General features: G+C 52.4%; 2 protein-coding genes across 5 annotated transcripts; both read left to right on the plus strand.

Annotated features, from left to right (window-relative positions):
- The first annotated feature begins 90,208 nt into the window (after nt 1-90,208).
- LOC144717742 (TBC1 domain family member 14-like) lies at nt 90,209-141,335 on the plus strand. Of its 4 annotated transcripts, none has more exons than XM_078593358.1 (15): nt 90,209-90,284; nt 91,926-92,120; nt 94,993-95,942; nt 96,989-97,115; nt 109,627-109,745; nt 110,833-110,915; nt 112,305-112,422; nt 118,914-119,020; nt 119,478-119,558; nt 121,968-122,080; nt 135,487-135,558; nt 136,229-136,357; nt 137,287-137,396; nt 137,671-137,929; nt 138,522-141,335. In XM_078593358.1, exons 3-15 carry the CDS (start codon nt 95,254-95,256, stop codon nt 138,597-138,599), a joined length of 2,085 nt encoding a protein of 694 aa, XP_078449484.1. In that variant the 5' UTR covers nt 90,209-90,284; nt 91,926-92,120; nt 94,993-95,253; the 3' UTR covers nt 138,600-141,335. The 4 variants fall into 4 exon arrangements, with proteins under 4 accessions (XP_078449484.1, XP_078449485.1, XP_078449486.1 ...); XM_078593359.1 differs by lacking the exon at nt 90,209-90,284 and adding an exon at nt 90,324-91,590; XM_078593360.1 differs by lacking the exons at nt 90,209-90,284; nt 91,926-92,120; nt 94,993-95,942 and adding an exon at nt 99,336-99,418 and having other exon boundaries at nt 96,994-97,115.
- Nucleotides 141,336-144,693: 3,358 nt separating this feature from the next.
- On the plus strand, nt 144,694-235,561 carry QTRT1 (queuine tRNA-ribosyltransferase catalytic subunit 1). The gene is made up of 10 exons (XM_078593363.1): nt 144,694-144,949; nt 147,745-147,813; nt 230,586-230,724; nt 231,032-231,110; nt 231,480-231,595; nt 232,326-232,464; nt 232,911-232,986; nt 233,349-233,458; nt 234,284-234,368; nt 235,021-235,561. The coding sequence occupies exons 1-10, from the start codon at nt 144,737-144,739 to the stop codon at nt 235,171-235,173; spliced, it is 1,179 nt and encodes a 392-aa protein (XP_078449489.1). The 5' UTR covers nt 144,694-144,736; the 3' UTR covers nt 235,174-235,561.
- The last annotated feature ends 11,868 nt before the right edge of the window (nt 235,562-247,429 follow it).

A 247,429-nucleotide genomic window follows, 5' to 3' on the forward strand; every position in this document is an offset into this window, starting at 1 on the left:
CTATCACTAATCACACAGTGACACTCACAGCGCTATCACTAATCACTCAGTGACACTCACAGCGCTATCACTAATCACTCAGTGACACTCACAGCGCTATCACTAATCACTCAGTGACACAGCGCTATCACTAATCACTCAGTGACACAGCGCTATCACTAATCACTCAGTGACACTCACAGCGCTGTCACTAATCACTCAGTGACACAGCGCTGTCACTAATCACTCAGTAACACTCACAGCGCTATCACTAATCACTCAGTGATACTCACAGCGCTATCACTAATCACACAGTGACACTCACAGCGCTATCACTAATCACTCAGTGACACTCACAGCGCTGTCACTAATCACTCAGTGACACTCACAGCGCTGTCACTAATCACTCAGTGACACTCACAGCGCTATCACTAATCACTCAGTGACACACCGCTATCACTAATCACACAGTGACACTCAGCGCTATCACTAATCACTCAGTGACACTCCCAGCGCTGTCACTAATCACACAGTGACACTCACAGCGCTGTCACTAATCACTCAGTGACACTCACAGCGCTATCACTAATCACACAGTGACACAGCGCTATCACTAATCACTCAGTGACACTCACAGCGCTGTCACTAATCACTCAGTGACACAGCGCTATCACTAATCACTCAGTGACACTCACAGCGCTGTCACTAATCACACAGTGACACTCACAGCGCTGTCACTAATCACACAGTGACACAGCGCTATCACTAATCACACAGTGACACTCACAGCGCTGTCACTAATCACACAGTGACACAGCGCTATCACTAATCACACAGTGACACAGCGCTTTCACTAATCACACAGTGAAACAGCGCTATCACTAATCACACAGTGACACTCACAGCGCTATCACTAATCACTCAGTGACACTCACAGTGCTATCACTAATCACTCAGTGACACTGACAGCGCTGTCACTAATCACACAGTGACACAGCGCTGTCACTAATCACACAGTGACACTCACAGCGCTATCACTAATCACTCAGTGACACTCACATCGCTGTCACTAGTCACACAGTGACACAGCGCTGTCACTAATCACACAGTGACACAGCGCTGTCACTAATCACTCAGTGACACTCACAGCGCTGTCACTAATCACACGGTGACACTCACAGCGCTATCACTAATTACACAGTGACACTCACAGCGCTATCACTAATCACTCAGTGACACTCACAGCGCTATCACTAATCACTCAGTGACACTCACAGCGCTATCACTAATCACACAGTGACACTCACAGCGCTATCACTAATCACTCAGTGACACTCACAGCGCTATCACTAATCACTCAGTGACACTCACAGCGCTATCACTAATCACTTAGTGACACAGCGCTATCACTAATCACTCAGTGACACAGCGCTATCACTAATCACTCAGTGACACTCACAGCGCTGTCACTAATCACTCAGTGACACAGCGCTGTCACTAATCACTCAGTGACACTCACAGCGCTATCACTAATCACTCAGTGATACTCACAGCGCTATCACTAATCACACAGTGACACTCACAGCGCTATCACTAATCACTCAGTGACACTCACAGCGCTGTCACTAATCACTCAGTGACACTCACAGCGCTATCACTAATCACTCAGTGACACTCACAGCGCTGTCACTAATCACACAGTGACACTCACAGCGCTATCACTAATCACTCAGTGACACTCACAGCGCTGTCACTAATCACTCAGTGACACAGCGCTATCACTAATCACTCAGTGACACTCACAGCGCTGTCACTAATCACACAGTGACACTCACAGCGCTGTCACTAATCACACAGTGACACTCACAGCGCTATCACTAATCACACAGTGACACTCACAGCGCTGTCACTAATCACACAGTGACACTCACAGCGCTATCACTAATCACACAGTGACACAGCGCTTTCACTAATCACACAGTGAAACAGCGCTATCACTAATCACACAGTGACACTCACAGCGCTATCACTAATCACTCAGTGACACTCACAGTGCTATCACTAATCACTCAGTGACACTGACAGCGCTGTCACTAATCCCACAGTGACACAGCGCTGTCACTAATCACACAGTGACACTCACAGCGCTATCACTAATCACTCAGTGACACTCACATCGCTGTCACTAGTCACACAGTGACACAGCGCTGTCACTAATCACACAGTGACACAGCGCTGTCACTAATCACTCAGTGACACTCACAGCGCTGTCACTAATCACAGTGACAATCACGGCGCTGTCACTAATCACTCAGTGACACTCACAGCGCTGTCACTAATCACAGTGACAATCACGGTGCTGTCACTAATCACACAGTGACACTCACGGCGCTGTCACTAATCACTCAGTGACACTCACGGCGCTGTCACTAGTCACACAGTGACACTCACAGCGCTGTCACTAGTCACACAGTGACACTCACAGCGCTGTCACTAATCACACAGTGACACGGCGCTGTCACTAGTCACACAGTGACACTCACAGCGCTGTCACTAGTCACACAGTGACACTCACAGCGCTGTCACTAATCACTCAGTGACACTCACGGCGCTGTCACTAGTCACACAGTGACACTCACAGCGCTGTCACTAATCACACAGTGACACTCACAGTGCTGTCGCTAATCAAACAGTGACACTAGCAGCGCTATCACTAATCACACAGTGACACTCAGCGCTGTCACTAGTCACACAGTGACACAGCGCTATCACTAATCACACAGTGACACTCACAGCGCTGTCACTAATCACACAGTGACACTCACAGCGCTATCACTAATCACACAGTGACACTCACAGCGCTATCACTAATCACACAGTGACACAGCGCTATCACTAATCACACAGTGACACAGCGCTATCACTAATCACACAGTGACACTCACAGCGCTGTCACTAATCACTCAGTGACACTCACAGCGCTGTCACTAATCACACAGTGACACTCACAGCGCTATCACTAATCACACAGTGACACTCACAGCGCTATCACTAATCACTCAGTGACACAGCGCTATCACTAATCACACAGTGACACTCACAGCGCTATCACTAATCACTCAGTGACACTCACAGCGCTGTCACTAATCACACAGTGACACTCACAGCGCTATCACTAATCACTCAGTGACACTCACAGCGCTGTCACTAATCACACAGTGACACTCACAGCGGTATCACTAATCACACAGTGACACAGCGCTATCACTAGTCACACAGTGACACAGCACTATCACTAATCACTCAGTGACACTCACAGCGCTATCACTAATCACACAGTGACACTCACAGCGCTGTCACTATTCACTCAGTGACACTCACAGCACTATCACTAATCACTCAGTGACACTCACAGCGCTATCACTAATCACACAGTGACAATCACAGCGCTATCACTAATCACTCAGTGACACTCACAGCGCTATCACTAATCTCTCAGTGACACTCACAGCGCTGTCACTAATCACACAGTGACACTCACAGCGCTATCACTAATCACACAGTGACACTCACAGCGCTATCACTAATCACACAGTGACAATCACAGCGCTATCACTAATCACTCAGTGACACTCACAGCGCTATCACTAATCTCTCAGTGACACTCACAGCGCTGTCACTAATCACACAGTGACACTCACAGCGCTATCACTAATCACACAGTGACACTCACAGCGCTGTCACTAATCACACAGTGACACTCACAGCGCTGTCACTAATCACTCAGTGACACTCACAGCGCTATCACTAATCACACAGTGACACTCACAGCGCTGTCACTAATCACACAGTGACACTCAGCGCTATCACTAATCACTCAGTGACACTCACAGTGCTATCACTAGTCACACAGTGACACAGCGCTATCACTAATCACACAGTGACACTCACAGCGCTATCACTACTCACACAGTGACACTCACAGCGCTATCACTAATCACTCAGTGACACTCACAGCGCTATCACTAATCACTCAGTGACACTCACAGCGCTATCACTAATCACACAGTGACACAGCGCTATCACTAATCACACAGTGACACTCACAGCGCTGTCACTAATCACACAGTGACACTCACAGCGCTATCACTAATCACACAGTGACACTCACAGCGCTATCACTAGTCACACAGTGACACAGCGCTGTCACTAATCACTCAGTGACACTCACAGCGCTATCACTAATCACACAGTGACACTCACAGCGCTATCACTAATCACACAGTGACACTCACAGCGCTATCACTAATCACACAGTGACACTCACAGCGCTATCACTAATCACACAGTGACACTCACAGCGCTATCACTAATCACACAGTGACACTCACAGCGCTGTCACTAGTCACACAGTGACACAGCGCTATCACTAATCACACAGTGACACAGCGCTATCACTAATCACTCAGTGACACTCACAGCGCTATCACTAATCACACAGTGACACTCACAGCGCTATCACTAATCACACAGTGACACTCACAGCGCTGTCACTAATCACACAGTGACACTCACAGCGCTGTCACTAATCACTCAGTGACACTCACAGCGCTATCACTAATCACACAGTGACACTCACAGCGCTGTCACTAATCACACAGTGACACTCACAGCGCTATCACTAATCACACAGTGACACTCACAGCGCTATCACTAATCACACAGTGACACAGCGCTATCACTAATCACACAGTGACACAGCGCTATCACTAATCACACAGTGACACTCACAGCGCTGTCACTAATCACTCAGTGACACTCACAGCGCTGTCACTAATCACACAGTGACACTCACAGCGCTATCACTAATCACACAGTGACACTAACAGCGCTATCACTAATCACTCAGTGACACTCACAGCGCTATCACTAATCACACAGTGACACTCACAGCGCTATCACTAATCACTCAGTGACACTCACAGCGCTGTCACTAATCACACAGTGACACTCACAGCGCTATCACTAATCACTCAGTGACACTCACAGCGCTGTCACTAATCACACAGTGACACTCACAGCGCTATCACTAATCACACAGTGACACAGCGCTATCACTAGTCACACAGTGACACAGCACTATCACTAATCACTCAGTGACACTCACAGCGCTATCACTAATCACACAGTGACACTCACAGCGCTGTCACTAATCACTCAGTGACACTCACAGCACTATCACTAATCACTCAGTGACACTCACAGCGCTATCACTAATCACACAGTGACAATCACAGCGCTATCACTAATCACTCAGTGACACTCACAGCGCTATCACTAATCTCTCAGTGACACTCACAGCGCTGTCACTAATCACACAGTGACACTCACAGCGCTATCACTAATCACACAGTGACACTCACAGCGCTGTCACTAATCACACAGTGACACTCACAGCGCTGTCACTAATCACTCAGTGACACTCACAGCGCTATCACTAATCACACAGTGACACTCACAGCGCTGTCACTAATCACACAGTGACACTCAGCGCTATCACTAATCACTCAGTGACACTCACAGTGCTATCACTAGTCACACAGTGACACAGCGCTATCACTAATCACACAGTGACACTCACAGCGCTGTCACTAATCACACAGTGACACTCACAGCGCTATCACTAATCACACAGTGACACTCACAGCGCTATCACTAGTCACACAGTGACACAGCGCTGTCACTAATCACTCAGTGACACTCACAGCGCTATCACTAATCACACAGTGACACTCACAGCGCTATCACTAATCACACAGTGACACTCACAGCGCTATCACTAATCACACAGTGACACTCACAGCGCTATCACTAATCACACAGTGACACTCACAGCGCTATCACTAATCACACAGTGACACTCACAGCGCTGTCACTAGTCACACAGTGACACAGCGCTATCACTAATCACACAGTGACACAGCGCTATCACTAATCACTCAGTGACACTCACAGCGCTATCACTAATCACACAGTGACACTCACAGCGCTATCACTAATCACACAGTGACACTCACAGCGCTGTCACTAATCACACAGTGACACTCACAGCGCTGTCACTAATCACTCAGTGACACTCACAGCGCTATCACTAATCACACAGTGACACTCACAGCGCTGTCACTAATCACACAGTGACACTCAGCGCTATCACTAATCACTCAGTGACACTCACAGTGCTATCACTAGTCACACAGTGACACAGCGCTATCACTAATCACACAGTGACACTCACAGCGCTATCACTACTCACACAGTGACACTCACAGCGCTATCACTAATCACTCAGTGACACTCACAGCGCTATCACTAATCACTCAGTGACACTCACAGCGCTATCACTAATCACACAGTGACACAGCGCTATCACTAATCACACAGTGACACTCACAGCGCTGTCACTAATCACACAGTGACACTCACAGCGCTATCACTAATCACACAGTGACACTCACAGCGCTATCACTAGTCACACAGTGACACAGCGCTGTCACTAATCACTCAGTGACACTCACAGCGCTATCACTAATCACACAGTGACACTCACAGCGCTATCACTAATCACACAGTGACACTCACAGCGCTATCACTAATCACACAGTGACACTCACAGCGCTATCACTAATCACACAGTGACACTCACAGCGCTATCACTAATCACACAGTGACACTCACAGCGCTGTCACTAGTCACACAGTGACACAGCGCTATCACTAATCACACAGTGACACAGCGCTATCACTAATCACTCAGTGACACTCACAGCGCTATCACTAATCACACAGTGACACTCACAGCGCTATCACTAATCACTCAGTGACACTCACAGCGCTGTCACTAATCACACAGTGACACTCACAGCGCTATCACTAATCACACAGTGACACTCACAGCGCTGTCACTAGTCAGTGAGGGGGTGAGTGTGTGAGGGGGTGAGTGAGGGGGTGAGTGAGTGGTGAGTCTGTGAGGGGGTGAGTGTGTGAGGGGGTGAGTGAGTGCTGAGTGAGGGAGTGAGTGGTGAGTGTGTGAGGGGGTGAGTGAGGGGGTGAGTGAGTGGTGAGTGTGTGATTGGTGAGTGTGTGAGGGAGTGAGTGTGTGAGTGGTAAGTGTGTGAGGGGGTGAGTGAGTGAGTGAGTGGTGAGTGAGTGGTGAGTGAGTGATGAGTGTGTGAGTGGTGATTGTGTGAGTGGTGAGTGAGTGAGTGAGTGGTGAGTGAGTGTGTGAGTGGTTAGTGAGTGATTGAGTGGTGAGTGTGTGAGTGGTGAGTGAGTGGTGAGTGAGTGGTGAGTGTGTGTGTGAGTGAGTGATGAGTGAGTGAGTGAGTGGTGAGTGAGTGGTTGGTGAGTGAGTGAGTGAGTGGTGAGTGGCTGAGTGAGTGGTAGTGAGTGGTGAGTGAGTGAGGAGGTGAGTGTGTGAGGGGGTGAGTGAGTAGTGAGTGTGTGAGGGGGTGAGTGCATGAGGTGGTGAGTGAGTGGTGAGGGGGTGAGTGAGGGGGTGAGTGAGTGGTGAGTGTGTGAGTGGTGAGTGTGTGAGTCGTGAGTGGTGGGTGAGTGAGTGTTGAGTGTGTGAGGGGGTGAGTGAGTGGTGAGTGAGTGAGTGGTGAGGGGGTGAGTGAGAGGGTGAGGGGGTGAGTGAGTGGTGAGTGAGTGAGGGGGTGAGTGTGTGAGGGGGTGAGTGAGGGGGTGAGTGAGTTGTGAGTGTGTGAGGGGGTGAGTGTATGAGGGGGTGAGTGAGTGGTGAGGGGGTGAGTGAGGGGGTGAGTGAGGGGGTGAGTGGTGAGTGTGTGAGTGGTGAGTGTGTGAGTCGTGAGTGAGTGAGGGGGTAAGTGTGTGAGTGGTAAGTGTGTGAGGGGGTGAGTGAGTGGTGAGTGAGGGGGTGAGTGAGTGGTGAGTGAGTGGTGAGTGAGTGGTGAGTGTGTGAGTAGTGATTGTGTGAGTGGTGAGTGAGTGGTGAGTGAGTGAGTGGTGAGTGTGTGAGTGGTTAGTGAGTGATTGAGTGATTGTTGTATCTATGCCCTGTTTTCCGTTATTAATATTAAGAATAATTAAAAAATATATATATTTTTTTAAATTAAATAATGAAAACAACCCACTACAAGCACACCAGGAATCTGTGAAACGGCCATTAAACTGGTAAGAAGTCGGTCACAGAGAGGTCAGAGACATCCAGATGGACAAAGATCGATGGCCTGACCTCCCAAGACATCTTGAGATGCACGGAGGGGGTGCAGAGCAGAGAAAAACTACTTTTCCTTACCGAAAAGTAGAAACTTAACAAAGAGAATTAACCAACAAACAATAGGTTTTTTTATCATTAGTAATCTAACCTATATAATTCATTTTTTGTCTGTCTGTCTATCTGTCTGTCTATCTGTCTGTCCGTCCGTCTGCGTACGCTCCCTTGCGGGGGATGTAGCTCTCGGACCGTGGGGTTCGCCGAGATTAAATTTTGCAGGTGGGCACGCCCCCGGCCCCGCGGTAAACTTAGGCATTTCCGATTTTTCGTCTCTAAACTTAAAATCGGCCCGATTATCGATTTAGTGCGATTTCTTTTTATTTATTTATTTAAAGCTTTATTTATTTATTTAATATCTCCGACCGGCGCGGACCACGGCGGTTGCCCCTGGCAACGGGTAGCAACAACTTCGCTGCGGGGTGGACGCCATTTTTAATTCCCGTTAAAAATATGCGCACGCATTAACACGCGACTCTGAGGTAAATTCATCAAAGTTTCACGTCCTCTTCACTCCCCCCACCCCAATGTGTGCAATTACTATTATAGGGTCGGTAGATAATAAAATTATAGAGATTAGACAGTATTATTGTAGCGCGGGGGGGGGGGGGTTAACGGCCCCAGTACCCAGCCTCAGCCGGGTGGGCAATCTAGGCGAGGCCGGAGGCTCTGCACGGTACTAGGCCTCGACACGCAAGTCTGTCAGGCGTCGACTTTGTGGTATAAACTCGATATACCCCAGCGTTGCCCGGGGGAAAAATACATTTAAAATCTTCTGAAAACTTTAAAACATAACATCCCAATGAAAATACAACTGTGTAATTAAAACTCTAAACCCGACCGCGCCAAGAATCGATTCTCTGAATCGCGAAAAGGAATCGAAGGTTGTAGATTCATTTGGAATCGCCTTATTTCCGTTTAATATTAGTTGGTTATAGAGTTGATAGAAACTGCTACGAATGGGAAATATCCGGCGTTGACCGGGGCTAAAATATAATTAAAAACTCCTGAAAACTTTAAAACATAACATAACAATGAAAATAAAACTCTGTAATTAAAAATGGAAACCTCCTATGCGCCAGGAATCGATTCTTTGAATCGCGCAAAGGAATCATCGAAGGTTGTAGATTCCTTTAGGATCGCCCTTAACATGTGGTGAGGGGGAGAGTGGTGAGGGGGAGAGTGGTGAGGGGGAGAGTGGTGAGGGAGAGAGTGGTGAGGGGGAGAGTGGTGAGGGGGAGAGTGGTGAGGGGGAGAGTGGTGAGGGGGAGAGTGGTGGTGGTGAGGGGGAGAGTGGTGAGGGGGAGAGTGGTGAGGGGGAGAGTGGTGGTGGTGTGGGTGAGTGGTGAGGGTGAGGTTGAGTGGTGAGGGTGAGTGGTGATTGGTGAGGGTGAGGGTGAGTGGGGAGGGTGAGTGGCGGTTGTTAGTGGTGATTAGTGAGGGGTGAGTGGTGAGGGTTAGTGGTGAGCATGAGTGGTGAGGGTGAGTGTTGAGCGTGAGTGGTGAGGGTGAGTTGTGATTGTTGAGGGTGTGATTGGTGAGGATGAGTGGTGAGTAGTGAGGGTGAGTGGTGAGGGTGAGTGGTGAGTGGTGAGGGTGAGTGGCGGTTGTGAGTGGTGATTAGTGAGGGGTGAGTGGTGCGGGTGAGCGTGAGTGGTTAGGGTGAGTGGTGAGGGTGAGCAGTGAGGGTGAGCAGTGAGGGTGAGTGGTGATTGGTGAGGGTGAGTGGTGAGGGTGAGTGGTGAGCGGTGAGGGTGAGTGTTGAGGGTGAGTGGTGAGTGGTTAGGGTGAGTAGTGAGGGTGAGTGGTGAGCGTGATTGGTGAGTGGTGAGCGTGACTGGTGAGGGAGAGTGGTGAGGGAGAGTGGTGAGGGAGAGTGGTGAGGGAGAGTGGTGAGGGAGAGTGGTGAGTGGTGAGGGTGAGTGGTGATTGGTGAGGGTGAGTGGTGAGGGTGAGTGGGGAGGGTGAGTGGCGGTTGTTAGTGGTGATTAGTGAGGGGTGAGTGGTGAGGGTGAGCGTGAGTGGTGAGGTTGAGTGGTGAGCAGTGAGGGTGAGTGGTGATTGGTGAGGGTGTGATTGGTGAGGATGAGTGGTGAGGGTGAGTAGTGAGGGTGAGTGGTTGTTGTGAGGGTGAGTGGTTGTTGTGAGGGTGCGTGGTGAGGGTGAGTGGTAAGAGTGAGTGGTGAGGGTGAGTGACGGTTGTGAGAGGTGATTAGTGAGTGGTGAGGGTGAGTGGTGAGGGTTAGTGGTGAGGGTGAGTGGCGGTTGTGAGTGGTGATTAGTGAGGGGTGAGTGGTGAGGGTGAGCGTGAGTGGTGAGGGTGAGTGGTGAGGGTGAGCGGTGAGCAGTGAGGGTGAGTGGTGATTGGTGAGGATGTGATTGGTGAGGATGAGTGGTGAGTGGTCAGGGTGAGTGGTGAGCGGTGAGGGTGAGTGTTGAGGGTGAGTGGTGAGCGGTGAGGGTGAGTGTTGAGGGTGAGTGGTGAGTAGTGAGGGTAAGTGGTGAGCGTGACTGGTGAGTGGTGAGGGAGAGTGGTGAGGGAAAGTGGTGAGGGTGAATGGTGAGGGTGAGTGGTGAGGATGAATGGTGAGGGTGAGTGGTGAGGGTGAGTGGTGATTGGTGAGGGTGAGTGGTGAGGGTGAGTGGGGAGGGTGAGTGGCAGTTGTGAGTGGTGATTAGTGAGAGGTGAGTGGTGAGGGTGAGCGTGAGTGGTGAGGTTGAGTGGTGAGCGGTGAGGGTGAGCAGTGAGGGTGAGTGGTGATTGGTGAGGGTGCGATTGGTGAGGATGAGTAGTGAGGGTGAGTGGTTGTTGTGAGGGTGAGTGGTGAGGGTGAGTGATGAGGGTGAGTGGTAAGAGTGAGTGGTGAGGGTGAGTGACGGTTGTGAGAGGTGATTAGTGAGTGGTGAGGGTGAGTGGTGAGGGTTAGTGGTGAGCATGAGTGGTGAGGGTGAGTGTTGAGCGTGAGTGGTGAGGGTGAGTGGTGATTGTTGAGGGTGTGATTGGTGAGGATGAGTGGTGAGTGGTCAGTGTGAGTGGTGAGGGTGAGTGGTGAGGGTGAGTGGTGAGAGGTGAGGGTGAGTGTTGAGGGTGAGTGGTGAGTAGTGAGGGTGAGTGGTGAGCGTGACTGGTGAGTGGTGAGGGAGAGTGGTGAGGGAGAGTGGTGAGGGTGAATGGTGAGGGTGAGTGGTGAGTGGTGAGGGTGAGTGGCAAGTGATGAGGGTGAGTGGTGATTGGTGAGGGTGTGATTGGTGAGGATTAGTGGTGAGTGGTGAGGGTGAGTAGTGAGGGTGAGTGCTGAGCAGTGAGGGTGAGTGGTTGTTGTGAGTGGTGAGTGGTGAGTGTGAGTGGTGAGGGTGAGTTGTGAGGGTGAGTGGTGATTGTTGAGGGTGTGATTGGTGAGGATGAGTGGTGAGTAGTGAGGGTGAGTGGTGACGGTGAGTGGTGAGGGTGAGTGTTGAGGGTGAGTGGTGAGTGGTGAGGGTGAGTGGCGGTTATGAGTGGTGATTATTGAGGGGTGAGTGGTGAGGGTGAGCGTGAGTGGTGAGGGTGAGCAGTGCGGGTGAGTGGTGATTGGTGAGGGTGTGATTGGTGAGGATGAGTGGTGAGTGGTCAGGGTGAGTGGTGAGGGTGAGTGGTTGTTGTGAGGGTGAGTGGTGAGGATGAGTGGTGAGGGTGAGTGGCGGTTGTGAGTGGTGATGGGTGAGTGGTGAGCGGTGAGGGGTGAGTGGTGAGGGTGAGTGGTGAGGGTGAGTGGTGAGTGCTGAGTGGTGAGGGTGAGTGGTGAGAGAGTGGTTAGTTTTGAGGGTGAGTGGTGAGGTTGAGTGGTGAGGGTTAGTGGAGAGTGGTGAGTGGTGATTGGTCAGTGGTGATTGGTGAGGATGAATGGTGAGTAGTGAGGGTGAAGTTGAGTGGTGAGGGTGAGTGGTGGTTGTGACGGTGAGTGGTGAGGGTGAGTGGTGAGGGTGAGTGGTGAGGCTGAATGGTGAGGGTGAATGGTGAGAGTGAGTGGTGAGTGGTGAGGGAGAGTGGTGAGTGAGAGTGGTGAGGGTTAGTGGTGAGGGTTAGTGGTGAGAGTGAGTGGTGAGGGTGAGTGGTGATTGGTGAGTGGTGAGGGTGAGTGGTGAGGGTGAGTGGTGAGGGTGAGTGGTGAGGGAGATTGGTGAGGGAGGTTGGTGAGTGGTGAGTTGTGAGGGTGAATGGTGAATAGTGAGTGGGAGTGGTGAGTGGTGAGGATGAGTGGTAAGGGTGAGTTGTGAGTGGTGAATGGTGAGGGTGAATGATGAGTACAGTCAATATGCACTGCTGTTATCATACCAGGTACCACCACCACAATATGTACTCCTCTCATCATAGCAGATACCACCACAGCAGTATGCACTGCTGTAATCATAGCAGGTTCCACCACAATATGCACTGCTGTCATCATAACAGGTACCAACACAGCAGTATGCACTGCTGTAGTGATAGCAGGTACGACCTCAGTCGGTATGCACTGCTGTAGCGATAGTAGATACTGCTATCGAGTTGGTAGATACCGCTATAGTAAATACTAAAACAGTCAGTATATACCGCTACAGTCAGTCAATACTGCTACAGTCAGTATATACTACTATACAGTCAGTACATTCTACCACGGTGAGTAGCTACAAGAGTCAGTAGATACTATTATAGAGTGAGTAGATACTGCTATAGATTTTGTAGTTACTACTATAGTCAGTGGATATAACTATAGAGTCAGCAGATACTATACAGTTAGTCGTTACGAGTATATAGTCGGTAGATACTACTGTAGGCCCAGTAAATACTACTATGGTCAGTAGTTATTACAGTCACTAAATACTACTACACAGTCAGTAGCTACTACTGGCTCAGTAGATACTACGGTACAGTCAGTAGATACTACTACAGAGTCAATAGATACCACTTCCTCTGTTGTATGTAAGGTGTTGTTAGTATATATACCTACGAGGGGTAAAGATATTTTTTGAGGGGGGGGGGAGACCGCAATTTTCGGAAACCTTTTGACATCAACTATTTACCCCACACTTTCTACAACTTTTTGGACTTGTGAAAGCCTCTTATATATTTGTTGGTGGAGAAATGTACAAACAGCCCACCGGGCTTTGGCAATACCTTAGTATCTGTGTATATATATGTAAGGTTTTTAAGAAATATATTTTTCACCCGGGCAAAGCCGGGTACTTCCGCTAGACTTATATATAAAAGTCTCCGTGCGCTCGCGCTTGCGGGGGATTTGGCTCTCGGACGGTGGGGTTTAAGACCGAAATAATTTGCCAGGCGGCACGCCCTAAGCCCCGTGGTGGGAATAGGCTATTCCGTTTTCCCGTCCGTAAACTTTTAAGTAGTTTAATTAACACATTTGTGCCGTTTCTATTATTCATTATTTACTTATTGCACGACATCGACCGTACCAAGTGACGCCAATTGCGTGGGGGGGGGGGCGGACCCTGAAAAGTCATGCGCGTTCGCTCGACCTCACGGGAGACATTTTCTTTTACGCGTTTTACAGTCAACACATACATACATCACGCTGCGGATATTTATTCACAGTGTCATGTCCTCGTCGCCCCCCCTCAACACGATGCGTTCAGTTTATACTACAGACTCCGTAGATAATAATATTTTACTGCTTACATATCATTATTCTTGCACGGACGGCGGATGTTGGGGGTGGGCGGGTAGCGGCCCAGCCCCTAGCCTGGCAACGTGCCAACTCCGTGGCTCGCCAATGTAGGCCAGGACGGGGGCTACGCATCGCACAAGGCCTCAACACGCCTATGCCAAGTACACATTTTCTTGCTTCTTACGCTAACAACTCAAGTCTATTGTTTATTATTGTTAAACACATTAGTTGACAAACATTACAAAAATAATGTTTGTGTGCAGATAAAAACTCAGCTTCATTGTTTACCATTATGAAACAAGTTCACAGATGTTACAATAATTATGTTTGCGTGAAGATAACAACTCAGGTTCATTGTTTACCATTATGAAACGAGTTGACATGTTACAATAATTATGTTTGTGTACACAAAACTCTTTTTGGATTTTTTGGTTGCTCAATTTCCCCTTTTTTTGCTGCGCTTTTATAACGCTGCCACGGTCTACTGCCAGTCTGTGATTTCTGCTTATTTCTTAAATGCATTTCTATTGTTTCCATCGCTCACATCACGCTATTTACTCATACGTAGTACTGCGATACTGATAGCTGTGCCATCATCGGGGATTGCTGTGCCTGTCGATGTGTGTGTGTGAGTCCATGTGTGTGTCTTTGAGTCCATATGTGTGTGCGAGTAGAGCCATGCATGTCTTTAACTCCATGTGGGTGTCTTTTTCGAACGGACAACGTCAAAGTGTTTTTGTGTGTGTGTTAGTCCATGTGTGTGTGTCAGTCGATCTGTGTGTGTGTACGTCCATGTGTATGTCAGTCCATATGTGTGTGTGTTCGTCCACATGTGTGTACATGTGTGTGTCACTCGATGTGTGTGTGTAAGTCAATGCGTCTGTGTGTGAGTCCATATGTGTGTTAATCCATGTCTGTGTATCTAAAGTAGATATCTGTGTGTCACAGTCCATATGTGTATGTGTGTGTAGGGCTATGTATGTGTTAGTCTATGTATGTGTAAGTTCATGTGTGTGTGTCTTAGTCCATATGTGTGTGTGTAAGTACATATGTGTGTTTACATCAATGTGTGTTTTAGTCCACGTATCGCTGTGTGTGAGTCGGTGTGTGTGTGTGTGAGTCGCTGTATGTGTGTACGTCCATATATGTGTGTGCAACTCCATGTGTGTATATCTCAAGTGGATGTCTGTGTGACAGTTCACATGTGTATGTGTGTGTACGGCAATGTGTGTGTCACTCTATGTATGTGTGTGTGTCGCTGTATGTGTGTACGTCGATATGTGTGTGTAACTCCATGTGTGCGTTTCTCAAGTGCATGTCTATGTGTGTGTGAGTCCATAAGTGTGTGTGTCTGTAAGTCGATGTGTTTGTGTGTGTCAGTCCATGTGTTTGTGTGTGTCAGTCCATGTGTGTGTGTGTGTCTCAGTCCATGTGCGTGTGTGTTAGTCGCTGTGTGTGCATGCCTCCATGTTAGTCAGTGTAACTCCATTTATTTGCGTGTCTGTAGGTCCATGTGCGCATCTTAGTCCATGCATGTGCTTTATTGACCTGCTCAAGGCCTATGATACCATCAGTAGGCCTGGCCTCTGGGTTGCTCTTCGTGCTTTCCGAGTCCCGTACCCACTCATCACCATCCTTAAGGACCTTCATGCTGGTGAGCGGCCCAGCGTCTTAACTATGTGGCCGTGAGTCAGAGCCATTCCCTGTACACCTTGGGGTGCAACAGGGATGTCCTCTGGCTCCCACATTGGACCACATAGTTCGTCAAGCCTTCAATACCTGTACCGGAAGAATTCCCATCTGCTACAGATACAATGGGAGGCTGATCGATGCCCGGGTGCGGTCAAGGGATGGCTCCCTGTTGCTCAACCACGTTTTGTATGCCGATGATCTGCTAATGGCTGCTCACTCGGAGGAGGAGTTCGAGGTGTTGCTGCTGAACCTGGAGCTTGCCACCAACAGGTGGGGCCTTACCATCAGCCCAACCAAAGCTAAGCACCTGCCTGGCTATTTTGTACCATCGGACACGGACACTCCACCCCCACAACTCCCAATTGGTGATGGGGCAATTGTGGAGACAGTGGAGAGTTTCCCTGGGCAGTGTGCTAATGACCGGCTCCGGTTTAACAGCAGAGGTCTCACTCCGAATCAGTCGAGCTGCAGTATATTTTCATTGGCTGCGTAACGCTGTGTGGAAGCTACCTGCTCTATCACTCCGTACGAAGCTACAGGTCTTCTCGGCCACGGTCATTCCCTCCCTTCTCTACGCTTGCGAAACTTGGACCCCCCTAATGGAACATCTTCGCCGGTTAGAAACATTTAGGCTGGCCTGCCTACGATCCATCCTGGGTTTAACCAGGCTGCATTGTGTGAGGAGCTTACAAATCCTTGAAAAATGTGGACAAAGTCCCATCGGTGACCTCCGGCAGGCAAAGCTGTGTTGCCTGAGTCATGTAGCCCGCATGGCCAGCCACCGCCTGCCTAAACAGCTTTTGTTCCGCCGGATCGAGGGGGCTAAACGGGCGCGGCACGGGCTGGAGAAGACATGGAGTGATGTGCTACAGGAGGACTTGGAGCTGAGTCCACTTGCGGATGACTGGTACCAGCCGTGTCAAGATCGCCACTGTGGAGGAGGCTCCTGAAGGACGCTACTGGCCAGTTGGAGGCAGTCACCCTCCAACAACAACGGAGGGCGGAGGAGCGATGCTCACAATAACGAGCGGACCGCCAGGTGGCTAAAGCACAAAAAGTTGCCACAGTAGATGCCACAGGTGGTGCATCAGCCAGTCGTCTCAGTCAGTCGACCTGTGCCATCTGGGTTTGCCCCATGACCTCTTTTCAGCGGGCGTTCGACACTTCACATGGCCTCAAGGTGCACATAGCCTGGCACCAGCGTTGTTGTGACATCACCGCCACTTAGTGGCGAATGGCGGTTGTTGTTGTTCAGTCTACGTATGTATGTATGTGTGAGTCCATTTGTGCGTGTAGCTCTATGTGTGTGTATCAATGGATTTGCGTGTGTAACTACATGTGTCTGCCTTTTTCGCCCGGGCAACGCCGGGTACTAACCGCTAGTTCTCTTATATTACTCGTATTCACCGCATACATATTATTTAGAATTATATGTTTCCTATCTACATTACCTTCCTAAAAACTAAAGAGTACGAATTCCAGAAAGCTTAAGTGGAAACATAGTTACACTTAACCTCAGGACATTAAAATATAACTCAGAATAAAACACCAATCTCTGGAGAACTCAACTTGGCGAAGCCCCCAAAATAATGATGTAACGAGGATCGTTACGAATATTCATGAAACATAGACGAATGATAACCACGATACTTAACCTCAGGATATTAAAATATAACTCAAGAATAAATGTAACACACAGGACCACATAAATGTATTGCAAAAATCTCCTCAGCCACCTTTGTCTCCAACGATCCGGCACAAACAGATGGCCCATAAATGCAAGGAGGGAGCAGAAAGGTCACAAGGGGGGGAGTTTGTACTGACATTCGAGAACATCTGTTTTTTTTTTCTGTTTGTTTTTTCTCGCAAGGAATGCGCAGAGAGGAGAGTCACGTTTTGAGTTTGAGCACAAGCGCATATAGCGAACAGGCAGTCTGTCCGAGTCGCGCTCAGCGTTGCGACGGGGCTCGCAAGGTAGCTGTGGCAGTCGTGCATCGAGGAGAGATGGGACGACGAGACATCGTTAAAGTGGCAGCCTGAGAGCAGTCTGTCCGACTTGCGACGCGGCATTGCGACGGGGCTCGCAAGGGAGCTGAGGCGCGTCGTGCCTCGAGGAGAGATGGGACGACGAGGGGTCGTTATGGTAACAGCCTGAGAGCAGTCTGTTCAAGTCGCGCTCAGTCTCGCGACTCGGCTTGCGACGCAGCGTTGCGACGGGGCTCGCAAGAGAGCTGGGGCGCGTCGTGCCTCGAGAAGTGATGGAACGAGGAGGGGTCGTTCAAGTCACAGAAGTCTGAGTTCAACCTGGGTCGAGGCTGGGTTACAGCCGTGCTCCGACTGGCGGAGCGTCGTGAGGGAGCAAACACCGATAGCAGGTGTCGCTTCTCGCAGAACGAAGTTAAGTGCAAGTGAAGCTGGCAGCTGCACGAACAAGGGAAGCACGGAGAAGAGAGAGTGACGACAAGCAATCAACCTGTAAAAGGGCGGAAATCGCCAAGTGTCGACCAAGCGTGCAAAGCAGAGCGCGCGAAGCAGTGGAGAAAGCCTGATCAAACGGCTGTGAGGAAGAGGACAGCGCCATCGAATGCGCCGTGTGTTTAAAACACACACCTACCAACGACCAGTGTGAACAGACAAGACGTCCAGAGCCACAAGCCAACACAGTCTGAAGCAAGGGCGAGTGTCCGTGTGAAGTTGGCAGCGATCAAGGAGAGAGCGACAGCTGCAGCACAACCCGGGCGTCACCGAGTGTCGTGCCAACTCGTCATCTAGCAGTAGAGGGAGAGAGAGCGCAAGAGCAGCACGACTCGGACGTCACCGAGCGTCGTGCCGACTCGTGGAGGAGCTGCGCGCTATCCGACGACGGAATCATCGTGCACCACGACGGCGAGCGTCGTGCAAACTCAATCGAGCAGTGGAGAGAGAGAGAGCGCACAAGCAGAGACACGCCCGAGCGAGGGAGCAGCACGGCTTGCTGCGGCCACGCCCAACCCAGAGAGAACCTCTGGCCGCTGTTTGTATCCTCCCACACCACACAAGCTAACGACACAACTCCCGGCTCTAAGAATTAATCAGTTTTACAAGGGGACAACGCACACACAGCATGCACACGAATAAGACTTTCAAAAAAAATTCTCTTTGCGTTTCAAAAAGGGTTGCCATTTCGAGGTGGTGCGTTCACTACCAACTGATCGTGCAAAGCAGTTGCTGCCGTCGAGTTACATGAATATGGAATGTTTTAGTCATTCAATTTCGTTAATTGCATAATCTTGCCCATGAATTTATTGACGTATACTTGCTTTTGCATAAGAGAGTGTCATGTGTTTGTTTAGAATTAAAATTGCTTAACACCAAGTCTCGAGTGTTTCTTCCAAGTCCATGCAAAACTGTATTATTCTTGAGAACTGTATCCTGTGATGAGATCTGAAACTGGAGACCTAAAATAACATAAACACACTAAGATAATCAGTAAATGTTTAATCAATGATAATCGTGTTACCCTGATTGATACAACTCTGGATAAACGAAACTAAGCCTAATTATCATAACTGCTCACATTAACATAATCGCAAGCATCCGCATAAATTACTACGATTATCTCCGCGATTATCATAATTTATGCATATAATTACACACATTATCAAAATTTATGCATGTTAATACACACATTAACATAAGTAATGCGATTTGCACATTTTTCGGAAAATTATTAATTTTTATTATTTTTATCAAAATTTCATAACCCAACACATACAACATGGTGAGTGTGTGAGTGGTGAGTGAGTGGTGAGTGAGTGGTGAGTGAGTGGGTGGTGAGTGAGTGAGTGGTGAGTGAGTGGCTGAGTGAGTGGTAGTGAGTGAGTGGTGAGTGAGTGGCTGAGTGAGTGAGTGGTGAGTGAGTGGCTGAGTGAGTGGTGAGTGAGTGGTGTGTGAGTGAGTGGTGAGTGAGTGAGTGGCTGAGTGGTGGAGTGCGTGGTGGAGTGAGTGGTGGAGTGAGTGAGTGGTGAGTGAGTGGCTGAGTGAGTGGTGAGTGAGTGGTTTGTGAGTGAGTGGTGAGTGAGTGGTGAGTGAGTGGCTGAGTGAGTGGCTGAGTGAGTGGTGAGTGAGTGGTGAGTGAGTGTGTGGTGGTTAGTGAGTGATTGAGTGGTGAGTGTGTGAGTGGTGAGTGAGTGGTGAGTGAGTGGTGAGTGTGTGTGTGAGTGAGTGGTGAGTGGTGAGTGAGTGGGTGGTGAGTGAGTGAGTGAGTGGTGAGTGGCTGAGTGAGTGGTAGTGAGTGAGTGGTGAGTGAGTGGCTGAGCGAGTGAGTGGTGAGTGAGTGGTGAGTGTGTGAGTCGTGAGTGGTGGGTGAGTGAGTGGTGAGTGTGTGAGGGGGTGAGTGAGTGGTGAGTGAGTGAGTGGTGAGGGGGTGAGTGAGGGGGTGAGTGAGGGGGTGAGTGAGTGGTGAGTGAGTGAGGGGGTGAGTGTGTGAGGGGGTGAGTGAGGGGGTGAGTGAGTGGTGAGTGTGTGAGGGGGTGAGTGTATGAGGGGGTGAGTGAGTGGTGAGGGGGTGAGTGAGGGGGTGAGTGAGGGGGTGAGTGGTGAGTGTGTGAGTGGTGAGTGTGTGAGTCGTGAGTGAGTGAGGGGGTAAGTGTGTGAGTGGTAAGTGTGTGAGGGGGTGAGTGAGTGGTGAGTGAGGGGGTGAGTGAGTGAGTGAGTGGTGAGTGAGTGGTGAGTGAGTGGTGAGTGTGTAAGTAGTGATTGTGTGAGTGGTGAGTGAGTGAGTGAGTGGTGAGTGAGTGGTGAGTGTGTGAGTGGTTAGTGAGTGGTGAGTGTGTGAGTGGTGAGTGAGTGGTGAGTGTGTGAGTGGTGAGTGAGTGGTGAGTGAGTGAGTGGTGAGTGAGTGGGTGGTGAGTGAGTGAGTGGTGAATGAGTGGCTGAGTGAGTGGTAGTGAGTGAGTGGTGAGTGAGTGGCTGAGTGAGTGAGTGGTGAGTGAATGGTGAGTGAGTGGCTGAGTGAGTGGTGAGTGAGTGAGTGGCTGAGTGAGTGAGTGGTGTGTGAGTGGTGAGTGAGTGAGTGAGTGGTGAGTGAGTGGTGAGTGGTTGAGTGAGTGGTGGAGTGCGTGGTGGAGCGAGTGGTGGAGTGAGTGAGTGGTGAGTGAGTGGCTGAGTGAGTGGTGAGTGAGTGTTGTGTGAGTGAGTGGTGAGTGAGTGGTGAGTGAGTGGCTGAGTGAGTGGCTGAGTGAGTGGTGAGTGAGTGGTGAGTGAGTGTGTGAGTGGTTAGTGAGTGATTGAGTGGTGAGTGTGTGAGTGGTGAGTGAGTGGTGAGTGAGAGGTGAGTGTGTGTGTGAGTGAGTGGTGAGTGGTGAGTGAGTGGGTGGTGAGTGAGTGAGTGGTGAGTGGCTGAGTGAGTGGTGAGTGAGTGGCTGAGTGAGTGAGTGGTGAGTGAGTGAGGAGGTGAGTGTATGAGGGGGTGAGTGAGTGGTGAGTGAGTAGTGAGTGTGTGTGTGGTGAGTGAGTGAGTGGTGAGTGGTGAGTAAGTGAGTGGTGAGTGTGTGAGTGGTGAGTGTGTGAGTCGTGAGTGGTGGGTGAGTGAGTGGTGAGTGTGTGAGGGGGTGAGTGTATGAGGTGGTGAGTGAGTGAGTGGTGAGGGGGTGAGTGAGGGGGTGAGTGAGGGAGTGAGTGAGTGGTGAGTGAGGGGGTGAGTGTGTGAGGGGGTGAGTGAGGGGTTGAGTGAGTGGTGAGTGTGTGTGTGGTGAGTGAGTGAGTGGTGAGTGGCTGAGTGAGTGGTAGTGAGTGAGTGGTGAGTGAGTGGCTGAGTGAGTGGTGAGTGAGTGAGGAGGTGAGTGTGTGAGGGGGTGAGTGAGGGGGTGAGTGAGTAGTGAGTGTGTAAGGGGGTGAGTGCATGAGGGGGTAAGTGAGTGGTGAGTGAGTGGTGAGGGGGTGAGTGAGGGGGTGAGTGAGTGGTGAGTGTGTGAGTGGTGAGTGTGTGAGTCGTGAGTGGTGGGTGAGTGAGTGGTGAGTGTGTGAGGGGGTGAGTGAGTGGTGAGTGAGTGAGTGGTGAGGGGGTGAGTGAGGGGGTGAGTGAGGGGGTGAGTGAGTGGTGAGTGAGTGAGGGGGTGAGTGTGTGAGGGGGTGAGTGAGGGGGTGAGTGAGTGGTGAGTGTGTGAGGGGGTGAGTGTATGAGGGGGTGAGTGAGTGGTGAGGGGGTGAGTGAGGGGGTGAGTGGTGAGTGTGTGAGTGGTAAGTGTGTGAGTCGTGAGTGAGTGAGGGGGTAAGTGTGTGAGTGGTAAGTGTGTGAGGGGGTGAGTGAGTGGTGAGTGAGGGGGTGAGTGAGTGAGTGGTGAGTGAGGGGTGAGTGTGTGAGTAGTGATTGTGTGAGTGGTGAGTGAGTGAGTGGTGAGTGAGTGAGTGGTGAGTGTGTGAGTGGTTAGTGAGTGATTGAGTGGTGAGTGTGTGAGTGGTGAGTGGTGAGTGAGTGGTGAGTGTGTGAGTGGTGAGTGAGTGGTGAGTGAGTGAGTGGTGAGTGAGTGGGTGGTGAGTGAGTGAGTGGCTGAGTGAGTGGTAGTGAGTGAGTGGTGAGTGAGTGGCTGAGTGAGTGAGTGGTGAGTGAGTGGTGAGTGAGTGGCTGAGTGAGTGGTGAGTGAGTGAGTGGCTGAGTGAGTGGCTGAGTGAGTGAGTGGTGTGTGAGTGGTGAGTGAGTGTTGAGTGAGTGGTGAGTGAGAGAGTGGTGAGTGATGAGTGAGTGGTGAGTGAGTGAGTGAGTGGTGAGTGAGTGGTGAGTGGTTGAGTGAGTGGTGGAGTGCGTGGTGGAGTGAGTGGTGGAGTGAGTGAGTGGTGAGTGAGTGGCTGAGTGAGTGGTGACTGAGTGGTGTGTGAGTGAGTGGTGAGTGAGTGGTGAGTGAGTGGTGAGTGTGTGTGTGAGTGAGTGGTGAGTGGTGAGTGAGTGGGTGGTGAGTGAGTGAGTGAGTGGTGAGTGGCTGAGTGAGTGGTAGTGAGCGAGTGGTGAGTGAGTGGCTGAGTGAGTGAGTGGTGAGTGAGTGAGGAGGTGAGTGTGTGAGGGGGTGAATGAGGGGGTGAGTGAGTGGTGAGTGTGTGAGGGGGTGAGTGTATGAGGGGGTGAGTGAGTGGTGAGTGAGTGGTGAGGGGGTGAGTGAGGGGGTGAGTGAGTGGTGAGTAAGTGATGAGTGAGTGAGTGAGTGGTGAGTGAGTGGTGAGTGGCTGAGTGAGTGGTGGAGTGAGTGGTGGAGTGAGTGAGTGGTGAGTGAGTGGCTGAGTGAGTGGTGACTGAGTGGTGTGTGAGTGAGTGGTGAGTGAGTGGTGAGTGAGTGGTGAGTGTGTGTGTGAGTGAGTGGTGAGTGGTGAGTGAGTGGGTGGTGAGTGAGTGAGTGAGTGGTGAGTGGCTGAGTGAGTGGTAGTGAGCGAGTGGTGAGTGAGTGGCTGAGTGAGTGAGTGGTGAGTGAGTGAGGAGGTGAGTGTGTGAGGGGGTGAATGAGGGGGTGAGTGAGTGGTGAGTGTGTGAGGGGGTGAGTGTATGAGGGGGTGAGTGAGTGGTGAGTGAGTGGTGAGGGGGTGAGTGAGGGGGTGAGTGAGTGGTGAGTAAGTGAGTGGTGAGTGTGTGAATGGTGAGTGTGTGAGTCGTGAGTGGTGGGTGAGTGAGTGGTGAGTGTGTGAGGGGGTGAGTGTATGAGGGGGTGAGTGAGGGGGTGAGTGAGTGGTGAGTGTGTGAGGGGGTGAGTGTATGAGGGGGTGAGTGAGTGGTGAGGGGGTGAGTGAGGGGGTGAGTGGTGAGTGTGTGAGTGGTAAGTGTGTGAGTCGTGAGTGAGTGAGGGGGTAAGTGTGTGAGTGGTAAGTGTGTGAGGGGGTGAGTGAGTGGTGAGTGAGGGGGTGAGTGAGTGAGTGGTGAGTGAGTGGTGAGTGTGTGAGTAGTGATTGTGTGAGTGGTGAGTGAGTGAGTGGTGAGTGAGTGAGTGGTGAGTGTGTGAGTGGTTAGTGAGTGATTGAGTGGTGAGTGTGTGAGTGGTGAGTGGTGAGTGAGTGGTGAGTGTGTGAGTGGTGAGTGAGTGGTGAGTGAGTGAGTGGTGAGTGAGTGGGTGGTGAGTGAGTGAGTGGCTGAGTGAGTGGTAGTGAGTGAGTGGTGAGTGAGTGGCTGAGTGAGTGAGTGGTGAGTGAGTGGTGAGTGAGTGGCTGAGTGAGTGGTGAGTGAGTGAGTGGCTGAGTGAGTGGCTGAGTGAGTGAGTGGTGTGTGAGTGGTGAGTGAGTGTTGAGTGAGTGGTGAGTGAGTGAGTGGTGAGTGATGAGTGGTGAGTGAGTGGTGAGTGAGTGAGTGGTGAGTGAGTGGTGAGTGGTTGAGTGAGTGGTGGAGTGCGTGGTGGAGTGAGTGGTGGAGTGAGTGAGTGGTGAGTGAGTGGCTGAGTGAGTGGTGACTGAGTGGTGTGTGAGTGAGTGGTGAGTGAGTGGTGAGTGAGTGGTGAGTGTGTGTGTGAGTGAGTGGTGAGTGGTGAGTGAGTGGGTGGTGAGTGAGTGAGTGGTGAGTGGCTGAGTGAGTGGTAGTGAGTGAGTGGTGAGTGAGTGGCTGAGTGAGTGAGTGGTGAGTGAGTGAGGAGGTGAGTGTGTGAGGGGGTGAATGAGGTGGTGAGTGAGTGGTGAGTGTGTGAGTGAATGAGGGGGTGAGAGAGTGGTGAGTGAGTGGTGAGGGGGTGAGTGAGGGGGTGAGTGAGTGGTGAGTAAGTGAGTGGTGAGTGTGTGAATGGTGAGTGTGTGAGTCGTGAGTGGTGGGTGAGTGAGTGGTGAGTGTGTGAGGGGGTGAGTGTATGAGGGGGTGAGTGAGTGGTGAGTGAGTGAGTGGTGAGGGGGTGAGTGAGGGGGTGAGTGAGGGGGTGAGTGAGTGGTGAGTGAGTGAGGGGGTGAGTGTGTGAGGGGGTGAGTGAGTGGGGGTGAGTGAGTGAGTGGTGAGTGTGTGAGGGGGTGAGTGTATGAGGGGGTGAGTGAGTGGTGAGGGGTTGAGTGAGGGGGTGAGTGAGGGGGTAAGTGTGTGAGTGGTAAGTGTGTGAGGGGGTGAGTGAGTGGTGAGTGAGGGGGTGAGTGAGTGAGTGGTGAGTGAGTGGTGAGTGTGTGAGTGGTGATTGTGTGAGTGGTGAGTGAGTGAGTGGTGAGTGAGTCAGTGGTGAGTGTGTGAGTGGTTAGTGAGTGATTGAGTGGTGAGTGTGTGAGTGGTGAGTGGTGAGTGAGTGGTGAGTGTGTGAGTGGTGAGTGAGTGGCTGAGTGAGTGGTGAGTGAGTGGTGAGTGAGTGAGGGGGTGAGTGTATGAGGGGGTGAGTGAGTGGTGAGTGAGTGGTGAGGGGGTGAGTGAGGGGGTGAGTGAGTGGTGAGTAAGTGATGAGTGAGTGAGTGAGTGGTGAGTGAGTGGTGAGTGGTTGAGTGAGTGGTGGAGTGAGTGGTGGAGTGAGTGAGTGGTGAGTGAGTGGCTGAGTGAGTGGTGACTGAGTGGTGTGTGAGTGAGTGGTGAGTGAGTGGTGAGTGAGTGGTGAGTGTGTGTGTGAGTGAGTGGTGAGTGGTGAGTGAGTGGGTGGTGAGTGAGTGAGTGAGTGGTGAGTGGCTGAGTGAGTGGTAGTGAGCGAGTGGTGAGTGAGTGGCTGAGTGAGTGAGTGGTGAGTGAGTGAGGAGGTGAGTGTGTGAGGGGGTGAATGAGGGGGTGAGTGAGTGGTGAGTGTGTGAGGGGGTGAGTGTATGAGGGGGTGAGTGAGTGGTGAGTGAGTGGTGAGGGGGTGAGTGAGGGGGTGAGTGAGTGGTGAGTAAGTGAGTGGTGAGTGTGTGAATGGTGAGTGTGTGAGTCGTGAGTGGTGGGTGAGTGAGTGGTGAGTGTGTGAGGGGGTGAGTGTATGAGGGGGTGAGTGAGGGGGTGAGTGAGTGGTGAGTGTGTGAGGGGGTGAGTGTATGAGGGGGTGAGTGAGTGGTGAGGGGGTGAGTGAGGGGGTGAGTGGTGAGTGTGTGAGTGGTAAGTGTGTGAGTCGTGAGTGAGTGAGGGGGTAAGTGTGTGAGTGGTAAGTGTGTGAGGGGGTGAGTGAGTGGTGAGTGAGGGGGTGAGTGAGTGAGTGGTGAGTGAGTGGTGAGTGTGTGAGTAGTGATTGTGTGAGTGGTGAGTGAGTGAGTGGTGAGTGAGTGAGTGGTGAGTGTGTGAGTGGTTAGTGAGTGATTGAGTGGTGAGTGTGTGAGTGGTGAGTGGTGAGTGAGTGGTGAGTGTGTGAGTGGTGAGTGAGTGGTGAGTGAGTGAGTGGTGAGTGAGTGGGTGGTGAGTGAGTGAGTGGCTGAGTGAGTGGTAGTGAGTGAGTGGTGAGTGAGTGGCTGAGTGAGTGAGTGGTGAGTGAGTGGTGAGTGAGTGGCTGAGTGAGTGGTGAGTGAGTGAGTGGCTGAGTGAGTGGCTGAGTGAGTGAGTGGTGTGTGAGTGGTGAGTGAGTGTTGAGTGAGTGGTGAGTGAGTGAGTGGTGAGTGATGAGTGGTGAGTGAGTGGTGAGTGAGTGAGTGGTGAGTGAGTGGTGAGTGGTTGAGTGAGTGGTGGAGTGCGTGGTGGAGTGAGTGGTGGAGTGAGTGAGTGGTGAGTGAGTGGCTGAGTGAGTGGTGACTGAGTGGTGTGTGAGTGAGTGGTGAGTGAGTGGTGAGTGAGTGGTGAGTGTGTGTGTGAGTGAGTGGTGAGTGGTGAGTGAGTGGGTGGTGAGTGAGTGAGTGGTGAGTGGCTGAGTGAGTGGTAGTGAGTGAGTGGTGAGTGAGTGGCTGAGTGAGTGAGTGGTGAGTGAGTGAGGAGGTGAGTGTGTGAGGGGGTGAATGAGGTGGTGAGTGAGTGGTGAGTGTGTGAGGGGGTGAGTGAATGAGGGGGTGAGAGAGTGGTGAGTGAGTGGTGAGGGGGTGAGTGAGGGGGTGAGTGAATGGTGAGTAAGTGAGTGGTGAGTGTGTGAATGGTGAGTGTGTGAGTCGTGAGTGGTGGGTGAGTGAGTGGTGAGTGTGTGAGGGGGTGAGTGTATGAGGGGGTGAGTGAGTGGTGAGTGAGTGAGTGGTGAGGGGGTGAGTGAGGGGGTGAGTGAGGGGGTGAGTGAGTGGTGAGTGAGTGAGGGGGTGAGTGTGTGAGGGGGTGAGTGAGTGGGGGTGAGTGAGTGAGTGGTGAGTGTGTGAGGGGGTGAGTGTATGAGGGGGTGAGTGAGTGGTGAGGGGTTGAGTGAGGGGGTGAGTGAGGGGGTAAGTGTGTGAGTGGTAAGTGTGTGAGGGGGTGAGTGAGTGGTGAGTGAGGGGGTGAGTGAGTGAGTGGTGAGTGAGTGGTGAGTGTGTGAGTGGTGATTGTGTGAGTGGTGAGTGAGTGAGTGGTGAGTGAGTCAGTGGTGAGTGTGTGAGTGGTTAGTGAGTGATTGAGTGGTGAGTGTGTGAGTGGTGAGTGGTGAGTGAGTGGTGAGTGTGTGAGTGGTGAGTGAGTGGCTGAGTGAGTGGTGAGTGAGTGGTGAGTGAGTGAGTGGCTGAGTGAGTGGTGAGTGAGTGAGTGGCTGAGTGAATGGCTGAGTGAGTGAGTGGTGTGTGAGTGGTGAGTGAGTGGCTGAGTGAATGGTGAGTGAGTGGTGAGTGGCTGAGTGAGTGGTGAGTGAGTGGTGAGTGGCTGAGTGAGTGAGTGGCTGAGTGAGTGGTGAGTGAGTGGCTGAGTGAGTGGTGAGTGAGTGAGGGGGAGAGTGTGTGAGTGGTAAGTGTGTGAGGGGGTGAGTGAGTGGTGAGTGAGGGGGTGAGTGAGTGAGTGGTGAGTGGTGAGTGAGTGGTGAGTGAGTGGCTGAGTGAGTGAGTGTGTGAGTGAGTGGCTGAGTGAGTAGTGAGTGAGTGGCTGAGTGAGTGGTGAGTGAGTGGCTGAGTGAGTGGTGAGTGAGTGACTGAGTGTGTGGCTGAGTGAGTGGCTGAGTGAGTGAGTGGCTGAGTGAGTGGTGAGTGGCTGAGTGAGGGGCTGAGTGAGTCAGTGACTGAGTAAGTGGTGAGTGAGTCAGTGGCTGAGTGAGTGAGTGGTGAGTGAGTGGTGAGTGAGTGGCTGATTGAGTGAGTGTGTGAGTGAGTGGCTGAGTGAGTGGTGAGTGAGTGGTGAGTGAGTGGCTGAGTGAGTGGTGGCTGAGTGAGTGGTGAGTGAGTGGTGAGTGAGTGGCTGAGTGAGTGAGTGGCTGAGGGAGTGGTGAGTGAGTGGCTGAGTGAGTGAGTGGTGAGTGAGTGAGTGAGTGGTGAGTGACTGGCTGAGTGAGTGGTGAGTGAGTGGCTGAGTGAGTGAGTGGTGAGTGAGTGGTGAGTGGCTGAGTGAGTGGTGAGTGAGTGGTAAGTGGCTGAGTGAGTGAGTGAGTGGCTGAGTGAGTGGTGAGTGAGTGGCTGAGTGAGTGGTGAGTGAGTGAGGGGGAGAGTGTGTGAGTGGTAAGTGTGTGAGGGGGTGAGTGAGTGGTGAGTGAGGGGGTGAGTGAGTGAGTGAGTGGTGAGTGAGTGAGTGGTGAGTGTGTGAGTGGTGATTGTTTGAGTGGTGAGTGAGTGAGTGGTGAGTGAGTGTGTGAGTGGTTAGTGAGTGATTGAGTGGTGAGCGTGTGAGTGGTGAGTGAGTGGTGAGTGAGTGGTGAGTGTGTGTGTGAGTGAGTGGTGAGTGAGTGAGTGAGTGGTGAGTGAGTGGTTGGTGAGTGAGTGAGTGAGTGGTGAGTGGCTGAGTGAGTGGTAGTGAGTGAGTGGTGAGTGAGTGGCTGAGTGAGTGAGTGAGTGGTGAGTGAGTGGTGAGTGAGTGAGTGAGGAGGTGAGTGTGTGAGGGGGTGAGTGAGGGGGTGAGTGAGTGGTGAGTGTGTGAGGGGGTGAGTGTATGAGGGGGTGAGTGAGTGAGTGAGTGGTGAGGGGGTGAGTGAGGAGGTGAGTGAGTGGTGAGTGAGTGAGTGAGTGGTGAGTGTGTGAGTGGTGAGTGTGTGAGTCGTGAGTGGTGGGTGAGTGAGTGGCTGAGTGAGTGAGTGGCTGAGTGAGTGGTGAGTGAGTGGCTGAGTGAGTGGTGAGTGAGTGAGGGGGAGAGTGTGTGAGTGGTAAGTGTGTGAGGGGGTGAGTGAGTGGTGAGTGAGTGGTGAGTGTGTGTGTGAGTGAGTGGTGAGTGTGTGAGTGGTGAATGTGTGAGTGGTGAGTGAGTGAGTGGTGAGTGAGTGTGTGAGTGGTTAGTGAGTGATTGAGTGGTGAGTGTGTGAGTGGTGAGTGAGTGGTGAGTGAGTGGTGAGTGTGTGTGTGAGTGAGTGGTGAGTTAGTGAGTGGTGAGTGAGTGGGTGGTGAGTGAGTGAGTGGTGAGTGGCTGAGTGAGTGGTAGTGAGTGAGTGGTGAGTGAGTGGCTGAGTGAGTGGTGAGTGAGTGGTGAGTGTGTGAGTGGTGAGTGTGTGAGTCGTGAGTGAGTGGTGAGTGAGTGAGGGGGTGAGTGTGTGAGTGGTGATTGTGTGAGTGGTGAGTGAGTGGTGAGTGAGTGAGTGGTGAGTGTGTGAGTGGTTAGTGAGTGATTGAGTGGTGAGTGTGTGAGTGGTGAGTGAGTGTGTGAGTGGTGAGTGAGTGGTGAGTGAGTGAGTTGTGAGTGAGTGAGTGGTGAGTGAGTGGGTGGTGAGTGAGTGAGTGAGTGGTGAGTGAGTGGCTGAGTGAGTGGTGAGCGTGTGAGTGGTGAGTGAGTGGTGAGTGAGTGGTGAGTGTGTGTGTGAGTGAGTGGTGAGTGAGTGAGTGAGTGGTGAGTGAGTGGTTGGTGAGTGAGTGAGTGAGTGGTGAGTGGCTGAGTGAGTGGTAGTGAGTGAGTGGTGAGTGAGTGGCTGAGTGAGTGAGTGAGTGGTGAGTGAGTGGTGAGTGAGTGAGTGAGGAGGTGAGTGTGTGAGGGGGTGAGTGAGGGGGTGAGTGAGTGGTGAGTGTGTGAGGGGGTGAGTGTATGAGGGGGTGAGTGAGTGAGTGGTGAGGGGGTGAGTGAGGGGGTGAGTGAGTGGTGAGTGAGTGAGTGAGTGGTGAGTGTGTGAGTGGTGAGTGTGTGAGTCGTGAGTGGTGGGTGAGTGAGTGGCTGAGTGAGTGAGTGGCTGAGTGAGTGGTGAGTGAGTGGCTGAGTGAGTGGTGAGTGAGTGAGGGGGAGAGTGTGTGAGTGGTAAGTGTGTGAGGGGGTGAGTGAGTGGTGAGTGAGTGGTGAGTGTGTGTGTGAGTGGTGAGTGTGTGAGTGGTGAATGTGTGAGTGGTGAGTGAGTGAGTGGTGAGTGAGTGTGTGAGTGGTTAGTGAGTGATTGAGTGGTGAGTGTGTGAGTGTTGAGTGAGTGGTGAGTGAGTGGTGAGTGTGTGTGTGAGTGAGTGGTGAGTTAGTGAGTGGTGAGTGAGTGGGTGGTGAGTGAGTGAGTGGTGAGTGGCTGAGTGAGTGGTAGTGAGTGAGTGGTGAGTGAGTGGCTGAGTGAGTGGTGAGTGAGTGGTGAGTGTGTGAGTGGTGAGTGTGTGAGTCGTGAGTGAGTGGTGAGTGAGTGAGGGGGTGAGTGTGTGAGTGGTGATTGTGTGAGTGGTGAGTGAGTGGTGAGTGAGTGAGTGGTGAGTGTGTGAGTGGTTAGTGAGTGATTGAGTGGTGAGTGTGTGAGTGGTGAGTGAGTGTGTGAGTGGTGAGTGAGTGGTGAGTGAGTGAGTGAGTGAGTGAGTGGTGAGTGAGTGAGTGAGTGGTGAGTGAGTGGGTGGTGAGTGAGTGAGTGGTGAGTGAGTGGCTGAGTGAGTGAGTAGTGAGTGAGTGGCTGAGTGAGTGGTGAGTGAGTCAGTGGCTGAGTGAGTGAGTGGTGAGTGAGTGGTAAGTGAGTGGCTGAGTGAGTGAGTGTGTGAGTGAGTGGCTGAGTGAGTGATGAGTGAGTGGTGAGTGAGTGGCTGAGTGAGTGGTGGCTGAGTGAGTGGTGAGTGAGTGAGTGGTGAGTGAGTGGCTGAGTGAGTGAGTGGCTGAGGGAGTGGTGAGTGAGTGGCTGAGTGAGTGAGTGGTGAGTGAGTGAGTGAGTGAGTGGTGAGTGAGTGGCTGAGTGAGTGGTGAGTGAGTGGCTGAGTGAGTGAGTGGTGAGTGAGTGGTGAGTGGCTGAGTGAGTGGTGAGTGAGTGGTAAGTGGCTGAGTGAGTGAGTGAGTGGCTGAGTGAGTGGTGAGTGAGTGGCTGAGTGAGTGGTGAGTGAGTGGTGAGTGAGTGGCTGAGTGAGTGGTGAGTGAGTGAGTGGCTGAGTGAGTGGCTGAGTGAGTGGTGTGTGAGTGGTGAGTGAGTGAGTGGTGAGGGAGTGAGTGGTGAGTGAGTGAGTGGTGAGTGAGTGGTGAGTGGTTGAGTGAGTGGTGGAGTGCGTGGTGGAGTGAGTGGTGGAGTGAGTGAATGGTGAGTGAGTGGCTGAGTGAGTGGTGAGTGAGTGGTGTGTTAGTGAGTGGTGAGTGAGTGGTGAGTGAGTGAGTGGTGAGTGAGTGGCTGAGTGAGTGGTGAGTGACTGAGTGAGTGGTGAGTGAGTGGTGAGTGAGTGGCTGAGTGTGTCGCTGAGTGAGTGGCTGAGTGAGTGATTGGCTGAGTGAGTCAGTGACTGAGTGAGTGGTGAGTGAGTGGCTGAGTGAGTGAGTGTGTGAGTGAGTGGCTGAGTGAGTGGTGAGTGAGTGGTGAGTGAGTGGCTGAGTCAGTGGTGGCTGAGTGAGTGGTGAGTGAGTGAGTGGTGAGTGAGTGGCTGAGTGAGTGAGTGGCTGAGGGAGTGCTGAGTGAGTGGCTGAGTGAGTGAGTGGTGAGTGAGTGAGTGGTGAGTGAGTGGCTGAGTGAGTGGTGAGTGAGTGGCTGAGTGAGTGAGTGGTGAGTGAGTGGTGAGTGGCTGAGTGAGTGGTGAGTGAGTGGTAAGTGGCTGAGTGAGTGAAAGGCTGAGTGAGTGAGTGTGTGAGTGGTGAGTGAGTGGCTGAGTGAATGGTGAGTGAGTGGTGAGTGGCTGAGTGAGTGGTGAGTGAGTGGTGAGTGGCTGAGTGAGTGAGTGGCTGAGTGAGTGGTGAGTGAGTGGCTGAGTGAGTGGTGAGTGAGTGAGGGGGAGAGTGTGTGAGTGGTAAGTGTGTGAGGGGGTGAGTGAGTGGTGAGTGAGGGGGTGAGTGAGTGAGTGAGTGAGTGGTGAGTGAGTGGCTGAGTGAGTGAGTGTGTGAGTGAGTGGCTGAGTGAGTAGTGAGTGAGTGGCTGAGTGAGTGGTGAGTGAGTGGCTGAGTGAGTGGTGAGTGAGTGACTGAGTGTGTGGCTGAGTGAGTGGCTGAGTGAGTGAGTGGCTGAGTGAGTGGTGAGTGGCTGAGTGAGGGGCTGAGTGAGTCAGTGACTGAGTAAGTGGTGAGTGAGTCAGTGGCTGAGTGAGTGAGTGGTGAGTGAGTGGTGAGTGAGTGGCTGAGTGAGTGAGTGTGTGAGTGAGTGGCTGAGTGAGTGGTGAGTGAGTGGTGAGTGAGTGGCTGAGTGAGTGGTGGCTGAGTGAGTGGTGAGTGAGTGAGTGGTGAGTGAGTGGCTGAGTGAGTGAGTGGCTGAGGGAGTGGTGAGTGAGTGGCTGAGTGAGTGAGTGGTGAGTGAGTGAGTGAGTGGTGAGTGAGTGGCTGAGTGAGTGGTGAGTGAGTGGCTGAGTGAGTGAGTGGTGAGTGAGTGGTGAGTGGCTGAGTGAGTGGTGAGTGAGTGGTAAGTGGCTGAGTGAGTGGTGAGTGAGTGGCTGAGTGAGTGGTGAGTGAGTGAGGGGGAGAGTGTGTGAGTGGTAAGTGTGTGAGGGGGTGAGTGAGTGGTGAGTGAGGGGGTGAGTGAGTGAGTGAGTGGTGAGTGGTGAGTGAGTGAGTGGTGAGTGTGTGAGTGGTGATTGTTTGAGTGGTGAGTGAGTGAGTGGTGAGTGAGTGTGTGAGTGGTTAGTGAGTGATTGAGTGGTGAGCGTGTGAGTGGTGAGTGAGTGGTGAGTGAGTGGTGAGTGTGTGTGTGAGTGAGTGGTGAGTGAGTGAGTGAGTGGTGAGTGAGTGGTTGGTGAGTGAGTGAGTGAGTGAGTGGTGAGTGGCTGAGTGAGTGGTAGTGAGTGGGTGGTGAGTGAGTGGCTGAGTGAGTGAGTGAGTGGTGAGTGAGTGGTGAGTGAGTGAGTGAGGAGGTGAGTGTGTGAGGGGGTGAGTGAGGGGGTGAGTGAGTGGTGAGTGTGTGAGGGGGTGAGTGTATGAGGGGGTGAGTGAGTGAGTGGTGAGGGGGTGAGTGAGGGGGTGAGTGAGTGGTGAGTGAGTGAGTGAGTGGTGAGTGTGTGAGTGGTGAGTGTGTGAGTCGTGAGTGGTGGGTGATTGAGTGGCTGAGTGAGTAAGTGGCTGAGTGAGTGGTGAGTGAGTGGCTGAGTGAGTGGTGAGTGAGTGAGGGGGAGAGTGTGTGAGTGGTAAGTGTGTGAGGGGGTGAGTGAGTGGTGAGTGAGTGGTGAGTGTGTGTGTGAGTGAGTGGTGAGTGTGTGAGTGGTGAATGTGTGAGTGGTGAGTGAGTGAGTGGTGAGTGAGTGTGTGAGTGGTTAGTGAGTGATTGAGTGGTGAGTGTGTGAGTGGTGAGTGAGTGGTGAGTGAGTGGTGAGTGTGTGTGTGAGTGAGTGGTGAGTTAGTGAGTGGTGAGTGAGTGGGTGGTGAGTGAGTGAGTGGTGAGTGGCTGAGTGAGTGGTAGTGAGTGAGTGGTGAGTGAGTGGCTGAGTGAGTGGTGAGTGAGTGGTGAGTGTGTGAGTGGTGAGTGTGTGAGTCGTGAGTGAGTGGTGAGTGAGTGAGGGGGTGAGTGTGTGAGTGGTGATTGTGTGAGTGGTGAGTGAGTGGTGAGTGAGTGAGTGGTGAGTGTGTGAGTGGTTAGTGAGTGATTGAGTGGTGAGTGTGTGAGTGGTGAGTGAGTGTGTGAGTGGTGAGTGAGTGGTGAGTGAGTGAGTGAGTGGTGAGTGAGTGAGTGAGTGGTGAGTGAGTGGGTGGTGAGTGAGTGAGTGGTGAGTGAGTGGCTGAGTGAGTGGTGAGCGTGTGAGTGGTGAGTGAGTGGTGAATGAGTGGTGAGTGTGTGTGTGAGTGAGTGGTGAGTGAGTGAGTGAGTGGTGAGTGAGTGGTGAGTGAGTGGTTGGTGAGTGAGTGAGTGAGTGGTGAGTGGCTGAGTGAGTGGTAGTGAGTGAGTGGTGAGTGAGTGGCTGAGTGAGTGAGTGAGTGGTGAGTGAGTGGTGAGTGAGTGAGTGAGGAGGTGAGTGTGTGAGGGGGTGAGTGAGGGGGTGAGTGAGTGGTGAGTGTGTGAGGGGGTGAGTGTATGAGGAGGTGAGTGAGTGAGTGGTGAGGGGGTGAGTGAGGGGGTGAGTGAGTGGTGAGTGAGTGAGTGGTGAGTGTGTGAGTGGTGAGTGTGTGAGTCGTGGGTGAGTGAGTGGCTGAGTGAGTGAGTGGCTGAGTGAGTGGTGAGTGAGTGGCTGAGTGAGTGGTGAGTGAGTGAGGGGGAGAGTGTGTGAGTGGTAAGTGTGTGAGGGGGTGAGTGAGTGGTGAGTGAGTGGTGAGTGTGTGTGTGAGTGAGTGGTGAGTGTGTGAGTGGTGAATGTGTGAGTTGTGAGTGAGTGAGTGGTGAGTGAGTGTGTGAGTGGTTAGTGAGTGATTGAGTGGTGAGTGTGTGAGTGGTGAGTGAGTGGTGAGTGAGTGGTGAGTGTGTGTGTGAGTGAGTGGTGAGTTAGTGAGTGGTGAGTGAGTGGGTGGTGAGTGAGTGAGTGGTGAGTGGCTGAGTGAGTGGTAGTGAGTGAGTGGTGAGTGAGTGGCTGAGTGAGTGGTGAGTGAGTGGTGAGTGTGTGAGTGGTGAGTGTGTGAGTCGTGAGTGAGTGGTGAGTGAGTGAGGGGGTGAGTGTGTGAGTGGTGATTGTGTGAGTGGTGAGTGAGTGGTGAGGGAGTGAGTGGTGAGTGTGTGAGTGGTTAGTGAGTGATTGAGTGGTGAGTGTGTGAGTGGTGAGTGAGTGTGTGAGTGGTGAGTGAGTGGTGAGTGAGTGAGTGGTGAGTGAGTGAGTGAGTGGTGAGTGAGTGGGTGGTGAGTGAGTGAGTGGTGAGTGAGTGGCTGAGTGAGTGGTGAGCGTGTGAGTGGTGAGTGAGTGGTGAGTGAGTGGTGAGTGTGTGTGTGAGTGAGTGGTGAGTGAGTGAGTGAGTGGTGAGTGAGTGGTTGGTGAGTGAGTGAGTGGTGAGTGGCTGAGTGAGTGGTAGTGAGTGAGTGGTGAGTGAGTGGCTGAGTGAGTGAGTGAGTGGTGAGTGAGTGGTGAGTGAGTGAGTGAAGAGGTGAGTGTGTGAGGGGGTGAGTGAGGGGGTGAGTGAGTGGTGAGTGAGTGAGTGGTGAGTGTGTGAGTGGTGAGTGTGTGAGTCGTGAGTGGTGGGTGAGTGAGTGGCTGAGTGAGTGAGTGGCTGAGTGAGTGGTGAGTGAGTGGCTGAGTGTGTGTGTGAGTGAGGGGGAGAGTGTGTGAGTGGTAAGTGTGTGAGGGGGTGAGTGAGTGAGTGGTGAGTGAGTGTGTGAGTGGTTAGTGAGTGATTGAGTGGTGAGTGTGTGAGTGGTGAGTGAGTGGTGAGTGAGTGGTGAGTGTGTGTGTGAGTGAGTGGTGAGTTAGTGAGTGGTGAGTGAGTGGGTGGTGAGTGAGTGAGTGGTGAGTGGCTGAGTGAGTGGTAGTGAGTGAGTGGTGAGTGAGTGGCTGAGTGAGTGGTGAGTGAGTGGTGAGTGTGTGAGTGGTGAGTGTGTGAGTCGTGAGTGAGTGGTGAGTGAGTGAGGGGGTGAGTGTGTGAGTGGTGATTGTGTGAGTGGTGAGTGAGTGGTGAGTGAGTGAGTGGTGAGTGTGTGAGTGGTTAGTGAGTGATTGAGTGGTGAGTGTGTGAGTGGTGAGTGAGTGTGTGAGTGGTGAGTGAGTGGTGAGTGAGTGAGTGAGTGGTGAGTGAGTGAGTGGTGAGTGAGTGGGTGGTGAGTGAGTGAGTGGTGAGTGAGTGGCTGAGTGAGTGGTAGTGAGTGAGTGGTGAGTGAGTGGCTGAGTGAGTGGTGAGTGAGTGGTGAGTGAGTGTGTGGCTGAGTGGGTGGTGAGTGAGTGAGTGAGGAGGTGAGTGTGTGAGGGGGTGAGTGGTGAGTGTGTGAGGGGGTGAGTGTATGAGGGGGTGAGTGAGTAAGTGGTGAGTGAGTGAGTGGTGAGGGGGTGAGTGAGGGGGTGAGTGAGTGGTGAGTGAGTGGTGAGTGTGTGAATGGTGAGTGTGTGAGTCGTGAGTGGTGGGTGAGTGAGTGGTGAGTGTGTGATGGGGTGAGTGTATGAGGGGGTGAGTGAGTGGTGAATGAGTGAGTGGTGAGGGGGTGAGTGAGTGGGTGAGTGAGTGAGGGGGTGAGTGAGTGGTGAGTGAGGGGGTGAGTGTGTGAAGGGGTGAGTGAGGGGGTGAGTGAATGAGGGGGTGAGTGAGTGGTGAGGGGGTGAGTGGTGAGTGTGTGAGTCGTGAGTGAGTGGTGAGTGAGTGAGGGGGTGAGTGTGTGAGTGGTGATTGTGTGAGTGGTGAGTGAGTGGTGAGTGAGTGAGTGGTAAGTGTGTGAGTGGTTAGTGAGTGATTGAGTGGTGAGTGTGTGAGTGGTGAGTGAGTGTGTGAGTGGTGAGTGAGTGGTGAGTGAGTGAGTGAGTGGTGAGTGAGTGAGTGAGTGGTGAGTGAGTGGGTGGTGAGTGAGTGAGTGGTGAGTAAGTGGCTGAGTGAGTGGTAGTGAGTGAGTGGTGAGTGAGTGGCTGAGTGAGTGGTGAGTGAGTGGTGAGTGAGTGAGTGGCTGAGTGAGTGGTGAGTGAGTGAGTGGCTGAGTGAGTGGCTGAGTGAGTGGTGTGTGAGTGGTGAGTGAGTGAGTGGTGAGTGAGTGAGTGGTGAGTGAGTGGTGAGTGGTTGAGTGAGTGGTGGAGTGCGTGGTGGAGTGAGTGGTGGAGTGAGTGAATGGTGAGTGAGTGGCTGAGTGAGTGGTGAGTGAGTGGTGTGTGAGTGAGTGGTGAGTGAGTGGTGAGTGAGTGAGTGGTGAGTGAGTGGCTGAGTGAGTGGCTGAGTGAGTGGTGAGTGACTGAGTGAGTGGTGAGTGATTGGTAAGTGAGTGAATGGTGAGTTAGTGGTGAGTGAGTGGCTGAGTGAGTGAGTGTGTGAGTGAGTGGCTGAGTGAGTGGTGAGTGAGTGGTGAGTGAGTGGATGAGTGAGTGGTGGCTGAGTGAGTGGTGAGTGAGTGAGTGAGTGAGTGGTGAGTGAGTGGTGAGTGAGTGAGTGAGTGGCTGAGTGAGTGGTGAGTGAGTGGCTGAGTGAGTGAGTGGTGAGTGAGTGGCTGAGTGTGTGGCTGAGTGAGTGGCTGAGTGAGTGGTGAGTGAGTGGCTGAGTGAGTAGTGAGTGAGTGGCTGAGTGAGTGGTGAGTGAGTGGCTGAGTGAGTGGTGAGTGAGTGAGTGGCTGAGTGAGTAGTGAGTGAGTGGCTGAGTGAGTGGTGAGTAAGTGGCTGAGTGAGTGGTGAGTGAGTGACTGAGTGTGTGGCTGAGTGAGTGGCTGAGTGAGTGAGTGGCTGAGTGAGTGGTGAGTGGCTGAGTGAGGGGCTGAGTGAGTCAGTGACTGAGTGATTGGTGAGTGAGTCAGTGGCTGAGTGAGTGAGTGGTGAGTGAGTGGTGAGTGAGTGGCTGAGTGAGTGAGTGTGTGAGTGAGTGGCTGAGTGAGTGGTGAGTGAGTGGTGAGTGGCTGAGTGAGTGAAAGGCTGAGTGAGTGAGTGTGTGAGTGGTGAGTGAGTGGCTGAGTGAATGGTGAGTGAGTGAGTGGTGAGTGAGTGGCTGAGTGAGTGAGTGGCTGAGGGAGTGGTGAGTGAGTGGCTGAGTGAGTGAGTGGTGAGTGAGTGAGTGGTGAGTGAGTGGCTGAGTGAGTGGTGAGTGAGTGGCTGAGTGAGTGAGTGGTGAGTGAGTGGTGAGTGGCTGAGTGAGTGGTGAGTGAGTGGTAAGTGGCTGAGTGAGTGAAAGGCTGAGTGAGTGAGTGTGTGAGTGGTGAGTGAGTGGCTGAGTGAATGGTGAGTGAGTGGTGAGTGAGTGTGTGAGTGAGTGAGTGAGTGGTAAGTGAGTGGCTGAGTGGGTGAGTGAGTGGCTGAGTGAGTGAGTGGCTGAGTGAGTGGTGAGTGAGTGGCTGAGTGAGTGGTGAGTGAGTGAGGGGGAGAGTGTGTGAGTGGTAAGTGTGTGAGGGGGTGAGTGAGTGGTGAGTGAGGGGGTGAGTGGTGAGTGAGTAGTGAGTGAGTGGTGAGTGTGTGAGTGGTGATTGTGTGAGTGGTGAGTGTGTGAGTGGATAGTGAGTGATTGAGTGGTGAGTGCGTGAGTGGTGAGTGAGTGTGTGAGTGGTGAGTGAGTGGTGAGTGAGTGAGTGAGTGGTGAGTGAGTGAGTGAGTGGTGAGTGAGTGGGTGGTGAGTGAGTGGTGAGTGAGTGGCTGAGTGAGTGGTAGTGAGTGAGTGGTGAGTGAGTGGCTGAGTGAGTGGTGAGTGAGTGGTGAGTGAGTGGCTGAGTGAGTGGTGAGTGAGTGAGTGGCTGAGTGAGTGGCTGAGTGAGTGGTGTGTGAGTGGTGAGTGAGTGAGTGAGTGGTGAGGGAGTGAGTGGTGAGTGAGTGAGTGGTGAGTGAGTGGTGAGTGGTTGAGTGAGTGGTGGAGTGCGTGGTGGAGTGAGTGGTGGAGTGAGTGAATGGTGAGTGAGTGGCTGAGTGAGTGGTGAGTGAGTGGTGAGTGAGTGGCTGAGTGAGTGGTGAGTGACTGAGTGAGTGGTGAGTGAGTGGTGAGTGAGTGGCTGAGTGTGTCGCTGAGTGAGTGGCTGAGTGAGTGATTGGCTGAGTGAGTCAGTGACTGAGTGAGTGGTGAGTGAGTGGCTGAGTGAGTGAGTGGTGAGTTAGTGGTGAGTGAGTGGCTGAGTGAGTGAGTGTGTGAGTGAGTGGCTGAGTGAGTGAGTGAGTGAGTGGTGAGTGAGTGTCTGAGTGAGTGGTGAGTGAGTGGTGAGTGAGTGGCTGAGTGTGTCGCTGAGTGAGTGGCTGAGTGAGTGATTGGCTGAGTGAGTCAGTGACTGAGTGAGTGGTGAGTGAGTGGCTGAGTGAGTGAGTGGTGAGTTAGTGGTGAGTGAGTGGCTGAGTGAGTGAGTGTGTGAGTGAGTGGCTGAGTGAGTGGTGAGTGAGTGGTGAGTGAGTGGCTGAGTGAGTGGTGGCTGAGTGAGTGGTGAGTGAGTGAGTGAGTGGTGAGTGAGTGGTGAGTGAGTGGCTGAGTGAGTGGTGAGTGAGTGGCTGAGTGAGTGAGTGGTGAGTGAGTGAGTGAGTGAGTGGTGAGTGAGTGGGTGAGTGAGTGGTGAGTGAGTGGCTGAGTGTGTGGCTGAGTGAGTGGCTGAGTGAGTGGTGAGTGAGTGAGTGGCTGAGTGAGTAGTGAGTGAGTGGCTGAGTGAGTGGTGAGTGAGTGGCTGAGTGAGTGGTGAGTGAGTGAGTGAGTGGCTGAGTGAGTAGTGAGTGAGTGGCTGAGTGAGTGGTGAGTGAGTGACTGAGTGTGTGGCTGAGTGAGTGGCTGAGTGAGTGAGTGGCTGAGTGAGTGGTGAGTGGCTGAGTGAGGGGCTGAGTGAGTCAGTGACTGAGTGAGTGGTGAGTGATTCAGTGGCTGAGTGAGTGAGTGGTGAGTGAGTGGTGAGTGAGTGGCTGAGTGAGTGAGTGTGTGAGTGAGTGGCTGAGTGAGTGGTGAGTGAGTGGTGAGTGAGTGGCTGAGTGAGTGGTGGCTGAGTGAGTGGTGAGTGAGTGAGTGAGTGGTGAGTGAGTGGCTGAGTGAGTGAGTGGTGAGTGAGTGGTGAGTGAGTGGCTGAGTGAGTGGTGAGTGAGTGGCTGAGTGAGTGAGTGGTGAGTGAGTGGTGAGTGGCTGAGTGAGTGGTGAGTGAGTGGTAAGTGGCTGAGTGAGTGAATGGCTGAGTGAGTGAGTGTGTGAGTGGTGAGTGAGTGGCTGAGTGAATGGTGAGTGAGTGGTGAGTGGCTGAGTGAGTGGTGAGTGAGTGGTGAGTGGCTGAGTGAGTGAGTGGCTGAGTGAGTGAGTGTGTGAGTGAGTGAGTGAGTGGTGAGTGAGTGGCTGAGTGGGTGAGTGAGTGGCTGAGTGAGTGAATGGCTGAGTGAGTGGTGAGTGAGTGGCTGAGTGAGTGGTGAGTGAGTGAGGGGGAGAGTGTGTGAGTGGTAAGTGTGTGAGGGGGTGAGTGAGTGATGAGTGAGGGGGTGAGTGAGTGAGTGAGTGGTGAGTGGTGAGTGAGTGAGTGGTGAGTGTGTGAGTGGTGATTGTTTGAGTAGTGAGTGAGTGAGTGGTGAGTGAGTGTGTCAGTGGTTAGTGAGTGATTGAGTGGTGAGCGTGTGAGTGGTGAGTGAGTGGTGAGTGAGTGGTGAGTGTGTGTGTGAGTGGGTGGTGAGTGAGTGAGTGAGTGGTGAGTGAGTGGTTGGTGAGTGAGTGAGTGGTGAGTGGCTGAGTGAGTGGTAGTGAGTGAGTGGTGAGTGGCTGAGTGAGTGAGTGAGTGGTGAGTGAGTGAGTGGTGAGTGAGTGAGGAGGTGAGTGTGTGAGGGGGTGAGTGAGGGGGTGAGTGAGTGGTGAGTGTGTGAGGGGGTGAGTGTATGAGGGGGTGAGTGAGTGGTGAGTGAGTGAGTGGTGAGGGGGTGAGTGAGGGGGTGAGTGAGTGGTGAGTGAGTGAGTGAGTGAGTGGTGAGTGTGTGAGTGGTGAGTGTGTGAGTCGTGAGTGGTGGGTGAGTGAGTGGTGAGTGTGACGGGGTGAGTGTATGAGGGGGTGAGTGAGTGGTGAGTGAGTGGTGAGGGGGTGAGTGAGGGGTGAGTGACTGAGTGAGTGGTGAGTGAATGGTGAGTGTGTGGCTGAGTGAGTGGCTGAGTGAGTGAGTGGCTGAGTGAGTGGTGAGTGGCTGAGTGAGTGGCTCAGTGAGTCAGTGACTGAGTGAGTGGTGAGTGAGTGGCTGAGTGAGTGAGTGTTTGAGTGAGTGGTGAGTGAGTGGTTAGTGAGTGGCTGAGTGAGTGGTGGCTGAGTGAGTGGTGAGTGAGTGGTTCCAAAGAACACAGGATGAGATGTTACTATCCTTTGTGCAAGCACTTCCAAGAGTTCATGAACAGTGAGCCTGGTGAAATTTGGGGAGCGCATCGTCAGTAGTGACCCTTTGGTTCCTAGGGTGTTTCGGCCTTTCATACTATACACCCTCCCCAAAGGCGGCCAGCGACAGGGTGATCAATCCTACGCTTGCGTCCCATTCCCAATTAGTCATAGGAGTTGCCTTGTTGTTGATAGCCAACATCCCATGGGACTATGCATGGCAGGGGCGTCCTCCTCCCTGAGTCAAGCATTGTTGACTGCATACCTCCTGGCCCTCTCACTTTGGGGCCCAGCTGGGGTCTTTCCTCTTCATCCAGAGCCACTGACTGCTGCCTTCTGCCGCCTCCGATACAGCTCTGATTGCCGAACGCTGGCTCTGGCCCTTAATTCCCAGGTCTCGAAGCAGTCTGGTTGTAGATGTTGCCACAAAACCTCTGCAGCCCACCTCCACTGGTCGGACTTCTGTGTTCCAGCCATGATGCCGTGCTTCGGCAGCTAGATCGGCATAGCGCAGATGTTTTCGCTCATACGCCTCATCTACTGAGTCCTCCCAGGGTACTGTGAGCTCAATGATGAAGACCTTCTTGAGCGAACGGGACCAGAGCACCATGTCAGGTCTTAGGGTGGTGGTTGCGATCTCCGGAGGAAACACAAGTTGCCGGCCAATGTCAGCTAGCATTTTCCAGTCGCGGGCCAAGCACAGCTGGTCTCGCTCTATTGGTGTAGAGCCGCTCTTCGGTGGTTTAGTCCCTTCGCGGACAACGGTCGTCCGTAAGGGGTGTGATGCTGCTGGGGGTGGTAGGGAGTTGGTGGCAGCTCGCTTGTCCTCCAGGGCGGACGCAAGGTTTTTAAGGACTTGGTTGTGACGCCAAGTGTAGCGTCCTTGGGTAAGGCTTGTTTTACACCCTGTGAGAATGTGCCTGAGGTTGGCTGGCATGGAACAGAGGGCACAGTCCGGATCTTCACCATACCATTGGTGAAGATTAACTGGTGTTGGAAGGATGTCATATGTTGCTCTGATGGAAAAGCTCAACCGCCTCGCTTCCATGGCCCACAGATCCTTCCAGCTGATCTTCCTCTTCTCCACACTGTCCCATCGAGTCCACTGTCCTTGTTTGGCAAGAGAGACTGCCTTGGCCCACCTTGCAGCCTCCTCCTGATGGCGTACTTCCTGCACTACCATCTTCCGCCGCTCTGGTGCAGTGGCCTTACTCCAAGTAGCACGGCTAGTTAGCCCAAGGCCTCCTCTCCCTTGCTGAACATGACCCACAATGTCAGCATGTCTGAGGGCTGCTGTTGCCTCCTGGACTGCTTTTCCTGGCCTCCATTTGCGCCCAGTTGCCAAGGTCGGCGCGTTGTTGCTCACCACTGGGTCTCGAGATTCATTCAGTGTCATCTGGAGCCTGGTTTTTGCACACTTGAATTCCTCGGTTAGACTGGTGAGGGGCAGCTTGAGGACACCATCTCCATAGAGGCCTATGGTGGTAAGGCATCGTGGAACTGCGAGCCACTTCTTTAAGTAGCTCGTGGCTCCTCTTTCCATCTTCTCCACTGTTGAGATTGGAACCTCATACACTGCTAGGGGCCACAACACCCGGGGTAGGAGACCAAACTGCAGACACCAGGCCTTTAACTTTCCAGGTAGCTGGGTGTTGTCGATTGACTGTAGGCTACTACTGATGTCTTTGCGCAGCTGTTGCACCTGGTCTTTGTCCTTCAGGCTTGCATCATACCACCTTCCAAGGCTTTTTACCGGCTGCTCAGACACTGTTGGGATTTGGTCATCTCCGATGAAGAATTTCAGGTCACAGAGTACTCCCTTCACAATCGAGATGCTGCGTGACTTGGATGGTTTAATCTTCATACGGGCCCAGCTGATGTTCTCCTCGAGTTTTCTGAGCAGTCTCCTGGTGCATGGGACAGTGGTGGTCAATGTTGTAATGTCGTCCATGTAGGCTCTGAGTGGAGGGAGGCGAATACCAGAGTCGACTCGCTGTCCACCAGCAACCCATTTTGAGGATCTGATGATAACCTCCATTGCCATTATGAATGCCAATGGAGAAATGGTACATCCCGCCATTATACCTACATTCAGGCATTGCCATGAGGTGGTGAACTCTGAGGTGGTGAAGCAGAACTGCAGATCTTGAAAGTACGACTTCACCAGGGTTGTGATGGTGTCCGGTATGTGGAAAAATCTGAAGGCAGACCACAGGAGTTCATGGGGCACAGAGCCAAATGCATTGGCGAGGTCGAGGAAGACTACATGGAGGTCCCTTTTCTCCACCTTGGCCATTTGGATCTGGTGCCAGATCATGCTGGAATGTTCCAAGCAGCCAGAGAACCCTGATATTCCTGCCTTCTGTACAGATGTATCGACGTACGCATTCCTTTGCAGGTACTCGGCCATCCTCTGGGCAATGATCCTAAAGAAGATTTTACCCTCGACATTCAGTAAGGAGATTGGGCGGAATTGGCTGATGTTCACTGCATCCTTCTCCTTAGGGATCAGGACCCCGCCTGCCCTACGCCACACTTTGGGTATTATCTTCTTTTGCCAAGCTGTTCTCATAAGCCTCCAGAGAAACCTCAGGACGTCTGGTGCGTTCTTATACACTTTGTACGGGACTCCATTTGGCCCTGGGGCTGATGCTGTTCTTGCCCTTCGAACTGTGTTTTCCACCTCTTTCCATGTCGAAGGGCTGGTCTCAATATGATGTTCCGGGGGTTCAATGGGTGGGATATCTGATGGGATGGCCAGATGTTCATGTCGCTTTGAGTCAAAGTTTGTTGTTCTCAGGTGCTCTTCTAGGTCTTTCTTTGTTGTTTTTAGAACTCCACTTTTTTCCTTCGTGAAGAGACTGTTAAGGAACTTGAAGGGATCTTTATAGAATCGAGTTCTATTTTGTTCTTTCTTCCTTCTGCGCTTCCGTAGGTTCTCTGCTCTATGGAGGGATGCCAACCGGGTTTTGATGTCAGCCTGAAGTGCCTCTATGCCCTCCTTTTCCACTTCCGAGGCTTTCTTCCACTGTTTCTTATGCTGTCTCCTTTCTTGAACGAGGCGCTTGATTTCTTGTTGCCTCCTGGAAACTGGTGGGGTTGGAACCTTTCTCCCGCCTTTTGCCTCTTGCACTCCAAAGCTTTCTGCCCCGTACTCATAGATGATGTCCCCCATCCTCTCCAACTTCTTCTCCACTGTGCCTCGAAGTTTCTCGAGGGTCAAGGCAAGGTCAGTATTCACTGTTTCCCACAACTTCTTGTCACTGGCGCCAGGCCACTTCACATACGGTCTGTGCCCTGGTAGTCTCCTCTCGATTGCAGGTCTCGGAGGCTGGGTGAGTTCCACTCCTGTTGTTGGTTCCACCTCAGTTGTTACTTCGGTGCTTGAGTTTACGTCCACCATGACAGTGGTACTGATGCACTGCAAACTATGGTTTGCGTCCAGTTGCTGTGCTTCATTCGACTGATTTGATCGCTTTCGCAGAAAGTAATCAATGCGAGGCCTCTGTCTCTCTTTACCCAAACACCCCTTCTTCCCCTGGTGGATCCTCAACCCATGGTGTGATGTAACTTTCCTCCAACCACAGACACATACCTGCATCTGTTTGTGGCCTGCTGTTGCAGCGGAACTTGTGACAGTTGCTGGGGTGTTCTCTTGTGCTGTGCTCTCATTACTCGTAGTCGTTTCCGGTCCAGTCGTTACCATGTTGTCAGTCGATGAGTCATCTTCCGCCCCCGCTCTCGCAGACTCTAGGGGTATTCTCGTATGTTGTCTTTCTGTAGCTAAAATCGGGTGTTTCCAACATACTGCGAAGCATGGGAAACTACAGAAATGGGAAGCTAACCCATGACTGTCCCAGTGGGGTCTATTCCCTCCTGTCAGCCGTCTCTCCGTGCCGCCACAAGGACTTTCCCCTGTTGTCAGCTGATCTTTCTCAGCAGTCACTGGACAAGTCCAGATATTCAGATTCCAAAGAACACAGGATGAGATGTTACTATCCTTTGTGCAAGCACTTCCAAGAGTTCATGAACAGTGAGCCTGGTGAAATTTGGGGAGCGCATCGTCAGTAGTGACCCTTTGGTTCCTAGGGTGTTTCGGCCTTTCATACTATACACCCTCCCCAAAGGCGGCCAGCGACAGGGTGATCAATCCTACGCTTGCGTCCCATTCCCAATTAGTCATAGGAGTTGCCTTGTTGTTGATAGCCAACATCCCATGGGACTATGCATGGCAGGGGCGTCCTCCTCCCTGAGTCAAGCATTGTTGACTGCATACCTCCTGGCCCTCTCACTTTGGGGCCCAGCTGGGGTCTTTCCTCTTCATCCAGAGCCACTGACTGCTGCCTTCTGCCGCCTCCGATACAGCTCTGATTGCCGAACGCTGGCTCTGGCCCTTAATTCCCAGGTCTCGAAGCAGTCTGGTTGTAGATGTTGCCACAAAACCTCTGCAGCCCACCTCCACTGGTCGGACTTCTGTGTTCCAGCCATGATGCCGTGCTTCGGCAGCTAGATCGGCATAGCGCAGATGTTTTCGCTCATACGCCTCATCTACTGAGTCCTCCCAGGGTACTGTGAGCTCAATGATGAAGACCTTCTTGAGCGAACGGGACCAGAGCACCATGTCAGGTCTTAGGGTGGTGGTTGCGATCTCCGGAGGAAACACAAGTTGCCGGCCAATGTCAGCTAGCATTTTCCAGTCGCGGGCCAAGCGCAGCTGGTCTCGCTCTATTGGTGTAGTGAGTGGCTGAGTGAGTGAGTGGCTGAGTGAGTGGCTGAGTGAGTGAGTGGTGAGTGAGTGAGTGGTGAGTGAGTGGCTGAGTGAGTGGTGAGGGAGTGGCTGAGTGAGTGAGTGGTGAGTGAGTGGTGAGTGGCTGAGTGAGTGGTGAGTGAGTGGTAAGTGGCTGAGTGAGTGAATGGCTGAGTGAGTGAGTGTGTGAGTGGTGAGTGGCTGAGTGAGTGGTGAGTGAGGGGTGAGTGGCTGAGTGAGTGGTGAGTGAGTGGTGAGTGGCTGAGTGAGTGAGTGGATGAGTGAGTGAGTGTGTGAGTGAGTGAGTGGTGAGTGAGTGGCTGAGTGGGTGAGTGAGTGGCTGAGTGAGTGAGTGGTTGAGTGAGTGGTGAGTGAGTGGTGAGTGAGTGAGTGAGTGGCTGAGTGTGTGGCTGAGTGAGTGAGTGTGTGAGTGAGTGAGTGGCTGAGTGAGTGGTGAGTGAGTGGCTGAGTGAGTGGTGAGTGAGTGAGTGGCTGAGTGAGTGGTGAGTGAGTGGCTGAGTGAGTGGTGAGTGAGTGGCTGAGTGAGTGGTGAGTGAGTGGCTGAGTGAGTGAGTGGCTGAGTGTGTGGCTGAGTGAGTTGCTGAGTGAGTGGCTGAGTGGTGAATGGCTGAGTGAGTGGCTGAGTGAGTCAGTGACTGAGTGAGTGGTGAGTGAGTGAGTGTTGAGTGAGTGAGTGGTGAGTGAGTGGCTGAGTGAGTGAGTGTGTGAGTGAGAGAGTGGCTGAGTGAGTGGTGAGTGAGTGGCTAAGTGAGTGATGAGTGAGTGGCTGAGTGAGTGAGTGGTGAGTGAGTGGTGAGTGAGTGGCTGAGTGAGTGGTGAGTGAGTGGCTGAGTGAGTGAGTGGTGAGTGAGTGGTGAGTGGCTGAGTGAGTGGTGAGTGAGTGGTAAGTGGCTGAGTGAGTGAGTGGCTGAGTGAGTGAGTGTGAGTGGTGAGTGAGTGGCTGAGTGAGTGGTGAGTGGCTGACGGAGTGGTGAGTGAGTGGTGAGTGGCTGAATGAGTGGCTGAGTGAGTGAGTGGCTGAGTGAGTGGTGAGTGAGTGTGTGAGGGAGTGGGTGATTGAGTGGCTGAGTGAGTGAGTGGCTGAGTGAGTGGTGAGTGAGTGGCTGTGTGAGTGGTGAGTGAGTGGCTGAGTGAGTGGTGAGTGAGTGGTGAGTGAGTGGCTGAGTCAGTGGTGAGTGAGTGGTGAGTGAGTGAGTGAGTGGCTGAGTGTGTGCCTGAGTGAGTGAGTGGTGAGTGAGTGAGTGGCTGAGTGAGTGGTGAGTGAGTGGCTGAGTGAGTGGTGAGTGAGTGAGTGGTGAGTGAGTGGCTGAGTGAGTGGTGAGTGAGTGGCTGAGTGAGTGGTTGAGTGAGTGGTGAGTGGCTGAATGAGTGGTGAGTGAGTGGCTGAGTGAGTGAGTGGCTGATTGAGTGGTGAGTGAGTGGCTGAGTGAGTGGTTGAGTGAGTGGCTGAGTGAGTGGTGAGTGAGTGGCTGAGTGAGTGGTGAGTGGCTGAGTGAGTGAGTGGCTGAGTGAGTGAGTGTGTGAGTGAGTGGTGAGTGAGTGGCTGAGTGGGTGAGTGAGTGGCTGAGTGAGTGGCTGAGTGTGTTAGTGGCGATTGTGTGAGTGGTGAGTGAGTGAGTGGTGATTGAGTGTGTGAGTGGTTAGTGAGTGATTGAGTGGTGAGTATGTGAGTGGTGAGTGTGTGAGTCGTGAGTGAGTGGTCAGTGAGTGAGGGGGTGAGTGTGTGAGTGGTGAGTGTGTGAGGGGGTGAGTGAGTGGTGAGTGAGGGGGTGAGTGGTGAGTGAGCAGTGAGTGAGTGGTGAGTGTGTGAGTGGTGATTGTGTGAGTGGTGAGTGAGTGAGTGGTGAGTGAGTGGTGAGTGTGTGAGTGGTTAGTGAGTGATTGAGTGGTGAATGTGTGAGTGGTGAGTGAGTGGTGAGTGAGTGGTGAGTGAGTGGGTGGTGAGTGAGTGGTGAGTGAGTGGTGAGTGGTGAGTGAGTGGTGAGTGAGTGGTGAGTGGTTGAGTGAGTGGTGGAGTGCGTGGTGGAGTGAGTGGTGGAGTGAGGGAGGAGTGGTGATTGCGTGGCTGAGTGGTGAGTGAGTGGTGTGTGAGTGAGTGGTGAGTGAGTGGTGAGTGAGTGAGTGGTGAGTGAGTGGCTGAGTGAATGGTGAGTGGTGTGTGAGTGAGTGGTGAGTGAGTCAGTGACTGAGTGAGTGGTGAGTGAGTGGCTGAGTGAGTGAGTGGTGAGTGAGTGGTGAGTGAGTGGCTGAGTGAGTGTGTGAGTGAGTGGCTGAGTGAGTGGTGAGTGAGTGGTGAGTGAGTGGCTGAGTGAGTGGTGGCTGAGTGAGTGGTGAGTGAGTGGTGAGTGAGTGGCTGAGTGAGTGAGTGGCTGAGTGAGTGGTGAGTGAGTGGCTGAGTGAGTGAGTGGTGAGTGAGTGAGTGGTGAGTGGGTGAGTGAGTGGTAAGTGGCTGAGTGAGTGAGTGGCTGAGTGAGTGAGTGTGTGAGTGGTGAGTGAGTGGCTGAGTGAGTGGCTGAGTGAGTGGTGAGTGGTGAGTGAGTGTTGAGTGGCTGTGTGAATGAGTGGCTGAGTGAGTGTGTGAGTGAGTGAGTGGTGAGTTAGTGGCTGAGTGGGTGAGTGAGTGGCTGAGTGAGTGAGTGGCTGAGTGAGTGGTGAGTGAGTGGCTGACTGAGTGGTGAGTGAGTGGCTGAGTGTGTGGTGAGTGAGTGAGTGGCTGAGTGAGTGGTGAGTGAGTGAGTGGCTGAGTGAGTGGTGAGTGAGTGGCTGAGTGAGTGGTGAGTGAGTGGCTGAGTCAGTGAGTGGCTGAGTGTGTGGCTGAGTGAGTGGCTGAGTGAGTGGCTGAGTGGTGAATGGCTGAGTGAATGGCTGAGTGAGTCAGTGACTGAGTGAGTGGTGAGTGAGTGAGTGAGTGGTGAGTGAGTGAGTGGTGAGTGAGTGGCTGAGTGAGTGAGTGTGTGAGTGAGTGAGTGGCTGAGTGAGTGGTGAGTGAGTGGTGAGTGAGAGGCTGAGTGAGTGGTGAGTGGCTGAGTGAGTGAGTGGTGAGTGAGTGAATGGTGAGTGAGTGGCTGAGTGAGTGGTGAGTGAGTGGCTGAGTGAGTGAGTGGTGAGTGGTGAGTGGCTGAGTGAGTGAGTGAGTGTGTGAGTGGTGAGTGAGTGGCTGAGTGAGTGGTGAGTGGCTGAGTGAGTGGTGAGTGAGTGGTGAGTGGCTGAGTGAGTGGCTGAGTGAGTGAGTGGCTGAGTGAGTGGTGAGTGAGTGTGTGAGTGAGTGGTGAGTGAGTGGGTGATTGAGTGGCTGAGTGAGTGAGTGGCTGAGTGAGTGGTGAGTGAGTGGCTGAGTGAGTGGTGAGTGAGTGGTGAGTGAGTGGCTGAGTGAGTGGTGAGTCAGTGGTGAGTGAGTGAGTGGCTGAGTGTGTGGCTGAGTGAGTGAGTGGTGAGTGAGTGAGTGAGTGGCTGAGTGAGTGGTGAGTGAGTGGCTGAGTGAGTGGTAAGTGAGTGAGTGAGTGGTGAGTGAGTGGCTGAGTGAGTGGTGAGTGAGTGGCTGAGTGAGTGGTTGAGTGAGTGGTGAGTGGCTGAGTGAGTGGTGAGTGAGTGGCTGAGTGAGTGAGTGGCTGAGTGAGTGGTGAGTGAGTGGCTGAGTGAGTGGTTGAGTGAGTGGCTGAGTGAGTGGTGAGTGAGTGGCTGAGTGAGTGGTGAGTGAGTGAGTGGCTGAGTGAGTGGTGAGTGAGTGGCTGAGTGAGTGAGTGGCTGAGTGAGTGGTGAGTGAGTGGCTGAGTGAGTGAGTGAGTGGCTGAGTGAGTGGTGAGTGAGTGGTGAGTGAGTGGTTGAGTGAGTGGCTGAGTGAGTGGTGAGTGAGTGGCTGAGTGAGTGGTGAGTGAGTGGTGAGTGAGTGGCTGAGTGAGTGGTGAGTGAGTGGTGAGTGAGTGAGTGGCTGAGTGTGTGGCTGAGTGAGTGGTGAGTGAGTGAGTGGCTGAGTGAGTGGTGAGTGGGTGGCTGAGTGAGTGGTGAGTGGGTGAGTGGTGAGTGAGTGGCTGAGTGAGTGGTGAGTGAGTGGCTGAGTGAGTGGTGAGTGAGTGGTGAGTGAGTGGCTGAGTGAGTGAGTGGTGAGTGAGTGGTGAGTGAGTGGCTGAGTGAGTGAGTGTGTGAGTGAGTGGCTGAGTGAGTGGTGAGTGAGTGGTGAGTGAGTGGCTGAGAGAGTGGTGGCTGAGTGAGTGGTGAGTGAGTGAGTGGTGAGTGAGTGGCTGAGTGAGTGAGTGGCTGAGTGAGTGGTGAGTGAGTGTGTGAGTGAGTGGTGAGTGAGTGGCTGAGTGGGTGATTGAGTGGCTGAGTGAGTGAGTGGCTGAGTGAGTGGTGAGTGAGTGTGTGAGTGAGTGGTGAGTGAGTGGCTGAGTGGGTGATTGAGTGGCTGAGTGAGTGAGTGGCTGAGTGAGTGGTGAGTGAGTGGCTGAGTGAGTGGTGAGTGAGTGGTGAGTGAGTGGCTGAGTGAGTGGTGAGTCAGTGGTGAGTGAGTGAGTGGCTGAGTGTGTGGCTGAGTGAGTGAGTGGTGAGTGAGTGAGTGAGTGGCTGAGTGAGTGGTGAGTGAGTGGCTGAGTGAGTGGTGAGTGAGTGAGTGAGTGGTGAGTGAGTGGCTGAGTGAGTGGTGAGTGAGTGGCTGAGTGAGTGGTTGAGTGAGTGGTGAGTGGCTGAGTGAGTGGTGAGTGAGTGGCTGAGTGAGTGAGTGGCTGAGTGAGTGGTGAGTGAGTGGCTGAGTGAGTGGTTGAGTGAGTGGCTGAGTGAGTGGTGAGTGAGTGGCTGAGTGAGTGGTGAGTGAGTGAGTGGCTGAGTGAGTGGTGAGTGAGTGGCTGAGTGAGTGAGTGGCTGAGTGAGTGGTGAGTGAGTGGCTGAGTGAGTGAGTGAGTGGCTGAGTGAGTGGTGAGTGAGTGGTGAGTGAGTGGTTGAGTGAGTGGCTGAGTGAGTGGTGAGTGAGTGGCTGAGTGAGTGGTGAGTGAGTGGTGAGTGAGTGGCTGAGTGAGTGGTGAGTGAGTGGTGAGTGAGTGGCTGAGTGAGTGGTGAGTCAGTGGTGAGTGAGTGAGTGGCTGAGTGTGTGGCTGAGTGAGTGAGTGGTGAGTGAGTGAGTGAGTGGCTGAGTGAGTGGTGAGTGAGTGGCTGAGTGAGTGGTAAGTGAGTGAGTGAGTGGTGAGTGAGTGGCTGAGTGAGTGGTGAGTGAGTGGCTGAGTGAGTGGTTGAGTGAGTGGTGAGTGGCTGAGTGAGTGGTGAGTGAGTGGCTGAGTGAGTGAGTGGCTGAGTGAGTGGTGAGTGAGTGGCTGAGTGAGTGGTTGAGTGAGTGGCTGAGTGAGTGGTGAGTGAGTGGCTGAGTGAGTGGTGAGTGAGTGAGTGGCTGAGTGAGTGGTGAGTGAGTGGCTGAGTGAGTGAGTGGCTGAGTGAGTGGTGAGTGAGTGGCTGAGTGAGTGAGTGAGTGGCTGAGTGAGTGGTGAGTGAGTGGTGAGTGAGTGGTTGAGTGAGTGGCTGAGTGAGTGGTGAGTGAGTGGCTGAGTGAGTGGTGAGTGAGTGGTGAGTGAGTGGCTGAGTGAGTGGTGAGTGAGTGGTGAGTGAGTGAGTGGCTGAGTGTGTGGCTGAGTGAGTGGTGAGTGAGTGAGTGGCTGAGTGAGTGGTGAGTGGGTGGCTGAGTGAGTGGTGAGTGGGTGAGTGGTGAGTGAGTGGCTGAGTGAGTGGTGAGTGAGTGGCTGAGTGAGTGGTGAGTGAGTGGTGAGTGAGTGGCTGAGTGAGTGAGTGGTGAGTGAGTGGTGAGTGAGTGGCTGAGTGAGTGAGTGTGTGAGTGAGTGGCTGAGTGAGTGGTGAGTGAGTGGTGAGTGAGTGGCTGAGAGAGTGGTGGCTGAGTGAGTGGTGAGTGAGTGAGTGGTGAGTGAGTGGCTGAGTGAGTGAGTGGCTGAGTGAGTGGTGAGTGAGTGTGTGAGTGAGTGGTGAGTGAGTGGCTGAGTGGGTGATTGAGTGGCTGAGTGAGTGAGTGGCTGAGTGAGTGGTGAGTGAGTGTGTGAGTGAGTGGTGAGTGAGTGGCTGAGTGGGTGATTGAGTGGCTGAGTGAGTGAGTGGCTGAGTGAGTGGTGAGTGAGTGGCTGAGTGAGTGGTGAGTGAGTGGTGAGTGAGTGGCTGAGTGAGTGGTGAGTCAGTGGTGAGTGAGTGAGTGGCTGAGTGTGTGGCTGAGTGAGTGAGTGGTGAGTGAGTGAGTGAGTGGCTGAGTGAGTGGTGAGTGAGTGGCTGAGTGAGTGGTGAGTGAGTGAGTGAGTGGTGAGTGAGTGGCTGAGTGAGTGGTGAGTGAGTGGCTGAGTGAGTGGTTGAGTGAGTGGTGAGTGGCTGAGTGAGTGGTGAGTGAGTGGCTGAGTGAGTGAGTGGCTGAGTGAGTGGTGAGTGAGTGGCTGAGTGAGTGGTTGAGTGAGTGGCTGAGTGAGTGGTGAGTGAGTGGCTGAGTGAGTGGTGAGTGAGTGAGTGGCTGAGTGAGTGGTGAGTGAGTGGCTGAGTGAGTGAGTGGCTGAGTGAGTGGTGAGTGAGTGGCTGAGTGAGTGAGTGAGTGGCTGAGTGAGTGGTGAGTGAGTGGTGAGTGAGTGGTTGAGTGAGTGGCTGAGTGAGTGGTGAGTGAGTGGCTGAGTGAGTGGTGAGTGAGTGGTGAGTGAGTGGCTGAGTGAGTGGTGAGTGAGTGGTGAGTGAGTGAGTGAGTGGCTGAGTGTGTGGCTGAGTGAGTGGTGAGTGAGTGAGTGGCTGAGTGAGTGGTGAGTGGGTGGCTGAGTGAGTGGTGAGTGAGTGGCTGAGTGAGTGGTGAGTGAGTGGCTGAGTGAGTGGTGAGTGAGTGGTGAGTGAGTGGCTGAGTGAGTGAGTGGTGAGTGAGTGGTGAGTGAGTGGCTGAGTGAGTGAGTGTGTGAGTGAGTGGCTGAGTGAGTGGTGAGTGAGTGGTGAGTGAGTGGCTGAGAGAGTGGTGGCTGAGTGAGTGGTGAGTGAGTGAGTGGTGAGTGAGTGGCTGAGTGAGTGAGTGGCTGAGTGAGTTGTGAGTGAGTGGCTGAGTGAGTGAGTGGTGAGTGAGTGAGTGAGTGGTGAGTGGGTGAGTGAGTGAGTGGTGAGTGGCTGAGTGAGTGGTGAGTGAGTGGTAAGTGGCTGAGTGAGTGAGTGGCTGAGTGAGTGAGTGTGTGAGTGGTGAGTGAGTGGCTGAGTGAGTGGCTGAGTGACTGGTGAGTGGTGAGTGAGTGTTGAGTGGCTGTGTGAATGAGTGGCTGAGTGAGTGAGTGTGTGAGTGAGTGCGTGGTGAGTTAGTGGCTGAGTGGGTGAGTGAGTGGCTGAGTGAGTGAGTGGCTGAGTGAGTGGTGAGTGAGTGGCTGAGTGTTTGGTGAGTGAGTGAGTGGCTGCGTGAGTGGTGAGTGAGTGAGTGGCTGAGTGAGTGGTGAGTGAGTGGCTGAGTGAGTGGTGAGTGAGTGGCTGAGTGAGTGGTGAGTGAGTGGCTGAGTGGTGAATGGCTGAGTGAGTGGCTGAGTGAGTCAGTGACTGAGTGAGTGGTGAGTGAGTGAGTGGTGAGTGAGTGGTGAGTGAGTGAGTGTGTGAGTGAGTGAGTGGCTGAGTTAGTGGTGAGTGGTGAGTGAGTGGCTGAGTGAGTGGTGAGTGAGTGGCTGAGTGAGTGAGTAGTGAGTGAGTGAGTGGTGAGTGGCTGAGTGAGTGGTGAGTGAGTGGCTGAGTGAGTGAGTGGTGAGTGAGTGGTGAGTGGCTGAGTGAGTGGTGAGTGAGTGGTAAGTGGCTGAGTGAGTGAGTGGCTGAGTGAGTGAGTGTGTGAGTGGTGAGTGAGTGGCTGATTGAGTGGTGAGTGGCTGAGTGAGTGGTGAGTGAGTGGTGAGTAGCTGAGTGAGTGGCTGAGTGAGTGGCTGAGTGAGTGGTGAGTGAGTGTGTGAGTGGTGAGTGAGTGGCTGAGTGGGTGATTGAGTGGCTGAGTGAGTGAGTGGCTGAGTGAGTGGTGAGTGAGTGGCTGAGTGAGTGGTGAGTGAGTGGCTGAGTGAGTGGTGAGTGAGTGGTGAGTGAGTGGCTGAGTGAGTGGTGAGTGGTGAGTGAGTGAGTGGCTGAGTGTGTGGCTGAGTGAGTGGGTGGTGAGTGATTGAGTGGCTGAGTGAGTGGTGAGTGAGTGGCTGAGTGAGTGGTGAGTGAGTGAGTGGTGAGTGAGTGGCTGAGTGAGTGGTGAGTGAGTGGCTGAGTGAGTGGTTGAGTGAGTGGTGAGTGGCTGAGTGAGTGGTGAGTGAGTGGCTGAGTGAGTGAGTGACTGAGTGAGTGGTGAGTGAGTAGCTGAGTGAGTGAGTGGTGAGTGAGTGGTGAGTGAGTGGCTGAGTGAGTGAGTGTGTGAGTGAGTGGCTGAGTGAGTGAGGAGTGAGTGGTGAGTGAGTGGCTGAGTGAGTGGTGGCTGAGTGAGTGGTGAGTGAGTGAGTGGTGAGTGAGTGGCTGAGTGAGTGAGTGGCTGAGTGAGTGGTGAGTGAGTGGCTGAGTGAATGAGTGGTGAGTGAGTGAGTGATGAGTGGGTGAGTGAGTGAGTGGTGAGTGAGTGGTGAGTGGCTGAATGAGTGATGAGTGAGTGGTAAGTGGCTGAGTGAGTGAGTGGCTGAGTGAGTGAGTGTGTGAGTGGTGAGTGAGTGGCTGAGTGAGTGGCTGAGTGAGTGGAGAGTGGTGAGTGAGTGTTGAGTGGCTGTGTGAATGAGTGGCTGAGTGAGTGTGTGAGTGAGTGAGTGGTGAGTTAGTGGCTGAGTGGGTGAGTGAGTGGCTGAGTGAGTGAGTGGCTGAGTGAGTGGTGAGTGAGTGGCTGAGTGAGTGGTGAGTGAGTGGCTGAGTGTGTGGTGAGTGAGTGAGTGGCTGAGTGAGTGGTGAGTGAGTGGCTGAGTGAGTGAGTGGCTGAGTGAGTGGTGAGTGAGTGGCTGAGTGAGTGGTGAGTGAGTGGTGAGTGAGTGGCTGAGTGAGTGGTGAGTGAGTGGTGAGTGAGTGAGTGGCTGAGTGTGTGGCTGAGTGAGTGAGTGGTGAGTGAGTGAGTGGCTGAGTGAGTGGTGAGTGAGTGGCTGAGTGAGTGGTGAGTGAGTGAGTGGTGAGTGAGTGGCTGAGTGAGTGGTGAGTGAGTGGCTGAGTGTGTGGCTGAGTGAGTGAGTGGTGAGTGAGTGAGTGAGTGGCTGAGTGAGTGGTGAGTGAGTGGCTGAGTGAGTGGTGAGTGAGTGAGTGGTGAGTGAGTGGCTGAGTGAGTGGTGAGTGAGTGGCTGAGTGAGTGGTTGAGTGAGTGGCTGAGTGAGTGGTGAGTGAGTGGCTGAGTGAGTGAGTGGCTGAGTGAGTGGTGAGTGAGTGGCTGAGTGAGTGGTTGAGTGAGTGGCTGAGTGAGTGGTGAGTGAGTGGCTGAGTGAGTGGTGAGTGAGTGAGTGAGTGGCTGAGTGAGTGGTGAGTGAGTGGCTGAGTGAGTGAGTGGCTGAGTGAGTGGTGAGTGAGTGGCTGAGTGAGTGAGTGAGTGGTGAGTGAGTGGTGAGTGAGTGGTTGAGTGAGTGGCTGAGTGAGTGGTGAGTGAGTGGCTGAGTGAGTGGTGAGTGAGTGGTGAGTGAGTGGCTGAGTGAGTGAGTGGTGAGTGAGTGGTGAGTGAGTGGCTGAGTGAGTGAGTGTGTGAGTGAGTGGCTGAGTGAGTGGTGAGTGAGTGGTGAGTGAGTGGCTGAGTGAGTGGTGGCTGAGTGAGTGGTGAGTGAGTGAGTGGTGAGTGAGTGGCTGAGTGAGTGAGTGGCTGAGTGAGTGGTGAGTGAGTGGCTGAGTGAGTGAGTGGTGAGTGAGTGAGTGAGTGGTGAGTGGGTGAGTGAGTGAGTGAGTGAGTGAGTGGTGAGTGGCTGAGTGAGTGGTTAGTGAGTGGTAAGTGGCTGAGTGAGTGAGTGGCTGAGTGAGTGAGTGGGTGAGTGGTGAGTGAGTGGCTGAGTGAGTGGCTGAGTGACTGGTGAGTGGTGAGTGAGTGTTGAGTGGCTGTGTGAATGAGTGGCTGAGTGAGTGAGTGTGTGAGTGAGTGCGTGGTGAGTTAGTGGCTGAGTGGGTGAGTGAGTGGCTGAGTGAGTGAGTGGCTGAGTGAGTGGTGAGTGAGTGGCTGAGTGAGTGGTGAGTGAGTGGCTGAGTGAGTGGTGAGTGAGTGGCTGAGTGTGTGGTGAGTGAGTGAGTGGCTGCGTGAGTGGTGAGTGAGTGAGTGGCTGAGTGAGTGGTGAGTGAGTGACTGAGTGAGTGGTGAGTGAGTGGCTGAGTGAGTGGTGAGTGAGTGGCTGAGTGGTAAATGGCTGAGTGAGTGGCTGAGTTAGTCAGTGACTGAGTGAGTGGTGAGTGAGTGAGTGGTGAGTGAGTGGTGAGTGTGTGAGTGAGTGAGTGGCTGAGTGAGTGGTGAGTGAGTGGTGAGTGAGTGGCTGAGTGAGTGGTGAGTGAGTGGCTGAGTGAGTGAGTGGTGAGTGAGTGAGTGGTGAGTGGCTGAGTGAGTGGTGAGTGAGTGGCTGAGTGAGTGAGTGGTGAGTGAGTGGTGAGTGGCTGAGTGAGTGGTGAGTGAGTGGTAAGTGGCTGAGTGAGTGAGTGGCTGAGTGAGTGAGTGTGTGAGTGGTGAGTGAGTGGCTGAGTGAGTGGTGAGTGGCTGAGTGAGTGGTGAGTGAGTGGTGAGTAGCTGAGTGAGTGGCTGAGTGAGTGGCTGAGTGAGTGGTGAGTGAGTGTGTGAGTGAGTGGTGAGTGAGTGGCTGAGTGAGTGGTGAGTGAGTGGTGAGTGAGTGGCTGAGTGAGTGGTGAGTGAGTGGTGAGTGAGTGAGTGGCTGAGTGTGTGGCTGAGTGAGTGGGTGGTGAGTGATTGAGTGGCTGAGTGAGTGGTGAGTGAGTGGCTGAGTGAGTGGTGAGTGAGTGAGTGGTGAGTGAGTGGTTGAGTGAGTGGTGAGTGGCTGAGTGAGTGGTGAGTGAGTGGCTGAGTGAGTGAGTGAGTGACTGAGTGAGTGGTGAGTGAGTAGCTGAGTGAGTGAGTGGTGAGTGAGTGGTGAGTGAGTGGCTGAGTGAGTGAGTGTGTGAGTGAGTGGCTGAGTGAGTGGTGAGTGAGTGGTGAGTGAGTGGCTGAGTGAGTGGTGGCTGAGTGAGTGGTGAGTGAGTGAGTGGTGAGTGAGTGGCTGAGTGAGTGAGTGGCTGAGTGAGTGGTGAGTGAGTGGCTGAGTGAGTGAGTGGTGAGTGAGTGAGTGGTGAGTGGGTGAGTGAGTGAGTGGTGAGTGAGTGGTGAGTGGCTGAGTGAGTGGTGAGTGAGTGGTAAGTGGCTGAGTGAGTGAGTGGCTGAGTGAGTGAGTGAGCGGTGAGTGAGTGGCTGAGTGAGTGGAGAGTGGTGAGTGAGTGTTGAGTGGCTGTGTGAATGAGTGGCTGAGTGAGTGTGTGAGTGAGTGAGTGGTGAGTTAGTGGCTGAGCGGGTGAGTGAGTGGCTGAGTGAGTGAGTGGCTGAGTGAGTGGTGAGTGAGTGGCTGAGTGAGTGGTGAGTGAGTGGCTGAGTGTGTGGTGAGTGAGTGAGTGGCTGAGTGAGTGGTGAGTGAGTGGCTGAGTGAGTGGTGAGTGAGTGGCTGAGTGAGTGGTGAGTGAGTGGCTGAGTGAGTGAGTGGCTGAGTGTGTGGATGAGTGAGTGGATGAGTGAGTGGCTGAGTGGTGAATGGCTGAGTGAGTGGCTGAGTGAGTCAGTGACTGAGTGAGTGGTGAGTGAGTGAGTGAGTGGTGAGTGAGTGGTGAGTGAGTGGCTGAGTGAGTGAGTGTGTGAGTGAGTGAGTGGCTGAGTGAGTGGTGAGTGAGTGGTGAGTGAGTGGCTGAGTGAGTGATGAGTGAGTGGCTGAGTGAGTGAGTGGTGAATGAGTGAGTGAGTGGTGAGTGAGTGGCTGAGTGAGTGGTGAGTGAGTGGCTGAGTGAGTGAGTGGTGAGTGAGTGGTGAGTGGCTGAGTGAGTGGTGAGTGAGTGGTAAGTGGCTGAGTGAGTGTGTGGCTGAGTGAGTGAGTGTGAGTGGTGAGTGAGTGGCTGAGTGAGTGGTGAGTGGCTGACTGAGTGGTGAGTGAGTGGTGAGTGGCTGAGTGAGTGGATGAGTGAGTGAGTGGCTGAGTGAGTGGTGAGTGAGTGTGTGAGTGAGTGGCTGAGTGGGTGATTGAGTGGCTGAGTGAGTGAGTGGCTGAGTGAGTGGTGAGTGAGTGGCTGAGTGAGTGGTGAGTGAGTGGCTGAGTGAGTGGTGAGTGAGTGGTGAGTGAGTGGCTGAGTGAGTGGTGAGTGAGTGGCTGAGTGAGTGGTGAGTGAGTGGCTGAGTGAGTGGTGAGTGAGTGGCTGAGTGAGTGGTGAGTGAGTGGCTGAGTGAGTGAGTGGCTGAGTGTGTGGCTGAGTGAGTGGCTGAGTGAGTGGCTGAGTGGTGAATGGCTGAGTGAGTGGCTGAGTGAGTAAGTGACTGAGTGAGTGGTGAGTTAGTGAGTGGTGAGTGAGTGAGTGAGTGGTGAGTGAGTGGCTGAGTGAGTGTGTGAGTGAGTGAGTGGCTGAGTGAGTGGTGAGTGAGTGGTGAGTGAGTGGCTGAGTGAGTGGTGAGTGAGTGGCTGAGTGAGTGAGTGGTGAGTGAGTGAGTGGTGAGTGAGTGGCTGAGTGAGTGGTGAGTTAGTGGCTGAGTGAGTGAGTGGTGAGTGGCTGAGTGAGTGTGTGAGTGGTGAGTGAGTGGCTGAGTGAGTGGCTGAGTGAGTGGTGAGTGAGTGGCTGAGTGTGTGGTGAGTGAGTGAGTGGCTGAGTGAGTGGTTAGTGAGTGGCTGAGTGAGTGGTGAGTGAGTGGCTGAGTGAGTGGTGAGTGAGTGGCTGAGTGAGTGAGTGGCAGAGTGTGTGGCTGAGTGAGTGGCTGAGTGAGTGGCTGAGTGGTGAATGGCTGAGTGAGTGGCTGAGTGAGTCAGTGACTGAGTGAGTGGTGAGTAAGTGAGTGGTGAGTGAGTGAGTGGTGAGTGAGTGGCTGAGTGAGTGAGTGTGTGAGTGAGTGAGTGGCTGAGTGAGTGGTGAGTGAGTGGTGAGTGAGTGGCTGAGTGAGTGGTGAGTGAGTGGCTGAGTGAGTGGTGAGTGAGTGAGTGAGTGGTGAGTGAGTGGCTGAGTGAGTGGTGAGTGAGTGGCTGAGTGAGTGAGTGGTGAGTGGTGAGTGGCTGAGTGAGTGAGTGTGTGAGTGGTGAGTGAGTGGCTGAGTGAGTGGCTGAGTGAGTGGTGAGTGGTGAGTGAGTGTTGAGTGGCTGTGTGAATGAGTGGCTGAGTGAGTGAGTGTGTGAGTGAGTGAGTGGTGAGTTAGTGGCTGAGTGGGTGAGTGAGTGGCTGAGTGAGTGAGTGGCTGAGTGAGTGGTGAGTGAGTGGCTGAGTGAGTGGTGAGTGAGTGGCTGAGTGTGTGGTGAGTGAGTGAGTGGCTGAGTGAGTGGTGAGTGAGTGGCTGAGTGAGTGGTGAGTGAGTGGCTGAGTGAGTGGTGAGTGAGTGGCTGAGTGAGTGAGTGGCTGAGTGTGTGGCTGAGTGAGTGGCTGAGTGAGTGGCTGAGTGGTGAATGGCTGAGTGAGTGGCTGAGTGAGTCAGTGACTGAGTGAGTGGTGAGTGAGTGAGTGGTGAGTGAGTGAGTGGTGAGTGAGTGGCTGAGTGAGTGAGTGTGTGAGTGCGTGAGTGGCTGAGTGAGTGGTGAGTGAGTGGTGAGTGAGTGGCTGAGTGAGTGGTGAGTGAGTGGCTGAGTGAGTGAGTGGTGAGTGAGTGAGTGGTGAGTGAGTGGCTGAGTGAGTGGTGAGTGAGTGGCTGAGTGAGTGAGTGGCTGAGTGTGTGGCTGAGTGAGTGGCTGAGTGAGTGGCTGAGTTGTGAATGGCTGAGTGAGTGGCTGAGTGAGTCAGTGACTGAGTGAGTGGTGAGTGAGTGAGTGGTGAGTGAGTGAGTGGTGAGTGAGTGGCTGAGTGAGTGTGTGAGTGAGTGAGTGGCTGAGTGAGTGAGTGGTGAGTGAGTGAGTGAGTGGTGAGTGAGTGGCTGAGTGAGTGGTGAGTGAGTGGCTGAGTGAGTGAGTGGTGAGTGAGTGGTGAGTGGCTGAGTGAGTGGTGAGTGAGTGGTAAGTGGCTGAGTGAGTGAGTGGCTGAGTGAGTGAGTGTGAGTGGTGAGTGAGTGGCTGAGTGAGTGGTGAGTGGCTGACTGAGTGGTGAGTGAGTGGTGAGTGGCTGAGTGAGTGGCTGAGTGAGTGAGTGGCTGAGTGAGTGGTGAGTGAGTGTGTGAGTGAGTGGTGAGTGAGTGGCTGAGTGGGTGATTGAGTGGCTGAGTGAGTGAGTGGCTGAGTGAGTGGTGAGTGAGTGGCTGAGTGAGTGGTGAGTGAGTGGCTGAGTGAGTGGTGAGTGAGTGGTGAGTGAGTGGCTGTGTGAGTGGTGAGTGAGTGAGTGGCTGAGTGTGTGCCTGAGTGAGTGAGTGGTGAGTGAGTGAGTGGCTGAGTGAGTGGTGAGTGAGTGGCTGAGTGAGTGGTGAGTGAGTGAGTGGTGAGTGAGTGGCTGAGTGAGTGGTGAGTGAGTGGCTGAGTGAGTGGTTGAGTGAGTGGTGAGTGGCTGAATGAGTGGTGAGTGAGTGGCTGAGTGAGTGAGTGGCTGAGTGAGTGGTGAGTGAGAGGCTGAGTGAGTGGTTGAGTGAGTGGCTGAGTGAGTGGTGAGTGAGTGGCTGAGTGAGTGGTGAGTGGCTGAGTGAGTGAGTGGCTGAGTGAGTGAGTGTGTGAGTGAGTGGTGAGTGAGTGGCTGAGTGGGTGAGTGAGTGGCTGAGTGAGTGAGTGGCTGAGTGTGTGAGTGGCGATTGTGTGAGTGGTGAGTGAGTGAGTGGTGATTGAGTGTGTGAGTGGTTAGTGAGTGATTGAGTGGTGAGTGTGTGAGTGGTGAGTGTGTGAGTCGTGAGTGAGTGTTGAGTGAGTGAGGGGGTGAGTGTGTGAGTGGTAAGTGTGTGAGGGGGTGAGTGAGTGGTGAGTGAAGGGGTGAGTGAGTAGTGAGTGAGTGGTGAGTGTGTGAGTGGTGATTGTGTGAGTGGTGAGTGAGTGAGTGGTGAGTGAGTGAGTGGTGAGTGTGTGAGTGGTTAGTGAGTGATTGAGTGGTGAATGTGTGAGTGGTGAGTGGTGAGTGAGTGGTGAGTGTGTGAGTGGTGAGTGAGTGGTGAGTGAGTGGGTGGTGAGTGAGTGAGTGGTGAGTGAGTGGTGAGTGAGTGAGTGGTGAGTGGTTGAGTGAGCGGTGGAGTGCGTGGTGGAGTGAGTGGTGGAGTGAGGGAGGAGTGGTGATTGAGTGGCTGGGTGAGTGGTGAGTGAGTGGTGTGTGAGTGAGTGGTGAGTGAGTGGTGAGTGAGTGAGTGGTGAGTGAGTGGCTGAGTGAGTGGTGAGTGAGTGGTGTGTGAGTGAGTGGTGAGTGAGTCAGTGACTGAGTGAGTGGTGAGTGAGTGGCTGAGTGAGTGAGTGGTGAGTGAGTGGTGAGTGAGTGGCTGAGTGAGTGAGTGTGTGAGTGAGTGGCTGAGTGAGTGGTGAGTGAGTGGTGAGTGAGTGGCTGAGTGAGTGGTGGCTGAGTGAGTGGTGAGTGAGTGAGTGGTGAGTGAGTGGCTGAGTGAGTGAGTGGCTGAGTGAGTGGTGAGTGAGTGGCTGAGTGAGTGAGTGGTGAGTGAGTGAGTGAGTGGTGAGTGGGTGAGTGAGTGAGTGGTGAGTGAGTGGTGAGTGAGTGGTGAGTGGCTGAGTGAGTGGTGAGTGAGTGGTAAGTGGCTGAGTGAGTGAGTGGCTGAGTGAGTGAGTGTGTGAGTGGTGAGTGAGTGGCTGAGTGAGTGGCTGAGTGAGTGGTGAGTGAGTGTTGAGTGGCTGTGTGAATGAGTGGCTGAGTGAGTGAGTGTGTGAGTGAGTGAGTGGTGAGTTAGTGGCTGAGTGGGTGAGTGAGTGGCTGAGTGAGTGAGTGGCTGAGTGAGTGGTGAGTGAGTGGCTGAGTGAGTGAGTGGTGAGTGAGTGGTGAGTGGCTGAGTGAGTGGTGAGTGAGTGGTAAGTGGCTGAGTGAGTGAGTGGCTGAGTGAGTGAGTGTGAGTGGTGAGTGAGTGGCTGAGTGTGTGGTGAGTGGCTGACTGAGTGGTGAGTGAGTGGTGAGTGGCTCAGTGAGTGGCTGAGTGAGTGAGTGGCTGAGTGAGTGGTGAGTGAGTGGCTGAGTGAGTGGTGAGTGAGTGGCTGAGTGTGTGGTGAGTGAGTGAGTGGCTGAGTGAGTGGTGAGTGAGTGGCTGAGTGAGTGGTGAGTGAGTGGCTGAGTGAGTGGTGAGTGAGTGGCTGAGTGAGTGAGTGGCTGAGTGTGTGGCTGAGTGAGTGGCTGAGTGAGTGGCTGAGTGGTGAATGGCTGAGTGAGTGGCTGAGTGAGTGAGTGTGTGAGTGAGTGAGTGGCTGAGTGAGTGGTGAGTGAGTGGTGAGTGAGTGGCTGAGTGAGTGGTGAGTGAGTGGCTGAGTGAGTGAGTGGTGAGTGAGTGAGTGAGTGGTGAGTGAGTGGCTGAGTGAGTGGTGAGTGAGTGGCTGAGTGAGTGAGTGGTGAGTGGCTGAGTGAGTGGTGAGTGAGTGGTAAGTGGCTGAGTGAGTGAGTGGCTGAGTTAGTGAGTGTGTGAGTGGTGAATGAGTGGCTGAGTGAGTGGTGAGTGGCTGAGTGAGTGGTGAGTGAGTGGTGAGTGGCTGAGTGAGTGGCTGAGTGAGTGAGTGGCTGAGTGAGTGGTGAGTGAGTGTGTGAGTGAGTGGTGAGTGAGTGGCTGAGTGGGTGATTGAGTGGCTGAGTGAGTGAGTGACTGAGTGAGTGGTGAGTGAGTGGCTGAGTGAGTGGTGAGTGAGTGGCTGAGTGAGTGGTGAGTGAGTGGTGAGTGAGTGGCTGAGTGAGTGGTGAGTGAGTGGTGAGTGAGTGAGTGAGTGGCTGAGTGTGTGGCTGAGTGAGTGAGTGGTGAGTGAGTGAGTGGCCGAGTGAGTGGTGAGTGAGTGGCTGAGTGAGTGGTGAGTGAATGAGTGGTGAGTGAGTGGCTGAGTGAGTGGTGAGTGAGTGGCTGAGTGAGTGGTTGAGTGAATGGTGAGTGGCTGAGTGAGTGGTGAGTGAGTGGCTGAGTGAGTGAGTGAGTGGCTGAGTGAGTGGTGAGTGAGTGGCTGAGTGAGTGGTTGAGTGAGTGGCTGAGTGAGTGGTGAGTGAGTCGCTGAGTGAGTGCTGAGTGAGTGAGTGAGTGGCTGAGTGAGTGGTGAGTGAGTGGCTGAGTGAGTGAGTGGCTGAGCGAGTGGTGAGTGAGTGGCTGAGTGAGTGAGTGAGTGGCTGAGTGAGTGGTGAGTGAGTGGTGAGTGAGTGGTTGAGTGAGTGGCTGAGTGAGTGGTGATTGAGTGAGTGGCTGAGTGAGTGGTGAGTGAGTGGTGAGTGAGTGGCTGAGTGAGTGAGTGGTGAGTGAGTGGTGAGTGAGTGGCTGAGTGAGTGAGTGTGTGAGTGAGTGGCTGAGTGAGTGGTGAGTGAGTGGTGAGTGAGTGGCTGAGTGAGTGGTGGCTGAGTGAGTGGTGAGTGAGTGGCTGAGTGGTGAATGGCTGAGTGAGTGGCTGAGTGAGTCAGTGACTGAGTGAGTGGTGAGTGAGTGAGTGGTGAGTGAGTGAGTGGCTGAGTGAGTGAGTGTGTGAGTGGTGAGTGAGTGGCTGAGTGAGTGGTGAGTGGCTGAGTGAGTGGTGAGTGAGTGGTGAGTGGCTGAGTGAGTGGCTGAGTGAGTGAGTGGCTGAGTGAGTGGTGAGTGAGTGTGTGAGTGAGTGGTGAGTGAGTGGTGAGTGAGTGGCTGAGTGGGTGATTGAGTGGCTGAGTGAGTGAGTGGCTGAGTGAGTGGTGAGTGAGTGGCTGAGTGAGTGGTGAGTGAGTGGCTGAGTGAGTGGTGAGTGAGTGGTGAGTGAGTGCCTGAGTGAGTGGTGAGTGAGTGGTGAGTGAGTGAGTGAGTGGCTGAGTGTGTGGCTGAGTGAGTGAGTGGTGAGTGAGTGAGTGGCTGAGTGAGTGGTGAGTGAGTGGCTGAGTGAGTGGTGAGTGAGTGAGTGAGTGGTGAGTGAGTGGCTGAGTGAGTGGTGAGTGAGTGGCTGAGTGAGTGGTTGAGTGAGTGGTGAGTGGCTGAGTGAGTGGTGAGTGAGTGGCTGAGTGGCTGAGTGAGTGGTTGAGTGAGTGGCTGAGTGAGTGGTGAGTGAGTCGCTGAGTGAGTGCTGAGTGAGTGAGTGAGTGGCTGAGTGAGTGGTGAGTGAGTGGCTGAGTGAGTGAGTGGCTGAGTGAGTGGTGAGTGAGTGGCTGAGTGAGTGAGTGGCTGAGTGAGTGGTGAGTGAGTGGTGAGTGAGTGGTTGAGTGAGTGGCTGAGTGAGTGGTGATTGAGTGAGTGGCTGAGTGAGTGGTGAGTGAGTGGTGAGTGAGTGGCTGAGTGAGTGAGTGGTGAGTGAGTGGTGAGTGAGTGGCTGAGTGAGTGAGTGTGTGAGTGAGTGGCTGAGTGAGTGGTGAGTGAGTGGTGAGTGAGTGGCTGAGTGAGTGGTGGCTGAGTGAGTGGTGAGTGAGTGGCTGAGTGGTGAATGGCTGAGTGAGTGGCTGAGTGAGTCAGTGACTGAGTGAGTGGTCAGTGAGTGAGTGGTGAGTGAGTGAGTGGCTGAGTGAGTGAGTGTGTGAGTGGTGAGTGAGTGGCTGAGTGAGTGGTGAGTGGCTGAGTGAGTGGTGAGTGAGTGGTGAGTGGCTGAGTGAGTGGCTGAGTGAGTGAGTGGCTGAGTGAGTGGTGAGTGAGTGTGTGAGTGAGTGGTGAGTGAGTGGTGAGTGAGTGGCTGAGTGGGTGATTGAGTGGCTGAGTGAGTGAGTGGCTGAGTGAGTGGTGAGTGAGTGGCTGAGTGAGTGGTGAGTGAGTGGCTGAGTGAGTGGTGAGTGAGTGGTGAGTGAGTGCCTGAGTGAGTGGTGAGTGAGTGGCTGAGTGTGTGGCTGAGTGAGTGAGTGGTGAGTGAGTGAGTGGCTGAGTGAGTGGTGAGTGAGTGGCTGAGTGAGTGGTGAGTGAGTGAGTGGTGAGTGAGTGGCTGAGTGAGTGGTGAGTGAGTGGCTGAGTGAGTGGTTGAGTGAGTGGTGAGTGGCTGAGTGAGTGGTGAGTGAGTGGCTGAGTGAGTGAGTGAGTGGCTGAGTGAGTGGTGAGTGAGTGGCTGAGTGAGTGGTTGAGTGAGTGGCTGAGTGAGTGGTGAGTGAGTCGCTGAGTGAGTGCTGAGTGAGTGAGTGAGTGGCTGAGTGAGTGGTGAGTGAGTGGCTGAGTGAGTGAGTGGCTGAGTGAGTGGTGAGTGAGTGGCTGAGTGAGTGAGTGAGTGGCTGAGTGAGTGGTGAGTGAGTGGTGAGTGAGTGGTTGAGTGAGTGGCTGAGTGAGTGGTGATTGAGTGAGTGGCTGAGTGAGTGGTGAGTGAGTGGCTGAGTGAGTGGCTGAGTGAGTGAGTGGTGAGTGAGTGGTGAGTGAGTGGCTGAGTGAGTGAGTGTGTGAGTGAGTGGCTGAGTGAGTGGTGAGTGAGTGGTGAGTGAGTGGCTGAGTGAGTGGTGGCTGAGTGAGTGGTGAGTGAGTGAGTGGTGAGTGAGTGGGTGAGTGAGTGAGTGAGTGGCTGAGTGAGTGGTGAGTGAGTGAGTGGTGAGTGGGTGAGTGGGTGAGTGAGTGGTGAGTGGCTGAGTGAGTGGTGAGTGAGTGGTGAGTGAGTGGTAAGTGGCTGAGTGAGTGAGTGGCTGAGTGAGTGAGTGTGTGAGTGGTGAGTGAGTGGCTGAGTGAGTGGCTGAGTGAGTCAGTGACTGAGTGAGTGGTGAGTGAGTGAGTGGTGAGTGAGTGGCTGAGAGAGTGAGTGTGTGAGTGAGTGAGTGGCTGAGTGAGTGGTGAGTGAGTGGTGAGTGAGTGGCTGAGTGAGTGGTGAGTGAGTGGCTGAGTGAGTGAGTGAGTGGTGAGTGAGTGGCTGAGTGAGTGGTGAGTGAGTGGCTGAGTGAGTGAGTGGCTGAGTGTGTGGCTGAGTGAGTGGCTGAGTGAGTGGCTGAGTGGTGAATGGCTGAGTGAGTGGCTGAGTGAGTCAGTGACTGAGTGAGTGGTGAGTGAGTGAGTGGTGAGTGCGTGAGTGGTGAGTGAGTGGCTGAGTGAGTGAGTGTGTGAGTGAGTGAGTGGCTGAGTGAGTGGTGAGTGAGTGGTGAGTGAGTGGCTGAGTGATTGATGAGTGAGTGGCTGAGTGAGTGAGTGGTGAGTGAGTGAGTGAGTGGTGAGTGAGTGGCTGAGTGAGTGGTGAGTGAGTGGCTGAGTGAGTGAGTGGTGAGTGAGTGGTGAGTGGCTGAGTGAGTGGTGAGTGAGTGGTAAGTGGCTGAGTGAGTGAGTGGCTGAGTGAGTGAGTGTGAGTGGTGAGTAAGTGGCTGAGTGAGTGGTGAGTGGCTGACTGAGTGGTGAGTGAGTGGTGAGTGGCTGAGTGAGTGGCTGAGTGAGTGAGTGGCTGAGTGAGTGGTGAGTGAGTGTGTGAGTGAGTGGTGAGTGAGTGGTGAGTGGCTGAGTGAGTGGCTGAGTGAGTGAGTGGCTGAGTGAGTGGTGAGTGGGTGGCTGAGTGAGTGGTGAGTGAGTGGCTGAGTGAGTGGTGAGTGAGTGGTGAGTGAGTGGCTGAGTGAGTGGTGAGTGAGTGGTGAGTGAGTGAGTGAGTGGCTGAGTGTGTGCCTGAGTGAGTGAGTGGTGAGTGAGTGAGTGGCTGAGTGAGTGGTGAGTGAGTGGCTGAGTTGGTGGTGAGTGAGTGAGTGATGAGTGAGTGGCTGAGTGAGTGGTGAGTGAGTGGCTGAGTGAGTGGTTGAGTGAGTGGTGAGTGGCTGAATGAGTGGTGAGTGAGTGGCTGAGTGAGTGAGTGGCTGAGTGAGTGGTGAGTGAGAGGCCGAGTGAGTGGTTGAGTGAGTGGCTGAGTGAGTGGTGAGTGAGTGGCTGAGTGAGTGGTGAGTGGCTGAGTGAGTGAGTGGCTGAGTGAGTGAGTTTGTGAGTGAGTGGTGAGTGAGTGGCTGAGTGGGTGAGTGAGTGGCTGAGTGAGTGAGTGGCTGAGTGTGTGAGTGGCGATTGTGTGAGTGGTGAGTGAGTGGTGATTGAGTGTGTGAGTGGTTAGTGAGTGATTGAGTGGTGAGTGTGTGAGTGGTGAGTGTGTGAGTCGTGAGTGAGTGGTGAGTGAGTGAGGGGGTGAGTGTGTGAGTGGTAAGTGTGTGAGGGGGTGAGTGAGTGGTGAGTGAGGGGGTGAGTGGTGAGTGAGTAGTGAGTGAGTGGTGAGTGTGTGAGTGGTGATTGTGTGAGTGGTGAGTGAGTGGTGAGTGAGTGAGTGGTGAGTGTGTGAGTGGTTAGTGAGTGATTGAGTGGTGAATGTGTGAGTAGTGAGTGGTGAGTGAGTGGTGAGTGAGTGGCTGAGTGAGTGAGTGTGTGAGTGAGTGGCTGAGTGAGTGGTGAGTGAGTGGTGAGTGAGTGGCTGAGTGAGTGGTGGCTGAGTGAGTGGTGAGTGAGTGAGTGGTGAGTGAGTGGCTGAGTGAGTGAGTGGCTGAGTGAGTGGTGAGTGAGTGGCTGAGTGAGTGAGTGGTGAGTGAGTGAGTGGTGAGTGGGTGAGTGAGTGAGTGAGTGAGTGGTGAGTGGCTGAGTGAGTGGTGAGTGAGTGGTAAGTGGCTGAGTGAGTGAGTGGCTGAGTGAGTGAGTGGGTGAGTGGTGAGTGAGTGGCTGAGTGAGTGGCTGAGTGAGTCAGTGACTGAGTGAGTGGTGAGTGAGTGAGTGGTGAGTGAGTGGCTGAGTGAGTGAGTGTGTGAGTGAGTGAGTGGCTGAGTGAGTGGTGAGTGAGTGGTGAGTGAGTGGCTGAGTGAGTGGTGAGTGAGTGGCTGAGTGAGTGAGTGGTGAGTGAGTGAGTGAGTGGTGAGTGAGTGGCTGAGTGAGTGGTGAGTGAGTGGCTGAGTGAGTGAGTGGCTGAGTGTGTGGCTGAGTGAGTGGCTGAGTGAGTGGCTGAGTGGTGAATGGCTGAGTGAGTGGCTGAGTGAGTCAGTGACTGAGTGAGTGGTGAGTGAGTGAGTGAGTGGTGAGTGAGTGAGTGGTGAGTGAGTGTGGGAGTGGCTGAGTGATTGATGAGTGAGTGGCTGAGTGAGTGAGTGGTGAGTGAGTGAGTGAGTGGTGAGTGAGTGGCTGAGTGAGTGGTGAGTGAGTGGCTGAGTGAGTGAGTGGTGAGTGAGTGGTGAGTGGCTGAGTGAGTGGTGAGTGAGTGGTAAGTGGCTGAGTGAGTGAGTGGCTGAGTGAGTGAGTGTGAGTGGTGAGTGAGTGGCTGAGTGAGTGGTGAGTGGCTGACTGAGTGGTGAGTGAGTGGTGAGTGGCTGAGTGAGTGGTGAGTGAGTGAGTGGCTGAGTGAGTGGTGAGTGAGTGTGTGAGTGAGTGGTGAGTGAGTGGCTGAGTGGGTGATTGAGTGGCTGAGTGAGTGAGTGGCTGAGTGAGTGGTGAGTGAGTGGCTGAGTGAGTGGTGAGTGAGTGGGTGAGTGAGTGGTGAGTGAGTGGTGAGTGAGTGGCTGAGTGAGTGGTGAGTGAGTGGTGAGTGAGTGAGTGGCTGAGTGTGTGCCTGAGTGAGTGAGTGGTGAGTGAGTGAGTGAGTGGCTGAGTGAGTGGTGAGTGAGTGGCTGAGTGAGTGGTGAGTGAGTGAGTGGTGAGTGAGTGGCTGAGTGAGTGGTGAGTGAGTGGCTGAGTGAGTGGTTGAGTGAGTGGTGAGTGGCTGAATGAGTGGTGAGTGAGTGGCTGAGTGAGTGAGTGGCTGAGTGAGTAGTGAGTGAGAGGCCGAGTGAGTGGTTGATTGAGTGGCTGAGTGAGTGGTGAGTGAGTGGCTGAGTGAGTGGTGAGTGGCTGAGTGAGTGAGTGGCTGAGTGAGTGTGTGAGTGAGTGGTGAGTGAGTGGCTGAGTGGGTGAGTGAGTGGCTGAGTGAGTGAGTGGCTGAGTGTGTGAGTGGCGATTGTGTGAGTGGTGAGTGAGTGAGTGGTGATTGAAAGTGTGAGTGGTTAGTGAGTGATTGAGTGGTGAGTGTGTGAGTGGTGAGTGTGTGAGTCGTGAGTGAGTGGTGAGTGAGGGGGTGAGTGTGTGAGTGGTAAGTGTGTGAGGGGGTGAGTGAGTGGTGAGTGAGGGGGTGAGTGGTGAGTGAGTAGTGAGTGAGTGGTGAGTGTGTGAGTGGTGATTGTGTGAGTGGTGAGTGAGTGAGTGGTGAGTGAGTGAGTGGTGAGTGTGTGAGTGGTTAGTGAGTGATTGAGTGGTGAATGTGTGAGTGGTGAGTGGTGAGTGAGTGGTGAGTGTGTGAGTGGTGAGTGAGTGGTGAGTGAGTGGGTGGTGAGTGAGTGAGTGGTGAGTGGTGAGTGAGTGGTGAGTGAGTGGTGAGTGAGTGGTGAGTGGTTGAGTGAGCGGTGGAGTGCGTGGTGGAGTGAGTGGTGGAGTGAGGGAGGAGTGGTGATTGAGTGGCTGGGTGAGTGGTGAGTGAGTGGTGAGTGAGTGGCTGAGTGAGTGGTGAGTGAGTGGTGTGTGAGTGAGTGGTGAGTGAGTCAGTGACTGAGTGAGTGTGTGAGTGAGTGGCTGAGTGAGTGGTGAGTGAGTGGCTGAGTGAGTGGTTGAGTGAGTGGTGAGTGGCTGAATGAGTGGTGAGTGAGTGGCTGAGTGAGTGAGTGGCTGAGTGAGTGGTGAGTGAGAGGCCGAGTGAGTGGTTGAGTGAGTGGCTGAGTGAGTGGTGAGTGAGTGGCTGAGTGAGTGGCTGAGTGAGTGAGTGGCTGAGTGAGTGAGTTTGTGAGTGAGTGGTGAGTGAGTGGCTGAGTGGGTGAGTGAGTGGCTGAGTGAGTGAGTGGCTGAGTGTGTGAGTGGCGATTGTGTGAGTGGTGAGTGAGTGAGTGGTGATTGAGTGTGTGAGTGGTTAGTGAGTGATTGAGTGGTGAGTGTGTGAGTGGTGAGTGTGTGAGTCGTGAGTGAGTGGTGAGTGAGTGAGGGGGTGAGTGTGTGAGTGGTAAGTGTGTGAGGGGGTGAGTGAGTGGTGAGTGAGGGGGTGAGTGGTGAGTGAGTAGTGAGTGAGTGGTGAGTGTGTGAGTGGTGATTGTGTGAGTGGTGAGTGAGTGGTGAGTGAGTGAGTGGTGAGTGTGTGAGTGGTTAGTGAGTGATTGAGTGGTGAATGTGTGAGTGGTGAGTGGTGAGTGAGTGGTGAGTGTGTGAGTGGTGAGTGAGTGGTGAGTGAGTGGTGAGTGAGTGGCTGAGTGAGTGAGTGTGTGAGTGAGTGGCTGAGTGAGTGGTGAGTGAGTGGTGAGTGAGTGGCTGAGTGAGTGGTGGCTGAGTGAGTGGTGAGTGAGTGAGTGGTGAGTGAGTGGCTGAGTGAGTGAGTGGCTGAGTGAGTGGTGAGTGAGTGGCTGAGTGAGTGAGTGGTGAGTGAGTGAGTGGTGAGTGGGTGAGTGAGTGAGTGAGTGAGTGGTGAGTGGCTGAGTGAGTGGTGAGTGAGTGGTAAGTGGCTGAGTGAGTGAGTGGCTGAGTGAGTGAGTGTGTGAGTGGTGAGTGAGTGGCTGAGTGAGTGGCTGAGTGAGTCAGTGACTGAGTGAGTGGTGAGTGAGTGAGTGGTGAGTGAGTGGCTGAGTGAGTGAGTGTGTGAGTGAGTGAGTGGCTGAGTGAGTGGTGAGTGAGTGGTGAGTGAGTGGCTGAGTGAGTGGTGAGTGAGTGGCTGAGTGAGTGAGTGGTGAGTGAGTGAGTGGTGAGTGAGTGGCTGAGTGAGTGGTGAGTGAGTGGCTGAGTGAGTGAGTGGCTGAGTGTGTGGCTGAGTGAGTGGCTGAGTGAGTGGCTGAGTGGTGAATGGCTGAGTGAGTGGCTGAGTGAGTCAGTGACTGAGTGAGTGGTGAGTGAGTGAGTGGTGAGTGAGTGAGTGGTGAGTGAGTGTGGGAGTGAGTGGCTGAGTGAGTGGTGAGTGGTGAGTGAGTGGCTGAGTGATTGATGAGTGAGTGGCTGAGTGAGTGAGTGGTGAGTGAGTGAGTGAGTGGTGAGTGAGTGGCTGAGTGAGTGGTGAGTGAGTGGCTGAGTGAGTGAGTGGTGAGTGAGTGGTGAGTGGCTGAGTGAGTGGTGAGTGAGTGGTAAGTGGCTGAGTGAGTGAGTGGCTGAGTGAGTGAGTGTGAGTGGTGAGTGAGTGGCTGAGTGAGTGGTGAGTGGCTGACTGAGTGGTGAGTGAGTGGTGAGTGGCTGAGTGAGTGGTGAGTGAGTGAGTGGCTGAGTGAGTGGTGAGTGAGTGTGTGAGTGAGTGGTGAGTGAGTGGCTGAGTGGGTGATTGAGTGGCTGAGTGAGTGAGTGGCTGAGTGAGTGGTGAGTGAGTGGCTGAGTGAGTGGTGAGTGAGTGGCTGAGTGAGTGGTGAGTGAGTGGTGAGTGAGTGGCTGAGTGAGTGGTGAGTGAGTGGTGAGTGAGTGAGTGGCTGAGTGTGTGCCTGAGTGAGTGAGTGGTGAGTGAGTGAGTGAGTGGCTGAGTGAGTGGTGAGTGAGTGGCTGAGTGAGTGGTGAGTGAGTGAGTGGTGAGTGAGTGGCTGAGTGAGTGGTGAGTGAGTGGCTGAGTGAGTGGTTGAGTGAGTGGTGAGTGGCTGAATGAGTGGTGAGTGAGTGGCTGAGTGAGTGAGTGGCTGAGTGAGTGGTGAGTGAGAGGCCGAGTGAGTGGTTGATTGAGTGGCTGAGTGAGTGGTGAGTGAGTGGCTGAGTGAGTGGTGAGTGGCTGAGTGAGTGAGTGGCTGAGTGAGTGTGTGAGTGAGTGGTGAGTGAGTGGCTGAGTGGGTGAGTGAGTGGCTGAGTGAGTGAGTGGCTGAGTGTGTGAGTGGCGATTGTGTGAGTGGTGAGTGAGTGAGTGGTGATTGAGTGTGTGAGTGGTTAGTGAGTGATTGAGTGGTGAGTGTGTGAGTGGTGAGTGTGTGAGTCGTGAGTGAGTGGTGAGTGAATGAGGGGGTGAGTGTGTGAGTGGTAAGTGTGTGAGGGGGTGAGTGAGTGGTGAGTGAGGGGGTGAGTGGTGAGTGAGTAGTGAGTGAGTGGTGAGTGTGTGAGTGGTGATTGTGTGAGTGGTGAGTGAGTGAGTGGTGAGTGAGTGAGTGGTGAGTGTGTGAGTGGTTAGTGAGTGATTGAGTGGTGAATGTGTGAGTGGTGAGTGGTGAGTGAGTGGTGAGTGTGTGAGTGGTGAGTGAGTGGTGAGTGAGTGGGTGGTGAGTGAGTGAGTGGTGAGTGGTGAGTGAGTGGTGAGTGAGTGGTGAGTGAGTGGTGAGTGGTTGAGTGAGCGGTGGAGTGCGTGGTGGAGTGAGTGGTGGAGTGAGGGAGGAGTGGTGATTGAGTGGCTGGGTGAGTGGTGAGTGAGTGGTGTGTGAGTGAGTGGTGAGTGAGTGGTGAGTGAGTGAGTGGTGAGTGAGTGGCTGAGTGAGTGGTGAGTGAGTGGTGTGTGAGTGAGTGGTGAGTGAGTCAGTGACTGAGTGAGTGGTGAGTGAGTGGCTGAGTGAGTGAGTGGTGAGTGAGTGGTGAGTGAGTGGCTGAGTGAGTGAGTGTGTGAGTGAGTGGCTGAGTGAGTGGTGAGTGAGTGGTGAGTGAGTGGCTGAGTGAGTGGTGGCTGAGTGAGTGGTGAGTGAGTAAGTGGTGAGTGAGTGGCTGAGTGAGTGAGTGGCTGAGTGAGTGGTGAGTGAGTGGCTGAGTGAGTGAGTGAGTGGTGAGTGGGTGAGTGAGTGAGTGAGTGGTGAGTGAGTGGTGAGTGGCTGAGTGAGTGGTGAGTGAGTGGTGAGTGGCTGAGTGAGTGGTGAGTGAGTGGTAAGTGGCTGAGTGAGTGAGTGGCTGAGTGAGTGAGTGTGAGTGGTGAGTGAGTGGCTGAGTGAGTGGTGAGTGGCGACTGAGTGGTGAGTGAGTGGTGAGTGGCTGAGTGAGTGGCTGAGTGAGTGAGTGGCTGAGTGAGTGGTGAGTGAGTGTGTGAGTGAGTGGTGAGTGAGTGGCTGAGTGGGTGATTGAGTGGCTGAGTGAGTGAGTGGCTGAGTGAGTGGTGAGTGAGTGGCTGAGTGAGTGGTGAGTGAGTGGCTGAGTGTGTGGTTAGTGAGTGAGTGGCTGAGTGAGTGGTGAGTGAGTGGTTGAGTGAGTGGTGAGTGAGTGGCTGAGTGAGTGGTGAGTGAGTGGCTGAGTGAGTGAGTGGCTGAGTGTGTGGCTGAGTGAGTGGCTGAGTGAGTGGCTGAGTGGTGAATGGCTGAGTGAGTGGCTGAGTGAGTGAGTGTGTGAGTGAGTGAGTGGTTGAGTGAGTGGTGAGTGAGTGGTGAGTGAGTGGCTGAGTGAGTGGTGAGTGAGTGGCTGAGTGAGTAAGTGGTGAGTGAGTGAGTGAGTGGTGAGTGAGTGGCTGAGTGAGTGGTGAGTGAGTGGCTGAGTGAGTGAGTGGTGAGTGGCTGAGTGAGTGGTGAGTGAGTGGTAAGTGGCTGAGTGAGTGAGTGGCTGAGTGAGTGAGTGTGTGAGTGGTGAGTGAGTGGCTGAGTGAGTGGTGAGTGGCTGAGTGAGTGGTGAGTGAGTGGTGAGTGGCTGAGTGAGTGGCTGAGTGAGTGAGTGGCTGAGTGAGTGGTGAGTGAGTGTGTGCGTGAGTGGTGAGTGAGTGGCTGAGTGGGTGATTGAGTGGCTGAGTGAGTGAGTGGCTGAGTGAGTGGTGAGTGAGTGGCTGAGTGAGTGGTGAGTGAGTGGCTGAGTGAGTGGTGAGTGAGTGGTGAGTGAGTGGCTGAGTGAGTGGTGAGTGAGTGGTGAGTGAGTGGCTGAGTGTGTGGCTGAGTGAGTGAGTGGTGAGTGAGTGGCTGAGTGAGTGGTGAGTGAGTGGCTGAGTGAGTGGTGAGTGAGTGAGTGGTGAGTGAGTGGCTGAGTGAGTGGTTGAGTGAGTGGTGAGTGGCTGAATGAGTGGTGAGTGAGTGGCTGAGTGAGTGAGTGGCTGAGTGAGTGGTGAGTGAGAGGCCGAGTGAGTGGTTGAGTGAGTGGCTGAGTGAGTGGTGAGTGAGTGGCTGAGTGAGTGGTGAGTGGCTGAGTGAGTGAGTGGCTGAGTGAGTGTGTGAGTGAGTGGTGAGTGAGTGGCTGAGTGGGTGAGTGAGTGGCTGAGTGAGTGAGTGGCTGAGTGTGTGAGTGGCGATTGTGTGAGTGGTGAGTGAGTGAGTGGTGATTGAGTGTGTGAGTGGTTAGTGAGTGATTGAGTGGTGAGTGTGTGAGTGGTGAGTGTGTGAGTCGTGAGTGAGTGGTGAGTGAGTGAGGGGGTGAGTGTGTGAGTGGTAAGTGTGTGAGGGGGTGAGTGAGTGGTGAGTGAGGGGGTGAGTGGTGAGTGAGTAGTGAGTGAGTGGTGAGTGTGTGAGTGGTGATTGTGTGAGTGGTGAGTGAGTGAGTGGTGAGTGAGTGAGTGTGTGAGTCGTGAGTGAGTGGTGAGTGAGTGAGGGGGTGAGTGTGTGAGTGGTAAGTGTGTGAGGGGGTGAGTGAGTGGTGAGTGAGGGGGTGAGTGGTGAGTGAGTAGTGAGTGAGTGGTGAGTGTGTGAGTGGTGATTGTGTGAGTGGTGAGTGAGTGAGTGGTGAGTGAGTGAGTGAGTGGTGAGTGTGGGAGTGGTTAGTGAGTGATTGAGTAGTGAATGTGTGAGTGGTGAGTGGTGAGTGAGTGGTGAGTGTGTGAGTGGTGAGTGAGTGGTGAGTGAGTGGGTGGTGAGTGAGTGAGTGGTGAGTGGTGAGTGAGTGGTGAGTGAGTGGTGAGTGAGTCAGTGACTGAGTGAGTGGTGAGTGAGTGGTGAGTGGCTGAGTGAGTGGTGAGTGAGTGGTGAGTGGCTGAGTGAGTGGTGAGTGGTAAGTGGCTGAGTGAGTGAGAGGCTGAGTGAGTGAGTGTGAGTGGTGAGTGAGTGGCTGAGTGAGTGGTGAGTGGCGACTGAGTGGTGAGTGAGTGGTGAGTGGCTGAGTGAGTGGCTGAGTGAGTGAGTGGCTGAGTGAGTGGTGAGTGAGTGTGTGAGTGAGTGGTGAGTGAGTGGCTGAGTGGGTGATTGAGTGGCTGAGTGAGTGAGTGGCTGAGTGAGTGGTGAGTGAGTGGCTGAGTGAGTGGTGAGTGAGTGGCTGAGTGTGTGGTTAGTGAGTGAGTGGCTGAGTGAGTGGTGAGTGAGTGGTTGAGTGAGTGGTGAGTGAGTGGCTGAGTGAGTGGTGAGTGAGTGGCTGAGTGAGTGAGTGGCTGAGTGTGTGGCTGAGTGAGTGGCTGAGTGAGTGGCTGAGTGGTGAATGGCTGAGTGAGTGGCTGAGTGAGTGAGTGTGTGAGTGAGTGAGTGGTTGAGTGAGTGGTGAGTGAGTGGTGAGTGAGTGGCTGAGTGAGTGGTGAGTGAGTGGCTGAGTGAGTGAGTGGTGAGTGAGTGAGTGAGTGGTGAGTGAGTGGCTGAGTGAGTGGTGAGTGAGTGGCTGAGTGAGTGAGTGGTGAGTGGCTGAGTGAGTGGTGAGTGAGTGGTAAGTGGCTGAGTGAGTGAGTGGCTGAGTGAGTGAGTGTGTGAGTGGTGAGTGAGTGGCTGAGTGAGTGGTGAGTGGCTGAGTGAGTGGTGAGTGAGTGGTGAGTGGCTGAGTGAGTGGCTGAGTGAGTGAGTGGCTGAGTGAGTGGTGAGTGAGTGTGTGCGTGAGTGGTGAGTGAGTGGCTGAGTGGGTGATTGAGTGGCTGAGTGAGTGAGTGGCTGAGTGAGTGGTGAGTGAGTGGCTGAGTGAGTGGTGAGTGAGTGGCTGAGTGAGTGGTGATGGAGTGGTGAGTGAGTGGCTGAGTGAGTGGTGAGTGAGTGGTGAGTGAGTGGCTGAGTGTGTGGCTGAGTGAGTGAGTGGTGAGTGAGTGGCTGAGTGAGTGGTGAGTGAGTGGCTGAGTGAGTGGTGAGTGAGTGAGTGGTGAGTGAGTGGCTGAGTGAGTGGTTGGGTGAGTGGTGAGTGGCTGAATGAGTGGTGAGTGAGTGGCTGAGTGAGTGAGTGGCTGAGTGAGTGGTGAGTGAGAGGCCGAGTGAGTGGTTGAGTGAGTGGCTGAGTGAGTGGTGAGTGAGTGGCTGAGTGAGTGGTGAGTGGCTGAGTGAGTGAGTGGCTGAGTGAGTGTGTGAGTGAGTGGTGAGTGAGTGGCTGAGTGGGTGAGTGAGTGGCTGAGTGAGTGAGTGGCTGAGTGTGTGAGTGGCGATTGTGTGAGTGGTGAGTGAGTGAGTGGTGATTGAGTGTGTGAGTGGTTAGTGAGTGATTGAGTGGTGAGTGTGTGAGTGGTGAGTGTGTGAGTCGTGAGTGAGTGGTGAGTGAGTGAGGGGGTGAGTGTGTGAGTGGTAAGTGTGTGAGGGGGTGAGTGAGTGGTGAGTGAGGGGGTGAGTGGTGAGTGAGTAGTGAGTGAGTGGTGAGTGTGTGAGTGGTGATTGTGTGAGTGGTGAGTGAGTGAGTGGTGAGTGAGTGAGTGTGTGAGTCGTGGGTGAGTGGTGAGTGAGTGAGGGGGTGAGTGTGTGAGTGGTAAGTGTGTGAGGGGGTGAGTGAATGGTGAGTGAGGGGGTGAGTGGTGAGTGAGTAGTGAGTGAGTGGTGAGTGTGTGAGTGGTGATTGTGTGAGTGGTGAGTGAGTGAGTGGTGAGTGAGTGAGTGAGTGGTGAGTGTGTGAGTGGTTAGTGAGTGATTGAGTAGTGAATGTGTGAGTGGTGAGTGGTGAGTGAGTGGTGAGTGTGTGAGTGGTGAGTGAGTGGTGAGTGAGTGGGTGGTGAGTGAGTGAGTGGTGAGTGGTGAGTGAGTGGTGAGTGAGTGGTGAGTGAGTCAGTGACTGAGTGAGTGGTGAGTGAGTGGCTGAGTGAGTGAGTGGTGAGTGAGTGGTGAGTGGCTGAGTGAGTGGTGAGTGAGTGGTAAGTGGCTGAGTGAGTGAGTGGCTGAGTGAGTGAGTGTGAGTGGTGAGTGAGTGGCTGAGTGAGTGGTGAGTGGCTGACTGAGTGGTGAGTGAGTGGTGAGTGGCTGAGTGAGTGGTGAGTGAGTGAGTGAGTGGCTGAGTGAGTGGTGAGTGAGTGTGTGAGTGAGTGGTGAGTGAGTGGCTGAGTGGGTGATTGAGTGGCTGAGTGAGTGAGTGGCTGAGTGAGTGGTGAGTGAGTGGCTGAGTGAGTGGTGAGTGAGTGGCTGAGTGAGTGGTGAGTGAGTGGTGAGTGAGTGGCTGAGTGAGTGGTGAGTGAGTGGTGAGTGAGTGAGTGGCTGAGTGTGTGCCTGAGTGAGTGAGTGGTGAGTGAGTGAGTGAGTGGCTGAGTGAGTGGTGAGTGAGTGGCTGAGTGAGTGGTGAGTGAGTGAGTGGTGAGTGAGTGGCTGAGTGAGTGGTGAGCAAGTGGCTGATTGAGTGGTTGAGTGAGTGGTGAGTGGCTGAATGAGTGGTGAGTGAGTGGCTGAGTGAGTGAGTGGCTGAGTGAGTGGTGAGTGAGAGGCCGAGTGAGTGGTTGATTGAGTGGCTGAGTGAGTGGTGAGTGAGTGGCTGAGTGAGTGGTGAGTGGCTGAGTGAGTGAGTGGCTGAGTGAGTGTGTGAGTGAGTGGTGAGTGAGTGGCTGAGTGGGTGAGTGAGTGGCTGAGTGAGTGAGTGGCTGAGTGTGTGAGTGGTGAGTGTGTGAGTCGTGAGTGAGTGGTGAGTGAGTGAGGGGGTGAGTGTGTGAGTGGTAAGTGTGTGAGGGGGTGAGTGAGTGGTGAGTGAGGGGGTGAGTGGTGAGTGAGTAGTGAGTGAGTGGTGAGTGTGTGAGTGGTGATTGTGTGAGTGGTGAGTGAGTGAGTGGTGAGTGAGTGAGTGGTGAGTGTGTGAGTGGTTAGTGAGTGATTGAGTGGTGAATGTGTGAGTGGTGAGTGGTGAGTGAGTGGTGAGTGTGTGAGTGGTGAGTGAGTGGTGAGTGAGTGGGTGGTGAGTGAGTGAGTGGTGAGTAGTGAGTGAGTGGTGAGTGAGTGGTGAGTGAGTGGTGAGTGGTTGAGTGAGCGGTGGAGTGCGTGGTGGAGTGAGTGGTGGAGTGAGGGAGGAGTGGTGATTGAGTGGCTGGGTGAGTGGTGAGTGAGTGGTGTGTGAGTGAGTGGTGAGTGAGTGGTGAGTGAGTGAGTGGTGAGTGAGTGGCTGAGTGAGTGGTGAGTGAGTGGTGTGTGAGTGAGTGGTGAGTGAGTCAGTGACTGAGTGAGTGGTGAGTGAGTGGCTGAGTGAGTGAGTGGTGAGTGAGTGGTGAGTGAGTGGCTGAGTGAGTGAGTGTGTGAGTGAGTGGCTGAGTGAGTGGTGAGTGAGTGGTGAGTGAGTGGCTGAGTGAGTGGTGGCTGAGTGAGTGGTGAGTGAGTGAGTGGTGAGTGAGTGGCTGAGTGAGTGAGTGGCTGAGTGAGTGGTGAGTGAGTGGCTGAGTGAGTGAGTGGTGAGTGAGTGGTGAGTGGGTGAGTGAGTGAGTGAGTGAGTGGTGAGTGAGTGGTGAGTGGCTGAGTGAGTGGTGAGTGAGTGGTGAGTGGCTGAGTGAGTGGTGAGTGAGTGGTAAGTGGCTGAGTGAGTGAGTGGCTGAGTGAGTGAGTGTGAGTGGTGAGTGAGTGGCTGAGTGAGTGGTGAGTGGCGACTGAGTGGTGAGTGAGTGGCTGAGTGAGTGGCTGAGTGAGTGAGTGGCTGAGTGAGTGGTGAGTGAGTGTGTGAGTGAGTGGTGAGTGAGTGGCTGAGTGGGTGATTGAGTGGCTGAGTGAGTGAGTGGCTGAGTGAGTGGTGAGTGAGTGGCTGAGTGAGTGGTGAGTGAGTGGCTGAGTGTGTGGTTAGTGAGTGAGTGGCTGAGTGAGTGGTGAGTGAGTGGTTGAGTGAGTGGTGAGTGAGTGGCTGAGTGAGTGGTGAGTGAGTGGCTGAGTGAGTGAGTGGCTGAGTGTGTGGCTGAGTGAGTGGCTGAGTGAGTGGCTGAGTGGTGAATGGCTGAGTGAGTGGCTGAGTGAGTGAGTGTGTGAGTGAGTGAGTGGCTGAGTGAGTGGTGAGTGAGTGGTGAGTGAGTGGCTGAGTGAGTGGTGAGTGAGTGGCTGAGTGAGTGAGTGGTGAGTGAGTGAGTGGTGAGTGAGTGGCTGAGTGAGTGGTGAGTGAGTGGCTGAGTGAGTGAGTGGTGAGTGGCTGAGTGAGTGGTGAGTGAGTGGTAAGTGGCTGAGTGAGTGAGTGGCTGAGTGAGTGAGTGTGTGAGTGGTGAGTGAGTGGCTGAGTGAGTGGTGAGTGGCTGAGTGAGTGGTGAGTGAGTGGTGAGTGGCTGAGTGAGTGGCTGAGTGAGTGAGTGGCTGAGTGAGTGGTGAGTGAGTGTGTGAGTGAGTGGTGAGTGAGTGGCTGAGTGGGTGATTGAGTGGCTGAGTGAGTGAGTGGCTGAGTGAGTGGTGAGTGAGTGGCTGAGTGAGTGGTGAGTGAGTGGCTGAGTGAGTGGTGAGTGAGTGGTGAGTGAGTGGCTGAGTGAGTGGTGAGTGAGTGGTGAGTGAGTGGCTGAGTGTGTGGCTGAGTGAGTGAGTGGTGAGTGAGTGAGTGAGTGGCTGAGTGAGTGGTGAGTGAGTGGCTGAGTGAGTGGTGAGTGAGTGAGTGGTGAGTGAGTGGCTGAGTGAGTGGCTGAGTGAGTGAGTGGCTGAGTGAGTGGTGAGTGAGTGTGTGAGTGAGTGGTGAGTGAGTGGCTGAGTGGGTGATTGAGTGGCTGAGTGAGTGAGTGGCTGAGTGAGTGGTGAGTGAGTGGCTGAGTGAGTGGTGAGTGAGTGGCTGAGTGAGTGGTGAGTGAGTGGTGAGTGAGTGGCTGAGTGAGTGGTGAGTGAGTGGTGAGTGAGTGGCTGAGTGTGTGGCTGAGTGAGTGAGTGGTGAGTGAGTGAGTGAGTGAGTGGTTGAGTGAGTGGTGAGTGGCTGAATGAGTGGTGAGTGAGTGGCTGAGTGAGTGAGTGGCTGAGTGAGTGGTGAGTGAGAGGCCGAGTGAGTGGTTGAGTGAGTGGCTGAGTGAGTGGTGAGTGAGTGGCTGAGTGAGTGGTGAGTGGCTGAGTGAGTGAGTGGCTGAGTGAGTGTGTGAGTGAGTAGTGAGTGAGTGGCTGAGTGGGTGAGTGAGTGGCTGAGTGAGTGAGTGGCTGAGTGTGTGAGTGGCGATTGTGTGAGTGGTGAGTGAGTGAGTGGTGATTGAGTGTGTGAGTGGTTAGTGAGTGATTGAGTGGTGAGTGTGTGAGTGGTGAGTGTGTGAGTCGTGAGTGAGTGGTGAGTGAGTGAGGGGGTGAGTGTGTGAGTGGTAAGTGTGTGAGGGGGTGAGTGAGTGGTGAGTGAGGGGGTGAGTGGTGAGTGAGTAGTGAGTGAGTGGTGAGTGTGTGAGTGGTGATTGTGTGAGTGGTGAGTGAGTGAGTGGTGAGTGAGTGAGTGAGTGGCTGAGTGAGTGGTGAGTGAGTGGCTGAGTGAGTGGTGAGTGAGTGAGTGGTGAGTGAGTGGCTGAGTGAGTGGTTGAGTGAGTGGTGAGTGGCTGAATGAGTGGTGAGTGAGTGGCTGAGTGAGTGAGTGGCTGAGTGAGTGGTGAGTGAGAGGCCGAGTGAGTGGTTGAGTGAGTGGCTGAGTGAGTGGTGAGTGAGTGGCTGAGTGAGTGTTGAGTGGCTGAGTGAGTGAGTGGCTGAGTGAGTGTGTGAGTGAGTAGTGAGTGAGTGGCTGAGTGGGTGAGTGAGTGGCTGAGTGAGTGAGTGGCTGAGTGTGTGAGTGGCGATTGTGTGAGTGGTGAGTGAGTGAGTGGTGATTGAGTGTGTGAGTGGTTAGTGAGTGATTGAGTGGTGAGTGTGTGAGTGGTGAGTGTGTGAGTCGTGAGTGAGTGGTGAGTGAGTGAGGGGGTGAGTGTGTGAGTGGTAAGTGTGTGAGGGGGTGAGTGAGTGGTGAGTGAGGGGGTGAGTGGTGAGTGAGTAGTGAGTGAGTGGTGAGTGTGTGAGTGGTGATTGTGTGAGTGGTGAGTGAGTGAGTGGTGAGTGAGTGAGTGGTGAGTGTGTGAGTGGTTAGTGAGTGATTGAGTAGTGAATGTGTGAGTGGTGAGTGGTGAGTGAGTGGTGAGTGTGTGAGTGGTGAGTGAGTGGTGAGTGAGTGGGTGGTGAGTGAGTGAGTGGTGAGTGGTGAGTGAGTGGTGAGTGAGTGGTGAGTGAGTGGTGAGTGGTTGAGTGAGCGGTGGAGTGCGTGGTGGAGTGAGTGGTGGAGTGAGGGAGGAGTGGTGATTGAGTGGCTGGGTGAGTGGTGAGTGAGTGGTGTGTGAGTGAGTGGTGAGTGAGTGGTGAGTGAGTGAGTGGTGAGTGAGTGGCTGAGTGAGTGGTGAGTGAGTGGTGTGTGAGTGAGTGGTGAGTGAGTCAGTGACTGAGTGAGTGGTGAGTGAGTGGCTGAGTGAGTGAGTGGTGAGTGAGTGGTGAGTGAGTGGCTGAGTGAGTGAGTGTGTGAGTGAGTGGCTGAGTGAGTGGTGAGTGAGTGGTGAGTGAGTGGCTGAGTGAGTGGTGGCTGAGTGAGTGGTGAGTGAGTGAGTGGTGAGTGAGTGGCTGAGTGAGTGAGTGGCTGAGTGAGTGGTGAGTGAGTGGCTGAGTGAGTGAGTGGTGAGTGAGTGAGTGGTGAGTGGGTGAGTGAGTGAGTGAGTGGTGAGTGAGTGGTGAGTGGCTGAGTGAGTGGTGAGTGAGTGGTAAGTGGCTGAGTGAGTGAGTGGCTGAGTGAGTGAGTGTGTGAGTGGTGAGTGAGTGGCTGAGTGAGTGGCTGAGTGAGTGGTGAGTGGTGAGTGAGTGTTGAGTGGCTGTGTGAATGAGTGGCTGTGTGAGTGAGTGTGTGAGTGAGTGAGTGGTGAGTTAGTGGCTGAGTGGGTGAGTGAGTGGCTGAGTGAGTGAGTGGCTGAGTGAGTGGTGAGTGAGTGGCTGAGTGAGTGAGTGGTGAGTGAGTGGTGAGTGGCTGAGTGAGTGGTGAGTGAGTGGTAAGTGGCTGAGTGAGTGAGTGGCTGAGTGAGTGAGTGTGAGTGGTGAGTGAGTGGCTGAGTGAGTGGTGAGTGGCGACTGAGTGGTGAGTGAGTGGTGAGTGGCTGAGTGAGTGGCTGAGTGAGTGAGTGGCTGAGTGAGTGGTGAGTGAGTGTGTGAGTGAGTGGTGAGTGAGTGGCTGAGTGGGTGATTGAGTGGCTGAGTGAGTGAGTGGCTGAGTGAGTGGTGAGTGAGTGGCTGAGTGTGTGGTGAGTGAGTGAGTGGCTGAGTGAGTGAGTGAGTGGCTGAGTGAGTGGTGAGTGAGTGGTTGAGTGAGTGGTGAGTGAGTGGCTGAGTGAGTGGTGAGTGAGTGGCTGAGTGAGTGAGTGGCTGAGTGTGTGGCTGAGTGAGTGGCTGAGTGAGTGGCTGAGTGGTGAATGGCTGAGTGAGTGGCTGAGTGAGTGAGTGTGTGAGTGAGTGAGTGGCTGAGTGAGTGGTGAGTGAGTGGTGAGTGAGTGGCTGAGTGAGTGGTGAGTGAGTGGTAAGTGGCTGAGTGAGTGAGTGGCTGAGTGAGTGAGTGTGTGAGTGGTGAGTGAGTGGCTGAGTGAGTGGCTGAGTGAGTGGTGAGTGGTGAGTGAGTGTTGAGTGGCTGTGTGAATGAGTGGCTGAGTGAGTGAGTGTGTGAGTGAGTGAGTGGTGAGTTAGTGGCTGAGTGGGTGAGTGAGTGGCTGAGTGAGTGAGTGGCTGAGTGAGTGAGTGGTGAGTGAGTGGTGAGTGGCTGAGTGAGTGGTGAGTGAGTGGTAAGTGGCTGAGTGAGTGAGTGGCTGAGTGAGTGAGTGTGAGTGGTGAGTGAGTGGCTGAGTGAGTGGTGAGTGGCGACTGAGTGGTGAGTGAGTGGTGAGTGGCTGAGTGAGTGGCTGAGTGAGTGAGTGGCTGAGTGAGTGGTGAGTGAGTGTGTGAGTGAGTGGTGAGTGAGTGGCTGAGTGGGCGATTGAGTGGCTGAGTGAGTGAGTGGCTGAGTGAGTGGTGAGTGAGTGGCTGAGTGAGTGGTGAGTGAGTGGCTGAGTGTGTGGTGAGTGAGTGAGTGGCTGAGTGAGTGGTGAGTGAGTGGTTGAGTGAGTGGTGAGTGAGTGGCTGAGTGAGTGGTGAGTGAGTGGCTGAGTGAGTGAGTGGCTGAGTGTGTGGCTGAGTGAGTGGCTGAGTGAGTGGCTGAGTGGTGAATGGCTGAGTGAGTGGCTGAGTGAGTGAGTGTGTGAGTGAGTGAGTGGCTGAGTGAGTGGTGAGTGAGTGGTGAGTGAGTAGCTGAGTGAGTGGTGAGTGAGTGGCTGAGTGAGTGAGTGGTGAGTGAGTGAGTGGTGAGTGAGTGGCTGAGTGAGTGGTGAGTGAGTGGCTGAGTGAGTGAGTGGTGTGTGGCTGAGTGAGTGGTGAGTGAGTGGTAAGTGGCTGAGTGAGTGAGTGGCTGAGTGAGTGAGTGTGTGAGTGGTGAGTGAGTGGCTGAGTGAGTGGTGAGTGGCTGAGTGAGTGGTGAGTGAGTGGTGAGTGGCTGAGTGAGTGGCTGAGTGAGTGAGTGGCTGAGTGAGTGAGTGTGTGAGTGGTGAGTGAGTGGCTGAGTGAGTGGTGAGTGGCTGAGTGAGTGGTGAGTGAGTGGTGAGTGGCTGAGTGAGTGGCTGAGTGAGTGAGTGGCTGAGTGAGTGGTGAGTGAGTGTGTGAGTGAGTGGTGAGTGAGTGGCTGAGTGGGTGATTGAGTGGCTGAGTGAGTGAGTGGCTGAGTGAGTGGTGAGTGAGTGGCTGAGTGAGTGGTGAGTGAGTGGCTGAGTGAGTGGTGAGTGAGTGGTGAGTGAGTGGCTGAGTGAGTGGTGAGTGAGTGGTGAGTGAGTGAGTGAGTGGCTGAGTGTGTGGCTGAGTGAGTGGTGAGTGAGTGAGTGGCTGAGTGAGTGGTGAGTGAGTGGCTGAGTGAGTGGTGAGTGAGTGAGTGGTGAGTGAGTGGCTGAGTGAGTGGTGAGTGAGTGGCTGAGTGAGTGGTTGAGTGAGTGGTGAGTGGCTGAGTGAGTGGTGAGTGAGTGGCTGAGTGAGTGAGTGGCTGAGTGAGTGGTGAGTGAGTGGCTGAGTGAGTGGTTGAGTGAGTGGCTGAGTGAGTGGTGAGTGAGTCGCTGAGTGAGTGCTGAGTGAGTGAGTGAGTGGCTGAGTGAGTGGTGAGTGAGTGGCTGAGTGAGTGAGTGGCTGAGTGTGTGGCTGAGTGAGTGGCTGAGTGAGTGGCTGAGTGGTGAATGGCTGAGTGAGTGGCTGAGTGAGTGAGTGTGTGAGTGAGTGAGTGGCTGAGTGAGTGGTGAGTGAGTGGTGAGTGAGTGGCTGAGTGAGTGGTGAGTGAGTGGCTGAGTGAGTGAGTGGTGAGTGAGTGAGTGGTGAGTGAGTGGCTGAGAGAGTGGTGAGTGAGTGGCTGAGTGAGTGAGTGGTGAGTGGCTGAGTGAGTGGTGAGTGAGTGGTAAGTGGCTGAGTGAGTGAGTGGCTGAGTGAGTGAGTGTGTGAGTGGTGAGTGAGTGGCTGAGTGAGTGGTGAGTGGCTGAGTGAGTGGTGAGTGAGTGGTGAGTGGCTGAGTGAGTGGCTGAGTGAGTAAGTGGCTGAGTGAGTGGTGAGTGAGTGTGTGAGTGGTGAGTGAGTGGCTGAGTGGGTGATTGAGTGGCTGAGTGAGTGAGTGGCTGAGTGAGTGGTGAGTGAGTGGCTGAGTGAGTGGTGAGTGAGTGGCTGAGTGAGTGGTGAGTGAGTGGTGAGTGAGTGGCTGAGTGAGTGGTGAGTGAGTGGTGAGTGAGTGAGTGAGTGGCTGAGTGTGTGGCTGAGTGAGTGAGTGGTGAGTGAGTGAGTGGCTGAGTGAGTGGTGAGTGAGTGGCTGAGTGAGTGGTGAGTGAGTGAGTGGTGAGTGAGTAGCTGAGTGAGTGGTGAGTGAGTGGCTGAGTGAGTGGTTGAGTGAGTGGTGAGTGGCTGAGTGAGTGGTGAGTGAGTGGCTGAGTGAGTGAGTGAGTGGCTGAGTGAGTGGTGAGTGAGTGGCTGAGTGAGTGGTTGAGTGAGTGGCTGAGTGAGTGGTGAGTGAGTCGCTGAGTGAGTGCTGAGTGAGTGAGTGAGTGGCTGAGTGAGTGGTAAGTGAGTGGCTGAGTGAGTGAGTGGCTGAGTGAGTGGTGAGTGAGTGGCTGAGTGAGTGAGTGGCTGAGTGAGTGGTGAGTGAGTGGTGAGTGAGTGGTTGAGTGAGTGGCTGAGTGAGTGGTGATTGAGTGAGTGGCTGAGTGAGTGGTGCGTGAGTGGTGAGTGAGTGGCTGAGTGAGTGAGTGGTGAGTGAGTGGTGAGTGAGTGGCTGAGTGAGTGTGTGAGTGAGTGGCTGAGTGAGTGGTGAGTGAGTGGTGAGTGAGTGGCTGAGTGAGTGGTGGCTGAGTGAGTGGTGAGTGAGTGAGTGAGTGGTGAGTGAGTGGCTGAGTGAGTGAGTGGCTGAGTGAGTGGTGAGTGAGTGGCTGAGATGTGTGAGTGGTGAGTGAGTGAGTGAGTGGTGAGTGGGTGAGTGAGTGAGTGAGTGGTGAGTGGCTGAGTGAGTGGTGAGTGAGTGGTAAGTGGCTGAGTGAGTGAGTGGCTGAGTGAGTGAGTGTGTGAGTGGTGATTGAGTGGCTGAGTGAGTGGCTGAGTGAGTGGTGAGTGGTGAGTGAGTGTTGAGTGGCTGTGTGAATGAGTGGCTGAGTGAGTGAGTGTGTGAGTGAGTGCGTGGTGAGCTAGTGGATGAGTGGGTGAGTGAGTGGCTGAGTGAGTGAGTGGCTGAGTGAGTGGTGAGTGAGTGGCTGAGTGAGTGCTGAGTGAGTGGCTGAGTGAGTGGTGAGTGAGTGGCTGAGTGAGTGGTGAGTGAGTGGCTGAGTGTGTGGTGAGTGAGTGAGTGAGTGGCTGAGTGAGTGGTGAGTGAGTGAGTGGCTGAGTGAGTGGTGAGTGAGTGGCTGAGTGAGTGGTGAGTGAGTGGCTGAGTGAGTGGTGAGTGAGTGGCTGAGTGTGTGGCTGAGTGAGTGGTGAGTGAGTGGTGAGTGAGTGGTGAGTGAGTGGCTGAGTGAGTGGTGAGTGGCTGAGTGAGTGGTGAGTGAGTGGTGAGTGGCTGAGTGAGTGGCTGAGTGAGTGAGTGGCTGAGTGAGTGGTGAGTGAGTGTGTGCGTGAGTGGTGAGTGAGTGGCTGAGTGGGTGATTGAGTGGCTGAGTGAGTGAGTGGCTGAGTGAGTGGTGAGTGAGTGGCTGAGATGTGTGAGTGGTGAGTGAGTGAGTGGTGAGTGGGTGAGTGAGTGAGTGAGTGGTGAGTGGCTGAGTGAGTGGTGAGTGAGTGGTAAGTGGCTGAGTGAGTGAGTGGCTGAGTGAGTGAGTGTGTGAGTGGTGATTGAGTGGCTGAGTGAGTGGCTGAGTGAGTGGTGAGTGGTGAGTGAGTGTTGAGTGGCTGTGTGAATGAGTGGCTGAGTGAGTGAGTGTGTGAGTGAGTGCGTGGTGAGCTAGTGGATGAGTGGGTGAGTGAGTGGCTGAGTGAGTGAGTGGCTGAGTGAGTGGTGAGTGAGTGGCTGAGTGAGTGCTGAGTGAGTGGCTGAGTGAGTGGTGAGTGAGTGGCTGAGTGTGTGGTGAGTGAGTGAGTGAGTGGCTGAGTGAGTGGTGAGTGAGTGAGAGGCTGAGTGAGTGGTGAGTGAGTGGCTGAGTGAGTGGTGAGTGAGTGGCTGAGTGAGTGGTGAGTGAGTGGCTGAGTGTGTGGCTGAGTGAGTGGTGAGTGAGTGAGTGGTGAGTGAGTGGTGAGTGAGTGGCTGAGTGAGTGAGTGTGTGAGTGAGTGAGTGGCTGAGTGAGTGGTGAGTGAGTGGTGAGTGAGTGGCTGAGTGAGTGAGTGGTGAGTGAGTGGTGAGTGGCTGAGTGAGTGGTGAGTGAGTGGCTGAGTGAGTGAGTGGTGAGTGAGTGGTGAGTGGCTGAGTGAGTGGTAAGTGGCTGAGTGAGTGAGTGGCTGAGTGAGTGAGTGTGTGAGTGGTGAGTGAGTGGCTGAGTGAGTGGTGAGTGGCTGAGTGAGTGGTGAGTGGCGAGTGGCTGAGTGAGTGGCTGAGTGAGTGAGTGGCTGAGTGAGTGGTGAGTGAGTGTGTGAGTGAGTGGTGAGTGAGTGGCTGAGTGGGTGATTGAGTGGCTGAGTGAGTGAGTGGCTGAGTGAGTGGTGAGTGAGTGGCTGAGTGAGTGATGAGTTAGTGCCTGAGTGAGTGGTGAGTGAGTAGTGAGTGAGTGGCTGAGTGAGTGGTGAGTGAGTGGCTGAGTGAGTGAGTGGTGAGTGAGTGAGTGGTGAGTGGCTGAGTAAGTGGTGAGTGAGTGGCTGAGTGAGTGGTGAGTGAGTGGCTGAGTGAGTGGTGAGTGAGTGGTGAGTGAGTGGCTGAGTGAGTGGTGAGTGAGTGGCTGAGTGAGTGAGTGGTGAGTGAATGAGTGGTGAGTGGCTGAGTGAGTGGTGAGTGAGTGGCTGAGTGAGTGAGTGAGTGGTGAGTGAGAGGTGAGTGGCTGAGTGAGTGGTGAGTGAGTGGTAAGTGGCTGAGTGAGTGAGTGGCTGAGTGAGTGAGTGTGTGAGTGGTGAGTGAGTGGCTGAGTGAGTGGTGAGTGGCTGAGTGAGTGGTGAGTGAGTGGCGAGTGGCTGAGTGAGTGGCTGAGTGAGTGAGTGGCTGAGTGAGTGGTGAGTGAGTGTGTGAGTGAGTGGTGAGTGAGTGGCTGAGTGGGTGATTGAGTGGCTGAGTGAGTGAGTGGCTGAGTGAGTGGTGAGTGAGTGGCTGAGTGAGTGGTGAGTGAGTGGCTGAGTGAGTGGTGAGTGAGTAGTGAGTGAGTGGCTGAGTGAGTGGTGAGTGAGTGGTGAGTGAGTGAGTGGCTGAGTGTGTGGCTGAGTGAGTGGGTGGTGAGTGAGTGGCTGAGTGAGTGGTGAGTGAGTGGCTGAGTGAGTGGTGAGTGAGTGAGTGGTGAGTGAGTGGCTGAGTGAGTGGTGAGTGAGTGGCTGAGTGAGTGGTTGAGTGAGTGGTGAGTGAGTGGCTGAGTGAGTGGTGAGTGAGTGGTGAGTGAGTGGCTGAGTGAGTGGTGAGTGAGTGGTGAGTGAGTGAGTGAGTGGCTGAGTGTGTGGCTGAGTGAGTGAGTGGTGAGTGAGTGAGTGGCTGAGTGAGTGGTGAGTGAGTGGCTGAGTGAGTGGTGAGTGAGTGAGTGGTGAGTGAGTGGCTGAGTGAGTGGTGAGTGCGTGGCTGAGTGAGTGGTTGAGTGAGTGGTGAGTGGCTGAGTGAGTGGTGAGTGAGTGGCTGAGTGAGTGAGTGAGTGGCTGAGTGAGTGGTGAGTGAGTGGCTGAGTGAGTGGTTGAGTGAGTGGCTGAGTGAGTGGTGAGTGAGTCGCTGAGTGAGTGCTGAGTGAGTGAGTGAGTGGCTGAGTGAGTGGTAAGTGAGTGGCTGAGTGAGTGAGTGGCTGAGTGAGTGGTGAGTGAGCGGCTGAGTGAGTGAGTGGCTGAGTGAGTGGTGAGTGAGTGGTGAGTGAGTGGTTGAGTGAGTGGCTGAGTGAGTGGTGATTGAGTGAGTGGCTGAGTGAGTGGTGCGTGAGTGGTGAGTGAGTGGCTGAGTGAGTGAGTGGTGAGTGAGTGGTGAGTGAGTGGCTGAGTGAGTGTGTGAGTGAGTGGCTGAGTGAGTGGTGAGTGAGTGGTGAGTGAGTGGCTGAGTGAGTGGTGAGTGAGTGAGTGAGTGGTGAGTGAGTGGCTGAGTGAGTGAGTGGCTGAGTGAGTGGTGAGTGAGTTGCTGAGTGAGTGAGTGGTGAGTGAGTGAGTGGTGAGTGGGTGAGTGAGTGAGTGGTGAGTGGCTGAGTGAGTGGTGAGTGAGTGGTAAGTGGCTGAGTGAGTGAGTGGCTGAGTGAGTGAGTGTGTGAGTGGTGATTGAGTGGCTGAGTGAGTGGCTGAGTGAGTGGTGAGTGGTGAGTGAGTGTTGAGTGGCTGTGTGAATGAGTGGCTGAGTGAGTGAGTGTGTGAGTGAGTGCGTGGTGAGCTAGTGGATGAGTGGGTGAGTGAGTGGCTGAGTGAGTGAGTGGCTGAGTGAGTGGTGAGTGAGTGGCTGAGTGAGTGCTGAGTGAGTGGCTGAGTGAGTGGTGAGTGAGTGGCTGAGTGAGTGGTGAGTGAGTGGCTGAGTGTGTGGTGAGTGAGTGAGTGAGTGGCTGAGTGAGTGGTGAGTGAGTGAGTGGCTGAGTGAGTGGTGAGTGAGTGGCTGAGTGAGTGGTGAGTGAGTGGCTGAGTGAGTGGTGAGTGAGTGGCTGAGTGTGTGGCTGAGTGAGTGGTGAGTGAGTGAGTGGTGAGTGAGTGGTGAGTGAGTGGCTGAGTGAGTGAGTGTGTGAGTGAGTGAGTGGCTGAGTGAGTGGTGAGTGAGTGGTGAGTGAGTGGCTGAGTGAGTGAGTGGTGAGTGAGTGGTGAGTGGCTGAGTGAGTGGTGAGTGAGTGGCTGAGTGAGTGAGTGGTGAGTGAGTGGTGAGTGGCTGAGTGAGTGGTGAGTGAGTGGTAAGTGGCTGAGTGAGTGAGTGGCTGAGTGAGTGAGTGTGTGAGTGGTGAGTGAGTGGCTGAGTGAGTGGTGAGTGGCTGAGTGAGTGGTGAGTGAGTGGCGAGTGGCTGAGTGAGTGGCTGAGTGAGTGAGTGGCTGAGTGAGTGGTGAGTGAGTGTGTGAGTGAGTGGTGAGTGAGTGGCTGAGTGGGTGATTGAGTGGCTGAGTGAGTGAGTGGCTGAGTGAGTGGTGAGTGAGTGGCTGAGTGAGTGGTGAGTGAGTGGCTGAGTGAGTGGTGAGTGAGTAGTGAGTGAGTGGCTGAGTGAGTGGTGAGTGAGTGGCTGAGTGAGTGAGTGGTGAGTGAGTGAGTGGTGAGTGGCTGAGTGAGTGGTGAGTGGCTGAGTGAGTGGTGAGTGAGTGGCTGAGTGAGTGGTGAGTGAGTGGTGAGTGAGTGGCTGAGTGAGTGGTGAGTGAGTGGCTGAGTGAGTGAGTGGTGAGTGAGTGAGTGGTGAGTGGCTGAGTGAGTGGTGAGTGAGTGGCTGAGTGAGTGAGTGGTGAGTGAGTGGTGAGTGGCTGAGTGAGTGGTGAGTGAGTGGTAAGTGGCTGAGTGAGTGAGTGGCTGAGTGAGTGAGTGTGTGAGTGGTGAGTGAGTGGCTGAGTGAGTGGTGAGTGGCTGAGTGAGTGGTGAGTGAGTGGCGAGTGGCTGAGTGAGTGGCTGAGTGAGTGAGTGGCTGAGTGAGTGGTGAGTGAGTGTGTGAGTGAGTGGTGAGTGAGTGGCTGAGTGGGTGATTGAGTGGCTGAGTGAGTGAGTGGCTGAGTGAGTGGTGAGTGAGTGGCTGAGTGAGTGGTGAGTGAGTGGCTGAGTGAGTGGTGAGTGAGTAGTGAGTGAGTGGCTGAGTGAGTGGTGAGTGAGTGGTGAGTGAGTGAGTGAGTGGCTGAGTGTGTGGCTGAGTGAGTGGGTGGTGAGTGAGTGGCTGAGTGAGTGGTGAGTGAGTGGCTGAGTGAGTGGTGAGTGAGTGAGTGGTGAGTGAGTGGCTGAGTGAGTGGTGAGTGAGTGGCTGAGTGAGTGGTTGAGTGAGTGGTGAGTGGCTGAGTGAGTGGTGAGTGAGTGGCTGAGTGAGTGAGTGAGTGGCTGAGTGAGTGGTGAGTGAGTGGCTGAGTGAGTGGTTGAGTGAGTGGCTGAGTGAGTGGTGAGTGAGTGGCTGAGTGAGTGGTGAGTGAGTGAGTGAGTGGCTGAGTGAGTGGTGAGTGAGTGGCTGAGTGAGTGAGTGGCTGAGTGAGTGGTGAGTGAGTGGCTGAGTGAGTGAGTGGCTGAGTGAGTGGTGAGTGAGTGGTGAGTGAGTGGTTGAGTGAGTGGCTGAGTGAGTGGTGAGTGAGTGAGTGGCTGAGTGAGTGGTGAGTGAGTGAGTGGCTGAGTGAGTGGGGGCGGGGCGAGGCCTCGCACCCGGAACTCCGCCTTGAGGCGTCTCTCCCCACGGAGGAAGCAGCGGCGGCAGCGGCGGCAGGTGAGGCGCAGCGTAGCCGCGACTCCCCTCGTCCACCCGTGACTCCCCGCGTCTCCCCGTGTCCACCCGTGACTCCCCGCGACTCTCCGTGTCCACCCGTGACTCCCCGCGTCCACCCGCGTCTCCCCGTGTCCACCCGTGACTCCCCGTGTCCACCTGTGGCTCCCCGCGTCTGCCTGCGTGTCTGCCTTGTGGCCGCTTGTTTTTCGCGTCCTTTAATCCCCGTCTCCCTGTGTTTCCCGTGTCTCCCGTGTCTCCCGTGTCTCCCGTGTCTCCTTGTCTCCCGTGTCTCCTTGTCTCCCCGTCCCCGTGTCTCTCTCCTTGTCCCCGTGTCTCTCCCCGTGTATCTCTCCTTGTCCCCGTGTCTCCCCGTGTCTCCTTGTCCCCGTGTCTCTCCCCGTGTCTCTCTCCTTGTCCCCGTGTCTCCCCGTGTCTCTCTCCTTGCCCCCGTGTCTCCCCGTGTCTCCTTGTCCCCGTGTCTCCCCGTGTCTCTCTCCTTGCCCCCGTGTCTCCCCGTGTCTCCTTGTCCCCGTGTCTCTCCCCGTGTCTCTCTCCTTGTCCCCGTGTCTCCCCGTGTCTCTCTCCTTGCCCCCGTGTCTCCCCGTGTCTCCTTGCCCCCGTGTCTCCCGTGTCTCTCTCCTTACCCCCGTGTCTCCCCGTGTCTCTCTCCTTGCCCCCGTGTCTCCCCGTGTCTCCTTGTCCCTGTGTCTCTCCCCGTGTCTCTCTCCTTGCCCCCGTGTCTCCCCGTGTCTCTCTCCTTGCCCCCGTGTCTCCCCGTGTCTCCCTCCTTGCCCCCGTGTCTCCCCGTGTCTCTCCCCGTGTCTCTCTCCATGCCCCCCGTGTAATCCCCCAGTCGGGCTCCTGTCCGCCTCTCTCCCTCCGTCACCCGCGGCACCTGTTGACGTCTCGAGCCTCCTGCTGCTGTGGTGGTGGTGGTGGTTGTGTTGTTGTGGTTGTGCTGCTGCTGTTGTTGTGGTTGTGTTGTGGTGGTTGTGCTGCTGCTGTGGTGGTGGTTGTGTTGTTGTGGTTGTGCTGCTGTTGTTGTGGTGGTTGTGGTTGTGCTGCTGTTGTTGTGCTGCTGCTGTTGTTGTGGTTGTGCTGCTGCTGTGGTTGTGCTGCTGTGGTGGTGGTTGTGTTGTTATGGTTGTGCTGCTGTTGTTGTGGTGCTGTGGTGGTGGTTGTGCTGTTGTTGTGGTTGTGGTGGTTGTTGTGCTGCTGTTTGCTCGTCCACTGCGCGGCTGCGTCTATGTGAGGCGATGAGGCCGACGCCGGGTACTGATCCGACACTTCTACTCCCACCCGAGTGGTGAGTAGTGATCGGGTCTGGGTGAGTGGTTGTGGGTCGGACTGGGTGAGTGGTGATTGGGTCTGGGAGAGTGGTGAGTGGTTGTGGGTGAGGCAGACTGGGGTGAGTGGTTGTCGGTGAGTGGTTGTGGGTGAGTGGCGAGTGCCCCCGGGTTCGTTAGAGTGTGGTGTGAGTGTGGTCTGTGCATGGATGTGTGCGGTGTGTGTGTGGTGGATGTGTGTGGGGTGTGTGTGGTGCGTGTGTGTGTGTGGTGCGTGGTGTGTGATGGATGCATGAATGACACCAGCTATTGATGGGAGTGCATTCTGTCTTCTGCTGGGTCCCGGGCGGTGCAGGAGGTGTCTCGGCTGAAGCACAAGGCATGTGGGAGGAGGATCCGGAGCTCACAGATAGATCCCCTGGGCATGACGGTTTCGCGCCCAAAGCTCCACACAGACGCATTCAAGAAGCAATCGCTCTTCTGTCATCTCGCAGCCTAAGCCGATAACACCTGGTGTTCCCGCACAGTGTCCCGTAAAAGCACTAACCAGGTAAGATAACTGCTGAGCTTGCATACTCGAACATGATGGTGCGCTGTTAGAGTGATTTTGGTTATTTAACCTTGCGGAAGAGTAAACTCTACGAGATTGAATGAACGAACTGGTGATCGTGGGCCCTTTTGGGGCTGTGTTATGGTGTCTAGCCCTAAGGTGCACGTTTTGTGCTTTAACCGCCTTGGCTCCATTGTCCTCAGCAGTGAGTGGCTGCATCCATTTGGAGATCGCTGAGGACAACACAGATGGGTATACGCATAGCCCATCAATGTACGCCTGTCAGGTTGCAAAAGAGAAATGTTGTCTTGAACGTTAATCCAGTTCATATTCAGACGCGTCCGACAAGGAGGCGTGCGGTGTCCTGAGCCTGAGCCTTTCCTTCGACAGTGGGTCCTAGGGCAGGCGCAAGGGCCCACAAACCCAATCGGCTAAGCTCTGCACGGCCACACGTCGTGGGGTTCTCAGTCTGGGTCGACATAAAATCCCTTCCCTGCAGCTTAGTGGAAAGTAGGCCAGTGAGGAAAGGTCGCACTTGCTTCTCAGCTGTCACGATTCAGGATCACTATTTTATTTCAAGAATGGAAATTCAGAACCTCTAGTGGCGGAAAGGTTTTTAAGTTCTGTTTGTTATTTATTAATGAAAATATTTTATCCGGATCATTGGTTGAGATGGAACATCTCGCTTGCAAGGGTGTAAAGTGATATGCAAAGCCTTAAAGTGCAACAAGATAAGAAAATAATTCTTAGACACAATTATATGCATGTATTGTGAAACTTGATTTCCATGACTCGATGCATGGCTGTTTGTTTGCTTGAGTGGTATGGCACTGTGAGCTATGCGAGTAGTAATGCTTGTGTATAGGGGCTCATAGTGCCACAGGAGGTCGTGGGTTCGATCCCAACCCTGAAGCCTGCTGTATATTTGGAGTTTGCATGTTCTCCCTGTGGTCGCGTGGATTTTCTCCGGGTCCTCCGGTTTTTCCCTCCACATTTAGTAACAAGCGTTTAGAGTATTTGGCTGCTATAAATTTCCACATGCTAAGCCACTTAGTTGAGCTATCATTTGTGGCCAGGTTGCTTCTGAAAAAGAGCTTCATAGTTCAGTGGGCCTTACCTGGTAAAATAAAAAATAGTTTTAGTTGAATTGCCCGAACCTGCTCCTCTACGGAGTGTTTATTCTGTCAGTGAAGCAAATCGAGTGATGCGTCAACGTTGTAACAAGCGGTGACACCTCGCCCCTTGGTGGATGGCTGCTCGCGTACTTTTGTTCAGTTGAGACCACAAACGGCTTGTGCCTTTAAGTTGCAACGTCTGGTTACTCGATCTGAACAGACCGGGTTTCCACCGGCTCGGGTTCTCAGCGAGCGGAGGGGGGGCGAGGCCTTCAGTTGCCGGAAGCCGCGTGATCTCCATGTGGCCGTTTTCCCTGACTGCAAAACTCCCCTCGTGCCGTTTGACGATCTTCCTTCTCGCCTACAGCAGCAGAACCTTGTTTAACCATATTTGTTGATCTCTTTATAAGAGTGGGTGGACCATTTTATCGTCAAACTAAAAAAACTAAACTAAACCATTTTTATTTATTCTACCAGGTAAAGCCCACTCAGCTATGTATGTCTTTTTCAGAAGCGATTTGTCCACAAATGATAGCTCAACAAAGTGGCTTATGTGGAAATGTATAGCAACCAAATAATCTAAACGCATGTTTCTAAATGTGGAGGGAGAAACCAGAGGACCCGGAGAAAAATCCAAATATACAGTAGGCATCAGGGTCGGGATTGAACCCACAACCTCCTGTATACCAGGCGATGAAGTTAACATCTCCAAGCCACCGCGGCGCCCCAGTCACGAGGCAGCTTAGAGAGAGGTGGTGTGCGGTGTGTGCACGCCAGCACTGCACAGGGCCCGGCCTCCTGGGTCTCCTGGCAGACGCGGCGGTTGGGCCAGGCGGCAGCAGCGGCACGTGTGGGCATGCTCGGCGTCGAGAGCACCTGCGAGCGGTTTGTGCCACGTCCAGGCATTAACCCCTCCATAGTCACTCGCTACGGCGTCCTGCGAGGGGGATTTGGTGGCACTTTGATACAGGATAGAGGTGTAAGAGAGTCACACGAGTCGTAGGGAGCGCTCTCCCCAGCCCCATGCACACATCGCACTCTCTATCTCCTCCTGTCCGTCCATTCTGACCCTTTCAGAAGGTTCTCCTCCCACTCTTCCTTTCCACCAACCCTGTACCTTGGTCTCTTCCTCCGCCTCGAACTGTCTTCTCTAGTTTCTCTTTCCCCCCCATATCTCTCTCCAAGTCCTCCCATGCTCCCTCCCCCTGGATGCGCCCCTAGCCGTCGTTATTTAATTAATTACTGCAGAGTGTTTTTCCACCGTTTAGTTGAAGGCAAATTTGAAATTGTGGATTTAATCAGTTCGTAATAATTACATAATTGTTTTTGTTTACCCAAGAAAGCGTCAAGACTTTTTCAGCAGGGTCCTGACACATTTTTGCAGTAGGGGGAGATGTCGTTATATGTAATCACACTTCCGTAATTTGCAGTTTAGTTGTTATGCATTGGGATGGTTTGGCCAACACCGGTTACATTGCGTGGTTTTTTTATCTTTCGGAGGAAACCGGACAACTCGGAGGTATCCCATGCAGAGCAGTTGGAGAGAACATACAACTCCACACAGGAAGGTGCCTGAGTTTGGACTCGAACCCAGGGCCCTCTTGTTGTGAGGCACCAGTATTGCCACTGCGCTGCCACCGTGCTGCCCCGTCTGTGTTCAATACCGATGGAACTTGTGCTCTCGCCATATTGAAAACGCATTTAGTCGGCGATTTCGTCACTGTTTCTAACATTTGAATGTGCGATTATTGTTTCAGGATACATGATGGCAGTGACGGAACATTTGAAGAGAGCTTCATAAACGACACTCACCTTGTTTTATGCAGAAACAACTGTTGTTCTTACACAGAAATGAAAGTATGGAATTGCGATTCAAGGGCATTGTATAACCACTGTGTTCACAACACATTAATCCTCGGAAAAAGTGGTTCTATGAACACAGCATCTTTTTACTTGCCCGTCCAACTGATTTCATTTGAAGACTGCATGCTCTCTTGAGTTCCGAGTGCGCTGCTGGCATGAATTTAAAGGCCGATGGGAACCACGAGGCAGCTCCTGCAGCGAACGGCCCCAGTTCTGTACAGACGTTGAGAACGATGGAGCTCAAGGGTCCGGTGGTCTCCGAGAGTCCTTGTGATGCTGCCGAGAAGACAGAGAAGACGAACGATGGAATCTCTGTCCCGGTGCTGCAAGTCGGTGACCCGGATGCCGCTCACCCCAGGTCGAGGGGCAAAACAAGTTCCCTTTGCTTGGGCCGGTCCGACGCAAGCGGCGCCTGCGCGGTCAGCAAGAGCTCTCGCAGCCTGCCGCCGGCGCCGTCGTTCGGCTCCGCGCGGTACGAGGCTGGTCACGGCGTGCGGCGCCCCTTGCCCGCGCCGCGCCCCGGCTGCAACGGCGACCTGGGCGACGTCCCGGACGGGTTGCAGGGCTGGCACGGCAGGACGGATGGCCTGAGCCTGTCTAGCACCAGCACCGAGCTGTCGGGCAGCGTGAGCCTCTCGGACTTTTCTGGGATGCACCTGGACAGCGCCTCGAGCGCCATCGTGCCACTGCACACGGACGAGTCGATGTTCATGGACGTGAACCTACACGCGCGCAACAGCTGCGAGTGGGCTCCTGGGCAGAAGGCCGAGCCGCGGCCTCCCGGTGCCGAGCCGACGCACACACCCCAGGGCAGCCTGCAGGGCCTCAGCGGATTCTTCTCCCGGTGGGTGTTCAATATAACGCATTCATCGGAAGCGCTGCCTTCAAAGGAAAAGGCGACGTTTCAGCCATTGGCATCTTCATAGCGCACAAAGAATTCAGAGAAACCATTTCATTCACACACCTTCTAAAACAGCTTTTCATTCTGTTGCAGCTCAGTGATCATAGATATAAAAATATTCTGTATGGAATTTTAACAAATGCCAAGGTGCCTGGATTCTGCTGGGTGGCAATTCTTGGGCCCAGACTCTGGGTGTCAATCCGGGATAATCACCCAACATAAACCAGGCTCTTAAGTCGAGGATGTTGATTATGATACTTTTAATTGATGTCACGTATAAAGATACCCAAGCATCTCAAGATACTGCACAGGACTAACACGCTTCATATTTTGTTCCATGGTCTCTGTCATAGCCATGTTTCCGATCCCAGTGTCATGGCAGGTAATGTGCACTGGTTGAAACGTTATCGTTTAGGCACTATTGATGCGTTTCGTCTGTAAAATGAACAATAATAATAATAATCACAATCTGTTATATTAAAACTATGGCTTGTGAGAGGCTCCTCTGCCTTCAGACATGGTCAGTGCTGCACCAGGGCCTCCACACCCAGAACTGAGAGCCATTCAGCTACCACTCTCAGAACGACCGACCAATTGCCCATCTCCTACGACGAGGACAGGGGTTGACATTTCAGAGTCATCTGTAGATAAACAAAAATCACATTACATTAACTCAATCACTGAGGCCTGGCCTAGCCCTGGTCTGCACAGTGCGAAGCCGCGGCTGCATCGCGCTGCACTGTGGACGCCGGGACCCACTGGCGCTTGTACTGTGAAGTGTGGCGTTCGGCGGAGGAGTTCACAAAACAGCAACAGTGACTGGGAGGCGGCCACAGGCTCCAGTGAGACCAGCACCGGGCACGTCCTACGTGGATTTGGATGGGCGTTGTGTAATATTAAATTCGTTGTTTCTATGTTGTTATTTCCGGTTGTGTCTTGCATGAAGTGGCGACGCAAACTGAGCATGGTGCGAATCTCTGTTCCCACAGGAGCTTGTTTGGGGCCAAGGTGCCGAGCTCCTCGGTTGGAGCGGGCCCGAGCGTGCCGGGGTGGAGGCTGTTCGGCAGGGTCCCGGTGCGCAGTGGCTCCAACCGCGACTCTCGAGCCATCCAAAAGGTACGGCGAGCGTGCATGCACGTGTAGAGGCTACAAGCGCACGGCCTGGGACAGAAGTGGCCGGCCGTTTAAGAGTTGTCGTTTAAGATTTTATGTTTAAGGGGTGTGTTTAAGGGTTTATATATAAGGGTTGGCGTTTAAGGGTTGGCGTTTAAGCGTTGGCGTTTAAGGGTTGGCGTTTCAGTGTTGGCGTTTCGCAGGATTTAAGTAGCCCTCCACGCGGTGGGTTGGACGGAGGCTAGGAGCACAGCAAGTGGGTTCTCATGCCCTTCTGTGCAAACCTTTGTTACGCCTGGAATACCCCATAGGGAAACGCTGCTGAGTTACATAATGTCATTAAAATGCATTAACAAACCCCGCTGCATGCGGCTCTTTAAGGACTGATTCCTGACGTTATTTATTAAAGACCACCGTCTCATTCACGTGCATTTTAGCTCTTGAAATTCGAAAAAAATGGCTCTTCTTATTTTTGGTTGCCGACTCCTGTATTAGTTTATCATCAGGTCTTCATCTCTTCTACCTGATGGACTTTCCCCCCTGGCACAGGGGAGGGCGTTGTGGAACCGGGTGATTCCGACATGCGGCATGGTCAGCAGTCCACCCCTTGGTAGGGTTGATGTGCTCGTACGCTCGCCCGGCAGTGCTTCCTGCCTTGAAAAGCAAAGGCCTGTGCATGTAGAGCCGGCTTTGTCAAACAAGAATGTGGCTACAGCACGTTTGGGGAAGGCTCTCACATAGCAGCAGCAGCAGCAGGGCGCGCACAACTTGATGTGACGTCACGTGTTCAAATTGATCCACAACAAAATAGTTTTTTCATTTTCAAAAACCTCCATACCTTTGCCAAATTTTTTGGATGAACACCAATAATATTATTGGAACATATCCCTCCTGCGTGCACGCGCACGTGCAATTCACTGTAGAACTCGTGATCATGCCAGCCTCTGCCTACGGGGGCAGTATTTGTTGGCACCACTGCCTCTAGGCAGCCCGTCCCTGCGGCTCGCGCTCAGGGGGATGGGCTACAACTGCTAACGGGCAACACGGACGGCTGCGTGTGTGGGGAAAGCGCCGCCTTAGTTGGGTTTAAATGTGTGAACTGGCTTGCCGGGGCGATAGACTCGCAGGCACTCAGTGAGGTCACGTCACTCACTCGCGCCATTACCCACACCTTCACTCACCCACGCCGTAACTCACCCACACGTCACCCACGCCGTCACTCACCCACACATCACCCACACCATCACTCACACGTCACTCACCCACACATCACCCACACCTTCACTCACCCACACAACCCACACCTTCACTCACCCACACCTTCACTCACCCACACCTTCACTCACCACACCTTCACTAACCCACACCTTCACCCACCCACACATCACCCACGCCGTCACTCACCCACACGTCACCCACGCCGTCACTCACCCACACATCACCCACACCATCACTCACACGTCACTCACCCACACGTCACCCACACCTTCACTCACCCACACAACCCACACCTTCACTCACCCACACCTTCACTCACCCACACCTTCACTCACCACACCTTCACTAACCCACACCTTCACCCACCCACACATCACCCATGCCGTCACTCACCCACACGTCACCCACACCGCCACTCACCCACACGTCACCTACACATCACCCACCCACACGTCACCCACCCACACGTCACCCACTCCGTCACTCACCCACACGTCACCCACACGTCACCCACGCCGTCACTCACCCACACCGTCACTCACCCACATGCCACCGACACTGTCACTCACCCACAGGTCACCAACACTGTCACTCACCCACACGTCACCCACACCGTCACCCATTCACTCACTGCACATATAGAACTCACGTATGTCTCTCACTCGCACTTCACTCAATTAACTCAATCACCACTGTGTGGTGAGTGCTCTGTGTGGCGAGTTCTGTGTGGGTGAGTGCTGTGTGGGTGAGTGCCCTGTGTGTGGTGAATGCTCTAGCAAGTGCTCTGTGCGTGGTGAGTACTCCGTGTGTGGTAAGTAATCTATGCGTGTGTGTGTGATTGCTCCGTGTACTTGTGGGTTGGGGTCTGCATTGTCAATGTTTGCACAGCTGCAAATCCAGCAACAGGGACACGCATACACACACAGGTGCCTGGCTTCTAACCTCTCTCCTCCGCTCTGTGGAGTCATTATGGCACGGAAAACTTAAAATGCATTTCCTATACAGGGTGATGACCACAGGTGACACCTTCACCGCATACGTGCAGTGTGGAAACTCACAGACTGATGATTAGTGCATCACTCCATTGGGTAAGTGGTTAGCTGCAGCTACGTTCAAATATAACATCATGTGCAGTGTTGTAGCTATGCTTTTGCACCTGGCCAGTAATGCAGCACTGTGGAGGCATCGAGGGTTGGTGGATAACATTCGTAAAACTCCCAAACCCACTGGACGGTGAGGTCGCCACCTTTCGGCGTGCCAGGGTATGATGGCAGTAGAGCAAGTGGGTTAATTTCCATCTGTATTCCATGTGTACAAGTGCAGGGGATTGAGTTACCCCCTTCGCAAGCGTGGGTCTTCTCCCGGTGTTCCGGTTTCCTCCCCTATGTATGGACACTCATTGATGGAGTTGACCAAACGTTCCAATATAGGACCACAGAGGTAGGGCAATTCCTCCCTTGCTTTTTTGTGGTTTCCTACGCCTCTGAATTTAATTAGACAAGTGCGTATTATAAATGTATTAATTTCTTTAACTTATGCAAATTATTTTGTATTATGTGACCTGCGTATAATGGCAATATTTTGAGGACCAATGTCGAGGTCTGCTAGCCGCGAGACGGCTTCAAGAGTTTTGCGATTCCTTAGTTGCAGGAGCGCAGACGACAGTAGTTTACTATATGGTCCACAGTTTTAGTTGCATGGCCACAATCACTCGCTCTACTGTGGCTTGTCTTTAATGGATCTCTGGGGCTCTGTCTATGGGTTTAATGTACGGTCCACAGTTTGGGTTGCAGGGTGACAATCGCACTGCCGTGCTGTGGATTGTCTTTATTTTTCCATCCATGAAGGAGATGTACGCATTGGCCTGCTGATGGTCTCATGCGAGTAAGCTCATTGGCCTTCCAGCACTCGGGGGATGCTTCGCATTCAAAGCCTGGGCGTGCCCATGTCTTGTCTATTGTCCTACATCATTGTATAACTGAATCAGAATATTTATTTATCCTGGAGGAAGCCAATGAGTTTTTGAAGCTCTTTTTTTCACAGATGTCCAGTAGGGGGTGGGTCAGAAGGTTACATCAATACGAATGGGTTTGTGACTGGAATATGAACGGTCTTTAATCTCCAGTCGAGTTGTGATGACCCATTGTCCGATGGACTGAATTATAATATTTTTTTAATACTTATAATGAGCTATTTATGCTACTTCAAACATGAGGTTGCCCTCACTTACAGGTGCCATGAAACATCATTTATTTATTTTTCTATAGCGCTGCCCTTTATACGGGTACGGGCGTGATTGTGTTAGAGCGTTTTAAATCACATCTCATGTCAACACAATTCACGGTACTTTGATGATCAATACACCCGCAGTAATCATACCAGTCAACCCCTGATCAATGACTACCCTATTACAGACCAATTCAAACCTTATTGGTCACCCCGTGCCCTTATACATCTCAACGTTCATCCTACAAAGTCCCATCACAAGGGAGAAACACAAATAGACAAAACAAATGTTTGTCCATATTGAAACGGCTGTACGCCGTATGGAGCTGAAAACTAAATTTCCCTGTGCAAGAATACGGGCAAAGCATACAGCTCTGAGTAATACAGACCCACAGTAATAACCAGCCCTGGCCACGGTGTTCAAACCGCGAACCTTTGCAAGGAGCGGTGGTGAACGCGTTACCGCCCTCGACGTGGATTTGCCTGAGGTTCTCTGTGAGGCTCCTACAGACAGCATCAGCTGGTTGCCCCGGGGCCTCTGTGAGGCTCCTACAGACATCATCAGCTGGTTGCCCCGGGGCCTCTGTGAGGCTCCTACAGACAGCATCAGCTGGTTGCCCCGGGGCCTCTGTGAGGCTCCTACAGACATCAGCTGGTTGCCCCGGGGCCTCTGTGAGGCCTCTACAGACATCAGCTGGTTGACCCGGGGCCTCTGTGACACACACCCTAGAGACATCATCAGCTGGTTGTCCCGGGGCCTCTGTGACACACACCCTACAGACATCATCAGCTGGTTGCTCCGGGGCCTCTGATGCTCCTACAGACAGCATCAGCTGGTTGCCCCGGGGCCTCTGTGACACACCCTACAGACATCATCAGCTGGTTGCCCCGGGGCCTCTGTGATGTTCCTACAGACAGCATCAGCTGGTTGCCCCGGGGCCTCTGTGATGCTCCTACAGACAGCATCAGCTGGTTGCCCCGGGGCCTCTGTGACACACCCTACAGACATCATCAGCTGGTTGCCCCGGGGCCTCTGTGACACTCTTACAGACATCATCAGCTGGTTGCCCCGGTGCCTCTGTGTCGCTCCTACAGACAGCATCAGCTGGTTGTCCTCGCTGATCCATCGCATTCGAGTCTGGCACCAATCGCCTGTTAACTCGCCCGCCCAGTCTCCACCGTGGCAAGAAGGAAGTCCTTGCAGCTGATATTCATCCCAATGTTTTAAGTGTCCATGTTATTTTTCATATTACCGATTGTCCGTTTGTAGCAAATGTTCGCACCTCCGAGTAGCACGTTTGGCTACGTGCCGTGCGAAAGAAGTTCAACATACCTGCACGCGTTAAGACTGACGCGTTAGCACAGCTAGGCAGTCAGCGTGTTGGGAGTTACATTCACACACACACAACCACTGCTCCTTGCAAATCGCGTCATGACGCCTGCTTTGATCTCTTCACATTCAGCCTGGGCCACCACCACCACGGCAGCAGCAGCCATAAGCCTCGTCTCTCTCGCTCGTGTTTCATTTGATTTCGTGTTTAAGACATTACAGCAATCGGCCGGCCTATAACCTCGTGATAACAACAACAACGCAGAGAACCTTCGGCGCGTGTTTACGTCATGACAGTAGCGCGCAACAATTCCCTAGCGAATGGATCACAAAGTTGAGAATGACGTGGTTTGAGGGCGAGGAGTGTGACTAGGGGAAAATGAAGTGTGCAGTGAGCGGTAGTGGTGAGGGTGAGTTGTGGTGAGCGGTAGTGGTGAGGGTGAGTTGTGGTGAGCGGTAGTGGTGAGGGGGAGTTGTGGTGAGCGGTAGTGGTGAGGGTGAGTTGTGGTGAGCGGTAGTGGTGAGGGTGAGTTGTGGTGAGCGGTAGTGGTGAGGGTGAGTTGTGGTGAGCGGTAGTGGTGAGGGGGATTTGTGGTGAGCGGTAGTGGTGAGGGGGAGTTGTGGTGAGCGGTAGTGGTGAGGGGGAGTTGTGGTGAGCGGTAGTGGTGAGGGGGAGTTGTGGTGAGCGGTAGTGGTGAGGGTGAGTTGTGGTGAGCGGTAGTGGTGAGGGTTAGCGGTGGTGGGGAAGAGGAGCGGTGGTGGTGAGTGGTGGTGGTGAGGGGGAGTGGTGAGTGGTGGTGAGGGGGAGTGGTGAGTGGTGGTGAGGGGGAGTGGTGGTGTTGGTGGTGAGGGGGAGTGGTGGTGTTGGTGGTGAGGGGGAGTGGTGAGTGGTGGTGAGGGGGAGTGGTGGTGAGGGGGAGTGGTGGTGAGGGGGAGTGGTGAGTGGTGGTGTTGGTGGTGAGGGGGAGTGGTGAGTGGTGGTGTTGGTGGTGAGGGGGAGTGGTGAGTGGTGGTGAGGGGGAGTGGTGGTGTTGGTGGTGAGGGGGAGTGGTGGTGTTGATGGTGAGGGGGAGTGGTGAGTGGTGGTGTTGGTGGTGAGGGGGAGTGGTGGTGAGGGGGAGTGGTGGTGAGGGGGAGTGGTGGTGTTGGTGGTGAGGGTGAGTGGTGGTGAGGGGGAGTGGTGGTGTTGGTGGTGAGGGGGAGTGGTGGTGTTGGTGGTGAGGGTGAGTGGTGGTGTTGGTGGTGAGGGGGAGTGGTGGTGAGGGGGAGTGGTGAGTGGTGGTGTTGGTGGTGAGGGTGAGTGGTGGTGAGGGGGAGTGGTGGGGAGTAGTGAGTGGTGGTGAGGGTGAGTGGTGGTGTTGGTGGTGAGGGGGAGTGGTGGTGTTGGTGAGGGGGAGTGGTGGTGGGGTTGGTGGTGAGGGCGAGTGGTGGTGTTGGTGAGGGGGAGTGGTGGTGAGGGGGAGTGGTGAGTGGTGAGTGGTGGTGAGGGGGAGTGGTGGTGTTGGTGGTGAGGGGGAGTGGTGGTGTTGGTGAGGGGGAGTGGTGGTGGGGTTGGTGGTGAGGGCGAGTGGTGGTGTTGGTGAGGGGGAGTGGTGGTGAGGGGGAGTGGTGAGTGGTGAGTGGTGGTGAGGGGGAGTGGTGAGTGGTGGTGAGGGGGAGTGGTGAGTGGTGGTGTTGGTGGTGAGGGTGAGTGGTGGTGAGGGGGAGTGGTGGTGGTGTTGGTGGTGAGGGTGAGTGGTGGTGAGGGGGAGTGGTGGTGTTGGTGGTGTTGGTGGTGAGGGGGAGTGGTGAGTGGTGGTGTTGGTGGTGAGGGGGAGTGGTGGTGTTGGTGGTGAGGGGGAGTGGTGAGTGGTGGTGAGGGGGAGTGGTGGTGAGGGGGAGTGGTGAGTGGTGGTGGTGAGGGGGAGTGGTGGTGTTGGTGAGGGGGAGTGGTGGTGGTGGTGGTGTTGGTGGTGAGGGTGAGTGGTGGTGTTGGTGAGGGGGAGTGGTGGTGAGGGGGAGTGGTGGTGTTGGTGGTGAGGGGGAGTGGTGGTGTTGGTGAGGGGGAGTGGTGGTGGTGGTGTTGGTGGTGAGGGTGAGTGGTGGTGTTGGTGAGGGGGAGTGGTGAGTGGTGGTGAGGGGGAGTGGTGAGTGGTGGTGAGGGGGAGTGGTGAGTGGTGGTGTTGGTGGTGAGGGTGAGTGGTGGTGAGGAGGAGTGGTGGTGAGGGGGAGTGGTGAGTGGTGGTGAGGGGGAGTGGTGGTGTTGGTGGTGAGGGGGAGTGGTGGTGTTGGTGGTGAGGGGGAGTGGTGAGTGGTGGTGAGGGGGGAGTGGTGGTGAGGGGGAGTGGTGAGTGGTGGTGTTGGTGGTGAGGGGGAGTGGTGAGTGGTGGTGTTGGTGGTGAGGGGGAGTGGTGGTGAGGGGGAGTGGTGGTGTTGGTGGTGAGGGGGAGTGGTGGTGTTGATGGTGAGGGGGAGTGGTGAGTGGTGGTGTTGGTGGTGAGGGGGAGTGGTGGTGAGGGGGAGTGGTGGTGAGGGGGAGTGGTGAGTGGTGGTGTTGGTGGTGAGGGTGAGTGGTGGTGAGGGGGAGTGGTGGTGTTGGTGGTGAGGGGGAGTGGTGGTGTTGGTGGTGAGGGGGAGTGGTGAGTGGTGGTGTTGGTGGTGAGGGGGAGTGGTGGTGAGGGGGAGTGGTGAGTGGTGGTGTTGGTGGTGAAGGTGAGTGGTGGTGAGGGGGAGTGGTGGTGTTGGTGGTGAGGGGGAGTGGTGGTGTTGGTGGTGAGGGGGAGTGGTGAGTGGTGGTGTTGGTGGTGAGGGGGAGTGGTGGTGTTGGTGGTGAGGGGGAGTGGTGGTGTTGGTGGTGAGGGGGAGTGGTGAGTGGTGGTGAGGGTGAGTGGTGGTGTTGGTGGTGAGGGGGAGTGGTGGTGTTGGTGAGGGGGAGTGGTGGTGGTGTTGGTGGTGAGGGTGAGTGGTGGTGTTGGTGAGGGGGAGTGGTGGTGAGGGGGAGTGGTGAGTGGTGGTGAGGGGGAGTGGTGAGTGGTGGTGAGGGGGAGTGGTGGTGTTGGTGGTGGTGAGGGGGAGTGGTGGTGTTGGTGTTGGTGGTGAGGGTGAGTGGTGGTGTTGGTGAGGGGGAGTGGTGGTGGTGGTGGTGGTGTTGGTGGTGAGGGTGAGTGGTGGTGTTGGTGAGGGGGAGTGGTGGTGAGGGGGAGTGGTGAGTGGTGGTGAGGGGGAGTGGTGAGTGGTGGTGAGGGGGAGTGGTGGTGTTGGTGGTGAGGGGGAGTGGTGGTGTTGGTGGTGAGGGGGAGTGGTGAGTGGTGATGAGGGGGAGTGGTGAGTGGTGGTGAGGGGGAGTGGTGAGTGGTGGTGTTGGTGGTGAGGGTGAGTGGTGGTGAGGAGGAGTGGTGGTGAGGGGGAGTGGTGAGTGGTGGTGAGGGGGAGTGGTGTTGGTGGTGAGGGGGAGTGGTGAGTGGTGGTGAGGGGGAGTGGTGGTGGTGGTGGTGTTGGTGGTGAGGGTGAGTGGTGGTGTTGGTGAGGGGGAGTGGTGGTGGTGTTGGTGGTGAGGGTGAGTGGTGGTGAGGAGGAGTGGTGGTGAGGGGGAGTGGTGAGTGGTGGTGAGGGGGAGTGGTGTTGGTGGTGAGGGGGAGTGGTGGTGGTGTTGGTGGTGAGGGTGAGTGGTGGTGTTGGTGAGGGGGAGTGGTGAGTGGTGGTGAGAGGGAGTGGTGAGTGGTGGTGTTGGTGGTGAGGGTGAGTGGTGGTGAGGAGGAGTGGTGGTGAGGGGGAGCGGTGGTGGTGGTGGCTGCGCTGTTCGCGCCATTCGAGGCAAGTGGCGGCGCCGTGAGGCTGCAGCTGCTGCCGCGGGCTCTGAGTGAGAGGAGGCTGGGAGTGAGAGGCTCCTCTGAGTGAGTGAGAGAGAGACTAGGGGGGAGCCGGCGGATGGCGGCGACCTCGCGGCGCGGCCCCTGAGCCATGGCCGGCACGGGCAGACTCCGCGCGGAGCCCCGCGCCGCCTCGGCCCACGGTGAGCGGCGTCTCCCCCGCACGTGTACAGTGCGGTGTGTGTACAGTGCGGTGTGTGTACAGTGCGACTGTGGTACAGTGTGACTGGTGTACAGTGGGCACGTGTACAGTGTGACTGGTGTACAGCGCGGCTGGTGTACAGTGCGACACATGTACAGTGCGGTGTGTGTACAGTGCGGTATGTAGGTAATCACGTGTACAGTGCGCGTTGTGTACAGCGTGCCGTCAATACAGTCCGATTGGCACGATTATATTCGTACGGTGCGAAAGAAGTTCCACTCCCAGTCCTCGGCGCGGCGGTTCGTGGCGCTGCGCTACGAACCCGCCGCCCCGAGTTCGATTCCCGCTCACGGCCAACACCGGTGACGATTATGTGAACCTGTCCTGGGCCTCCCCTAGGTGGACTCGGCATCAAATGAGTTACTGGTGCGGTGTGTAAACATGGCCACTGGGGTGACAAAGGCGGCCGGGCGTGGTGCTGAGAACAGCGCTTGCCCCAACAGTGTGTCAAGGCTACACGGGGGATGTTTGCGAGGACAGTTTGGTGTGTAAAGTGTCTGTGTGTGTGTGTGGTTAGTCCAGTGCTAGTATGCAGTACACCTAGCCTGGCACAAGCACCATGGTCATTCGTCCGAATTTTATTTCGAACTTCTATTCGTGCTTATTTGCCCTTCCTCCGTACCTCCGATTCGCACCGTTGGCTATGTACGGTGTGAAATAAGTTCAAAATAGGTGCATACAAGACTCATGGCATTTGAAGAAAGCGTTATCAACTGATAATTCCATCCTCATCGCTTGAGCTCTGTGAAATTAGCCGCAGTGTGCTGCAGTGTCAGGACGTGTAGGGCAACGCGTTGCTTAATCTATAGACTTTCTTTCACGAGCTGAAAAGCCAAGTGAGACCCCAAGTCTCTCCTGCTGTGGTGACCTGTGTCAATTCGGGCCTCACAACACACAGCTGAGACCAAACAGGAGAGAAGGTAAAGCAGAGTGCAAATGACTTGGACAGATGCAGAAACAACCATGATCGGCATCTGTGCTCAAAGTTTCCGAGAAAAGTATCTAGTTTATCGTCTCGGAGAGATGAGAAATGTAGAAATTATCAGGCATTTCTGGAAAATCACCTGATCGCGAGGACGAGGAGCTTAGTCCATGTTCCCGTAGTCGGCCACGTCTTTCCCTGGTTTCACCGGGGCAGGGCGGTTATATTCACGTGGGCATTGCTGTGCAGAGTATTTTTCCAGTTCTGCAGCTATGGTTTTCGATCTTAAAACAAAAGAGCAACTCATTTCGGGTTCTATAAAAGACCGTGTTCTGTACAAACTTCCAGTGAACCGAGTATGAAGTCTTTGTATGACTCCTCTGCGCATGTGTACATCTCTTGTGTGTGTTCTCTCCTTTCCCACTTTCCTAGGTGACTCCAGCTGGCCTGAATCCCAGAGCCCGTCGGACTCAGTGTCTCCTATATTAACTTGTTGTGGGTTTAAGGCATGTCAAACGCCCCCCCCCCCTACCCGGCCCTCTTAGCATGCCCCCTGTTGCCATCACGCCGACCCCTCGTGCTCTCTCGGAGAGTGTGCCTCGAGGCAGAGCAGCCTTGCACCTCGGGCCCTGTTGCCTCAACCAATTGCTTTTCGTGGTTCACATTCGTCTAACACTTGGTGGTTGTGGTTTTGTGTAAACTATGTATGTGTTCTTGCTCAATGCATGTGTTTCATACTCGCCTTTTAGTTGCATGTGGTTTTGGTTTGCTTAGTTCCACTGCAAACACAATGGTAACTCACACAAGGTTGTTAAGTTTTGCATGAAGAGGAAAGAGCCTTTGCGTCTGCTCACCTGGCGAGTTAAGGAACCTGAATTATCCTCATTCCCAGTGCACGCTTGGCCTTGCTGGATATGCCCACGTTAAACCCACTGACATGGTGCGAATTTATTCAGTGTGTTACGTGGCGTAACAGTAATTTACACGCAGATAGTAGACGACGTTTAGCTGCAGCCAATAATTATTTAGCCTTCAGGGTACCTGCTGTGTGACGTTTCGGCAGCATGGTCTTTTGAAAGTGCCGCACCAGCGGATTTAAGTGCATGCTGGCCAGTGACACGGCGCAGCGGTACCGCGTTCGGTGCTCGTAGCAGAGGTTGACAGTTCCAATCCAGCAGCCACCCTGGTTAATACGGCGGTGTTTAACAACACAAAAATGCTCTGTCAGCTTAACTGCATACGTTAAAGATACCCTGCCGTCATTCGCGAGTCTCGGCCATTGTATCCCATCATCGTGGTCCTAATTTGCTAAATTCGAAAAATTACCCGAAAATGACTCCATTTGAATAGACAAAGTACTTATCGCTACCTACTGTGAAAACTTGGCAGGACCCTCCACAAAAAGTAATGAAACTCAGTGAGGCTTTCCTAGGTAAATGAGCTTAATAATAAAAGTATAATATTGTAATATTTTGCCTATTACAATTTTTCATCAAGTCTTGCAAACATATGTGTAGCCCAATGGACTTTTACCTGGCTCGCAGTGCTGCCAATGTAATGGAGCTCCATCCAAGGCTTATTTGAGAGTTCGGTCACACATTGACCGAATTAATTATACATTTGCATGCTCACTCCGAATGGCAAGCAATGTTAGTTTTGTTTAGTTAGCTTGTGAGATGAATATGAAAGAAAAGTCACCACATTTGCCATCACAGTCGAACTCCATGAATCCTCGGTGATGTGGGGGAACTGCTCATAGATCCTGTAACCGCGGCGACCACGGATTACCCCGAAATCTGCGCCGGAAAGATTAGCCGTGGCGCGGCAGTGTGCCACAGATTTAGGGAGCTTTTAGTTTCTGCATTGTCAGTCTCTGTGTCTCCGTTTGTTTCTCCCGTTTGTGGACTGGACAGTATGAAAATGTTGAGTTCGACTATAATGACAACATACAAGTGTGGCTTAAGAAAGCATTGGCTGTACAAAAGAGACCACAGCACACTTACAGAATGGCAACACCTTTACACACAGCAGAGCAGAGCTGCAACAACTGTGCCAATACTACAGCCATTACGTAAAGCAGGCCAATCGCACAAAGCAGTGGCTTCCAACGGTTCTGCTCCCATGGACACAGTCGGCCCTTCAAACCGTGTTTGGCGGACCACTGTGCAGTCGTGGTAAATTGGTGTTTAGTGAAAGAAGTATTGTCCGCAAGAGTTCTGCAGACCACTTCCCATGGTGCTACGGAGCACCAGTGGTCCTTGTACCACAGGTTGGGAGCCACTGCCAACAATATGATTACCAAACCGTGCTCCTAATGATTAATGACTGCAATATCTACTGTGTGACACGGAGTAAATACAGCGATGTGTCAAATACAGAGGATATAATTTTGTTAACATACAATCTCTACTATGTCAGTTGCATGATACAACCTGTGGAGTCAAAACAGCACCACTGCTACCATGCTCTTGCCATTCACTGCATGGTGAGAAATGGAGCGAGGGAGGAGGGAACAAGCAAGTGAGAGAGAGAGAGAGTAAGAGAACGAGGTAGAGGGTGAGTGAGCGAAGGATGGGGCTAGGGAGCGAGCGAGCGAGTGCGCGCGCGAGGGAGGGATCGAGTGAGCGAAGGATAGAGCCAGGGAAGGAGCGAGTGAGTGAGAGGGCGAGTAAGTAAGAGATGGAGCTAGGAAGCGAGTGAGTGAGAGGGCGTGTGAGCGAGGAGGGAGGTGTGGTTGAGGAGCTCACGCCGCCTGCACCGTCCTACAGGAGTACGAGGATCGTGCGCGACGCTCGTCAGCGGTGCTGTCAGGGCCACCGGTGGTGAGGAGGCCCCTGGAGTTCGAGCCCCTGTCCACGACGGCGCTCATCCTGGAAAACCGCCCCGCGTGAGTGCGCGGCTACCGCCGCCGCGTCCCAGCAGAACCGCTCGGGGAGACGCAGCCTATGACGTTCACAGCTCGTCGTTAAGCTTACAAAATAACGTTTATATTTCATGAATGCTTAACGATGTCGCAGTGGCTGCACTCTAGAGCCATTGTGATGCGTGTGAATTAAGTTTAAAATCCCTGGCGGCCATCCCGAAGTGTTCATGAGCCAAGAGCTATTTAGATTTTGGTTTGAGTCTCGAGGTAGCAAATGTGATCTCAGAGTCAGAAGCGTGTGGTTACAAATTAAGAACACCAATGTCCTCATGGGCTTTAGTTTGGATTGGTCTCTTTCATTATTCCTGCATGACACCATCCTCAGCTCGGTAGCTCGTGAGGGGCGAAGGGTCGCAGAGACCAGACCTTGCATCTGCATGTCTCTGGCAGCGGCCGGCATGGGGCCCAAGTGCCCATGCACACCTCTCTTGGCTTGTGTGATATCTCTGAGACTGTTGTCTATGATTTTCTGATTGTGTTGGCTTTCCCTTCGTAGCCAAGTGCAGTTTGGCACCATGGTGGCGAGATGTTACCTACCGTGCCTGGTATACAGGAGGTCGTGCGTACGATCCTGACTCTGATGCCTGCTATTTATTTGGAGTTTGCATGTCTCTCTCTCCACGTGGTCGCGTGTATTTTTCTCCATGTCCTCCGGTTTTTCCCTCCACATTTAAAAATACGCATTTAGAGTATTTGGCTGCTATAAATTTCCACATGATAAGCCACTTCACACCTCCGATTAGCATGGTTGACTACGTACGGTGCGAAAAAAATGCAACACACATACATACTTGGTTGAGCTCTCATTTGTGGCCAGGTTGCTTCTGAAAAAGAGCTGTATTGCTGGTAAAATAAAAAATTATGTAAAAAGTTTAGTTTTACTTCCATCATGGGTGTATTCCCCCAATCATTCCCGTCATTAGTGTTGTCAGCGACGATGATAACTGCGGTCATGACTCGTGATTACAGCTCCCGAATGCGATGTGGCATGATTGTGCGTCGCGTTCCTTGATGCTGTGTTGGGGGCCGCCACATGCGTGTCTATCCTCAGTCACCTCCCCGCCAAGCCCCCGGACGAGGCAGAGAGACACCAGCAGCTGTACGATGAGATGGTGCTGCAGGCCAAGAAGAGAGGTGGGGCGTACATTGGAACTCGTGAACCTCTTGGTTGTGTATAACATTTACATTTTTTGTTACATTTTTATTCCATTCATATATACAGTAATTCCTCATTTGATGCGGTCGATGCATTTCTGAGAAAAGTGCCGAGTTAAACGAAAAAGCGTTTAGCGAGGAATCGCTGTACTGATCACGTATGCACTGTAAATCAGCCTGTAGTCATCACATGGTGGGAGAAATAACTGAGATTAGGGTATGACGCCGCGCACCGTATCATTCCGCTTACTGTATTACACCACTCAGCTGCGCAGCTCGAGAAAGCAGTTGTCGACCACTCAGAAACCGCGTTCTAATGGGAAAATGTTTCCGAATAGAAGAACTGGATGATAGCGAAAATGCGTTGTGTGAAAACGCGTTAAGTGAGAACTTACCGTACACCACGCAAAGTACACACTCTATTCGACAAGTCTATTCACCAGTGAGTTTGGGTTCATGAATTGTGACAAACCGGTGCTATGATGTAGGAGTCGATTCCTAATTGACTGAATTTCAAGATAATACTACTCACTGTCTACAAGGTTCTCCATGGACTCACCCCTCTCCTACCTCTCCCCTCTCATCTCATTTTACTCCCCTCCACACACTCTCCTACCTCTCCCCTCTCATCTTACTCTACTCCCCTCCAAGCACTCTGCTACCTCTCCCCTCTCATCTCACTCAACTCCCCTCCTCGCACTCTCCCCTCTCATCTCACTCTACTCCCCTCCACGCAATCTCCTACCTCTCCCCTCTCATCTCATTCTTCTCCCCTCCACACACTCTCCTACCTCTCATCTCACTCTACTCCCCTCCTCGCACTCTCCTCCCTCTCCTCTCTCATCTCACTCTACTCCCCTCCACACACTCTCCTACCTCTCCCCTCTCATCTCATTCTACTCCCCTCCACACACTCTCCTACCTCTCCCCTCTCATCTCACTCTACTCCCCTCCACGCAATCTCCTACCTCTCCCCTCTCATCTCACTCTACTCCCTGCCACGCACTCACCTACCTCTCCCATCTCATCTCACTCTACAAAATTACTGTTTATGGACTGCATCTTGACATGCAGTTCCATCTCAAGACAGTCAAAAGCTTGGGTTTCCTCCAGGCTCCCCACTTACCTCCACAAATATACTCCTCGTGGAATTGCCCATTCATCCCAAACAAGCTTGAGTCTTTGAGACTCCTTGAGGCTTTCCTCTGTAAATTTGTGCAAATGTGTTTATTGTTTCTGTTCCTTGCATGGTAATGTAGAGTGTGTGTGTGTGAAGCAACGGGAAGTTTTCCAGTGGTGCGTCCTTGGAAAAGCAGCCGCATGGACTCCTGCTGTGGCTCTCCGGGGCTCGCTGTCGGTCGTGTGCAGAGGTACGAGAAATGCAGAGGCGTAAGAAGCAGCTAAAGGAGAGGTGCAAGCAGGAGGAGAACATTTCCATCTCGGTTGCCGTGTGGAACACGGAAATTTTGCCCCACTGGGACCGCACGTGAGTTCCCATGACACCCATCCCGCCATGCTGTGATGTTACAGGAAACGGAAACGATCACATGGGTCTGCTCACCGTGACACTGCTGCTCTCACTGCCCCTGTACCGAGGGAACAAATAGACCTTGGTCGCAGCGATAGCCAGGTCGGCAGATACCTTTATTTTTTGTTAATTAGGCACCTTCGATGTGGTACGTGGTACAATAAAGCCGAGAGGTGTAATATTATAATTACTCAGGTGAGAGTGGAGCGCTGCATATTGTGTGGGTTCAATCCTAATATAGGGTGTATGGGCGTCGACCACGTGTTTGAAATGAGAGGGATAGTGAAGTGGCAAAGGATGAGCCGGTTCTGGGTTTGGCAGGGGATAAAGTAATTGAGGAGCCTCATTCAGGTCGCCAATTCATTCGGCATGCAGCATGTGTAGGGGTGTTAGAGAGAGAGCCGTTATGCATGGCAGCTTATGGGAAACAAACACAGTGGGCGGGGCTACGTGAGTGCACGGGGGGGGGGTGCTCTCAACGACGTCCGCACCAGGCAGCCCGGGGTCCCACCCCTCAGCGGGGGTTGAGTATAAAGGGGGATGTGTCAGAGGGCTCGGGGCAGAATGTTAAAGCTAAACCAGTGAAGACCGAAGATCGTCTAGCTAGAGCCCTGGACTCCCCTGGGACGCCGCCCTTGTCAGGGCCGCGCAGGACCGAGCCAGCGGCGTGGTCCCGAGAACCAGAGCTAGTGCTCTGGGACTCCGGGTACCGTAGCCCGACTTACCAGTGTCGGGCCAGACAGCCTCCCCTAGCCCGTTAGTGGAGGACTAGGAGGTAGGTCAGAGATAGCTAGCAGTGTATTCCCAGCTAGCCGGGTGAGGGGGCCGATACCCCCTCCAGTATTGTATGTCCGCGGTTGTGACAACTGTTGCGGAATAAATACGTGTGCCTCAACCCCGGGTGTCCAAGAGTCCTCAACGGTATTACATCTGGTGTCAGAAGTAAAAATCTATGAACATGGACACGCGCCGGTCAGCTCGGGTCAGGATACCGGGGGCGGAGGACACCGCTGCAGTCGGAGAGCCCGGGACGGGTGAAGAGAGCACGGAGCAGTCGGGGCCAGATACGGCTACGCCGCAGCAACAGGAGGGTGGAGAGGTGTCGGCAGAGGGGCTGAGGCAGGCGCACGCCAAGCTGATGGAGCTACTGCACGCCGCTGCCAGCATGCTGGACCACATCACTCAGCTGGGGGCTGCTGGACCGCCATGGGGCGACGAAAGCCGACGACCACAGCGCCTTCCCGCCATTTCGGCGGAACACCAATTTGAAAATCCCGCCATCACCGCAGCTGCAGTTGAGGGCGTGGCCGGCCTGAGCATCGCGTCCAACGGCGGGCATACAGTACCTGCCGCGTCATCGCCAACGGACGGGACGTCACCACGGGTGCGACCAGCAATGCCATCGGTCGTGCGCGCCGAAGCAGAGCCGGGTGAGGGGGACGAGGAAGGGCGACCTTCTGCGGCAGCCGCTGCGCTACATCAGCGACTGCCTCCACTCAAAGAATTTGTGGGCGAGGAAGGCGACTGGGGCGGCTTCCAGCGGCGCTTCCTCGCTCACCAGGAGATGGCGAAGTGGACGGACGCCGAGGCTCTCCGCTCGCTGCCAGCACTCCTCGACAGCGACGCCCTCGCCACTTTAACATCGGCACCGAAGGAGAGGCGCTCTACGCTGCAGACGGCGATGCAGGTGCTGGCTGCAGTTTACGGTCCGCCGTCAGACTGTCGCCAACTCTTCTACGATCGCCAGCGGGGGGCAAAGGAGTCGCCTCTGGCGTACCGCACAAGCCTCCTGGCACTGGCAAAGGCGGCCTTTCCACGGATGGACAACGAAGGTGTCGACGCCATGGTTACAGAGAAGATACTCCTGCTGGCGGACGACTTGGAGATCGTCATCGTCGCACAGGACGACGCGGAGATGTGCTCCCTCCAAGCAGCACGACTCCTCCACGCAAACCTGCTCGCGCAACGACGCAAGGCCAGCAAGGCGGCGAGCGGGCGTACCGTGGCCGCAGCCACCCTCCCGGCGGAGGAGATCTGCGCCATCGACCATCAACGGCGGCAGGGAGCGGGAGTACGGGCGGACCGGGGCGGCTCGAGCCATCTCGATCATCCGTCGTCGTCACCAGCGCTCCCGCACTGCTACAACTGCGGCATCCGGGGCCATGTCGCCTCGGGGTGCCGCTCTCCTCGGCAGCGCGGGACGACACCTCGACGGGACGCCGGCCCTCTTCCCAAGCTCCATCATCATAACCCGGCGAGTCGCGGCACCTCACATGTTTGGCCCACGCACACACCCGCCACACACTCATACACCGCACCGATTGGGGGGCCAATATCGCGCACCATCACACCAACACGCACCGCTCTGGGTACTCAGATTGAACCCAGCCAGTGGTCCGTGTTGGCCCATCGTGTTGTAGCCGCGTCGTCGGGGTCGTCGGCCGTTGTGGGGCACATCGACGGGGTCGAGGTGCGCATCCTGGTCGATACGGGAGTTCCCGTCAGGAACTGTTGGCAATTGTCTATTTCATCCAACAGTATCGCCCATATCTGTACGGTCGGCATTTCACCGTCCGCACAGATCATGCGGCACTGCAGTACGCCCTGCGAGTTCAACAGCCATCGGGACAATTGTACCGATGGTTGGAGATCCTCCAGGATTTTGATTTTGAAACCACCTACCGTAAGGGCGTTCGCCACACAAATGCTGACGCTCTGTCGCGCATGCCAACCACCTCCGAATGTGCATGCCTCCTGGGGTCGGGACGTTGCAGGCCAGCAGGGGACATACCGGTTCCGGTCCTGGCGGCCGCCGGCCACGACGAAACATTGGTTCCAAATTCAATCGCACAACAGGGAAAAGATTCCCTGTTGGGGATGCCCGTCAATGAATGGGGGCGCCTCCAGATGGAGGATACCTCTCTCCTCGGGTTGCGTCGTCGCGTCGGCTGTGCTGGGCAGGGCAGGGGTGATGCCGACGCATGGGAATTGGTGCATGGTCTGCTGATGCACTGGGACGGAAAATCCCATCGACATCGGCTGGTGGTCCCTTCGGGGTTGCGGGGCAAGGCGGTGTGGGCCGCACATGAGCGCCTCCTACACCTGGGGACCCAAAAGACCCTCGCCTTACTCCAACTCGATTATTTTTGGCCAGGCATGACGAAGGATGTCGGGGATTTACTGGGGTCATGCCCTCGGTGCGCGCAACGAAAACCGCCAGCACGTGTGTCTAACCCACCCTTGCAGTCAATCAAAGTGTCCAGAGTTAACGAACTCGTCGCGCTGGATATTTTGGGCCCATTCCCCGCCACACCCAGGGGCAATAGATATTTGTTAACTGGTGTGGAGTATTTTACACGCTGGCCTATGGCCTGGCCCCTTGCCAACCAGTCGGCAGCAGCCATCGTGGAGGCCTTTGTTCAGGGTTATGTCCTGGACAAAGGTGCTCCGGAGCGGCTGCTGACCGACCAGGGCAAAAAATTTTCCGGTAAATTGCTCAAAGAAGTCTGTGAGCTCCTGGGCACGAAGAAAATTCGTACCTCCCCGTATCACCCGCAGACTGACGGGATGGTCGAGCGTCTGCATCGGACCATCGCGTCAATGTTGTCACAGCAGGTGTCGGACTCACAGACCGATTGGGACTTGCAAATTCAAGGGGTATTGGCGGCGTACCGGATGGCCCCCCACGCAGCTACGGGATTTTCACCCTTCTACCTCATGTACGGCCGCGAACCTGACCCGCCTGTTCGTGCCCAGCTGCAGATCCCCGCGCCTCAGGGAAAAACTAAATTGGCTGACCATGTAAAATTTAATTTGGCCAAATTGACAGAGGCACGGGATGCTGCCATGCAAAACTCTGACCTCCGTCAGAAAGCGAATGAGCGGCTCAGACTGGGTCGGGCGCACATGCTGCAGTGGAAGCCGGGGGACAAGGCATGGCTGCACTGTCCCCAGGTGCCACTCGCAACCTCCTCTAAGCTGGTGCGGCCGTGGCGGGGCCCTGTGGAGGTGGTCGAGGTTTTGCGACCGCAGTGCGTGCGCATCAAATGAGGGAAGCGGCGGTGGTTCGTCCACCCCTCTAGATTAAAACCCTTCGTTGCGGTACACATCCCCACTTCACACACGCGTGGCCAAACATGTGGGGGGTCGACCGACTCACTGGGTCCGTCTCCGTCGCGCTCACCTAATGCCTTGCCGGCTGTGCCACCTCCAGGTGCATCAGGAATGACGGGCTCACGCCCGATCACCCCTCCTGGGGATGCCAAGGGTCACGCGGCGTCGGATGAGGACTCACTCCGAGACGGACAGTTGCCACCTGACGGTCCACCACCCGGGGTTACCCCGTGTGAGGGGCCCGCTGCACGGACACGCGCTAAAATGCGCAGACTGTTGTGAGGCCGGAAGATGTGTACATAGGTTGTGTTCATTGCGTGTTGTGTGTGTGGTGGGTTCCCTGCAAATTGTGTATAGACTGTTTTTACGGAATTCGTATTTAATCAGGGGGGTGCGTCGGGTTGTTTTCTCTTCTTGCTGTTGCGTTCTTGTTGTGTTGTTCTTGTTATTGTTGAAAAATAGTGAGGCACACGCGCGGTCAGGGGGTAAATGCGCTTTTATTGTCGTTTTTTTTGTATGTTGGCAGCCGGGACGGCTGCAAGCTATGTGGGGGGGGGGGGTGATGTAGGGGTGTTAGAGAGAGAGCCGTTATGCATGGCAGCTTATGGGAAACAAACACAGTGGGCGGGGCTATGTGAGTGCACGGGGGGGGGTGCTCTCAACGACGTCCGCACAATGCAGCCCGGGGCCCCACCCCTCAGCGGGGGTTGAGTATAAAGGGGGATGTGTCAGAGGGCTCGGGGCAGAATGTTAAAGCTAAACCAGTGAAGACCGAAGATCGTCTAGCTAGAGCCCTGGACTCCCCTGGGACGCCGCCCTTGTCAGGGCCGCGCAGGACCGAGCCAGCGGCGTGGTCCCGAGAACCAGAGCTAGTGCTCTGGGACTCCGGGTACCGTAGCCCGACTTACCAGTGTCGGGCCAGACAGCCTCCCCTAGCCCGTTAGTGGAGGACTAGGAGGTAGGTCAGAGATAGCTAGCAGTGTATTCCCAGCTAGCCGGGTGAGGGGGCCGATACCCCCTCCAGTATTGTATGTCCGCGGTTGTGACAACTGTGGCGGAATAAATACGTGTGCCTCAACCCCGGGTGTCCAAGAGTCCTCAACGGTATTACACATGCACCGAGTGAAATAATTAGCTGCGGAACCCATGCGGCAATATTCAGAACAGGTGCAGGGCTAAATTTCATCAGGAAATTAACCTATGGACTGCCAAACCCAGCCCAAGTTTCATATGTATTGGAACCCCCTCTCACGCAATTGAGAGGCGGGATGAGACCACAGCAGCAGGACACCAGCCACTAGCAGCTCTGCCCAACATCCAGCCAGCAGTGGAGAGAGGAGCCGACCACAGAGAACAGTCATGTTGAATGCTTGGCCATCTGCTCGGGGAGCAGAGGCACATTTGATGATGAGAAAACGCTTCAGCAGTGGGGCGAGCGCAAGGAGGCCGCCTTGAGCGCCATCCTGTGGAGGAAAGCAGCGGTGCAAGCGGGGCAGCTGAGCACACAGAAGCCAATAATCTGCTGCCATTGTCCGACTTGTGCCGTTAAGTCCAATATTGTACTGTTGAGCGTGGTGATTGTGGTACTGTGAATGAGAAGGGGTGCTTGGGGATTTCTGTGTACTGCATCTCACCATAAGTACACTGGTGAGGTGGTTTAATATTGGCCACGTAGAGTTCGTGATCGTGAGGAGTGCCATCTACTGGATTGGAGAGGTGTGAGGGGATGTCTGATAACAGGGGCGTTGGAAGGCTGAGTGGTCTCAACAACTCCCAGAACCCTGAAGACGAATCATGAACTTTATTTACTATGGAGAAATCTGATGAGCTATGAAGCTCTTTTTCATAGATGTTCAGGGTAAAAATCACGAAAGTGCGAAATCCAACGGGCCTCGCACTACTGTGGCAGAGTGGGAACTTCCTCATACCTGGACGAAGAAGCAAAACAGCATTAAGTGCCAACGGTGGCCAAGGTAGCCCTATCCCAGAGTCCGGGAATGCGCTTGGACATTGATGCGAGTGGGTACATGTTTGTATGTTACTATTTATAAGATACCGTGTGTGAGACTTGCTGTTCGAAGTTGTGGAAGCATATCGGGTGACTGACCGTTTAAAGACAGTCAATTCTAGTAATGCTTCGCCTCAGGTGAAAGGTTGCCTCGTTCTCACATGACTAAAACCATCATATGAGCACTCGTGACCTGGCTAACCAAAAATGTCATAGCGACACCGGCAACGGTCTATATAGTTAGCGACTACGTCACACGGTGCCAGCATTACAAACGAAGCGAATGTGAGACGTTGGTGATGTTAACGTGAGAACGCTCTACATTTAGGAGGCAGACCCGGAAAGCCAAGGACCTCTGGTGGCAAGGCATCCCTCCCAGCGTGCGGGGCAGAGTGTGGAGGCTGACCATCGGCAATGAGCTCAACATCACACACGGTCAGCGGCATGCCGTGCCTGCACACTGGCATGCCACATCCTCTGCCGCACTCTCACTGCTGTGGCGGCCACGTGGTTCCACACACGCCTCCCCCCCAGTACCGAACCACTGATGTCAGTATTCTGCACAAATATAACTGAGAGACTTCCGGGTCAGAGCTCTGTTATTATTGCCGATGGAGAGAAGTGCGGGACTGGACTGTGAGGCATGGCCGTGTGAATAACGGTGGAACAATGCAATGATTTAGAACATGCTTTTACAGTATATGGCCGTTATAAATTTACACATGATAAGCTGCTTCTGAAAAAGAGCTATATAGCTCAGTGAGCCTTTCCTGATAAAATATAAATAGTAAATTTATTTTAAAATATAAATCTTCAATCTGCCGATGTGTGAATCGAGAGCCCACTCTTTGACGGATCTCTAAAAAGCACGTGTCCTCTCCGCTCGTTTCAGAGCTGTACGAGATCTTCCTTTCTCGAGCAGAAGAACGGTGGAAAAGCTTCAGTGAGACGAGCTCCAACGTTGAAGCTGAAGGTAACCATAGAATTCACCACGAGGGCATTGGAAACCTCAGCCTTGCTGGCGCTCCTAACACAGGGAGTTGGGAGTTTTCCCTCTCGCCCAATGCCAATGCATTGAGAGAGGCCAGGATTAGGGTTTAATTTAATGGTCCCAGGTTATTTCGTTACATTGGTGGCAAAATACAGTCCAGCCAATTACAGGGCATGGACCCGAACATGGATGGAATCGCCACCAAAGTTGTGCATTGTTTATGTTTCAGCGCCACAAATCTAACAAGTGAAGGAGTACAAATACTTGGGGTTCATCACCAACTCTAAATTTAAGTTTCACTCCATCTTTGCTTACATTTAAAGAAAATGAAGGTTAAAAGTGGCTTCCTATACAGGCATAATGACTGCATGCTGTCTATGCTAATTTTAGATATGGTAAGAGCAAAAATACTTCCAATGTTTATTGCCATGATTTACTTCATCAGTTTGCTTCTCAGGTTTGCATTAAAGAAGCTAAACTCACTCGACCAATTCAGGTCTTAGCTTTGCTCTGGATGCTCCCTTCAGTACCCACCATTGTGACAATTACATTGGTTCATCTTGAAACTGTCTCTGCCCATAGAAACATCCCACTGGGCTCTGTTTATTTTAAAGGTCCTCTTGGATAAATCTGATAAATACTAGATGGATCAATTGACCCCGAAAGAAAATAAACTAAGGCTAAGAAGCTCCTCCGACTTCCTCTTAGAAACCCCCCAGGTTCGATTTGGTCTGCAGTAAAAAGGTCATTCTCGGTGGCTGCTCCCTCGTTGTGAAATCGCTTTCATGTTAGCTTTGGGAATTAAATTGTTGATGACCGTGAGACAGCTACGTTCATTCTTCAAACTCAAGTTCCTTGATAGGTGTAGCCGTCGTCAATAATCGTCAGAGATGTGTGAGCTGGAGCTTATTTGGAGCATAAAATTCCGGTTGCTCATTGTGTTTATTTGTTAGTGAATTTTTTTTTCCTTTTATTTTTGTTCACAAAAGAATGTAGTCTTGTTATTTACTTTTGACATTTTTTCATTGGTTCCCACTTCCTGTAACATGTAAAGCACATGCACCAATACTCACTGTTTGTATCATGACCTATGTAACCATGATTGTAACTCAGATCCGTACTGTGGTAGTAACATTTGTGTAATTGCAGAATGTAATAAATAAAATAAATCTAATATAAATAATCACAACCACAATTGAACCTTATGCCGGTACTCCGGGGTACCATTCCCGCACAATGTCCGTGATGCAGTCGTTTTTAGTCTGCTGATTGTCGGCGATGCGGCAATCGACTCATCTCGGCGAGCTGTACACGATGCATTATTAAAAGTTTTACTTTTCGATAATGGATTTTTTTATGCTAATGTTTGGCGTTTCGACATCGTGGAGTAGCACTGATTTCGGATTTATTGGTACCCCATTCACGGAGTTAAGTAACACCCCTGGAAAAAATAGTGTCCCAGAAATAAAATATTTAATTGCCTCGGCCATTTTGTATTATTTGGTACTCCGGGGTATCGCCATGAGGATCAATTATCCCCTCCACTCACAGGTCTTGCCTCCCAGCGGTAGAGGCACCAGTGGCTGCATTTCCATGTCTTTGGTCCACAGCATGATATGTTTGTCAACATTCTATTAACATTTGGAAAAAAATATAAGGAAACTGTACTTTTGGAAAAGCACAGTCAGTGCCACGAATAAACCCGTAAATTAGACTTGAGATGATTTAAAATGTGAATGTTAATGGACGAGACAGACCAAATGCAAATTAGGAGGGTGGCAGGGTGGTGCTTTGGTAACGCTCGTGTCACACAGCAAGAAGGGCCTGGGTTCGATTCCTAACCCGGGCTACTTTCTGTGTACGCTGTGTAGATTCTCCCCCTGCTCTAAATTGATATCCTCCGGTTTCTCCAGTTTCCTCCAATAGCTAAAACATGCTGAAACGTTACCTGCAAATTACTCTTGGGAGTAGACACGGTGACATCGCCCCCTGGAGTTGAGACTCGCTAAGACTTCCCTGGGTAAACAAGCGTCACATTCACCCTTTTCCTGTTCCGAGACGTCTGCAATTTGCAGGGTGGGGCCCCGTTCACCGCTGAATCTCGGAACATGCAAGCGGTTAGCATTAATTGTATTTAGAGAGGCATGGTGCCGTTGTTTTTTTAAGACATTGTGCTGACCGCATAGGACTGTAGCAACACGACCGCACTCTACGATAGCTGGCGCCAAACTGCTACACGCCCTCCCGCATGGCGTTGTGGGAGCCTCGGTAGCGATAAAGTTATTTTATTTTAGTTTTCCTTCCGGTTCCGCTCCAATGACATACGTGTCCATGAAGATGTTATAATTTCATTGGGAGGCATTGACGCACTGTGCTGCGGGGGTGGTGCAGAGGCTGCTGCTGCTGCTGTTGCTGCCACGGCGGAGGCCGACCGGGAGGCCAGCCTGGAGCTCATCAAACTCGACATCTCGCGCACCTTCCCCACGCTCTGCATCTTCCAGAAGGTGCGTTTCCTCCCAGGCCGCCCCCAACGCCCGATAAAATAAGCGATTGCCTTCTGGGGCCAATAGCTGCACGCAAAGGCATGGAGAATCTCAACCGCTACCTTAGGTTTCAGCGACATTTTAACTACTGTCTCCACCTGCACAATTGGTCAACTGTGTCCAACTTTTGTCGTAGGGCGAGAATGTCTCTGGTTTGACCGCTCAGCTAGCACTGTTGTCCCCAGCCGTTGGTGGCGTCCCTACTGAGCAGGGAACGTGCAGTTTTGGCTCTGCCAGATGTCATCTCTTGGCGGTCAACATAAAGCATTTGCTGGTGCACAAAGAAGCACGAAGTTTATATAAATAAAAAACTGAGCTACAAAAAGTTGCATGCGCATCGCAGTACTCAGCCCATCGGGAATCAGTGTAGTTGTTTTCCTCGGTAAGAACACTGCAGTTTGACACGTAGTTTGTCATTGCAAAATTTCCTGTGACTCGTGACCTCTAACCCGGAGTATCTCCTACGTGTCCTCGTCCTGAGAAAAGCGACTCAGCATTTTATCTCTTAAGTTAACCCAAACATGGAACGGGAAGTATTTTAATGTAAAATATAATTAATATTTTCTATATTGTTAAATACAACTTGTACAGTCAATGTATAGAAGGAAAATATTTAATATAGTGGACCGAACTGTACTGTACATGTGTAGTGGTGATACGCGCTGGGGTAGGGATCGTGTGCCAGCGCGTAGTGATTGGCTGTGTGTGTTGGTGACGCGCGCTGACGGTGAAGGATCAGGGGTCAGCGCGGGGTCGGGGGTTATGAGGCAGTGATTGGTTGGGTATCAGTGACGCGCGCTGACAGCGATGGGATCCTGGGGCAAGCGCGCGGGGATTGGTCAACTAAGGGGGATGCTCACGTCGAGGTCCGCATACACTCCGTCTCCCGTGAGCGGGGGCTATATAAGGTGGTACGCACAGGCGCACGGAGAGCGAGTGACCAGCGAAGACTGAAGACGGAGGAGGAAGAGATAGGGCCCTGCGGTACCTAGTCCCGCTGTCCTGTAGGGGCCGGGGCTCTGTGTGACCCAGAGGCGGAACCCTGGGACCCGGGGCCGAGCGTCCGTGAGAGGACCGGCCCTTGGGACTCAGAGGTTGTGGCCCACGCCCAAGCTGGGGTGGGCCTGTAGGCTCCACGGACGTTACGGGGCGGAGTGCAGTGTGAGCATGCAGTGCGAGCCATAGTAACTACACGTGTCAAGTGAAGTGTGTGTAGTCAGAGGCATAGTAACTACACGTGTCAAGTGAAGTGTGTGTAGTCAGAGGAATAGTGACCACACGTTGTATCGTGACAAGTCAAGGTTTAATAAAAAGTGTGCTACCCATCAAGTGGTTTCCTGCCGTCATTCCAATACTTCACATGTAAAAGTAAACCTGAATATAAGGTTAATGACATGTACTGTCCTGTAAATATTACACAGTTTAAAAACAAACAAACTATAAATATTCACTACCACTTAATTTTAATTTAGGGGCCCATTGCAAAACAATAAGAGCACTGATAAATAAAGAAAAATTGTGCATCTGAACCTCACTGGAGGATGCTGGGAGCACGTGAACTGGGACCTGCGATGCGCCGCTTGGGAGACAAGACGGAGATGAGACGGCGCGTGTGTTCTTCCGCAGCAGCATAATCGCAAGCAGTACAGTTACGATGCAAACAGGAATATTGCAGTTAACTGCGAATGGTCGAGGCACAGGGGTGTGATCGGCAAACCTGTATCTCAATACATTTTGCGTGAATAGTCAAATCTGCTTTGGGGAAACCCTCGATGGCCAAGGTTTCGGTGTAGTAACTACAAGGTTAAACCGCAGTCAGGTGTTCAGCTCACCAGCCACTATGGCATTCATCTTGTTAGCGGAGAGACGCACGGCATCTTATATATAAAAGTCTCCGTGCGCTCGCGCTTGCGGGGGATTTGGCTCTCGGACGGTGGGGTTTAAGACCAAAATAATCTGCCAGGCGGCACGCCCTAAGCCCCTTGGTGGGAATAGGCTATTCCGTTTTCCCGTCCGTAAACTTTAAAGTAGTTTAATTAACACATTTGTGCCGTTTCTATTATTCATTATTTACTTATTGCACGAAATCGACCGTACCAAGTGACGCCAATTGCGTGGGGGGGGCGGACCCTGCCAAGTCATGCGCGTTCGCTCGACCTCACGGGAGACATTTTCTTTTATGCGTTTTACAGTCAACACATACACACATCACGCTGCGGATATTTATTCACAGTGTCATGTCCTCGTCGCCCCCCCTCAACACGATGTGTTCAGTTTATACTACAGACTCCGTAGATAATAATATTTTACTGCTTACATATGAAGTATTGGAATGACGGCAGGAAACCACTTGACGGGTAGCACACTTTTTATTAAACCTTGACTTGTCACAATACAATGTGTGGTCACTATTCCTCTGACTACACACACTTCACTTGACACGTGTGGTCACTATTCCTCTGACTACACACACTTCACTTGACACGTGTAGTTACTATGCCTCTGACTACACACTTCACTTGACACGTGTAGTTACTATGCCTCTGACTACACACACTTCACTTGACACGTGTAGTTACTATGGCTCACACTGCATGCTCACACTGCACTCCGCCCCGTAACGTCCGTGGAGCCTACAGGCCCACCCCAGCTTGGGCGTGGGCCACAACCTCTGAGTCCCAAGGCCCTCTCACGGACGCTCGGCCCCGGGTCCCAGGGTTCCGCCTCTGGGTCACACAGAGCCCCGGCCCCTACAGGACAGCGGGACTAGGTACCGCAGGGCCCTATCTCTTCCTCCTCCGTCTTCAGTCTTCGCTGGTCACTCGCTCCCCGTGCGCCTGTGCGCACCACCTTATATAGCCCCCGCTCACGGGAGACGGAGCGTATGCGGACCTCGACGTGAGCATCCCCCTTAGTTGACCAATCCCCGCGCGCTTGCCCCAGGATCCCATCGCTGTCAGCGCGCGTCACTGATACCCAACCAATCACTGCCTCATAACCCCCGACCCCGCGCTGACCCCTGATCCTTCACCGTCAGCGCGCGTCACCAACACACAGCCAATCACTACGCGCTGGCACACGATCCCTACCCCAGCGCGTATCACCACTACATCACCCCCTCCCACATAGCTCGCAGCCGGCCCGGCTTCTAAACAACACAACGTCAACACAACAAAAACCCCACCCCCCAGTGTGCCCCGTAACACAACAACAACAACACAACGACACAACACCCGACAACAACCTATGTACAAACCGACAACCAACACAATAAAAGTCAACAACAACACACAACACCTAGACAACAAGCTATGTACAGCCCGATGAACAACACACTAAAAGCAAATCCCAGAAAATGAACGTGTCCAGTGTCTCTGTGACTATTGATCCCTCCCCCCTCCGCTCGCTCCTCCACCGGGGTGATAGAGCGGTCGAGCGGATGAGGAACGCAGTGACGAGGCGCTCCGGCCGCATCGGCTCCTCATTCGGTTGGTCATGAAAAGTAGCGCGACTTAGCGCGAGTCCGCCTGGCCGGTCCATCGTATGGGACGGGACGCTGACGACCGTCCGGTGGCTCCGGCAGCCCTGGACGGCGCGGATCGGGCCTGGAAGGACCGGCCGCGCCGCGAGGATCCGGCCGCCGGTGGTCAGCAGCTGTCAGTTCCGAGACACCTGGGAGCGGATCAGGCGGAGACATGTGAGGATCAGGCGGAGACATTTCCCCCCTTGGGTCGTCGGTCACGTCACATGCTCGGCCCTCACGACACAAAGGGAGGCCATATGGAGGCGAGAACGGTTTCAGTCGGGAGGGGTGGACGTACCAACGGCGCTTTCCCCATTTTATTTGAACACACTGGGGGCGTGCAACCCGCACGACCTCCACGGGTCCCCGCCATGGCTTCAACAATTTAGGCGACGTAGCCAAAGGTGCCTGAGGGCAGTGCAGCCAGGCCCTATCGCCTGGTTTCCAGTCGCGCACGGACACCTTCCGTGCACGCCACCGCTCGTTGGCAATTTGGCGAGCCCGCGAATTAAGCCGTGCGGCCTCCCGTGCCTCGGTCAGCTTATGAATGTTAAATTTAATATGTTCTGCCAATTTCGAATTTGTTCGTGGTGCGGACAGTCCCAGCTGCGTTTCCATGGGCGGGTCGGCTTCCCGACCATACATCAGATAGAATGGGGAAAATCCCGTTGCTGCATGGGGGGCCATTCTATACGCGGCGAGGACCCCCGGGACCTGCAGGTCCCAATCAACATGTGCCTCACACACCTGCTGGCACAGCATAGAAGTCAAAGTCCTGTGGAGTCGCTCCACCATCCCATCTGTCTGTGGGTGGTACGGTGAGGTACGCACCTTCTTAGTACCCAATAGGTCGCACACCTCTTGCAGCAATTTACTTGAAAAATGTTTCCCTTGGTCGGTCAGCAAGCGTTCGGGAGCCCCCTTGTCCAGGACGTAGCCCTGGACAAAGGCGTCCGTCACAGCCGCCGCCGACTGGTTGGCGAGTGGCCACGCCATAGGCCACCGGGTAAAGTATTCGACACCAACCAACAGGTACTTATTACCCCTAGGCGTGACTGGAAAAGGCCCCAAAATATCGAGCGCAACGAGCTCGTTAGTGCGCGAGACCTGAATAGATTGCAGCGGTGGATTTGATGCCATGGGCGGCGGTTTCCGTCTGGTGCAATCAACACACCCCTTTAGAATATTCACCACATCATTCCCCATCCCCGGCCAATAATAGTCACGCTGAAGCAGAGCAAGCGTTTTGTTTACTCCCAAATGCAAGAGGCGTTCATGTGCGGCCAGGACAACTTTCCCCCGCACAGCGGAAGGCACCACGAGTGCGTGCCGCCGGGACAAATTGTCCCATCTCATTAACAGGCCCTGCTTAAGTACCCAGGAGCCAGTTCGCTCCCGGCCCTCCTCGGGACCCCCCACCCTGCGGCGCAACGCTAGCAGGGAGCTGTCAGTCATTTGGAGACGGCCCCACTCAATCAGCGACAGTGAGAGCAGCGAGTCCTCTCCCTCAGGGGTAGCGGGAACATCCCCGATTGGTGCATCCGCGGTCGCAGCCAATGCCCCCATACTTTCCGCAGCTGGCGGTTTACAGCGCGCCGATCCCATTAAGCACGCACATTTGTGACAAGGCGACAATCGCGACAGGGCATCGGCGTTAGTGTGGCGCAACCCCTTACGGTATGTGGTCGTGAACTGATAGTCCTGGAGGACTTCCAACCACCGTGACAATTGGCCCGAGGATTGGGCGACCCTCAATGAATACTGAAGCGCCGCGTGGTCCGTCCGGACCGTAAAGTGACAGCCATAGAGATACGGTCTAAATTGCTGTACAAAAAAAACAATAGCAAGCAACTCGCGACGGGTGACGCAGTAGCGCTGCTCCGCCGGCGACAAGACCCTGCTACCATAGGCGACCACCCTTTCGACTCCCCCAACGACCTGTGAGAGCACCCCCCCAATGCCCGTGTTGCTAGCATCCGTGTCTAGCAAGAAGGGACTTGTAAAGTCAGGATAACGCAAGAGCGGGGCACCCACCAAGGCGTCCCGGAGGGAGCAGAACGCGGCCTCCTCTTCTGGTCCCCATCGGAACTTGACTCCTTTTGCCGTTAGAGCGTGCAAGGGTTTTGCAATGGTGGCGAAATGCTCAACGAATCGGCGGTAGTAAGAAGCAAAACCGATGAAACTGCGCACGTCCGAAACCGACGTGGGCGTTGGCCATGAACTGACACAGTCCGTCTTCGCGGGATCGGTAGAGATCCCCGAAGAATCGACAATGTGGCCCAAGTATCTCACGGACTTATGAAGAAGGTGGCATTTGGCCGGTTTAAACTTTAATTTAGCCGATCGTATTCGCAAGAACACCCCTCTCAATCGCTGGAGGTGTTCCTCAAACGTTTTACTGAGAACAATGACATCGTCAAGGTAAATCAAGCAAGTATCCCATTGCAAGCCCGACAAAACCAATTCCATAAGGCGCTGAAACGTCGCGGGAGCGGAGTGAAGTCCCATGGGTAACCGGTTAAACTGGAATAGGCCCCCTGGAGTCCGAAATGCTGTCTTAGGTTTAGACTCGTCGTCGAGTGGCAGCTGCCAGAATCCCGATAATAATTCAAGAGTAGAAAAATATCGCGCACCAGACAATGCATCGAGGGACTCGTCCATTCTGGGGAGCGGATACGCGTCAGCCACGGAGATTTTATTCAGGCGACGGAAATCTACGCCAAATCGCAAGGACCCGTCTTGCTTTTTAACCAGCACAATAGGTGCTCCCCAAGGACTGGAAGAAGGCGAAATAATGTCGGCCGCCAGCATATCGTTGACGGCCAACTGAACGTGTTCCTTCTCAGCAGGACTCAGCCGGAAGGGATTTAGCCTGACCGGTGCCGCATCGCCTGTTTCAATATGGTGGCGCAACAGGTCCGTGCACCCAATGTCATATTTATGCTTACTGAACACATCAGAAAATTATATCAGCAACGCACGCAGCGCACCCAACTGTACCGTTGACAAATCGTTCGAGTCCGCGCACAGCGAATCGACCCATTCAAGGTCCTCCCTCACTGGATTGTTCTGCGTCGGACTTGGATCAACATGCGCAACCAGCCACTCTTCCGCAGGGACCCGTGCCGCGTGAGCTAGCACAGTGCCCTGCTGAATAACGGCCGGCCGCGACCCAGCGTTTAAAACCATCACGAACGGGTCCTTGTCAGCCCGAACCAAACAAATCGAGACCTCCGACAGCCCTATTTGAAGGACCCAAAAGCATGCTCTGTTCCGAGGTCTCCCCCACCCATGGTTTCCTCAACCGGAGGGGAATTAACATCTGTGAACCCGGGGGCACGTGCACGGTCTGTGTCGCCAGCGCTTGTATCGTAGCGCACGCCGTCCGAATTTCGGTAGGGTTCGTCAAAAATGAAATACGGCGACCCGATGGTAGTTCAATGCAACGCTGATCGATGAGAATTTTAATGGGCATTTTAGCCAAAAAATCTGTGCCCAACAGACAAGGAACCGCCAAGGAAGAAGAAACGAAAACGGGTCCCGACAATTTGATATCTCCAATGCAAATGGACGCCCTAATCTGACCGATAATGCCCAACGAGCCCCCATTAGCCGCGTAAAATGGCACGTCCACCGGGAGCAGAGGTCGACATTGGACGGGGAGAATGTTGTAAATGAGGTCCGATATAATAGTCGCCGACGCCCCCGTGTCCACTAACACCCTGACCTCGACCCCGTCAATGAATCCCGTAACGACCGATGATCCCGCCGACGCAGCCACTATCCTGTGCCCCAACTCCGACCATTTAATGTCCCCTCGGTCCCGCACGAACCCCCCTCGCCGAACCGAATCCCCGATCCCTAACCGGCTCTCCTCCGCCGCAACGCGACGGCCCATGTGTGTCGTGCATGTAGGCCGAGCATGTGAAGCGCCGCGACTTGCCGGGGTTAGTAGGGATGACTTGGGGCCTTGGTCGTCGTCCAGCCGAGGTCCCATGGCGCGCTGACGTGGAGCGCGGCAACCGGACGCCACGTGGCCCCGGAGGCCGCAGTTGTAACACGTGATGAGGGTCGTCGGAGATCTCGGTTGCTCCAGCTTGCGGGCCGATCGCAGAGGCGAACGACCCCCCGACCTCCAGTCCCCCGGTCGTCCCGCGGTGAACGCCTCCTCTCGTGGGCTGACGACTTGGGGCTCGGTGACCACCGGGCCCTGAGCTGAGGCCACGGCAGCATTGCAGACGACCCCCTGTTTACGCTGGAGGACCTCGTGCGCCTGTATACTTGTTGCGACCCGCAAAGAAGAAATATCGACCTCGTCGGCCGTGTTGATGGGGACCCCCAGGTCCTGCGCCAACTTGAGCAGTTGCTCCAAGACCATCGCGTCCTGGCCCTCCTCGTCCATACGAGGGAACGCGGCGTCGGCGAGAGCCAACAACGCCGTGCGGTAGGCGAGCGCGGTCTCCGTGTCCGCCTTCCGCCGGGCGTAAAAGTGATGGCGACACGCCGAGGGAGGTCCGTAGACCTTGGCCATGAGACCCAGCGCAGCCTTAAGCGTGGAGCGGTCCGACCTCTGTGCGGACGTGAAGGCCGCGAGCGCGTTGTCGTCCAACATGGCAGGCAGTGCCCGCAGCGCCGTAGCGTCGGACCAGGCGGACATTTCCTGATGCGCCAGAAACCTGCGCTGGAATGCGCCCCAGTCCCCGCCTTCCGCCTTGAAGGCTGACAATGTGGGAAGGCGCTGTTGAAAGATGAAGTCGTCCTCTGCCTCGTGGTTCCTCTCCGCCGCACCATCGGTGTGCGAGATGGCGGCCCCAATGGCGGGTGGCTGATGGCGGTCCGCAGCGCGCGTTGATGACGTAAGCGGGCGCGCTTGGAGAACCGCCGCCACGTGGTGCTCGCCGTTCCCGCCAAAAGATGTCCGCGCAGTTGAAATGGCGGGAATCGCCCAGTCATTTTGGCGGGAATCTGCGGGGCGACCCTGTTGTATGTCCGCCGACGTCCCCGCTCCTCCCGACGTGCTGATTTCCGCCAGGATGGACGCGGCGGCGAGCAGCAGCTCTGCCAGACGGGAGTGCGCCTCGCGGAGTACGGCATCGGTCCCCAGTCGCTCGTCCGGCGCCCTCGGCGGATCCTGCGGCGTCGGCATTTCTTCGTCCTCTCCCCCCGATGCCAGCTGGCCCTAGTCGTCAAGGTTATCCTCGCGGTCAATCCCGTGAGTCCGACGGGTCTTCCTTGTATCCATGCCTGGAAGACTGTTTCACTTCTGACGCCAGTTGAAGTATTGGAATGACGGCAGGAAACCACTTGACGGGTAGCACACTTTTTATTAAACCTTGACTTGTCACGATACAACGTGTGGTCACTATTCCTCTGACTACACACACTTCACTTGACACGTGTGGTCACTATTCCTCTGACTACACACACTTCACTTGACACGTGTAGTTACTATGCCTCTGACTACACACACTTCACTTGACACGTGTAGTTACTATGCCTCTGACTACACACACTTCACTTGACACGTGTAGTTACTATGGCTCACACTGCATGCTCACACTGCACTCCGCCCCGTAACGTCCGTGGAGCCTACAGGCCCACCCCAGCTTGGGCATGGGCCACAACCTCTGAGTCCCAAGGGCCGGCCCTCTCACGGACGCTCGGCCTCGGGTCCCAGGGTTCCGCCTCTGGGTCACACAGAGCCCCGGCCCCTACAGGACAGCGGGACTAGGTACCGCAGGGCCCTATCTCTTCCTCCTCCGTCTTCAGTCTTCGCTGGTCACTCGCTCCCCGTGCGCCTGTGCGCACCACCTTATATAGCCCCCGCTCACGGGAGACGGAGCGTATGCGGACCTCGACGTGAGCATCCCCCTTAGTTGACCAATCCCCGCGCGCTTGCCCCAGGATCCCATCGCTGTCAGCGCGCGTCACTGATACCCAACCAATCACTGCCTCATAACCCCCGACCCCGCGCTGACCCCTGATCCTTCACCGTCAGCGCGCGTCACCAACACACACAGCCAATCACTACGCGCTGGCACACGATCCCTACCCCAGCGCGTATCACCACTACACATATCATTATTCTTGCACGGACGGCGGATGTTGGGGGGGGCGGGTAGCGGCCCAGCCCCTAGCCTGGCAACGTGCCAACTCCGTGGCTCGCCAATGTAGGCCAGGACGGGGGCTACGCATCGCACAAGGCCTCAACACGCCTATGCCAAGTACAAATTTCCTTGCTTCTTACGCTAACAACTCAAGTCTATTGTTTATTATTGTTAAACACATTAGTTGACAAACATTACAATAATAATGTTTGTGTGCAGATAAAAACTCAGCTTCATTGTTTACCATTATGAAACAAGTTCACAGATGTTACAATAATTATGTTTGCGTGAAGATAACAACTCAGGTTCATTGTTTACCATTATGAAACGAGTTGACATGTTACAATAATTATGTTTGTGTACACAAAACTCTTTTTGGATTTTTGGGTTGCTCAATTTCCCCTTTTTTTGCTGCGCTTTTATAACGCTGCCACGGTCTACTGCCAGTCTGTGATTTCTGCTTATTTCTTAAATGCATTTCTATTGTTTCCATCGCTCACATCACGCTATTTACTCATACGTAGTACTGCGATACTGATAGCTGTGCCATCATCGGGGATTGCTGTGCCTGTCGATGTGTGTGTGTGAGTCCATGTGTGTGTCTTTGAGTCCATATGTGTGTGCGAGTAGAGCCATGCATGTCTTTAACTCCATGTGGGTGTCTTTTTCGAACGGACAACGTCAAAGTGTTTTTGTGTGTGTGTTAGTCCATGTGTGTGTGTCAGTCGATCTGTGTGTGTGTACGTCCATGTGTATGTCAGTCCATATGTGTGTGTGTTAGTCCACATGTGTGTACATGTGTGTGTCACTCGATGTGTGTGTGTAAGTCAATGCGTCTGTGTGTGAGTCCATATGTGTGTTAATCCATGTCTGTGTATTTAAAGTAGATATCTGTGTGTCACAGTCCATATGTGTATGTGTGTGTAGGGCTATGTTTGTGTTATATATGTGTTATATAAGAAATGTGTCTGTTAGTCTATGTATGTGTAAGTTCATGTGTGTGTGTCTTAGTCCATATGTGTGTGTGTAAGTACATATGTGTATTTACATCAATGTGTGTTTTAGTCCACGTATCGCTCTGTGCGAGTCGGTGTGTGTGTGTGTGAGTCGCTGTATGTGTGTACGTCCATATATGTGTGTACAACTCCATGTGTGTATATCTCAAGTGGATGTCTGTGTGACAGTCCACATGTGTATGTGTGTGTACGGCAATGTGTGTGTCACTCTATGTATGTGTGTGTGTCGCTGTATGTGTGTACGTCGATATGTGTGTGTAACTCCATGTGTGCGTTTCTCAAGTGCATGTCTATGTGTGTGTGAGTCCATAAGTGTGTGTGTCTGTAAGTCGATGTGTTTGTGTGTGTCAGTCCATGTGTTTGTGTGTGTCAGTCCATGTGTATGTGTGTGTCTCAGTCCATGTGCGTGTGTGTTAGTCACTGTGTGTGCATGCCTCCATGTTAGTCAGTGTAACTCCATTTATTTGCGTGTCTGTAGGTCCATGTGCGCATCTTAGTCCATGCATGTGCTTTATTGACCTGCTCAAGGCCTATGATACCATCAGTAGGCCTGGCCTCTGGGTTGCTCTTCGTGCTTTCCGAGTCCCGTACCCACTCATCACCATCCTTAAGGACCTTCATGCTGGTGAGCGGCCCAGCGTCTTAACTATGTGGCCGTGAGTCAGAGCCATTCCCTGTACACCTTGGGGTGCAACAGGGATGTCCTCTGGCTCCCACATTGGACCACGTAGTTCGTCGAGCCTTCAATACCTGTACCGGAAGAATTCCCATCTGCTACAGATACAATGGGAGGCTGATCGATGCCCGGGTGCGGTCAAGGGATGGCTCCCTGTTGCTCAACCACGTTATGTATGCCGATGATCTGCTAATGGCTGCTCACTCGGAGGAGGAGTTCGAGGTGTTGCTGCTGAACCTGGAGCTTGCCACCAACAGGTGGGGCCTTACCATCAGCCCAACCAAAGCTAAGCACCTGCCTGGCTATTTTGTACCATCGGACACGGACACTCCACCCCCACAACTCCCAATTGGTGATGGGGCAATTGTGGAGACAGTGGAGAGTTTCCCTGGGCAGTGTGCTAATGACCGGCTCCGGTTTAACAGCAGAGGTCTCACTCCGAATCAGTCGAGCTGCAGTATCTTTTCATTGGCTGCGTAACGCTGTGTGGAAGCTACCTGCTCTATCACTCCGTACGAAGCTACAGGTCTTCTCGGCCACGGTCATTCCCTCCCTTCTCTACGCTTGCGAAACTTGGACCCCCCTAATGGAACATCTTCGCCGGTTAGAAACATTTAGGCTGGCCTGCCTACGATCCATCCTGGGTTTAACCAGGCTGCATTGTGTGAGGAGCTTACAAATCCTTGAAAGATGTGGACAAAGTCCCATCGGTGACCTCCGGCAGGCAAAGCTGTGTTGCCTGAGTCATGTAGCCCGCATGGCCAGCCACCGCCTGCCTAAACAGCTTTTGTTCCGCCGGATCGAGGGGGCTAAACGGGCGCGGCACGGGCTGGAGAAGACATGGAGTGATGTGCTACAGGAGGACTTGGAGCTGAGTCCACTTGCGGATGACTGGTACCAGCCGTGTCAAGATCGGCCACTGTGGAGGAGGCTCCTGAAGGACGCTACTGGCCAGTTGGAGGCAGTCACCCTCCAACAACAACGGAGGGCGGAGGAGCGACGCTCACAACAACGAGCGGAGCGCCAGGTGGCTAAAGCACAAAAAGTTGCCACAGTAGATGCCACAGGTGGTGCATCAGCCAGTCGTCTCAGTCAGTCGACCTGTGCCATCTGGGTTTGCCCCGTGACCTCTTTCCAGCGGGCGTTCGACACTTCACATGGCCTCAAGGTGCACATAGCCTGGCACAAGCGTTGTTGTGACATCACCGCCACTTAGTGGCGAATGGCGGTTGTTGTTGTTCAGTCTACGTATGTATGTATGTGTGAGTCCATTTGTGCGTGTAGCTCTATGTGTGTGTATCAATGGATTTGCGTGTGTAACTACATGTGTCTGCCTTTTTCGCCCGGGCAACGCCGGGTACTAACCGCTAGTATTTATATAATTCTCTTCTTTGCTTCCAGTAAACACCATTGAGCTGTTTATGTTGTTGGGGTTACTGCAGGACATGCGATTCCTCCTCGGAACTTAATAATTGTCAACCCTCACACAGAAGAGTTTATCGCAACCCAAACTCCTAACCCAGGAGTTGGCAACGAAAATAATAATAATACCCATATTGTTCGAATTCTGTAAATTCAATATTTTAAGAGCCGCCAATGCATGTTAATAGGAGACAGTCCTTAATAACTAACGTCGCGAAGCAGTACTTAAAGAGTCACAGGTTGCCGAGCCCCTGCCCTCACCTGAACCCTAACCAGCTCATCACACCCATGATAATTGCACCTCTGATGAGGCAGTCTCTAAACCGTGACATAATGTGCCTCCTTTTGTTACAAAAGTGTTAGGTGTGTGGTTTCCCAAATATTAAGACTACGGGGGTTTACCTCCAGTCAGCTCACGCTCGTCTCACAAACTGAGAAGCGGTAGAAAGTCAAACGCGGTGGTGTTGATTGAAGGGGTGTCGATAGTTATTGTGCCCCTGCCAGGCGGTGGTCATGGTGGAGAGATCAGAATCGGATTATTTCATAATCAGAATATTTATTTATACTGGAGGAACCAATGAGTTCTCCAGTAGTAGTTTGTGTGTCCCGTGTGGTTGTTGCAGGGTGGACCCTACCACGACGTGCTGCACAGTGTGCTGGGCGCCTACACCTGCTACCGGCCGGACGTGGGCTACGTGAGTTGCCCGGGCCTCGCCGTGTGCTTGGCAGTGTCTCTCCCGAACGCGGATGGAAAATCAACAGCATCGGGTCGCGTTCTCTCGCCTCGCCACAATCGATGTCGCTTCAAATGAGTAAAAATGTGAAATTCACGTCCAATTACTCGCATGGCTATTCCCGCCCCCGCCTAGCAAATGAACGCCCATCGCCGAGTCAGGTGTTGAGTCCGCTTGTGCTGCGTGTGGAATCGGGGAATCTGCACCCGAATTTGTTTTGTTAGTCCAGAGAGCGCCATATAAATTAAATGTAGACATTCACTTCCACGGCCATCAGTAGCTGTCGTGATCTCTGCCGGGAAGTTGCAAGTGGAGTTTTTCGTTTTATGAATGGGAATCATCTACGAGGCAATTGCATGCATGTCATCACTTGCTCTCATTTCAACACGAAAACTGATAAGTTCTTGGGAAAAAAAACTGTTGTTGTCTATAGTGTGGATCGCCACATTCTACTAATGTGCTACACCATGCTGCTTCTTTTCTAACCTCGAAGTTAATTTGTTGTAGTGTTTAGACTAATGCTTTGTAAACTTATGAATTACAGTATTGACTTAAGTGATTAACACATTGTGATGCCCTGTGCTGTAACTGTGCGCTGTAGGACTGTGGTGTAACGCTGCATGTTTTTCAGGTGCAGGGCATGTCCTTCATTGCTGCTGTGCTGCTGCTGAATATGGACACGGCCGATGCCTTCATTGCCTTTGCCAACTTACTGAACCGACCCTGCCAGATGGCCTTTTTCCGCGTTGACCATGGCCTGGTGTGTGCGCTGGAGACTGTGAAACTAATTCACGGCACATCACCGGGAACAAACGAAAGCTCCCTTTTCTGCAGTTGTCCGCTATTCTAATCGCATGCCGTAATTAATTCTGTAACACCTATGTAGGCTATTAATAATGACAACTTCTGTAAGATCACAATTGATATTCGGGTCCGTTTGCGCAAGTCAAATGTGTGTCGTATACCCTCCTCCACCCAACACGTTAACAAACGTGCCAATTTATCATTGCTTCAGCAGCACCACCGCATTGTTGGAGAGTCATCCGCACACGTTTTTATTTGGCTGTGTCAGGTGGAGGAGGGTTTACAACACACATTTTGCTTACGCGATCCGACGCAAATATCAATTATGAACCATTGAATTGGTCGCGAAAGTCCACCCATGTTAAACTTCCATAACTTGGCATTGGCCACTGGTACGTTTAACGGCAGCTGTTAACCAGTTGACGCCCTACTTCCGAGCACCGCCAAGGCAGCCACTTGCGCCTGTCTAAGGGTCTCTCCCTTTATCTGCCAACTGCTGGCTGCCACTCCCATGCCGGCGACCTGCGAGAACAGGCGATCGGCTATGGGCGCTGATGTGTCGGTCAGTAGCTGTGGGAACTCAGAACTCCCGCACGCTGACACCAAGGCAGACCATACACATGCAAGGTCCCGCCACTTGGCCCCGGTTTCGGTGTGTCGAGCAGACGTGCGCTTACACACACGTGCACAGTGCGCGGCCCTCAGTGCGGCCTCTGCTGTTTCTTGCGATGAAAGTAATTTGAATTTGGCATTTTTCTGCAAAACGTTACGTCATGGCAGTTAGTGGAAGTATGAATTGGGGTAGCGATACTGGGGGTGTGTAAGAATTGTGCACAGCCTGCAGAAAAGACATTTCCCTGATTGACTTGTGCGCGTCTGTTGCAGATGCTCGCTTACTTTGCAGCCTTTGAAGTTTTCTTTGAAGAAACCCTCCCACAGCTCTTTTCACATTTCAAGAAGAACAATTTGACTCCAGATATTTATTTGATCGACTGGTATGAATACAAACGCAGTATCACTACACTCTTAAGTATATATGTTTATGTAAAAATAAGGAAAGTGGTTTTCCACTCGGTCATGCTAGATGTGGTGCTCATGACCCTTTTACAACCCTCGGTGTAAATTCCACATTCCTGTGGTGGGGGTACACCTGTCCAGAGTAAAGCTGCTGTTGACTTCCCGCAGAGTAGTACTCCATCTTGATGTCGCTGCTGACGGGGCTCGGTGTGGATGTCCTGCACTGCCCTCTCCGCTGCGTGATGCGTGCAGGATCTTCACCCTCTACAGCAAGTCGCTGCCCCTGGACGTCGCGTGCCGCGTCTGGGACATCTTCTGCCGTGACGGGGAGGAGTTCCTGTTCCGCACGGCGCTCGCCATCCTGCACCTGTACGACGACGTGCTGCTGCACATGGACTTCATCCACATGGCCCAGCTGCTGACTCGCCTCCCCGAGGACCTGCAGGCCAGCGAGCTCTTCTCTTCCATCTCGGCCATCCAGCTGCAGAGCCGCAACAAGAAGTGGAGCCAGGTACAGGGGCCGCCCTCTGCGCCACACCGCAGAGTGTCCGGTACACTCGGGCCCCGCCGAGAACCTCGCGTGAGCGACACGCATTCCTTGCGCGAGGTCTAACGTGGGTGGTGTCGCGGGCTCACGGTAGTGCATTCACCGATCGTTGCAGAGGTTCACGGTTCGAATTCGTCAACCGCCCCAAGTACTAACTGCGCTGGGTGTATTAACGGTAATGATATGACACGTCGTCGGCTTCACAGTGGAAGTTACAGATCCGGCGACGTCATACACGAGTAGGGCATTGTGTGCCGCCGTCATCGGCCAAATTTGAAACATTTCCCACAAACTACTCAATTGGGGTTATCCTCGGCCGCGTATGTACGTTGCACTTCTTTTGCAACGTATGTAGCCAACCGTGCTAATTGGAGGTAGAATCATCGCCCCCTCCTGCGAAAACTTAGCAGGACCCTCTTGAGGATTTCCTGGGTAAACAAGTGCAGTAATAATAACAAAAATGATCATTTGTCAAGTTGTCCTTGGGAAGTGGCGCACATTTCACGAGTGTTGATGGGGGTGCGGGTGGTGGTGGTTCGTGTTTTGGCGCGGGCAGGTGCTCGCCACCCTACTAAGGGACTGCAGGGACTCGGGCAGAAGCAGCAAGGCCAACAGCCCCAGCCTGAGGCACTGAGCCCCCCGGGGCAGCTCCAGCAGCACCTCCCTCGCCGCCCACGCGCCGTGATGATCGTCTCCGTGAATGCCGGGAGCCGCATCAGGAATCGTGCCTTGCTGACAACACAGACTGCTGGGTGGGACTCGCGACTCGTGAAGGAATGGGTTCACTGATGCTCTCGGCATCGCAGCAGACATCCTTTATCCAAATGAATTCCCGTTAGCAGCTTTTTAAATAAATGTAGAATACTGTACTATCTTGCACTTCTTTTTATTCAGGGAAAATTACTTGTTATTGATCAGGAAGGGTTTGTTTTGCTGTTCTGTTGCTGTTTAAAAGTGTTTTTTCTATTCAAGTTTTGTTCTTTCAGTTTTGTGAGCAATAACCATTTATTTAATGTGGAACCACAGAGACTTTCAAGGGTCATCGCTGCTCCTAGGTCAGGTTTTATGAACTATTTAGGAGCATTCATTATTCACCGAGCTGAGCAAGAAGATCAACTAAGTGAAGAAGCTCAACACATTCATTGAATAATTGTTGGTTGATAAGGGCGCAGAATAGCCACATTCAGACAAATCTCAATTGAGAGAAATGCCCCATTTTCCTGCCTTAAATGTTACATTTATCGCAAATTTTAATTGTCCTTGGAGCCCAACGTGGGTTGGAGCTAGGGGTGCAGTTTGCACAAGAATCAAACGACTAGATTTCCAAAACTGTAGAACACAACATTAGATCCTCATTGCGGTTCTCCATCTTGCACAATGCAAATCGCTCCAGCTAATGTGACGTTCAGAGATTGAGGGGTTCGTCGTGGCTTTCATGAATATCCCTCACGTCGCAGTTGTGCTTTGCATAACAACGTGGCAGAAGGCTCCCCCGTCGCGGTGCAAAGTCATCAGGAGATCACTCGGAGTGCTTTCTGAGGACGAGCGCTCCCAATCAAACCTAGGCCTCCAAGGTGTTCATTTAATTTTAAATGTGGTTTTAATCACAACTCGGTAGGTGTGACATCAATGTGATTGGGTAGCATATTGTGAACTGACTTTATAATGAATGTACCTTAGCATTTTACTTAACGTATGCGTTTGTTTAGGAAATAATGCAATGAGTTTTTTGTGAGTGGCTTATGTGTTTCCTGATTGCAGTAGAACTTCGTTGGTTTATTCCATACTGGTCACAAATCCTGCTGCCCACAGGGGTCAGCAGACCTGCGGTTCTCCCAGTTGTGCGCAGAGCTCCCAAGATTCGCGAAGCGTTAAAATCTTCGACGGAAGCGGTGGCAAAACGCGGTCTCTGTGCTGCAGCCGGTTGTCAAGTGCTGGCGACTCCCTAGGGGGCGCGCCAATGTCTCTCTCCCGCGTGCCTGTCCGAGGCGCAAGGCGAATGGTGGAAATTTAAACTGGTTCATGAAAGTCGGGAGGTTCGCACATTGAATACAATACTCACCCAAGTATTCATCAGATCTTTTATTCAAATAGTGGGCTCCTCCATTGAAGACAATGGGGGTGCTGCCACTTTATAGGAATCGTATGGAGAGGAGCAATGTAAAATGAGAATGCCCTTGTTATGCACGATATGAGAATATTAACATAGGTCCTGTCCTTGATACAACGTTACTAAACATGGGATATTCCAATGGGTAATTCTTTAGCTAACACAGGAAATGTGCCTTGATGTTGCAAGCAATTCCCTATGGCCCATGATGCTGCAGATCAGAGGAAACGTCTGTTACTTGACCTGTATCTCCTGCAGAGCTTCGTGAAAGGGGAAATAGGCGGTGACACGGTCACCACTTGTTGAAAAGCTTCACGGTTCGTGTTACAGTGGCCGCCCGGATTAATACTGCTGTGTGTTAACGATAACAATACTCAGCGCCGTCTGCTTCACAATCGACGTTCAAGATACCGTGAAGTATTTCACAAGAGTAGGCCAGTGTGCCGGTGTTGTCCATTTTTTTTATTTAGCTGCAAATTACTCAATTGGAATATACATGGCGATCATGATGCCCTATTTGCAGGACCACCCTGAACAGTCTTGCCAGTGAGGCTTTAATTGGTAAATAAGCGTAATGATGACAATAATGAGTGGGTGAAGGTGATGCTGTACCCAGACAACGCCGTCAGTCGGCATAGCCCGCCGTGTTTGCGTATCGTGCCTGATGCTCGTAGCTCTGTGGATCCCCGTGGCGATCAGACTCAACCTGTGGATCAAGTGATATCAAGGGAACCCTCTTATCTGCCAATTTGGTCATCCACAACAGCACCCTATGTCTGTGGATAAGAAGCATTCAGCCGTGCTTTTGCCGAAGCCACTTTTATCATCGGCTGAAGAACAAATGGATACCCACTATAATCTTGATTGCTGAACCTGTTTAAATGCAACCGTATCTCAAGATGCTGGGCGACGTTAAATGTTGTGCCGTACCAATTCTTGCATGTGCAATACCCTGCAGAAAAAGCAATTATTTATAGTTCTCACCTGTACCCAATTTCAAAAGGCGGACGTGTCTGTGTTACAATAATTTTTAGGACCGCTGTGAACTAAATGTAATGCGGTATACGTTTGTACAATTGCAATGGTGTATATAATCAGTAAATTAAAAATATGGTCGGATTGTGTAATTGTTCCAGTTGGTGTGCGGATTGGCACGGTACACATGTAAGCATTTTAACGCGTGCATTGCTGAATATTGCTGAAGGAAACCACACCCAGGGGTGGGCACTGGGTTTAATAAAGTGGTATGATGACAAGGAGGCACGCTGTGTACACATTGATTCTTCGGGTTACCGATGAAGAGTCTCGATCGACTGAGAACCTGACTACTGTCCGCAACAAATGTGGACATGAGCATCAATGACTTGTAAATAATTATAACCATTGGTAATCTACAAAATCTCTGAACTTAACACAAGGCAGTGAAAGTGATAATGTATAAATGAGCAAAACAAGTCGCTTTTACATTGACAAAAACTCCAAAAGGAATTGCCTGTTGGAGGGACACTGCTGGAAATCAACCCCCGAGTGTCTGGGACAAGTATTATAGAGTGTGCTTTGGGTCTTTCGGTAAAGTTATGTAGATGAAATTTTAAAAAATATGACGTTTCGATCGCAACAAGCAATCGTCATGAGAAAAAAGAGGGGGAAAGCTGCTGAGGCAAGCTGTTTGAAAGTTTTAAAATGGGTGTAGCCCAAGGGTCATAAACGAAGTGGGCGGGGCTAGTGATGTTAAAGTGAGAGAGATTAACATGTCAATGTGAACGGCGGCTGTGTTAGTGTGAGCCTGTTAATGTAAAATCAAAGAGTCTAAAATAACTGCTACCATCGGAAGGTAGGGTGGAAACATCACGGCCAGTTATGACTTAAACTGATTAATAACGTCCTTCCAATGATTGCTCAGTTTGTACCCATCTTCTCGGTTGAAATTGTCTGTGTCTATATATCTGGATGGCTTCATGAACGAATCTTTGTTGATAGCTAGTGGGTTTGCAGAGTACCTTCGTCTTGGAGAAATCAATTTCGTGTGTGCCCACCGCGTTAAAATAATGATCAGCCACGGCTGAGGTATTTATCCTACCGTGTTTCAGATCTGCCTTATGTTCACGAACACGGTCCGAGACATGTTGCTTAGTTTCCCCAATGTAACTACTGCCGCAGGCACAGGTTAGTTTGTATACGCCGGGGTATTGCATGTCAGAGATCACACCCTTCACAGATGGGATCAGATCACGAATTTTATGTACTGTGTCAAATTGAACCTGGATCTAGTGTTTGCTCATGATTTTGGAAATATTTTTTGTGACTCCTGCTATGTATGGCAAGGTGATGGTTTTTGATTGGGTCCTCGGATGGTTATTTCCTAACCGTTGGGGTGATAACTTTATGGATTGTGTAGTTTGAATATCCATTCATCTTGAGGGCTTGGTGTACGTGTTCCAGTTCACTAGCTAGGTGGTGATGGTCGGAAATACAACGAGCTCTATGGTATACAGTTTGGATGGGGGAATTATTTTGGGATGGATGGTGGTGGGTGTCAGGTTTTAGGTAGGCATCCGTATGGGTGGCTTTCCTGTAGACTGTCCCATTGAGCCAATCTGGTCTCTTTTCGATTAAAACATCCAAGAATGGTAACTGGCCATCTTTTTCCACCTCCATGGTGAATTTGATGGCTGGGTGTATGGAATTGATGTTGTCGAAGAGTTGGTTCAGAGCTGGTAGGACATGTGGCCAGATGATGAACGTGTCATCTACGTACCTCTTCCACAAGCATAGACGTAGAGTAGATGCCTGGATGGCATCTGAAAAATTTCCATGAAAACATTGGCTTCAACTGGAGATAAGGGAGAACCCATTGGGGTACCTTCAACTTGTTTGTAGAATGTTCCATTCCAGGTGAAGTGTTGGTGAGGCAGTGTCTAACCAGGGCTGGTACATCAGCATTCAGTCCTTGTAGGACCAAAACTTCAATGATTGCAATGGTGTCAGGCATAGGAACTTGGGTAAACAAAGATACTACATCGAAATTAACGAGTAAATCACCTGGAGATAGTGAGATGTCCTTAATTAACGGTACCAAGTGAGCTGAGTTCAGTACAGCTGAGGTGGTCTTACCAGTGAATGGTTGTAAGGTCTTAAGACAGAAATCGGGCCAGTTTGTAGGTGGGTGAGTAAATGGTGGAGACGATAGGACGAAATGGTGTGCCTTTATTAATTTTTGGTAAGCCATACAATCTGGGTGGTCTATCAACTGAGGGTTTTAAGGAAAACCGCTTGGTTGGTTCGATTAAAGATATCGGATCGGTGATATTGTTGGTTTTCGTAACCAGGTGGTTGGCGGGATCTCTTGATTTTGGTAGAGCTACCATCATTAAGTAGGTCCTGAATTTTGTTATTGTAAGTGGTTTTGTCCATGATGACAGTGTCATTGCCCTTGTCGACTGAAAGGATGGCTGTCATCTCTCTTTTTTAATTGCATAAGCTCAAAGCGCTCATCCTTACTGATGTTGCAAATAGGTGTCTTAGCGTTTTGGAGGATCGCAGCGATTTTCGATCTTGCCACGTCTGCAGGAATGTGTCCCAACCCCTGAAGGGCTACGTCGACCTGGGCAATGATATTAACTTGGATGTGTTTATGGGTGACTGCGAAATTCAACCCTTTAGCTAGAACCGATTTTAGGCTCTGGTAAATTGGACTGTTACTCTGATAACAATCTTGTCAACGTCTAACTTTTTTAATGTGTGGATCTGGCTTCTTCTTGGAAAGATTGAACTTGGAAATCAGGTGATCTTTGCATTTCGCTGACATTGAGGCGGCTGAAGAGGCTGTCATGTTTACATGTTCCCAATCAGATGTAGACATTGTTTTTGTCAATGTTAACTGTTATTTCAAGAGAGTCGTCTAAATTGTCTAGTTGTAAACTGCATCCGCACCAAACCATGGCAGCAGATGCGGACAATTGATTAAAATTAAAAACTGGTGGGTGGGTGGCCATCGTCGCCCAGAACACTCCATGCAGGATGACTCAATTGCCCGGTTCGCAAACACGGAGGCGGCCTCATCAGAGCGACTCACTCCGCCACCTGTGATGCAGTCATCAGGCTCGTGGTCACCCCCATGGGAAACCGCAACCGTCCGCCTGCAATCTGCATCGGCCGCACGATGGAGCAGGTCGCCACGTGCCGGCCAGGACCCACTTGACTCTGCGTGGGGGGAGGGGCGTGACCGTCGTCATGATGCTGGCACCTGACCTGGAGTTATTGGAAGCCATGGGCCGGATCAGTCGACCCGTGGCACCCGCTGGGTCTGCAGCGTGACCTCCTTGCCAGCGGGTGTTCGACACTTCACGTGGCCTCAACGTGCACCTAGCCTGCCACAAGCGTCGTGGTGACGTCACCGCCACTTAGTGGCGAATGGTGGTTGTTGTAGGGGGGCGTGTTCGTGCCACGCCCTACTCACGAGGCCACGCCCTACTCGCCAGGCCACGCCCTACGCGCGAGGCCACGCCCTACTCGCGAGGCCACGCCCTACTCGCGAGGCCACGCCCTACGCGCGAGGCCACGCCCTACTCGCGAGGCCACGCCCTACTCGCGAGGCCACGCCCTACTCGCGTGACGTCGGCACGCACACTGTACTCGCACAGGGTCTCACTGTACTCGCGATGCCAATGCCGCTGTCTCTGCGCGTCGTGGCCGAGTGCCGCTGGAGCGGCGCCCGCGCCGCCACGCTCGTGGCCCCCCACGGCCCTGTGGCGCTGCCCGTGTTCATGCCGGTGGGCACGCAGGGCACCCTCAAGGGGCTCACCGCGCGACAGCTGCGTCGTCTCGGCTGCGGCATCTGCCTGGGCAACACCTACCACCTGGCCATGCGGCCCGTGAGTCCGACCGCCTCCTGCACAAAGCGCCCCCGTGGAGCCCACGCAGCCTCTCGCTTGCTGTGAGCGAGAGGCTGCTGCAGCTGTAGCGCCTACGAGGCCTGGAACGGCGCACGAGTCGCTGGGTGTATCCCGTACTCACTGCACCGAGCTACTCCTGTCAGGGCCGTGTCGCCCGAGGGGAAGTCGAGGACTGGCTGAGCTATTCGGCAGCGATGTTGGCCGTCAGTGGGGATGGTTCAGGTCGCCGGATTCGTCGCGCAGTGCACCGACCACTTCGGCACCGCTCCCCCTCCACAGAGATCGTGCACGCCCCACATGTACCACCACCACATGTACCACCACCACCACATGTACCACCACCACCACATGTACCACCACCACCACATGTACCACCACCACCACATGTACCACCACCACCACATGTACCACCACCACCACCAATGTACCACCACCACCACCAATGTACCACCACCACCACCAATGTACCACCACCACCACCAATGTACCACCACCACCACCACCAATGTACCACCACCACCACCAATGTACCACCACCACCACCAATGTACCACCGCCACCACCAATGTACCACCGCCACCACCAATGTACCACCGCCACCACCAATGTACCACCGCCACCACCAATGTACCACCACCACCACCAATGTACCACCACCACCACCAATGTACCACCACCACCACCAATGTACCACCACCACCACCAATGTACCACCACCACCACCAATGTACCACCACCACCACCAATGTACCACCACCACCACCAATGTACCACCACCACCACCAATGTACCACCACCACCACCAATGTACCACCACCACCACCAATGTACCACCACCACCACCAATGTACCACCACCACCACCAATGTACCACCACCACCACCAATGTACCACCACCACCACCACCACCACATGTACCACCACCACATGTACCACCACCACCACCACATGTACCACCACCACCACCACATGTACCACCACCACCACCACATGTACCACCACCACCACCACATGTACCACCACCACCACCACATGTACCACCACCACCACCACATGTACCACCACCACCACCACATGTACCACCACCACCACCACATGTACCACCACCACATGTACCACCACCACCACCACATGTACCACCACCACCACCACATGTACCACCACCACCACCACATGTACCACCACCACCACCACATGTACCACCACCACCACATGTACCACCACCACATGTACCACCACCACCACCACATGTACCACCACATGTAGTACCACCACCACCACCTGTACCACCTGTACCACCTGTACCACCTGTACCACCACCACCTGTACCACCTGTACCACTACCACCTGTACCACCACCACCTGTACCACCTGTACCACCACCACCTGTACCACCACCACCACCTGTACCACCACCACCACCTGTACCACCACCACCACCTGTACCACCACCACCACCTGTACCACCACCACCACCTGTACCACCACCACCACCTGTACCACCACCACCACCTGTACCACCACCACCACCTGTACCACCACCACCTGTACCACCACCACCTGTACCACCACCACCTGTACCACCACCACCTGTACCACCACCACCACCTGTACCACCACCACCACCTGTACCACCACCACCTGGACCACCACCACCTGTACCATCACCTGTACCACCTGTACCACCACCTGTACCATCACCACCACCTGTACCACCACCACCTGTACCACCACCACCCTGTACCACCACCACCCTGTACCACCACCACCACCCTGTACCACCACCACCCGTGTACCGCTCCACCTGTACCACCACCACCCTGTACCACCACCACCCTGTACCACCACCACCCTGTACCACCACCACCCTGTACATCCACCCTGTACCACCACCACCTGTACCACCACCACCTGTACCACCACCACCTGTACCACCACCACCTGTACCACCACCACCTGTACCACCACCACGTGTACCACCACCACGTAAACAACAGAGGGGCGCCGCGGTAGCGAGGTGTTAACTACCTCGCCTGCTACGCAGGAGGTCGTGAGTTTGATCACGACCCTGATGCCTGTGTATAATTGTAGTTTGCGTGTCTCTCCCTGTGGTCGCATGCATTTTTCATTGGGTCCTCCGGTTTTTCCCACCACATGTAGAATCAACGTCACACGTTTTGAGTATTTGGCTGCTTTAAATTTCCACGAGATTATCCACTTTTTTTAGCTCATTTGTGGCCAGGTCGCTTCTGAAAATAGCTATATCGCTCAGTGAGTCTTACCTGGTAAAATAAAATAAAATGTGTTTATAGTTTAGTTTATTGACAACCTATACCACATACAGTACAGTACACCATCTCCAATTCCAACGTGTACACGCGCACTGTGCTTAATTGCCTACACGAGGCACGCACCACAGACAAAGATCCCCCGTGTAGACTCAACAGCGTTCGGGCAAGTGCTGCTAGCGAGCACCTATGGAGGCTGGAACGGCGCACGAGGGGATTGGTGGCCAGCACCACGCCCGGCCGCCTTTGTCTCCCCAATGCCCACGTTTACACACCGCACCAAGTACTAATTAATGCCGAGTCGATCTACACCGCGCATGCACTAACACCACCACACACGTCTATAATTTGCCTTCACACAAAAATGTTGAGTTGCAGTCTGGGGCAGCACGAACCCCCACAGGGTAAATCTCCCTCAACTGGGGGTCCCCTCGCGTTGGTGGATTGACGTGGCTCTCGGGTCGTGATGATGCTTCACTTCCACAGGGGCCGGAGCTGATCGAGAAGGCCAAGGGCTTGCACGGCTTTATGGACTGGGAGCGCTGCCTGCTGACCGTAAGCCCCGCACACCCACGCGGCGCGGCAGCGGCCTCATTGGATTCCCAATGATTGCTACTCGTACACACGGAGTGTTTCACTGTCATGTAAGTTGCACGTTCTGTTACCCATGGGTTCGCAGCGATAGAAGTGCTGCTGGCTTGTACTTTCTTGATAATGAAGTGGCTCAGAGTGTGCACGAGTGAGTCTGACTCAGTGTGTACGAGTGTGAGTCTGACTCTCAGTGTGTACGAGTGTGACTGACTCTCAGTGTGTACGAGTGTGAGTCTGACTCTCAGTGTGTACGAGTGTGAGTGACTCTCAATGTGTACGAGTGTGAGTCTGACTCTCAGTGTGTACGAGTGTGAGCCTGACTCAGGATGTACGAGTGTGAGTCTGACTCTCAGTGTGCACGAGTGTGAGTCTGACTCTCAGTGTGTACGAGTGTGAGCCTGACTCAGTGTGTACGAGTGTGAGTCTGACTCTCAGTGTGTACGAGTGTGAGTCTGACTCTCAGTGTGTACGAGTGTGAGTCTGACTCTCAGTGTGTACGAGTGTGAGTGACTCTCAGTGTGTACGAGTGTGAGTCTGACTCAGTGTGTACGAGTGTGAGTCTGACTCTCAGTGTGTACGAGTGTGAGCCTGACTCAGTGTGTACGAGTGTGAGTCTGACTCTCAGTGTGTACGAGTGTGAGTCTGACTCTCAGTGTGTACGAGTGTGAGTCTGACTCTCAGTGTGCACGAGTGTGAGTCTGACTCTCAGTGTGTACGAGTGTGAGTCTGACTCTCAGTGTGTACGAGTGTGAGCCTGACTCAGTGTGTGTACGAGTGTGAGCCTGACTCTCAGTGTGTACGAGTGTGAGTCTGACTCTCAGTGTGCACGAGTGTGAGTCTGACTCTCAGTGTGCACGAGTGTGAGTCTGACTCAGTGTGTGTACGAGTGTGACTCTGACTCTCAGTGTGCACGAGTGAGTCTGACTCTCAGTGTGTACGAGTGTGAGCCTGACTCAGTATGTACGAGTGTGACTCTGACTCTCAGTGTGCACGAGTGTGAGTCTGACTCTCAGTGTGTACGAGTGTGAGCCTGACTCAGTATGTACGAGTGTGAGTCTGACTCTCAGTGTGTACGAGTGTGAGCCTGACTCAGTGTGTACGAGTGTGAGTCTGACTCTCAGTGTGTACGAGTGTGAGTCTGATTCTCAGTGTGTACGAGTGTGAGTCTGACTCTCAGTGTGTACGAGTGTGAGTCTGATTCTCAGTGTGTACGAGTGTGAGTCTGACTCTCAGTGTGTACGAGTGTGAGTCTGACTCTCAGTGTGTACGAGTGTGAGTCTGACTCTCAGTGTGTACGAGTGTGAGTCTGACTCTCAGTGTGTACGAGTGTGAGTGACTCTCAGTGTGTACGAGTGTGAGTCTGACTCAGTGTGTACGAGTGTGAACCTGACTCAGTGTGTACGAGTGTGAGTCTGACTCTCAGTGTGTACGAGTGTGAGTCTGACTCAGTGTGTACGAGTGTGAGTCTGACTCTCAGTGTGTACGAGTGTGAGCCTGACTCAGTGTGTACGAGTGTGAGTCTGACTCTCAGTGTGTACGAGTGTGAGTCTGACTCTCAGTGTGCACGAGTGTGAGTCTGACTCTCAGTGTGTACGAGTGTGAGTGACTCTCAGTGTGTACGAGTGTGAACCTGACTCAGTGTGTACGAGTGTGAGTCTGACTCTCAGTGTGTACGAGTGTGAGTCTGACTCAGTGTGTACGAGTGTGAGTCTGACTCTCAGTGTGTACGAGTGTGAGCCTGACTCAGTGTGTACGAGTGTGAGTCTGACTCTCAGTGTGTACGAGTGTGAGTCTGACTCTCAGTGTGCACGAGTGTGAGTCTGACTCTCAGTGTGTACGAGTGTGAGCCTGACTCAGTGTGTACGAGTGTGAGTCTGACTCTCAGTGTGTACGAGTGTGAGCCTGACTCTCAGTGTGTACGAGTGTGAGTCTGACTCTCAGTGTGTACGAGTGTGAGTCTGACTCTCAGTGTGTACGAGTGTGAGTCTGACTCTCAGTGTGCACGAGTGTGAGTCTGACTCTCAGTGTGTACGAGTGTGACTCTGACTCTCAGTGTGCACGAGTGTGAGTGACTCTCAGTGTGTACGAGTGTGAGTCAGACTCTCAGTGTGTACGAGTGTGAGTCTGACTCTCAGTGTGTACGAGTGTGACTCTGACTCAGTGTGTGTACGAGTGTGACTCTGACTCTCAGTGTGTACGAGTGTGAGCCTGACTCAGTGTGTACGAGTGTGAGTCTGACTCAGTGTGTACGAGTGTGAGTCTGACTCAGTGTGTGTACGAGTGTGACTCTGACTCTCAGTGTGCACGAGTGTGAGTCTGACTCTCAGTGTGTGTACGAGTGTGAGTCTGACTCAGTGTGTGTACGAGTGTGACTCTGACTCTCAGTGTGTACGAGTGTGACTCTGACTCTCAGTGTGTGTACGAGTGTGACTCTGACTCAGTGTGTGTACGAGTGTGACTCTGACTCTCAGTGTGCACGAGTGTGAGTCTGACTCTCAGTGTGTACGAGTGTGAGTCTGACTCAGTGTGTACGAGTGTGAGCCTGACTCAGTGTGTACGAGTGTGAGTCTGACTCTCAGTGTGTACGAGTGTGAGTCTGACTCTCAGTGTGTACGAGTGTGACTCTGACTCTCAGTGTGCACGAGTGTGAGTCTGACTCTCAGTGTGTACGAGTGTGAGTCTGACTCTCTGTGTACGAGTGTGAGTCTGACTCTCAGTGTATACGAGTGTGAGTCTGACTCTCAGTGTGTACGAGTGTGACTCTGACTCTCAGTGTGTACGAGTGTGAGTCTGACTCTCAGTGTGTACGAGTGTGAGCCTGACTCAGTGTGTACGAGTGTGAGTCTGACTCTCAGTGTGTGTACGAGTGTGACTCTGACTCTCAGTGTGTACGAGTGTGAGTGACTCTCAGTGTGTACGAGTGCGACTCTGACTCAGTGTGTGTACGAGTGTGACTCTGACTCAGTGTGTGTACGAGTGTGAGTCTGACTCTCAGTGTGCACGAGTATGAGTCTGACTCTCAGTGTGCACGAGTGTGAGTCTGTCTCTCAGTGTGCACGAGTTTGAGTCTGACTCTCAGTGTGTACGAGTGTGAGCCTGACTCAGTGTGTACGAGTGTGAGTCTGACTCTCAGTGTGTACGAGTGTGAGTCTGACTCTCAGTGTGTACGAGTGTGAGTCTGACTCGCAGTGTGCACGAGTGTGAGTCTGACTCTCAGTGTGTACGAGTGTGAGTCTGACTCAGTGTGTGTACGAGTGTGAGTCTGACTCTCAGTGTGCACGAGTGTGAGTCTGACTCTCAGTGTGTACGAGTGTGAGTCTGACTCAGTGTGTACGAGTGTGAGCCTGACTCAGTGTGTACGAGTGTGAGTCTGACTCTCAGTGTGTACGAGTGTGAGTCTGACTCTCAGTGTGTACGAGTGTGACTCTGACTCTCAGTGTGCACGAGTGTGAGTCTGACTCTCAGTGTGTACGAGTGTGAGTCTGACTCTCAGTGTGTACGAGTGTGAGTCTGACTCTCAGTGTATACGAGTGTGAGTCTGACTCTCAGTGTGTACGAGTGTGACTCTGACTCTCAGTGTGTACGAGTGTGAGTCTGACTCTCAGTGTGTACGAGTGTGAGCCTGACTCAGTGTGTACGAGTGTGAGTCTGACTCTCAGTGTGTGTACGAGTGTGACTCTGACTCTCAGTGTGTACGAGTGTGAGTGACTCTCAGTGTGTACGAGTGCGACTCTGACTCAGTGTGTGTACGAGTGTGACTCTGACTCAGTGTGTGTACGAGTGTGACTCTGACTCAGTGTGTGTACGAGTGTGAGTCTGACTCTCAGTGTGCACGAGTATGAGTCTGACTCTCAGTGTGCACGAGTGTGAGTCTGTCTCTCAGTGTGCACGAGTTTGAGTCTGACTCTCAGTGTGTACGAGTGTGAGCCTGACTCAGTGTGTACGAGTGTGAGTCTGACTCTCAGTGTGTACGAGTGTGAGTCTGACTCGCAGTGTGCACGAGTGTGAGTCTGACTCTCAGTGTGTACGAGTGTGAGTCTGACTCAGTGTGTGTACGAGTGTGAGTCTGACTCAGTGTGTGTACGAGTGTGAGTCTGACTCTCAGTGTGTACGAGTGTGAGTCTGACTCTCAGTGTGTACGAGTGTGAGTCTGAACTCTCAGTGTGTACGAGTGTGACTGACTCAGTGTGTGTACGAGTGTGACTCTGACTCTCAGTGTGCACGAGTGTGAGTCTGACTCTCAGTGTGTACGAGTGTGAGTCTGACTCAGTGTGTACGAGTGTGAGCCTGACTCAGTGTGTACGAGTGTGAGTCTGACTCTCAGTGTGTACGAGTGTGACTCTGACTCTCAGTGTGTACGAGTGTGACTCTGACTCTCAGTGTGCACGAGTGTGAGTCTGACTCTCAGTGTGTACGAGTGTGAGCCTGACTCAGTGTGTACGAGTGTGAGTCTGACTCTCAGTGTCTACGAGTGTGAGTCTGACTCAGTGTGTACGAGTGTGAGTCTGACTCTCAGTGTGTACGAGTGTGACTCTGACTCTCAGTGTGTACGAGTGTGAGTCTGACTCTCAGTGTGTACGAGTGTGAGCCTGACTCAGTGTGTACGAGTGTGAGTCTGACTCTCAGTGTGTACGAGTGTGAGTCTGACTCTCAGTGTGTGTACGAGTGTGTCTGACTCAGTGTGTGTACGAGTGTGACTCTGACTCAGTGTGTGTACGAGTGTGAGTCTGACTCTCAGTGTGCACGAGTGTGAGTCTGACTCTCAGTGTGTACGAGTGTGACTCTGACTCTCAGTGTGCACGAGTGTGAGTGACTCTGTGTGTACGAGTGTGAGTCTGACTCTCAGTGTGCACGAGTGTGAGTCTGTCTCTCAGTGTGCACGAGTTTGAGTCTGACTCTCAGTGTGTACGAGTGTGAGCCTGACTCAGTGTGTACGAGTGTGAGTCTGACTCTCAGTGTGTACGAGTGTGAGTCTGACTCGCAGTGTGTACGAGTGTGACTGACTCAGTGTGTGTACGAGTGTGACTCTGACTCTCAGTGTGCACGAGTGTGAGTCTGACTCTCAGTGTGTACGAGTGTGAGTCTGACTCAGTGTGTACGAGTGTGAGCCTGACTCAGTGTGTACGAGTGTGAGTCTGACTCTCAGTGTGTACGAGTGTGACTCTGACTCTCAGTGTGTACGAGTGTGACTCTGACTCTCAGTGTGCACGAGTGTGAGTCTGACTCTCAGTGTGTACGAGTGTGAGCCTGACTCAGTGTGTACGAGTGTGAGTCTGACTCTCAGTGTCTACGAGTGTGAGTCTGACTCAGTGTGTACGAGTGTGAGTCTGACTCTCAGTGTGTACGAGTGTGACTCTGACTCTCAGTGTGTACGAGTGTGAGTCTGACTCTCAGTGTGTACGAGTGTGAGCCTGACTCAGTGTGTACGAGTGTGAGTCTGACTCTCAGTGTGTACGAGTGTGAGTCTGACTCTCAGTGTGTGTACGAGTGTGTCTGACTCAGTGTGTGTACGAGTGTGACTCTGACTCAGTGTGTGTACGAGTGTGAGTCTGACTCTCAGTGTGCACGAGTGTGAGTCTGACTCTCAGTGTGTACGAGTGTGACTCTGACTCTCAGTGTGCACGAGTGTGAGTGACTCTGTGTGTACGAGTGTGAGTCTGACTCTCAGTGTGCACGAGTGTGAGTCTGTCTCTCAGTGTGCACGAGTTTGAGTCTGACTCTCAGTGTGTACGAGTGTGAGCCTGACTCAGTGTGTACGAGTGTGAGTCTGACTCTCAGTGTGTACGAGTGTGAGTCTGACTCGCAGTGTGCACGAGTGTGAGTCTGACTCTCAGTGTGTACGAGTGTGAGTCTGACTCAGTGTGTGTACGAGTGTGAGTCTGACTCAGTGTGTGTACGAGTGTGAGTCTGACTCTCAGTGTGTACGAGTGTGAGTCTGACTCTCAGTGTGTACGAGTGTGAGTCTGAACTCTCAGTGTGTACGAGTGTGACTGACTCAGTGTGTGTACGAGTGTGACTCTGACTCTCAGTGTGCACGAGTGTGAGTCTGACTCTCAGTGTGTACGAGTGTGAGTCTGACTCAGTGTGTACGAGTGTGAGCCTGACTCAGTGTGTACGAGTGTGAGTCTGACTCTCAGTGTGTACGAGTGTGAGTCTGACTCTCAGTGTGCACGAGTGTGAGTCTGACTCTCAGTGTGCACGAGTGTGAGTCTGACTCAGTGTGTGTACGAGTGTGAGTCTGACTCAGTGTGTGTACGAGTGTGAGTCTGACTCTCAGTGTGTACGAGTGTGAGTCTGACTCTCAGTGTGTACGAGTGTGAGTCTGACTCTCAGTGTGTACGAGTGTGAGTGACTCTCAGTGTGTACGAGTGTGAGTCTGACTCAGTGTGTACGAGTGTGAACCTGACTCAGTGTGTACGAGTGTGAGTCTGACTCTCAGTGTGTACGAGTGTGAGTCTGACTCAGTGTGTACGAGTGTGAGTCTGACTCTCAGTGTGTACGAGTGTGAGCCTGACTCAGTGTGTACGAGTGTGAGTCTGACTCTCAGTGTGTACGAGTGTGAGTCTGACTCTCAGTGTGCACGAGTGTGAGTCTGACTCTCAGTGTGTACGAGTGTGAGTGACTCTCAGTGTGTACGAGTGTGAACCTGACTCAGTGTGTACGAGTGTGAGTCTGACTCTCAGTGTGTACGAGTGTGAGTCTGACTCAGTGTGTACGAGTGTGAGTCTGACTCTCAGTGTGTACGAGTGTGAGCCTGACTCAGTGTGTACGAGTGTGAGTCTGACTCTCAGTGTGTACGAGTGTGAGTCTGACTCTCAGTGTGCACGAGTGTGAGTCTGACTCTCAGTGTGTACGAGTGTGAGCCTGACTCAGTGTGTACGAGTGTGAGTCTGACTCTCAGTGTGTACGAGTGTGAGCCTGACTCTCAGTGTGTACGAGTGTGAGTCTGACTCTCAGTGTGTACGAGTGTGAGTCTGACTCTCAGTGTGTACGAGTGTGAGTCTGACTCTCAGTGTGCACGAGTGTGAGTCTGACTCTCAGTGTGTACGAGTGTGACTCTGACTCTCAGTGTGCACGAGTGTGAGTGACTCTCAGTGTGTACGAGTGTGAGTCAGACTCTCAGTGTGTACGAGTGTGAGTCTGACTCTCAGTGTGTACGAGTGTGACTCTGACTCAGTGTGTGTACGAGTGTGACTCTGACTCTCAGTGTGTACGAGTGTGAGCCTGACTCAGTGTGTACGAGTGTGAGTCTGACTCAGTGTGTACGAGTGTGAGTCTGACTCAGTGTGTGTACGAGTGTGACTCTGACTCTCAGTGTGCACGAGTGTGAGTCTGACTCTCAGTGTGTGTACGAGTGTGAGTCTGACTCAGTGTGTGTACGAGTGTGACTCTGACTCTCAGTGTGTACGAGTGTGACTCTGACTCTCAGTGTGTGTACGAGTGTGACTCTGACTCAGTGTGTGTACGAGTGTGACTCTGACTCTCAGTGTGCACGAGTGTGAGTCTGACTCTCAGTGTGTACGAGTGTGAGTCTGACTCAGTGTGTACGAGTGTGAGCCTGACTCAGTGTGTACGAGTGTGAGTCTGACTCTCAGTGTGTACGAGTGTGAGTCTGACTCTCAGTGTGTACGAGTGTGACTCTGACTCTCAGTGTGCACGAGTGTGAGTCTGACTCTCAGTGTGTACGAGTGTGAGTCTGACTCTCTGTGTACGAGTGTGAGTCTGACTCTCAGTGTATACGAGTGTGAGTCTGACTCTCAGTGTGTACGAGTGTGACTCTGACTCTCAGTGTGTACGAGTGTGAGTCTGACTCTCAGTGTGTACGAGTGTGAGCCTGACTCAGTGTGTACGAGTGTGAGTCTGACTCTCAGTGTGTGTACGAGTGTGACTCTGACTCTCAGTGTGTACGAGTGTGAGTGACTCTCAGTGTGTACGAGTGCGACTCTGACTCAGTGTGTGTACGAGTGTGACTCTGACTCAGTGTGTGTACGAGTGTGAGTCTGACTCTCAGTGTGCACGAGTATGAGTCTGACTCTCAGTGTGCACGAGTGTGAGTCTGTCTCTCAGTGTGCACGAGTTTGAGTCTGACTCTCAGTGTGTACGAGTGTGAGCCTGACTCAGTGTGTACGAGTGTGAGTCTGACTCTCAGTGTGTACGAGTGTGAGTCTGACTCTCAGTGTGTACGAGTGTGAGTCTGACTCGCAGTGTGCACGAGTGTGAGTCTGACTCTCAGTGTGTACGAGTGTGAGTCTGACTCAGTGTGTGTACGAGTGTGAGTCTGACTCTCAGTGTGCACGAGTGTGAGTCTGACTCTCAGTGTGTACGAGTGTGAGTCTGACTCAGTGTGTACGAGTGTGAGCCTGACTCAGTGTGTACGAGTGTGAGTCTGACTCTCAGTGTGTACGAGTGTGAGTCTGACTCTCAGTGTGTACGAGTGTGACTCTGACTCTCAGTGTGCACGAGTGTGAGTCTGACTCTCAGTGTGTACGAGTGTGAGTCTGACTCTCAGTGTGTACGAGTGTGAGTCTGACTCTCAGTGTATACGAGTGTGAGTCTGACTCTCAGTGTGTACGAGTGTGACTCTGACTCTCAGTGTGTACGAGTGTGAGTCTGACTCTCAGTGTGTACGAGTGTGAGCCTGACTCAGTGTGTACGAGTGTGAGTCTGACTCTCAGTGTGTGTACGAGTGTGACTCTGACTCTCAGTGTGTACGAGTGTGAGTGACTCTCAGTGTGTACGAGTGCGACTCTGACTCAGTGTGTGTACGAGTGTGACTCTGACTCAGTGTGTGTACGAGTGTGACTCTGACTCAGTGTGTGTACGAGTGTGAGTCTGACTCTCAGTGTGCACGAGTATGAGTCTGACTCTCAGTGTGCACGAGTGTGAGTCTGTCTCTCAGTGTGCACGAGTTTGAGTCTGACTCTCAGTGTGTACGAGTGTGAGCCTGACTCAGTGTGTACGAGTGTGAGTCTGACTCTCAGTGTGTACGAGTGTGAGTCTGACTCGCAGTGTGCACGAGTGTGAGTCTGACTCTCAGTGTGTACGAGTGTGAGTCTGACTCAGTGTGTGTACGAGTGTGAGTCTGACTCAGTGTGTGTACGAGTGTGAGTCTGACTCTCAGTGTGTACGAGTGTGAGTCTGACTCTCAGTGTGTACGAGTGTGAGTCTGAACTCTCAGTGTGTACGAGTGTGACTGACTCAGTGTGTGTACGAGTGTGACTCTGACTCTCAGTGTGCACGAGTGTGAGTCTGACTCTCAGTGTGTACGAGTGTGAGTCTGACTCAGTGTGTACGAGTGTGAGCCTGACTCAGTGTGTACGAGTGTGAGTCTGACTCTCAGTGTGTACGAGTGTGACTCTGACTCTCAGTGTGTACGAGTGTGACTCTGACTCTCAGTGTGCACGAGTGTGAGTCTGACTCTCAGTGTGTACGAGTGTGAGCCTGACTCAGTGTGTACGAGTGTGAGTCTGACTCTCAGTGTCTACGAGTGTGAGTCTGACTCAGTGTGTACGAGTGTGAGTCTGACTCTCAGTGTGTACGAGTGTGACTCTGACTCTCAGTGTGTACGAGTGTGAGTCTGACTCTCAGTGTGTACGAGTGTGAGCCTGACTCAGTGTGTACGAGTGTGAGTCTGACTCTCAGTGTGTACGAGTGTGAGTCTGACTCTCAGTGTGTGTACGAGTGTGTCTGACTCAGTGTGTGTACGAGTGTGACTCTGACTCAGTGTGTGTACGAGTGTGAGTCTGACTCTCAGTGTGCACGAGTGTGAGTCTGACTCTCAGTGTGTACGAGTGTGACTCTGACTCTCAGTGTGCACGAGTGTGAGTGACTCTGTGTGTACGAGTGTGAGTCTGACTCTCAGTGTGCACGAGTGTGAGTCTGTCTCTCAGTGTGCACGAGTTTGAGTCTGACTCTCAGTGTGTACGAGTGTGAGCCTGACTCAGTGTGTACGAGTGTGAGTCTGACTCTCAGTGTGTACGAGTGTGAGTCTGACTCGCAGTGTGTACGAGTGTGACTGACTCAGTGTGTGTACGAGTGTGACTCTGACTCTCAGTGTGCACGAGTGTGAGTCTGACTCTCAGTGTGTACGAGTGTGAGTCTGACTCAGTGTGTACGAGTGTGAGCCTGACTCAGTGTGTACGAGTGTGAGTCTGACTCTCAGTGTCTACGAGTGTGAGTCTGACTCAGTGTGTACGAGTGTGAGTCTGACTCTCAGTGTGTACGAGTGTGACTCTGACTCTCAGTGTGTACGAGTGTGAGTCTGACTCTCAGTGTGTACGAGTGTGAGCCTGACTCAGTGTGTACGAGTGTGAGTCTGACTCTCAGTGTGTACGAGTGTGAGTCTGACTCTCAGTGTGTGTACGAGTGTGTCTGACTCAGTGTGTGTACGAGTGTGACTCTGACTCAGTGTGTGTACGAGTGTGAGTCTGACTCTCAGTGTGCACGAGTGTGAGTCTGACTCTCAGTGTGTACGAGTGTGACTCTGACTCTCAGTGTGCACGAGTGTGAGTGACTCTGTGTGTACGAGTGTGAGTCTGACTCTCAGTGTGCACGAGTGTGAGTCTGTCTCTCAGTGTGCACGAGTTTGAGTCTGACTCTCAGTGTGTACGAGTGTGAGCCTGACTCAGTGTGTACGAGTGTGAGTCTGACTCTCAGTGTGTACGAGTGTGAGTCTGACTCGCAGTGTGCACGAGTGTGAGTCTGACTCTCAGTGTGTACGAGTGTGAGTCTGACTCAGTGTGTGTACGAGTGTGAGTCTGACTCAGTGTGTGTACGAGTGTGAGTCTGACTCTCAGTGTGTACGAGTGTGAGTCTGACTCTCAGTGTGTACGAGTGTGAGTCTGAACTCTCAGTGTGTACGAGTGTGACTGACTCAGTGTGTGTACGAGTGTGACTCTGACTCTCAGTGTGCACGAGTGTGAGTCTGACTCTCAGTGTGTACGAGTGTGAGTCTGACTCAGTGTGTACGAGTGTGAGCCTGACTCAGTGTGTACGAGTGTGAGTCTGACTCTCAGTGTGTACGAGTGTGACTCTGACTCTCAGTGTGTACGAGTGTGACTCTGACTCTCAGTGTGCACGAGTGTGAGTCTGACTCTCAGTGTGTACGAGTGTGAGCCTGACTCAGTGTGTACGAGTGTGAGTCTGACTCTCAGTGTCTACGAGTGTGAGTCTGACTCAGTGTGTACGAGTGTGAGTCTGACTCTCAGTGTGTACGAGTGTGACTCTGACTCTCAGTGTGTACGAGTGTGAGTCTGACTCTCAGTGTGTACGAGTGTGAGCCTGACTCAGTGTGTACGAGTGTGAGTCTGACTCTCAGTGTGTACGAGTGTGAGTCTGACTCTCAGTGTGTGTACGAGTGTGTCTGACTCAGTGTGTGTACGAGTGTGACTCTGACTCAGTGTGTGTACGAGTGTGAGTCTGACTCTCAGTGTGCACGAGTATGAGTCTGACTCTCAGTGTGCACGAGTGTGAGTCTGTCTCTCAGTGTGCACGAGTTTGAGTCTGACTCTCAGTGTGTACGAGTGTGAGCCTGACTCAGTGTGTACGAGTGTGAGTCTGACTCTCAGTGTGTACGAGTGTGAGTCTGACTCGCAGTGTGCACGAGTGTGAGTCTGACTCTCAGTGTGTACGAGTGTGAGTCTGACTCAGTGTGTGTACGAGTGTGAGTCTGACTCAGTGTGTGTACGAGTGTGAGTCTGACTCTCAGTGTGTACGAGTGTGAGTCTGACTCTCAGTGTGTACGAGTGTGAGTCTGAACTCTCAGTGTGTACGAGTGTGACTGACTCAGTGTGTGTACGAGTGTGACTCTGACTCTCAGTGTGCACGAGTGTGAGTCTGACTCTCAGTGTGTACGAGTGTGAGTCTGACTCAGTGTGTACGAGTGTGAGCCTGACTCAGTGTGTACGAGTGTGAGTCTGACTCTCAGTGTGTACGAGTGTGACTCTGACTCTCAGTGTGTACGAGTGTGACTCTGACTCTCAGTGTGCACGAGTGTGAGTCTGACTCTCAGTGTGTACGAGTGTGAGCCTGACTCAGTGTGTACGAGTGTGAGTCTGACTCTCAGTGTCTACGAGTGTGAGTCTGACTCAGTGTGTACGAGTGTGAGTCTGACTCTCAGTGTGTACGAGTGTGACTCTGACTCTCAGTGTGTACGAGTGTGAGTCTGACTCTCAGTGTGTACGAGTGTGAGCCTGACTCAGTGTGTACGAGTGTGAGTCTGACTCTCAGTGTGTACGAGTGTGAGTCTGACTCTCAGTGTGTGTACGAGTGTGTCTGACTCAGTGTGTGTACGAGTGTGACTCTGACTCAGTGTGTGTACGAGTGTGAGTCTGACTCTCAGTGTGCACGAGTGTGAGTCTGACTCTCAGTGTGTACGAGTGTGACTCTGACTCTCAGTGTGCACGAGTGTGAGTGACTCTGTGTGTACGAGTGTGAGTCTGACTCTCAGTGTGCACGAGTGTGAGTCTGTCTCTCAGTGTGCACGAGTTTGAGTCTGACTCTCAGTGTGTACGAGTGTGAGCCTGACTCAGTGTGTACGAGTGTGAGTCTGACTCTCAGTGTGTACGAGTGTGAGTCTGACTCGCAGTGTGTACGAGTGTGACTGACTCAGTGTGTGTACGAGTGTGACTCTGACTCTCAGTGTGCACGAGTGTGAGTCTGACTCTCAGTGTGTACGAGTGTGAGTCTGACTCAGTGTGTACGAGTGTGAGCCTGACTCAGTGTGTACGAGTGTGAGTCTGACTCTCAGTGTGTACGAGTGTGACTCTGACTCTCAGTGTGTACGAGTGTGACTCTGACTCTCAGTGTGCACGAGTGTGAGTCTGACTCTCAGTGTGTACGAGTGTGAGCCTGACTCAGTGTGTACGAGTGTGAGTCTGACTCTCAGTGTCTACGAGTGTGAGTCTGACTCAGTGTGTACGAGTGTGAGTCTGACTCTCAGTGTGTACGAGTGTGACTCTGACTCTCAGTGTGTACGAGTGTGAGTCTGACTCTCAGTGTGTACGAGTGTGAGCCTGACTCAGTGTGTACGAGTGTGAGTCTGACTCTCAGTGTGTACGAGTGTGAGTCTGACTCTCAGTGTGTGTACGAGTGTGTCTGACTCAGTGTGTGTACGAGTGTGACTCTGACTCAGTGTGTGTACGAGTGTGAGTCTGACTCTCAGTGTGCACGAGTGTGAGTCTGACTCTCAGTGTGTACGAGTGTGACTCTGACTCTCAGTGTGCACGAGTGTGAGTGACTCTGTGTGTACGAGTGTGAGTCTGACTCTCAGTGTGCACGAGTGTGAGTCTGTCTCTCAGTGTGCACGAGTTTGAGTCTGACTCTCAGTGTGTACGAGTGTGAGCCTGACTCAGTGTGTACGAGTGTGAGTCTGACTCTCAGTGTGTACGAGTGTGAGTCTGACTCGCAGTGTGCACGAGTGTGAGTCTGACTCTCAGTGTGTACGAGTGTGAGTCTGACTCAGTGTGTGTACGAGTGTGAGTCTGACTCAGTGTGTGTACGAGTGTGAGTCTGACTCTCAGTGTGTACGAGTGTGAGTCTGACTCTCAGTGTGTACGAGTGTGAGTCTGAACTCTCAGTGTGTACGAGTGTGACTGACTCAGTGTGTGTACGAGTGTGACTCTGACTCTCAGTGTGCACGAGTGTGAGTCTGACTCTCAGTGTGTACGAGTGTGAGTCTGACTCAGTGTGTACGAGTGTGAGCCTGACTCAGTGTGTACGAGTGTGAGTCTGACTCTCAGTGTGTACGAGTGTGACTCTGACTCTCAGTGTGTACGAGTGTGACTCTGACTCTCAGTGTGCACGAGTGTGAGTCTGACTCTCAGTGTGTACGAGTGTGAGCCTGACTCAGTGTGTACGAGTGTGAGTCTGACTCTCAGTGTCTACGAGTGTGAGTCTGACTCAGTGTGTACGAGTGTGAGTCTGACTCTCAGTGTGTACGAGTGTGACTCTGACTCTCAGTGTGTACGAGTGTGAGTCTGACTCTCAGTGTGTACGAGTGTGAGCCTGACTCAGTGTGTACGAGTGTGAGTCTGACTCTCAGTGTGTACGAGTGTGAGTCTGACTCTCAGTGTGTGTACGAGTGTGTCTGACTCAGTGTGTGTACGAGTGTGACTCTGACTCAGTGTGTGTACGAGTGTGAGTCTGACTCTCAGTGTGCACGAGTGTGAGTCTGACTCTCAGTGTGTACGAGTGTGACTCTGACTCTCAGTGTGCACGAGTGTGAGTGACTCTGTGTGTACGAGTGTGAGTCTGACTCTCAGTGTGTACGAGTGTGAGTCTGACTCTCAGTGTGTACGAGTGTGAGTCTGACTCTCAGTGTGTACGAGTGTGAGTCTGACTCTCAGTGTGTACGAGTGTGACTGACTCAGTGTGTGTACGAGTGTGACTCTGACTCTCAGTGTGCACGAGTGTGAGTCTGACTCTCAGTGTGTACGAGTGTGAGTCTGACTCAGTGTGTACGAGTGTGAGCCTGACTCAGTGTGTACGAGTGTGAGTCTGACTCTCAGTGTGTACGAGTGTGAGTCTGACTCTCAGTGTGTACGAGTGTGACTCTGACTCTCAGTGTGCACGAGTGTGAGTCTGACTCTCAGTGTGTACGAGTGTGAGCCTGACTCAGTGTGTACGAGTGTGAGTCTGACTCTCAGTGTGTACGAGTGTGAGTCTGACGCTCAGTGTGTACGAGTGTGAGTCTGACTCTCAGTGTGTACGAGTGTGACTCTGACTCTCAGTGTGTACGAGTGTGAGTCTGACTCTCAGTGTGTACGAGTGTGAGCCTGACTCAGTGTGTACGAGTGTGAGTCTGACTCTCAGTGTGTGTACGAGTGTGACTCTGACTCAGTGTGTGTACGAGTGTGACTCTGACTCTCAGTGTGTACGAGTGTGACTCTGACTCTCAGTGTGTGTACGAGTGTGACTCTGACTCAGTGTGTGTACGAGTGTGACTCTGACTCTCAGTGTGCACGAGTATGAGTCTGACTCTCAGTGTGTACGAGTGTGAGTCTGACTCAGTGTGTACGAGTGTGAGCCTGACTCAGTGTGTACGAGTGTGAGTCTGACTCTCAGTGTGTACGAGTGTGAGTCTGACTCTCAGTGTGTACGAGTGTGACTCTGACTCTCAGTGTGCACGAGTGTGAGTCTGACTCTCAGTGTATACGAGTGTGAGTCTGACTCTCAGTGTGTACGAGTGTGAGTCTGACTCTCAGTGTGTACGAGTGTGAGTCTGACTCTCAGTGTGTACGAGTGTGAGCCTGACTCAGTGTGTACGAGTGTGAGTCTGACTCTCAGTGTGTGTACGAGTGTGACTCTGACTCTCAGTGTGTGTACGAGTGTGAGTGACTCTCAGTGTGTACGAGTGTGACTCTGACTCAGTGTGTGTACGAGTGTGACTCTGACTCAGTGTGTGTACGAGTGTGAGTCTGACTCTCAGTGTGCACGAGTGTGAGTCTGACTCTCAGTGTGCACGAGTGTGAGTCTGTCTCTCAGTGTGCACGAGTTTGAGTCTGACTATCAGTGTGTACGAGTGTGAGCCTGACTCTCAGTGTGTACGAGTGTGAGTCTGACTCTCAGTGTGTACGAGTGTGACTCTGACTCTCAGTGTGCACGAGTGTGAGTCTGACTCTCAGTGTGTACGAGTGTGAGCCTGACTCAGTGTGTACGAGTGTGAGTCTGACTCTCAGTGTGTACGAGTGTGAGTCTGACGCTCAGTGTGTACGAGTGTGAGTCTGACTCTCAGTGTGTACGAGTGTGACTCTGACTCTCAGTGTGTACGAGTGTGAGTCTGACTCTCAGTGTGTACGAGTGTGAGCCTGACTCAGTGTGTACGAGTGTGAGTCTGACTCTCAGTGTGTGTACGAGTGTGACTCTGACTCAGTGTGTGTACGAGTGTGACTCTGACTCTCAGTGTGTACGAGTGTGACTCTGACTCTCAGTGTGTGTACGAGTGTGACTCTGACTCAGTGTGTGTACGAGTGTGACTCTGACTCTCAGTGTGCACGAGTATGAGTCTGACTCTCAGTGTGTACGAGTGTGAGTCTGACTCAGTGTGTACGAGTGTGAGCCTGACTCAGTGTGTACGAGTGTGAGTCTGACTCTCAGTGTGTACGAGTGTGAGTCTGACTCTCAGTGTGTACGAGTGTGACTCTGACTCTCAGTGTGCACGAGTGTGAGTCTGACTCTCAGTGTATACGAGTGTGAGTCTGACTCTCAGTGTGTACGAGTGTGAGTCTGACTCTCAGTGTGTACGAGTGTGAGTCTGACTCTCAGTGTGTACGAGTGTGAGCCTGACTCAGTGTGTACGAGTGTGAGTCTGACTCTCAGTGTGTGTACGAGTGTGACTCTGACTCTCAGTGTGTGTACGAGTGTGAGTGACTCTCAGTGTGTACGAGTGTGACTCTGACTCAGTGTGTGTACGAGTGTGACTCTGACTCAGTGTGTGTACGAGTGTGAGTCTGACTCTCAGTGTGCACGAGTGTGAGTCTGACTCTCAGTGTGCACGAGTGTGAGTCTGTCTCTCAGTGTGCACGAGTTTGAGTCTGACTATCAGTGTGTACGAGTGTGAGCCTGACTCAGTGTGTACGAGTGTGAGTCTGACTCTCAGTGTGTACGAGTGTGAGTCTGACTCTCAGTGTGCACGAGTGTGAGTCTGACTCTCAGTGTGTACGAGTGTGAGTCTGACTCAGTGTATGTACGAGTGTGAGTCTGACTCAGTGTGTGTACGAGTGTGAGTCTGACTCTCAGTGTGTACGAGTGTGAGTCTGACTCTCAGTGTGCACGAGTGTGAGTCTGACTCTCAGTGTGTACGAGTGTGAGTCTGACTCTCAGTGTGTACGAGTGTGAGTCTGACTCAGTGTGTGTACGAGTGTGAGTCTGACTCAGTGTGTGTACGAGTGTGAGTCTGACTCTCAGTGTGCACGAGTGTGAGTCTGACTCTCAGTGTGCACGAGTGTGAGTCTGATTCAGTGTGTGTACGAGTGTGAGCCTGACTCAGTGTGTACGAGTGTGAGTCTGACTCTCAGTGTGCACGAGTGTGAGTCTGACTCAGTGTGTGTACGAGTGTGAGTCTGACTCTCAGTGTGCACGAGTTTGAGTCTGACTCTCAGTGTGTACGAGTGTGAGCCTGACTCAGTGTGTACGAGTGTGAGTCTGACTCTCAGTGTGTACGAGTGTGAGTCTGACTCGCAGTGTGCACGAGTGTGAGTCTGACTCTCAGTGTGTACGAGTGTGAGTCTGACTCAGTGTGTGTACGAGTGTGAGTCTGACTCAGTGTGTGTACGAGTGTGAGTCTGACTCTCAGTGTGTACGAGTGTGAGTCTGACTCTCAGTGTGTACGAGTGTGAGTCTGAACTCTCAGTGTGTACGAGTGTGACTGACTCAGTGTGTGTACGAGTGTGACTCTGACTCTCAGTGTGCACGAGTGTGAGTCTGACTCTCAGTGTGTACGAGTGTGAGTCTGACTCAGTGTGTGTACGAGTGTGAGCCTGACTCAGTGTGTACGAGTGTGAGTCTGACTCTCAGTGTGTACGAGTGTGACTCTGACTCTCAGTGTGTACGAGTGTGACTCTGACTCTCAGTGTGCACGAGTGTGAGTCTGACTCTCAGTGTGTACGAGTGTGAGCCTGACTCAGTGTGTACGAGTGTGAGTCTGACTCTCAGTGTCTACGAGTGTGAGTCTGACTCAGTGTGTACGAGTGTGAGTCTGACTCTCAGTGTGTACGAGTGTGACTCTGACTCTCAGTGTGTACGAGTGTGAGTCTGACTCTCAGTGTGTACGAGTGTGAGCCTGACTCAGTGTGTACGAGTGTGAGTCTGACTCTCAGTGTGTACGAGTGTGAGTCTGACTCTCAGTGTGTGTACGAGTGTGTCTGACTCAGTGTGTGTACGAGTGTGACTCTGACTCAGTGTGTGTACGAGTGTGAGTCTGACTCTCAGTGTGCACGAGTGTGAGTCTGACTCTCAGTGTGTACGAGTGTGACTCTGACTCTCAGTGTGCACGAGTGTGAGTGACTCTGTGTGTACGAGTGTGAGTCTGACTCTCAGTGTGTACGAGTGTGAGTCTGACTCTCAGTGTGTACGAGTGTGAGTCTGACTCTCAGTGTGTACGAGTGTGAGTCTGACTCTCAGTGTGTACGAGTGTGACTGACTCAGTGTGTGTACGAGTGTGACTCTGACTCTCAGTGTGCACGAGTGTGAGTCTGACTCTCAGTGTGTACGAGTGTGAGTCTGACTCAGTGTGTACGAGTGTGAGCCTGACTCAGTGTGTACGAGTGTGAGTCTGACTCTCAGTGTGTACGAGTGTGAGTCTGACTCTCAGTGTGTACGAGTGTGACTCTGACTCTCAGTGTGCACGAGTGTGAGTCTGACTCTCAGTGTGTACGAGTGTGAGCCTGACTCAGTGTGTACGAGTGTGAGTCTGACTCTCAGTGTGTACGAGTGTGAGTCTGACGCTCAGTGTGTACGAGTGTGAGTCTGACTCTCAGTGTGTACGAGTGTGACTCTGACTCTCAGTGTGTACGAGTGTGAGTCTGACTCTCAGTGTGTACGAGTGTGAGCCTGACTCAGTGTGTACGAGTGTGAGTCTGACTCTCAGTGTGTGTACGAGTGTGACTCTGACTCAGTGTGTGTACGAGTGTGACTCTGACTCTCAGTGTGTACGAGTGTGACTCTGACTCTCAGTGTGTGTACGAGTGTGACTCTGACTCAGTGTGTGTACGAGTGTGACTCTGACTCTCAGTGTGCACGAGTATGAGTCTGACTCTCAGTGTGTACGAGTGTGAGTCTGACTCAGTGTGTACGAGTGTGAGCCTGACTCAGTGTGTACGAGTGTGAGTCTGACTCTCAGTGTGTACGAGTGTGAGTCTGACTCTCAGTGTGTACGAGTGTGACTCTGACTCTCAGTGTGCACGAGTGTGAGTCTGACTCTCAGTGTATACGAGTGTGAGTCTGACTCTCAGTGTGTACGAGTGTGAGTCTGACTCTCAGTGTGTACGAGTGTGAGTCTGACTCTCAGTGTGTACGAGTGTGAGCCTGACTCAGTGTGTACGAGTGTGAGTCTGACTCTCAGTGTGTGTACGAGTGTGACTCTGACTCTCAGTGTGTGTACGAGTGTGAGTGACTCTCAGTGTGTACGAGTGTGACTCTGACTCAGTGTGTGTACGAGTGTGACTCTGACTCAGTGTGTGTACGAGTGTGAGTCTGACTCTCAGTGTGCACGAGTGTGAGTCTGACTCTCAGTGTGCACGAGTGTGAGTCTGTCTCTCAGTGTGCACGAGTTTGAGTCTGACTATCAGTGTGTACGAGTGTGAGCCTGACTCAGTGTGTACGAGTGTGAGTCTGACTCTCAGTGTGTACGAGTGTGAGTCTGACTCTCAGTGTGCACGAGTGTGAGTCTGACTCTCAGTGTGTACGAGTGTGAGTCTGACTCAGTGTGTGTACGAGTGTGAGTCTGACTCAGTGTGTGTACGAGTGTGAGTCTGACTCTCAGTGTGCACGAGTGTGAGTCTGACTCTCAGTGTGTACGAGTGTGAGTCTGACTCTCAGTGTGTACGAGTGTGAGTCTGACTCAGTGTGTGTACGAGTGTGAGTCTGACTCAGTGTGTGTACGAGTGTGAGTCTGACTCTCAGTGTGCACGAGTGTGAGTCTGACTCTCAGTGTGCACGAGTGTGAGTCTGATTCAGTGTGTGTACGAGTGTGAGCCTGACTCAGTGTGTACGAGTGTGAGTCTGACTCTCAGTGTGCACGAGTGTGAGTCTGACTCTCAGTGTGCACGAGTGTGAGTCTGACTCAGTGTGTGTACGAGTGTGAGTCTGACTCTCAGTGTGCACGAGTGTGAGTGACTCTCAGTGTGTACGAGTGTGAGTCTGACTCTCAGTGTGTACGAGTGTGAGTCTGACTCTCAGTGTGTACGAGTGTGAGTCTGACTCTCAGTGTGTACGAGTGTGAGTCTGACTCTCAGTGTGTACGAGTGTGACTGACTCAGTGTGTGTACGAGTGTGACTCTGACTCTCAGTGTGCACGAGTGTGAGTCTGACTCTCAGTGTGTACGAGTGTGAGTCTGACTCAGTGTGTACGAGTGTGAGCCTGACTCAGTTTGTACGAGTGTGAGTCTGACTCTCAGTGTGTACGAGTGTGAGTCTGACTCTCAGTGTGTACGAGTGTGACTCTGACTCTCAGTGTGCACGAGTGTGAGTCTGACTCTCAGTGTGTACGAGTGTGAGCCTGACTCAGTGTGTACGAGTGTGAGTCTGACTCTCAGTGTGTACGAGTGTGAGTCTGACTCTCAGTGTATACGAGTGTGAGTCTGACTCTCAGTGTGTACGAGTGTGAGTCTGACTCTCAGTGTGTACGAGTGTGAGTCTGACTCTCAGTGTGTACGAGTGTGACTCTGACTCTCAGTGTGTACGAGTGTGAGTCTGACTCTCAGTGTGTACGAGTGTGAGCCTGACTCAGTGTGTACGAGTGTGAGTCTGACTCTCAGTGTGTACGAGTGTGAGTCTGACTCTCAGTGTGTACGAGTGTGACTCTGACTCTCAGTGTGCACGAGTGTGAGTCTGACTCTCAGTGTGTACGAGTGTGAGCCTGACTCAGTGTGTACGAGTGTGAGTCTGATTCTCAGTGTGTACGAGTGTGAGTCTGACTCTCAGTGTGTACGAGTGTGAGTCTGACTCTCAGTGTGTACGAGTGTGAGTCTGACTCTCAGTGTGTACGAGTGTGACTCTGACTCTCAGTGTGTACGAGTGTGAGTCTGACTCTCAGTGTGTACGAGTGTGAGCCTGACTCAGTGTGTACGAGTGTGAGTCTGACTCTCAGTGTGTACGAGTGTGAGTCTGACTCTCAGTGTGTACGAGTGTGACTCTGACTCTCAGTGTGCACGAGTGTGAGTCTGACTCTCAGTGTGTACGAGTGTGAGCCTGACTCAGTGTGTACGAGTGTGAGTCTGATTCTCAGTGTGTACGAGTGTGAGTCTGACTCTCAGTGTGTACGAGTGTGAGTCTGACTCTCAGTGTGTACGAGTGTGAGTCTGACTCTCAGTGTGTACGAGTGTGACTCTGACTCTCAGTGTGCACGAGTGTGAGTCTGACTCTCAGTGTGTACGAGTGTGAGCCTGACTCAGTGTGTACGAGTGTGAGTCTGACTCTCAGTGTGTACGAGTGTGAGTCTGACTCTCAGTGTATACGAGTGTGAGTCTGACTCTCAGTGTGTACGAGTGTGAGTCTGACTCTCAGTGTGTACGAGTGTGAGTCTGACTCTCAGTGTGTACGAGTGTGACTCTGACTCTCAGTGTGTACGAGTGTGAGTCTGACTCTCAGTGTGTACGAGTGTGAGCCTGACTCAGTGTGTACGAGTGTGAGTCTGACTCTCAGTGTGTACGAGTGTGAGTCTGACTCTCAGTGTGTACGAGTGTGACTCTGACTCTCAGTGTGCACGAGTGTGAGTCTGACTCTCAGTGTGTACGAGTGTGAGCCTGACTCAGTGTGTACGAGTGTGAGTCTGATTCTCAGTGTGTACGAGTGTGAGTCTGACTCTCAGTGTGTACGAGTGTGAGTCTGACTCTCAGTGTGTACGAGTGTGAGTCTGACTCTCAGTGTGTACGAGTGTGACTCTGACTCTCAGTGTGTACGAGTGTGAGTCTGACTCTCAGTGTGTACGAGTGTGAGCCTGACTCAGTGTGTACGAGTGTGAGTCTGACTCTCAGTGTGTACGAGTGTGAGTCTGACTCTCAGTGTGTACGAGTGTGACTCTGACTCTCAGTGTGCACGAGTGTGAGTCTGACTCTCAGTGTGTACGAGTGTGAGCCTGACTCAGTGTGTACGAGTGTGAGTCTGATTCTCAGTGTGTACGAGTGTGAGTCTGACTCTCAGTGTGTACGAGTGTGAGTCTGACTCTCAGTGTGTACGAGTGTGAGTCTGACTCTCAGTGTGTACGAGTGTGACTCTGACTCTCAGTGTGTACGAGTGTGAGTCTGACTCTCAGTGTGTACGAGTGTGAGCCTGACTCAGTGTGTGTACGAGTGTGAGTCTGACTCAGTGTGTGTACGAGTGTGAGTCTGACTCTCAGTGTGTACGAGTGTGAGTCTGACTCTCAGTGTGCACGAGTGTGAGTCTGACTCTCAGTGTGTACGAGTGTGAGTCTGACTCTCAGTGTGTACGAGTGTGAGTCTGACTCTCAGTGTGTACGAGTGTGAGTCTGACTCAGTGTGTGTACGAGTGTGAGTCTGACTCAGTGTGTGTACGAGTGTGAGTCTGACTCTCAGTGTGCACGAGTGTGAGTCTGACTCTCAGTGTGCACGAGTGTGAGTCTGACTCAGTGTGTGTACGAGTGTGAGCCTGACTCAGTGTGTGTACGAGTGTGAGTCTGACTCTCAGTGTGCACGAGTGTGAGTCTGACTCTCAGTGTGTACGAGTGTGAGTCTGACTCTCAGTGTGCACGAGTGTGAGTCTGACTCTCAGTGTGTACGAGTGTGACCCTGACTCTCAGTGTGCACGAGTGTGAGTGACTCTCAGTGTGTACGAGTGTGAGTCTGACTCAGTGTGTACGAGTGTGAGCCTGACTCAGTTTGTACGAGTGTGAGTCTGACTCTCAGTGTGTACGAGTGTGAGTCTGACTCTCAGTGTGTACGAGTGTGACTCTGACTCTCAGTGTGCACGAGTGTGAGTCTGACTCTCAGTGTTTACGAGTGTGAGCCTGACTCAGTGTGTACGAGTGTGAGTCTGACTCTCAGTGTGTACGAGTGTGAGTCTGACTCTCAGTGTATACGAGTGTGAGTCTGACTCTCAGTGTGTACGAGTGTGAGTCTGACTCTCAGTGTGTACGAGTGTGAGTCTGACTCTCAGTGTGTACGAGTGTGACTCTGACTCTCAGTGTGTACGAGTGTGAGTCTGACTCTCAGTGTGTACGAGTGTGAGCCTGACTCAGTGTGTACGAGTGTGAGTCTGACTCTCAGTGTGTACGAGTGTGAGTCTGACTCTCAGTGTGTACGAGTGTGACTCTGACTCTCAGTGTGCACGAGTGTGAGTCTGACTCTCAGTGTGTACGAGTGTGAGCCTGACTCAGTGTGTACGAGTGTGAGTCTGATTCTCAGTGTGTACGAGTGTGAGTCTGACTCTCAGTGTGTACGAGTGTGAGTCTGACTCTCAGTGTGTACGAGTGTGAGTCTGACTCTCAGTGTGTACGAGTGTGACTCTGACTCTCAGTGTGTACGAGTGTGAGTCTGACTCTCAGTGTGTACGAGTGTGAGCCTGACTCAGTGTGTACGAGTGTGAGTCTGACTCTCAGTGTGTACGAGTGAGAGTCTGACTCTCAGTGTGTACGAGTGTGACTCTGACTCTCAGTGTGCACGAGTGTGAGTCTGACTCTCAGTGTGTACGAGTGTGAGCCTGACTCAGTGTGTACGAGTGTGAGTCTGATTCTCAGTGTGTACGAGTGTGAGTCTGACTCTCAGTGTGTACGAGTGTGAGTCTGACTCTCAGTGTGTGCGAGTGTGAGTCTGACTCTCAGTGTGTACGAGTGTGACTCTGACTCTCAGTGTGTACGAGTGTGAGTCTGACTCTCAGTGTGTACGAGTGTGAGCCTGACTCAGTGTGTGTACGAGTGTGAGTCTGACTCAGTGTGTGTACGAGTGTGAGTCTGACTCTCAGTGTGTACGAGTGTGAGTCTGACTCTCAGTGTGCACGAGTGTGAGTCTGACTCTCAGTGTGTACGAGTGTGAGTCTGACTCTCAGTGTGTACGAGTGTGAGTCTGACTCTCAGTGTGTACGAGTGTGAGTCTGACTCAGTGTGTGTACGAGTGTGAGTCTGACTCAGTGTGTGTACGAGTGTGAGTCTGACTCTCAGTGTGCACGAGTGTGAGTCTGACTCTCAGTGTGCACGAGTGTGAGTCTGACTCAGTGTGTGTACGAGTGTGAGCCTGACTCAGTGTGTGTACGAGTGTGAGTCTGACTCTCAGTGTGCACGAGTGTGAGTCTGACTCTCAGTGTGTACGAGTGTGAGTCTGACTCTCAGTGTGCACGAGTGTGAGTCTGACTCTCAGTGTGTACGAGTGTGACTCTGACTCTCAGTGTGCACGAGTGTGAGTGACTCTCAGTGTGTACGAGTGTGAGTCTGACTCTCAGTGTGTACGAGTGTGAGTCTGACTCTCAGTGTGTACGAGTGTGAGTCTGACTCTCAGTGTGTACGAGTGTGACTGACTCAGTGTGTGTACGAGTGTGATTCTGACTCTCAGTGTGCACGAGTGTGAGTCTGACTCTCAGTGTGTACGAGTGTGAGTCTGACTCAGTGTGTACGAGTGTGATCCTGACTCAGTGTGTACGAGTGTGAGTCTGACTCTCAGTGTGTACGAGTGTGAGTCTGACTCTCAGTGTGTACGAGTGTGACTCTGACTCTCAGTGTGCACGAGTGTGAGTCTGACTCTCAGTGTGTACGAGTGTGAGCCTGACTCAGTGTGTACGAGTGTGAGTCTGACTCTCAGTGTGTACGAGTGTGAGTCTGACTCTCAGTGTGTACGAGTGTGAGTCTGACTCTCAGTGTGTACGAGTGTGACTCTGACTCTCAGTGTGTACGAGTGTGAGTCTGACTCTCAGTGTGTACGAGTGTGAGCCTGACTCAGTGTGTACGAGTGTGAGTCTGACTCTCAGTGTGTGTACGAGTGTGAGCCTGACTCAGTGTGTACGAGTGTGAGTCTGACTCTCAGTGTGTACGAGTGTGAGTCTGACTCTCAGTGTGCACGAGTGTGAGTCTGACTCTCAGTGTGCACGAGTGTGAGCCTGACTCAGTGTGTACGAGTGTGAGTCTGACACTCAGTGTGTACGAGTGTGAGTCTGACTCTCAGTGTGTACGAGTGTGAGTCTGACTCTCAGTGTGTACGAGTGTGACTCTGACTCTCAGTGTGTACGAGTGTGAGTCTGACTCTCAGTGTGTACGAGTGTGAGTCTGACTCTCAGTGTGTGTACGAGTGTGAGTCTGACTCTCAGTGTGTGTACGAGTGTGAGTCTGACTCAGTGTGTGTACGAGTGTGACTCTGACTCTCAGTGTGTACGAGTGTGACTCTGACTCTCAGTGTGTGTACGAGTGTGACTCTGACTCAGTGTGTGTATTAGTGTGACTCTGACTCTCAGTGTGCACGAGTGTGAGTCTGACTCTCAGTGTGTACGAGTGTGAGTCTGACTCAGTGTGTACGAGTGTGAGCCTGACTCAGTGTGTACGAGTGTGAGTCTGACTCTCAGTGTGTACGAGTGTGAGTCTGACTCTCAGTGTGTACGAGTGTGAGTCTGACTCTCAGTGTGCACGAGTGTGAGTCTGACTCTCAGTGTGTACGAGTGTGAGTCTGACTCTCAGTGTGTACGAGTGTGAGCCTGACTCAGTGTGTACGAGTGTGAGTCTGACTCTCAGTGTGTGTACGAGTGTGAGTCTGACTCAGTGTGTGTACGAGTGTGACTCTGACTCTCAGTGTGTACGAGTGTGAGTGACTCTCAGTGTGTACGAGTGCGACTCTGACTCAGTGTGTGTACGAGTGTGACTCTGACTCAGTGTGTGTACGAGTGTGACTCTGACTCAGTGTGTGTACGAGTGTGACTCTGACTCTCAGTGTGTACGAGTGTGACTCTGACTCTCAGTGTGTGTACGAGTGTGACTCTGACTCTCAGTGTGTGTACGAGTGTGACTCTGACTCAGTGTGTGTACGAGTGTGACTCTGACTCAGTGTGTGTACGAGTGTGAGTCTGACTCTCAGTGTGCACGAGTGTGAGTCTGACTCTCAGTGTGTACGAGTGTGAGTCTGACTCAGTGTGTGTACGAGTGTGAGTCTGACTCAGTGTGTGTACGAGTGTGAGTCTGACTCTCAGTGTGTACGAGTGTGAGTCTGACTCTCAGTGTGTACGAGTGTGAGTCTGAACTCTCAGTGTGTACGAGTGTGACTGACTCAGTGTGTGTGCGAGTGTGACTCTGACTCTCAGTGTGCACGAGTGTGAGTCTGACTCTCAGTGTGTACGAGTGTGAGTCTGACTCAGTGTGTACGAGTGTGAGCCTGACTCAGTGTGTACGAGTGTGAGTCTGACTCTCAGTGTGTACGAGTGTGAGTCTGACTCTCAGTGTGTACGAGTGTGACTCTGACTCTCAGTGTGCACGAGTGTGAGTCTGACTCTCAGTGTGTACGAGTGTGAGCCTGACTCAGTGTGTACGAGTGTGAGTCTGACTCTCAGTGTGTACGAGTGTGAGTCTGACTCTCAGTGTGTACGAGTGTGAGTCTGACTCTCAGTGTGTACGAGTGTGACTCTGACTCTCAGTGTGTACGAGTGTGTCTGACTCTCAGTGTGTACGAGTGTGAGCCTGACTCAGTGTGTACGAGTGTGAGTCTGACTCTCAGTGTGTACGAGTGTGAGTCTGACTCTCAGTGTGTGTACGAGTGTGAGTCTGACTCAGTGTGTGTACGAGTGTGACTGACTCAGTGTGTGTACGAGTGTGAGTCTGACTCTCAGTGTGCACGAGTGTGAGTCTGACTCTCAGTGTGTACGAGTGTGACTCTGACTCTCAGTGTGCACGAGTGTGAGTGACTCAGTGTGTACGAGTGTGAGTCTGACTCTCAGTGTGTATGAGTGTGAGTCTGACTCTCAGTGTGTACGAGTGTGAGTCTGATTCTCAGTGTGTACGAGTGTGAGTCTGACTCTCAGTGTGTACGAGTGTGACTGACTCAGTGTGTGTACGAGTGTGACTCTGACTCTCAGTGTGCACGAGTGTGAGTCTGACTCTCAGTGTGTACGAGTGTGAGTCTGACTCAGTGTGTACGAGTGTGAGCCTGACTCAGTGTGTACGAGTGTGAGTCTGACTCTCAGTGTGTACGAGTGTGAGTCTGACTCTCAGTGTGTACGAGTGTGACTCTGACTCTCAGTGTGCACGAGTGTAAGTCTGACTCTCAGTGTGTACGAGTGTGAGCCTGACTCAGTGTGTACGAGTGTGAGTCTGACTCTCAGTGTGTACGAGTGTGAGTCTGACTCTCAGTGTGTACGAGTGTGAGTCTGACTCTCAGTGTGTACGAGTGTGACTCTGACTCTCAGTGTGTACGAGTGTGAGTCTGACTCTCAGTGTGTACGAGTGTGAGCCTGACTCAGTGTGTACGAGTGTGAGTCTGACTCTCAGTGTGTGTACGAGTGTGAGTCTGACTCAGTGTGTGTACGAGTGTGACTCTGACTCTCAGTGTGTACGAGTGTGACTCTGACTCTCAGTGTGTGTACGAGTGTGACTCTGACTCAGTGTGTGTACGAGTGTGACTCTGACTCTCAGTGTGCACGAGTATGAGTCTGACTCTCAGTGTGTACGAGTGTGAGTCTGACTCAGTGTGTACGAGTGTGAGCCTGACTCAGTGTGTACGAGTGTGAGCCTGACTCAGTGTGTACGAGTGTGAGTCTGACTCTCAGTGTGTACGAGTGTGAGTCTGACTCTCAGTGTGTACGAGTGTGACTCTGACTCTCAGTGTGCACGAGTGTGAGTCTGACTCTCAGTGTATACGAGTGTGAGTCTGACTCTCAGTGTGTACGAGTGTGACTCTGACTCTCAGTGTGTACGAGTGTGAGTCTGACTCTCAGTGTGTACGAGTGTGAGCCTGACTCAGTGTGTACGAGTGTGAGTCTGACTCTCAGTGTGTGTACGAGTGTGAGTCTTACTCAGTGTGTGTACGAGTGTGACTCTGACTCTCAGTGTGTACGAGTGTGACTCTGACTCTCAGTGTGTGTACGAGTGTGACTCTGACTCTCAGTGTGTACGAGTGTGTCTGACTCTCAGTGTGTACGAGTGTGAGCCTGACTCAGTGTGTACGAGTGTGAGTCTGACTCTCAGTGTGTACGAGTGTGAGTCTGACTCTCAGTGTGTGTACGAGTGTGAGTCTGACTCAGTGTGTGTACGAGTGTGACTGACTCAGTGTGTGTACGAGTGTGAGTCTGACTCTCAGTGTGCACGAGTGTGAGTCTGACTCTCAGTGTGTACGAGTGTGACTCTGACTCTCAGTGTGCACGAGTGTGAGTGACTCAGTGTGTACGAGTGTGAGTCTGACTCTCAGTGTGTATGAGTGTGAGTCTGACTCTCAGTGTGTACGAGTGTGAGTCTGATTCTCAGTGTGTACGAGTGTGAGTCTGACTCTCAGTGTGTACGAGTGTGACTGACTCAGTGTGTGTACGAGTGTGACTCTGACTCTCAGTGTGCACGAGTGTGAGTCTGACTCTCAGTGTGTACGAGTGTGAGTCTGACTCAGTGTGTACGAGTGTGAGCCTGACTCAGTGTGTACGAGTGTGAGTCTGACTCTCAGTGTGTACGAGTGTGAGTCTGACTCTCAGTGTGTACGAGTGTGACTCTGACTCTCAGTGTGCACGAGTGTAAGTCTGACTCTCAGTGTGTACGAGTGTGAGCCTGACTCAGTGTGTACGAGTGTGAGTCTGACTCTCAGTGTGTACGAGTGTGAGTCTGACTCTCAGTGTGTTCGAGTGTGAGTCTGACTCTCAGTGTGTACGAGTGTGACTCTGACTCTCAGTGTGTACGAGTGTGAGTCTGACTCTCAGTGTGTACGAGTGTGAGCCTGACTCAGTGTGTACGAGTGTGAGTCTGACTCTCAGTGTGTGTACGAGTGTGAGTCTGACTCAGTGTGTGTACGAGTGTGACTCTGACTCTCAGTGTGTACGAGTGTGACTCTGACTCTCAGTGTGTGTACGAGTGTGACTCTGACTCAGTGTGTGTACGAGTGTGACTCTGACTCTCAGTGTGCACGAGTATGAGTCTGACTCTCAGTGTGTACGAGTGTGAGTCTGACTCAGTGTGTACGAGTGTGAGCCTGACTCAGTGTGTACGAGTGTGAGCCTGACTCAGTGTGTACGAGTGTGAGTCTGACTCTCAGTGTGTACGAGTGTGAGTCTGACTCTCAGTGTGTACGAGTGTGACTCTGACTCTCAGTGTGCACGAGTGTGAGTCTGACTCTCAGTGTATACGAGTGTGAGTCTGACTCTCAGTGTGTACGAGTGTGACTCTGACTCTCAGTGTGTACGAGTGTGAGTCTGACTCTCAGTGTGTACGAGTGTGAGCCTGACTCAGTGTGTACGAGTGTGAGTCTGACTCTCAGTGTGTGTACGAGTGTGAGTCTTACTCAGTGTGTGTACGAGTGTGACTCTGACTCTCAGTGTGTACGAGTGTGACTCTGACTCTCAGTGTGTGTACGAGTGTGACTCTGACTCTCAGTGTGTGTACGAGTGTGACTCTGACTCTCAGTGTGTGTACGAGTGTGAGTGACTCTCAGTGTGTACGAGTGTGACTCTGACTCAGTGTGTGTACGAGTGTGACTCTGACTCAGTGTGTGTACGAGTGTGAGTCTGACTCTCAGTGTGCACGAGTGTGAGTCTGACTCTCAGTGTGCACGAGTGTGAGTCTGTTTCTCAGTGTGCACGAGTTTGAGTCTGACTCTCAGTGTGTACGAGTGTGAGCCTGACTCAGTGTGTACGAGTGTGAGTCTGACTCTCAGTGTGTACGAGTGTGAGTCTGACTCTCAGTGTGTACGAGTGTGACTCTGACTCTCAGTGTGCACGAGTGTGAGTCTGACTCTCAGTGTGTACGAGTGTGAGTGACTCTCAGTGTGTACGAGTGTGAGTCTGACTCAGTGTGTACGAGTGTGAGCCTGACTCAGTGTGTACGAGTGTGAGTCTGACTCTCAGTGTGTACGAGTGTGAGTCTGACTCTCAGTGTGTACGAGTGTGACTCTGACTCTCAGTGTGCACGAGTGTGAGTCTGACTCTCAGTGTGTACGAGTGTGAGTCTGACTCTCAGTGTGTACGAGTGTGACTCTGACTCTCAGTGTGTACGAGTGTGAGTCTGACTCTCAGTGTGTACGAGTGTGAGCCTGACTCAGTGTGTACGAGTGTGAGTCTGACTCTCAGTGTGTGTACGAGTGTGAGCCTGACTCAGTGTGTACGAGTGTGAGTCTGACTCTCAGTGTGTACGAGTGTGAGTCTGACTCTCAGTGTGTACGAGTGTGACTCTGACTCTCAGTGTGCACGAGTGTGAGTCTGACTCTCAGTGTGCACGAGTGTGAGCCTGACTCAGTGTGTACGAGTGTGAGTCTGACACTCAGTGTGTACGAGTGTGAGTCTGACTCTCAGTGTGTACGAGTGTGAGTCTGACTCTCAGTGTGTACGAGTGTGACTCTGACTCTCAGTGTGTACGAGTGTGAGTCTGACTCTCAGTGTGTACGAGTGTGAGTCTGACTCTCAGTGTGTGTACGAGTGTGAGTCTGACTCTCAGTGTGTGTACGAGTGTGAGTCTGACTCAGTGTGTGTACGAGTGTGACTCTGACTCTCAGTGTGTACGAGTGTGACTCTGACTCTCAGTGTGTGTACGAGTGTGACTCTGACTCAGTGTGTGTATTAGTGTGACTCTGACTCTCAGTGTGCACGAGTGTGAGTCTGACTCTCAGTGTGTACGAGTGTGAGTCTGACTCAGTGTGTACGAGTGTGAGCCTGACTCAGTGTGTACGAGTGTGAGTCTGACTCTCAGTGTGTACGAGTGTGAGTCTGACTCTCAGTGTGTACGAGTGTGAGTCTGACTCTCAGTGTGCACGAGTGTGAGTCTGACTCTCAGTGTGTACGAGTGTGAGTCTGACTCTCAGTGTGTACGAGTGTGAGCCTGACTCAGTGTGTACGAGTGTGAGTCTGACTCTCAGTGTGTGTACGAGTGTGAGTCTGACTCAGTGTGTGTACGAGTGTGACTCTGACTCTCAGTGTGTACGAGTGTGAGTGACTCTCAGTGTGTACGAGTGCGACTCTGACTCAGTGTGTGTACGAGTGTGACTCTGACTCAGTGTGTGTACGAGTGTGACTCTGACTCAGTGTGTGTACGAGTGTGACTCTGACTCTCAGTGTGTACGAGTGTGACTCTGACTCTCAGTGTGTGTACGAGTGTGACTCTGACTCTCAGTGTGTGTACGAGTGTGACTCTGACTCAGTGTGTGTACGAGTGTGACTCTGACTCAGTGTGTGTACGAGTGTGAGTCTGACTCTCAGTGTGCACGAGTGTGAGTCTGACTCTCAGTGTGTACGAGTGTGAGTCTGACTCAGTGTGTGTACGAGTGTGAGTCTGACTCAGTGTGTGTACGAGTGTGAGTCTGACTCTCAGTGTGTACGAGTGTGAGTCTGACTCTCAGTGTGTACGAGTGTGAGTCTGAACTCTCAGTGTGTACGAGTGTGACTGACTCAGTGTGTGTGCGAGTGTGACTCTGACTCTCAGTGTGCACGAGTGTGAGTCTGACTCTCAGTGTGTACGAGTGTGAGTCTGACTCAGTGTGTACGAGTGTGAGCCTGACTCAGTGTGTACGAGTGTGAGTCTGACTCTCAGTGTGTACGAGTGTGAGTCTGACTCTCAGTGTGTACGAGTGTGACTCTGACTCTCAGTGTGCACGAGTGTGAGTCTGACTCTCAGTGTGTACGAGTGTGAGCCTGACTCAGTGTGTACGAGTGTGAGTCTGACTCTCAGTGTGTACGAGTGTGAGTCTGACTCTCAGTGTGTACGAGTGTGAGTCTGACTCTCAGTGTGTACGAGTGTGACTCTGACTCTCAGTGTGTACGAGTGTGTCTGACTCTCAGTGTGTACGAGTGTGAGCCTGACTCAGTGTGTACGAGTGTGAGTCTGACTCTCAGTGTGTACGAGTGTGAGTCTGACTCTCAGTGTGTGTACGAGTGTGAGTCTGACTCAGTGTGTGTACGAGTGTGACTGACTCAGTGTGTGTACGAGTGTGAGTCTGACTCTCAGTGTGCACGAGTGTGAGTCTGACTCTCAGTGTGTACGAGTGTGACTCTGACTCTCAGTGTGCACGAGTGTGAGTGACTCAGTGTGTACGAGTGTGAGTCTGACTCTCAGTGTGTATGAGTGTGAGTCTGACTCTCAGTGTGTACGAGTGTGAGTCTGATTCTCAGTGTGTACGAGTGTGAGTCTGACTCTCAGTGTGTACGAGTGTGACTGACTCAGTGTGTGTACGAGTGTGACTCTGACTCTCAGTGTGCACGAGTGTGAGTCTGACTCTCAGTGTGTACGAGTGTGAGTCTGACTCAGTGTGTACGAGTGTGAGCCTGACTCAGTGTGTACGAGTGTGAGTCTGACTCTCAGTGTGTACGAGTGTGAGTCTGACTCTCAGTGTGTACGAGTGTGACTCTGACTCTCAGTGTGCACGAGTGTAAGTCTGACTCTCAGTGTGTACGAGTGTGAGCCTGACTCAGTGTGTACGAGTGTGAGTCTGACTCTCAGTGTGTACGAGTGTGAGTCTGACTCTCAGTGTGTACGAGTGTGAGTCTGACTCTCAGTGTGTACGAGTGTGACTCTGACTCTCAGTGTGTACGAGTGTGAGTCTGACTCTCAGTGTGTACGAGTGTGAGCCTGACTCAGTGTGTACGAGTGTGAGTCTGACTCTCAGTGTGTGTACGAGTGTGAGTCTGACTCAGTGTGTGTACGAGTGTGACTCTGACTCTCAGTGTGTACGAGTGTGACTCTGACTCTCAGTGTGTGTACGAGTGTGACTCTGACTCAGTGTGTGTACGAGTGTGACTCTGACTCTCAGTGTGCACGAGTATGAGTCTGACTCTCAGTGTGTACGAGTGTGAGTCTGACTCAGTGTGTACGAGTGTGAGCCTGACTCAGTGTGTACGAGTGTGAGCCTGACTCAGTGTGTACGAGTGTGAGTCTGACTCTCAGTGTGTACGAGTGTGAGTCTGACTCTCAGTGTGTACGAGTGTGACTCTGACTCTCAGTGTGCACGAGTGTGAGTCTGACTCTCAGTGTATACGAGTGTGAGTCTGACTCTCAGTGTGTACGAGTGTGACTCTGACTCTCAGTGTGTACGAGTGTGACTCTGACTCAGTGTGTGTACGAGTGTGACTCTGACTCAGTGTGTGTACGAGTGTGAGTCTGACTCTCAGTGTGCACGAGTGTGAGTCTGACTCTCAGTGTGTACGAGTGTGAGTCTGACTCAGTGTGTGTACGAGTGTGAGTCTGACTCAGTGTGTGTACGAGTGTGAGTCTGACTCTCAGTGTGTACGAGTGTGAGTCTGACTCTCAGTGTGTACGAGTGTGAGTCTGAACTCTCAGTGTGTACGAGTGTGACTGACTCAGTGTGTGTGCGAGTGTGACTCTGACTCTCAGTGTGCACGAGTGTGAGTCTGACTCTCAGTGTGTACGAGTGTGAGTCTGACTCAGTGTGTACGAGTGTGAGCCTGACTCAGTGTGTACGAGTGTGAGTCTGACTCTCAGTGTGTACGAGTGTGAGTCTGACTCTCAGTGTGTACGAGTGTGACTCTGACTCTCAGTGTGCACGAGTGTGAGTCTGACTCTCAGTGTGTACGAGTGTGAGCCTGACTCAGTGTGTACGAGTGTGAGTCTGACTCTCAGTGTGTACGAGTGTGAGTCTGACTCTCAGTGTGTACGAGTGTGAGTCTGACTCTCAGTGTGTACGAGTGTGACTCTGACTCTCAGTGTGTACGAGTGTGTCTGACTCTCAGTGTGTACGAGTGTGAGCCTGACTCAGTGTGTACGAGTGTGAGTCTGACTCTCAGTGTGTACGAGTGTGAGTCTGACTCTCAGTGTGTGTACGAGTGTGAGTCTGACTCAGTGTGTGTACGAGTGTGACTGACTCAGTGTGTGTACGAGTGTGAGTCTGACTCTCAGTGTGCACGAGTGTGAGTCTGACTCTCAGTGTGTACGAGTGTGACTCTGACTCTCAGTGTGCACGAGTGTGAGTGACTCAGTGTGTACGAGTGTGAGTCTGACTCTCAGTGTGTATGAGTGTGAGTCTGACTCTCAGTGTGTACGAGTGTGAGTCTGATTCTCAGTGTGTACGAGTGTGAGTCTGACTCTCAGTGTGTACGAGTGTGACTGACTCAGTGTGTGTACGAGTGTGACTCTGACTCTCAGTGTGCACGAGTGTGAGTCTGACTCTCAGTGTGTACGAGTGTGAGTCTGACTCAGTGTGTACGAGTGTGAGCCTGACTCAGTGTGTACGAGTGTGAGTCTGACTCTCAGTGTGTACGAGTGTGAGTCTGACTCTCAGTGTGTACGAGTGTGACTCTGACTCTCAGTGTGCACGAGTGTAAGTCTGACTCTCAGTGTGTACGAGTGTGAGCCTGACTCAGTGTGTACGAGTGTGAGTCTGACTCTCAGTGTGTACGAGTGTGAGTCTGACTCTCAGTGTGTACGAGTGTGAGTCTGACTCTCAGTGTGTACGAGTGTGACTCTGACTCTCAGTGTGTACGAGTGTGAGTCTGACTCTCAGTGTGTACGAGTGTGAGCCTGACTCAGTGTGTACGAGTGTGAGTCTGACTCTCAGTGTGTGTACGAGTGTGAGTCTGACTCAGTGTGTGTACGAGTGTGACTCTGACTCTCAGTGTGTACGAGTGTGACTCTGACTCTCAGTGTGTGTACGAGTGTGACTCTGACTCAGTGTGTGTACGAGTGTGACTCTGACTCTCAGTGTGCACGAGTATGAGTCTGACTCTCAGTGTGTACGAGTGTGAGTCTGACTCAGTGTGTACGAGTGTGAGCCTGACTCAGTGTGTACGAGTGTGAGCCTGACTCAGTGTGTACGAGTGTGAGTCTGACTCTCAGTGTGTACGAGTGTGAGTCTGACTCTCAGTGTGTACGAGTGTGACTCTGACTCTCAGTGTGCACGAGTGTGAGTCTGACTCTCAGTGTATACGAGTGTGAGTCTGACTCTCAGTGTGTACGAGTGTGACTCTGACTCTCAGTGTGTACGAGTGTGAGTCTGACTCTCAGTGTGTACGAGTGTGAGCCTGACTCAGTGTGTACGAGTGTGAGTCTGACTCTCAGTGTGTGTACGAGTGTGAGTCTTACTCAGTGTGTGTACGAGTGTGACTCTGACTCTCAGTGTGTACGAGTGTGACTCTGACTCTCAGTGTGTGTACGAGTGTGACTCTGACTCTCAGTGTGTACGAGTGTGTCTGACTCTCAGTGTGTACGAGTGTGAGCCTGACTCAGTGTGTACGAGTGTGAGTCTGACTCTCAGTGTGTACGAGTGTGAGTCTGACTCTCAGTGTGTGTACGAGTGTGAGTCTGACTCAGTGTGTGTACGAGTGTGACTGACTCAGTGTGTGTACGAGTGTGAGTCTGACTCTCAGTGTGCACGAGTGTGAGTCTGACTCTCAGTGTGTACGAGTGTGACTCTGACTCTCAGTGTGCACGAGTGTGAGTGACTCAGTGTGTACGAGTGTGAGTCTGACTCTCAGTGTGTATGAGTGTGAGTCTGACTCTCAGTGTGTACGAGTGTGAGTCTGATTCTCAGTGTGTACGAGTGTGAGTCTGACTCTCAGTGTGTACGAGTGTGACTGACTCAGTGTGTGTACGAGTGTGACTCTGACTCTCAGTGTGCACGAGTGTGAGTCTGACTCTCAGTGTGTACGAGTGTGAGTCTGACTCAGTGTGTACGAGTGTGAGCCTGACTCAGTGTGTACGAGTGTGAGTCTGACTCTCAGTGTGTACGAGTGTGAGTCTGACTCTCAGTGTGTACGAGTGTGACTCTGACTCTCAGTGTGCACGAGTGTAAGTCTGACTCTCAGTGTGTACGAGTGTGAGCCTGACTCAGTGTGTACGAGTGTGAGTCTGACTCTCAGTGTGTACGAGTGTGAGTCTGACTCTCAGTGTGTTCGAGTGTGAGTCTGACTCTCAGTGTGTACGAGTGTGACTCTGACTCTCAGTGTGTACGAGTGTGAGTCTGACTCTCAGTGTGTACGAGTGTGAGCCTGACTCAGTGTGTACGAGTGTGAGTCTGACTCTCAGTGTGTGTACGAGTGTGAGTCTGACTCAGTGTGTGTACGAGTGTGACTCTGACTCTCAGTGTGTACGAGTGTGACTCTGACTCTCAGTGTGTGTACGAGTGTGACTCTGACTCAGTGTGTGTACGAGTGTGACTCTGACTCTCAGTGTGCACGAGTATGAGTCTGACTCTCAGTGTGTACGAGTGTGAGTCTGACTCAGTGTGTACGAGTGTGAGCCTGACTCAGTGTGTACGAGTGTGAGCCTGACTCAGTGTGTACGAGTGTGAGTCTGACTCTCAGTGTGTACGAGTGTGAGTCTGACTCTCAGTGTGTACGAGTGTGACTCTGACTCTCAGTGTGCACGAGTGTGAGTCTGACTCTCAGTGTATACGAGTGTGAGTCTGACTCTCAGTGTGTACGAGTGTGACTCTGACTCTCAGTGTGTACGAGTGTGAGTCTGACTCTCAGTGTGTACGAGTGTGAGCCTGACTCAGTGTGTACGAGTGTGAGTCTGACTCTCAGTGTGTGTACGAGTGTGAGTCTTACTCAGTGTGTGTACGAGTGTGACTCTGACTCTCAGTGTGTACGAGTGTGACTCTGACTCTCAGTGTGTGTACGAGTGTGACTCTGACTCTCAGTGTGTGTACGAGTGTGACTCTGACTCTCAGTGTGTGTACGAGTGTGAGTGACTCTCAGTGTGTACGAGTGTGACTCTGACTCAGTGTGTGTACGAGTGTGACTCTGACTCTCAGTGTGTACGAGTGTGAGTCTGACTCTCAGTGTGTACGAGTGTGACTCTGACTCTCAGTGTGCACGAGTGTGAGTCTGACTCTCAGTGTGTACGAGTGTGAGTGACTCTCAGTGTGTACGAGTGTGAGTCTGACTCAGTGTGTACGAGTGTGAGCCTGACTCAGTGTGTACGAGTGTGAGTCTGACTCTCAGTGTGTACGAGTGTGAGTCTGACTCTCAGTGTGTACGAGTGTGACTCTGACTCTCAGTGTGCACGAGTGTGAGTCTGACTCTCAGTGTGTACGAGTGTGAGCCTGACTCAGTGTTTACGAGTGTGAGTCTGACTCTCAGTGTGTACGAGTGTGAGTCTGACTCTCAGTGTGTACGAGTGTCAGTCTGACTCTCAGTGTGCACGAGTGTGAGTCTGACTCTCAGTGTGTACGAGTGTGAGTCTGACTCAGTGTGTACGAGTGTGAGCCTGACTCAGTGTGTACGAGTGTGAGTCTGACTCTCAGTGTGTACGAGTGTGAGTCTGACTCTCAGTGTGTACGAGTGTGACTCTGACTCTCAGTGTGCACGAGTGTGAGTCTGACTCTCAGTGTGTACGAGTGTGAGCCTGACTCAGTGTGTACGAGTGTGAGTCTGATTCTCAGTGTGTACGAGTGTGAGTCTGACTCTCAGTGTGTACGAGTGTGAGTCTGACTCTCAGTGTGTACGAGTGTGAGTCTGACTCTCAGTGTGTACGAGTGTGACTCTGACTCTCAGTGTGTACGAGTGTGAGTCTGACTCTCAGTGTGTACGAGTGTGAGCCTGACTCAGTGTGTGTACGAGTGTGAGTCTGACTCAGTGTGTGTACGAGTGTGAGTCTGACTCTCAGTGTGTACGAGTGTGAGTCTGACTCTCAGTGTGCACGAGTGTGAGTCTGACTCTCAGTGTGTACGAGTGTGAGTCTGACTCTCAGTGTGTACGAGTGTGAGTCTGACTCTCAGTGTGTACGAGTGTGAGTCTGACTCAGTGTGTGTACGAGTGTGAGTCTGACTCAGTGTGTGTACGAGTGTGAGTCTGACTCTCAGTGTGCACGAGTGTGAGTCTGACTCTCAGTGTGCACGAGTGTGAGTCTGACTCAGTGTGTGTACGAGTGTGAGCCTGACTCAGTGTGTGTACGAGTGTGAGTCTGACTCTCAGTGTGCACGAGTGTGAGTCTGACTCTCAGTGTGTACGAGTGTGAGTCTGACTCTCAGTGTGCACGAGTGTGAGTCTGACTCTCAGTGTGTACGAGTGTGACTCTGACTCTCAGTGTGCACGAGTGTGAGTGACTCTCAGTGTGTACGAGTGTGAGTCTGACTCTCAGTGTGTACGAGTGTGAGTCTGACTCTCAGTGTGTACGAGTGTGAGTCTGACTCTCAGTGTGTACGAGTGTGAGTCTGACTCTCAGTGTGTACGAGTGTGACTGACTCAGTGTGTGTACGAGTGTGATTCTGACTCTCAGTGTGCACGAGTGTGAGTCTGACTCTCAGTGTGTACGAGTGTGAGTCTGACTCAGTGTGTACGAGTGTGAGCCTGACTCAGTGTGTACGAGTGTGAGTCTGACTCTCAGTGTGTACGAGTGTGAGTCTGACTCTCAGTGTGTACGAGTGTGACTCTGACTCTCAGTGTGCACGAGTGTGAGTCTGACTCTCAGTGTGTACGAGTGTGAGCCTGACTCAGTGTGTACGAGTGTGAGTCTGACTCTCAGTGTGTACGAGTGTGAGTCTGACTCTCAGTGTGTACGAGTGTGAGTCTGACTCTCAGTGTGTACGAGTGTGACTCTGACTCTCAGTGTGTACGAGTGTGAGTCTGACTCTCAGTGTGTACGAGTGTGAGCCTGACTCAGTGTGTACGAGTGTGAGTCTGACTCTCAGTGTGTGTACGAGTGTGAGCCTGACTCAGTGTGTACGAGTGTGAGTCTGACTCTCAGTGTGTACGAGTGTGAGTCTGACTCTCAGTGTGTACGAGTGTGACTGACTCTCAGTGTGCACGAGTGTGAGTCTGACTCTCAGTGTGTACGAGTGTGAGCCTGACTCAGTGTGTACGAGTGTGAGTCTGACTCTCAGTGTGTACGAGTGTGAGTCTGACTCTCAGTGTGTACGAGTGTGAGTCTGACTCTCAGTGTGTGTACGAGTGTGAGTCTGACTCTCAGTGTGTGTACGAGTGTGAGTCTGACTCAGTGTGTGTACGAGTGTGACTCTGACTCTCAGTGTGTACGAGTGTGACTCTGACTCTCAGTGTGTGTACGAGTGTGACTCTGACTCAGTGTGTGTACGAGTGTGACTCTGACTCTCAGTGTGCACGAGTGTGAGTCTGACTCTCAGTGTGTACGAGTGTGAGTCTGACTCAGTGTGTACGAGTGTGAGCCTGACTCAGTGTGTACGAGTGTGAGTCTGACTCTCAGTGTGTACGAGTGTGAGTCTGACTCTCAGTGTGTACGAGTGTGACTCTGACTCTCAGTGTGCACGAGTGTGAGTCTGACTCTCAGTGTGTACGAGTGTGAGTCTGACTCTCAGTGTGTACGAGTGTGACTGACTCAGTGTGTGTACGAGTGTGATTCTGACTCTCAGTGTGCACGAGTGTGAGTCTGACTCTCAGTGTGTACGAGTGTGAGTCTGACTCAGTGTGTACGAGTGTGAGCCTGACTCAGTGTGTACGAGTGTGAGTCTGACTCTCAGTGTGTACGAGTGTGAGTCTGACTCTCAGTGTGTACGAGTGTGACTCTGACTCTCAGTGTGCACGAGTGTGAGTCTGACTCTCAGTGTGTACGAGTGTGAGCCTGACTCAGTGTGTACGAGTGTGAGTCTGACTCTCAGTGTGTACGAGTGTGAGTCTGACTCTCAGTGTGTACGAGTGTGAGTCTGACTCTCAGTGTGTACGAGTGTGACTCTGACTCTCAGTGTGTACGAGTGTGAGTCTGACTCTCAGTGTGTACGAGTGTGAGCCTGACTCAGTGTGTACGAGTGTGAGTCTGACTCTCAGTGTGTGTACGAGTGTGAGCCTGACTCAGTGTGTACGAGTGTGAGTCTGACTCTCAGTGTGTACGAGTGTGAGTCTGACTCTCAGTGTGTACGAGTGTGACTGACTCTCAGTGTGCACGAGTGTGAGTCTGACTCTCAGTGTGTACGAGTGTGAGCCTGACTCAGTGTGTACGAGTGTGAGTCTGACTCTCAGTGTGTACGAGTGTGAGTCTGACTCTCAGTGTGTACGAGTGTGAGTCTGACTCTCAGTGTGTGTACGAGTGTGAGTCTGACTCTCAGTGTGTGTACGAGTGTGAGTCTGACTCAGTGTGTGTACGAGTGTGACTCTGACTCTCAGTGTGTACGAGTGTGACTCTGACTCTCAGTGTGTGTACGAGTGTGACTCTGACTCAGTGTGTGTACGAGTGTGACTCTGACTCTCAGTGTGCACGAGTGTGAGTCTGACTCTCAGTGTGTACGAGTGTGAGTCTGACTCAGTGTGTACGAGTGTGAGCCTGACTCAGTGTGTACGAGTGTGAGTCTGACTCTCAGTGTGTACGAGTGTGAGTCTGACTCTCAGTGTGTACGAGTGTGACTCTGACTCTCAGTGTGCACGAGTGTGAGTCTGACTCTCAGTGTGTACGAGTGTGAGTCTGACTCTCAGTGTGTACGAGTGTGAGCCTGACTCAGTGTGTACGAGTGTGAGTCTGACTCTCAGTGTGTGTACGAGTGTGAGTCTGACTCAGTGTGTGTACGAGTGTGACTCTGACTCTCAGTGTGTACGAGTGTGAGTGACTCTCAGTGTGTACGAGTGCGACTCTGACTCAGTGTGTGTACGAGTGTGACTCTGACTCAGTGTGTGTACGAGTGTGACTCTGACTCAGTGTGTGTACGAGTGTGAGTCTGACTCTCAGTGTGCACGAGTGTGAGTCTGACTCTCAGTGTGCACGAGTGTGAGCCTGACTCAGTGTGTACGAGTGTGAGTCTGACTCTCAGTGTGTACGAGTGTGAGTCTGACTCTCAGTGTGCACGAGTGTGAGTCTGACTCTCAGTGTGTACGAGTGTGAGTCTGACTCAGTGTGTGTACGAGTGTGAGTCTGACTCAGTGTGTGTACGAGTGTGAGTCTGACTCTCAGTGTGTACGAGTGTGAGCCTGACTCAGTGTGTACGAGTGTGAGTCTGACTCTCAGTGTGTACGAGTGTGACTCTGACTCTCAGTGTGCACGAGTGTGAGTCTGACTCTCAGTGTGTACGAGTGTGAGCCTGACTCAGTGTGTACGAGTGTGAGTCTGACTCTCAGTGTGTACGAGTGTGAGTCTGACTCTCAGTGTGTACGAGTGTGAGTCTGACTCTCAGTGTGTACGAGTGTGACTCTGACTCTCAGTGTGTACGAGTGTGTCTGACTCTCAGTGTGTACGAGTGTGAGCCTGACTCAGTGTGTACGAGTGTGAGTCTGACTCTCAGTGTGTACGAGTGTGAGTCTGACTCTCAGTGTGTGTACGAGTGTGAGTCTGACTCAGTGTGTGTACGAGTGTGACTGACTCAGTGTGTGTACGAGTGTGAGTCTGACTCTCAGTGTGCACGAGTGTGAGTCTGACTCTCAGTGTGTACGAGTGTGACTCTGACTCTCAGTGTGCACGAGTGTGAGTGACTCTCAGTGTGTACAAGTGTGAGTCTGACTCTCAGTGTGTACGAGTGTGAGTCTGACTCTCAGTGTGTACGAGTGTGAGTCTGATTCTCAGTGTGTACGAGTGTGAGTCTGACTCTCAGTGTGTACGAGTGTGACTGACTCAGTGTGTGTACGAGTGTGACTCTGACTCTCAGTGTGCACGAGTGTGAGTCTGACTCTCAGTGTGTACGAGTGTGAGTCTGACTCAGTGTGTACGAGTGTGAGCCTGACTCAGTGTGTACGAGTGTGAGTCTGACTCTCAGTGTGTACGAGTGTGAGTCTGACTCTCAGTGTGTACGAGTGTGACTCTGACTCTCAGTGTGCACGAGTGTAAGTCTGACTCTCAGTGTGTACGAGTGTGAGCCTGACTCAGTGTGTACGAGTGTGAGTCTGACTCTCAGTGTGTACGAGTGTGAGTCTGACTCTCAGTGTGTACGAGTGTGAGTCTGACTCTCAGTGTGTACGAGTGTGACTCTGACTCTCAGTGTGTACGAGTGTGAGTCTGACTCTCAGTGTGTACGAGTGTGAGCCTGACTCAGTGTGTACGAGTGTGAGTCTGACTCTCAGTGTGTGTACGAGTGTGAGTCTGACTCAGTGTGTGTACGAGTGTGACTCTGACTCTCAGTGTGTACGAGTGTGACTCTGACTCTCAGTGTGTGTACGAGTGTGACTCTGACTCAGTGTGTGTACGAGTGTGACTCTGACTCTCAGTGTGCACGAGTATGAGTCTGACTCTCAGTGTGTACGAGTGTGAGTCTGACTCAGTGTGTACGAGTGTGAGCCTGACTCAGTGTGTACGAGTGTGAGCCTGACTCAGTGTGTACGAGTGTGAGTCTGACTCTCAGTGTGTACGAGTGTGAGTCTGACTCTCAGTGTGTACGAGTGTGACTCTGACTCTCAGTGTGCACGAGTGTGAGTCTGACTCTCAGTGTATACGAGTGTGAGTCTGACTCTCAGTGTGTACGAGTGTGACTCTGACTCTCAGTGTGTACGAGTGTGAGTCTGACTCTCAGTGTGTACGAGTGTGAGTCTGACTCTCAGTGTGTACGAGTGTGAGCCTGACTCAGTGTGTACGAGTGTGAGTCTGACTCTCAGTGTGTGTACGAGTGTGAGTCTTACTCAGTGTGTGTACGAGTGTGACTCTGACTCTCAGTGTGTACGAGTGTGACTCTGACTCTCAGTGTGTGTACGAGTGTGACTCTGACTCTCAGTGTGTGTACGAGTGTGACTCTGACTCTCAGTGTGTGTACGAGTGTGAGTGACTCTCAGTGTGTACGAGTGTGACTCTGACTCAGTGTGTGTACGAGTGTGACTCTGACTCAGTGTGTGTACGAGTGTGAGTCTGACTCTCAGTGTGCACGAGTGTGAGTCTGACTCTCAGTGTGCACGAGTGTGAGTCTGTCTCTCAGTGTGCACGAGTTTGAGTCTGACTCTCAGTGTGTACGAGTGTGAGCCTGACTCAGTGTGTACGAGTGTGAGTCTGACTCTCAGTGTGTACGAGTGTGAGTCTGACTCTCAGTGTGTACGAGTGTGACTCTGACTCTCAGTGTGCACGAGTGTGAGTCTGACTCTCAGTGTGTACGAGTGTGAGTGACTCTCAGTGTGTACGAGTGTGAGTCTGACTCAGTGTGTACGAGTGTGAGCCTGACTCAGTGTGTACGAGTGTGAGTCTGACTCTCAGTGTGTACGAGTGTGAGTCTGACTCTCAGTGTGTACGAGTGTGACTCTGACTCTCAGTGTGCACGAGTGTGAGTCTGACTCTCAGTGTGTACGAGTGTGAGCCTGACTCAGTGTTTACGAGTGTGAGTCTGACTCTCAGTGTGTACGAGTGTGAGTCTGACTCTCAGTGTGTACGAGTGTCAGTCTGACTCTCAGTGTGTACGAGTGTGACTCTGATTCTCAGTGTGTACGAGTGTGAGTCTGACTCTCAGTGTGTACGAGTGTGAGCCTGACTCAGTGTGTACGAGTGTGAGTCTGACTCTCAGTGTGTGTACGAGTGTGAGTCTGACTCAGTGTGTGTACGAGTGTGACTCTGACTCTCAGTGTGTACGAGTGTGAGTGACTCTCAGTGTGTACGAGTGCGACTCTGACTCAGTGTGTGTACGAGTGTGACTCTGACTCAGTGTGTGTACGAGTGTGACTCTGACTCAGTGTGTGTACGAGTGTGAGTCTGACTCTCAGTGTGCACGAGTGTGAGTCTGACTCTCAGTGTGCACGAGTGTGAGTCTGTCTCTCAGTGTGCACGAGTTTGAGTCTGACTCTCAGTGTGTACGAGTGTGAGCCTGACTCAGTGTGTACGAGTGTGAGTCTGACTCTCAGTGTGTACGAGTGTGAGTCTGACTCTCAGTGTGCACGAGTGTGAGTCTGACTCTCAGTGTGTACGAGTGTGAGTCTGACTCAGTGTGTGTACGAGTGTGAGTCTGACTCAGTGTGTGTACGAGTGTGAGTCTGACTCTCAGTGTGTACGAGTGTGAGTCTGACTCTCAGTGTGTACGAGTGTGAGTCTGAACTCTCAGTGTGTACGAGTGTGACTGACTCAGTGTGTGTGCGAGTGTGACTCTGACTCTCAGTGTGCACGAGTGTGAGTCTGACTCTCAGTGTGTACGAGTGTGAGCCTGACTCAGTGTGTACGAGTGTGAGTCTGACTCTCAGTGTGTACGAGTGTGACTCTGACTCTCAGTGTGCACGAGTGTGAGTCTGACTCTCAGTGTGTACGAGTGTGAGCCTGACTCAGTGTGTACGAGTGTGAGTCTGACTCTCAGTGTGTACGAGTGTGAGTCTGACTCTCAGTGTGTACGAGTGTGAGTCTGACTCTCAGTGTGTACGAGTGTGACTCTGACTCTCAGTGTGTACGAGTGTGTCTGACTCTCAGTGTGTACGAGTGTGAGCCTGACTCAGTGTGTACGAGTGTGAGTCTGACTCTCAGTGTGTACGAGTGTGAGTCTGACTCTCAGTGTGTGTACGAGTGTGAGTCTGACTCAGTGTGTGTACGAGTGTGACTGACTCAGTGTGTGTACGAGTGTGAGTCTGACTCTCAGTGTGCACGAGTGTGAGTCTGACTCTCAGTGTGTACGAGTGTGACTCTGACTCTCAGTGTGCACGAGTGTGAGTGACTCTCAGTGTGTACGAGTGTGAGTCTGACTCTCAGTGTGTACGAGTGTGAGTCTGATTCTCAGTGTGTACGAGTGTGAGTCTGACTCTCAGTGTGTACGAGTGTGACTGACTCTCAGTGTGTGTACGAGTGTGACTCTGACTCTCAGTGTGCACGAGTGTGAGTCTGACTCTCAGTGTGTACGAGTGTGACTCTGACTCTCAGTGTGCACGAGTATGAGTCTGACTCTCAGTGTGTACGAGTGTGAGTCTGACTCAGTGTGTACGAGTGTGAGCCTGACTCAGTGTGTACGAGTGTGAGCCTGACTCAGTGTGTACGAGTGTGAGTCTGACTCTCAGTGTGTACGAGTGTGAGTCTGACTCTCAGTGTGTACGAGTGTGACTCTGACTCTCAGTGTGCACGAGTGTGAGTCTGACTCTCAGTGTATACGAGTGTGAGTCTGACTCTCAGTGTGTACGAGTGTGACTCTGACTCTCAGTGTGTACGAGTGTGAGTCTGACTCTCAGTGTGTACGAGTGTGAGCCTGACTCAGTGTGTACGAGTGTGAGTCTGACTCTCAGTGTGTGTACGAGTGTGAGTCTTACTCAGTGTGTGTACGAGTGTGACTCTGACTCTCAGTGTGTACGAGTGTGACTCTGACTCTCAGTGTGTGTACGAGTGTGACTCTGACTCTCAGTGTGTGTACGAGTGTGACTCTGACTCTCAGTGTGTGTACGAGTGTGAGTGACTCTCAGTGTGTACGAGTGTGACTCTGACTCAGTGTGTGTACGAGTGTGACTCTGACTCAGTGTGTGTACGAGTGTGAGTCTGACTCTCAGTGTGCACGAGTGTGAGTCTGACTCTCAGTGTGCACGAGTGTGAGTCTGTCTCTCAGTGTGCACGAGTTTGAGTCTGACTCTCAGTGTGTACGAGTGTGAGCCTGACTCAGTGTGTACGAGTGTGAGTCTGACTCTCAGTGTGTACGAGTGTGAGTCTGACTCTCAGTGTGTACGAGTGTGACTCTGACTCTCAGTGTGCACGAGTGTGAGTCTGACTCTCAGTGTGTACGAGTGTGAGTGACTCTCAGTGTGTACGAGTGTGAGTCTGACTCAGTGTGTACGAGTGTGAGCCTGACTCAGTGTGTACGAGTGTGAGTCTGACTCTCAGTGTGTACGAGTGTGAGTCTGACTCTCAGTGTGTACGAGTGTGACTCTGACTCTCAGTGTGCACGAGTGTGAGTCTGACTCTCAGTGTGTACGAGTGTGAGCCTGACTCAGTGTTTACGAGTGTGAGTCTGACTCTCAGTGTGTACGAGTGTGAGTCTGACTCTCAGTGTGTACGAGTGTCAGTCTGACTCTCAGTGTGTACGAGTGTGACTCTGATTCTCAGTGTGTACGAGTGTGAGTCTGACTCTCAGTGTGTACGAGTGTGAGCCTGACTCAGTGTGTACGAGTGTGAGTCTGACTCTCAGTGTGTGTACGAGTGTGAGTCTGACTCAGTGTGTGTACGAGTGTGACTCTGACTCTCAGTGTGTACGAGTGTGAGTGACTCTCAGTGTGTACGAGTGCGACTCTGACTCAGTGTGTGTACGAGTGTGACTCTGACTCAGTGTGTGTACGAGTGTGACTCTGACTCAGTGTGTGTACGAGTGTGAGTCTGACTCTCAGTGTGCACGAGTGTGAGTCTGACTCTCAGTGTGCACGAGTGTGAGTCTGTCTCTCAGTGTGCACGAGTTTGAGTCTGACTCTCAGTGTGTACGAGTGTGAGCCTGACTCAGTGTGTACGAGTGTGAGTCTGACTCTCAGTGTGTACGAGTGTGACTGACTCAGTGTGTGTGCGAGTGTGACTCTGACTCTCAGTGTGCACGAGTGTGAGTCTGACTCTCAGTGTGTACGAGTGTGAGCCTGACTCAGTGTGTACGAGTGTGAGTCTGACTCTCAGTGTGTACGAGTGTGACTCTGACTCTCAGTGTGCACGAGTGTGAGTCTGACTCTCAGTGTGTACGAGTGTGAGCCTGACTCAGTGTGTACGAGTGTGAGTCTGACTCTCAGTGTGTACGAGTGTGAGTCTGACTCTCAGTGTGTACGAGTGTGAGTCTGACTCTCAGTGTGTACGAGTGTGACTCTGACTCTCAGTGTGTACGAGTGTGTCTGACTCTCAGTGTGTACGAGTGTGAGCCTGACTCAGTGTGTACGAGTGTGAGTCTGACTCTCAGTGTGTACGAGTGTGAGTCTGACTCTCAGTGTGTGTACGAGTGTGAGTCTGACTCAGTGTGTGTACGAGTGTGACTGACTCAGTGTGTGTACGAGTGTGAGTCTGACTCTCAGTGTGCACGAGTGTGAGTCTGACTCTCAGTGTGTACGAGTGTGACTCTGACTCTCAGTGTGCACGAGTGTGAGTGACTCTCAGTGTGTACGAGTGTGAGTCTGACTCTCAGTGTGTACGAGTGTGAGTCTGATTCTCAGTGTGTACGAGTGTGAGTCTGACTCTCAGTGTGTACGAGTGTGACTGACTCTCAGTGTGTGTACGAGTGTGACTCTGACTCTCAGTGTGCACGAGTGTGAGTCTGACTCTCAGTGTGTACGAGTGTGAGTCTGACTCAGTGTGTACGAGTGTGAGCCTGACTCAGTGTGTACGAGTGTGAGTCTGACTCTCAGTGTGTACGAGTGTGAGTCTGACTCTCAGTGTGTACGAGTGTGACTCTGACTCTCAGTGTGTACGAGTGTGAGCCTGACTCAGTGTGTACGAGTGTGAGTCTGACTCTCAGTGTGTGTACGAGTGTGAGTCTGACTCAGTGTGTGTACGAGTGTGACTCTGACTCTCAGTGTGTACGAGTGTGACTCTGACTCTCAGTGTGTGTACGAGTGTGACTCTGACTCAGTGTGTGTACGAGTGTGACTCTGACTCTCAGTGTGCACGAGTATGAGTCTGACTCTCAGTGTGTACGAGTGTGAGTCTGACTCTCAGTGTGTACGAGTGTGACTCTGACTCAGTGTGTACGAGTGTGACTCTGACTCAGTGTGTACGAGTGTGAGTCTGACTCTCAGTGTGTACGAGTGTGAGTCTGACTCTCAGTGTGTACGAGTGTGACTCTGACTCTCAGTGTGCACGAGTGTGAGTCTGACTCTCAGTGTATACGAGTGTGAGTCTGACTCTCAGTGTGTACGAGTGTGACTCTGACTCTCAGTGTGTACGAGTGTGAGTCTGACTCTCAGTGTGTACGAGTGTGAGCCTGACTCAGTGTGTACGAGTGTGAGTCTGACTCTCAGTGTGTGTACGAGTGTGAGTCTTACTCAGTGTGTGTACGAGTGTGACTCTGACTCTCAGTGTGTGTACGAGTGTGAGTGACTCTCAGTGTGTACGAGTGTGACTCTGACTCAGTGTGTGTACGAGTGTGACTCTGACTCAGTGTGTGTACGAGTGTGAGTCTGACTCTCAGTGTGCACGAGTGTGAGTCTGACTCTCAGTGTGCACGAGTGTGAGTCTGTCTCTCAGTGTGCACGAGTTTGAGTCTGACTCTCAGTGTGTACGAGTGTGAGCCTGACTCAGTGTGTACGAGTGTGAGTCTGACTCTCAGTGTGTACGAGTGTGAGTCTGACTCTCAGTGTGTACGAGTGTGACTCTGACTCTCAGTGTGCACGAGTGTGAGTCTGACTCTCAGTGTGTACGAGTGTGAGTGACTCTCAGTGTGTACGAGTGTGAGTCTGACTCAGTGTGTACGAGTGTGAGCCTGACTCAGTGTGTACGAGTGTGAGTCTGACTCTCAGTGTGTACGAGTGTGAGTCTGACTCTCAGTGTGTACGAGTGTGACTCTGACTCTCAGTGTGCACGAGTGTGAGTCTGACTCTCAGTGTGTACGAGTGTGAGCCTGACTCAGTGTTTACGAGTGTGAGTCTGACTCTCAGTGTGTGTACGAGTGTGAGTCTGACTCTCAGTGTGTGTACGAGTGTGACTCTGACTCTCAGTGTGTGTACGAGTGTGACTCTGACTCAGTGTGTGTACGAGTGTGACTCTGACTCTCAGTGTGCACGAGTATGAGTCTGACTCTCAGTGTGCACGAGTGTGAGTCTGACTCTCAGTGTGTACGAGTGTCAGTCTGACTCTCAGTGTGTACGAGTGTGACTCTGATTCTCAGTGTGTACGAGTGTGAGTCTGACTCTCAGTGTGTACGAGTGTGAGCCTGACTCAGTGTGTACGAGTGTGAGTCTGACTCTCAGTGTGTGTACGAGTGTGAGTCTGACTCTCAGTGTGTGTACGAGTGTGACTCTGACTCTCAGTGTGTGTACGAGTGTGACTCTGACTCAGTGTGTGTACGAGTGTGACTCTGACTCTCAGTGTGCACGAGTATGAGTCTGACTCTCAGTGTGCACGAGTGTGAGTCTGACTCAGTGTGTACGAGTGTGAGCCTGACTCAGTGTGTACGAGTGTGAGTCTGACTCTCAGTGTGTACGAGTGTGAGTCTGACTCTCAGTGTGTACGAGTGTGACTCTGACTCTCAGTGTGCACGAGTGTGAGTCTGACTCTCAGTGTATACGAGTGTGAGTCTGACTCTCAGTGTGTACGAGTGTGACTCTGACTCTCAGTGTGTACGAGTGTGAGTCTGACTCAGTGTGTACGAGTGTGAGCCTGACTCAGTGTGTACGAGTGTGAGTCTGACTCTCAGTGTGTGTACGAGTGTGAGTCTTACTCAGTGTGTGTACGAGTGTGACTCTGACTCTCAGTGTGTACGAGTGTGACTCTGACTCTCAGTGTGTGTACGAGTGTGACTCTGACTCTCAGTGTGCACGAGTGTGAGTCTGACTCTCAGTGTGTACGAGTGTGAGTGACTCTCAGTGTGTACGAGTGTGAGTCTGACTCAGTGTGTACGAGTGTGAGCCTGACTCAGTGTGTACGAGTGTGAGTCTGACTCTCAGTGTGTACGAGTGTGAGTCTGACTCTCAGTGTGTACGAGTGTGACTCTGACTCTCAGTGTGCACGAGTGTGAGTCTGACTCTCAGTGTGTACGAGTGTGAGCCTGACTCAGTGTTTACGAGTGTGAGTCTGACTCTCAGTGTGTACGAGTGTGAGTCTGACTCTCAGTGTGTACGAGTGTCAGTCTGACTCTCAGTGTGTACGAGTGTGACTCTGATTCTCAGTGTGTACGAGTGTGAGTCTGACTCTCAGTGTGTACGAGTGTGAGCCTGACTCAGTGTGTACGAGTGTGAGTCTGACTCTCAGTGTGTGTACGAGTGTGAGTCTGACTCTCAGTGTGTGTACGAGTGTGACTCTGACTCTCAGTGTGTGTACGAGTGTGACTCTGACTCAGTGTGTGTACGAGTGTGACTCTGACTCTCAGTGTGCACGAGTATGAGTCTGACTCTCAGTGTGCACGAGTGTGAGTCTGACTCAGTGTGTACGAGTGTGAGCCTGACTCAGTGTGTACGAGTGTGAGTCTGACTCTCAGTGTGTACGAGTGTGAGTCTGACTCTCAGTGTGTACGAGTGTGACTCTGACTCTCAGTGTGCACGAATGTGAGTCTGACTCTCAGTGTATACGAGTGTGAGTCTGACTCTCAGTGTGTACGAGTGTGACTCTGACTCTCAGTGTGTACGAGTGTGAGTCTGACTCAGTGTGCACGAGTGTGAGCCTGACTCAGTGTGTACGAGTGTGAGTCTGACTCTCAGTGTGTGTACGAGTGTGAGTCTTACTCAGTGTGTGTACGAGTGTGACTCTGACTCTCAGTGTGTACGAGTGTGACTCTGACTCTCAGTGTGTGTACGAGTGTGACTCTGACTCTCAGTGTGTGTACGAGTGTGACTCTGACTCTCAGTGTGTGTACGAGTGTGACTCTGACTCTCAGTGTGTGTACGAGTGTGAGTGACTCTCAGTGTGTACGAGTGTGACTCTGACTCAGTGTGTGTACGAGTGTGACTCTGACTCAGTGTGTGTACGAGTGTGAGTCTGACTCTCAGTGTGCACGAGTGTGAGTCTGACTCTCAGTGTGCACGAGTGTGAGTCTGTCTCTCAGTGTGCACGAGTTTGAGTCTGACTCTCAGTGTGTACGAGTGTGATTCTGACTCTCAGTGTGTACGAGTGTGAGTCTGACTCTCAGTGTGCACGAGTGTGAGTCTGACTCTCAGTGTGCACGAGTGTGAGTCTGACTCAGTGTGTGTACGAGTGTGAGTCTGACTCAGTGTGTGTACGAGTGTGAGTCTGACTCTCAGTGTGTACGAGTGTGAGTCTGACTCTCAGTGTGCACGAGTGTGAGTCTGACTCTCAGTGTGCACGAGTGTGAGTCTGACTCTCAGTGTATACGAGTGTGAGTCTGACTCTCAGTGTGTACGAGTGTGACTCTGACTCTCAGTGTGTACGAGTGTGAGTCTGACTCAGTGTGTACGAGTGTGAGCCTGACTCAGTGTGTACGAGTGTGAGTCTGACTCTCAGTGTGTGTACGAGTGTGAGTCTTACTCAGTGTGTGTACGAGTGTGACTCTGACTCTCAGTGTGTACGAGTGTGACTCTGACTCTCAGTGTGTGTACGAGTGTGACTCTGACTCTCAGTGTGTGTACGAGTGTGACTCTGACTCTCAGTGTGTGTACGAGTGTGAGTGACTCTCAGTGTGTACGAGTGTGAGTCTGACTCTCAGTGTGTACGAGTGTGACTCTGACTCTCAGTGTGTACGAGTGTGAGTCTGACTCTCAGTGTGCACGAGTGTGAGTCTGACTCTCAGTGTGCACGAGTGTGAGTCTGTCTCTCAGTGTGCACGAGTTTGAGTCTGACTCTCAGTGTGTACGAGTGTGAGCCTGACTCAGTGTGTACGAGTGTGAGTCTGACTCTCAGTGTGTACGAGTGTGAGTCTGACTCTCAGTGTGTACGAGTGTGACTCTGACTCTCAGTGTGCACGAGTGTGAGTCTGACTCTCAGTGTGTACGAGTGTGAGTGACTCTCAGTGTGTACGAGTGTGAGTCTGACTCAGTGTGTACGAGTGTGAGCCTGACTCAGTGTGTACGAGTGTGAGTCTGACTCTCAGTGTGTACGAGTGTGAGTCTGACTCTCAGTGTGTACGAGTGTGACTCTGACTCTCAGTGTGCACGAGTGTGAGTCTGACTCTCAGTGTGTACGAGTGTGAGCCTGACTCAGTGTTTACGAGTGTGAGTCTGACTCTCAGTGTGTGTACGAGTGTGAGTCTGACTCTCAGTGTGTGTACGAGTGTGACTCTGACTCTCAGTGTGTGTACGAGTGTGACTCTGACTCAGTGTGTGTACGAGTGTGACTCTGACTCTCAGTGTGCACGAGTATGAGTCTGACTCTCAGTGTGCACGAGTGTGAGTCTGACTCTCAGTGTGTACGAGTGTCAGTCTGACTCTCAGTGTGTACGAGTGTGACTCTGATTCTCAGTGTGTACGAGTGTGAGTCTGACTCTCAGTGTGTACGAGTGTGAGCCTGACTCAGTGTGTACGAGTGTGAGTCTGACTCTCAGTGTGTGTACGAGTGTGAGTCTGACTCTCAGTGTGTGTACGAGTGTGACTCTGACTCTCAGTGTGTGTACGAGTGTGACTCTGACTCAGTGTGTGTACGAGTGTGACTCTGACTCTCAGTGTGCACGAGTATGAGTCTGACTCTCAGTGTGCACGAGTGTGAGTCTGACTCAGTGTGTACGAGTGTGAGCCTGACTCAGTGTGTACGAGTGTGAGTCTGACTCTCAGTGTGTACGAGTGTGAGTCTGACTCTCAGTGTGTACGAGTGTGACTCTGACTCTCAGTGTGCACGAGTGTGAGTCTGACTCTCAGTGTATACGAGTGTGAGTCTGACTCTCAGTGTGTACGAGTGTGACTCTGACTCTCAGTGTGTACGAGTGTGAGTCTGACTCAGTGTGTACGAGTGTGAGCCTGACTCAGTGTGTACGAGTGTGAGTCTGACTCTCAGTGTGTGTACGAGTGTGAGTCTTACTCAGTGTGTGTACGAGTGTGACTCTGACTCTCAGTGTGTACGAGTGTGACTCTGACTCTCAGTGTGTGTACGAGTGTGACTCTGACTCTCAGTGTGCACGAGTGTGAGTCTGACTCTCAGTGTGTACGAGTGTGAGTGACTCTCAGTGTGTACGAGTGTGAGTCTGACTCAGTGTGTACGAGTGTGAGCCTGACTCAGTGTGTACGAGTGTGAGTCTGACTCTCAGTGTGTACGAGTGTGAGTCTGACTCTCAGTGTGTACGAGTGTGACTCTGACTCTCAGTGTGCACGAGTGTGAGTCTGACTCTCAGTGTGTACGAGTGTGAGCCTGACTCAGTGTTTACGAGTGTGAGTCTGACTCTCAGTGTGTACGAGTGTGAGTCTGACTCTCAGTGTGTACGAGTGTCAGTCTGACTCTCAGTGTGTACGAGTGTGACTCTGATTCTCAGTGTGTACGAGTGTGAGTCTGACTCTCAGTGTGTACGAGTGTGAGCCTGACTCAGTGTGTACGAGTGTGAGTCTGACTCTCAGTGTGTGTACGAGTGTGAGTCTGACTCTCAGTGTGTGTACGAGTGTGACTCTGACTCTCAGTGTGTGTACGAGTGTGACTCTGACTCAGTGTGTGTACGAGTGTGACTCTGACTCTCAGTGTGCACGAGTATGAGTCTGACTCTCAGTGTGCACGAGTGTGAGTCTGACTCAGTGTGTACGAGTGTGAGCCTGACTCAGTGTGTACGAGTGTGAGTCTGACTCTCAGTGTGTACGAGTGTGAGTCTGACTCTCAGTGTGTACGAGTGTGACTCTGACTCTCAGTGTGCACGAGTGTGAGTCTGACTCTCAGTGTATACGAGTGTGAGTCTGACTCTCAGTGTGTACGAGTGTGACTCTGACTCTCAGTGTGTACGAGTGTGAGTCTGACTCAGTGTGCACGAGTGTGAGCCTGACTCAGTGTGTACGAGTGTGAGTCTGACTCTCAGTGTGTGTACGAGTGTGAGTCTTACTCAGTGTGTGTACGAGTGTGACTCTGACTCTCAGTGTGTACGAGTGTGACTCTGACTCTCAGTGTGTGTACGAGTGTGACTCTGACTCTCAGTGTGTGTACGAGTGTGACTCTGACTCTCAGTGTGTGTACGAGTGTGACTCTGACTCTCAGTGTGTGTACGAGTGTGAGTGACTCTCAGTGTGTACGAGTGTGACTCTGACTCAGTGTGTGTACGAGTGTGACTCTGACTCAGTGTGTGTACGAGTGTGAGTCTGACTCTCAGTGTGCACGAGTGTGAGTCTGACTCTCAGTGTGCACGAGTGTGAGTCTGTCTCTCAGTGTGCACGAGTTTGAGTCTGACTCTCAGTGTGTACGAGTGTGATTCTGACTCTCAGTGTGTACGAGTGTGAGTCTGACTCTCAGTGTGCACGAGTGTGAGTCTGACTCTCAGTGTGCACGAGTGTGAGTCTGACTCAGTGTGTGTACGAGTGTGAGTCTGACTCAGTGTGTGTACGAGTGTGAGTCTGACTCTCAGTGTGTACGAGTGTGAGTCTGACTCTCAGTGTGCACGAGTGTGAGTCTGACTCTCAGTGTGCACGAGTGTGAGTCTGACTCTCAGTGTATACGAGTGTGAGTCTGACTCTCAGTGTGTACGAGTGTGACTCTGACTCTCAGTGTGTACGAGTGTGAGTCTGACTCAGTGTGTACGAGTGTGAGCCTGACTCAGTGTGTACGAGTGTGAGTCTGACTCTCAGTGTGTGTACGAGTGTGAGTCTTACTCAGTGTGTGTACGAGTGTGACTCTGACTCTCAGTGTGTACGAGTGTGACTCTGACTCTCAGTGTGTGTACGAGTGTGACTCTGACTCTCAGTGTGTGTACGAGTGTGACTCTGACTCTCAGTGTGTGTACGAGTGTGAGTGACTCTCAGTGTGTACGAGTGTGAGTCTGACTCTCAGTGTGCACGAGTGTGAGTCTGTCTCTCAGTGTGCACGAGTTTGAGTCTGACTCTCAGTGTGTACGAGTGTGAGTCTGACTCTCAGTGTGTACGAGTGTGAGTCTGACTCTCAGTGTGCACGAGTGTGAGTCTGACTCTCAGTGTGCACGAGTGTGAGTCTGACTCAGTGTGTGTACGAGTGTGAGTCTGACTCAGTGTGTGTACGAGTGTGAGTCTGACTCTCAGTGTGTACGAGTGTGAGTCTGACTCTCAGTGTGCACGAGTGTGAGTCTGACTCTCAGTGTGCACGAGTGTGAGTCTGACTCTCAGTGTGCACGAGTGTGAGTCTGACTCTCAGTGTGTACGAGTGTGAGTCTGACTCTCAGTGTGTACGAGTGTGAGTCTGACTCTCAGTGTGTACGAGTGTGAGTCTGACTCTCAGTGTGTACGAGTGTGACTGACTCAGTGTGTGTACGAGTGTGAGTCTGACTCTCAGTGTGCACGAGTGTGAGTCTGACTCTCAGTGTGTACGAGTGTGAGTCTGACTCAGTGTGTACGAGTGTGAGCCTGACTCAGTGTGTACGAGTGTGAGTCTGACTCTCAGTGTGTACGAGTGTGAGTCTGACTCTCAGTGTGTACGAGTGTGACTCTGACTCTCAGTGTGCACGAGTGTGAGTCTGACTCTCAGTGTGTACGAGTGTGAGCCTGACTCAGTGTGTACGAGTGTGAGTCTGTCTCTCAGTGTGCACGAGTTTGAGTCTGACTCTCAGTGTGTACGAGTGTGAGCCTGACTCAGTGTGTACGAGTGTGAGTCTGACTCTCAGTGTGTACGAGTGTGAGTCTGACTCTCAGTGTGTACGAGTGTGACTCTGACTCTCAGTGTGCACGAGTGTGAGTCTGACTCTCAGTGTGTACGAGTGTGAGTGACTCTCAGTGTGTACGAGTGTGAGTCTGACTCAGTGTGTACGAGTGTGAGCCTGACTCAGTGTGTACGAGTGTGAGTCTGACTCTCAGTGTGTACGAGTGTGAGTCTGACTCTCAGTGTGTACGAGTGTGACTCTGACTCTCAGTGTGCACGAGTGTGAGTCTGACTCTCAGTGTGTACGAGTGTGAGCCTGACTCAGTGTTTACGAGTGTGAGTCTGACTCTCAGTGTGTACGAGTGTGATTCTGACTCTCAGTGTGTACGAGTGTCAGTCTGACTCTCAGTGTGTACGAGTGTGACTCTGATTCTCAGTGTGTACGAGTGTGAGTCTGACTCTCAGTGTGTACGAGTGTGAGCCTGACTCAGTGTGTACGAGTGTGAGTCTGACTCTCAGTGTGTGTACGAGTGTGAGTCTGACTCTCAGTGTGTGTACGAGTGTGACTCTGACTCTCAGTGTGTGTACGAGTGTGACTCTGACTCAGTGTGTGTACGAGTGTGACTCTGACTCTCAGTGTGCACGAGTATGAGTCTGACTCTCAGTGTGCACGAGTGTGAGTCTGACTCAGTGTGTACGAGTGTGAGCCTGACTCAGTGTGTACGAGTGTGAGTCTGACTCTCAGTGTGTACGAGTGTGAGTCTGACTCTCAGTGTGTACGAGTGTGACTCTGACTCTCAGTGTGCACGAGTGTGAGTCTGACTCTCAGTGTATACGAGTGTGAGTCTGACTCTCAGTGTGTACGAGTGTGACTCTGACTCTCAGTGTGTACGAGTGTGAGTCTGACTCAGTGTGTACGAGTGTGAGCCTGACTCAGTGTGTACGAGTGTGAGTCTGACTCTCAGTGTGTGTACGAGTGTGAGTCTTACTCAGTGTGTGTACGAGTGTGACTCTGACTCTCAGTGTGTACGAGTGTGACTCTGACTCTCAGTGTGTGTACGAGTGTGACTCTGACTCTCAGTGTGCACGAGTGTGAGTCTGACTCTCAGTGTGTACGAGTGTGAGTGACTCTCAGTGTGTACGAGTGTGAGTCTGACTCAGTGTGTACGAGTGTGAGCCTGACTCAGTGTGTACGAGTGTGAGTCTGACTCTCAGTGTGTACGAGTGTGAGTCTGACTCTCAGTGTGTACGAGTGTGACTCTGACTCTCAGTGTGCACGAGTGTGAGTCTGACTCTCAGTGTGTACGAGTGTGAGCCTGACTCAGTGTTTACGAGTGTGAGTCTGACTCTCAGTGTGTACGAGTGTGAGTCTGACTCTCAGTGTGTACGAGTGTCAGTCTGACTCTCAGTGTGTACGAGTGTGACTCTGATTCTCAGTGTGTACGAGTGTGAGTCTGACTCTCAGTGTGTACGAGTGTGAGCCTGACTCAGTGTGTACGAGTGTGAGTCTGACTCTCAGTGTGTGTACGAGTGTGAGTCTGACTCTCAGTGTGTGTACGAGTGTGACTCTGACTCTCAGTGTGTGTACGAGTGTGACTCTGACTCAGTGTGTGTACGAGTGTGACTCTGACTCTCAGTGTGCACGAGTATGAGTCTGACTCTCAGTGTGCACGAGTGTGAGTCTGACTCAGTGTGTACGAGTGTGAGCCTGACTCAGTGTGTACGAGTGTGAGTCTGACTCTCAGTGTGTACGAGTGTGAGTCTGACTCTCAGTGTGTACGAGTGTGACTCTGACTCTCAGTGTGTACGAGTGTGACTCTGACTCTCAGTGTGTGTACGAGTGTGACTCTGACTCTCAGTGTGTGTACGAGTGTGAGTGACTCTCAGTGTGTACGAGTGTGAGTCTGACTCTCAGTGTGCACGAGTGTGAGTCTGTCTCTCAGTGTGCACGAGTTTGAGTCTGACTCTCAGTGTGTACGAGTGTGAGTCTGACTCTCAGTGTGTACGAGTGTGAGTCTGACTCTCAGTGTGCACGAGTGTGAGTCTGACTCTCAGTGTGCACGAGTGTGAGTCTGACTCAGTGTGTGTACGAGTGTGAGTCTGACTCAGTGTGTGTACGAGTGTGAGTCTGACTCTCAGTGTGTACGAGTGTGAGTCTGACTCTCAGTGTGCACGAGTGTGAGTCTGACTCTCAGTGTGCACGAGTGTGAGTCTGACTCTCAGTGTGCACGAGTGTGAGTCTGACTCTCAGTGTGTACGAGTGTGAGTCTGACTCTCAGTGTGTACGAGTGTGAGTCTGACTCTCAGTGTGTACGAGTGTGAGTCTGACTCTCAGTGTGTACGAGTGTGACTGACTCAGTGTGTGTACGAGTGTGAGTCTGACTCTCAGTGTGCACGAGTGTGAGTCTGAATCTCAGTGTGTACGAGTGTGAGTCTGACTCAGTGTGTACGAGTGTGAGCCTGACTCAGTGTGTACGAGTGTGAGTCTGACTCTCAGTGTGTACGAGTGTGAGTCTGACTCTCAGTGTGTACGAGTGTGACTCTGACTCTCAGTGTGCACGAGTGTGAGTCTGACTCTCAGTGTGTACGAGTGTGAGCCTGACTCAGTGTTTACGAGTGTGAGTCTGACTCTCAGTGTGTACGAGTGTGAGTCTGACTCTCAGTGTGTACGAGTGTGAGTCTGACTCAGTGTGTACGAGTGTGACTCTGATTCTCAGTGTGTACGAGTGTGAGCCTGACTCAGTGTGTACGAGTGTGAGTCTGACTCTCAGTGTGTGTACGAGTGTGAGTCTGACTCTCAGTGTGTGTACGAGTGTGACTCTGACTCAGTGTGTGTACGAGTGTGACTCTGACTCTCAGTGTGCACGAGTATGAGTCTGACTCTCAGTGTGCACGAGTGTGAGTCTGACTTAGTGTGTACGAGTGTGAGCCTGACTCAGTGTGTACGAGTGTGAGTCTGACTCTCAGTGTGTACGAGTGTGACTCTGACTCTCAGTGTGCACGAGTGTGAGTCTGACTCTCAGTGTATACGAGTGTGAGTCTGACTCTCAGTGTGTACGAGTGTGACTCTGACTCTCAGTGTGTACGAGTGTGAGTCTGACTCTCAGTGTGTACGAGTGTGAGCCTGACTCAGTGTGTACGAGTGTGAGTCTGACTCTCAGTGTGTGTACGAGTGTGAGTCTTACTCAGTGTGTGTACGAGTGTGACTCTGACTCTCAGTGTGTACGAGTGTGACTCTGACTCTCAGTGTGTGTACGAGTGTGACTCTGACTCTCAGTGTGTGTACGAGTGTGACTCTGACTCTCAGTGTGTGTACGAGTGTGACTCTGACTCTCAGTGTGTGTACGAGTGTGAGTGACTCTCAGTGTGTACGAGTGTGACTCTGACTCAGTGTGTGTACGAGTGTGACTCTGACTCAGTGTGTGTACGAGTGTGAGTCTGACTCTCAATGTGCACGAGTGTGAGTCTGACTCTCAGTGTGCACGAGTGTGAGTCTGTCTCTCAGTGTGCACGAGTTTGAGTCTGACTCTCAGTGTGTACGAGTGTGAGTCTGACTCTCAGTGTGTACGAGTGTGAGTCTGACTCTCAGTGTGCACGAGTGTGAGTCTGACTCTCAGTGTGCACGAGTGTGAGTCTGACTCAGTGTGTGTACGAGTGTGAGTCTGACTCAGTGTGTGTACGAGTGTGAGTCTGACTCTCAGTGTGTACGAGTGTGAGTCTGACTCTCAGTGTGCACGAGTGTGAGTCTGACTCTCAGTGTGTACGAGTGTGAGTCTGACTCTCAGTGTGTACGAGTGTGACTCTGACTCTCAGTGTGCACGAGTGTGAGTCTGACTCTCAGTGTGTACGAGTGTGAGCCTGACTCAGTGTGTACGAGTGTGAGTCTGACTCTCAGTGTGTACGAGTGTGAGTCTGACTCTCAGTGTGTACGAGTGTGAGTCTGACTCTCAGTGTGTACGAGTGTGAGTCTGACTCTCAGTGTGCACGAGTGTGAGTCTGACTCTCAGTGTGTACGAGTGTGAGTCTGACTCTCAGTGTGTACGAGTGTGAGTCTGACTCTCAGTGTGTACGAGTGTGAGTCTGACTCTCAGTGTGTACGAGTGTGACTGACTCAGTGTGTGTACGAGTGTGAGTCTGACTCTCAGTGTGCACGAGTGTGAGTCTGACTCTCAGTGTGTACGAGTGTGAGTCTGACTCAGTGTGTACGAGTGTGAGCCTGACTCATTGTGTACGAGTGTGAGTCTGACTCTCAGTGTGTACGAGTGTGAGTCTGACTCTCAGTGTGTACGAGTGTGACTCTGACTCTCAGTGTGCACGAGTGTGAGTCTGACTCTCAGTGTGCACGAGTGTGAGTCTGACTCAGTGTGTGTACGAGTGTGAGTCTGACTCAGTGTGTGTACGAGTGTGAGTCTGACTCTCAGTGTGTACGAGTGTGAGTCTGACTCTCAGTGTGCACGAGTGTGAGTCTGACTCTCAGTGTGTACGAGTGTGAGTCTGACTCTCAGTGTGTACGAGTGTGACTCTGACTCTCAGTGTGCACGAGTGTGAGTCTGACTCTCAGTGTGTACGAGTGTGAGTCTGACTCTCAGTGTGTACGAGTGTGAGTCTGACTCTCAGTGTGTACGAGTGTGAGTCTGACTCTCAGTGTGTACGAGTGTGACTGACTCAGTGTGTGTACGAGTGTGAGTCTGACTCTCAGTGTGCACGAGTGTGAGTCTGACTCTCAGTGTGTACGAGTGTGAGTCTGACTCAGTGTGTACGAGTGTGAGCCTGACTCAGTGTGTACGAGTGTGAGTCTGACTCTCAGTGTGTACGAGTGTGAGTCTGACTCTCAGTGTGTACGAGTGTGACTCTGACTCTCAGTGTGCACGAGTGTGAGTCTGACTCTCAGTGTGTACGAGTGTGAGCCTGACTCAGTGTTTACGAGTGTGAGTCTGACTCTCAGTGTGTACGAGTGTGAGTCTGACTCTCAGTGTGTACGAGTGTGAGTCTGACTCTCAGTGTGTACGAGTGTGACTCTGATTCTCAGTGTGTACGAGTGTGAGTCTTACTCTCAGTGTGTACGAGTGTGAGCCTGACTCAGTGTGTACGAGTGTGAGTCTGACTCTCAGTGTGTACGAGTGTGAGTCTGACTCTCAGTGTGTACGAGTGTGAGTCTGACTCTCAGTGTGCACGAGTGTGAGTCTGACTCTCAGTGTGTACGAGTGTGAGTCTGACTCTCAGTGTGTACGAGTGTGAGTCTGACTCTCAGTGTGTACGAGTGTGAGTCTGACTCTCAGTGTGTACGAGTGTGACTGACTCAGTGTGTGTACGAGTGTGAGTCTGACTCTCAGTGTGCACGAGTGTGAGTCTGACTCTCAGTGTGTACGAGTGTGAGTCTGACTCAGTGTGTACGAGTGTGAGCCTGACTCAGTGTGTACGAGTGTGAGTCTGACTCTCAGTGTGTACGAGTGTGAGTCTGACTCTCAGTGTGTACGAGTGTGACTCTGACTCTCAGTGTGCACGAGTGTGAGTCTGACTCTCAGTGTGCACGAGTGTGAGTCTGACTCAGTGTGTGTACGAGTGTGAGTCTGACTCAGTGTGTGTACGAGTGTGAGTCTGACTCTCAGTGTGCACGAGTGTGAGTCTGACTCTCAGTGTGTACGAGTGTGAGCCTGACTCAGTGTGTACGAGTGTGAGTCTGACTCTCAGTGTGTACGAGTGTGAGTCTGACTCTCAGTGTGTACGAGTGTGAGTCTGACTCTCAGTGTGTACGAGTGTGAGTCTGACTCTCAGTGTGCACGAGTGTGAGTCTGACTCTCAGTGTGTACGAGTGTGAGTCTGACTCTCAGTGTGTACGAGTGTGAGTCTGACTCTCAGTGTGTACGAGTGTGAGTCTGACTCTCAGTGTGTACGAGTGTGACTCTGACTCTCAGTGTGTACGAGTGTGTCTGACTCTCAGTGTGTACGAGTGTGAGCCTGACTCAGTGTGTACGAGTGTGAGTCTGACTCTCAGTGTGTACGAGTGTGAGTCTGACTCTCAGTGTGTGTACGAGTGTGAGTCTGACTCAGTGTGTGTACGAGTGTGACTGACTCAGTGTGTGTACGAGTGTGAGTCTGACTCTCAGTGTGCACGAGTGTGAGTCTGACTCTCAGTGTGTACGAGTGTGAGTCTGACTCAGTGTGTACGAGTGTGAGCCTGACTCAGTGTGTACGAGTGTGAGTCTGACTCTCAGTGTGTACGAGTGTGAGTCTGACTCTCAGTGTGTACGAGTGTGACTCTGACTCTCAGTGTGCACGAGTGTGAGTCTGACTCTCAGTGTGTACGAGTGTGAGCCTGACTCAGTGTTTACGAGTGTGAGTCTGACTCTCAGTGTGTACGAGTGTGAGTCTGACTCTCAGTGTGTACGAGTGTGAGTCTGACTCTCAGTGTGTACGAGTGTGACTCTGATTCTCAGTGTGTACGAGTGTGAGTCTGACTCTCAGTGTGTACGAGTGTGAGTCTGACTCTCAGTGTGTGTACGAGTGTGACTCTGACTCTCAGTGTGTGTACGAGTGTGACTCTGACTCAGTGTGTGTACGAGTGTGACTCTGACTCTCAGTGTGCACGAGTATGAGTCTGACTCTCAGTGTGCACGAGTGTGAGTCTGACTCAGTGTGTACGAGTGTGAGCCTGACTCAGTGTGTACGAGTGTGAGTCTGACTCTCAGTGTGTACGAGTGTGACTCTGACTCTCAGTGTGCACGAGTGTGAGTCTGACTCTCAGTGTGTACGAGTGTGAGTCTGACTCTCAGTGTGCACGAGTGTGAGTCTGACTCTCAGTGTGTACGAGTGTGAGCCTGACTCAGTGTGTACGAGTGTGAGTCTGACTCTCAGTGTGTACGAGTGTGAGTCTGACTCTCAGTGTGTACGAGTGTGAGTCTGACTCTCAGTGTGTACGAGTGTGAGTCTGACTCTCAGTGTGCACGAGTGTGAGTCTGACTCTCAGTGTGTACGAGTGTGAGTCTGACTCTCAGTGTGTACGAGTGTGAGTCTGACTCTCAGTGTGTACGAGTGTGAGTCTGACTCTCAGTGTGTACGAGTGTGACTCTGACTCTCAGTGTGTACGAGTGTGTCTGACTCTCAGTGTGTACGAGTGTGAGCCTGACTCAGTGTGTACGAGTGTGAGTCTGACTCTCAGTGTGTACGAGTGTGAGTCTGACTCTCAGTGTGTGTACGAGTGTGAGTCTGACTCAGTGTGTGTACGAGTGTGACTGACTCAGTGTGTGTACGAGTGTGAGTCTGACTCTCAGTGTGCACGAGTGTGAGTCTGACTCTCAGTGTGTACGAGTGTGAGTCTGACTCAGTGTGTACGAGTGTGAGCCTGACTCAGTGTGTACGAGTGTGAGTCTGACTCTCAGTGTGTACGAGTGTGAGTCTGACTCTCAGTGTGTACGAGTGTGACTCTGACTCTCAGTGTGCACGAGTGTGAGTCTGACTCTCAGTGTGTACGAGTGTGAGCCTGACTCAGTGTTTACGAGTGTGAGTCTGACTCTCAGTGTGTACGAGTGTGACTCTGATTCTCAGTGTGTACGAGTGTGAGTCTGACTCTCAGTGTGTACGAGTGTGAGTCTGACTCTCAGTGTGTGTACGAGTGTGACTCTGACTCTCAGTGTGTGTACGAGTGTGACTCTGACTCAGTGTGTGTACGAGTGTGACTCTGACTCTCAGTGTGCACGAGTATGAGTCTGACTCTCAGTGTGCACGAGTGTGAGTCTGACTCAGTGTGTACGAGTGTGAGCCTGACTCAGTGTGTACGAGTGTGAGTCTGACTCTCAGTGTGTACGAGTGTGAGTCTGACTCTCAGTGTGTACGAGTGTGACTCTGACTCTCAGTGTGCACGAGTGTGAGTCTGACTCTCAGTGTATACGAGTGTGAGTCTGACTCAGTGTGTACGAGTGTGAGTCTGACTCTCAGTGTGTGTACGAGTGTGAGTCTTACTCAGTGTGTGTACGAGTGTGACTCTGACTCTCAGTGTGTACGAGTGTGACTCTGACTCTCAGTGTGTGTACGAGTGTGACTCTGACTCTCAGTGTGTGTACGAGTGTGACTCTGACTCTCAGTGTGTGTACGAGTGTGACTCTGACTCTCAGTGTGTGTACGAGTGTGAGTGACTCTCAGTGTGTACGAGTGTGACTCTGACTCAGTGTGTGTACGAGTGTGACTCTGACTCAGTGTGTGTACGAGTGTGAGTCTGACTCTCAATGTGCACGAGTGTGAGTCTGTCTCTCAGTGTGCACGAGTTTGAGTCTGACTCTCAGTGTGTACGAGTGTGAGTCTGACTCTCAGTGTGTACGAGTGTGAGTCTGACTCTCAGTGTGCACGAGTGTGAGTCTGACTCTCAGTGTGTACGAGTGTGAGCCTGACTCAGTGTGTACGAGTGTGAGTCTGACTCTCAGTGTGTACGAGTGTGAGTCTGACTCTCAGTGTGTACGAGTGTGAGTCTGACTCTCAGTGTGTACGAGTGTGAGTCTGACTCTCAGTGTGCACGAGTGTGAGTCTGACTCTCAGTGTGTACGAGTGTGAGTCTGACTCTCAGTGTGTACGAGTGTGAGTCTGACTCTCAGTGTGTACGAGTGTGAGTCTGACTCTCAGTGTGTACGAGTGTGAGTCTGACTCTCAGTGTGTACGAGTGTGAGTCTGACTCTCAGTGTGTACGAGTGTGACTGACTCAGTGTGTGTACGAGTGTGAGTCTGACTCTCAGTGTGCACGAGTGTGAGTCTGACTCTCAGTGTGTACGAGTGTGAGTCTGACTCAGTGTGTACGAGTGTGAGCCTGACTCAGTGTGTACGAGTGTGAGTCTGACTCTCAGTGTGTACGAGTGTGAGTCTGACTCTCAGTGTGTACGAGTGTGACTCTGACTCTCAGTGTGCACGAGTGTGAGTCTGACTCTCAGTGTGTACGAGTGTGAGCCTGACTCAGTGTTTACGAGTGTGAGTCTGACTCTCAGTGTGTACGAGTGTGAGTCTGACTCTCAGTGTGTACGAGTGTGAGTCTGACTCTCAGTGTGTACGAGTGTGACTCTGATTCTCAGTGTGTACGAGTGTGAGTCTGACTCTCAGTGTGTACGAGTGTGAGTCTGACTCTCAGTGTGTACGAGTGTGACTGACTCAGTGTGTGTACGAGTGTGAGTCTGACTCTCAGTGTGTACGAGTGTGACTGACTCAGTGTGTGTACGAGTGTGAGTCTGACTCTCAGTGTGCACGAGTGTGAGTCTGACTCTCAGTGTGTACGAGTGTGAGTCTGACTCAGTGTGTACGAGTGTGAGCCTGACTCAGTGTGTACGAGTGTGAGTCTGACTCTCAGTGTGTACGAGTGTGAGTCTGACTCTCAGTGTGTACGAGTGTGACTCTGACTCTCAGTGTGTACGAGTGTGAGTCTGACTCTCAGTGTGTACGAGTGTGAGCCTGACTCAGTGTGTACGAGTGTGAGTCTGACTCTCAGTGTGTGTACGAGTGTGAGTCTTACTCAGTGTGTGTACGAGTGTGACTCTGACTCTCAGTGTGTACGAGTGTGACTCTGACTCTCAGTGTGTGTACGAGTGTGACTCTGACTCTCAGTGTGTGTACGAGTGTGACTCTGACTCTCAGTGTGTGTACGAGTGTGACTCTGACTCTCAGTGTGTGTACGAGTGTGAGTGACTCTCAGTGTGTACGAGTGTGACTCTGACTCAGTGTGTGTACGAGTGTGACTCTGACTCAGTGTGTGTACGAGTGTGAGTCTGACTCTCAATGTGCACGAGTGTGAGTCTGACTCTCAGTGTGCACGAGTGTGAGTCTGTCTCTCAGTGTGCACGAGTTTGAGTCTGACTCTCAGTGTGTACGAGTGTGAGTCTGACTCTCAGTGTGTACGAGTGTGAGTCTGACTCTCAGTGTGCACGAGTGTGAGTCTGACTCTCAGTGTGCACGAGTGTGAGTCTGACTCAGTGTGTGTACGAGTGTGAGTCTGACTCAGTGTGTGTACGAGTGTGAGTCTGACTCTCAGTGTGTACGAGTGTGAGTCTGACTCTCAGTGTGCACGAGTGTGAGTCTGACTCTCAGTGTGTACGAGTGTGAGTCTGACTCTCAGTGTGTACGAGTGTGACTCTGACTCTCAGTGTGCACGAGTGTGAGTCTGACTCTCAGTGTGTACGAGTGTGAGCCTGACTCAGTGTGTACGAGTGTGAGTCTGACTCTCAGTGTGTACGAGTGTGAGTCTGACTCTCAGTGTGTACGAGTGTGAGTCTGACTCTCAGTGTGTACGAGTGTGAGTCTGACTCTCAGTGTGCACGAGTGTGAGTCTGACTCTCAGTGTGTACGAGTGTGAGTCTGACTCTCAGTGTGTACGAGTGTGAGTCTGACTCTCAGTGTGTACGAGTGTGAGTCTGACTCTCAGTGTGTACGAGTGTGACTCTGACTCTCAGTGTGTACGAGTGTGTCTGACTCTCAGTGTGTACGAGTGTGAGCCTGACTCAGTGTGTACGAGTGTGAGTCTGACTCTCAGTGTGTACGAGTGTGAGTCTGACTCTCAGTGTGTGTACGAGTGTGAGTCTGACTCAGTGTGTGTACGAGTGTGACTGACTCAGTGTGTGTACGAGTGTGAGTCTGACTCTCAGTGTGCACGAGTGTGAGTCTGACTCTCAGTGTGTACGAGTGTGAGTCTGACTCAGTGTGTACGAGTGTGAGCCTGACTCAGTGTGTACGAGTGTGAGTCTGACTCTCAGTGTGTACGAGTGTGAGTCTGACTCTCAGTGTGTACGAGTGTGACTCTGACTCTCAGTGTGCACGAGTGTGAGTCTGACTCTCAGTGTGTACGAGTGTGAGCCTGACTCAGTGTTTACGAGTGTGAGTCTGACTCTCAGTGTGTACGAGTGTGAGTCTGACTCTCAGTGTGTACGAGTGTGAGTCTGACTCTCAGTGTGTACGAGTGTGACTCTGATTCTCAGTGTGTACGAGTGTGAGTCTGACTCTCAGTGTGTACGAGTGTGAGTCTGACTCTCAGTGTGTGTACGAGTGTGACTCTGACTCTCAGTGTGTGTACGAGTGTGACTCTGACTCAGTGTGTGTACGAGTGTGACTCTGACTCTCAGTGTGCACGAGTATGAGTCTGACTCTCAGTGTGCACGAGTGTGAGTCTGACTCAGTGTGTACGAGTGTGAGCCTGACTCAGTGTGTACGAGTGTGAGTCTGACTCTCAGTGTGTACGAGTGTGAGTCTGACTCTCAGTGTGTACGAGTGTGACTCTGACTCTCAGTGTGCACGAGTGTGAGTCTGACTCTCAGTGTATACGAGTGTGAGTCTGACTCAGTGTGTACGAGTGTGAGTCTGACTCTCAGTGTGTGTACGAGTGTGAGTCTTACTCAGTGTGTGTACGAGTGTGACTCTGACTCTCAGTGTGTACGAGTGTGACTCTGACTCTCAGTGTGTGTACGAGTGTGACTCTGACTCTCAGTGTGTGTACGAGTGTGACTCTGACTCTCAGTGTGTGTACGAGTGTGACTCTGACTCTCAGTGTGTGTACGAGTGTGAGTGACTCTCAGTGTGTACGAGTGTGACTCTGACTCAGTGTGTGTACGAGTGTGACTCTGACTCAGTGTGTGTACGAGTGTGAGTCTGACTCTCAATGTGCACGAGTGTGAGTCTGTCTCTCAGTGTGCACGAGTTTGAGTCTGACTCTCAGTGTGTACGAGTGTGAGTCTGACTCTCAGTGTGTACGAGTGTGAGTCTGACTCTCAGTGTGCACGAGTGTGAGTCTGACTCTCAGTGTGTACGAGTGTGAGCCTGACTCAGTGTGTACGAGTGTGAGTCTGACTCTCAGTGTGTACGAGTGTGAGTCTGACTCTCAGTGTGTACGAGTGTGAGTCTGACTCTCAGTGTGTACGAGTGTGAGTCTGACTCTCAGTGTGCACGAGTGTGAGTCTGACTCTCAGTGTGTACGAGTGTGAGTCTGACTCTCAGTGTGTACGAGTGTGAGTCTGACTCTCAGTGTGTACGAGTGTGAGTCTGACTCTCAGTGTGTACGAGTGTGAGTCTGACTCTCAGTGTGTACGAGTGTGAGTCTGACTCTCAGTGTGTACGAGTGTGACTGACTCAGTGTGTGTACGAGTGTGAGTCTGACTCTCAGTGTGCACGAGTGTGAGTCTGACTCTCAGTGTGTACGAGTGTGAGTCTGACTCAGTGTGTACGAGTGTGAGCCTGACTCAGTGTGTACGAGTGTGAGTCTGACTCTCAGTGTGTACGAGTGTGAGTCTGACTCTCAGTGTGTACGAGTGTGACTCTGACTCTCAGTGTGCACGAGTGTGAGTCTGACTCTCAGTGTGTACGAGTGTGAGCCTGACTCAGTGTTTACGAGTGTGAGTCTGACTCTCAGTGTGTACGAGTGTGAGTCTGACTCTCAGTGTGTACGAGTGTGAGTCTGACTCTCAGTGTGTACGAGTGTGACTCTGATTCTCAGTGTGTACGAGTGTGAGTCTGACTCTCAGTGTGTACGAGTGTGAGTCTGACTCTCAGTGTGTACGAGTGTGACTGACTCAGTGTGTGTACGAGTGTGAGTCTGACTCTCAGTGTGTACGAGTGTGACTGACTCAGTGTGTGTACGAGTGTGAGTCTGACTCTCAGTGTGCACGAGTGTGAGTCTGACTCTCAGTGTGTACGAGTGTGAGTCTGACTCAGTGTGTACGAGTGTGAGCCTGACTCAGTGTGTACGAGTGTGAGTCTGACTCTCAGTGTGTACGAGTGTGAGTCTGACTCTCAGTGTGTACGAGTGTGACTCTGACTCTCAGTGTGTACGAGTGTGAGTCTGACTCTCAGTGTGTACGAGTGTGAGCCTGACTCAGTGTGTACGAGTGTGAGTCTGACTCTCAGTGTGTGTACGAGTGTGAGTCTTACTCAGTGTGTGTACGAGTGTGACTCTGACTCTCAGTGTGTACGAGTGTGACTCTGACTCTCAGTGTGTGTACGAGTGTGACTCTGACTCTCAGTGTGTGTACGAGTGTGACTCTGACTCTCAGTGTGTGTACGAGTGTGACTCTGACTCTCAGTGTGTGTACGAGTGTGAGTGACTCTCAGTGTGTACGAGTGTGACTCTGACTCAGTGTGTGTACGAGTGTGACTCTGACTCAGTGTGTGTACGAGTGTGAGTCTGACTCTCAATGTGCACGAGTGTGAGTCTGACTCTCAGTGTGCACGAGTGTGAGTCTGTCTCTCAGTGTGCACGAGTTTGAGTCTGACTCTCAGTGTGTACGAGTGTGAGTCTGACTCTCAGTGTGTACGAGTGTGAGTCTGACTCTCAGTGTGCACGAGTGTGAGTCTGACTCTCAGTGTGCACGAGTGTGAGTCTGACTCAGTGTGTGTACGAGTGTGAGTCTGACTCAGTGTGTGTACGAGTGTGAGTCTGACTCTCAGTGTGTACGAGTGTGAGTCTGACTCTCAGTGTGCACGAGTGTGAGTCTGACTCTCAGTGTGTACGAGTGTGAGTCTGACTCTCAGTGTGTACGAGTGTGACTCTGACTCTCAGTGTGCACGAGTGTGAGTCTGACTCTCAGTGTGTACGAGTGTGAGCCTGACTCAGTGTGTACGAGTGTGAGTCTGACTCTCAGTGTGTACGAGTGTGAGTCTGACACTCAGTGTGTACGAGTGTGAGTCTGACTCTCAGTGTGTACGAGTGTGAGTCTGACTCTCAGTGTGCACGAGTGTGAGTCTGACTCTCAGTGTGTACGAGTGTGAGTCTGACTCTCAGTGTGTACGAGTGTGAGTCTGACTCTCAGTGTGTACGAGTGTGAGTCTGACTCTCAGTGTGTACGAGTGTGACTGACTCAGTGTGTGTACGAGTGTGAGTCTGACTCTCAGTGTGCACGAGTGTGAGTCTGACTCTCAGTGTGTACGAGTGTGAGTCTGACTCAGTGTGTACGAGTGTGAGCCTGACTCAGTGTGTACGAGTGTGAGTCTGACTCTCAGTGTGTACGAGTGTGAGTCTGACTCTCAGTGTGTACGAGTGTGACTCTGACTCTCAGTGTGCACGAGTGTGAGTCTGACTCTCAGTGTGCACGAGTGTGAGTCTGACTCAGTGTGTGTACGAGTGTGAGTCTGACTCAGTGTGTGTACGAGTGTGAGTCTGACTCTCAGTGTGTACGAGTGTGAGTCTGACTCTCAGTGTGCACGAGTGTGAGTCTGACTCTCAGTGTGTAAGAGTGTGAGTCTGACTCTCAGTGTGTACGAGTGTGACTCTGACTCTCAGTGTGCACGAGTGTGAGTCTGACTCTCAGTGTGTACGAGTGTGAGTCTGACTCTCAGTGTGTACGAGTGTGAGTCTGACTCTCAGTGTGTACGAGTGTGAGTCTGACTCTCAGTGTGTACGAGTGTGACTGACTCAGTGTGTGTACGAGTGTGAGTCTGACTCTCAGTGTGCACGAGTGTGAGTCTGACTCTCAGTGTGTACGAGTGTGAGTCTGACTCAGTGTGTACGAGTGTGAGCCTGACTCAGTGTGTACGAGTGTGAGTCTGACTCTCAGTGTGTACGAGTGTGAGTCTGACTCTCAGTGTGTACGAGTGTGACTCTGACTCTCAGTGTGCACGAGTGTGAGTCTGACTCTCAGTGTGTACGAGTGTGAGCCTGACTCAGTGTTTACGAGTGTGAGTCTGACTCTCAGTGTGTACGAGTGTGAGTCTGACTCTCAGTGTGTACGAGTGTGAGTCTGACTCTCAGTGTGTACGAGTGTGACTCTGATTCTCAGTGTGTACGAGTGTGAGTCTTACTCTCAGTGTGTACGAGTGTGAGCCTGACTCAGTGTGTACGAGTGTGAGTCTGACTCTCAGTGTGTACGAGTGTGAGTCTGACTCTCAGTGTGTACGAGTGTGAGTCTGACTCTCAGTGTGCACGAGTGTGAGTCTGACTCTCAGTGTGTACGAGTGTGAGTCTGACTCTCAGTGTGTACGAGTGTGAGTCTGACTCTCAGTGTGTACGAGTGTGAGTCTGACTCTCAGTGTGTACGAGTGTGACTGACTCAGTGTGTGTACGAGTGTGAGTCTGACTCTCAGTGTGCACGAGTGTGAGTCTGACTCTCAGTGTGTACGAGTGTGAGTCTGACTCAGTGTGTACGAGTGTGAGCCTGACTCAGTGTGTACGAGTGTGAGTCTGACTCTCAGTGTGTACGAGTGTGAGTCTGACTCTCAGTGTGTACGAGTGTGACTCTGACTCTCAGTGTGCACGAGTGTGAGTCTGACTCTCAGTGTGCACGAGTGTGAGTCTGACTCAGTGTGTGTACGAGTGTGAGTCTGACTCTCAGTGTGTACGAGTGTGACTGACTCAGTGTGTGTACGAGTGTGAGTCTGACTCTCAGTGTGCACGAGTGTGAGTCTGACTCTCAGTGTGTACGAGTGTGAGTCTGACTCAGTGTGTACGAGTGTGAGCCTGACTCAGTGTGTACGAGTGTGAGTCTGACTCTCAGTGTGTACGAGTGTGAGTCTGACTCTCAGTGTGTACGAGTGTGACTCTGACTCTCAGTGTGTACGAGTGTGAGTCTGACTCTCAGTGTGTACGAGTGTGAGCCTGACTCAGTGTGTACGAGTGTGAGTCTGACTCTCAGTGTGTGTACGAGTGTGAGTCTTACTCAGTGTGTGTACGAGTGTGACTCTGACTCTCAGTGTGTACGAGTGTGACTCTGACTCTCAGTGTGTGTACGAGTGTGACTCTGACTCTCAGTGTGTGTACGAGTGTGACTCTGACTCTCAGTGTGTGTACGAGTGTGACTCTGACTCTCAGTGTGTGTACGAGTGTGAGTGACTCTCAGTGTGTACGAGTGTGACTCTGACTCAGTGTGTGTACGAGTGTGACTCTGACTCAGTGTGTGTACGAGTGTGAGTCTGACTCTCAATGTGCACGAGTGTGAGTCTGACTCTCAGTGTGCACGAGTGTGAGTCTGTCTCTCAGTGTGCACGAGTTTGAGTCTGACTCTCAGTGTGTACGAGTGTGAGTCTGACTCTCAGTGTGTACGAGTGTGAGTCTGACTCTCAGTGTGCACGAGTGTGAGTCTGACTCTCAGTGTGCACGAGTGTGAGTCTGACTCAGTGTGTGTACGAGTGTGAGTCTGACTCAGTGTGTGTACGAGTGTGAGTCTGACTCTCAGTGTGTACGAGTGTGAGTCTGACTCTCAGTGTGCACGAGTGTGAGTCTGACTCTCAGTGTGTACGAGTGTGAGTCTGACTCTCAGTGTGTACGAGTGTGACTCTGACTCTCAGTGTGCACGAGTGTGAGTCTGACTCTCAGTGTGTACGAGTGTGAGCCTGACTCAGTGTGTACGAGTGTGAGTCTGACTCTCAGTGTGTACGAGTGTGAGTCTGACTCTCAGTGTGTACGAGTGTGAGTCTGACTCTCAGTGTGTACGAGTGTGAGTCTGACTCTCAGTGTGCACGAGTGTGAGTCTGACTCTCAGTGTGTACGAGTGTGAGTCTGACTCTCAGTGTGTACGAGTGTGAGTCTGACTCTCAGTGTGTACGAGTGTGAGTCTGACTCTCAGTGTGTACGAGTGTGACTGACTCAGTGTGTGTACGAGTGTGAGTCTGACTCTCAGTGTGCACGAGTGTGAGTCTGACTCTCAGTGTGTACGAGTGTGAGTCTGACTCAGTGTGTACGAGTGTGAGCCTGACTCAGTGTGTACGAGTGTGAGTCTGACTCTCAGTGTGTACGAGTGTGAGTCTGACTCTCAGTGTGTACGAGTGTGACTCTGACTCTCAGTGTGCACGAGTGTGAGTCTGACTCTCAGTGTGCACGAGTGTGAGTCTGACTCAGTGTGTGTACGAGTGTGAGTCTGACTCAGTGTGTGTACGAGTGTGAGTCTGACTCTCAGTGTGTACGAGTGTGAGTCTGACTCTCAGTGTGCACGAGTGTGAGTCTGACTCTCAGTGTGTAAGAGTGTGAGTCTGACTCTCAGTGTGTACGAGTGTGACTCTGACTCTCAGTGTGCACGAGTGTGAGTCTGACTCTCAGTGTGTACGAGTGTGAGTCTGACTCTCAGTGTGTACGAGTGTGAGTCTGACTCTCAGTGTGTACGAGTGTGAGTCTGACTCTCAGTGTGTACGAGTGTGACTGACTCAGTGTGTGTACGAGTGTGAGTCTGACTCTCAGTGTGCACGAGTGTGAGTCTGACTCTCAGTGTGTACGAGTGTGAGTCTGACTCAGTGTGTACGAGTGTGAGCCTGACTCAGTGTGTACGAGTGTGAGTCTGACTCTCAGTGTGTACGAGTGTGAGTCTGACTCTCAGTGTGTACGAGTGTGACTCTGACTCTCAGTGTGCACGAGTGTGAGTCTGACTCTCAGTGTGTACGAGTGTGAGCCTGACTCAGTGTTTACGAGTGTGAGTCTGACTCTCAGTGTGTACGAGTGTGAGTCTGACTCTCAGTGTGTACGAGTGTGAGTCTGACTCTCAGTGTGTACGAGTGTGACTCTGATTCTCAGTGTGTACGAGTGTGAGTCTTACTCTCAGTGTGTACGAGTGTGAGCCTGACTCAGTGTGTACGAGTGTGAGTCTGACTCTCAGTGTGTACGAGTGTGAGTCTGACTCTCAGTGTGTACGAGTGTGAGTCTGACTCTCAGTGTGCACGAGTGTGAGTCTGACTCTCAGTGTGTACGAGTGTGAGTCTGACTCTCAGTGTGTACGAGTGTGAGTCTGACTCTCAGTGTGTACGAGTGTGAGTCTGACTCTCAGTGTGTACGAGTGTGACTGACTCAGTGTGTGTACGAGTGTGAGTCTGACTCTCAGTGTGCACGAGTGTGAGTCTGACTCTCAGTGTGTACGAGTGTGAGTCTGACTCAGTGTGTACGAGTGTGAGCCTGACTCAGTGTGTACGAGTGTGAGTCTGACTCTCAGTGTGTACGAGTGTGAGTCTGACTCTCAGTGTGTACGAGTGTGACTCTGACTCTCAGTGTGCACGAGTGTGAGTCTGACTCTCAGTGTGCACGAGTGTGAGTCTGACTCAGTGTGTGTACGAGTGTGAGTCTGACTCAGTGTGTGTACGAGTGTGAGTCTGACTCTCAGTGTGTACGAGTGTGAGTCTGACTCTCAGTGTGCACGAGTGTGAGTCTGACTCTCAGTGTGTACGAGTGTGAGTCTGACTCTCAGTGTGCACGAGTGTGAGTCTGACTCTCAGTGTGTACGAGTGTGAGCCTGACTCAGTGTGTACGAGTGTGAGTCTGACTCTCAGTGTGTACGAGTGTGAGTCTGACTCTCAGTGTGTACGAGTGTGAGTCTGACTCTCAGTGTGTACGAGTGTGAGTCTGACTCTCAGTGTGCACGAGTGTGAGTCTGACTCTCAGTGTGTACGAGTGTGAGTCTGACTCTCAGTGTGTACGAGTGTGAGTCTGACTCTCAGTGTGTACGAGTGTGAGTCTGACTCTCAGTGTGTACGAGTGTGACTGACTCAGTGTGTGCACGAGTGTGAGTCTGACTCTCAGTGTGTACGAGTGTGAGTCTGACTCAGTGTGTACGAGTGTGAGCCTGACTCAGTGTGTACGAGTGTGAGTCTGACTCTCAGTGTGTACGAGTGTGAGTCTGACTCTCAGTGTGTACGAGTGTGACTCTGACTCTCAGTGTGCACGAGTGTGAGTCTGACTCTCAGTGTGTACGAGTGTGAGCCTGACTCAGTGTTTACGAGTGTGAGTCTGACTCTCAGTGTGTACGAGTGTGAGTCTGACTCTCAGTGTGTACGAGTGTGAGTCTGACTCTCAGTGTGTACGAGTGTGACTCTGATTCTCAGTGTGTACGAGTGTGAGTCTGACTCTCAGTGTGTGTACGAGTGTGACTCTGACTCTCAGTGTGTGTACGAGTGTGACTCTGACTCAGTGTGTGTACGAGTGTGACTCTGACTCTCAGTGTGCACGAGTGTGAGTCTGACTCTCAGTGTGCACGAGTGTGAGTCTGACTCAGTGTGTACGAGTTTGAGCCTGACTCAGTGTGTACGAGTGTGAGCCTGACTCAGTGTGTACGAGTGTGAGTCTGACTCTCAGTGTGTACGAGTGTGAGTCTGACTCTCAGTGTGTACGAGTGTGACTCTGACTCTCAGTGTGCACGAGTGTGAGTCTGACTCTCAGTGTATACGAGTGTGAGTCTGACTCAGTGTGTACGAGTGTGACTCTGACTCTCAGTGTGTACGAGTGTGAGTCTGACTCTCAGTGTGTACGAGTGTGACTCTGACTCAGTGTGTGTACGAGTGTGAGTCTGACTCTCAATGTGCACGAGTGTGAGTCTGTCTCTCAGTGTGCACGAGTTTGAGTCTGACTCTCAGTGTGTACGAGTGTGAGTCTGACTCTCAGTGTGTACGAGTGTGAGTCTGACTCTCAGTGTGCACGAGTGTGAGTCTGACTCTCAGTGTGTACGAGTGTGAGCCTGACTCAGTGTGTACGAGTGTGAGTCTGACTCTCAGTGTGTACGAGTGTGAGTCTGACTCTCAGTGTGTACGAGTGTGAGTCTGACTCTCAGTGTGTACGAGTGTGAGTCTGACTCTCAGTGTGCACGAGTGTGAGTCTGACTCTCAGTGTGTACGAGTGTGAGTCTGACTCTCAGTGTGTACGAGTGTGAGTCTGACTCTCAGTGTGTACGAGTGTGAGTCTGACTCTCAGTGTGTACGAGTGTGACTGACTCAGTGTGTGTACGAGTGTGAGTCTGACTCTCAGTGTGCACGAGTGTGAGTCTGACTCTCAGTGTGTACGAGTGTGAGTCTGACTCAGTATGTACGAGTGTGAGCCTGACTCAGTGTGTACGAGTGTGAGTCTGACTCTCAGTGTGTACGAGTGTGAGTCTGACTCTCAGTGTGTACGAGTGTGACTCTGACTCTCAGTGTGCACGAGTGTGAGTCTGACTCTCAGTGTGTACGAGTGTGAGCCTTACTCAGTGTTTACGAGTGTGAGTCTGACTCTCAGTGTGTACGAGTGTGAGTCTGACTCTCAGTGTGTACGAGTGTGAGTCTGACTCTCAGTGTGTACGAGTGTGACTCTGATTCTCAGTGTGTACGAGTGTGAGTCTGACTCTCAGTGTGTACGAGTGTGAGTCTGACTCTCAGTGTGTGTACGAGTGTGAGTCTGACTCTCAGTGTGTGTACGAGTGTGACTCTGACTCTCAGTGTGTGTACGAGTGTGACTCTGACTCTCAGTGTGTGTACGAGTGTGACTCTGACTCAGTGTGTGTACGAGTGTGACTCTGACTCTCAGTGTGCACGAGTATGAGTCTGACTCTCAGTGTGCACGAGTGTGAGTCTGACTCAGTGTGTACGAGTGTGAGCCTGACTCAGTGTGTACGAGTGTGAGTCTGACTCTCAGTGTGTACGAGTGTGAGTCTGACTCTCAGTGTGTACGAGTGTGACTCTGACTCTCAGTGTGCACGAGTGTGAGTCTGACTCTCAGTGTATACGAGTGTGAGTCTGACTCTCAGTGTGTACGAGTGTGACTCTGACTCTCAGTGTGTACGAGTGTGAGCCTGACTCAGTGTGTACGAGTGTGAGCCTGACTCAGTGTGTACGAGTGTGAGTCTGACTCTCAGTGTGTGTACGAGTGTGAGTCTTACTCAGTGTGTGTACGAGTGTGACTCTGACTCTCAGTGTGTACGAGTGTGACTCTGACTCTCAGTGTGTGTACGAGTGTGACTCTGACTCTCAGTGTGTGTACGAGTGTGACTCTGACTCTCAGTGTGTGTACGAGTGTGAGTGACTCTCAGTGTGTACGAGTGTGACTCTGACTCAGTGTGTGTACGAGTGTGACTCTGACTCAGTGTGTGTACGAGTGTGAGTCTGACTCTCAATGTGCACGAGTGTGAGTCTGTCTCTCAGTGTGCACGAGTTTGAGTCTGACTCTCAGTGTGTACGAGTGTGAGTCTGACTCTCAGTGTGTACGAGTGTGAGTCTGACTCTCAGTGTGTACGAGTGTGAGTCTGACTCTCAGTGTGTACGAGTGTGAGTCTGACTCTCAGTGTGCACGAGTGTGAGTCTGACTCTCAGTGTGTACGAGTGTGAGCCTGACTCAGTGTGTACGAGTGTGAGCCTGACTCAGTGTGTACGAGTGTGAGTCTGACTCTCAGTGTGTACGAGTGTGAGTCTGACTCTCAGTGTGTACGAGTGTGACTCTGACTCTCAGTGTGCACGAGTGTGAGTCTGACTCTCAGTGTGTACGAGTGTGAGCCTGACTCAGTGTTTACGAGTGTGAGTCTGACTCTCAGTGTGTACGAGTGTGAGTCTGACTCTCAGTGTGTACGAGTGTGAGTCTGACTCTCAGTGTGTACGAGTGTGACTCTGATTCTCAGTGTGTACGAGTGTGAGTCTGACTCTCAGTGTGTACGAGTGTGAGCCTGACTCAGTGTGTACGAGTGTGAGTCTGACTCTCAGTGTGTGTACGAGTGTGAGTCTGACTCTCAGTGTGTGTACGAGTGTGACTCTGACTCTCAGTGTGTGTACGAGTGTGACTCTGACTCAGTGTGTGTACGAGTGTGACTCTGACTCTCAGTGTGCACGAGTATGAGTCTGACTCTCAGTGTGCACGAGTGTGAGTCTGACTCAGTGTGTACGAGTGTGAGCCTGACTCAGTGTGTACGAGTGTGAGTCTGACTCTCAGTGTGTGTACGAGTGTGAGTCTTACTCAGTGTGTGTACGAGTGTGACTCTGACTCTCAGTGTGTACGAGTGTGACTCTGACTCTCAGTGTGTGTACGAGTGTGACTCTGACTCTCAGTGTGTGTACGAGTGTGACTCTGACTCTCAGTGTGTGTACGAGTGTGACTCTGACTCTCAGTGTGTGTACGAGTGTGAGTGACTCTCAGTGTGTACGAGTGTGACTCTGACTCAGTGTGTGTACAAGTGTGACTCTGACTCAGTGTGTGTACGAGTGTGAGTCTGACTCTCAATGTGCACGAGTGTGAGTCTGACTTTCAGTGTGCACGAGTGTGAGTCTGTCTCTCAGTGTGCACGAGTTTGAGTCTGACTCTCAGTGTGTACGAGTGTGAGTCTGACTCTCAGTGTGTACGAGTGTGAGTCTGACTCTCAGTGTGCACGAGTGTGAGTCTGACTCTCAGTGTGCACGAGTGTGAGTCTGACTCAGTGTGTGTACGAGTGTGAGTCTGACTCTCAGTGTGTACGAGTGTGAGTCTGACTCTCAGTGTGTACGAGTGTGAGTCTGACTCTCAGTGTGCACGAGTGTGAGTCTGACTCTCAGTGTGTACGAGTGTGAGTCTGACTCTCAGTGTGTACGAGTGTGAGTCTGACTCAGTGTGTGTACGAGTGTGAGTCTGACTCAGTGTGTGTACGAGTGTGAGTCTGACTCTCAGTGTGCACGAGTGTGAGTCTGACTCTCAGTGTGCACGAGTGTGAGTCTGACTCAGTGTGTGTACGAGTGTGAGCCTGACTCAGTGTGTACGAGTGTGAGTCTGACTCTCAGTGTGCACGAGTGTGAGTCTGACTCTCAGTGTGCACGAGTGTGAGTCTGACTCAGTGTGTGTACGAGTGTGACTCTGACTCAGTGTGTGTACGAGTGTGAGTCTGACTCTCAGTGTGCACGAGTGTGAGTCTGACTCTCAGTGTGTACGAGTGTGACTCTGACTCTCAGTGTGCACGAGTGTGAGTGACTCTCAGTGTGTACGAGTGTGAGTCTGACTCTCAGTGTGTACGAGTGTGAGTCTGACTCTCAGTGTGTACGAGTGTGAGTCTGACTCTCAGTGTGTACGAGTGTGAGTCTGACTCTCAGTGTGTACGAGTGTGACTGACTCAGTGTGTGTACGAGTGTGAGTCTGACTCTCAGTGTGCACGAGTGTGAGTCTGACTCTCAGTGTGTACGAGTGTGAGTCTGACTCAGTGTGTACGAGTGTGAGCCTGACTCAGTGTGTACGAGTGTGAGTCTGACTCAGTGTGCACGAGTGTGAGTCTGACTCTCAGTGTGCACGAGTGTGAGTCTGACTCAGTGTGTGTACGAGTGTGACTCTGACTCAGTGTGTGTACGAGTGTGAGTCTGACTCTCAGTGTGCACGAGTGTGAGTCTGACTCTCAGTGTGCACGAGTGTGAGTGACTCTCAGTGTGTACGAGTGTGAGTCTGACTCTCAGTGTGTACGAGTGTGAGTCTGACTCTCAGTGTGTACGAGTGTGAGTCTGACTCTCAGTGTGTACGAGTGTGAGTCTGACTCTCAGTGTGTACGAGTGTGACTGACTCAGTGTGTGTACGAGTGTGAGTCTGACTCTCAGTGTGCACGAGTGTGAGTCTGACTCTCAGTGTGTACGAGTGTGAGTCTGACTCAGTGTGTACGAGTGTGAGCCTGACTCAGTGTGTACGAGTGTGAGTCTGACTCTCAGTGTGTACGAGTGTGAGTCTGACTCTCAGTGTGTACGAGTGTGACTCTGACTCTCAGTGTGCACGAGTGTGAGTCTGACTCAGTGTGTACGAGTGTGAGCCTGACTCAGTGTGTACGAGTGTGAGTCTGACTCTCAGTGTGTACGAGTGTGAGTCTGACTCTCAGTGTGTACGAGTGTGAGTCTGACTCTCAGTTCGTACGAGTGTGACTCTGACTCTCAGTGTGCACGAGTGTGAGTCTGACTCTCAGTGTATACGAGTGTGAGTCTGACTCTCAGTGTGTACGAGTGTGAGTCTGACTCTCAGTGTGTACGAGTGTGAGTCTGACTCTCAGTGTGTCCGAGTGTGAGCCTGACTCAGTGTGTACGAGTGTGAGTCTGACTCTCAGTGTGTACGAGTGTGAGTCTGACTCTCAGTGTGTGTACGAGTGTGAGTCTTACTCAGTGTGTGTACGAGTGTGACTCTGACTCTCAGTGTGTACGAGTGTGACTCTGACTCTCAGTGTGTGTACGAGTGTGACTCTGACTCTCAGTGTGTGTACGAGTGTGACTCTGACTCTCAGTGTGTGTACGAGTGTGACTCTGACTCTCAGTGTGTGTACGAGTGTGAGTGACTCTCAGTGTGTACGAGTGTGACTCTGACTCAGTGTGTGTACAAGTGTGACTCTGACTCAGTGTGTGTACGAGTGTGAGTCTGACTCTCAATGTGCACGAGTGTGAGTCTGACTTTCAGTGTGCACGAGTGTGAGTCTGTCTCTCAGTGTGCACGAGTTTGAGTCTGACTCTCAGTGTGTACGAGTGTGAGTCTGACTCTCAGTGTGTACGAGTGTGAGTCTGACTCTCAGTGTGCACGAGTGTGAGTCTGACTCTCAGTGTGCACGAGTGTGAGTCTGACTCAGTGTGTGTACGAGTGTGAGTCTGACTCTCAGTGTGTACGAGTGTGAGTCTGACTCTCAGTGTGTACGAGTGTGAGTCTGACTCTCAGTGTGCACGAGTGTGAGTCTGACTCTCAGTGTGTACGAGTGTGAGTCTGACTCTCAGTGTGTACGAGTGTGAGTCTGACTCAGTGTGTGTACGAGTGTGAGTCTGACTCAGTGTGTGTACGAGTGTGAGTCTGACTCTCAGTGTGCACGAGTGTGAGTCTGACTCTCAGTGTGCACGAGTGTGAGTCTGACTCAGTGTGTGTACGAGTGTGAGCCTGACTCAGTGTGTACGAGTGTGAGTCTGACTCTCAGTGTGCACGAGTGTGAGTCTGACTCTCAGTGTGCACGAGTGTGAGTCTGACTCAGTGTGTGTACGAGTGTGACTCTGACTCAGTGTGTGTACGAGTGTGAGTCTGACTCTCAGTGTGCACGAGTGTGAGTCTGACTCTCAGTGTGTACGAGTGTGACTCTGACTCTCAGTGTGCACGAGTGTGAGTGACTCTCAGTGTGTACGAGTGTGAGTCTGACTCTCAGTGTGTACGAGTGTGAGTCTGACTCTCAGTGTGTACGAGTGTGAGTCTGACTCTCAGTGTGTACGAGTGTGAGTCTGACTCTCAGTGTGTACGAGTGTGACTGACTCAGTGTGTGTACGAGTGTGAGTCTGACTCTCAGTGTGCACGAGTGTGAGTCTGACTCTCAGTGTGTACGAGTGTGAGTCTGACTCAGTGTGTACGAGTGTGAGCCTGACTCAGTGTGTACGAGTGTGAGTCTGACTCAGTGTGCACGAGTGTGAGTCTGACTCTCAGTGTGCACGAGTGTGAGTCTGACTCAGTGTGTGTACGAGTGTGACTCTGACTCAGTGTGTGTACGAGTGTGAGTCTGACTCTCAGTGTGCACGAGTGTGAGTCTGACTCTCAGTGTGCACGAGTGTGAGTGACTCTCAGTGTGTACGAGTGTGAGTCTGACTCTCAGTGTGTACGAGTGTGAGTCTGACTCTCAGTGTGTACGAGTGTGAGTCTGACTCTCAGTGTGTACGAGTGTGAGTCTGACTCTCAGTGTGTACGAGTGTGACTGACTCAGTGTGTGTACGAGTGTGAGTCTGACTCTCAGTGTGTACGAGTGTGAGTCTGACTCAGTGTGTACGAGTGTGAGCCTGACTCAGTGTGTACGAGTGTGAGTCTGACTCTCAGTGTGTACGAGTGTGAATCTGACTCTCAGTGTGTACGAGTGTGACTCTGACTCTCAGTGTGCACGAGTGTGAGTCTGACTCAGTGTGTACGAGTGTGAGCCTGACTCAGTGTGTACGAGTGTGAGTCTGACTCTCAGTGTGTACGAGTGTGAGTCTGACTCTCAGTGTGTACGAGTGTGAGTCTGACTCTCAGTTCGTACGAGTGTGACTCTGACTCTCAGTGTGCACGAGTGTGAGTCTGACTCTCAGTGTATACGAGTGTGAGTCTGACTCTCAGTGTGTACGAGTGTGAGTCTGACTCTCAGTGTGTACGAGTGTGAGTCTGACTCTCAGTGTGTCCGAGTGTGAGCCTGACTCAGTGTGTACGAGTGTGAGTCTGACTCTCAGTGTGTACGAGTGTGAGTCTGACTCTCAGTGTGTACGAGTGTGAGTCTGACTCTCAGTGTGTACGAGTGTGAGCCTGACTCAGTGTGTACGAGTGTGAGTCTGACTCTCAGTGTGTGTACGAGTGTGAGTCTGACTCAGTGTGTGTACGAGTGTGACTCTGACTCTCAGTGTGTACGAGTGTGACTCTGACTCTCAGTGTGTGTACGAGTGTGACTCTGACTCAGTGTGTGTACGAGTGTGACTCTGACTCTCAGTGTGCACGAGTATGAGTCTGACTCTCAGTGTGTACGAGTGTGAGTCTGACTCAGTGTGTACGAGTGTGAGCCTGACTCAGTGTGTACGAGTGTGAGTCTGACTCTCAGTGTGTACGAGTGTGAGTCTGACTCTCAGTGTGTACGAGTGTGAGTCTGACTCTCAGTGCGTACGAGTGTGACTCTGACTCTCAGTGTGCACGAGTGTGAGTCTGACTCTCAGTGTATACGAGTGTGAGTCTGACTCTCAGTGTGTACGAGTGTGACTCTGACTCTCAGTGTGTACGAGTGTGAGTCTGACTCTCAGTGTGTACGAGTGTGAGCCTGACTCAGTGTGTACGAGTGTGAGTCTGACTCTCAGTGTGTGTACGAGTGTGAGTCTTACTCAGTGTGTGTACGAGTGTGACTGACTCTCAGTGTGTACGAGTGTGACTCTGACTCTCAGTGTGTGTACGAGTGTGACTCTGACTCTCAGTGTGTGTACGAGTGTGACTCTGACTCTCAGTGTGTGTACGAGTGTGACTCTGACTCTCAGTGTGTGTACGAGTGTGAGTGACTCTCAGTGTGTACGACTGTGACTCTGACTCAGTGTGTGTACGAGTGTGAGTCTGACTCTCAGTGTGCACGAGTGTGAGTCTGACTCTCAGTGTGTACGAGTGTGAGTCTGACTCTCAGTGTGTACGAGTGTGAGTCTGACTCTCAGTGTGCACGAGTGTGAGTCTGTCTCTCAGTGTGCACGAGTTTGAGTCTGACTCTCAGTGTGTACGAGTGTGAGCCTGACTCAGTGTGTACGAGTGTGGGTCTGACTCTCAGTGTGCACGAGTGTGAGTCTGACTCTCAGTGTGTACGAGTGTGAGTCTGACTCAGTGTGTGTACGAGTGTGAGTCTGACTCAGTGTGTGTACGAGTGTGAGTCTGACTCTCAGTGTGTACGAGTGTGAGTCTGACTCTCAGTGTGCACGAGTGTGAGTCTGACTCTCAGTGTGTACGAGTGTGAGTCTGACTCTCAGTGTGTACGAGTGTGAGTCTGACTCAGTGTGTGTACGAGTGTGAGTCTGACTCAGTGTGTGTACGAGTGTGAGTCTGACTCTCAGTGTGCACGAGTGTGAGTCTGACTCAGTGTGCACGAGTGTGAGTCTGACTCAGTGTGTGTACGAGTGTGAGCCTGACTCAGTGTGTACGAGTGTGAGTCTGACTCTCAGTGTGCACGAGTGTGAGTCTGACTCTCAGTGTGTACGAGTGTGAACCCGACTCTGAACAATGTTTCACTCCTCGTGCATTTCGGCACCCATGCCATCTTTGTGTGAATATCAAACTCCTGGCACTGGCCACCATTTCACAGGCATCTGTTATCACTGTAGGGCATATGAATATGAAGTTGACCTGATGGTACATGTTATGTCACGTGGACTTGTGTAAGGCAGCTGGTAAAAATGTATAAATTGTTGGGAGTGATCAGGGTGCACAAGTATCCTGCTGTTCTAAACTGGACAGAGTAGTAAATGTTAAAATACCACGCCCTGATAAGAGGCAGGGACTGAATTTAAGGTCAGTAGACGTTTGAAACCGCAATTTTGGTCATACTATCCTGAATATGGACTTTCCACTGATGCGTTTCTAACCAGGCCACGTTTATGAGTTTGTATTGTCGGCAAACTTCAGGGCCACCCTCCTCCGGGTAACGGTGTCATTCTGCAACAAAATTTGAATGAAGGGACCATAAACAAGAAACATTAACGCAGGCAACAGGAATAGCTGAAACTCACACCGCTTCCTGCGCAGGACAGCGGCGGCTTTCAGATGGTGTCTCTGATGGAGCTGGCGGAGGTGACGGAGGAGGGGGTCCGCTTCTCATCTCCATATGATGGCCGCCACATCCTCCTGACGCCCGAGGCCTCCATTCACATTCAGAATTCCCTGGGTGAGAGGCCTCCATCCACATTCACAATGCCCTCGGGAGCTCCCTGCATTCACCTTCACAATGCCCTTGGAAAGCGACACTGCCTTGAAGGGAATGCTCATGCAGAGATGCACACAGCTGTGATGTAGTAAAGAAGTGTGTGCTGTGTATCTCCGGATGTGGCATAGTGACGAGGTGTGTGCTGTGTGTGTCAGGATGTGGCATAGTGACGAGGTGTGCGCTGTGTGTGTCAGGATGTGGCATAGTGACGAGGTGTGTGCTGTGTGTGTTGGGATGTGGCAGAGTAATGAGGTGTGTGCTGTGTCAGGCTCTGACATTATGATGCAGCTGGATGATGTGGTGAGCAGCACGGTGACCGGGCCACGTGTGGAGGAAGCCATGTGGAGGTGAGGGTGCTGTCACGTGGTGTGTTCACTCGTCAGTGAGTGACGTGGTGTGTTCACTCGTCAGTGACGCGGTGTGTTCACTCGTCAGTGTGTGACGTGGTGTGTTCACTCGTCAGTGACGCGGTGTGTTCACTCGTCAGTGACGCGATGTGTTCACTCGTCAGTGACGCGGTGTGTTCACTCGTCAGTGACGTGATGTGTTCACTCGTCAGTGACGCGATGTGTTCACTCGTCAGTGACGCGGTGTGTTCACTCGTCAGTGACGCGATGTTGTTCACTTGTCAGTGTGTGACGTGGTGTGTTCACTCGTCAGTGTGTGACGTGGTGTGTTCACTCGTCAGTGTGTGACGTGGTGTGTTCACTCGTCAGGTCCGTGCGCTGGTTGGATCGCTGCATTGCAGCAAACAAGAACCCAGACTCCCAGAACCTGTTTGCGATCATCCAGGGCGGACTTGACCCCGACCTACGGCTCAAGTGTCTGCAGGGTACGCGGCGCACGCCAGGCCACTGAGGGTCTGGAGCTCGCTTCGTGAAGTCCGCCCGCACGGTCACTGAGTAACAGTGGCACCCTGGCTACCCTCTAAACAAGAGATTGAATGCACTCGTGGTCGCCCTCCGGGATGAAGATGGAACCACATCATGATAGATAGACACTTATAATGAGTACAGACACACACAAACAAATGTCCCAGGTACAAAATAAATGTTCCCGTAAATAAGAAGAAGTTGCAGATGTCACATTGTGGTCAATGCCACCACCTAGAGTACAGCAAACACTCCTGGGCCAAACACTCGGAGCACATGGTGGCAGCAAACTTTGACGCCTGTGCTGTATGAATGAGTCTTAATGAGCACGAGATCGGTCTCCAGTGATACCTTTGTTCCACTGTTACCTGTTGCGAGTTTCTTTAAGATGCATACGTAGTTCTTAACCGAACTGTAGGCCTGAATCAGGCTGATGGAGCCATTGTGCTTGCAAGACACATCTTCATGTGTTGTTTTAACTGTTTGGTTTTTGTTGTGATGGATTTCCTCATCGTTTATAGAACTGGATTCGAGGGGTAGATGTACAGGACAGGCGGTCGTCGCTTTTACGACACAATGCGCTCCTGGAAACCCTGTCGTAAAATTGGATTATAGTCAATCGGACTGTCGTAAACTGCTTGTATTGAGTGCCTAAAAATGTATTTCTTGCTGCCCCTGCTGTTGGCGCAGAGATGAGCAAGCGCGACGTGCCAGGCTTCGCCATCGGGGGCCTGAGCGGCGGAGAGGAGAAGCAGCTGTTCTGGAGAGCGGTGAAGCTGAGCACCAAGCACCTGCCCCGCGACAAGCCCCGATACCTCATGGGCGTAGGGTGAGCCGCGTGCTACAGAGCCCCGAGAGCGCTGCGTACGCTCAGCGAGTCGCCTTCCGCTCCGGCTGGCAAGATGCGCTTCCACTCGGCTGCTCGTGGGCGTGCAAGCGCAGCGCGCCGCGCTCCAGACCCGGCAACCCGAGTTCAGTTCCCGCTAACGGCCAATGACACTGGTGAATAATTGAACCGGTCCTGGGTCGTCTTGACCTCCAAGTTACATGTTGTATTTGTTGAACCAGGTGAGATCTCAGCGGTCCAGGATAGAGTCTCATTCACAAGAACAACCTACAATGAGGGCCTGGCACGGTGCGGGAACATCACCACTGGGGAAACCGAGGTGGCCGGGCGAGGTGCCACCTCGATGCTGGCACGGTGGAGGTTCTCAGTGCCCCTCTTGTGGTGTGTGAGGCTACATGGGAGGGTGGTTGTCTATGTGTGCGGTGCAGCTACGCCACGGACCTGGTGGTGTGTGTCGCCCTCGGCTGTGACATGTTCGACTGCGTATTCCCCACTCGGACAGCCGTGAGTACGCCTTCCCACACAGACCGGTACCGATCTGCACCGCCACCCAGCACCACTGCTGCGTAGCAGGGGCAGAATGGGTGGCAATCCCTGGCCCGCTCCGCCTGATGCAAGGCCATGACCTAGCAGGGGCCTGTGGACAACCGTGTGTGGGAGTGAGTCAAGAATATTCGTAACCCCCAAATGTGAATTCTGTCTCGGTCCGCACACCCCTAACGATGGCACTGGAGATAACTGCCGACCTCTATGTTTACGTCCAATCCCTACTCTCGTCAAACAGGTGGTTCCTGATTATTGAGTGAGACGTCGGAGTTTGGAGTGTGTGATGTTCATCGGTAACGGACGTGTGCGATGGTGCGTAGAGATTTGGCTCGGCGCTGGTGCCATCCGGCTCTCTCCAGCTGAAGAACAAGACATTCGCCAAAGACTTCGCTTCCATAGATGACCAGTGCACTTGCCCCACGTGCAAAAGGTCAGTGTGCGTTCTGTCAGCGTCAGGTCCTGTGCGGTACGGAGACAATTCAACTATTTAAACTTTTTATTTTTCCAGGTCAGAAGGCCCACTTAGCTATTTAGCTCTTTTTCAGAAGCGATCTGGCCACAAATGATCGTCTCACAAAGTGGCTTATCATATGGATATTTATGGTAGCAAAATTCTCTAAACGCATGTTGATTGTAAATGTGGAGGGAAAAGCCAGAGGACCCGGAGAAAAATCCACGCGATCACGGGGAGAACATGCAAACTCCAAATATACAGGTTTCAGTGTTGGGATCTAACCCATGACCTCCTGTATACCAGGCTAGGTAGTTAATATATCTCCATTGCAGCGCCCCAATTGCAGTTGTGCCATGAACATCAGGGATTTCAGCGGCACGCGTCAAGTTCTGTTATCTGCTGCACACTTAAATCATAAATGTTTCCTTCAGAATTCACTTTAACTAACCACAACCATTTGTTTTTTTAACAGATTAATATCGATGCTGTTTGGTGGCGGTTGTGGTCCAGATTTCACTGTAGAATGTCTATCAACTTATCAGTTACAATGCATCCAGAAGTAGATATCATTTGGTATGGGACCAGTTGTGGAGGACTGCTATAAATTTAGCCAAAGTAACCTTGACCTCTAACAATTGAGAATCGGCGAGACGTTTTAAATGATTTCCAGTAATTTGTCAATGCGCTGCCAAATGAAGGCTTTTAACATCGTCTGATTGACCCTACTTCACCGCGCTGGTCAGTGCAGATTTGTGAAGGAATCACGGGCTTGGCTTGTGCGTGTGGTTCTCCTCTCCCAAGGTGTTCGAGAGCGTTCCTGCACGGGCTGTTCCGGAGCGACCCCGCGGCGTGCCACCACGTCACGGTGCACAACATCGCCTACCAAGTACGCACCCAGCGCCACACGCACTTCCACTCGTTCTCACGCTCTACGCTACTCCACTCGTTCTCACGCTCCACGCTCCTCCACTCGTTCTCACGCTCCACACTCCTCCACTCGTTCTCACGCTCCACACTCCTCCACTCGTTCTCACGCTCCACACTCCTCCACTCGTTCTCACGCTCCACACTCCTCCACTCGTTCTCACGCTCCACACTCCTCCACTCGTTCTCACGCTCCACACTCCTCCACTCGTTCTCACACTCCACACTCCTCCACTCGTTCTCACGCTCCACACTCCTCCACTCGTTCTCACGCTCCACACTCCTCCACTCGTTCTCACACTCCACACTCCTCCACTCGTTCACGCACCGCACGCTCCTTCACGCGCTCTCACACTGGACGGTCTACATGCTGTTTTGTTGGTAATTGCACGTGTGTTTTAGAAACTTTAGTAACCTTCAACGATTTAATAATGAGCAATATCTAGTGGTAGGGGCATGCGGGGACAGGTCCTAGTTCAGGTAGGGGGAACTCAATGGGAGCCAGGATGGGAACTGCTGGCCTCTCTCTCCGTAGCGTGAAGCTCATCTCACCGGCCACCCACCGGCGCTCGCGCCCCAACACTTGACGCGCCGTGCCTCTCCTCCCTGCACAGCTGTCGCTGATGAGCGCCATGAGGGACAGCATCGTGGAGCAGCGCTTCCCGGACTTTGTGCGCGGGTTCATGGCCCGGCGGTACGGCTCGCGCGACGCCTACCCACACTGGGCCGTGGACGCGCTGGCATCCGTCAACATCGCCCTCCCATAAGGCGCGCTCTGGTCGCGTGCTCGTGGGCGATTTCAGCAACATTTTCACTGCCAGATCTTGTCTGATGGCGCGCGCCTTGACACACAGCCCGTTTCTCAACGTGCACCGCGTTTTCGTTCCCACGCGTGTCTGTGTAGCCGCTGTGGTTTGATGAGGACCGTTGCAGCCTCGATGACCCCACCCTGCTGCCTTGTCTGTATGCAACACACGTGGCCCTCTCCCCACAGCTACGTTCACATCAAATGCGGTCCATTGGCTGTAAGAGGTGATATTATAATTGGTGATATTTTATACTGTGCAAGTAGTCCCGAGTTCACGTTATCTGGTGCACTTCTCTGTTTTAACAAGTTGCAATGATCTCATTTAAAATAAACGTCGATGCCTCCCACGTGTTTACGCATTTCTTCACGCGCGCGTCGTGAGACTCCCTCCTCGTCACCAAGTGTTTGCCAACTCTAACCGAGTAAAACCCCAGGGCTCAGAACGTTCTGGGACTTGTTTTTGTCTTCATTGTGGCTCTCCCACTTCCACCCATCACGTATTCCTCAGCAAGGCAGACGGTTATATTGAGGGCGACAATTGACATGACTCTGCCTCTTTATATATACACTGTGCCTATCCTTACAATTTAAATGTTTATTCATGGAGATATGGTTAAATGCTATCATACAAACAAAAAAACATGGTCACATTTTTTTCGTAGGCAGTCTCCTGTGCCGATTGGATAATGCGGCCCGGACCATGGGGAGAACATGTCCACTCAAAATATACAGGCATTGTCAGGGTTGGAATGGGTCACCAGCACCACGCCTGGCCGCCTTTGTCTCCCACGTGGTGATGTTTACACACCACACATGGACTCATTTGAGGCCGAGTAGACATCGAAGAGGCCCAAAACCTGTTCTGATAATCGTCACTGCTTTTGGCCATGAGCGGGGAATCAAACTCGGTCGCCAGGTTCGTAGCGCGGTACGCCAACACCTCCACCACAACTCCCCATACAAGGCATACTGAAAGACACGTACCCTCACTCCCAGCGCACGTTGGATGGTTAAAACATGAATATCTCATGGAATCTCTTTCGTTAGTGCGGATATCGTAAGTCGGACGTTCGAAAGTTGGGGATTGCCTGTATACAGTGGCCAGAGTTCTCCATGAATTAAACCCTAATAAGTATTAACTAAATGTTTTTTTTTAAAGCGTACATTTCTCGCTTAATTTGAGTCACCATCTCCTGAGTACCCATAACGTACGTACCCCGTGTCTGTCGTACACCCTTCTCCACTTGATAGACACAAAATTTACACTAACAAAAACATTTGTTCGAGGGTAGCAAGTGTTATTTTCCAATTGCTTTTGCCTCGAAAGAACAAAAAGTGGCTATTATCCCCCACAAACTCTGCGTTTGTGACCAGGACACAAGCAAAGTTAATATCCACTCGATTAATAACACTGTAACAAATGTATTATGTTTTTGTTCCTGGGTAGTCCGTGTTATTTCCTAATTGCTTACGCCTCACGCGGAGCACGTGGAGGAGGAAGACGACGAGGAGGAGGAGGAAGAGATTGTCGGCTTCGCACTTGACCCCGATCTCGCAGCATCATCTCCATGAGAGGTTTTAGCGAGAGAGAGAGAGAGATCTCCACACTGAGTAGAAAGATCGCGCTTCTCACGGCCAACATCAATCACGGTCAATGAACTGGTCCTGGGCTTCCCCTAGTTCGACTCGGCCTCACGAGTACCTCGTGTGGAATATAAACATCACTACTAGGGAGACAAAGGCGGCCGGGCGTGGTGCTGGCCACCCACCTTGTGTGTCATGCCAGCCTTCGCTAACAGCACTTGCCCCAACAGCATGTGAGAAGCTACGCGGGGGAGGAGGGTGGGAGGGAGTCTTTGTACGTGTGTAGTGACATGCCTCTGTATAAGCACAGAAGTCGAGATGGGAACTCGGCTGGTTCTGCAGAAGCATCGCGATCGAGCATCCACACAAAGACAAAATAAGAACCCATATCTAGCATAGAGAGAGGGTCCTTGCCTGGAAAACATATCTCAAGCAATTTACACGAACGACGAGATATACCAACATGTACAGTACTGTATTTAGTGTGAATTATGATCTTGATATGAGCCGGATATCTCTACGCCAGCCAATTGCAATGAAGTTGCTGTGACATCACCACAGTGAAATTTCGATGTAAAGCTTTCGTGACTGCAGGGATTCATCTTCTTGGTTCTTTCGGTAAAGTCACGTAGAATGGAAATAATAAAATAATAAAAATAAACCAATAAAATAATTCTCACAACCTTTCGGCCACAACGCAAGCAGCCGTCCTCAGGTGAAGAACAGGTCTGTCGAGACGACAGTCTGAATGACACACCCCAGGCTTGGAGCGTATATTTAAGCTGGGAGGGAGGAGGAAGAGCACCTTGCCAAAATAATTTGCATATCAAGAGGAATTTTAGCATATTTATGGGAAATGCAGATATGCGATTAGTACTACTTGTGAAATGCGTAGGAGGTTTGGCGAGGGGTTTAAAGTTATGTTTTGCCCGTGCATTATGCAGGATTAGCAGCATCAAAGGGAGGGGATAGGGGGAAGCATTAATAAAGGGAAGGAATGTTAATAGTCTGTAGCTGCAGTAACTAGACCACCACGTAAACAACTAAAGTATAAACTACATAGTATCATCAGTATACTAAATATACTCTCCAATAAGCTGAGCTACTAACAGTAAGTAATGCATTACAATTCTATGTCGCAAAAAATATAATATGCTTCCAGCTAAACTTTATTCTCTTACATCACACGGTCAGATTTCCATTCATGACGTGTTATGCATAAAAATACAAATATCCCCTTTATAGCCTTAATGGACTTTTAAGGCAAGTGCTGTTAGCTTTGAAGGTCGGCATAGGATATGAGATGTGGGTAGCTCGCACAAGGCTCGGCCGCCTTTGTCTCCCTTGTGGCGATGTTTACACATCGCACCAAATACCCGTTTGAAATTGAGTCGACCTCGGGGAGGCCCAGGACCGGTTCAGATATTTCTCACACACACTCGAGATCTGTCTGGGCTTGAGCCAGGTTTCTCTACACCACATGCTACTCATGCTTGGCTGCTCCCTGGCCTTTTCTCACCGCAGACACCCACGCCTGCCGCCCATAGGTCACGAGATGGAGCAGGTAGCTCGTAGCAGGGGAATCTCCTTTCCTGTCCGAGACCCAATGATGACTCAAGACAGAAGAGATGTCAACCCGGTTACCCGAATGCAACGAGTCGTCAGCACGGCGCAGCCACCACAGCTGCGTCGCGATGGCTCAATACCAAAGGAACGACGTGTGACACATGGAGGGAGACGTGAATTCAACTTGCAACGTGCCACCACTGTTGCACAGTGTTCACTCATTATCGAAGACAGAGGACGAATCAGAGGCATGACAAGGAATCATAGATGAATTGGGAAGGCAGCAGCCGTCATATCAACAACTGCCCAAGCTCTGTTGTCCTCGATATATTAAGGTGTTATTGGACAATTAATGGGTGTTTACATGTGGGAGGAAACCAGCGTACCCAGAGAAACCCGTTCTGAGGGAGAAACATTATCCCGTACAGACGAGACAGGTGGAATCCACATTTTTGCTGTATCACATTTCTCCTGGTGAGCCAGGATTTGGCACCTCAATAAACATGGGAAGTGAGTTTCGCAACTTTTTTGTGTGATCCACCAACCCTCACTGCTACCTCCACAGTACTGGATTACAGGCCACATGCATAGTCACCCCCGCCCAGCAAATTAGTATATATACTAAAACCAAATTCAACGTGATTTCTTGCTCCAATGAGCCAGATTTAGACATTGGTGCTCACTGTAAGGCCAGTGGTGGAAATTCACATTCCTATGGCTGGAGGCGAGTCTATCCATAAGATGCCATGGTTGCTGTCCCCAAAGTATTGACCCCAGTCACAGACATGATTCAACCCCCCCCACCCAATCCCAACCTGAATTTAAACTCTCAACATTTACAATTGCGAGCCGCTCACTCAACCGCTGAGCCACTTGTGTGGGTTAGAGGAATTTTCTGATGTTGCTGTATTGGCAGTGTTGCACAAGCATGATCAATAAAAAGGGCAATGGAGGTGTAATGGCTATCACATCGGACTGGTGCCAGATATCTGAGAAGATGTGGGAGAAACCACACTTTATATCAAAGTTACCTCTGAAATCCATTCTTCAAGTGACATTCTGGTCAACTCAGAATGAATGGTGGAAACCAATAAGTAACAGTGAATATTTGAATTGTTGCTCGGCCTCCCCATCGGTCTACATGAATTTATGTTGCTATACAGGGAATCTTTGATCTTTGTCTTTGTGGTGTCCCACTACAGAAGCCGGCTCATCTTACAGCATGTGACCATAAGGTGTCTCAAGTCACCAGGAAAAGGATGATGATGAGGGATCAGCAGATGAATATACTTGCCTCCACCACCATCACCAGGTGTCAGAGCCCTACAGCCACCAAGGTAACATTTCACTTAACTAACATGGGTCATGAACAGATAAAGATGCAGCGCTGCAAGTGGTTACTCATGTCACTGATTGCAGAAGGCGGCGGTATGATTTAGTCTCCTCTTCGTCTGACCTCAGATACCGAGGCCAGACATCTTGGAAGAGGTGAGAGTATCAACACTTAATATCACATATCTCGCTCCAAGATCCCTTCTACTTCAAGTGAAGCTCAGGTCCACTCAGAACGACCCACAGTTGCAAGTATATTTAGCTCTGAGATTCCTTCAAGTAACAGTCAACTCAAGTAACTCCATGAAAGTAAATATCACATAGCTACCTCTGAGATCCCTTCTTAAATTGATGATCTGGTCCACTCAGAACCACCCAGAGAAGCAGATACCACATAGCTAGCTCTGACATCCCTTCTTTAATTGACACTCTGGTCAACTCAGAATGGCCTGTGGAAGCAGACAACAGTGACAGTGAATATCGGACTCAATCCTGGGCCTCTGTGTTGATCGCTATATGGGAAATCATTGATCTTTATCTTTGTGGTGTCCCCTTACAGAAGCTGCCCCCTCCTGTCACGTATGAGTAAAATGTGTCTCAAGTCACCATGAAAAGAAAGAGGATGGATCAGCAGACGAACAAACCTGCCACCACCACCCTCACCAGGTGTCACAGCCCTAAACCCACCAAGGTAATGTTTCCCTTCACTAACATGGGTAATAAACAGGTAAAGGAATAGCCCTGCAAGTGCTTACTTATGCCACTACTGGCAGAAGAGGGCTTCCACTTGAGGGAAGCTCTGGAGAAAAACCCCTCACTCTAAGGGGCATAATTGAGTCTCCTATTCTTTGACACAAATGCTGGGGCCAGAAATCTTGGAAAATGTGGGAGCATAGACAAATATCCCCTATGTAGCCTTAACAGACTGTTTGGGCAAGTGCTGTTAGCGAGTACCTATGAAGGCTGGCACGGTACACAAGGGGGTAGGTGGCCAGCACCACGTCCGGCCGCCTTTATCTCCCAAGAGGTAATGTTTTACACACCGCACCAGGTAACCATTTCAAGCAGAGTCGACCTAGAATAGGCCCAGGACCGGTTTAGAAAATCGTCACTGGTGTAAGTCTCCATGAGTGGGAATCAAACTCAGAGTACACACGTATTATATCACGAAGCTAATTCTAAGATCCCTTGTTCAAGTGACACTCTGGTCAATCAGAATGATCCCATGGAAGTGGCCATCACACAGAGCTACCTCTGAGATCCTTTCTTCTTCAAGTGATGCTCTGTTCCACTCAGAACCACACAGAAAAGCAGATGTCATAGCTAGCTCTGAAATACCTTCTTCAAGTGATGCTGTCAACTCAGAATAAGCCCACAGAAGTGAATATCACAGCTACCTCTGAAATCCATTCTTCTTCAAGTGACACTCTGGTCAACTCAGAATGGCCTGTGGAAGCAGATAACAGTGACAGCGCATATCTGACTTGGTCTTGGGCCTCCCCGTAGATCTACTCCGCATCAATAGAGTACCTGATGCTATATGGGAAGTCATTGATCTTTTTCTTTAATTTCCCTTTACAGACGCTGGCCCCTCCTACTGCATGTGAGCGTAAGGTATCTCAAGTTACCATGAAAAGGATGATGATGAGGTATCAGCAGATGAAGACAATTGCCTTCACCACCGTCACCAGGAGCCACAGCCCGATACCCACCAAGGTAACGTTTCACTTCACTAACACGGATAATGAGAAGATAAAGACTCAGCCCTGCAAGTGCTGACCCATGTCAATGATGGCAGAAGGGTCTTCCACTTGCGGGAGGCTATGGAGATAAACCCCTCCTTCTAAGAAGGGATCATTTAGTTTCCTCTTCTTCCGACCAAACATAACAGGGGCCAGACATCTTGAAAACTTTGAGATAACCCACACTATATCACATAGCTAGCTCTGAGATCCTTTATACTTCAAGTGAAGCTCAGGTCCACTCAGGTTGGACGGTGGAAGCAGACATCAACAGAGCTCGCCATGTTTCCTCATTCAAGTGACATTAGCCAACTATCAATGGCTCATGGAAGCGGATGACCCACATGAAAAACATGAATACAAAATCCATGTAAATTAGGCTGTAAAAACAATGTTCATGTTAAATGAATAGTTTCATTAGCCAATATTCTAACGAGTATACGATGCAATGACGGGGCAGATGAGAGTTGGATGGAGTGCTTTTGGACGTTTAAGTATATTTTTATTTGTTACAGTCAGTTTTCCGGCTATTTCACAAGAGAGTTCCATGGTGTATGAGCACAGCAGCAACACCAAAAACATCAATATTGCAGCAAACGAGTAGAGCAGGGTCCTTAAGTAATTTTGCACGTGAACAAACGTGGTAATTAAAAGTTGTAAACAAAACACACGCAAGTCAAAAAGGCGTTGCCAATATAATGTGAGTAAGAGGTGCCAGATAAGGTTAAGTACAGTGAGGGAAAAAAGTATTTGACCCCCTGCTGATTTTGTACGTTTGCCCACTGACAAAGAAATGATCAGTCTATAATTTTAATGGTAGGTTTATTTGAACAGTGAGAGACAGAATAACAACAAAAAAATCCAGAAAAACCCATGTCAAAAATGTTATAAATTGATTGGCATTTTAATGATGGAAATAAGTATTTGACCCCTCTGCAAAACATGACTTAGTACTTGGTGGCAAAACCCTTGTTGGCAATCACAGAGGTCAGACGTTTCTTGTAGTTGGCCACCAGGTTTGCACACATCTCAGGAGGGATTTTGTCCCAATCCTCTTTGCAGATCTTCTCCAAGTCATTAAGGTTTCGAGGCTGATGTTTGGCAACTCGAACCTTCAGCTCCCTCCACAGATTTTCTATGGGATTACGGTTTGGAGACTGGCTAGGCCACTCCAGGACCTTAATGTGCTTCTTCTTGAGCCACTCCTTTGTTGCATTGGCCGTGTGTTTTGGGTCATTGTCATGTTGGAATACCCATCCACGACCCATTTTCAATGCCCTGGCTGGGGGAAGGAGGTTCTCACCCAAGATTTGACGGTACATGGCCCCGTCCATCGTCCCGTTGATGCGGTGAAGTTGTCCTGTCCCCTTAGCAGAAACACACCGCCAAAGCATAATGTTTCCACCTCCATGTTTGACGGTGGGGATGGTGTTCTTGGGGTCATAGGCAGCATTCCTCCTCCTCCAAACACGGCGAGTTGAGTTGATGCCAAAGAGCTTCATTATGGTCTCATCTGACCACAACACTTTCACCCAGTTGTCCTCTGAATAATTCAGATGTTCATTGGCAAACTTCAGACGGGCATGTATATGTGCTTTCCTGAGCAGGGGGACCTTGCGGGCGCTGCAGGATTTCAGTTCTTCACGGCGTAGTGTGTTACCAACTGTTTTCTTGGTGACTATGGTCCCAACTGCCTTGAGATCATTGACAAGATCCTCCCATGTAGTTCTGGGCTGATTCCTCACCGTTCTCATGATCATTGCAACTCCACGAGGTGAGATCTTGCATGGAGCCCCAGGCCGAGGGAGATTGACAGTTCTTTTGTGTTTATTCCATTTGCGAATAATCGCACAAACTGTTGTCACCTTCTCACCAAGCTGCTTGGCGATGGTCTTGTAGCCCATTCCAGCCTTGTGTAGGTCTACAATCTTACCCTAACATCCTTGGAGAGCTCTTTGGTCTTGGCCATGGTGGAGAGTTTGGAATCTGATTGATTGCTTCTGTGAACAGGTGTCTTTTATACAGGTGTAATAACAGCCATAGAGGGTTCACGTGGGGATTGGCTTGCCGGTCCTGCTTGTAGACAATAAGGGTTGAGATAGGGACCATGGCCCACGTGTGATCACGACAGGTCATCAGGAGTGATTGGCCTAGCCATTCGGGGCCCCAGCTAATGGGGAGCCGGATGAGGGGCGTGGTCCCGGGATTGACAGGGAACCATCGAGAATGGTCGAAGCTGTCCATGAACGATTGGCTGGGGGAACCACGTGACGAAGGTATTAAGAGCGAGTGAGAGAGAACGATCGAGAGCAGACTGAAACTGACAAGAGCAGGGTCACGCGCGGACGGGGGCTCGGGGTGCCACGTGCGCGGTGGGGACTTAGTGCGTAGTCTGTCCTCTCTCCGTTGTCTGCCAGCAACGGAGAGTGAGTGAGCAAAGTGTATTGTGGAGTGGAAATAAAAGGACTGATTCCGAAGCCGTCTCCCGAAGGATTATTACACTGGTGTCAGAAGTAATTCTGCGACTGTTTGGACGATCGTCAAGATGTCTAAGCACCTCAGAAAAAAGAACCTGCCCGTGCCTCTATCGGAGGAAGAGGTCGAGACGGATGAAGATGAGCTGTTGGGAGCTACAGCCCTGGTGCCGCCGGCTGATGACGCTCGCCTCGACGCCTCTCAGCGTCGACCGGGGGAGGATGCGACCACCGCAGGACCGAGAGACGAATGGCGGCTGATGGCAGAGCAGAATGAGTCGTTGCGCGCAATTCTGCTAAGCCTGGTGACCGCGGTGGCGTCCTCACCAGCCGTGGGTCGCCAGATCGCCGATCAGCTGGACGCCGCGGGAAGGGGTCCTGCTATGGAAGCGGGACCCGCCATTGCTCCTGCCACGCGGGAGGACGCCGTCGTCTTGGGTGGGGCAGCTGCGCCGGAGTCGTCGGCCGCCATTTTGGGCGCGCCTACCACCACGCGGCCGCCGGACGCCATTTTGTCTGCACCGAGCGGAGAGCGGGAACGGCAGCCGGAGACGCCCGCGGCACGCGCCTGCCACCGCGGACATCGCCTTCCACAAATAAAAGAATTTATCGCCGGGGGCGATTGGAGTGCTTTTACGTGGCGCTTCGAGTCAGCTTTTAGATCTGTCAACTGGACGGAGGAAGAAGCGCTGGGAGCGCTACCTACGCTGCTCGATGATGTGTCTCTGGGAGTCTTCCGCTCCATCCCGGCGTCCAAGAAGAAGACACTGCGGGATGCGTTCACAGAGATGGCGGAATTTTATGACCCGCCGACATCGGCCACCAGAAAATTTATGTCGCGTCGCCGGGCACCGGAGGAATCGCCGTTGGCCTATCGGGGGGCGTTGATGGCGATGGCCATGGCCGCCTACCCCGACGCAACGGCCGAGCATTTGGATCCACTCATCCTTTCCCGCATGCTGGAGTTGTCTCAGGAGCTCAACATCTCTCTACCAGTGTGCGGCCACGAATCGCTTTCATCGCGGTGGGTGGCGCGCTGCCTGGACGCTAAGTTTAATATCAAGCGGTGGGACCAGATGGCGGCGTGGACGGGGAAACCCGAGATCGACGGGCCGCCTCTGGGGTGGTCTCCGCGACTGGTTGTCCACTGCTCCGACGACTCGGGCGACGACGACATGCTGGCTGCTGCTGTCCCGCATAGGATTCCGGGACGGCGGCTGCGCGACCAGCGGGGCGACTACACGGGCCGACCGCGTGCGAGGGCCGGGTCGTCCGACCACCGGCCGACGTCGGCCACGTGTTTTAAGTGCGGCAGACGGGGCCACTTCGCCCGTGACTGCCGCTGCCGACCTCTGCTGTCGCCTCCTCCGCCAAGGGGACCTCCATCTCCTCTACCTGCTGCGGAGCTGCAACAACCTCGGGCGAGTCGGCACAAATCGGACACCCGGCAGGTCGTGTCACATCACTCATCCACTCGCACTCATTCTTACACTCCTAAGGATAATTTTACTTCTCCTGCTCCATTGACACGCTCTGCTACACAGTGGAAGAAATTGGCTCGCAGGATTGTGGCTGCGGCGTCGGGCTCGTCGACGGTACGCGGTACCATCGACGGCGTTGACGTCCGTATCTTGGTGGACACTGGCGCATCGGCTACCATCATTTCGGATGTAATTTTTCATTTGTTGTCCATTCCTGCGTCGAGAATACGCAAGGTTAATGATGCGTGTGTTGCCGCCAATGGGGGGAGCATGGGTATCTGCGGACAGGTGGATGTGAGCATCGCTATCGGAAATATTACCGCCACAGGACCTGTGTTAATTTCTCGCTCGCTAGCTGTTCCATGCTTGTTGGGTACGGATTTCCTGCGCCGGATGCCGTTGCGAATACGGGTCGACCAGGACTGTTTGGAAATACCGGGGGGTCGTAGGATGGCGTTCCTGCCTTCCCTGCTGGCCAAGGTGCCTACAGGTAACGCAGTTACTGCTGTAGTTGCGGCTACGGTGGAGGTTCCATCGGGAGCGCAAATGCTTATTCCGCTACATTACCGAAAACCACTTCAAATGGGAAGGGGTGCGAAAGGCGTGCTATTATCCCCATCGAATTCCGTATCGAAATCTTTTTCTTTGGCGGCGGCACAAACGATCGTGCGCCCAGGTCAGGCACCTTTCATACAGGTCTTGAATGGGGGACCTGATCGCGTTGTTGTTCCGGAGGGATCGGTGCTGGCTCACGCCACTACCGATTTCGCCTCTTGTGAAAAACCGCCGCGCGCTCGGATGCCCGCGGATGGGCCTCCGCATGATCGTTCACAAGAACGCTGGATCGCGGATTTATGCGGAGAGAATTCTTCCTTGTCAAATGAACATAGGAACGCCTTGCGTTCGCTGTTGCTGCAGTACGCTGATGTGTTCAGCAGAAATGATTTGGACCTCGGCCGCACATCGCTTTTGTCGCACCATATTGAAACCGGTGCGGCGCCTCCTGTCTGTATGCACCCTCACCGCATGAGCCCGGCGGAAAGGGAACACGTGTGTGGGGCGGTAGATGAATTGCTGGCGGCGGATATTATCTCGCCATCCAACAGCCCTTGGGGCGCGCCCGTCGTTTTGGTTAAGAAAAAAGGTGGTGGTACGAGGTTTTGCGTTGATTTCCGCCGGTTGAACAAAATCTCGGTAGCGGACGCGTACCCCTTACCGAGGATGGATGACTCATTGGATGCTTTATTGGGTGCTAAATTCTTTTCCACCCTTGACCTGTCCTCGGGCTTCTGGCAGCTTCCCCTCGATGACGAGTCAAAAGCCAAAACAGCATTCCGCACGCCGCAAGGCCTCTTTGAATTTAATCGGTTGCCGATGGGCCTGAACGCGGCTCTGGCCACGTTTCAGCGGCTCATGGAATTGGTGTTGGCGGGACTGCAGTGGGAAACGTGCCTCATATATCTAGACGATATAATTGTCTTTAGCCGCACGTTCGAGGAACATCTCCAACGCCTTGAGACAGTTTTTCAAAGAATGCGTGCGGCTGACCTTAAGTTTAAACCGAGGAAATGCCACCTCCTGCAACACTCCGTCCGTTACCTGGGTCATATTGTCAGTTCGGACGGTGTATCCACTGACCCTCTGAAAACGAAGTGTGTACGTGAGTGGCCCACACCCACTTCAGTGGGTGATGTTCGGCGGTTTATTGGATTCGCTTCCTATTATCGCCGCTTCGTTAAGAACTTTGCGACGTTGGCAAAACCATTACACGTTCTGACTGGCAAAAATCAAAGGTTTAAATGGGGGGCGGAGGAAGAAAGTTCCTTTATGGCACTTCGGGACCACCTCGCCACGGCGCCTACGTTAGATTACCCAGATTTTTCACAGCCGTTCATCCTTGATACGGATGCTAGTGATATCGGCATTGGGGCCGTTTTGTCGCAACGTAAGGACGGGGTTGAGAGGGTGGTGGCGTATGGCAGCAGGGTTCTGTCCCCTGCGGAAACGCGATATTGCGTGACAAGGCGGGAACTTTT

This window comes from Lampetra planeri, chromosome 4 (genome assembly GCF_965212315.1).
Source record: "Lampetra planeri chromosome 4, kcLamPlan1.2.h2, whole genome shotgun sequence".
Taxonomy (NCBI): Eukaryota; Metazoa; Chordata; class Hyperoartia; order Petromyzontiformes; family Petromyzontidae; genus Lampetra; species Lampetra planeri.

Excerpts from the sequence above, each read along its gene's own strand:
- QTRT1 (XM_078593363.1), top strand. The coding sequence starts at position 144,737 with ATGCCAATGCCGCTGTCTCTGCGCGTCGTGGCCGAGTGCCGCTGGAGC. Across the intron at positions 232,987-233,348 it reads TATTCCCCACTCGGACAGCC|AGATTTGGCTCGGCGCTGGT; the intron begins GTGAGTACGCCT and ends GATGGTGCGTAG. Across the intron at positions 233,459-234,283 it reads ACTTGCCCCACGTGCAAAAG|GTGTTCGAGAGCGTTCCTGC; the intron begins GTCAGTGTGCGT and ends TCCTCTCCCAAG.
- LOC144717742 (XM_078593358.1), top strand. The coding sequence starts at position 95,254 with ATGAATTTAAAGGCCGATGGGAACCACGAGGCAGCTCCTGCAGCGAAC. Across the intron at positions 135,559-136,228 it reads ACCGGCCGGACGTGGGCTAC|GTGCAGGGCATGTCCTTCAT; the intron begins GTGAGTTGCCCG and ends CATGTTTTTCAG. Across the intron at positions 137,930-138,521 it reads GCAACAAGAAGTGGAGCCAG|GTGCTCGCCACCCTACTAAG; the intron begins GTACAGGGGCCG and ends TGGCGCGGGCAG.